Genomic DNA, 224,260 nt, shown 5'->3' on the forward strand with positions numbered 1-224,260 from the left:
GCTGTGATTTAAAACACTGCATCAGCTGACCAACCTAGTTCAAATCTTGATCTGACAGGAATTCAGATATACATTGCCTTTTACTTTGTCTATATTCATGACGTTGTTATCCTCCCTGTATTTAGCAGGAAAGCGTGCTTGTAGCTTGATCAGTATCTTCAGATTTGAATACTTGTGGGAAAATCTATGCTAAGCAAACCATAAAATTGGAGTTTAGTATTAACTGTAAAATCAATTAGAAGACTCAGACTCAGCAGACAGCCAACATGAAAAGAAAGTGGGGAGGAATTCACTCTCAGGAGTATTCATGGATCGTATCTCCCCAAAAAACAGAGAACATGAGCTACAAACACGTTTTGGTTGTTAGGCTTTTTGAACAGTCTTGAGGTTTATCATTAGCCAGGAACACGAGACGTGTTTGCCAATGCAAAATTCTGTCAGTGCTGAGTGAAAAGGGGCTTTCTTGACAAAGAAGGCTCTCATGCTTCAGAGGTATCTTCCTCCTTGTCCCTTCCTGGCTTGTAGATGACTCCTGTATTGTCTTCTCCCTTTTTGCAGCTAAAACAAAACAATTGCATTAAGATATTTGAAACTACAATGAAGGAAAAGCACTACTGGTTATTTAAGATGTCTTATGCATGCATGAGGTTCTTTTTTCTCTGTACCAGTGAAACTGTCACAGTAGATTACTGTTACAAATATTTCAGGAGAACACATTCTGTGTGGCAAAATCAATACTGATTGCAAAGGAGTATGAGCATGCTGTAGGAAAGTTGATTGTCTTAGTTTTTTTTTTTTTTTTTTTTCCCAGGTGGTGACTTTGGAAGCAGTCTGGCTGAATTATCTCTGTCAGTACATATTTCTTTCCCTTAAATGATGTGACATTTGAAAGGGGTTTTCTCTAAAAATTCATTCCCCTCTTGTTTGACTTATTGTTCCAGGAAAAAAGAATTCAAAGAGCAATTAAAAGCAGTAACTCTAGCAAAAAAAGACCAGGAAAAAGAACAAATGGCAATTGAGAGCTGGAAGAAACAGGTAAGTATGTTATCTAGCCAGTGTGCTTGTCATATTTAGTCTGGAAAGGGACTCTCATTTCTTAGCTTTTGTTTGTGGGAGCAGTTGGTGGCTAAAGTGTAAAGTGTTTTAGTCTTCTCTGGGTAGTCACATACTCTTCTCTATTTCTTGTCATTGTGTATTTTAAGGTTTTATATGACGATCGTTAAAGTAATTTTTTTTTTTTAAGTTCAAAGCAACCAGGGGGCTACTGTTCTTAAATAGCAGAAGAGTGGCCATTGTGGCACCAAAGTCACAGCAAATAGAGACCTTTTAGCCATATAAACATATTTTGCTGGCAATGAAATAGGATTAGTTTGAAGTATATAATACAGGAGAAATTGCATCTACTATGGCAAAAACAAATCAAAGCTTGTAAGGAGAGATCGTATCTCCCCTAAAAGAGCCACCATTTCTACTGGAAAAAATGCTAAGGTTTCAGATGTACAAGCACTCTGTCAGAACAAGGATTTGGTTTGTCTTCTCTTTCTGTGATGTGACAACAAGATGTCTTACCTTTTCCTCTTGAATAGCCAAAAAGCTACTGCAAGAATGATGACAACTCCCACAATGCAGGCTATCATCACAGAAACAACAACACCTAGGAGAAGATGGAAAACATTCAAAGCAGTTCATTTAATTTACATGAGAGGAGAAGGTTGGTCTCTAATCAGTCATAACATTTTAGTTCTGCTTCTGCCATGTACAAAGGTTCTTCAGTCGATAGCTTTGCACAGATATATACTGGAAGATCCTAATCCCACAACTGAATTCACAGTTTAAAATTTTGTGAACTTAGAGCTCCACTGAAGTCACTGAGCCAACATTCAGGCAAAGTCATGGCACATCAGAAACTCCTTGTATGCTATAATATGTAAGAGATCATATAAACAAAATTCAGCAACTAAGTTCGGGCGAATAAGATGTCGAGTTTGATGCCTGTTGTTTTTTTCATGGCAGAATAACATCACTGATGGGTGGCAGCTAACAAGTGGCATGCTTTGTCTTTGAGAACAATGCTTGAAGGAGGCAAGGAAGGTAAGAATGAATTAAGGATATTAAGGTAAACAATTGAGTGATTTCATCTTTGCATTGAGATGTTAAGCATTAACACTATAATACCTTCTTTAATAAGGATCTTCAGACGCATTCTTGGCAGTGAAAATATTTTTACTTTTTTGGCCTGCCCAAAGAGCCTGAAGGGGGCACTCTTTTCTTAACTGCATTTTCATAATTTATTTACACACAGTTTATTAAATTTTATCAAATGACTGTTCCTGAGCATTATCAGAATCCTTTCAGAGTGAAGCATATTAAGCTGCTCCCAGGTTTCATGTATTCCATGTAAATATTTCCTCTTATTAAATAAGCTGTGGAGAAAACACAAATGCAAAGTCTCAAGCTTATCATTATCTCACTGGTTGCTTTATTAAGTCTAAGTAAATGGAAACTTGTCAAGCATGGATTTCAAGAACTGTGTTATAGATAGAAAAGGGGAGTTTCAGTAAAGTAAAGGAGTTTCCAATGGACATCAAAACATAACACATGCAGAAAGAGCTTGTGATTTAAAGAGGAAGGGTAGGGGCAAGGTTAAAGTTCAGGCCTTAAATTTCTGTTTGATAAAAACAAGAATCAGCGTAGTTCTGTTCAGCGTAGTCTTCTAATCAAAACTAGACACCAGTTTCCATGTAACTTGTGGGCATTGGAAGGCAGGAACACTGTAATGAATTTCAGCTGCATGTGAAGCTGCTTTTATTGGAATATTTGGCAGGCAAAATGCAGTATAAACATGTTTGAGTTTGCTAAGTAATCCTTTAAGGTTTGAGACATTTTGAAATGTAGTGCTTGTTAATAGTTAACATGAATTTAGATTTTATTTATCTGTATCAAAAAGCAGGCGGCCAAAGGCATCGGTTATTTACATCCCATGTACAAAGCACAGCTCAACAGCCCCATCTTGCGGCTTCTGCACCCAGCTGGAGTGTCAAGTCCTTAGCCTTGACGCTGGAAGTCAGGAAAGTTGCTCTGAAGACCTGCTTTGGTAGGGGCCTGGAGCCTGCACAGCAAGATTTGTTTCACAGTTCTCTGTGGTCACCTGGCCCAAGGCATGACTGTGGGTACAGCCTCTCCTTCCTTTCCCAGTAAAGGCACGGTGCTCCTACCCGCGCACAGCTGGCTGCATCGGGCTGTGTGCTTGCAGCCAACAGCCAGGTGCGCTTTAACTCTGCTTTGGCAGGAACCTTTCTTTTCTGAGGTGAGGGGCTGCACCTGTGAGGGAGCTTTTGTGACTGTGACTGGTAGGATGCACTTGAATGAAGCTTGGGAGATTACAGGCATGATGAATACCTTTTTTGAAATGGGTAGAACATTTTGCTATGATCTGCTGATAGAGTCAATGAGCTTTTGTAATTAAATGTATTTAGCCTGAATGGGGTTTCTATTAAAGTAGCACTGAGCAATGTCTTCTGTAGTCATAGAGACCAGCTCTTGGGTGAGAACAGCAGGATGGGCAATAACCCACACAATTCAGCTCCAGTAAGTCATTCCAGCTTGAAAGATACATTGGAAATGCTTTTATAGCTGGTGTCACCTCTGTATGGGAGCCAAATGATGTGACTTAATAGAGAGAGAGCCAAATGCTATTCTTGACTTTGGCACTGCTTCACAGAAACAATTTTGAGAAAGTCACATCTGGGTCAAATTTTCCCCCATTGATAGAAATAATAATGCTTATATCATTCCTGTGAAGTGTTTAATGATCCCTGAATGAAAAGCATATTGTCTGATTTTCAGTTACTGGGATCATGGGTTGTAACTCAATACCATTTAACTATTGAGTGTGATTTACAGAGAGAAGGTAGACAGGTGCTGAAAGGTCAGGTTACAAAACAGATGGAAAATTGCATTTCTCATTTCTGTATGACCGTGATTCAGATGAGAAAAATCACTGGTGCATAGATGCTGTTAGCAAACCAACTACATATACACGGTCAGTCCACCGGGTTTTGGATCTTGATTTGAAAGGAGAGAAAAAGCCAAAGATCACTAGGATTCTATGGAGAACTAGTCTTATACACAAAAAAGCTGCTCACTCAGACACTCAGGTTTCTGAATATGCAAAAGCAACTAATTTCACCTGAAAAATATTATCCTGGAATATTAGAATTAAAACATTTTTAAAAAAACATGTTACGTTTACATACAAGCTAATAACCATCTATGCACATGTAGCTGAAGCTCAAATCTGGTATATGAATTCCTTGTAGTATGTTTAAGCACAACCCACAAAAACAGTGCAAAATGGATTTTATTTTGCAGTTTGTTTTCAGAGGCGTATTTATATGTAATGGTGCCTTAAGAGTTACAGCGTAGACCTCTCGTATGTGCTTGAAAGCCCTGGCTGCCTTTGATTTTAGAAAGCTTAAATCAAAAGTGATGAATAGTAAAAGCCAAATACTCGCCTTTTGTCTCTTGATTTGAAGTTGATTGTCCCTCAAATCATTTTGGATATCCAGACAGCTATTTGCATGTATAATTGGATAGTTGTGCCTCTTTGGAGGTAGCTGGAATGAATGCATTCCTTCCTTCCCACAATGAGGATGGGAGATAAAAGCTACTCAGCCAGTTGTAGTACAAATAGCCTAAACTAATTCTCTACCTCGTAGTGTACCTGAAATTTGAACTTGTGTCTGGCTGTGAGAGAGGCAGATATTGCTAACATTCACCAGGAGAGAACCAGAGCATGGAAATTAAGCACCAAGAATTTGTGGCGCTTGAAATACCACTGTGGGCACTTCTGATTGTAAAAAGAGGGAGGGTATGGAATACCTCAAAGACTGAGGATAGTAAAAGTCTACCCTGCTATCATGCACAGGCTGAAGACATTTTCCCTTGTGTGGTATCATTTTGAATATAGCACAGTGCTGACTTGGAACACCTCTTTTTTTTCCTAATGCGAACAAAACAGCACTCAAATTATTGCTTATACCTCTGTTTATTTATAAATATTTTGGCTTATTGCAAAAATACAATATATGATAGAAAATGATACTTATTGCCTTAATTATCTCAATGTATTAAAAGGTCCCAACTGTTTTTCTCTGAAGAGGCTTATAAGGTTTGACGTAGAGAAAAATTAGCCATCTTAATTTTTTACAGGTTCTATGAAATGGTAAGTCAGGTCATACTTTTTTTGGCTGGTGGGAGTCAGTGTCAGTGTATTGACTTCAGTGATAAACTTGCCTTAGTGTTTTGGGGAATGCTTAAATCTGTCTTCCTAAATCCTATTATCTTTGAAATATAAGGCTAAGTGTTTACTACATAGTGAAATAAAAACATCGCCTGAAATATTTCATGTATGCTAAGTCTGTTTAGAGCATTTTTGGAGCCTTTACATTGTGTCTGTTGTTTTGCCTTTTGCTGTTGTTGTTGGAGTCCAGCAACCTTAGTAAAATTTCAGTGTTTTGCAATTGTTAAAATGAATGCTGTTTCCAAAGCTCCCCCCCTGCTATTGGCTGAGACGCTCCAGGCTAGTCTTTGCGCTCACCTAACTGCAGAGCTTGGGTTAGCTGGAGTTGCTTATTGTGCGTGTTTGGTTTGCAGTTTCCCTTTCTTCTCCAAGCCTGGGAATTAAGGCTCTAGCAGTTGGGGACATTCTATCCTTACAGAAAGTAGGAAAAATAAGACAGTTATTTTTCAGATTTCTACAATGTATGTTTACGTTATCTAATGTAGTTTGCTCTATCTCGTGTACCAGGAGTGTAGCAATGCTAAGGGCAGGCTTTCCCTGTTCTGGTCAGCCTCACAGTGTGTTTCATAGATATGCTCTGCCATCTTCTGAGGAGATGTGATGGGTCTGTCTTCTGTTGCTGGAAAATAAAGTCTGCTGGCCAAGGACAGAGCCCACTAAGGTTTAGGGGTGGGCAGACTGCTGGGCTCTGCTCTGCTCAGCAGTTATCATAGTGGAAACTCTGGGGAAAGTCACTTTTCTAGGCCTCTCATTGCAAGCTGGAAGCTGTGTACAGACATGCAGGGTGCTTGGAGAACCTGAGCTGGAAGGTGCTCAGTAAAAGGTACAAAGTCACATTGTCATGACTACTCGGCAATTGTAATATCTCCAACTCCTTATCATACGTTAAACAGTAAGATGTGTTATTCAATATTTCTGCACCTGGGAAATAGCCCATCTGTTACTAAATTGTTCTCCCTTTTCAGTGTTGCAAGTTAAAATAGTTTTTTTTACTTAGTGGCCTTCTGCAGAGTGCACAGAAATGGGACGTACGTGACCCTGAGTTTAGCTCTGTGAACTGCACTGAAGCCACTCAGAGCTCTGTGAACTGCACAGAGCAGTATCAGCCTGGCCCTCTTTAATGTATCTAGTCCACAAGCTTTTCATGAGAATCAACTATATTGCACTCTGCAGGTAGAGTGGTTAATTAAATGAAGTCAGGAGATACAGCAGTTTAAGAGGATATGTTGCCTTTGTTGCTGGAGCCCAGGAGACAGTGAAATGCAGGGATTTAAACGCAGAGCTGGAGAATGTCATTAAACTGTGAAGTCATGGCTTGTGGTTCAAGCCATATATTCAGTCTGCTCAGGACTGTTAGTATATTTACTCAGTAAAAATACAGAGAAATGAAGATCTAAATTATCATTAGAACTCAATGAGAAAAATGTGCTTAAGTAGCAAGGACAACAGCAACATACCTATTTAAATAATTACTGTCTAGGTTATGTGCAGTAATTTCAAAGAAGGCACTTAAGAGAAGCTTTGTGGTAGAATTATGTTCCCCTTATGGGAAACTTTAGAAAGATTTAGAAATGTTTCCATGTGAATTGAAACTGTCCCTAGCCACAAAATGACTCCTAGGACTGTCTCTAGCTTTTATCCCAAAGGTGGGGATTTGCTTCAGCTCAGGGCCAAATCCTGCTGATGTTCCACACAGCTCAGCCTGGGAGTTCTGGTGCAGCTAATTCGAGAAAGAGACTTGCCAACTTTCGGACACAAATCTAAATCGTTTCTGATTTTAGAAAGATGTTTTGTCTTGGATTTGTTTTGGCCAATCTCTGATTTTCACTTTTCTGCTTTATAGCTTTATATTTACGAAAGGGCTTGTCTACAGCGAGACATGCGCAAGAACAGCTACTTGCAGTGTGCCTGTGGGGAGAACTGTTCCTGCAGTGGCTATTGTGTGACATTTCCCAATATAGATACCTCCTGTTTTTTCTTTTCTTTCAGTTAAGCAGTAGAGAAACTACCAGGCAAAATCAAAGTGGTACACTGAAGTGTTTTATTAAGTTGAAAGTTACTTGGCCAATCTTTTATTGTGGTCTCTTTTTCTTAAAAAACAAAACAAAATGAAACAAAAAAACCCTCCTTCTGTAACAATCTCAAAACCCATAGTGGTTTGCCTGGGTTCATCTGCCTGCAGTGTATCCAGCTTCACTTCTGCTTAAGGGCATTTCTTTTGGAATTGGAGCAATACATCCTGCATAAGCAAGATGCCTTGTTGAGGCATGATAAAGCTTCCCACTGCAGACACCCTTTTTTTTCCTTCATAAAAACCTGTATATATCTTAAATATTGTCATTGTATAAAACTGCATAGTTAAGCTTTTAAATCAGGTCTTCCTCATAAGGTGGCTAATCTTTTCCACCCCAAACAGTGGTTCATAAAATCCAGTATTATGAGTTACTTTTGCTTGTCAGATGCAAGCTCCCCAAGGACCTTTTCTGATTCCCTGTGATTTCCCACAGAACAGTCTCCCTGAAATGCAAACTTATGATTCTTTTAAATGTGTGTTCTGCATAAAAAGAAACCTGCTCAAAATAAGCCTGGCTTCACAGTGACTGAAATCTTTCCTAACTCAAGATGCTGTTTTAGCTGTTATGAAGTGAAAACCCAGTAGCTTAAAAGCCAGTGACTTTTTCTGGCAGATCACTGCTCATTTACTGAAAAGAGAGCTTGAAGCAGCTGTGTTCCTAAGCTAGGCACCTTCCTGTATAATCTGTAGCTTTATGAGATGAATGCAGGCATTGGAGCCTGCATCAGAGCTTCCGCAAGTCAGTGGGAAGATTCCTTTTGATTCCAGTGTCCTTGGGGAATCTCATGTCTTGCCAGGTTTGCCACTGGTAGCCTACATGGCAAAATCCTGCCCTTTCTTCAGATCTTTAAGATCTATGTTACATACCTCAGGCAGCCTTTTCTGGGACCAGTCCTGCCTCTGTCAGCAGGACTCTTGTCACTCACTCACCATGAATGGGAGCAGGGTGTTTTGCTGAAATGTAGGTGGTGTGTGCAACCATTATAAACAGCTAGAGAGTCTCATTAAAGCATCACTAACTAGAATTACAAAGAACCAGCAAGTGTAACTCGTGAAATGAGGCTAGCTCAAGCTGTTATACTGACTGAAAGACTTCAGTTGCAGAGAACAGGTTAGTGTTTGGAATGACAGAAAGTCGTTCTACTAAGTGTGGCAGGGGCAAGCATAGTCTTCCTTCTCCTGTCTCCTTCCCTTTGATCAAAACACCAGGGATGCATGGAGCTGGCTTGCCTGGTACCCCTTGCGGAACAAAGCTTTTTGTATACTCTCTGTATACATTCCTCCCGCAGGGTTGCCCATGCAACAATGCAGTAAGAGAAGAAGAGGCACAAAGAGAACTGCAGGAAAGAGACTGCCACATTTTCGCAGCAGTGAAGTGCAACGGGCCTGCCACTTCAGTATTTCAATTCTACACAAATCGTGGCGTGCTGTTTCTTTATATGGAAGCGTTCATGCAACTTACCTTCGTGGAAGGAGATAAAAACCAGTCTTTCATCAAACTTCTGAACGTGGCGGAAGTTATCAACCATTTCCAAGGGTTCTGGGTCGTCACTCTCTGTGCAATACATAGCTGTTTCCAGCGCCCGTAACTACAAAGGGAAGCACCTGGTCAGCTCCCAGACCACAGGAAAAGCAATGTGGGTGTGGGATCCCAGGAATCAAACTCCTGGAGGGTGTGTGTTTGAAATCGCAGAGGAACTCAAAGAGACGAGGATACATTAAGTAGTATTTAAAACTATTGCATGACCTGTGAGTCCAAATGCAGAATAATATGTAGGCAGTGTGATGTCTCCAAATCCATACCTGTACTTTTCTTACATTCTGATAAAATTACTGCTCTGCAGTAATTGGCTTCTAGGAAAATCAGATGGGAGAGAAAACATTAATTTGATCGGAGATTTTGATAATATTTTTTTCCTCTCATGTTTATAATTAGCTAAATCAGAAGATAGTGTTTGGGACTTTATAGCCTATATGATTCATCAATGGCCACCTGAGAATGAAAAAAAATAATTGAGCACAGAAACAAGTATTGGAGAAAAGCCAGGGGATTTGGGCTTGACGATAACCTATCACAAGCTTTTAGAAACAAACATCTACCCACCCCATTGTCCCTAAGTCAGTCAGGATCCAAGTAGCGCTTAAAGGCTTGGTGGACAGGGTTCAGCCACGAAACTTGAACAAAAATGGTCTGAGAGTGACTCACAGAAAGATTTAAAGCAGTGATCAAGTACATAGTGAAAACAGAAAAGAATCTCACTTTACTGTGATTTTTTTCAAGCTGATACAATACTAATATGTATTGGAACATAAGAGAAATCCAGGAAATTAGAATACGTATTTACTATTTCTTAGTAAACACCAATGAGGAAAACACATGGTTTAAACTTGCCTGCTCTTGTGAAATTTTAACAGGATGTCGGAAAACTGTCCAGAGAACGCTAGGATAGCAAGGAGGAGTTGTCAGGGATCCTTCGTAGCGATAATACTCATCCAGTCTGTCGGGAAGCAGTTCTTGAATATTGAAACCAGGAACTTGGGCCATCTGGTCTAAAAGAGAGGATTTGTGTTAAATGCTGTATCATTATTACACAGATTGTGTAGTTAGTCCCAGTGAAGTGAATTTGTTTTTCAGAAAGTATGATGTTTTCAGTCACATCACTAAGAAAATAAAACATTTTAACAGGGGTTATCCCAGTAAAATAATGAAATAGAGCTTTTTAGGTTTCCTGTACAAATCTTGTCCTATATACCAGAGTCTGTAACATAAACTGTGATCATGTCAACCCAACACCATATGCAAGAGTAAGGGCTAGTCAGAAACATGTGGTGTTACGTGTTTGTTTCCTGCTAGCAATACACTCTTCACAGAAATGCACTGAATTTTAAGTCTTCTGGAGTTTATGACAGAGATTTGCCTGCAACTTCTGGACTGTTTCTTCAATCCCTCTTGTGATGACATTGGATACTCTTAGCCACTCTCAGTCCACAGCTGGTTTGTAGCCACTCACCCTTGTATTTCACGTTCCGGAAGTGCCTGAAGATCTTTTCGTATATTGGGTTGAAAGGTCCGATCTGTAACGAGAAGACCACATGCAAATCTTTGCTTCTGCATGCAGCAGGTAATGGCATTTGATGAACAACATAAGGGAAATGATTCCACTGTCCAGACATGAATGTACCAGCATGGCCTAGTTCCTCTTTTTACCCAAAATGTTAATACTATTCCCAGAATCCCAACAATGTTCTTATTGCTCTGTGGATATGAGAGCTGCTTTAACATGTCACACTAGCACGTTGTCATGATGATGTCTTAACTACGGCAGTGTAGACCTCTCCTGTGTGCTTGAAAAACCTGGCTGCCTTCGTCTGTTCAGCACACGGAGCGCCTGAAGAAAAACCTTTTCCTGAGAGAGCCTTGTAGACCGAGTTCTCTGCTGACAGGCTTCTCAGGTCACCCACTGGTTTCTAGGCAAAGCCACAGTTTTCCATCCACAAACATTTTTTTAGTCTGCTGCTCCTCACAGTTCCAGCAGATAAAGAATGATGCTATTGGGCACCACAGGGCCTCTGGCAAGGACTATAACTCAGCTCTCTAGCAAGACTGTGCTTTTCAACTTCTCCCAGCAGCTTTGGGGTTTAATAATCAATGCCTTTTTATATGAATTCTCTGGAGCTGGTGTTTAGCAGCTCCTCTGACAACTGAGCATAGTAAAAGGGTGTCCTTAAATCAACTTTAAAAGCTACCAGCTGTCTGAAAGTTTTTTAGAGACCTAATCTCCAGGCTTAACAACATTCTCTTACATGATTTTAAACATTAACAGTTATGGGGGAAAATAAAACAACCTAGAATCCTGATATTCTTCCCTAGAATAATATGCAATACTCTGAAACTTTTCACAGTTCTGACTTCCAAATGAGCTGAATTTTGACACAAAACTGTTGTCAGAGCCTTAGAGGTGGGCCAGGAGGTGGGCTTGAATGATATCCATTCGCAGTGGAGCTCTGTCAGCGAGCCGGGACATTTGTCCCGTGCACGGGACCTGGGCCGGGCCCTGCAGTTAGCAGACAACACTGATAAAACCCCGGTCTTGGTCTGGGGGGGTTGCACAAGACACAGCTGCTTTCTTACGTTTATTCCTTCTGGTTCTGTTTCAGGAGCTGTTTGATACCAGGATGTTTGTTCTGTGCTCACCCTCCCTGAACTGGAAGGGTTGAGCTCTGTGTCTTAGCTGTGACTGTCACACAATGCTTTCTGCTTCCTGCCTGGGTGACTAACGTTGCAGGAGGGCTGAACAAATCAGTCCTCCTTTGAGAAAAAGGACAAAAGAATTATAGAAAAAGGCACCTTTTTCTGCACTCCCCCAGCCCTTTACCTGAAAATTAATTCTTGGGAAAAATGAGTTTCTGGAAACTGGTATTGAGTTCCTAAAACTATTTTGTGGCAATCTCCAGGAAAATATTTTTTTTCCTATTTCTTTCCTCCTCTTCTTTTTTTTTTTTTTTTTTTTTTTTTTTTTTTTTTTTTTTGCTGTTGAAACTGCCTGTGTTCTTAAACATTTTTACGTATTCAATGGAAATGTGAAAACTGGGTACTTTCAGGCCTTAGGTAAAAAGTGGAAAATACTCCAATTTTATGAATAGCTTTATAGTAAAGCTTATTGAGGAGTTTTACCCTTCAAGAAGAAAGAAAATTATTTAAGCTTATCAAAATTGTTTCTTCAGGACAGCTGATGGATGTGGGGCTTTAGAAGAGAAAACTGGAAACCTGTCCTTCTGTTATTTTGAAAAATGCCCCGAATTTACTTGTTTGTAATTTTATATCACTACTAGAATCTGTGATTCAAAGAATCTGGGAAGTCCGTGTCCTGCAGGCTGTGGTCACCTCCTGATTGCATATAGTTGCCAGAGTGAGGGCTGTGTCTCTCTGCTGTGCGAAACTGCTTCATCTGCAAGAGGCAGTTTTAACATGAGTTTGAAATTCACTGTCATCTATTATTTCATAAACTCTACCAATTCTTAGTTTGTAAATGAATTCAAAAGTGGATTCAGTATCTCTGAAGTTAATTTGCTGAAAAATATTAGGAAATATCCAAAATTATTATTTTCCTTTGTTTGTATCCGTTTATATATGTGCTGATGGAGTCTGGCCCTTTTTTGTGAACCAGAAAAGGAAGCAAACGTATTCAGCAATGTCACTTTTAGTTAATCTGGGTAATTTTATGCTTTAAAGATGTCTGATACCTTACTTAATGATCAAAAAAGTATATTACAAAATAAAAAAGTCCTATATCCTACCTCAAGAAGAATAGCCAGAACTGCCAGCCCATCTGCTTTGTCCATTGCTGCTGTTATATCCGGATATTTCTCGGAGTTGTAATGTACAATATGCAGCTACAAAGAAGGAGATATGATATTATGGTAACACTTCTGTTCCCTGACTAAGAAAAACAAGTGCAGCTATCTCGGACCAGGACAATACCGTGTTTTTTTTTAATGGTTTCTGTGCAGTAGCAGCAAAATACCTTGTAGAGAATAGCAAAATGTGCTGGAAGTCCCTCTGCTAGCCCCTGTCTTGCTGAGTCACCCCTCCTCTCTATGTGATGGAGAAAAAAGAGAATTCGTTTAGCTTCAAGCCGTCTTGATTGTACTGCCAGTACTAGTAAATATTTCCGAAATAGTAACACCTTGGTACTCGTGGGGCTCTCTGATGTTTAGAATGCAAAAACTGGTGTTAAATGTAACTGGAGCAGAAGCAGATTCCTGAAGGGCTCTTATGCAATCAGATGATTCTGACTGAATAAATTTTCATTTAATCATTTGGCATAAGCATCCAATAGGTGCTGCTGTTCCAAACCTATTCCTAAATCATTAATTTAGGGTTAGAAAAGATGGAAATGAAAAAGACCTGTCAAATAGTTCTTTGCTGGATAGAAGAAAGTGAGCAAAGATAAAGGGAAAACATTTCAAAATGTTGTTTAAGCCCACTGGAGCCAATGTTGTGCTCTGCTTTACAGAGAAGAAACAAGGGGTCAGAAATCTAGCAATTTGTTTGAAATTGCTCAGTGACCCAGTGCCAGGCCTGAGTTTAAAACCTAGATTCTAACTCGATAGAAATGCATGAAAACTCATGAAAGTACATGGGAGCCCATCCTCTTCCCAGTGCACCGTGCAGGCTTTTAGTATATATATCCAGATTATAAGTACTTTGATGAGGATCTTGCAGCCTTTTACAGTCATATACCAAAGGTAAAGATCCCACCTCTAAACGGTGGGACTTGTCCACCTCTGCATGTTTCTCTGATCCAAGCTCATCTTACCTCTGCTGCAAAATGCTTTCCACCGATGGTGTGCTCCGAGCCTTCCGACTTGTTTCTGTTGCCCCAGTGCAGGTGAAGTTGAGATGCAGTGTATTCAAACGGGAGGTTTCTGATGTGCATAGCAGGCGACAGATACATTTTCACTGTAAGCAGACCAAAACCAGATGGGAGGAGATGGTACCACATGGAACTACTCTAGCTATAGTACGTATGGAGAAGGGACAGAGCAGAATAAACTATTAGATTCTTAACTCAGAATCCATCTCAGTCTGCAGTTGGAGATAAACATTTCAGCTATCTTTAAGCCTTTCTAGGGAATACAGGAGAGTTTAGAACATTCCCTTTTTCTGTTTTCTTAAAATAAAGCAATTAAGTGTGAGAACTGTTGCTAGTGGAATTCTTTCTCTTTCCTGAAGAGTGCAAAATCACTTCATTCTTATTAAAGAGACAGCTATCGAAGTATTGAAGCAGAACTTAGGCTCATGCGCCTTCTTTCTATTCCCTTATTATAGTAAAAAAATGGCTTAATAAGCAGTATTTGGTCTGGTGTTTTTTAACCTTGTTAAATTGAGTTCTTTTCCCCTTTAATCTTCTTTTAGGAGCATTTGGAAAAAAGCTAATAAGCTAATAACCCCCACCACTAACCTAGAGTAATTATGTCAAGCAGCAAGGTAATCAAAGGCCTTAATAATTAGCATTTCTTCTCCTGGCATAGGAAAGGGAGGGGCTGTTGTATACAGTACCCTCCTTTCTGCTCACTAATGCTCTTCAGCGGGGAAAGCAGGCTGGCTTATCTTTTGCGTAGGTATTGCCATAGAAAAGAAACTAAGTTGTTTTCTTTTCGCTGTTCAGTCTGGAGAAGTTTGCGACTTCGTAAAGCAAGAGTTTATGTGAAGAATAGGTCAATCTCTTAGCAATTCACCTTTACTGGTTTCCAGTGTGAATGTATTTCATTTATGGAATGTACCTGGTGTGTTCTGCAAGGGAAACAGGGCCCAAAACCTTGATAGAGGAGCAAATGTTGACATATGTATTCTTCAGCCAATAGTAAAGTGCTTTTCTTGAGCTCTACTGCTTTCAGTCTAGTTAAAGTAGATAACTGTAGCTGGCTGTGAAGCACATTAATTGTATATAGGAATGCCTGATAGCACAGCACTAGATATCCTGCTGATTTCCTCTCTAGCCGTAAGAGAAGATAACAGCAGACGGTGAAGTGATCACTCCAACAGAATCAAGCTTATTACTCGGAGTAACCAAGCAGTCGTATCTGAGCGAGTTTCCTGGTGAGGATGGGCCACACATTCCCTGCCTCCCAGGAGGACACTTACCTGAGAAGCGAATTCCAGTTTTAGGAAGCCAGATTTTCTGAGGGTGAATCTACTGTTGTCTTGGCTTGTATTAGGAAGTGATTGAACTTCTGGTGTTAGGGACAAAATCTGAAAATCTTAGTGACCTAGGCTCTGGGAGGGATTTGTTTTTTCCTGTGTGACAGGGACAGGCTCTCAATGTGGTGCAGTTGTTTCCACCTACTCTCTGGTAGCTTTAAAGGCTGCAGTGTTGATGCTCCGTGCTCTGCCTAGGGTTGACTTGCAATAGCCTAATGCATTCTGCTTTGACAGTACAATCTTCAGCTAAGGGCTCAGAGGTGCTCTCAGGAAAAGGAAATTCCCAAAGAAAGGGTGTTCTAGACCTTCCATTTCTTTCAGTATTGCTAGTCTAAAGCAACCTGGTTTTTGTGGAGAAACTGGTCAAAATGAGGAAAACCAGGAACCATGCCCTAAAAGGTTGGTCCTTACCTGAAGAATGGGCTCATGATGTTGTACAGAGCAGGTTTACCCCACTGAAAGAGTGAGAAAAAAAGAAAAGTTTGCCTGTCAAGCATCTTTCAACAAGGCTTTCTAGGGAAAGGCAGAGGCTGCTTTATAGCACAGGTTCTTCTGATGCCTGCGCAACAGAGGAGGATACACCAAAGAAAAGCCTTATACCTGTTCTTATTTATAGATCTTCAAATTTTTCAAGAAGAAAAATATGGTGGAACTAGCTTATTGGTATTGTATGTCATATTGATGCATTAGATATCGTAGACCTTTACGAGATTGCCTCTTCTCTGTTTTATCCTTCACTATTGGAGGTTTCAGTCTCAAGTCAGAGGAACAGAATGGTACTCCTAACTGTTTCATTTTTGCGCTAAATTCAACTGAGCTACTTTGATTAGACTAGAATATCAAAGAGCGATTGCATCTATATTTTATCATTTTATCTCTTTCTGAACAAACTGTAAAGTCTGTTTCTGCTTCTGAGCACTTGAACCAGAGAAACAAGAAAAGCTTTTAAAAGCTCAGGAATTAATTCTATGACTGCCTAGAATTTATTTAAAAACAACAGTTTTTCAATTCTGCTTATGCCAGGTCCATTTGTGTTCAGTACAGTGCCGGATTTCCTTAGCCTGTTCTTTAGGGTGTATGAATGCTGATGCGAAGGCTTCATCTAGCTCATCTTGATTTCAGCTGATAATCAAAGTAGTTCACCCATGAAATACAAAATTATGAACTCCAGTGACACTTTCCTTCACAATCTTCTACAGTCATTAAGTTTCCTTACCTGAATGACCATTATTGGTCAATGTAAACTGGTCAGTGGAGGGCACATTATAGCCTATAAATTCTAAAGGCAAGAGGTTAGAATCGTACTGGAGAATATCTTTGTGAAAATCTATCGGTGATTGGAATACTCCTCCACAAAATGGATATTTCTTTGGCCAGGCTTTCTCTCCATCAGGACCTGTGTAAATTAACACAAAGAGACAAGTTTGTCAAGCCTTGATGTTGTCTGAATCTTCCCTGAGAACAGTAAAAAACAGACAGGCATGAACTGTTACAGTTATTCTGAAAACTCCTGTGTTTGAGCCCTCATCTAAAATTTGGAAAAGGAGCCTCTTCTGAATCTTGAAGGTTTTTTCTACTCCTCTACCTTTCTCAATTTCATGTTTCCAGTTTCTCACTAGGTAGAAAAAGGCCAGATTACTGTAATAAGACGTGTTTGCTGGCAGAGAAAGTGTCGGCAAAAATCTCACATAGAGACACTTTGTATCAAATTTCTAGACAGATTCCTGAGTTGCAATTTTCCATTTTGTCTACAATTTTCATCTCTCATGGTGCTGGTTGATCAAATTCTCACATATTTGAATTTCATAAAACAATGATAAGACTATGCAGTACAAAAAATGCCACTGTATTAAAACTTAATTCACATAAACTTAATGATAGCTAGATAGAAGAATCATATTAGTTATTACATTTTGTTATGCATATAGCAGGAAAAGCCTTCACAGAGCTTTAGGTGCTACGTAAATAGAATGATTTTTTCCTTAGAAAAAAAGCTAGGAACCGTTCTTTATCTTTTAATAACTGAAAAAACTTTTGTTACTGAGCTTTAATAGGTTCAGTGCATGCAAGGCTATTTTTCCACCAGTGACCAATTAAAACAGATACTGCTTAGAATTACCCAAGAGTTGCTTATAGTCCTGCAAAGGCTTTCAGTGGAGACCAAGTTACGTTTCTTTTGACCTGAAGCCTTTGCCACAAGCCTCCGCCAGGCCCTTGTGAGCTGACGAGCACATCCCACTTTCAGCCAGAAGCGACGGTGCAACAGGCAGCGTGCAGCAGAAGTGAGCAAAGCAGCTTTGAACTGGCTTCTGTGTCTGACCTGGTCTAACCTCCCTCGCTTCAGTAGTGCTAGTCTTACCTTGCACTGGTGTAGGAGAGAGGCCTTTGTGTTTTTACTTACTACCAAACTACGAAGTGAGGAAATGATGTGGAAGAGTTTATTGCCTTTTCCAACCCTTTCGGTGGTTGGAAGTGGAGTTCTGGGATGACAGTGCTATTCCCTTTGGGCTCCAAAAGATGCAGGTATTTATAAATCCCCAAATTATGCTTTAAATTCAATTTCATTATTCACCTCCTGACCCTCGATTTTTTTGGCAATCTCAGCAGCCTTTTAGGTTGTACTCCTTGGGAACTGCAGGCCTGGTAGCTCACCAGGTCTGGTGAGCTCACCTAAACTGATGAGCTACCAGGCCTAAGTATTTTCAGGCAACAACAAAACAAAGACGGTCACAGTACTGGCTGTGCTCCTGTGTTCGGACGTATCACAAAATTGGGGTTGTTTTCTGACAGGAATGACTTTTCCCTGTGCAAATACAGGCATATGCACACTAATGCAGCTATACCCGCCTTCCAAAGATAATTGCTTAAAAAAGGGACTTCGTGCTGACAAAGAAAATGTCACAGAAGGGAATTAAGCCTTTTCCTCATCATACAAACTGTTTGGCTCTATCTAGCAATGTAACACACCATGAAAAGTTGACTTGCAAAAATGAAAAGTATTATGGTAATTTGACCTGCAGTAGCTTGCTTGAACTCTTGGGAAACTTTTCTTCATCAGAGGCTTTTGCCCTAGGTAGACTCTACAAAGAATAGATAATATCAAGAAATTGTTCATTGTGCTTTTGATTTAATTACACATTAATGGCTAGCAGCTGTTCTCAAGCTGTAAGCTGAGACCATTGGGATTCAAATGTCAAAAGAGATACTTGCAACTTGCGTTTCTCCCTGATGCTGAAGATTCATCTTGATTCTTTCTAAGGCAGGAGGGTCTTTTGAGGTCACCTGGCTTAATCTGTATAACACGACCCCCTTGGATTGATTTCTGCTTTAATGAGGCCATATCTTTCATCAGGAAAAAAAAATCCAATCTTGTTTAAGCACTGCAGGTAAAAGATACTTCATAACTGCACAATGGGTAATTACTCTCCTTGGCAGCTTGCCTTTTAGGGTGAGTTTGTCTAGCCTCGACCTTTTAGTTAGTGGCTGCTTTTAATCCTTCACTTAGTAATTGAAGAGCCTCCTGTTAGCAGATTTTGTTCTCTTCATTGAAGTCCTTATAACATACATGATGTTATAAGTACTTTTACTTCTTTTAAGTTAAATAGATACAGTTCTTTGAGTCTTTTGTTAGAAGGCTTCTTTTCCAGACCTGTAATATTTTTGTGGTTTCTTTGAAGTCTCTCCGGTATGTCAACACCTTCCCTGAATTGTGGATGTCAGGATCTAATGTTACATCAGGTCATCAGTGGCAAAGCAAGTTCAGATATTTTCTGAAGAGAACTTAATGATCAGGCAAATATTAATGGAGACTCAATTTTTAATGAGAAAGAGTTTCCTAGGATATCAATAAAGGAGAAGAATCTGATTTAAATGTAGTGCATATGACAGAAATTACAAGTTCAGTTTCTGTGCACAAAGACCAATATAATTCTTCAAGAAAACACTACCTCTGATGAGGTAGTGGGTTTCCAGAAAGACTTTAAGATGTATCACAGGTTTGGGCACTGGATAATTCAATAGGTAATCTTTAATTGATGCATAAGATAGACAGAAGCCTACTGCAGCCAATAGAAGTCACATCATGAAGTACAACACATTTTTTTAGTACTATTTTTGGTGCATTGCATTCTTTTATAGAACTTTCATACCAACATCAGCAGTTCAGAAGGGAAACTCTCTCTTTACAATAAAATGATGCAGTTACTGTAGTCTTAATGCACCTTAATCTCGAGTAGCTGTCATGCTTTCCCTGACACACATTCACAAATCCACCTTTAGGTCACTAAGTTTTGGCAGTTCTTGTTTGTTTCCCACTCCTGCTCAATCAGCACAACTTTCTTTTTTTTTCCTTCTTGACACGAAACCAGTTTTTCTAGAAATTCAGCCTTCTTGTCACATAGTGTTCCTCACTTCAGTGCCTCAAAACTGTTGTCTCAAAGAGCTGAGCTCACTGCAGCTTGTGTTTGCATATATGAAATTGAGATTTCCGTGGTAGATAAACCACACAGCTGGAAGGCATCTCTGAGCCAGCTCTGCTGAAAATGGATGATTGATTGTGAACCAGATTTTCCTTTTTCTGTGCCAGCACATTAACAGAAATTCAGTGGAAATCACGTTCTGTTTACAAAGGCTCCGTCTGATCACTATTGACTAAAGAATAACACGTGGATGTATTCAGATCAGCCTGCATTACAAGTCTCGCAAGTTATTTACATGAGAGGTATTGCGAAAACATCTTAGTATTCAATTTCTTCCTTTTGTGACAACAGTTATGAAAAAGGGAAGGCCCAGGCACCTCAGATGATGTTTGCTTCCCTGAGGATCCTGCCAGGACTGCGTCAGCAGAGCAGTAGTTGTGCTGTGGGCCCATTTCACCCATCTAACATAGTATTCAGCTGTTGGAGTAAGCAATTAAGGTGTGGAGTTGTCAGTATGGGTGAATGTCAGACCTCCCTGCCCCTGCCACCACTGCCCCTGCTGCAGCCATGAATGATCCCTGCTGTTCTGTACTTGCAGACCTGGTTGCTCGAATCCAGCTTGTTGGCTGCCTCCTTTTACATGAGCTCCCAAGGCCATGTTCCCTTACCAGGATGCAAGTGACCCTGAGCGTGGCTGTGCCCTTACGGCTATTTTATAGAAGATGCCTGTAAGTAAAATAGTAACAATTCTTTGGACGGCACTTGCTGCCCATCTCCACAGTGACCTGAGTGAAATACCCTCAGCACTTCAGCAGCATATATCTATCATATCATCTCCTTCGATGCTTTTTAGCTTTCTGCATGCCTAAGCCTTCATCAAGCCCCACAGCCCTGTCTCAGGTAGGAGATACAGGCAAATGCTCCCCTAGGGGTGACAGTGGTCTCTGCCCCTGGGAGACCCTGGTCTATATGATACTATTACTACAAAGAGGCTTTTGCACTGATGATTAGTTAATATTCATGTTGCTAAAGTTTCTGATGGGGATCCAAGATCTCTTAGGTTGAAGTAAACTAGTGTAAAATGCACAGGATCAGTGAGACCAGGGACATCTGTGTGGTATTTTGTAGCCGCACAGAGCGCTCTGCCCCAGTTTTCAGCCAGCTGGAAGCTATGTAGCTGCAGTGAACTTGAGTCTGCGGCTGATTTAGCAATGAAGGCTGAGAGACTGGGCTGTGTGCCACAGTAATGGGGCCACGTGGTTCCTGTTTGGCTCACAGCACAGGCAGAACTCCATCCTTTCCACATACACATATCCAATATGCGTATATCTTCCATATGTGTGTTCAGAGGACAGCTTGTGAGGTAGAGCAATCGGCAAGTAGCTGTCGCTGCTGCTCCATTAAGCACAGATGCTGTACAAGAAATTTTGGGTATGTTCTAGAGAGTTCACTAAAGCTGGCGTTTCCTAATGAAAGAGGGCAGATTCTCAGCATCTCACTGAGCTGGAGCAGAGCACCTGGCAACAATAAAACTAAAGAGTTTGCAACTTTAATTAGTATGTCTGTTAACAACAGTCCCTGTAGTTTCTAGGTTAATACTGTTTCTTCACATGCTGAAACATGTTAATAATTCTGCTGTTTCTATTACTTTTAACTTGTCTGTAAAATTGGGCAGTGTCCTTCAGCCTAGCTGTTTGTCCAATCTCAAAGAGTGATTTTAGCTCTTTGGTTTCCCTCCAGTTCTCTTACATAAGAGCAGCAGAATATCAGTATCCAAAGAGCCCTGCTCTCCAATTCTGCCAATTCTGTTCTGGGCAGAGGAGTTTGGTCCTGCACCCCCAGCTGCAAGCAACACTGCAGAAGGAGCCGTGTGGGCATGGTGTCCTGAGCTCCAGGGGCATCTGAGCATTGTTTGAGTTCTCTATCTGGAGCTGGAAACATTTTTCTCAGGATGTTTCTCAGTTTTATGCTGGTTCTCTGACATTCACCAGAAAAAGCCCAGGGCTGAAACAGCTTTGCCTTCACTAGCATTCATTTCTGAGGTCAGACTTGCGCTTTGTAGCACAGTGCTCCATAAATTTGTTGCTGATACCATGTTTGTCTAGCCTTAGTGCTGTGTAGAGAGGAGCCCCCTCCCCCTAGCAGAAGATCACATAGAAGCAGAAGCTTGCAGAGTGCCAGACACTGCTAAAGCTCATTACTACCAGCATTACATACTGTGTGTGACACTAGCACCTTATTCCTTAGCTACCTATGTGTTAGCCATCGTGGTACTGCACAACAGTAACGGTGAGTAGAGACAGAGCTCCACTTTCCAGAAACACTTTGTCCATTTTGTCATGTTACAGAAGGTGAAGCCACCCACCAAAGGACACAGAGCAAGCCTGCATCAGAGGTGGGCCTGGGGCCCATGCCCCAGCCCGCTGGCCTGTGCTGCTTCTTCCAGGCTCACAGCTCATGTTCTGTGCTTGGACTATACACCAGAGTAGTGCAATCAGGAAGAACAAATCGCATAGCTACAGTTTGCCTAAGGAAGAGGCAAGTAGAGATAGTCAGCCCTTACATTTATTGTAGCTGATGCAGTAGTTTCCATTATAGCCAAGCCAATCCAGTTCTTTACAAAGTTTGTTCTGAAAAGATAACGCCTGGCCACATCCTGGTTACCACCTTGCCCTGAGCTGCTGTGCTATATCGACATTCAGTTCTGCATATTGTCTTACTGAGCAAATAGGCCTCTCGTTGACAGGGGATGTGTCAATTTTTCCTCCACCCTTTACCTTGTACCTTGACCCTCATCTTGAGATCAGCCTGCACTGTGAGTGTAAAGGCTTCAGTTCCTCTCCCTTCCTGCTGACTCATTGTAGTGGGTGGCACTGCAGGGTGCTGCAGGGGTAAAGGTAACAGGTGGAAGGTGTTGGCTGTCCTGAGAAACCACGATCAGTAGGAGAATGTGAGGAGCAGCCTTTCCCTGGTCTTGATGACAGTCCCTAATTGTCATTTCTCTCTATGCAATGTTTTACCCATGCTTTACGCCTGATATTTGCAAAGAAGTGTTTATTGCCATTTAAGTCTTTTGAAGATGCTTTTATAATATCTTTGTCTAGATATTTTTTAAAAAGTAATTAAGAAAGGGAAAAAAAATCTGGTTTGTGAATCTTTTCTCCATCCTCTAGTACATGTCAGAAATCAGACTGCAGCATAGAAATGCTTAACAAGAATTGAAGAAGTTGGGCACTGAGAATACTGTACTCTGAAAAATACATTGGTATGCAAATGCCCAGAAAGGGAGAAGTAACTAATTTAAACAAGCATTACCCTGGGAAGGAGAGCGAAACTTCTATTTTGCTGGTAGTAAAAGAAGCCTTGCTTTCCTGATTGCCCAGTAGGTCTATGTTCATCTGATTGCTGCTTTCAAGGTGACAAAGTATGTCAAGCATTTTCTCCAAATGAGAATATGAAATATATATAACAAACAGGGGCAGTTAGATTAATACCTATAGATGTGCAGCTGACAGTTTTCCTTATGCTTATGTGAAATGAGTCAGGTAAACTGGAGCACAGCCAAAGAAGCAGCTATTAGAGCTAAACAGTTTAAATCTTGGAGTTTCTTGGGTTTGTCTTGGAGCAGCACCGAAAGCTTGAGAACAAGCATTTTTTTGTGAGATTCTCAGTACTGCCTCCTTCTCTGTGGGCATGTGGCATTGAAACACGGTTTTGAATGAGAAAATACTGGCCAGGGGATTTGCTCAGTTAAAATGCCTGACTTGGAGGACTGGTATGCAAAGTACCACTGAATGTTATTTATTCTACCTTGTCAGAGCTAAGGTCTTCAAGGAGCCAAGTCTCCAGTGACATGATCCAGGTGACACTGAACTCTGGCTCTAGTAAAAATGAAGACCTATGTGGACAGGGAGAGGCATGCTATTTGCAGAGCTAGGCTGAGATGTGCTACTGGTCTGTGACTGGTGAGGAACCAGAGGGCTGTGGGGAGCCTGCTCTTAGCCCTCTGAAGTTCTTGTCATTCTGCAGGGCAGCGTAGAGCCCACTAACTGCCTCCCCATCCTCCAGACAGCCCTGGTGGATAAATAATGGGTTTGAAGACAGTGGGCCAGATCAAAACCTTGGTAAAATACTGAACCTAGTAGGATCTCACAAGAACAAATTTGGCATGTTCTCTTTAAAATACAAAACAAAGACACAACTTACTATACGTGAATTAGTTACTACTTACCAACATAAGACCATTTTGACCCTGTGAAAAACAAAAGAAATATTGTTGTGAATATTTGAAATTGAGCTTACTCTGTGCACATTAAAGAAACAAATTGCCACTTAAACCCATCTACTGATTCTTGCAATACTCACCTGTCTTTCTAGTCCAGGTTTTGAACAGAAATATAAAAGTTTTAACAAGTTATGAAGCCTTACAACCAAAATGCTGGCTATAATTATCCCTGTGATCCTGCCTGTGACACTTTCATGGTCACTTAAATCCTGGGGACAAAGTTCAGTCCATCAATTTTTTCAAAATACTGCAAACATCAGTATGTAGGTATCCTTCATTTTCTCTGATTGGGAAAATAAGAAATATAAGTGGGGTGTAGTTATCATCAAACCCTCATGCCTAGTTGGGGAGTTTGAAACATGTCAGTGGATTGCTGCTGCTCTGAGAAGCGATGGACAGTCCTTGCTGCACAGAGGATCTGGACTTTGCTGTCTGAAACAGATAGGAAATGTCTGGACTTTGAAAAAAGGGAATATGGTATGTGAACCCATATAACTCACGAGAACCATTGAAGCTTGGGTGAGTGTTAAGGTGATTAATGGTCAGTATTCATTGATTGCCTAGGGAATCGGGACATTGTCTTTGCACGGTCTTGGAAATATCTTGATTTATTTAAATATTCTTTTTAATTTTTTTTTTTAGTACTGGAAACTTACTTGCAGTTATTCAGCTTGCTGTGGAATTACGGACACTTGTCCTGACCAGCCTTAATGGTTTGGTCTTCAAGCTAATGGAAATCTTTACTTTCCCCAAATTTAACTTTGTTTCCTCCCAGGAAACATTCCTGGACTCTGAGTCTGCAAACACCCTGTGTGCACGTGTGTGTGCGCAGGCGTTTGGGTGTCCTCAGACGCATATGTCTGTTCTGTAGATGGTACTTGGCTACATTTCTTGTACTCTGAAATGTAGTCCCAAGCATGGCTCCTCACCAAAGAATGTGATGTGAAATGTTTGGGGTGAATTTGCAGGGGTGTGCAGAGCAGCTGCACTTCATCTTTTGCATCAGCTGGGGCTGGGAGCATGAAGCTCCCTGACTGCAGTTTGTCAGGACCAGTGAGCCTTGTTCTTTTTGAATTTTCAGAATAAGCTTTGCCATAATCATCCTGGCTGAAATCCCCATGTTGCTGTGTAGGAGAATTCATATTCCGTCTTCGATTTCAACATGAAATTCTCTCCCCATTCTCCTTTACCCTTTCATCTGCAGGGGATTATTTCTTACTGAGGTCTTTGAGGGTGTTTGTGTCCTACATTCAGCGCTTTCTGTAGGTACAACCTTGATAAAGAGAGCAACCCACTGTCAGCAAGTTTTAGAAATCCCACATCCTCATCTAAGCAGAGTTTGAAGAAATGTTGGCTTAACTACACAGCTACTCTCCACTCATGCTCTTCACACTGAAGTGTGTATAAACTGACAAAACTATCTTTTCTGGTAATCTAGAACAACCTTAAAAAAGTACATTTCAAAGATTTTCAATATTTTGGGCTTTTATCCCAATTGGAACAAAAATAAATGAAAGCTTAAAGTCTTTTGACAAATGGAATTTTCCTCAGCCTGTAATGATCTGTAATTCACTGTTACGCCTTTACCGATGAGCCCAACAATAACAGCTAGTGCAGGCAAGGCTGCAGCTTTCTTAACACTGTGTTGTCTAACTCAGACCAGAAGAGGAACAGATGGCAGAATCTTCTTGGCTTTCTCTGTATGAACATATTAGAGCTGCAGAAGTGATTTGTTACTATCGTAAGACTGTGGACAAGGTAGCTTTTACCCTTATTCTGCTTGGAAATGAAATCAGGATGAGGCAGGTTGTCACACAGCCCCCCAAGGTTGGAGAGGAGGCTCTGGAACATCTGATTCATGTGTAGTAAAGGAAGTATCAACCTGGGAGGGCTCTACTGCCTTCATTCGTGCTGGGGTGAGTGCTGATGAGTAACACAGTTATGCTCCTGTGTGTGGAGGAGGAAATACCTAGAGCGAATGTATTGTGACTCTCTGATCCATATCTGGGGAATAATACCTTCCCAGTGACACTTTGGAGCTGAAAGAGTGGGAACACTTCTGGCTGTAATAGCCTGTACCTCAGTTAAGTTTCTGACTTGGGAAGACGTCAAAGACAGGCAGATACTGTAGATGTTACTACTTTGTGGTACAGGTACTACTTCTAAAACAGGAATTCTCCAGCTTTCCCTTCAGGACATGTCATAAGACAGATCTTTCCTACACACGTGTTCACTTCAAAACCTGCTGTGTTGTTATTCAGAGAGGTTATTCTGGGAATCTCCAAGCTCTGGGAACCTCTGCCCCTCAGGTGGGAGATACTGCTGGAGAATGCAGACATTTCTCAGAGAAGTATTCCTGAAATAACAAGCTGGCCAAAAAAGTTTGAATTCCACCCTTTGTGTAGCTAGTGCTGAAAACTTGCTATAACGCTTCTCTTGGCAGGGCCCTTTACGAAGCTGACTGCTTTCTTTATATATCAGAGTACCTATCCTGAAAAAGGATACTAACTCCAAACAGCTGCAAACTGCAACAACATACAACTATGAGCATACTACAGAAATAATAATAAAAAGTCTCCTCCATTTTTCTGTCACATTAGCTGCCCTAAGTTAGCAATGACAATAAAATAGAAAGATGAAAGACTTTACCATTCAACGGCGCTTGCACTGACAGTTGTATCTTTAGGAAGAAAATAAGCACAGTGGCAACTGCAACTGTACTGAAGCTCTTGGCTGACATCTCGAGGAAAGACTTATAATATCCCAGCAGTCCACAGGTTTCTCTGCACTCTGAAGAAACTCCTGTGCAGATATCTGGCAAAGAGCAGACACACACATACAGAGCGTACTTCTGCTAATGTTATTGCCCTTCTCTCTCCTCGTTTCTCTCCTTCTTTTTAGGGCTGCTTTTTATAAAGCTCCTCAGACTCAACCCAAAACAAATGATGTAATGAGACCTGCCTCTGGGTCAGAGCACCCTCAGAAAGCTGATCCTCTGCTTGGTTTACCCCCATTCTGCTGAGCTCCAGGCAGGGCGGACTGCAGCACTCAGGCAACTGAAATGTGGCGTTTCAGAAATTCTTCAGCAGAGACACAAATGCTTAAAAAATGTGTCCATGCTCTTCTGGGCCATGCCACAGAAGGGGTTTTCTAGCCTAGTTCAGAGCAGCTCCCTCAACAGCCACTGCTGGATCTGCACATAATAGCCCAGTGTGAGGACTGGAGGGAGGGGGGCCAAGGGAGGCTGTGTGGGGCAGCAGGATACTTCCCACGAAGAACCACCCAGCTGGGCAGGAAGGGATTTTTTTAATTTGAAAGCACCTGAAGCAGAGTATATGAAGCAGAAAAGACTGAAAAATCATGAAGAAATTATTTCATGGCCCCAGAGGCCAATGTTGTGAAAAGTATGTATATGGAAAGGGGAAAAGAGGAAATGGAGAGCGGGGAAGAATATAGGTGATGTCCTGCTCTGCGGGTTATTGAGCAAAAGCCTCTTAAATCTGAAGGTACCATGGATAGCTGAAGAAGGGAGAGTGGGACTGGAGAGGCTGGTAGTAGTTTTAGCTCAGCACCTTCCTGTTTTTAACTGTGACTAACTACTTACTACCTCTCATTAACAGCTATGCAGCGTGTGTTAGTTTTGATTGGTCAAACTCTTCACTACTTTTAGCATCATTATTTATCAAGTACTACTTAGTTGCTTAGTCTGATTAGATTTATTTCTTTTTGCTTGTGACCACTCATGAGGCTGTTAAAGGGAAAGGGACTGCAGCTTGGCTCGCTTCTGTCCAGAGCCTGGCAGGGACCTGCTGCAGAGCACTGGTCTGGCCTGTTGCTGCTGTTCAGCAATAGCCCTCCTCTTCCCGGCCGTACAGTGTGCGGGGCACAGAGCAGCAGCCCCTGAGGTCTCGTAGCATTTTGGAAAGTAGCTGTCTCTGAGTACAGTTCCTATCTCATACCTCTCCTCTGTATTTTGTAAACCTAGATTGTAGCAGTTAATTCTGCTTGTTTTGGTTCAACCAGATATAAGCAAGAGGGAGAGGGTGTGAGCTATTGTAGAAATGCTTCTAACACCTTTAGTCTTCTAAACTGCCAACAGCAGAGCACTGTCTTCTGTCTGGCTATTAGCTTTTTAAATGCTCCTAACCAAAAGAGGGACACTAAAGAGCATCTGTCTGTCTACCCCGTTTGTACAGAGGAGCATGTTGAATGTGTTGAGACATGTGGACCATCAGCACAGAACTAATTGCTGCTGCATGTAAGCCCTCTCCTAACTTGCCAGAAGTTTGAACACACCATTTGGTAGGTTTCTGTAGAGGAAATGGTTTTTTCATCAGCCTTCACACAAGTGGCAACTTGTGAGACAAGCTGCTAAAGCTGGTGTCAACTCATTTAAGGTAACTCATCAGGCCAAATAATAGATAGGCCTTCTACGAATGGGGGGTTTGCAGTATTAAAATATATATTTAAACACAGGATACAATAAGCAGAGCTAAGAACAGGGATGATAAAAGCTGGTATGGAGAAAGGAGAAAAAAAAACAAAAGAAAAAAATAGCCACTCAGCAGGACCATGGGCCTCAGAGGAGACTCAACATTGTTATGAGATGCCCTGTTGAATGGAACTGCAGAAGTGCAATTATAGTATAAGATAATGTGATTCCTTATCCTGTTCCTTACAAGTTGTGATTTCTCCTTTTACAGCTGGGGCAAAGGAACACAAAGGGTGAATGATAGGTTGTCTAATGTCCTAGTGTTGGAGAAAAGTAGAGACTACAGTCCCCAAAGTTTGACACGTTGCCCCAGCTGGTAGCCAATACACCCCTACCTGACCAGGAATCATGAAACCTGCATGGTTTAAAGCAGGACACAAGAAGATCGAATGCAGAGTGCCATTGCCCTGAATACATGATTGCTTATCAATTCATCTTTTTTATTCCTCTGTTTTTATCTATTGCAATGTTTTGCAAGACTTTCAGTTGTGCTTTCTCAGCTGAGGAGGTGGTGGAGTTTGGCTGACTCAAGCTCCCAGAGGTTTCTGGAGTAATGGTAATAAAACATTGGCACCAGCCAGATCTAATCTAGCTAACCAGGGCTATGCAGGGCAGGCCAGATTTCTCCTAATTACACTGAAGCTTAGACTGCTGTGGCACTTCAACATGATGAACACAAAGAAGCATTAAACAGTTTCACAGTGTACAAACAGAGCTGCTTTAAAAAAGTGTAATTCTCACTATTAAGGTTTATTTCAAAGGGGAAAAGATGTGCTGTCAGCATAGTTATTTTCAGTCAAATTCTTCTGTACTAGTTTGTCCTCGCAATCTCTGTATGCAGAATTGGGAACAGGAAAAAAGCCAGGATATTGCTTCCCAGGACGTTGTGCTGCAGGAGTGAGAAAATGATAGGGGAAATGGCTTTTAGATAGGGAAAATGAAAGAGGAACACACTTGTCATGGAGGAATTTGTGGTTAAACCTGAGCAGTCTAAGCCAAAATCAAGGCAGTTCTCTATTGCTATTTAGCTATTTAAGAGCTTCATGATTCATGTATGCTTCAGTGAAATATAGCACAGGAAGTGCTCTCACTGCAGCTCATCTTCTTAAGTAACTTACATTAGCAAAATACTAATTTAGCAAGAAAATTTACTCTTTTTTATTATTTATTTTACATGAATCAGTTGTTCAATCTGAACATGTGCTATCCTTCCAGTGCATGGGGTCTGTTGAATGAATACTCATTCCTGTGTGCAATCACTAACACATATCTTAAACCACCAGCAAAGAGTATTAGTGCAGCCTTCTGCAGTGCTCATGCTTAAATATGAAAAAAAAAAAAAAAAAAAAAAGGAAGAAGAAGAAAGAAGAAAGAAAAAAGAAAAAAAGAAAAAGAGGCTTGCTCATGCTTCAGTTTGGGGATGGTAGCGACTGCTGTGAGCATACAGGTCAAGTATTACAAGTGGATAAACATAGGTAAATAAACAAACATGTTCATATGTAAATATCCTTGTTTTGGAAATGGCTATCTATATTTAGGTGGCCAGTACATGTTCTGCTGCTCATCAGCAAAGGAAATTCTGCTCTATCATACTTACGTGTGAGTTCTGCTAATCTGAGGTACAAAAGCAAAGATCTCTCGGGTTTCCACAGCTTCTTTCCCCAGCATCTTTCCATACCCATTTATTTGTTTTGCCCATCCAATAACAAGGCATATGCAGAAAAAAAATGCAGATACAAACTAACAGCACAACAATGACTGTTGGCTCCCAGACTGTCACTAACTAGCTCGTTTTTTCCAATTTGTCCTTCATTTTCAGATTCATAAATTTGTCATTTCAAGAATTGCTTCATCACAGCAATGCCCTTTACTGTAGAGAGTATGGTGTTAGAAGGGGACCTAGCAAAAGGAAAAGAAAGATTTAGATAACAATCATGCTCTCGCCTTTTTCTGACATGTGAGTTACCAAACTCTTTATGAAACCAAACTCTGCATCACCAAACAGACGCATTTCATAATGGTGGACTCAAGGATTTTGGAAACAGAAATGAAACATTTCTAGTAGTTCTAGATTGTAAGAAATTAGCAATACTCTATATCTTTACAATTGCTTGGCCCTGCTGGCACATATTTTACAGCATCATCCAACACACACTCAGACAAAGTTTCTGCTGATTTTTCCTATACTCCCTGTGGTTTGTCAGATTGTGGTTTTCCGATAGAATAAATATTGTAAAGCCATTTACTGTAAATAACTTGTTATATCTGGTAGGTTTATTGCAAATTAATTCCTTAAATGCTTTCTAGCATGGAAAAGGGTCATATCGTTCCTGTTATTTAAGAATCAAATGAAGAATCATCTATTCTAGCAGGAAATCAGATTGGGAATATGGGCAATCAAACATTCTTCAAAAACTATCAACATGTGCACTGATGAGTGGCTGTATGATAGTCAACCTTTAACGCCTGTTAGAGCTCTGTGCAGACTAAGTGGGAATGTTTTTATCTATCTTCTTACAAGCTGGTTAGCCTGGATGCTGCTCAGGCAATATGCACAAGTGACACTTAAATATTTGATACGCTTTGCCCATTAAATGGACAAGATGAGGCCTTTCCATGATGCTCAAGGAGGTGTCATTTCCATTTTGAAGTCTGGTGCTGGCAAAAATGGGAGCGATGATCCAACACATTTGGAGTTTTCACTTGCAAAGTTTGCCATAATTTGTCTGACCAGCTCCACTCCCTCTTCTCAGTGTGTTCAGTTTCGAATATGAAGTTGAAATGAAATGGGAAAAGAAAGCTTTGATGTAAGTCGTGTCAAAGTTAAGGGGAGGTGCTGGTACTGCGTTGGTACTTTTCTATGAAAAAAAATGTAGCAAACATAGGGGTAAATGGTGATAACAAGCAGAGGCTTTATGAAGTACTGTGCATACTGTAAACAGAAAGCAAACAGAAAGGGCAGCTATAGCCAAAACAAGAAATTCATCTGAGGTCTGCAATAACTCGGATCGGTGTGCTTGCGGTGCCATCCGGTGGGGTCTCCCCTTGATGAGGCTGCGGCAGATTGGGCCACAGCTGGCAACGGGGCCCCACGAGGGCGAGGGTGTGGGGTGCCGGCGATGCCAGCTTGTGCCCCTCAGCTGGGAAGTGGCTGCGTGCCAGCCAAACGCTTGACCTACAGACTGTCTGAGGACTTCTGGAGGCCAAAGGTTCAGCATCGGCAGGAAGATCCAGGGTCGAGTTGCTTCAGGAGTCCTAAGAGGGCTTGGGTGGGTGTCAGGCAATCTGCAATCATGACACAAAGGCAGCAGCCTTTAAACTGAGTCCTATTTTCACGTTTGGGCTATGCCGGAATATAAACCTTGAGGTCTGGGTGTGAAATGCTTGTGCACACTGCCATTAGCCCCATCCTCTCGGATGGTTTAGTTATATAGATAAAATAGGTTGTTCAGAGCTTCAGTGTTGCCTTCTTCTTGACGTCAGCTCTCCTAGGAAGGTCAGTCCACTGTTGAACTGGCTGTTCCCAGCTTGTGGGATTTTATTGGCAATTTTTTATCTCAAGGAAGTTCCTTATTTCCTTGACATGATCTTCCATCAGGCCTTTAAGTCTTTCATCATCTTGAAAATGGCATTTATGAATTATGATGCAATGCAATAAATTGTTTAATATCTTTTTTCATATCCTATCTACCCTACTGGAAGATCACATGCTTTCAAATAGTTACTTGACAAGCAGATAAAGCTGGCAGTAGTTAATCCTACTAGCTGCAGTTTGCGCAATATTGCCTCTCTGCCCTTGGCAGCCAAAGCCTCGTCCTAGGAACGCCCTCCTGCAGCATTGCACACCAGCACGGTGAAAACCATGGGTTTGTCCTTAGGAGTATCTCGCACCAGTTGGCTGTAGTCACAGGGCTCATTACAAAAGCATGCTACAGCTGATCAAAGATTGGCAGAAACCAGTTCTGATAGTATCCTTTTTTATGAAAACACCAGCAACTGCTGAACCGCTCATCAGCGAAAGAGGCTAATGGTCCATTAAACTCAGGAGAGACTAACCCAAAGCCCTGGATCCAGGTGTCTCTACCCTTCAGGAGCTGAATCCTGGCTGGGGTCAAGGGGACACAGACAGCCAGGAATGAAGGAGTCAGGGGCACAGGAGCAACTGTGGGGTAGCTGTATTGGAAATCCATGGCTCGCTCTGGTTTGATCATTGCCCCAGTTCCCAGGGCTGTCGCACTGACACCTTTCCTGGGCATTACCCACTCCCTTAATTCTCATGTTAGCTAAACATAATGGTAAATTCGAAGTGACATGCAAACATGAACAACTTAAGCTTGTATAGGAATAAAGATAAGTTACTGACACTCTCACAATAGGAATTAGTGATTTAGGATTTCAAAGAACACAGCCTGGTGGCTACTGGAAGGTATTAAATCTTAGCTTCACTTACTCCTTGGATTCACTGCACAGTAAAAAACAAGATGTTAAAAACATACGTACCTTCTTACCATTGCATGCATCAGTGCATTCTACAAACAGGGAGGTTGTTTGTACTGTCAGTTATTTTTCTGTTTTTACTCCTGCCTTGCAGTGTATAAGTGATGAGTGTATTGATGGTCAGCTGTGGGATTAGAAGGCTCTGTTTTCCATCCCGCTGCTCAGCACCAGATGGACGAGATGCACAGCTGCTTTAGGGCCTGAAGGGGGGAGCTGGGATGACTTTCTGGGCTGTAACATGTCTTAGGGCAATACTAAGAGCTCGTGAAACTGGACAAAGGAGGATCATTCCAGTGCAAGAAAAGCTGCAGACCAAGCTGACAGGCTGAGAGGAGGATGTTAGATCAAGCGCTATGTATGTCTTTAGGTGTAAATATATAAAAGGTAGGATAGTGACTTCTTCAGTTTATGGCTTGGGGCCAGTGGGCTGTAGGATGCTGTTCTTCTCACTTACTGCTTATGGTGATTTCCATTCTCATAGGCTATTCTCATCCCTCAGAGCAAGACTGTTACTGTTACTCTTGCTTTGCACTGTAACAAAAGCTGGAAAGCAGAGAACGATTTTTTAGATTTTTTTTTTTTTACCCAGGCTGCTTATTGCACATATAAGGGCATACTGATGTTTGCACAGTTAAAAGAAGTAAGATCCATGTTTAATTTGTGGCCACTGTCTATTGTGTGTGATTCTTGCCTTTCTGTTAAACCTATTTCTCCTCCGTGCACCATTAACTGCTTGTTCGCATTTTTCTTCCAGTCAGGCATCCTATATAAGCTATCTAAAGTCACAGGAATACAGCCCTGTGGTTCATTTTGATTTCTAGACAATATGAAACCGTTCCGTTTGCATGGTGAACTGTTTGGGTTAAGTGACTAGAAACAGACCCAAGCAGAGGCACAGCGGTCGAGGGAGCAATGCGTCGTCACTTGTTGTAGCTTCCTTTTTTCCGGTCTCCCTCGTGTCGGTGGTCTGCCACTTCTGCGCTCCAACACTGTGCATGCTCCCCATGGCATCCACTGAGGTAACGGACTCTGTGATATATAGCAGTTGGCTGAACAGGATCTAAACTTCCCAGCAAGACAGTTTAGGGCTCTTGTGCTGATAACGGTTTGAGGTTCAAACAGACCAGTCCCAAAGCTCCTAGGAGCCAACAGGCCCTGGGGACATACCCTCCTGGTGAGCCACAGCAGAGTCCTTCACTGCCCAATGCCGGGTCTCACCTTTAGCAAACTACTCTGTCATATGGCAGGCTTTCACTATGTGCTGCTTTTTATTGTGTTTTGCCAGCTGGCTAGATTTTTACTGATATAGCAGCTTGCTTGTACATTGGGGTCTTCACTCACGTACTAAGACTTGCCCTTCCTCACCTGAGAAGACACAGGATTGAGATGGAGTACAAACTGTGTCTTGAGGAAAATTGGCACTTCCAAGCTTGCTGATTCCCTGATATTTCACCACAGAATAGGGGAACTGATTGGAATACCCTAATTCCTGAATACACTCTGAGGGGTTCAACTGGGAGACTCTCTTCCCTGAGTCAGCTCTCAGACAGATTTACAAGAGCATGTGACAGGGGTTGTGTTGGGCATAGACTAAAACTCCCTCCAAGTGCATACATTGGCTTGCTCAGAGTATGTTTTCAGAACGCTTCGGCTCTCTTGAATTGCTGGGTCAATTGCAAACTGTTTCAGTACAGAGTTTAAACAGTAGACTAAACTATGTTACTTAGAATAGTTAAGCAGCACCCATAAAAGAAGCAGACTGAATGCTCTATTTACAGAGGCTGTAACTGTAACTAGTTAGAAATACTTCTGATTTTGGCATACATGTGAGTAAGATGTCCAAATATACTTCCAGTGACTTTCAAGCCACAATTCTGTTTCTGTGACAATGACCTGGTCAGGTATCTACATGGAGACAGCTTGCATGTGGGGGGTATGTGCACTGGATAAGAAACTGAGTATATGCCAAGCGAAACACTAACCTTTTCAGTGCTAATAGATCACATGAATTAACAGAGGTTATCAATCGCCTGTGTTTATGTAAATTTAACATGATAATGATGAGGTAGACATACTGCTTTATAATGAAAGGTAGGTATAAAGATTGGCCTTGGTCCCTGCGTTCTCTGCAAGGGCATGGCTTTTTCTGTATAATTTTTAGGACATGAAAATCACTGCCTTGTGAGCAGGCTCACGGAAGAATTTGTCCAGAGTGTGACTAACATTAATCATAGGTGCTGCATTTGCTAGAACAGTAGAATTGTGCAAAGGAGCTGTGGAAAGTTTCTCTAAATTTGTGAAAAATTGCTGCTGTCTTATCTTCAGTAGACTATGTTTGGGATTGCTTTTTGCTAAATCAGGTAGATGGGGAAGGATGGAGACAGAAGTGGATCACTTACTTCAGTCAGCTTCAATTTACCGCAGCCCATTCCTAAGAAGGCAGCGACTCCAGCCCACCCCACTGGACCTCCTGATTGCCTTTGCAGCCTGATGTGCAAGGATCCAGGAATTTGCAGAGCCTTCTGTAAAGCAGAGGCCTCTTGTTTTGGTCTTTGGCTCAAACCAGTATCTCCTCTGAGATACTCTATCATGGTATTGACTGAACAGCAGTGATGTGGCATAAAATAGAGAGCATTTCATTGTGATTTTGTTCTGAAGCATATAGAAATTGAGTTTCTAAGGCAGATAGAGAAGTAGCTCCTCTCTTCTTAGCCTTCTTCATCTATTGCATTTATCCAAATATTGGCACTACCCCTGTAGAGAAAGATCTCTCACCTTTTTTGTGACAATCTTTGATTTATCAGCCTGTCCTAGATTATACTTTATTAGGGACTCAAACCGTTCCCCACCATTAGAGTGGAGCTGAGGATCTAAGTCTTCGCTGAATGGGGGAATGGAGGAGAAGAAATGGTGACTATATGAATGACGTGCAACAAGAACTGGTATCAAAAATAGGCTCTGACAAATTTCCTTGCGGCCTGCCAGCATGGTGGCCTCTGCCACCACAAGAAAAGCGCAAATGGTACCCTACATTATGAAAGGTTACCTAGTAAAGTCGCGTGAAATAATAAAAGAATCTCAAAGGCAAAACCTTTTCTGTGGTCACTGCTGTGACTAACAGCATTTCTCTCTACCCATTTAGAAGTGTGTTGAGGATATATTTGTGTGGGGGGATGAGAAATGATCCCTGCAAGGTGGCAACAGCCCAGAGCAAATTTCCAGAGAAAGCTTCCAGCAAATCTGAAAAGTGAATTCATGGCACTCTCAGGTGGGCTTTATATAACAACTAAATAATAGGTATACACTGGTGAGTCACTATATTTGTCCTGTCTGCACACACTGGAAAGCCCAAAAGTCTGGTTAAAAAAAGGGGTCAAGCAAACAAGTCAAGAAGCAGCGTACAGCTAAGGAGGCACTCTGCTAAAGAGGGAACACAGCATTCCCCTCAGTGCTTCGCGCGGCTGCTGGGTCCTGCCATAAATATGCCTTAGAATAACAGGACCGTTGTTGCTGCTGGCGTCATCAGCATCTCTGCTCCATCTGCTTCATTCACCACTCCTGGTCATGGTGTTGCCTCAAGAGCTGATCCCATGTTAAATGTGAGGCACTGAAGGTGTAGCCAGAAAAAAGGTCTTGCTGTAGGGAAGACAGAGGCCTTCGGGTACTTGTACTGGTTTCCGACTTAGGGCTTTCTCGAGTTGGTGTGCTGAGTGACGCGCAGAGGTAAGGGGCACAAGACCTCCCCAAGAGAGGAGGCCTCTGTGCCGAGGTAGGGAGGACGTACCAAAGGCACAGACAACGAAGCAGGGCTGTGGGCAGGCGTCCTAGAAATGGCTGCTAGACATACAGACTGCAATAACTTTGTCTTTGCAGCTTTAACAATACCTGGGAGACAAAAACTGTGGAATTATATGAAACAGGTACGATTTGGGTGGTGGAAGCCAGACTTTACCTCACTGCTTAGTAAGCACAGAATCTGCAGTGATTTGGGCCAATTAGGTTATTATTAGGGTTCTTGCTCTTTGGCATTGAGTATCTTCTGTGCCACCCACAAAACTTACAGGCTGACATATTCATGAAAATGCCTCTAGAGAGCTCTGTAATTCCTCCGTTCTGGCCTTACCCAATTACTAAGTTAGCAAGGTAGGAGAAGGGAACGAGCTGAGCAGGTGAGCAGGAGTCTGTATGCTGGGTTTCCCTTTCTGCTCTGACTCCTCTTTGCTTAATTTCTGTCTCTGCAATTTTGTAAACACCTGTAGGTGCTGCGTACTTCCCACATTGCAGCCAGCCAGACCCATAAAGCAGTGTGAATTGGGGAAGTTCAGGGAAATGGCCTCACTACTGTATTTCCTCCTTCCACTGGTGCATTTGTGATCTTTGTTCTGAGCACAGAGGCTCACTGAAGTGGATGCTGCTGTATAGACAATAAATGCAAAGTCCCCTTGTCGCCTCTCCTCTAGCTTCATCAGCACAGGCTGGCTAGAGTCACACCACAAGTCCTTGAATTTCTCTTGGAGTATCTGCATTGCTCAGGGGAGTTATATGCTCATTAACTTCTATGCAACTCTCTAGTTCTCCTTCTATTACAAAACAAAAACTAGTAACTAAGCCAAGTCTGCTCGTGATGGCAAAAAAAAGGGGGGGGGAAAGGAAAGGAAAAAGGAAAGGAAAAAGGAAAGGAAAAAGGAAAGGAAAAAGGAAAGGAAAAAAGGAAAGGAAAAAAGGAAAGGAAAAAAGGAAAGGAAAAAAGGAAAGGAAAAAGGAAAGGAAAAAAGGAAAGGAAAAAGGAAAGGAAAAAGGAAAGGAAAAAGGAAAGGAAAGGAAAGGAAAGGAAAGGAAAGGAAAGGAAAGGAAAGGAAAGGAAAGGAAAGGAAAGGAAAGGAAAGGAAAGGAAAAAGAAAAGAGAAAAGTAACAAACAAACAAACCTAAAAAACTCACTTTACAGCTTTTTCCAAAATATTTTTGAGCTGTCTGGAGTGACTCACTGGTGTCTGCTACACATCAGGAGACCTAAAAGTGTATTTTAACATAAAACCAGAGAAATGAATATTAACTCTTCTTCAGCCTCAACTCCAAATGTATTTATGGCTTAGTGTTCTGGGTTGGGACTGTTCTAAATCAACAGGAGAACCTATGCTTAGGCAACTTCAGGATGATTAAAATAGCTGTCCCTGCATGCTGGGCTTGCAGCATGATCTCTGCTGGTGCAGAAACTCAGAGCAAGCTGCCCTCCAAGCAGTGTTTTAGCAGCTTGGGGAACATAAAAAGCTTGCTTGGTTTGGCTTGCTGGTAAACATTTCGCCAATCATATGTTGGCTCTAAAAGCCAACATGAAAGAAGTTTGTGTTGTAGTTTTCCAGAAATGTAAATCTCTTAATAATAACAGCAAAGGCCAGGGAGCTGGCAGGGTGGGAGGGAAAAGGGAAAATGAAATGGGGGCTGTTCTTTTTGCATGAAGGCATGAAAAATAGGTGCTTTTTGAATGAAGTTTACTCTGCTTATGTTTTAATAGTATGTTCTAAAATCTTTAAAAATGTGAAGTGTTCTCCAGCAATGTAGGGAGTCCACATCTTCTGGCCCTTACTCCCGGGGAAAGGCAATACAGTGGTGGCACAGCTGCTGGTTTGAGCTCTCCACAAAAGGATCTTTGAGGCAGCGCTGGCTCATGGGGCTGCTGGAGTCCTTCCACCAGCTTATTTACTCCAGGAGTCTTGTGTCCAGAGTGGCAATGTGACATTTCATATATAGCCATAAACATGTTATCCTAGCAAATAGGATAAAAGGGAACCAGCATAAACTAGCACTGTAGATTGTAAATATTCCTGAATATGTTCTATGATTACAGAACCATAGACTGCTGCAAACCATTTGCCTACTGAGGTGCCGCTGGGAGAGGCAATGAAAAAAGAGGTTTTCCACATTAGCTGAACAAATCTATCCAAATAATGGTGAGTCAGATTGGTTTTTAATTTCACTGCTCAGCCCTTAGTGAAGCATCTTCACAATTCCAGATGACTTGTTGCTAACTAAATAATTATGAACACGAATCATTAAAATTCTGAAATGTAGGGCCTTCTGAAAAAAGAACAGCTTGGATCTAATACAAGCAGCATATGTCAGCAACACATCCTGAAAGTACACAGTGCACACACTGGCAGGAAAAAGTAAAGTCTGCAGATAGTCCTGAGTCTTACCCTCACTGTACATAGATAAGTCGTGGTTTAACACTGCTAATGGTTTTACATCACTGTCCACAATATCTACTTGTTTTCCCACATTTCAAGGTGAAGTACCAATTCTTTCTCTAGTTAACATCCAGAGCTGACTTTAGACATTAGCAAAATAGCTGCTTGGGACAGCAGGCTGCTGGCAGCAGAAATGCCTGTACCACAGCCCTAGGCAACCAGTTGGGTTGTGGCTGTGGCTGCAGTTCTGGGAGAGGGGAACACAGATATGGCAGAGTTTGGAGTCAGGCTGACCAGCAGCCCAGCGGTAGTTGCTGTCCCCCCCTTTTTCTTCCCTTCTTTTCCTCGTGGCCCTATCTTAGCCTTTTACCATAGGAATAGCAAATACAGTGTTGCTTATACTGCTGAGAAGCCTTAATAAGAAGTCTGGCTTGTTAACCTCCTTTTCCTTAGGGAATACAGTAATATAAAGCTTTACATTCTTGCAGAAATACTAAGAGCAATGGAGTAAAACATAAGTAAGCCCAGAATATGAGAGCAAGATTGATGATTACAAGGCATGTCTATGAGCACCTAAATACTATGGCTATTAAATCAGCCTTTTGATCTACAACTGCTGCTGCATTTACCCATCAAAGCAAAATATCCTATGTACAGCAAGCGTGTCTTGATTATTCTGACTTCAGAGTTCTGGCCCTTACATATTTTGTAAACTTCTAGTAGAAAGATGTTGAACCAGACATGCTGCTTAACTATCTTTATGTGGCCAGTGATGGGGCAGTGAGGGACCACAAAATGTGGCAGGTCTTACCAAGCTTATTCATTTACTGACTGGAACATCTATTCTGGTCACTGTTACTAAAGCACACTTTTAACAAAAGGGAATTGTCATAATGATATGCTTTGCTTCAGTTATGTGTCACCTTGGATTCTTTTAGGCATACAGATCTCAACATACAGAAATGCATGTTAATGTGGTACAGTGTCACTGGGAGTTGGGGATGTTTGCATTATGTGAGCGTGAATGAGTTACTAAGTACTTCCTAAGGGACTGCCAATAAATCTCTTTTCATGGCACAATGTAAATTCCTAGCTATACAGGCATTACAGAAATCAACCTGGTTAATTATAGAGTCTAGCAGGTAGAGGAATAATAATGTCATCCTATAGATATTTTAAAGTGGGTGGCTTAGCTATATTGAGTTTAGCTGTACAGGAGTCTGAGAGAAAGAAATAATAGTCATTGCAGATTTAAAATTCCATAAAATCAGTTCAAATAATTTTCTTGAATGTGATTTGCATCATACTGCACACTGATTTCCTGATCCTCCCTGCGTCCCCTCCCCCAGCAAAATTCCATGCATTTAAATGACTAAAAATATATTTGGGTGCTGACCTTGTTTAGTGTGAAGCAAGTCAAAATCCCAGAAAAGGAAAACTGCCTAATACGGTAAAAAATATGTTTGTGGTGGTTTGACTCCAAATCTCCTCTATAACTCAGCCACATTTCTGTTCCTCAAAATTCATAGTTTCAGCAGTTCATAGAAGCCCTTTGATCAAGGCACTGAACAGCTGCTGGCACAGTCACATTTTGCTACAGTGAGTAAATCAGTGTAGTGTTTGGAGCTTAGCTAGACTGCTTGGAAAGCTCTGAGAGTGTTCGTGGGAGAGCTCCATGGATCCGTATTTCAGAACAAGCTGCACAGCTCCTTCTCACTGTATTTTACTGTCTCAGTTTCCAGTTCCAGCTAGAACAGAAAAATTTCAGAAGGCCTCGTTCAGTCCTTGAATGAGATGTCAAGGGAGAGGAGTGAGGAAAGGAATGCACTGTCTTTGTGCACGGTGGCAAGTTTTTCCCAGTGATACTTTGCTCTGGAGTTAAAATTCTTCAAAATCAAGATACTCTGAGACACCAGCACCTTTATGTTAATATCTACAGCTCATGATGGCCAGTAGAGCAGGATCAAGATCTGATGCATCCCACTATGGTAGAGAAATCGTAGAAATAATAAAACTATTAGTAGGAATAGCAGAAACATTTCAGCACAGTATGAGAAACAGTAGGCTGTAGTATTCTTTAACCAAAACTAGAATCAAGTACGTGCAACAGAGAGGCAGGTGGGATACCTTTATAGCTTACAGCAAACAAAGAAACTAAAATAGTTTGTTGAGTATTTTGGCTATCAACAATCTTGTTTAATGTAGAGGGAAAAGTGTCACAGTTTGTGTACAGTTACAATTCAGAGACACGCACAATACTTTTACTGTAGTGGTACCCTACACAGAAATCACAGATGTTAGAAGTGCAAAAGTCCTATTAGTTCTCTCAATTTGTCCTGGGACTTTCCCTACAGAACATTTTTAAGTGTTTGGCATGGGACTTTAGAAATTAATTTCAGAATTTCCTTTACAAGCTCTTTTCACAGCCAAATAATTTTTGTTTTGTTTCTTGAAATACACATTTTGTTTCTTGAATTTTTTTCTGAAATGTCATTCTTTATCATCTCATTCTCTCTCTGGCCCTGCCATTATCATCATATAAGTTCCCTTTTAAAATTCTTGCAACTGGATTGTTGTCTATTTTCCTTATATTTGTTAACAAGCTAGTAATTGTGGTGAAATTCAAAATCTTCATGTCATTACACAGTATTTGTGGCATAGTAACTTCAGTAGTTTTGCCCATGTGACATGAGAAAGAGTATGCGTGAGTTTGAGGTTCTAGAACTACTCAAGTGCTTTTGAAGAATTTCCCCTTCCTTGACTGAATGGATTGGCTAATCCCAAATATCATGTTTCCCAGCCACATAGGTAGTGCTAGGTCCTCTATAGCAAACTGCTTGAAGAGCCCTGAGTGCTTCTCTGCCCTCCAAGACACTATCTAAACTGAGCTGCCTGCATCTTTTAAAAATATGCCTATGGTTATCTCACTTGCCTAAAATTAGTGTGCCAGCCCTGTTCAGTGGTGATGGAGAGAAATTAGTTACATTGGCTACAGAGTATTCTGTCTGGATTAGGTCAGGCATCACCCTGATGCACTTGCATTACTGCAGAGACTCTGGAGGACAAAGTAACAACTGATGAAGCTGGTGTTGAAAGCCGCATGACATATGAGAACTTTCAGGCATGTTTTTAAGCATGATTTTAAAATAATCCCTTTTCTGTACAAATAACACCTAAGAAAACAATGCAGAGAATTTTAAAACAATTCAGTTTATTCGCATCATTTATTTTTTACATCTCTCTTGGTTTGTTAGAAAAGACAAAACAACAGAACAGTCATATTCACCTTTATTTATACCATGCAGTGTGATCAAGCCATGACAGGGCAGATGATAAAGCAAGGTTTGGATCAGAGGCATGACAGGAAAAACGTTGCCTTTGCTTAGTAGGTTGCCTCTGGAGTGAGCTGAAAAGTAGTGTAAAATTAGCATCAACTCTCAGAAACCATAGCTCTGGGAGATTATCTGAATATCTGTTGTTTTCCATGAAAACAAGAATTTTGGTAAAAAGACTGCAGCTTTCCCGTTGTCTGTTGCTACTCTTCCCCCCTCTACTACTGCTTTCTCTTCTGCAGGTATAAGGAACTGGACCCAGGCTCTCAGGATTTCAATCATTCATCTGGGAGCTCAGGTTGCAACAAATTTCTCACTTTTTGCATTCATACTTGACATTTTTAACACTATGTTGCAAGCAACAAGGTTATTTTGGAGAGCTTTTTAATACTAAGGTACTGTTTGTTTCTGCAGAAGCAGAAGGTTTCCCATTTTAGAGCACTGTGTCACCTCAAAGTAGCTTTCTGATGTGTCCCTTTTCAGGGACTGGATTTTGCAGGTGTGCTCAGCAATGGGAAAATAAAATCTGTTCCAACAGACATCATGGAATACCAAGCTGTCAAGGCGAGGAAACTGCTCCATCTCTCTGGGCAAACATAAATCATGAGAAAGGACATGTGTTCTCTGATAGTACACATGAACAAATTGTGCCTTCAGCCCACTCTGAATCATTGGCTTGAAGAGCGAAACAACCTTTTGATGTCATTTAAAAGAAACACATGAAGACAGCTTGTCAGCTGGGTGAACACAATTTAAATTAATGGAACTCCAATTTATACCAGCCAGGGAATGTGACCCATAATTCTAATGTACGCGACTGAGCCTGCATGATCCAATAGTAAGCAACTGTCTTGGCCAGTTTTCTTCTTTTCTTTGTGTTCTGTCTGCAGCTGTTCTGCAGACCTCATATACATACTTGAATTTGACTTCAGAAAAAAAGAGCAAATTTTTGCTCTGATGGAATCTCAAAACAGCCTAATACAATTTTACCGCTATAGTAAATGTTACTCTGCACAAGAAGTAGAAATGAGGGATCCCTCCTCAGTGTTGGAGAGACACATTAACCTCATGGAAGTAGAAGTTCAGGTAGTTTCTTACAGTGCCAGTGTAAGCAGGGGGCAGTGAAGGAGATCAGTTCCATCCTTTGGCCTCACCTCTGCACAATGCCTGTGTCACACTGCCCCCTCAAGGTACAGTACAGAAGTGTCATGGACATGCTGCTCTTTCCAAGCAGGTCATCCCTAACTCTTCATCTGTTTTAATCTGACAGTCTAATTATCATCACAGGTGCTTTTTCTGGGCATTTGCCTAATTTTAACTTTTTGTCCTGCCTCTAGAGCATCTTGCCTTCTAGAGAAAAATCTTAAGACCATGTAAAGGGAGCTACTTGCTGTAGTGTTTTGATCAAATGCTGAAAAAAGTGTGATCTTTATTTTCAGAGGATGTGCAGGAAATGAAAATAGATTTGTTAATGAGACAACATGCTGCTGGAAGTGTGCTTGTGGTATGCAGCATGCTGCAGCTTATTTTCATACACAGATGCATACAACTAAGCCTCTGGCTGTGGTACGGATGGTATGTAACAGAGCTGTGAGGCTAGCTTCCAGTAAAGGTTACATTAAGCTGAGGCCTTCTCCTAAAACTTACCCATATTCTACTGGTAGTTTCTGTTGATCTTTTCCATGCCAATTGTCTGCCTCAGAGTTACATGCTAAACTGCACTGACTAAAGATTTCATTTCCCTGTGGGTTTCTGTATATTCCCCATCGCTGTCATAACTGAGTCACCACCATCATATCTGAATGTTTCACTTTTACACCTGTGCGAAATAGGGAACTACATGCTAATTGGATCTGATACACAGAGAGGTAAAGGTCCAAACTATCAAGTTTCTACTAGGTCTGGACAGGCATGTATTGTCTTCCAGAGTATTCATTGCTTTATGTGTTCAGAGCAAAACACTTGCTGATATCCTTTTCAGTTGAGTGCCCTGCCTATCTCACTTCAAATATTCTGAGCTGACCATCCAGAAAAGCAGCAGCATACTATGGAACAGGGTACTCTTCCTATCTTTAATTTAATCTCGAAGTTCAAGCTAGATGTCTAGCCATAGAGAAATGAAGACTGTGTGCTCTGAATAGAGCTGGCCTCTTTTCCTCGACTAACTGAAAAAGCAAGTTAGGCTTCTACATGAAGTACCTAAGGCAGACACGTCTCCTTAGTAAAAACTTTGGTTTAAATAACTTGCCCAGTGGCATGCAGGAATTCTGCAGCAAAGAGCAAGTTAGATTCCAGTTCTTCAGTTTAGCATTCATTCCACTCCTGCAGCGCCTTTCCTTCCTCATGCCATGCTCTCCAGCTTCTACAGCAAATGAGGAAGTCACCCAGCAACAGTCTGCTCCACTTGATCCACTGAGTGATGTTCATCTAGTGACTCTGAAGGAAGCTAAGATCACATGGAAAATTCTACTGTTGTATCACTAGACCACATCATAATGCATGCACAAGGGAGGCAACTTAATGCTGCACTACTAATACTTTTGAATATTTAAGATCACAGATTTTATTCTGAGAAGTAAACAGAACTGAAGAATCCTGCAGGTAAAGTTGGTGTAAATACCAGGAATACACACAGGACACCAAATTAGGGCCAAATTCTGGCCTATGGATCCTATGGCATAGATGGATGGCTACAAATACCTTATGGGGCCATAGTATGGAATATCTTTCCTGAAGTAGAGATGATGTGCTATAATATCAAATTCACATATCTAATTTACAATGCTAAGTTGTAGCCTCCTGTTCTACAATAATTTGCATTTGTTATGAGCATGCATGTAGGATTTATCTTAGCTATCATATAAATTAGACTGATTTGAGGAGGGATGGGAGCAAGAGATGGGACTCCAAATCAAGTGGTTTGTACGTTTGTACTCATGTAATCTTATTCAAAAAGCAAACGGAAAAAGGAAAATTGTAATCTGAATTCTTCATCACCAACATCCAGAGCTCCTACTCCAGTTCTCCCTTGCATTCAACATGTACGCCTTCAGCGCCAGTCACTTAAAACTACCCTTCTTCTAGTAGTGCTTTTGAGATCCAGATGCTTGCAGAATTGGATACTGGTTATCTTTCAATAAGCAAATAGTTGCATTACAAATATATTTGTTCCTCTTCAGAAACATCCTTAAATGCAACTTCATACATGCAATACCTGCTGTGTACCGTGGCTTTCTTACAGACGGAAACATCCTTACTTCAATATTTATCTTGGCAATTAATGCAAAAGAAAAAAAAAGGTTACCACCTTTGTTATAGGCATTACAAATGAAATGGAGACACATGCAAATATTTGGGCAAAGTTACACTGTTTAAAGTGCTTTCCTGAATGGTTGTCAACATGCAAATGAAAGGAGGAATTAAACGCCATTTATTCTTTTGCATAGGAACAAGGTGTCACAATGTGTATGGATTTTGGCTCTTAAGTGTGAAACATCCGGGAGGAAGATGAAGGACCTGATTTTGGTAAGCTGACACCTTTTTATTTAGTAGTTCCTCACAGCTAAATGCTGTCTGAAGTAGTTATGACTTTGGTGTCTTTCATTCCAAGAATTGCTGTGCTTAGCAGAGCTTTGTAGTCTCTACCAGTCTCCCTGCAATTCCAAATGCCTTGTGTTCTTTTGTTATGGAGATCTAAATACCTCCACAGCAGGGGAGAAGGGAGATTTGCCTTTGCGCATCATATTGCAACCTGAGTAGTCGCATGTTAAAATAAAGGTCATAGATGATAATCAAAGGGCTTTTAAATTAACCAAGGACATGTTTTTTTCTCTGTAAAGTTTGCAGTCTTCTGAAATAGGAAATCTTAGAGAAAGGAGAACATAAATCCTTATATCTGAAAACATTTTTGTGGCTATCTTCCATGGTTCCCTATGCCCATTACAGTTTTGCTGCCATGGATCATGCCTGTTCATCTTCTCTGGAACCCTCCTTTTCAGAAATAGTAGCACTCTTTCACCTACTCAACCTATTTTTCCGTTAAATCCACTGGCTCCCTAGGGAAACAAGATGAAATATGCAGTCACAGCCTAGTCCTCTCAACTTGACTCCTACCTTGTGTTTTAGCAGGACAAAAGAAAGGTGACTTGGAAATACTGTTCCCTTTCCCCAGACAAAGGAAGGGAAAAATTTTCTGCTTGGATTACACAACATGACCAGTTCTGCTGTCATTAATGTTAATATTATGGCTGCCCTAATCCACTGATCATGATTTGGATGGTTCCAGTTTGGCACAGGCCTGCCTAAGAGTGCATTCCTTGTTGAGTCTTCTACTGTGGCACAACTACTGCAATACAGGGCACTAGGTGTCTAAGAAGGAACCTGCAAAAACCGAAGTCCCCCCGAAGGAAACGCTTTCTGTTGTCAGAGAAGCCCTGTCAACCGTATCAGCCCATCAGCAGAGCTGTGCTACAGGCAGCTGTTGGCAGCAACAAGGAACAGCAGCCTGTGGTTTTCTCGGACACTGGCTCTTCCGTGCCGCTCAGAAGAGAAATGTAAATATGCTAAGATTATCTTCTCTCCAGTTACCCGTGGGCTTGATACACGGTGCCACGGTGGTACGTGCTGCAGCTGCGATCTTGCTGCTTCCAGCAGCCACTTTCCGTCTTCAGAGAAGACGAAGACGCGGCAAGGCCAGCGCCCGAGAGAAGGGAGACATCCAGCGGGCAAAACGTGTGAGCATGAGTTTCCGAGGAAGTCCAAGCGTGCACGTGTCGTACAAAACACCAAAAATATTTCAGCCACGCTGTAAAAAGGCATTATGTATAGCCAAAGTCATATTACAGTGAGGTTTCAACTGATAATTAAAAACGCAACTGTAGGTAAACCTGGCCTCTTCCTGACCCTCGGGAGGGGCAGGAAAGGAGGCTCTGTCAGCACCTCGCGCTTACAGCAGCTCTTCGAAAGCCTCGCAACCCTGCTGCTGTCAGTACGCTGGTGCTGTGGCAGCCCACCCGGGCGAGGCGGTGATCCCGGTACGGCGAACAGCAGCCCCGCGCCTCCCGGGCGGGCCCCGGGCAGGCTTGCGGGCGGAAGGAGCCGGTTTCCCCTTCCAGAGTGTTAACTCAAAGGGGAAAAAAAGGCAAAAAAAAAAAAAAAAAAAAAATACTGGGAGTGGTGAAATGAAAGTCGATCATTATAAACGTGTTTATTTAATCCTTGTTGATCAGTTCCTTACTCCTGAAAGACCGAACGTACTGGTAACATAACCCCCGCAGTGAGGTCAGAACGGACTATTTTGGTTAAACTCTAGTTGCAAAATACCGCTGCGCGAGGGCCAAGACGTGCTGCTACGCAGAGGGGGAATTACAAATAAAGAGCGAGCAAGGGGGGTTTCCCGCTCGCGGTAATTCCACCCGCCGGCTGCGTGGAGAAGGCGCGCGCGAGCCGCCCCCAACCGCCGCGCCGCGCGGCTCCGCTCCGCTCCGCGGCGAGGCCGCAGGCAACGCCCGGCGCGCGGACCCCCGACCCGCGCGGACGGGAAGGCGCCGCCCCTGCCCGCGGCAGGGCGGGGACGGGTCGCGGCAGCGGGCGGTTGGGCCGCCCCGCGGCGCGTGACGGCAGGCGCGGCCGCCCGCAAGGCGCGGCACGCGGCCGCGCCGCCTCGCCCGGACGGGAAGCCGGCGGCAGCGGCGCGCGGAAAGCGCGGCGGGAGGATCCGCGGACGGGAAGGCGGCTCCTCGGAAGGCCCAGCGGGCGGAAGGAGGAGGGGGTGCGGGAGCCGCGTGGGCGCGGACGGGAGGGCGGCTGCCCGCAAAGCCCGGCGCGCGGATCCCGCCGTTGGCCCTAAGATGGCTGTTGCGCGCGGGGCGCCGCTGCTGTAGCGCCGCGAGGAGCCGCCCGCCCGCCCGCCCGGCCCGGCCCGGCCCCGCCGCCATGGAGTGCCCGCACCTCGGCTCCAGCGTCTGCATCGCCCCCGACTCGGCCAAGTTCCCGCAGGGCTCGCCCTCCTCCTGGTGCTGCAGCGGTGAGTGCGCCGCCGCGGCCTAGGCAGCGCCGCCGCGGCCCGCCGGCCCCGCCGGCCCCGGCCCCGCCGCCCCTTTGTTCGCCGCCGCGGCCCGCGGAGCCGCCGCGGCCGCGCAGCCCCTTTGTTCGCGGGGCGCCCCCGCGCCTTTGTATCCCCCGCGGGCGCCGCACGGAGCCGGGAGCGCGGCCGGGGCCGCCGCCGACCCAGCGCCGCCGGCAGCCTCGGGCCCCCCGGGCCCGCGTGGGCAGCGCGGGGCTGCGCGCACTGACCGGCCGCGGCCGGGGCCGCTGCGCGCTGCCGCGGCGCGGGGAAGGGCCCTGCCCGCCCCCTCCCCCTTATTTATTTTTCAAAAGGGGAACGCTGGTGTCCTTTGTCTCCCGGTGATGCTTTAGTGTGGGAAGGCTGCAGCCTGCTCGAGCTGTGCCCCGACGGCAGCTCCCCGGAGCCAAGGTGCGGTAGCGCTGCGGCTTCCTGCGGCCAAACCAGTTATTTTACTCTGCAGCGCTTCTGCTGTTGGAGGCAGTACGCTTCGCAGCGGGGTGGTGTGCAGGAGTGACGGGAGAGGAGGAGGCAACACGGGAAAACTTGGCTGTCTCTTCTTTCTTTCTCTTTTTTTCTTCCCCCTAATATGTTTCTTTGCTGAAGAAAACTCGTGACAAGAAGTGTAACTCTGTGGGCCCATCTGTTATCTCCAGGGTATCTAGGGTGAGCAGAGTTGTCAACCAGAGACGTTCGGCAGTGGGGAACCACCCTTCAGAGAACTTTAGAAAGATAAAATTGCCAAAACTGAAAATACATGCTCAAGTACTAACCTAATTCTTCAGCTCCAAAAATTAGTCGGTTTACTAGAAAGTATCAGAGTCTTAATGTTGCAAAAAAACCTTTTAAACAAGGCGGGGGGGGGGGGGGGGGCTGCTCGGCCTCTACAGAAAGATCAGCATTGCAATGAATTTTCCTTTGTCAGTCAGTGGCGTTTCTCCCAGTGCAGCACTTGCAGGGCGAGACAGTTGCTGGGTGTTCAGCTGATTTACTGCAGTTGGGAGGCACGAAGAAAGAGTCAGACTCTTTGAGGAACTGAATAGATTAATAGTGATGCCCTGTCTGGGAGACTTTTGCTACTGTTTTTATTAAAATTATGATAGGAGATCACACAAGTATTCGTATAGATAAATATTCAATTATTAACAGCTGATTAAGATAAATGTAGGTACATAGGTATGTGGAATTTTAAAGCATTCCGGTGAATGGACAGGAGGCTGTTGGCAATTAAAAGCAAATGAAATTTTTTCTCAACGTTTTACAAATGAGTTTTGCACTCATATCAGTCTAATAAAACATAGCATCTCCCTTCTTAGTTACAGCTACTAATACGTGATTGTTAGATTAGCTCCATAATGCTATATAGTTTACTATCTTTTTGTTGTCTGTGCTTATTTTAGTGAGGGTATTTTTTTTTTAAAAAAAAAGTATGTAATATGTATTTCTCTTGACTCACAAAACGTACCATTTCTTACTCTTTGTTTTTGCTGCAAATTGGTATTACGCAATTAAACAAAGAAAAGGACATATGTTAGTTAATACACTGACAACACTACATGCATTTCCTGTTGATTTGGATGCTGCTTTCTAAGGTGTTGTCGTCTTAGTTTCTTTTAGCTGTTGTTGTTGCCCAAGTTGAAGGGAAGATATTTAGGAAGTAAGTTTTTGCAATATATAATTATAAGCTATTTGTCATCTCTCAAGTTTTCTTAAAATGACTCTGAATTTGTAGTTTGTCCCGTTCAGGGTTAGAGCTGACCTTTCCAGAAAAGGAGAAAAAGTGAAGATACTGATACAGGAAGTGTTCTGGCTGCCACGTGATCTGCCAGCGATAACCAAACACTGGCAGAGAGTGAGCTCTTCCTTCAAGCTGCCAGTGGCTATTTTTGTCATTAGCTTGGGTATCTGTGATTTGAGGGCCTGGAAGTGTCATGCTGACTGAGTGATGCATATTAAGTGCTTTTCCCTCTCCTCTCCCCGCCCCCAAACCTCTCTTGATTGCAACAGCGGCTTCATAAGGTAACACGGAGGCACTGTGGAATACTTCCGGGAGATGTGTCGCACTGTGGAATACAAGTGTGTTGTATTTGACACTAATCTTCGAAAACTAGCTTTACAGAAGTTAAAGATTTGATTAGAGGAGCTTGTGCATCAACCCAAATTGCTCTCTTGCCTTAAATTTCCCTTAAAGATACTAGAAATTTTATGGAGGTTGTGTAATGAAGGAAGACTCTAAAGAGCAATAAGAGGAAGCACTGATGTCAAATGATTGATCAAATATGAACATGTGGGTTCCAAATTGAAGAGTAGTGGTGTATGTTCATTTTGAGGTGCTTCTAGAACTCCTGCTGTGTTGCTAACGTATACTTTGGACGCCTGAGAGTTTAAGCACTTCTGTTTAGAGGATGGCATGCTTTTCCCAGAGTGTTTAATCCTGTCAAGTGTGCTTTGTACAGTAAATGATGCAAAAAGCAGCATACATTTGATCTGAGGAGCTTAAAAGCTGTCAAAAAGAGCACAGAATAGCTATGTGGGATCCAGATTTTTTTGTTATTGCTATTGTAATTGGACGTTTAAGAGGAGATGAATGTTTGAAGCAGAAATTGTACAGAAACTGAAAATTCCTTTTAATCAGCGGCGTCATGTGAAATACTACATGCAGATGTCTGCTACTCCCAATTAGAGTGCAGTGGTTCCATATGCTTTAATTTTTTTAACTTCTGCTGAAGTTGGAAGAAGAATAGCTGGAAGCATTGGCAAGACTGCAAAGTGTCGCAGCCTGAATCAGTTGAGTTTGTATGATGTGCCACACCTTCGGCACTGTTGTGCAAATCACGTAATTATGAAAAGTACTCTGGAACAACTCAGATGGGGTATTTCCCAACAACTTTTCATAGACTCATGAAACCACAGGGAGCTATGCCTTGCCTAAATAAGATTGCAATCTTCTACGCACACCTGTGCAAGTCTGAAGAGTTTTGCCAACCTTTTTTCTGCGTGGTTGAGGTGAATTCATTGATTGTTTGATGCAGAATTTCAAGGGGTTTTTTTTTGTTTTTTTTTAAAGAAGAAATGCACACTGATAGGACCATGTCTGCTGAAATGGAGATTTTTTTTAAAGGAAATTGTACTCCTGAATGCTATACTTAGTATACTTACTGTACTCCTGAATATTGTACTTTATACTTCTGTGTTTCAGATCAATGCCAGTTAAATATATATATATTTTTCTTAAATAATGTAGTTTTGTTAGGTATTGAAGAGCTATTTTGGCTGCAGAGTGGTATTTTCTGCAAAAGCTAAATATATTTGCCTGGTATCTGTTTCTTCCATTCTAACTTCTGTTGATTAAGAGCTCTAATGTCACAGTTGGTCAGAAACATACCTTGTGGTGTTTACAAATGACTCTGGGTCTGTTAAAAGTACAGAGGAGAGTGAGCACCAGGAAGCTGTTTGAGGCCTAGCAAACAATGATCATGGTAGAAATCTGCATGCTGAATTGTGACCTTTTTTTTCCTGTGTTTAAAGTAATTTACAAAATGGCATTGTTAGTTCAGAATCACCCGAAATATCACCGAATGCTTTGTTTATATGTGAGTGCAAATATTTTGGGCTGAAGTGGGAGAACTTTCAAGAATATTGACTGCATTGGGTGAGACTGGGTTTTCCTGGTTTCGCTCCCCTCAGATAAATGAGTTGCACTGTTCTCTGTTCATTCGGGTAGGTAACAGCATTCTGCTGTGCTGTACTTTTTGGCACTGTAGTGTTGGGCTGTTGCAATTGGTGCCAAAACAAATATTCTGTAAATGCAGAGGTACACAGACTTTAACTTTCTCAGCTTCCTTTTTCATCTCAGCTCATTAGTCTTTTTTTTTTCCATCTCCATGAGTATTTGTCCCTCCTCTTGCTTGTTCCCTTTTATTACCAGAGGTGCTCATTTCCTCTCTTCTTTCATTCCTTACCATAATATGGGAGAAGGAGAGAGACCTCAGTGAAACTGGAGAGAGGTAGCTAGGACCTGCTTACTGTGAGGACCTTTCAGTCAGCTGCATGTAGGATCAGGGTAAGCATGCCAACACTGTATGGGTGTAATGGTTTCTATGTTCGAGTGTTGTTTCCTACCCTTTATCTGGAAAACTGATTTTGCCTAGTAATTACCATATTTATTCTGAAATGAAAGGAGAAAATGAATGTATAAAATTTACCTCTTTTGTTCAGTCACATAAATTAAATTTAAGAGTAGAGTAGTCTTTCATCTGTTGCTCTGGGTTATTGCAATGCAGGAATGCTAGTTAATACTCTTCAGACTTTATAGGTTGTTATATCTCCTTAAACTCATTCTCTAGCTGTTTTTTTAAGTAAAGTCTGTTCAATTTGTTTTGTTTGAGACCTAGTCTTGTTTTCATTAAAGCTGTTAACATTTATTTTTCCATTTGAATCTGTTATGATGTATGAACTAACCATGTTGGCAAGAGGTATTTCAGCCTGGGTGATAGACAGAGAATAGTGCTTTGGAACTGACTGGCATTAGAAGATGCACACTTACTGTGGTGGGGTAGGGGGTCTCTCTTTCAGTCTCGTAAACTAGATTTTTCTTGTGATTGAAAGGAAAATCAGATGACTGGTGGTTTTCAAATACTTTACATCATTTAAGAAAATATGAGTCAATAAACTGTGACTAGATGACAAAATTTTCTAGGTATTCCTTTGAAAAATTCGTTTATACTTTCTCTACTCAAAAAAAATCACACTCCATCACAAAACTTGAACATAAGCTAAGGGAAGAGACCTTTAGAAGAAAGTAGTGAAACGTTTAATACATTGACTTTGTTTAGAAACTAAATCTGAATATTCATGGTGATTCTGAAGAGCAAAAGATGACAAAGGATACGTTTTACTGCCAACTGATCCAAGTTAACTATGAAAAGCTAAAAGCTTTTTCGTAATCTAATGAAAAGAAACAGTGGTTTGAAACGACTCTTCAAAACACACCATGTGGTAAGGAGACAGGACAGTCTGAGGCATTGTGGAAGCAAGATATCTGAGGCACGCAGACATGTAGAGAACTTCAGTGTGCACGGCAGACTCTTAAGTTATCCACTAGCACGCAGTGACTCTGATACAGATTTAGTTGAAATCTCATTACAGCTGGCTTAACTAATCAGGATAATAATTTTCACCTGCCTTTCTCAAGCCCTTCAATATACAGATGTGGTAAAACCAAAGTTCAGTGCATTGCTCTTAGTCCTTTTTTTTTTTTTTTTGGGGGGGGGGAGAGGGGGGGGGGAATAGGTACTTGGTTGTAAGGTACTGAGGCCAGCAGAGCCAAATTAGCTAATTTTTTTCATCTGTGTCTGAGGTTCGTAGAGGGGAAAGCTTCAGACCCCATTTTTGGAATGAAACAAAGCTTTGAGCCATTTAAAATTTGGTTAGTGCTACTCCTTTTATTTAATAAATTGTTAATACATTACTTTGTCTTTTGTTTTTAACAAGCCTGTTTGTTATCTGTTAAAGAGTTCTTACAGGCAGCACATAATTACAGTAATCTTTGGAGGTTGGAAAGTGCAACTTCCTCAAAAATTTAGATCTGAGAACTAGTCAAGAGTTTTTCTGGTTTTTATTTTGAGATTATTGGAGGAAATAGTTTTTATCACAGGGTGAATTATGTTCGTATCAGATAAAATATTCATTGCTTTATGGTGTCCTTGTTATGGAGGCAGGTAAGATTTTATGTCTATTCATTTCCTGTCTTATAGAGGGTTTTTTAAACTGTAGATGGCATGGTGAATACACTTGCCATTCAGCAGTCTTCACTGGTGTGTCAAAACAATCTGTATTTTTTTCTCCTTTTGGAATGTCTATTTAATTTTGGATCTTGTAAATGTGATTTGAGAGATTTTATTGCCTGTTTGAATCTAATCACAATACCTACAGGCAGCTTAGCTAAATAAGGTGATTTTTCTGAAACCCAGATATCCCTCCCTCCCCCCCCCAACTACTGCAAGTAGACACCTTTTTCACTTCAAAGCAAGATAATGCTATCAAGCTTGGGGGAGGGGGTTTCACTGAAACTAAAGAGGCAGATACTGGCTTTCAAGCTGAGTCCAATATAAATCATTTAGGATTCTATCTCCAGATGAGTGTTTGCTTGTCCATGTTGATCTACAGGTTTATTTTCTTGGGATAGCCATGATTTTTTTTTTCTTTTTTTAACCCTCAGTTGAAAAAATATATAAATGTGTGCATTTAATATGTGTATTTCAATGTGGATACTAATTAGTCAGCAAATTAGTCAGCCAATCACTAAAATTTGTTTTTAGAGTGTAAAGGAGAAGTGAAGGTAATTTTTTTTTTAAAAAAATCTAATTTGCTGATACTATTCTGTGAAATAAACTTACCACTTTTTTTTTTTTTAATGTATATCACATATTTTCTCACTGTTACTCTTGGCTCGGCTGTGACTTTATGTTGAATATGCAGGAAAATCAACAACTGACACTTTTTGACTTCAAGTTTATTTGGGGTGCTATCTTACCAGGTAAAAAGAGTAACTTACCTAAAATTATGGTACCACTGCAGAGTGAGGGCTCACCTTGTCCTTTTTTGTTGGGAAAGTATCAATGGATGTGGTTAGGAGTTAGTGACCTTTTAGCATAACAGAAGCATGACATGCTCTGTGTTGTCTTGCTGCTACCTCTGAGCTTGCTGCTTTTTCTCGCTCTTGCTCTCTCTCTCTCTCCTTTCTTTTATTTTTTTTCTTTTTTTAAATTTTATGAGTTTGTTTAACCACTTCCTCAGGAACATCAGTTCCTGTTTACACTGATTGAAAGAAGCTTTCCTACCTACCTGTCTGCTTTTCCAGTACAGCATTAAGAATCTAGGCAGATACAAAGTGTGCGTTTTTCAACTTCCAAGTTTTCCAGTGTGAAATTCTGACTGCATGCTCAGCATCCGGGACTGCGAGCCAGCGGGGTTACGTGTGGCTTGGGAGGGGAATTACACGCAGATGCAGCTGATCACATTGCTCTCTGAGGAACGTTCATCAGCATCAGATGTGTTTGAGAACTTCAGTGATCTTATTTGTTCTATGGAAAATTGCTTACCCGTGTGTTACTTTTACATTCTTATTCAGGTGTTGTTTAGTATTTCTGACTTAAATATGGTTTTCCGTTGTAGTGAAGTGGTTGACTGTAACCATTTGTGAAAGATCCTGTAGGAGACTGAGCAACGCTTTTGTTTAGTGACAAAGAGCAGGAAATACCACTTAAGTATCATTATGCATGAGCACAAATGTTGATTGATTTCAAAAGTTCACAGACTATCAGAAAAATGACTTGGATTATTTTACTTTCTCACCAAGAGCTTAATCATTCTGGCTTTGAAAGATGTTGACAGAAGTAATTCTACCCCCCCCACTGCCCCAGCTTTAAGTCAAGTATAGGGTTTTTTTTGACTTTGGAATCTATTTGTATTTTCTTACATTTGGATGTTATTTCAGTCAGGCTAAGGCTTGATACTGTCGTGACTTCTATTCATTATGTATCTCATAGAAGGGTATGCAGCACCGAAAGAGTGGTCCAATTTTTTTTCTGTTGTTAATAATGCCTATCAGGAAATTTGCTTCCTTGTAAATTTTCTTGCCTTTTATAATATTTATTTTTTTTATTTTTTCTTATGTTTTCCTTCAGTATATGGAAGTTAGCTGATATAAAAGCACAACATTTTAAATAGTCTAATTAAAAATCATTTCCCTTTTTGTCTAGTTTCACTTTGACTGGAATGCTATTTTCTAAAATAGGCAACAAATGAAACTTCTGTAAATGATTGCTAAAGAAAATATATTTTTAAGAGGCTAGTATCAGCTAGTTCAAAACAAGTTGAATTCATTTGTGAACTTCTTGTAGTGGGGGTGAGAGTGGGATAGAAAGAAGAGCTGTATATGAAATTTGATTGCAAATGGAATACTTTCATTTGATTGCAAATGAAATTTTAGAAATACTTTCTAAAACCTAAACATTGAAATAGCAATCTCGTAGTAAGGTCTGGAACATGACTCCATGACTCTCATTTTCAAAGCCTATAATGTTTGACTTGCCCCTGCATTCTCATTGTCTGGAATGGGTCTTTAGCTAAATTCCTACTCAGAAGCTTAAAAATATTCTCGTAACATTTTCTTCCTTTTTCAGTCACTTGGTATTCATAACAGTTTCTCATCTGGAGTTGACTAGCGCTTAAATTTTAAAATTCAGAGCAGATACTCTTAACAGATATGCATACAGTTTAACATTTCCCCCCCCCCCCCCCCCCCCGCCCCAAGTTAATCATTTAGCTCAGTATTTAAGTTCTGGAACCTACCCTTAGATTGTAAAATAATTAGCATTTTTCATGACTCAGTGAACTTCTATGCATGTTAATGCCTATCTTACAGTTTTACCAACTTGTATATGCGAGATGCTTATTTCAATTATCACTGACTCCTCATGTATACAACAGACAGCAGGGTCTGGTAGCAGAGCTCACATGCATGCATCTGGTGAGTACATATTCCTTTTAAAGAGTGCAAAGCTGGAAAAATGGGTAACAGGATAATCTGTATTAATAAATATTAATCATAAGTAGCTTACGTTACCTGTTATGGATTTTTATATGCTGCCTATAAAAATCCTGCCTAACCTTGAAAAACGCACTATGTCTCATAGGCACCTTTGATCCTACTAATAAGGATCCTACTAATAAGCCAAAATGTCTGGCCCTTGGCATATCCAGAGGGACCTCCATGTTGACTGATGTTCTGTGATGGTGGTTTGCACTCCTGTTTTCTGCCCTGAGAAGCTGTTGTACTGTGTGTGCTGTATCACAGCAGGGTTCGTGGGCTGGGGAGCAAGGATGCACGTGGCCCTGTAATGTGGCTGTTAGACAGTTCATTGGTAGGTGGAGAATCCTGGGTTCCAGTCTTGGTTCTCGTGACAGAATGTTTTATCTGATAGTTTTTAAATATACAGCACATGGCTGCTCTTTGCTGCCCGAGACTGGGACCTGAGTAAAAGCTGTAAACGCTAGCCTTGAGGAGAGTCATAGCCTCTCTTGGTTTGTCCCACTGGTCAAAGGAATTGCTAATTATTCCATGCCAAGCGTCATCTTTAACAGAAAGAATCGACAGTCGTCCGCTGGCCCTTAGGAACAGTCTGGAGGGGAAGTCCCTCGGGGTGGAAGGTGCAAGTCTGAATTCCTGCTGCCCAAAGAGGGAATTAAACCTGAGGCATTCACATCCTGAATGAATGGAGATCCCGTCCCCCCCAATATTTTTCAGCTTCTTTTTTGGAGTGGAACATAGAATAACGTTGCCTTGCTACCAAGTATTAGTAAAACAGAGCAGTGAAGGATTGCAAGGCAATATGAGGTTACAACTATATTTTTGCCATGTAGTTTTCAATATATATTTATGTCATATACCTATTTGTCAGTAAGTGCTTTTTTTTCCCCCTTTTTTGGAACCATTTTGCTTGGTGTGATGTCACTGTATGAGTGCAGCCACAGCTATATAAATACTGCTCCTTTTTTAGATGCCTACTGAAGTAACAGCTAACCTTTTCCAGTTTAGCATATGTCAGTATAGCTGACCTGCTATGTCAACATAAACTGAACTGAAAAAAGGGTTACTTAGCCCAAAGATGCTTCTGCATGGATCATTATGCTTGTGTAATTTAACCATGTAATTTTACACATAAGATGATAGTGCTGGTAGAGTTGCTTTGAGGACAAAGTCCAGGTTATTTTGTAAGGGATGTGGAAAGCGTTGGAGATAGCTTAATGACCCGACCCTAATCTTGTTTCCCTTCCGTGTGCTTTTTAACAGGCGCACCAAAGTGTTGCTGTTACTGTGCCGATACTTTGTGGCCTTTTCCTTAGCAGTGTAATAAAGGACTGTTTTAAAACTCGGATGCAAACACAGATCGGCGGTAGCGGTGGCCTCAGGCCATTTCTGCTCCTGCGACTGGCCAAGCACCCAATGTGAGGGGTCCCAGGAACCCCCTCTGCCCGGTTCTCCGCTGGACTCTGCGTCTTGCAGGTTTCTCAACTTGGCTGCCTTGCAAAAGCTGCTTCCTGTTTGTCTCCTCCTCTTCCTGCTTCTTTTTTCTTTTGCCAGTTTTTAAATTGTGTAGTGTGCTATTTAAACAAAACCATTAGTTTCATGGGTTGTTTATATACTTTACATAGTTGTAACTTTCCTACGGTGGAAATGTGCGGCTTTGTTTTGTGAGGAGTTCAGTGCTTGCCAAGGGTGTTCTTGCCTCACCAGGCTGTGCTTGGAGTCTGCTTTCAATAAAGGAAGAAAAAGTCGAGATGCAGAAGGGCTTGTTTGAGTGATCGTGAGGGTAGGCTGGGGTGGGGGCCCTGTGGGGAGCGTGCAAGGTTATCTTAGTCATTCTCCTTTACATAACTTGATGAATGTTATTTTTCAGGATGAACTATAGAAAGTGGAAACTCAGGAGGGAGGGAGCTCTCTGAATGCTCCCGTTGCTACGCGTGAGTCTGTACATACGCTGGGTGACTGTTTGCTCTCTAGGGGATGGATTGATACTCCTCTGCTTCATTTACAGAGGGCTTTGCAGGCTGTAGAACAAATGAGTGTTCAGATTTCACTTACAGAGATCATACTATAAAGGGTGGTACTTCCCCTTCCTACTGCATGGTTAAATAATACGGATTCTACGCCTCTGAGTAAGCTGATACTGATGTAAAATGGCAAATGACTCACTGTTTCAGACAGCATAGTGGCACTGTAGGTTTGTTTTCTTTTTCTGAGACATTAATATAATCTTTGCCCAACTGCTTGAGGCTACTCTAAAAATACAGTGGACTGGGCCGGTTGGTGACTGTTGCAATAGCTACTTTAGTTCAAGTTGAGAAAGCAGCCGGCATTCCTTAGTTTGTATACTGAATAAGCAATAATAAACATTAAGGTTTTTTTAATATGTTGTTAGAAAGTTTTAAGATTGTTAATTATAATTTTATTCTAGATTTGGGGGGGGACTAATGTAATACCCTCCCTCCATTCTTTAAACAGCACTACAAGGAAAAAAGCACCCCTGAATCTGAATTGGAATACTAATTATTGAGGGAAGCTCAGACATAGTACCTGTACGAATGGGTTTGAGGGTTTTTCCTTGTGATTATCTGAGCTGAGAATCTGGAACAGTGAAACCTGTGTTAAAGGCCGGTGGCTGGGGCTGCATAACGTGCTTGGAATTGAGAAGGGATTTGCCACAGACCTGTGTCTCTTTTCCTGATCAATTCTTAAGTCTAATGTCTTCATGTCTGTACTACATCTGAAAGCAATAACCTGCGTTTTCCTGACAGCTTAAGCGAAAGTGTCTATCTGTAATTTAGACTGTAAGCAGCTCAGAGCAGTGGCTGTCTCTTTGCAGCATATTTCACGGTGCCTGTCTCATTAAGGTCCTGACCAATGCTTGAGGCTCCAGGTCTAGTTTAATTATTAATAGTAAGTAACAGACTGAAACTGCTTCAAGACCTGGATGGAGGAAGACCTAGAAGGCCGAGCTTTAATGCATGCGTCTCCTGAGCCAGCCTCAGTGAAATACAGAATGTAATCTTCAGGAACCTTGGGAGGAAGGGGGAAAAAAAAAAGTGTCTCAGAACAGAGCAACTCTAGGTCACAAATTTAGTACTGGCCTTTGTGGTTAATCTTTAGTGGGAGTCACTTACATTGACTACTTTGTGGGAGGAGATGTTTGTGCAGAAGATAAACTACACAGTTCTGATGTGATGCAATGGGAACAAAGTTCTTCCTAAAAGTTAAAGAAAACAAATAAGCCATCTTTTACTATTCTCTGATGAGAAAGATGGAAAATTTTATTTGTGATTGTGCAGAGTTGGACTAGTTTGCTGAGTTTGTGCAGAACACTTAAAACATGATACAAACATGGGAGAAGGAGAACCACTTCAACGTAGTTTAACTCGGGACACGCGTAGTAACCAAACAGTGCTAGTGTTTAAAAAACCTGAATGTGAGATTCTAATTATCTGGTATATAGTGGAGGATAATGAATTAGGACGCAATGTGTTGTTCCTAACTGATGGATTGATTGAGAGAAGTCTATCCACAGATGATAATGTAGTGAAATCAGATGATAATGTAGTGAAATCAAAAATGTTACTTAAAAATGTTAGGTTTCTGCCAGAATTTTAAAGCCAGCAAGACTGTTTCATGTTTCCAGCAGCAAAAATGTAGGATAATGGTAGTTTGTTCACACAGCACTTAAGCAACTATTAGATATCGCATCTGTGTTTAGATGTATGAATGCTTTTGGCTTCTGTTCCTTTTGGTGATGTTTTTATCTTTTAGTTTGTATAGTTCAGGGAAATAAAATTGTATCAAATTAGACTTGTGATCCATTTTTAATTGAAAATGGCCACTTCTCATCTTTCGTTGTCTTTTCTCCTCTGTTTGCTAATGTAAAAATCGTGGAGGTTTTTGATCAAATTAAATTTCTTGAACTTTTCTAAATTGAAATGTAAGGCAAAACTACCAGGCTCTCCTGTGTCTTTCGTAAGATGATCATCATGATTGTGGGAATTGTCAACTTTAGAAAAGGGAAAACTGATTGCTGAAAAAACAATAGAAGACTAAAACAACATGAAAATGTGTTTCTAAAGTAAAATTACATCAGTAACTACATCAGTTTAAGGAAACAATTCCAGAGTCTTTACTAAATAATTTAGGTTACTTCAAATAACATTTATGTTGCATTTTACAGTATACAGAAATACTTGTGCTTTTTTCCAGTGAACATAGTAAAATTCTAAATTTTAAATAAGTATCTTACATGGTCTATTTTATTAGGAGTCAACCTGTTAAAAAAAACATTTCATTTTTGTTAGCTTAATTTTCTGTGACAGTCTTTGACCTTACCTGTCTGATATATATACTCTGCTTTACAAACTGCATTGCTTGGTCAGTCTGTTTTTGAGTTTCTTTACAACTTTTGACTTAGTTTAGCTAAGTTAAACTTAGTTTAGATCTTGGTGATCTTGTCCTGAAACAGCTCCTGTGCTTGCTTCAGTTTCTCCAGTTGATATCCCTAAGGCACGACTCTACACGGTTAATTCTGTTTTCCTCTCAAACTTTACCACAGTGAGCAATAATATAAATAATTTGATTATATACTGGGATTTAATCTCCTTCACTTGTCCCTTTTTTCACCCTGGTTTTACAGACTGGTACTGCTTCTGATAGTTACTTTTCCTCTGTGACTCTTTCGGCTAGTTGCTCCAAGACATGATGTGCAAAAAACAAAAAAGAAAAAAAACCCCAACAAAGTACCTATATATTTTATCTTATTTTTATATTATCATATATTTTGGGGATAGTGCAATTTTTATCTTTAGTGTTTTCTATGCTTTGCGGAAATGCCCTTAGGATTTCATTTATTTTTCTCATAGTCCTAGTGGGACCGTTTGAAAGTATAATGCCATTACTGTGAATTCTGTGGTTACTGATGGTAGTTAACAATGTTACGGTATCCAGCTCTAAGTAGAGCATATCATAGCATTATTTATATCATATCCTTCACTGATAAGATCTAGTTTAGAATTCCTCTAGAAGTTCAATGTCAATTTAGTTGTAGTTCCAATATTGCTATTGTTTGTAAAGATGCACATACTTCCCTCCCCCTCCCCCCCCCCCGCTGATTTGATGTAAATTTTGATCTGGTTGCCCGCTTTTGTCAGCTGCCTGTTTTGCCTACGTGGGTTAATTTTTGTGATTGTTTTGTTTCTAATCTGATTTTTAGAGACTTGGCTACTGGGTTTGGGGAGGAGTTACAACATCCAGTTTTTATGACCCCACCCGGGTATGATGCATCATCATGAACTTGTTTTCTAGTATCTGCTGGCTTTTCCCCAGCTATTTAGCTTAAAAACATTCATGTTTAGGTTCAGATTATACTTCAGTTTTCTTCCATTTAATGTTATCTTCTGATGTTTTGAACAGATTGCAAAGCATAGTGCTTTATTGCATTTTTAACCTTTCAGCTTCTTGTGCTTGACTGAAAGAAGAAAATCTTAGGCCTTTGCTAGCACTGTAGCATAAGAGTAATTATTGTGCAAATGGTATGTACTATTATGAGTTACACAGTGATTTATTCTTTCTGCTCCTTATCAGATTGTTGGGCTTTCTCACATTTTTTTTCTTTAAAATGGCTTCTTGTATAGCAGATTTTATGAGACAGAAGACAAGTGCTGTGACTTTTCAGCATTCTGTGGACTGTCTAACTACAAAAAAATTGAAATGATTTTTAACTTCTCTACTGTTTTTGCAACTTTTGCTTGTGATATTTCTGTCATATTTCAAAACCAAGTAGACCTCATGTGGATCTAATAAAAACAAAACCCGTAAATTTTTCAAGGCAAGTAACAGTTAACTGTGTAGCCTGCGGTGAGAACCCAAAACACAAGCACGCTAATGTGCTTCAGTGTCAGTAGCACTGAAGTCCTTAGTCTGGTAGTCCCTAATATAGGTTAATGCACATGACCAGCTATTTTATGTAACTGTGCTGCCAAGGTGGAGTCAGAGCAGAGCTGTTGCTAGAACTCAAGATGAGTTACATAACTGTAACATCGCAGCAAATCCACATGATGATTTTGGATTTTTTTCTTTTATAGTGTGCCGGTCAAATAAAAGTCCATGGGTCTGTCTGACGTGTTCAAGTGTTCATTGTGGAAGGTGAGTACAAAGAGTTAGTGTGAAAATTATTTAATGAAGCCTTTATCTTTTTTTTCCTTTGTGGCTTGACTCTGAAGCAGTCCACTCCAGTATATCCTGAATGCCTGAGAATTTCCTGAAATTGATCTTCCATGATTTCATATAACACTGTATGCTTACATTGAACAAGCCTCTTTGCTACCTTGCAGGAGTGCAGTGATTATACTCAGCATCCTTTTCAAAAGAAAAGCGAGTGGTGAATGTGATTAGTCAGCTCAGAAAGTGTCTGGAAAATTGCTAATTCTGTGAACTATAGTTAAAATTCCATTCTGTAAGAGATTTGTACTGTGAAAAGATTAAAACAGTGAGAATTTTTGGAAACCCACCAATCCAGATTTGGCCTGTCATTGGCATGACAGGCAGAAACCCAACTCCTGGAAGCACAACTCTCTACATCAGGTTGTGACATAATTGTTGCAGGATTCTGCCAGCACAGCGGTGTCCGTAACCACGCTGCTTCAGTCCCCTACCCAGCACAGCTACACTAGCAGAATTGTTCACGCCTGTGTGTGAGAGCAAGGGTAGAATACTGAGAAACAAGAAAGGACCCAAAGAGCTTCATGCGGGGCATGTGCAGAGAGAGTTTCTAACCATTCACATGGCTGAGTTCAACCAACAGAAATGAGGGGAGCGTGCGGTTCTCCAAGCTCTGGCCGTGTACCTCAAGAGTTAATGAGTTGAGCCAAGTTTCAACTTGCATTTGTAGTGACACTTTTTTATGTTTTTTTTTCTTTGTTTTTTTTAGTTGAAGATGCTTACATTTCTAAGAATGTCTTAAATTTGAGATATGAAAATGTTTACTGCATCAGCAGCAGTGCTGTGGTGATTTTAGACTCCAGTTCAGTTATATGACCCAAGCCCTAGTGTGTTGTGAAATCCTGAACTTTCCAGAATGCTTAAATACTAAATGAATCTGCAGAACAGGAGAGCTTAAAATGGATGTTCTTTCATATGGGAGTCAGCACACTGTTAAAGTAATCACAAAAGTGGTGAATGCTGGGATGGAAAAAAAGTGGAGCTGTAAGAAAAGTTCATGGGAGAAAAAGAAGGAGAAATGATTTCAGATCACCTGTGTGAAAAAAGGGGCTAATTGGTCTGAGGTCCCAGATCCAAGGGGCTTCAGAATGCTGGTTGTGAAGAGAGAGATTAATTTGGGCAATGTGGGAGGGAAAAAAAATAAAGGTTAAAGGGAAAAAAATAAGAAACTTTACCATCATTTTCACACAGATAATTGCCTATTTTAATACCTGAATATATATATTTTATGTCTTTCCTTTTTTTTTTTCCACTGAATGTTCATTAAATAATAATTTAAAACTAAGACTCTTTGTTTTTCACTCATTTCAGATATGTGAACGGCCATGCAAAAAAACATTATGAAGATGCACAGATTCCTATGACCAACCATAAGAAAACAGAAAAACAAGAGAAAGTTCAACATACTGTGTGTATGGATTGCAGTAGTTACAGTACATACTGGTAAGGATTTAAACACTGTAATTTGACAACTTCTCACATAGCAAAAGGTGCAGACTTTAAACTCTTGTGAAGCATTTTATTACACGTGTTTTTGATTTCCAGACATGGCTATTTGAGAACAGTTTATGAAATATCACTCTGCTTTTGTAGGTATATTATAGCATTGATTGAGACTGAACTCCTTAATTTCCAGTGACTTAGTACAAACTTTTTGATAGAAATAATATTCATGTAGTTTGGAGTTACTTCTGTTTGGGTTGGGGTATATTGAGAACCTGACTTTACATTGCCAAAGCTGCTTTTTGGTTCTCGTTATTCCTTTCATCAGATGAGTAAGCCTTTCTCAGGTTCTTCATTTGTCAGAAGATCTGAAAGTAAAGTAATACTTGAGTTTCTGCCCAAGAAATGCGATCTTGAGGTAAGCGTATAGGTTTTTTTTTTTTTCTTTTCCAATATTGATTCTGTTTTCTTCCCTCTGAAAAGAGAAGCTTCTTTGGGTGTGCGTTTTTGTGCAGTCTGTATGAGTTTGTGAGAGAGTGACAGATCCTGTTTGAAAGTGGCATCAATTTGTCAGACAAGATAAATAACAGAATTTAGAGAAGTGATATACAAGAGAAAGAAAATGGCTTGGGCCAATTCATGCTAGCAGTTCCTTTACAGTGAGAAATGGGCACTTTTTAGGGAGGTTTAACAATTACACTGGTAATATCAGATTCTGAATCTTCTTGCTTGAGAGAGGAAAGACTGCAAGTTTTCTGGAAGCAATGTTTTCATGCATTCGCCATCTTCCATCCTCTTCCTACTCAGCAAAAGTGAGGTGGTTTCCCAGTATCACTGAATATACAGCTCCAATGATGGATTTTATTTTGTGCAGGTAATTGAGTATCTTTGTATACTTCATCTGGGAAATATCTGCTGGGTATCCTGTTTTTATGAGGAATGCTTCTATAACAAATGTTTTTATTTCCTGAAAGTCAAGCCACAGTTAAGTGGTCTCATCTTTTTTTTTTTTTTTTTTTTTTTTTTTTTAAATAATAATAAAAAAGGTAGTTTGGAGTAACTCAGAAATTATTCAGATTGTATGTGCAGTAATGACAAATGCTGTGCAGGTATTAAGTATTAAAAAAGTGATGTTTGAGTAGTCTGTGATGTATGTTTGCTTCTATTTATGTTTTGGTTAAGTGACCAAAGCTTTTGCCTGGTCCGGTGTTTAAAACATTATTAGAAAACATGCAGTTTTTCTCAGTAATGTGTATACAAACGTTGCCAGCATTGACGCTGCTGTGGGAAGCTAATTCATGTTTACCAGTCTGTGGTGTTTACAACTGCATTCTGATGTTGCAGATTTTTTTTCTTTTGTGGGTATGATCTGTCTTCTGATCACTTTACAGGTAGTAATGTATCAGGAATGCTAGCTGGGTATTTGAAATCTTGATTATATCGTCATTTACTGTAACAAATAGTATGCCTGGTCTGCCAGAGCTTGCTAAGGCTTGATGAGTTACGCTAGCAAGTCAGAGCATCCAGGTGACCTTTTCCCAAACCCAGTATTGGTATTGCAACAGAGTACCATGGGATTTATTATTGAAACAAAGTATGTCTGTGAGCAGGAGGTAAGCATGCACTTCAAAAGCTCACTGGTGTTTCACGACATACCTGCAGCAGGACAGATGAGAAGTAGTTTAGCGTGTGATATCTCTTCTGCTGTAAATGGAGTAGAGGTTGAGTCATCTTATGGATGAACTGGAACTAATTGTAGAAGGCTTTACCTTAAGGAGTCCCTGTTGTGTATAATTCACTTGAAGCTGAACAAATTTTAAAAGCAGACATTCTTTGCTTTCATTGGTTATTTCAATTTTTTCTGTCTGACACTCAGGAAAAGATACTGGGGTTTGATATTTTCACTCAATTTCCCAGGGAAAATAACCTTATGTAAATAAGGTTAAAGTAGTCATTCAGACTGAGTTCTGCCTCTTTATGTAAGTCAGTGTGAGAGAGACTGTTACCAAGTAATGCTTACTGGTTGAAGTAAATATTTGGATGAATTCCAGTCATAATTAGCTATTGGGGGAGATTACATTTTAAAATTTTGTTCATTAGCTTTTTTTTCAATGTAGACATAAATCTAGTAAACAATGCTAGTAGTATTATGTTTATGCAACATTGTTACTCTCAAGTGAACGTATATTTAGAAATAATATTTTATGCAGGCAGTGCGGGCAGCCTCAAAAATTTGAAAGTCAAGAAAATACACTCCTAAGACTTAATTAAATTTTACTTCTACTATAAAAATAATGGAGATGCTTTGCTGCAGTGCGGGCTTTAATGTTTTGAGGTTGGAAAATATTGTTTACTGCATAGAGTTCAGTGGAAAACTCTTGTTTTGGTTTCATCCTATGAATTCCAACCCGCCCTCTTCTTAAGCCCGCATAAAAGAAGCGCAGAACAGGTTTGTATGGGCACTCTACTAATCAGAAGGCATTTAATCCCTTCTTTTTCTTTGGCTGTACCATAAACATTCTTTCAGTCATGAGAGCACAGAACAGGGTTTGTTTTAGTTATTCTTGTTAGTCTAAGGGGAAGAAATACTTAGTATCTGTTCTAACAACTATGGTTTATTAAATTGTTTCTAGTTCACATGCCATCTTACTGTAAAACGAAACTAGATCAGTTTCCTGTAATTGCATTTCAATGTGGAAGGCTAGGTATGTTGTTGGGTTTTTTCCTTTAATCAGGCCTTCAAAATAGCTTTGAGTGGAGAACATTTCAATTCTAGTAGAACAGTGAGGAGTTTTATTTACTTTTTGACATTTGAGATAAGACATAAGTATTTATAGTATTTATGAATCTTATAACATTTTGAATGATTCCTCAAGTATGTCTGTGTCTTTAAGTTTGGAATTAGAGATTGCTTTCCAGAGGATTTCAGTCTTTCTTCTGTCCTCCTCTTCTCTTTTTTTCCCCACTCTACCAGAAAGACCAGTCTTCACAGTAGAAAAGTTGAATAAATGTTAATCTTTTATTTATTATGAGAATAGGACTCTCTTCTTGATTCTTCAGTCACTTTTGAGATAGCAGGTACAATACTGAAGCTTTGTACTGAATTACATTTGAGACTCTACACATAGAGAAAAACAGATTCCTGAATTCCACTGTTTGGCAGGTGATCAGTCTTTCAGTTCGTTCTGAAGTACTATCCACAAAGTGCTTACATTTACATGTACAAGGAGTACAGACCTTTTTTCTCTTCAGGATATTGAATGATGCTTTCTCCTGCTGTGCCAGGGATTGCTTTCCTCTGTGCAGGAAGTAAAATGATATTTATAAGAAGCTTGCTTTCGGAAATACAATCCTTCTTCTGAAAGAGGACTCTTGTAAATCTGTTTTCTTGATTCTAATGCACAGGCAGTTGGTTAGTGCAGAAGGAGAAAGGCTGCCCTGTTTATGTATTTGCGTAATATCTTTCCCGTGTTCATTTAATCCCAGATGCAATTTGTAGGTCAGATTTCTGACCTCTTGGCCTCTTTGTTATCTCTTAGACATTGTTGTGTTAACATTCTCTAACATTTTTATTGAGGGATGATGTAAAAATAGCTAACCAAGTGCTAAGGACTTTAAAAAAAAAATCTTTTTTACTCATTGCTTTTGTGCTGATTCTTTTCAAACTCAGGGTTGTTGTGCTGGCACATAAGCATCAGAAAGTGGGACTGCTTAAACCATAATTTAGCATTGTACTGTCAGTGGAAATTAAAAAAGGTGAATAGGATTTATCAAAAAAATAAAATTTGAATTCATGGTTTGGTCATGCAAGGTGTTAGCACAGCTAAGGAAATTCAGGATTTCTTAATTATTCTTGTCGTATGATTCCTTAATCTTTTTAGCATACCATGAAGTTCTATAACCTACTGAAACTGCCAGCAATAAGCCTAAATGTTCCCCAGAGCAGTACATATATTCACTGGCTTACTGCCATTTTAGCAGCAGAGAAGGCCAGAAAAGACTAGGCCTTGGAGTTAGCAGAGATGCTAAAAATAGAAAGTATATAGAGAAGAAAATACAGTGCTAATCCATATAAGGGACCCTGCCTGAAGTATAAAATTTGTTCTGTACAACCACTGTTAAAAGCATCGTAGAGCTACTGTGTACCAAAAGGTATATAGTGGTTAATTGGTGATAATGTTAATGATAGGAGGTACTCTCTCAGCATCTTACCTTTAAGGTGTATTGGCTTAACAAATTTTAAACTCTTAAAGTCTGAACTTCCGTCTATGCTTTTTGCTTCATCTAAGAGTTTGGTGCTGTTTTATTTCTCATACTTCTTATTCTCTGCTTTTCAGTGAAGTAGCACAAATAATGGTGCTGAATCCTCAGTGTTGCAGAGGATGTGGTTTATAAAAATGCCCATAAAAAAATAGCAAAGGCTTTTCTTGCTTTTAAGTGAATCTTAAGATCAATTTTCCAGCATTTCAAAGACCCTGACACAAAGGAACATTTAATGATGTATTTGGTTTTACTCTCCCATTGTGGGGAAAGTGCTAACTTGCAGTTTCATGTAAAGATGCAGCTATCACATGCAACTAAAAATATGGCTAATGCTATGCTTAGGGAAAGGGAACATGTATTAAATCATCTTTTCTCAGTATGTTTTTCTTACTTTCCACAGTAAGTTGGCTTAGAGACTTTCACTGCACTTAGATCTGCTTTTATTACCTGTCTGTAAACCTTACTCGCTACACAACTAGGGTAGCAGTGCAGATGTGTGAATGCCCACAGGAGTGTGGACACTTGTGATATCCAGGAGGGGTTGGGCTGTACTGCATCCAGCTGCACCATATCTGCCTCTGTCATGGTTGTCCTCTGCTCGACAGGTGTCTTGTCCTGTGAGGGTGGCAAGTGCAGGACTGCTTCATTAGGTCGTTGCGAGTGGCTGAATAAGCTGAATAGGTCTATTTAAAACAGGTGAAAAATAAGTGAGTTTGCAAACTTCCTTCCCCTCCCAAACTAACTGGGTGTGTGGCATCTTTACTTTTTTTTTTTTTTTTTTTTTTTTTAAAAAAATCTTGTGCTAGCAGGAACTATGTTGTAGACACCTATGTCATCTAGAATTGTAGCTGCTGCTGTTCGGAAATCTCAAGAGCTGCATTAAGATTCTCTTCCCAGAGGCAAAAATCAACAGAAATCCTGAACAGATTGATCTTTTGGTGGCAAGGGCCATCACTTTCTCAACTCTAACCTCTTGAACAAGTGCCACAATTCATTGTTTGAATTAATACTAGCAATATTGTTGCCTTTGAACTACATCAGTTTTGTGCAGCTAAGAATGTTGAAAATTCCAGTTGTGCCCAAAGTAGATAGCTGCATTAACTTTAAAAAAAGCACAGATCTGTTCAGAGGAGTAACCTGAGCTGATAAGGGTGTTATTTCACATTTGAGTCAGTCCAATGGCAAAGGAAAAGGAGAGCAATGGCTAAGGTTCTGAATTTAAATATATCCAAGGTAGGTTAATCTCCGCACAGGAAGAGTTCAGTTGTTTGCCAGAAATTTAAAACTGCAATTTAATGCTTTGGAGTATGCACAGAGCAAATTAATGCTACTCAAGAACTAGGTCACCTCTGTGGGATGTGGGGGAAGGGAAGTTGTGACAAGTCAGGGTGTCTCTTAATGCTCCCTTTTTTGTCTAATGCTGCTTTTGGTTACACAGTATCTTTTAGTTTTTATTGAACTGGAGTTCTACATTAGGATGAGAGGTTACTAATCCTTTTGGTTCCCTGTTTTAAAAGGGAAGACAGTAGCATTGAATTTAATTTAACGAAGTGTCTAATAGAGAACTGAACTAGAAAAAAACTACATAATAAGACTTTGGCTGTACTGGTTGTTGGGTAGGCTTCAGAGAGGACCAGGCTCGGTAATCAGGTGTCATGCTCCTCTGTCTCCCTCCACTCACTGCATCACTTTAATGCTTCCTGCAGATAGAATTGCATGACTATCAGCAACTAGGTTTAAGGTACTTCACCGAATATTTTTGCACATTCTGATTTTTTTTTTTTTCCCTGCAGTTATCGTTGTGATGATTTTGTTGTCAACGATACCAAGATGGGCCTGGTACAGAAAGTCAGAGAGCATCTACAGAACTTGGAAAAGTAAGTAGTCTGTTTAGATCCACACTGCTTTTGGTGGATTTATAATATTGCATCATTTAAATGGTAGTTCTGTTTCAACATTGTTGAGCATTGAGGAAATTTCTTGTTTGGTTGTCCTTGGGTGTTTTTTTTTGTTTGTTTGTTTGTTTGTTTTGGTTCTTGTACATGTACATACTATGTATGTTTAAATATCCAATAGCTTTGGATTTCTCAGTAATGAAAAAGCTAAATTGGGAGCTAAATTCCTGTATCAATATGCAGATACTTGTTAACTTTCTTGCTCCTTTGTCAATAATTACTGTCTTTTTTTCACAGAAATGGGACACAGTTTCCAGAAAAGCAGCATAGTTTTGTCAAAACCAGAATAGTTTCTGGAGCAGAGAAAATAGAGGTGGAAGTATTTTTCATGTTAATTGCATAGTTTGGTTTCCAAACAAAGTTAAGAAGGCTTATGAACTTAGACCTGCACAGAAGAGACATGTTTTTCTGTGGCTTTATCTGGCACACTTCCACTGAAAAGTAAATATTATAATCTTTGTGATGCAGATGCTGTGGTCACTTCTAGATAGCAAATAGTCTTTTCATAGTTTGCTTGGGAATCTTATATAATACTAAGCAGAAGTGTGTGTACTTGCAGTGCTTCCAAATACATTTTAATGCCCCAGAGTTCAGCTAGCACTACTGCTGAGAAGTTGCTGTGATGTTGGGAAGTCTCTGGATCTTCACAGAACAAGTGTGTCTCTTAGCTTCTGAATCCTGTTGTCTGGCATTGCCCCAAATTTATGCTTCTCAACTTCTTTTGGTGGCTTTCTTTTCTGAAGATGGCTAGAATGTATTAATATTTTTTCCATTCTCTTTTTGATGGGCTTGTCAGGTAGGTAATGAGATGTTGCAATGTGTAAGGATAATAAGAAGTGCGTGTTAATAATTTGGAACTGTACAGGAGATTTAACTCTTTGGGAGATAAATGTCACTGCGAAGGCTTCCATTGGGGGTAATTAACATTTCTGAATGTTTGGAGGTTGGCAAAAACCAAACACCTGTAACCCAGAAACTGTGATGCTTTTACTGCTAGATTAGAAGAAGTCATAAACTGGAAGAATTGAGGGGTCAGTAATTTCTAGCAATGTGGAAAGGAATAACTTATTGCTCTTCTAACTTTGAATTAGTCTTATACGGATCTTACAATTTGATGTATTTCTATTTAAAGTAAGAGGTGTCAGCTATGTAAGTGCTACCACTCGAGATGCTTGTTGGTTTTTGGTAACTACTTTGCCCTAGTTTTTGAAGTTGTCTTTCTAAATGTCTAGCATGACACTTCGGACAGAAGCTTTTTTTTTTTTTTTTTTTTTTTTTTAATTCTATATAAAGTATTCTCTTGATTAAGGAAAAGATCAAGATATTTCAGAACAGAAGTAGCATGCTAACAAGGCCATGCTTCAGGGCATGTACTGTAGCATGCGTAATGTAATGCAATTAACTCAAGACATTAGTATTGAAAATAGGTTGTGCATCTGTACTTGGACAGAGATGTAGTAATCCATTTCAAGGCTATAAAAAGCATTTGGTGCAATCAGGAAGCTCTTTGCTGTCTTAATAATAATTAATGGCAGATGTAAGTACTGTGTTAGACATTATGATGATGATCTGTTGTCCCTTTCATAAAATGTGTGTTTTAGGTAGGTAACCTATTTTCCTTATTTTCTAACAGTTCAGCCTTTACATCAGACAGACATAGGAAAAGAAAACTATTGGAAAACTCATCTCTGAACAGCAAGTTATTAAAAGTAAATGTAAGTACAACAGCTCCAGTACAGTGAGTTTAAGGGATTTTGTTAAACCTGTTGAGGCTTATAGTGGGACTAGATATAAAATGACTTATCTGTTACCCAACTTTGGTTTACTTTCTTTCTCATCTCTTAATCACACACCTACAAGAGCCCTTTTTCGCAAAAGAAGTTTTGATATTCTGCTGTACTTCTCTTGACCTAGACTTTGAGCTGTACTGTGCTTACTGGGATGAGCAAAATAGGAAGCAGTTAGTACTCAGTGTACTTAGAGTTAGACATTTTTTCTTCCTCATTTTGAGCAGACAGGTCTTTTTTTTTTGAAGTTTTGAAGACAGAGAAGCAGGTTTGCTGTTTTTTTGTGAGGTGAAAGTAATTGTTAGGAGAGAGCAAAAAGCTTGAATACGTTTTTAAAAGAGCTTAGTAAAAGGCACTCTCAAAAGCAACTGTGGAATTAAAAGTAGACGCAGGCTCATCTCTCATCTTCCTGCTATTTTCACTTCACATCTGCAAAATAGTACTCAGGATAGCACAGTTCAGCCCTTGCTAGATACCTGAAGGTCTTTGTTGTCCATGGCTTGAGTTAGGGAGTTTCTAATTTCTCCTAAGTTTAGGGAGACACTGACTCAGCTCTGTGTGACTGCCTCATACCCTGGGCCGGAAGGAATGGTAGGAGCACAGAACCTTTCCTGCTTGGTCCTTGGGGCTGCAGGGCAGCAGTGTAGTAGGAGTCAAAGGCAGCTGATGTAATTACTGTCTTCAACTAGATGAAGCACTTACGTGACTAGGAGGGGGAGAAGTCCTCAAGAGGAGTATGAATGGAAGTAAGAGGATGGCGATGGGAGCAAAGCCCGGAGTTCCACCACCGGCCTGGCTCTTTGTGCGCACCTGGAGTTCCAAATAGCCAGCAATGAAGTGCTGCTTTGCAAATGTTGTGGTTTTAGTTGCTTTCAAAATGCGCTACTTACAGTCTGCTTAGGGTGCTCTGAATGCACTGTGTATGTCCCTTATGCTGCCCAATCTTGGGAGGATTGAGGAAGTCCTGGAGAAACATCAGGGTTGTTTTGCTGTGGCAACACACAGCATCATTGTCTGGAAAACTCAAAGCTACTAAAAATCAGAAGGAAAATTCCAGGTAACATTTAGATATTGAGAAGGTGGAATTAAAGAGCACAAACCTAATGCTGTGTTTCTTAGTCTGTGCTATCAGCTTTATTAATGCTTGAAAATTGCCTGTGGCTATGGATGATCTTTTTATTGTTGGCACATTGGATCATTATCTAGAAAAGACAGAACACAGCTGCTTGCATCAATACCATGCTGTCTCACCATGAGTAGGGATGAGAAGAGAACATGCCAAGGACACTGTGGTGTTTGGACTTTTTTCCTTTTCTTCCTTTTTGGGGAAAATAGGTCTCTGTAGACAAAACTTACTGAATTACTTAATTGCTTATGTAAATATTAATGGGTGGAGGGACAACATATTCACAATATGTCATTTGTTCTTAACCAGGGATATACGTTGTATGTTGTTGGTGATAGAGCTGTGGGGAGAAAAATCTTTTACTGGAACAATCAAAATACATATTCAGTGTCCTGCACTGAAAACATGCCGTCTGTGGTGTCAAATCTTAAGTCTGTTTTGAAATAATATTACTATAAGGTAGTTTTGCTTTCAAATTCTGCCAGAACAGTGAAGAATATCCCAAAACTTGGTGAACTTGTAATGTGGTATTTTCTAGACAACAAAATGCCTACAGATATTGTGGATTCTAGAAACAGTAAATACAGCTCTGTTAACATTTCTCTTCCCCTTCTCCCCCCATCCGCCTACCCCTAGATCATATGGAGGAAAGCCAGCTGATCTGTGTGTAACTTTGGGTTGTTACATGCCATAAATGGCATGTAATTCGCTGCTTTTCAAACACATCACTTCTTCTTTGCATAGTCTAACTTGAGTATTTCTTTCCCAAATAAATGCTGTTGTCTTTCTTTTAAACACTCCTCTCCATCACAAAACCCCACCAAGACAACAGGCCAGTGCGGATGATTTACAAACAGTCCTCACAGTGCCGCACTATATGTATCTGATGTGACGTAGACAGATCAGGAATTGTATTTTCAAAGGCACTTTAGGGAGATTATCACCCAGTTCTCTTTTAACGTTGCTGAAGTGGGAATACCTAGCATAGGCACACAAAATACTTTGCAGTAAAAATATCTGTGATCAACTCCGTGATGTCCTCTTCTAGATTTATTTGCACAGGAAGAGACACAGCATAGGAGTAGTGTAGTTTTCTGTTGACAGTAATGAGTGAGAAATAGATTTCATGTCAAGGTGGAGCTTCAGTCACCGAGGCAGGTCAGAGCAATGTGGTTGCTTTGGCTTCTGCACGTTTCAAACAGTGCCGTTGTTTGTTTTTGTTTAAATCTGTGCTGATAAAAGGTAACAGCTCTGTGGGGAGAAAGTGGGGGGCAATGATGCATCTTTTTTAACTTAACCATCCTGATTCCCAGGGAAGCACCACTGCCCTTTGTGCCACCGGCCTCCGGAACCTGGGGAATACGTGTTTCATGAACGCGATCCTTCAGTCGCTGAGGTACCTGCTGTGCGTTGTATTGTGAAGCCACAGAGGCTTTCCCTGTATTTCTCAGAGAGTGGTTTTGTGCTGTAACATTAGGGAAGAGGCTTTGGCAGGTCATCACTGTCAGGTGGTGTCCCTGGATTAGCAGGAAGGGGCACTCTGCAGGTACCATGAAGCTGTCTTCCATTGTGTGGGACTTTGTTCAGTGCAGCCTCTTGATACTGCAGTCTGTCCTGGTATCTTAGTCAAAGCAGAGCCAAAATGCAGTCGTTTCAGATAGCTGGGGTAATGATTCTTCTTACAGATTTGCTCAGTTGTTTAGAGAAGATGAGTAGATGCTGCAGTATTTTGTGTCTTCTTCCATGAAAATACTTGAAAGAACTGTTTGTGATTGCAATCCTCTTCATTATGTGAAGCTGTGTTCATGCATTTAAAAGAGCAGACTCTTTAAAAGAACAGAGGAGTATATAATCTCATCTTCATTCTCTGCCCTTTAAGGTTTTGATTCATTTTTCCTTTTTCTGTAGTAACATTCAGCAGTTTTGCTGTTACTTCAAAGAGTTGCCCGCTGTGGAGCTGCGGAATGGGAAGACAGCAGGCAGGAGAACTTACCATACCAGGAGCCAGGGGGATAATAATGTGTAAGCTGCGTGTTCCTTGTTAGCTCTAAACTATAAGGAAAACAGCAAATAGTTGAGTAGTAGAGCCAGTAAACACTTTCAGTGTTACAGAATCATAGAAAAAGAATTTGTTATATAAAAAAGAAACTTGCATTGCTGCCAGCGTGCTCAAACAGATCTGGTGCTGCAGGGGGAAACAGTCATGTACGTGAGAAAGCACGGAGTATAATTGAATATAAAGTAAGGGTAAGTGCTGGTGACCTGCAGTCCATCTGTGTTTGCAAATGAACATATAAAAAAATCACAGTATGATTCAGTGTCTATGACTTGTTTGAGCAAGTGTTAAAGGGACAACTTTAGCAGAGTTCACAGTATTTATGATGAAAGGGAGAGATTTCCAGATGAGTCCTCAACATCTGGTACATGATCTTCCTAATGTAGTTCTCTCCAAATTTGTGGATTGAATTTGAGACTTAAAAATCTTCAAAATACTGCTAATGTTATTTACCCAATCATTGCAATTCCTAACTAAAGAAATGGCTATGCTTGTACCGTTAGGTTAATAAAGCTGTAAAGGTTATAGCACATCCATATTCATTACCAACTTTTACTTTCTTTCCAGGTCATTGGTGGAAGAATTCAGAAAGACGCTGTGTGCTCTATGGCAAGGAAGCCAAACTGCATTTAGTCCAGAGTCTTTATTTTATGTGGTTTGGAAAATAATGCCAAATTTTAGGTAAGTTTTGTAGAATTAGAACAATACCCTTGATTGTAACCTTATACTGTTTATACTGCTTGTGTCCTAAGCAAAACTTGCTGGATCCAGGGGAGGTGTTCTATGCAACTTTCCCGTATGCCCACAAATATACTTGGAAAAGGACTTTGTAATTTGATCTATAATTTTGTGTTTATCAGTAGTGCTTTTTTCCTGCCCTCCTACCACATGCTACATGTAGCAGTGTCAGAGAGGACAAACATCTCAAATACTAAGAGTAGTAGTTGTACCTCTGCCTGAGCCAGTGCTTCAAGAGGTAGAAGAATCAGGACAAAGTCTCGTAGGTAAGTGCCAAGTGCATGGTCTCAACAGAACCTGAGCTTGGCTACAATAAGAAAATGATGTAGTCAGATTGAAAACGTACAGGTACCACAGGCCTAAATGTGAACATGCTGGGTAAAACTTCCTTGATTCTCTCAAAGTACTGTGGTCATCACCAGTATGACATGAAATAAGGGCTGTAAAAAATATTTCTTGTGTGTAATAGGCATTTTGTGCCCATTCTGACCCCCCCCCCAAAAAAAAAAAAAAAAAACAGTAAAAAAGAAAGGAAAAGGAAAAAGGTTACCCAAGTAAATCAAAGTATCGTTCCTCTCCAAGGTCTCCCTGTCCTGGCCCCTGAACCTCTTTCAAAGGAGCACTGAAACCTGTTAGGATATATTGTGATGAAGGTAAGTTGCTCCATGTTCTCAGGTAGTAAAGATGTTATCTGTTACACATCTCCAGCAGTGCTGAAAAGATGCTGTGAACACATCTGCTAGAGGAACAACCTGAATAACAAAAAGCTATTCACTCTATTCTTCACACTGCCTAATGTGTTTCACCTGGCTTATGAGAATCAAGGAAGTTTAATACCAGTAGTTTCAAGCAGAGGCCAAAACATTACAGGCAAATGAACATCATCCTTAATATTCTTGACCAGTGTCCCCATTATAGTCCTCATTGTAATTCCTCTTAGACTAAGCAAGAAACCAGTTCATTAAGTTCCTCTAGCAAATTTTCAGCACTGTGGATTCTCTTGCAGCTTTTAAAAGGAAAAAATGCTATGTGTGTTTACTTATTCATTCCCAGTTAGGTGGGAGCGTGTCCGTGAGTCACTGGTAAGAGAACTTTTTCACTCAGGGACATATGAGCCAGTCTGTGTTTTTATCAAGTAACATAGTATACTAAATTAAATGGAGAGAAGTGTAACCCACTGAGTAAATATGTCCCCACTCTCCCATTTCCACTCGATCTAGGGACACGGTTCTTTGACTGTTTAATTGTACCTTACTGTAAAAGTTAGTAACATTGCTGTTCCGGTTCTACCTTGTATGCTATTTGTGAGATGAGAAGGAGAGGGTGGCTGGAACAAAGGTGGAGCCAGCAGCGTGTTAACAGCAAACCAACTAATTTGGCTTATGTAGCCTTAAGTAATTTGGTGGGGGTGCTGAGGGGAAATGGACGACTTTTTGGAAATTTATTTTTTTTTAGCCTGAAGATATTTCAGTTGTTAAAGGCATGTGCCTGCCTTTGGGAACGTAAGTGCTGTTCTTCTTATAGAAGGTTATGGAAGGTTTTCATACACAGAAAGTTATGGGGAAAAAATGCTGCTGATGTACTTGATGGCCCTCTGTCTCGTAACACATGTAGGAAGTAGAGAATATAGCTTATAGTTGTTAAAATTTGTGTATTATAAGCGCAACTGGAGTGGCTCTAAGCTCTCGCACTGCTACGGAGGTCCTGATCTTTGACTGTTGTACTGAGCCTGCTCCTGTGACTTGTGCTGCCTGCTGCGATAGTTCAGTGGCCGCCTGCTGAGCTGCAGTGTGTGCACTCTGCTGCTTTACTGCTGTATGACTAGCACACTCTATTTTCCTAGTAACTCTTCCTGTTTATATTCTGTCTTGCTGCCTGTAGGCAAAGGAATGTCAGAGATGGGCTTGAATTGGTTCAGGTACATGGAGATCAGTTTTGTTACAAAAGCTGCCTGTCAGAGAAACTGTGCTTCTTACCTGAAGGGCCTTCTAATCATAATTTATTTTAAAGTATATGGTCAATGTCATTGTGTTATTTTAAAAATGTGCAACTATATTTAATCCAAAGAATGTCTTATTTACGATTAACGTATTTGTATGCATGAACAAACATGCATCAGGAGCACAACGAACAGTGTGGAACGGTTCCAAAGGGTGTTTTATCACATTTGTTGCTATGTTACTTCAGAGTTCTTTCCTGAGCAAGTTAATGTTAAAAAGATTAAATGTTCTTCTTTCTGGTGCCTGAAACAAAGCCTTTCCATAAATTTCTTCTTTGGCTGTTTATTATGTTCTCTATGTGTTAGTTAAAGTGAAGATAACTGTATTAAATAAACTAAACAAATCCTGGGTTAAGTCTGTGACTTCTAAGTTAACCCTATGGTGTTTATAGTTAACCTGTGGCTTTGAAGCTGGGTTCTGCTTTACTTCCATGTTTCATAGGAATGTTTAATTACATTGCGGCTTCGGGAGAACTGAGTCCTGTTTTCAGCTGTGCAGGACTCTGGCCTGTTGAAGCACAGTGGTTTTTCAGTGTCAGTCTTTCTCCCTTGTAAAAGAGGGTAGCGATGTTGATGTATTTGAGAGAGCTTTGTGATCCCTGCATGAAAAACACCACAAAAAAGCAATGGGCTGTCCAGTGAAGGGAAATCTGTGTCTGTACTCTGCAACACCTTATTAGTCGTATTTTAAAGATGGTCACAAATTAAGAAAGCATTTGTTAGCTATCTGGATCATGCATTAACTTTATACTTTTGCAATATGTACTTCATGGTGATTATAGTAAATCTAAATCACCGTAGTGAAACACATAGGGAGAATCAGAATAGAAATCTTTTCACTCCTTGGCCCTTCGTGTAGCTATCTCGCATGCATAGCGGTTTGGTATTCGCTGTTGTTCGGAAAGAAATGACTGAACAGAGCACGGGTGCGTTTAGGTGAAGCACCTAATCGATCCCTTAGTGTAACAAAGGCTGGAGAAGGTCGAAGTCAGTAGAATAGCTTCCAGCTGGTGCAGAGTTACATTGGTGCTCGGATAATCCAAGTTGTACCTGCTCCCATTCTCACGTTTGCTTGCAGATGATGTCTTTTCCTGCTTTCTTCTGGCCCACTGTATGAACTCAGTGATGTCTTTAAAGCTGCTAGCTTGGAAGAAAATATTAATTCTGTGAGAAGGAAAGAGACGCTTACAGTGTGTGTGTGTGTGTGTGTGTGTGTGTGTGTGTGCGTGTGTGTGTGCGTGCGCGTTCATGTTATCTCATACCAGTACTTCTGTAGGACATGGCTATGTTCTTCACTACACGCATCAGCTGTACACTGAGTCCTTCTGTTGCACCGAGTCCCTTCTCGTTTCTCTAAAGTGGCTGGGAGTCATGCCAAGAGTCTAATGAACGTTTTTCCCTCCCCTGAGCAAGATTGAACTCCCTCCTGTTGTTGGTTGCCCATGCTTATGTGGAATCATGGGGAGGGGGGGACAGGCAGCTTAAAAAAAATGCAGCTTAAATGAGCGGAAAGAAGCCAGCTCTCTGCTGTTTGGGGGGTTTTGTAACTAGGCCTGCAAAGACTTGTACATAATCGTGTCACTGTTGGATGAGGCTTTTAATGTTTCAATGTGCATGTTTTCCTGCTCCACCTCTTACAGCTGTATGAGGATCTTATGGCAAATGGATCCTAGTTGCTTCTGAAATGTAGTGCGTGCTTTACCTTGAAGACTTGTAAGGACCTGTTTACTCCGATGGCTCTTCTGTTTCCCTCCCCGTAGCTTTGTCAGTGGTGAGATAACGGTGGCTCTCTGGGCAGTGCTGCTGTGACACAGCTGAGCCTGGGACCCTCCCCTGCCAAATCCAGCTCCTCCAGTGATGCTCTGGCCCCTGCCACCATTGCGGGGTCGCACAGCGGACTATAGGACTCGCCCTAGAAGAGGGCAGAAACCTCTCTCTCATCTTAATTAATTCAGTTTGTTGTTACTGAAAGGGCCACAAACCCTCAGAATAAACGCCTTCACGTGGTGGGCGAGGGGAGCAAACGAGCAAGCCAGCAGCTGGTCCTGCCGCAGCGAGGGGGCTCAGCCGCGGGGTGAAAGCCCCCAACTATTGACGCTAAATCCTATGTCAATAGCGTGTTTCGTGGTGTCTTCGAAGCCTACCAGTTCAGAGACTTTTACTGTCTTGCACGTGATTTATGGTAGTTTCAGAGTAGGGATAACAGTGTGCTGCCTCAGCTGGAATCATAAAAAGCAGTTCTGCATAGATGTTATCAAGTGGAGTCAATAACCAGTGATGAAAAAGGAGAAACGGGAGGAATGTTTTTGTGTGAGTGAGGAGAGATCATTGCTACTATTGTGCATTTTTATATATTCAATGTATATTAGAACTACGATGTTAACAGCACAGATGGATTTTCCTGAGGCTGATATTAACATGGCAACTACATTAACAGAATATGTGAGCAAATGGTGTTGTATCTCTGGTACTGCCTGCTGTTTTCTGAAAAGTCTCTCACTTTAAACTTTATAATCTTAAAATACCCCTCTATGCTCCAAAAGATGCTTGCATAGAGATAGATCTGCGAAGGACAGAAATCACTTAGCTTGTCTTGACATCACTTTAACTTTCAGAGGCTGATTGGAAAACATTTTTGTACAAACTAAACATGTCTCTGTAATTTGGTTTGGTGGCATTACAGGAGTATTTTTTCTTGTGACCATGGGAACACTCCATGTATCAGCAATGAAGTGCAACCTGTACATTTGGTGATTGCTGTTGTTTCCTTTTCTTTTAAGGGGATACCAGCAACAGGATGCCCACGAGTTCATGCGTTACCTTTTGGACCATCTACACCTGGAACTCCAGGGAGGCTTCAATGGTGTTTCACGTTCAGTAATCTTGCAAGAAAATACTGGCCTGTCTGCAAGCAACAAATGTTGCATGTAAGAAATGTTTTTAATTTCCTCAACACCCTAATACCCCTGTATGGGTTTATGTGGCATGGATCTGAATTTTTTTGTCTGTGGATCCTTGTTTAAATTTTCTTCAGTGCATCTTAACCCTATAAATTAGAAAGCTGCAAGATAAAGAATTAGCATCCTGTGAGCTCTGCTTCTTTTCAAAAGAAAGTGTCTTAGATCAGTATTTTTCATAGACATGAGCATAAGTTGAAAGCACATTTTTGATACATTAATCTCTTTTCAGAAATAAGATGAACTCCTCTTATTTTCTCTTCTGTATCTATACAGAATTGTCTCTTCTGTTCAGACAAGCTAGATTTCTTTGGGCGATAGATGCCCTGAATGATAAAGGAGCAAAGAGACTGCAAGCACTTGTAGGTCTAAATAGACAGTAGACTGGCCGAAAGCGTAAGCAATGCAGCCACAGTTTGACTTAAGGAAATTTTCTTACAGAACAACTCTGTGTATGTGCCTGTAACATGAGACATAGCTTAGGCTGTTGTTTCTGACGATTTATTTTATTTATTTTCATGTTATTGTTTGACTTGAAACAGAGGTTCTGCACAGCTGTTTTTCTTCTGGAAATACTGTTGGTTCTGAGTTCTTTCCCAGGTGTGTTCTCAGCCAGACTGAAGCCATCACTGAGAGAAAACATACAATTTGCTTTAGGAATGAATGTGAAAGTCAGTTTAGCCTGCATGTTTGGTCCTTAGGTCCTTGGACTCCCAGTGAAAGAGCTGGCTCTGAATTTTCCCTTCCTCTACTGATAAGGACACACAAAAATGCTCTGAGCAATACAGGATTTTATAGATACTTTATTACTGGAAACCTTGTTCAGACCATGCTCATTACCACTTTTATGTTCTTGTTGCTTAAAATAAATCTCGTAAAAAAGCTTAGATAAAATAGTCTTAGAATTGAAGTGTATTGGAAGACAGTTATATTTGTATTACATCCAAGACTCAGTGGAATTTAAGGGGAATTTAAACTAGGTTCAAATAGCTCATGTGAATTTGCCCTGTGAAAAGCTGTGTAAGTGCATGGTTGGGATATGGCCCTTCTGTGCGGGGCAAAGTAAGGTCGTGTACTTGCATGACGACAGTAAAGTAATAAGAATGCTGTAAATGCTCGCTTTTTGAGCAGTTTTTTTGGATAGTCGTGTCTTTCTACTTTACAGGAAGAGTTCAAATTAACGTGAAGATGTAGGTGGAATGCAGCTACGGAAGAGAGGTTTCTGCAGGCTTGTAGGGTCACATATGCAAGCACAAACTAGCAAGTTAATTAAAAGTTGTAAAATACTATTGAAAATGTTTCAGTTTCATTAGACTAAGTCCATTATATAACCTGCTACAAAGCTTAAGGGAAAGCATAAAGAACAGTGGTGATACCTACTGTTTACTGTATTGTAATGTACCTTGAGCAGTCTTTGGGGGCAAATAAAGTGGAAAAAAGCGCAGACCCATACTTTCAGAAATCAAGAACATTATAACAAAGTAGGGGTGAAGATTCAAAACAAAAATAACCTTGATCTGCTTACTTACTTGAGAGAGAATTTTATTTAAAACTGTTTAGGAACAGCCTTTGTTATTGGGTTTAAGCACTGAACCTCTGGCAGAATCAGCTGTACAGTACAGAAATGCTATCTAGCGGCAAGAATACTTTGAACACTACAGTTTTGTGGATCTGCTTGGCACGTGTGCCATTGACACTTTTTGGTAGGTACAAGTTAAAAGTAGTGTAACACATAATTATTTCTCTGTGCAGTTCTGGGATAAATGATTTGCCCCATGGATGAACCTCAGTGACAGTTTCTTACCAGGCAGAACAGTTTGGTACACAGGCAGCACTGACTTGTTAGGAGTAGAGATACACCAGGTGTTTGTTTCTGACTGTGTGTTCCTTTGTGATGTGGTTTCTCTAGAAATGGAGCTTCTACTGTTGTCACAGCAATTTTTGGAGGCATTCTTCAAAATGAAGTCAACTGCCTAATATGTGGGACTGAATCTAGAAAGTTTGACCCATTCCTAGGTAAGATGTTTCACATCTTCATTGGATAAACTAAGGCAGAAAAAAATAAATGAAATCTGAACTTTGATAATGTCACATTATTTAACCAAAGTTTTAGCCTGAAAAGATCAAACATTATTCTGCTCTAAACACTTTATATGTCTGTTTTTCTAGACCTTTCACTAGATATTCCAAGTCAGTTCAGAAATAAACGTACTAAAAATCAAGAAAATGGACCAATGTGCACGCTACGAGGTAAGAGCATCTGGACGAGTGAAATCATTAACAGGAATAAGGACAGAGCGGTTAATGTCAGGAGAGCCAGGCTTTTACCTAGGATTTGATTTGCTGCCATCTCATTTTGTGAGGCTTCTTAGTAGAAGAAGGTGCCAAAATAACTGTTATGCAGGTGTCGACCACTGTTTACTGACATACTACTGCAATAAACTGGGGCAGAGAGATGCTTTGGTCGCCAGGTCAGCTAAATCCCGAGGGAAGATACCAGCAGGGGCTTTGTGATACACCGCAGTCTTTCCAAACCAGTGGCTACTCATGTGTCTGGTTGTGTAGCTGCAGTTGTTAAGGCTCTGTGCTTAAAAGCATGTTTTGAAAATATGCCCCTTGCCATATATTAAGGATGGATTTTGCATGGTCTGCTTTTTTAAAACAGTGTAAATACAACCCAGGCCAGTTAGGTAGTGAGGCTTTTGACCTTGTTTTAAAGGATGTTAGTTTCTACAGATTTGTAAATACATTTGCCAAAAATTATCAACTATTCATTAATCAATAAGTAAGTAATTTTCTTCTTCTTTTAACTTGTTTCCAGGGGGTAGGGGGGAACAGCTTTAATAGTTGAAAATAATAGGTGGAGATTCTTTCTTAGTTTATTAGCAAGTAAGTCATCTAGTTTCTTTCTTTTGAAAATTAATGGTCCTGCTGAATGCCAGGAGGGATAGGTTTTGAAAGAGGGAGAGGTTGTTTGTTTTATTTTCTCCTTTTTCTTTTTTTTCTTTTTAACTGCTTATAACTTCTAAAGTGTTTTAAAGAATGTGCTACAGCATGTTACTGTATTATTACATAGTTGCAGCTGGCTTGCTGCACAAACATATAATAATGTTAACCAGAATGACTGCAGCACATACTTATCTTCTCTATTTTGCTGAATTTGCTATGTTTCAAAAATCAATTGACTTCATCTCTGAAGTTAGGTTTTTGTGTTCTGTGTTTAGACTGTCTTCGCAGTTTTACAGACCTGGAAGAACTTGATGAGACAGAGCTCTATATGTGCCACAAATGCAAAAAAAAACAGAAATCCACCAAAAAATTCTGGATTCAGAAACTACCAAAGGTTTGTATATACTTGAAAGGTCATGACATGGGAATGTGTCAAAGGAAATGGCTGCCAAACTGTTACTAGAAACCACTGCATAACTGGTCCATCAGCTACTGCTGATGTTTAGCTATGTTCGACTTATTCCTCTAATGTACCCTTTTCGTCTTTATAATAATTTTTAATCCTCTAGGTGCTATGCTTACACTTGAAACGATTTCACTGGACAGCATATCTGAGAAACAAGGTTGATACGTACGTTGAGTTTCCACTACGAGGCCTAGACATGAAATGCTATTTGTTAGAGGTATGGAGACACTCAATGATCCTCCTGCAGACGTGTGTTCCGCTGCATATGTCTTTATTACAAATTATGGTAAATGTCATTGGAAATCTGAGGTTTCTTCTCTTTTTAACTGCAGCCAGAAAACAGCGGCCCAGAAAGCTGCCTGTATGACCTTGCAGCTGTTGTTGTGCATCATGGTTCAGGGTGAGTACCTGGAATGAGCCAGCTTCTGGGCAGAAACCTTCTTCCCACTGAAGTACATGCCGACTTACTTGAGGTTTTTCTGTCCTTAGTGAATGTCTGTATTTTCACTAGAGGAAATGAGCAGTAATTTTTAAACTTAAATGGGAATGAGCTGAGTTAACTTATGATAGATTTATACAGTAAGTCAGTCCTAGGAATCTCTACTGGCAATCTTTCTTTGGGAGTCATGACAAAAGTGGGACACTAATAAAAACAGTCCAGTTTCTGTAGGAGTGTAAAGCACTAAAACCAATAGAGCCAATGCTTCACTTTGAAATTCTTAGTGCACAGAAATATTTTTCTTCTTTTGTTCAGTTTGAAAGACGTGATGTTTATGCTGAAGTGTGTGTTTGGAATAAAGGTAGACTTAAGTTGGGCACAGTGAAAGCAATTATCCTGTACTTACCTTCTTCCTACAGGGGCAAAACTTGGGAAAGCTAATAGGGATGGCACAAGGCTTGATACATTCATATATCAATATAATGTATCAATTCATATTTTTGGGAGTGGGGTCTTTTGTTTCCTAGCCCTGGACTGATCCTTTGAGAATAAGTAGTGACAAGAACTTTTTCCTGGATGGTTGGGCAATCTGTTCTTGCAAGTTAGGAACTCACTCTATGAAGGTGAAGCTGAGAAAGGAGGGTTTTTTAAAAAAACTAAATCATTAAAAACGTTTTGCTTGATTTCTCGATACAATTCTAAGATATTAAAAAGTTGAGTCTGGGAAGGCATGCTTTTTGCTTTTGCTAGAAGAATGGTCTGGACTTTCAAAAGCAAGCCCATACTATTTGACTTGACTATTAAAGGCACCCTTTGTAGCACTGTAGTGCATCTGACTGGTGCTTCAAAGTTGTAAGAAAGAAGATCAGTTGTCTGTGTTGCAGATAATAGTAAATGAAAGCTAGTCATAGTTGGAATGGAATTAGATAGTGGGAAGCATTACAGAACTATGTTATAACCTATAAGCAAGTGAAAGCAGATCTTAAGTGGCAGAGTAATGAAAATTGGATTCATGGCTCCAAAACTTGGATCTATTTAATATGAATTTTAGTAATTTTCTTTTTGATATTCTGGTCTTTTAGTCTAATATAATCAAAAGCACCTACAGCAAAACAATGCGAGTCTCTCTCTCTCCAGAGTCTTAAGTGGGGAAGATTTTACAAAAATAAACATAGTGAAATTTTTATAGCTAATACAAATAATAGCAGCTAATGGGTTTGATTTTTATATGGGCAAAAATACTAGTTCCGTGTTGCAAGAAGCCTTTCTTGCACACAACTATGGGATGCTAATACGTGTATATGAAAAATTTTCAACTCATCCCAGTAGGTCACTGCTCTAATATAAAACTTTTAACTTGGAGAACTTTGTGCCCCACGGATGAAGAGAGGAAGACTCTTACCAGTTGTTACAGCGGGCTGACAGGTCCTTTCTCTTCTGGCTGCTAGAATCCTCCTGGTCTGTTATCACTTAGTAGGAAACACATCAGAGAATGAAATGCTGTATCTCCTTCTGATTGTCTTCTCACTCTCTTTTTTTCTTTTTTTCCCTTTTTTCTCCCTTCCCTTCTCGGTGTCAGTGTTGGCTCTGGACATTACACTGCATATGCAACGCACGAAGGTCGTTGGTTCCATTTCAACGACAGTACTGTAACTCTGACCGACGAGGAGACTGTGGTAAAGGCAAAAGCCTACATCCTCTTCTACGTGGAACGGCAAGCCAAATCTGGATCAGACAAACTTTAATACCTCCTTCTAATTCTCACTTACCAAGTCCACCGGATAAAACATTTCCATTTCTCCATAAATACTTGATCCAAGACTATTAATTTCATTGTGCACTTTTCAATTTCCTCTTGTGGGTTTTAGTTTTGTTGTGTCAATGGTAGCATTTGACTTACTGAACTTGGACACAAACTAACTTTTTTTTTAGTTATACCAGAAAACCTCAGCAGATTTTGATTTGCTGCTTTAGTTGTGATAACTCAATTTTTATATATATAGTTTAATGAAATACTTAGTTATTTGACTTTTTTTACATTAATGTTTTCAGTTCTCACTTTCTAAAGGCACATTTACATCAGAGAAGCTTTCTGTCCTCCTTGCAAGCAAGATAAATGTGCTCCTGATTATGAAGAGCAATACAACCTCATGCTGCTCTCACAGCTGTTATGTAGATATGATTTAATCTCTTTAAATCAAGGAATTATTTGCACATAATATTTTCCCTTGTGCAAGAAACCAAGCAGTGACCTCTGAGCAATCATTCATTATCTGCAGAAGAGATGAGAGACAGCATCATTAAATAGACCAGGTAATTGCTGCTATTGGTGTGTATTCAGGCTGCTGACGTTCAGGAATCATTGTAAATAAATAGTTGGTTCAGTTGTATCTATACTGCAATTAATTCAAGTGTTCCTCACATGCTCTTCCTTTCCCCCCCCCTCAATTTTTTTAATTAATTATTTTAAAAATATATACATGTCTTAATTGTGTTGGGATTTTTTTTTTATGAACCTGAATTGCCAGAGCCATCTTTGTTTCAGATTTTAATCCTGAAATTTGATCATAAACAATTACTTGCTTTAAAACTTAACTTAAAGACTTCCTGGCACTGGGGCCCCAGCCCTCTTTTGTGGTGGAATGGGGGAACACAGCCCCAAAGCCTAGAGTTTTGAGAAAACACGCTTAAGTCGAAATACAGTGCCTGTCCATCTTCAATGCCCACAGTTTGCTTAAAACTGAAAGGAACTTTATGTAATTCAAGGTGCTCTGTGTGACTTTTGCTGTCGCAGTTGAAATACAAACTGTAAAGGGAAGATACTCGTTTTCATACCTGTAAGATCTTACTGCACGCCTGTCTGATGGGAGCTGTTCAGCCAAAAAAGTCCTGTTGAATGGAACAGCAAAATACTCACTAGCCCAGCCATGGGTTTTGTTTGTTTTTGAGTTGTTTTGTTGTTGTTGTTTTTTTCCTTTTTAATAGTCTCTGGACTTACTTACTTAAACTGGAGGTATGATATGATTTCTTAAACCTGTCTATGTAATAGAAAAATTTCAGTTTGCAGTTAGATTTTAACTGTATTGGTCACATTCTGGGTAGTAGAAGTCAAACCCTCTCCGTCAATGAGATTTAAGAGGACAGGAGAACCTATGTTGCAAAATCTAGGTGTCCAGAAAAATCTGAAATTTGACCAATGTGACTGCTCTTTTTTTTTTTTTTTTTTTCCTTCCCTTACACCTCTTCCCCCTGCCCTTGCTCCCACAAGCCAGCCCCTGTGTGCCTAGCCAGTAACTAGACATCCTGCACTCTCAAAAGCTTGGTGATAAGAGTAGAACAAACTTCACGTAGGCTTATTAGAACCAAACAGCATCTTTTTGCTAACAAAAGTACAAAGTACAAAGTATGTATTGTATGTTGTTTTGATAACAAAGTACAACATAGTTGTTGGAAAACACGTAATAATTCAAGAAAAATGTGATGATTACCCTTTCTTAGCTAATGTTTCTAAAGGACATATATACGTGCATAGTAAAAGTAGCCCTAAAAATTGTACCATAGCTCAACTTGATACACATTTGAGTAAATACTGATCCCCCTGTTGTGGGGATACCTGCTAGCTGAAATCAAAAACACAATCAATCAGATATTTTTTGTGGCTTTTTCACTCCCCCTTAAACCAGGGGGAGACACTGGCTTTATGTAAAAAAGTGCAGAAAATAGTCAGCATTGCTAATTGTGTATGAATAGGTAAACTATACACTAGCTAAAAACCTATTGTGATTATTATCACAATATTATATGTCTACGTTGTGACATTATATATTATATACATACATACACACACAGATGTCTCTTTTTTTTTTTTTTGTTTTCCCTAAGTAAGTAAGTAATAAGCTGAATTAATAGAACTATTCATTGTTTTAAATTGTAGACAGCTTGTCACCTAGTTTTCCAGTTTCTTGCAGCCAGAACCTTTGTTCCATCAGAACAGTTAGTGGTTATCACTGCTGCATGCAGAAGAAGGTGTGCGACAGACTTCATCAGTGTATGGGGCAAGGGAAGTATCTTTTAACACATTTCTACCTTGAAGGGCAGCCCTGCTGCTCACATTTGGGGCAATTAAATAGTTCCAGCTCTGTTTGCATTCTGTCTGTATGCTGCTTCAATTGGATTGCTTTAGAATTTTAGTTTAGGGGAATATAAGAAGTATTAAAATACACAACTAGCCATGGCCACAAACAGTTTAACTTGCAGTAGTCAAGCAGATTCCAGCCTTGCAAACCAGTGATGTAAATGTGCCTTTGTTTGTTTAGAAACTTTAAATTTGTAAGCTTCATCAACATTCACTTATTTTAAACAGCTTCTACTTCTCCAGTTATTTTTTTTCCTCTTAATCAAATTAATGGTCTCATTTCAGTATTTCCTTTCAGTAACCTTTTCTCTGTAACATTAAGGTCTTGGGCAATGGCATCTACCATGGTCCGTTTTAGCTGTGGCCACGGGAACACAATGCAATCACATCAGTGTTGTTCTTGCAGCAGGTGGTGATATGGACTCAGCCATATGCTTTGCTGGAACAAGTACATCATAAATCCTTTCCTAATTTAACTTTCTCCCACTGCAAACCCAGATGGACAGTATGAACAGTTTGTTGTGGCAACACAAATATTTCTCTTCCTGGTGGAGAACTTTGCTTATCCACTGTATTCTATTCAGTGTGAGGGGAAAAAAAAAAAAAAAAAAAAAAAAAAAAAAAAAAAAAGTAATTGAGCACTGAACCAGTAACATATACTGCACCTGGCCTAGTATTACATTTTTAACCTTACTTGTATATCCTATATTTATCTACTAGCTTGTGGGAAGGGAGGGATATCTGATTTCATTTAAGCCAAATGTTTCTTTTCTACTTAACTGCTGATCATAGTACACACTAACTGGCAAGACTTTTCTTCTTGCTTGTGACTGTTCCGCAAGCAACAACTGCTCTCTACAGTTCAAAGACTTGCATATTTTTCACCAAAATTCACCTGATGATTGATTGATAGAAGGTTGTCCTTCTGTTAGTCATTGTTTAGCCATGTATTCAACTGGAGCCATGATTTCTGTAAAACAAAATTGCCAAATTTCCAGCTCTCAGAACAGTGCTTTAGTGTGTTGTATACTGGGCATTTTAATGCAGAATTATGCAAAACTCACTCTAATGCACTTAGAGAGCGCCTTCTCCTGCTATGGTCAGGAGGTGCTTTTCCAAGTGGTCCCAGCTGTCAGTGGGAGATGAGAGTTTAAAACTTTCACAAATAGGGAAAAGTGGACTTGTATCAGAAGCAGGAGGTCATTTATAAGGATTTTGCTAAATTGATGGAAAGCATAACACTTGGTGTTCAAAAGTTTCCCCAAGTCTCATTGCTGATGTGTCTGTGTCTTACTGATGAGGTAATCAGCACCTTGACAACTGATTCCAGTGTGCGTTAGGATATCCTCGAGTACTGTAGTGCCATAGTTGTAACTGTTTACCATTAAAGTCTAGTGTGTACGTTTCAGTGAGGATCACTGACTGTGCTCATCTTGCGTGTTTTTAGAGCATTTCCAGGCTGAATGCAAGTATCTCATTCACACAGTGTGTTTATGGAAACTGTGCCATTAAAAAGTGTCTCCTTCCCCTAGAAAATGAAACTCCTCTTGTCCTTCTACAGGTATCTATCAGATAAACTAGTCATGTAAATTCACTGAACAGAGACGACTATTTTAACTTGATTTGGAGGGGAAAGGCAACCTAGAATCAAATTCAAGTATTCTCACTATCAAAATTTAGTATCTAAGCACAAAGAGGACCTGCTTTTCAATTGTAAAAGACCCCGTAAGGTAACAGCAATTACTTTTTGTCAGACCTTCGTGTATAGCCTGTGTGTGGTGGAAGAATCATCCCAGCAATGGTAACCTTCATTCAAGGCGTTGGGGGGGGGGGGCAGTGTTGTTTTGTAAGAATGTTGTGTTTACTACAACTCTGAGTAGCCTTGACTATCTGTATCTGTTCAAAAACATAGGTAGAGTCTGAAAATGATGAAGGAACAGAGTGGGAGATCCAAAAAGTTAGTATCAGAACACAGCAGAACAACTGCTGCCCCACCGTTCACGCCACTGTTTCTCCAGTAACTGGCTTACCTGGTGTGTGAGCTTATCTACGCTTGTCCCTCTCCCGGCTTCATATGCACTTGTGCTATGTCCACAACCAGCTTCCTAAGCATTAAGTAGGAGAGGGAAGCAGGGGCATCCTTATTATTTCAAATGAAGTATTTAATGATAAAGATTATGAAAAGAAAGAAAGATTGACAACCATTAAGGACAGCTTACATACATATATATAATAGAAAATTACCCTAAAGAACCACACAGATCCTTACTTGCCTTTTACTCTGAGCCACTGTGAAGTAAAAATGAAATTGAACTCTGAAAAACAAATCTTGAATTTTAAAGTGCAATTGCAGGGTAAGAAGGATGAGCTTAACATCAATCCCATTCAACCTTGTCCTAAATTGAAACAAACTCTATTAAAATGCATAGCTAGGGACAAAAAAAAACACCCCAAAAAACTGCCTTAGTTGATTAAAAGAAAGCATAAACCTAAATATAAGTAAAAGTGTATTATTTTTCTTACACGATCAGATAGAAGATAGATAGGCAATAATCATCTACTCAAAAATAATTTCATCAACATCCAAGTGGTAGTTGTTCAGTGTTACTTTTAATTTTAACCCTCCATTTGCTTTATTTTTCTTCTACATTAGCATTTCTGCTGCTGAATCTCCAATATTGGAAATAAAACACTTCTTAGTTACTGATTTCTAAAACCAATCTCTGTCTCCTTTTCCCCTAAAGTAAGAGTACTAAAGCTACAGAACCAAAAGTAACATAAAAAAACTTGTAAAACTCAAGCTAATAAAGCTATTAAAAAAGCACCTCCACCAGTAGAGCAGACTTGCTGCTCACATGCACGTCTTCCTGCGTAACACTACTTTCCTGATGTAAAAGGTGAAGAAACAACTAGCACCGTTTGCTCTCAGGGCAGCAGGCAGGAAACTGCCTGTACAGCTGAGGCTTGTAAATGGTAACTGCAGGCTTGTTCTGTACATGCTTCAAAGTACCCAGAGAATTTTAAAAATTCTTTTTACAAGCTATTAGTGAAAGGCCATTAAACTAGCTGCTCTTAAATTACAGTATCCCAGTCCTTCAGTGTGACACAAAAGTGCATCCTTAAAAATTTAATGAACAAATACAGGCAATCCCCCCCGCCCTTGCACCATGCAGCTGCCGCTACTCCGTGTTCATTAACTCAGTACAAGCTCTTTGCTAAACATCAGCATTGTCTCAAAGGAAAATAATCCCTTTTAAGGAAGCATTTCATGAAAGTCAAGTGCTGCAATTCTACATGCCCATTCCAGTCCCTCGCAGAAGGAGAGCAACTGTTTCGTACATGCATGTTTCTTATCCTTTCCCTGCTCTTAGCTTCTGCTTCAGTTGCTGGCCAAAAATAAACACCATTCCTCAACCATATATGTGCAACAGCCTCCTGGAGACCCCCCCCCCCCCCCCCGACACACGCACACACTCACTGCCGTTACGCCACAAGGCCAGGAGACCGTCTGCTTTCTAACACGCACTGAAGAGCTATGCATATAACTCAGCTGAATCGGGAGTGCCTTTTACATCTGTTTTCTTTTCTGGACAAAAACAGCAGAAAAAGTTTAGCAAAAACATGTCACAAAATGCTAGAAGTGTTTCAAGATCCTTTACTGTGGTGTTTGTTGAACTTTCATTCTCCAGTGGAACTAAAGAAGGACAATTTTCTCCTGGGACCTGCTTTAAAGTACTTATCCATCTGCTGGCATTCACAGAGAGTCAAGGTGTGTAACATTGAGGACTGGATGAAAAACACTTTCCAGAAAGACTTCTGTAACAGGCATGAGAACACTGTCAATGATTTTTTACTAGAAGTTTGCAACAGGTACGTTCTTTGGGTATGAAATGCTACATCTAAAAACAAAAGGTTAACTGCCTCAAAATGAGAGCACCTTAGAGCTCTTCTCCATACGGCCTACCTGAAGTGGAGCATTAAGTATGTGAGTGCCTTGACTTTGGAGTTTTAATATAGAGATTAAGTTGGATTTAGTAGAACTAGTGTATCTTCATATTGACTTTTACTGAGATTCCTCAAGCCTAGCCTTTTCTCTTACTCTTCCTTTTTTTGAAATGAGTAGTTACTACCAGAAAGTGCAATGCTGCCTAGTAAAGTACTATTTAACTAAACTGTACCCTTCTGGCAGTGCAAAACATTGGAGTGAGGGAAGGGAACCCCTAAAGGCGAAATCCAATTTTACATACAAATACATGCAGAGAATATCTATGGAGGAGACAGTTCCATTTGGAACTAACAGTGTTAAGAACCCGACAAATTACAGGATGTTGACAGAGCACAGGCTGGTGGTGAGAACCAGCAACATGAAATCCCAAAACAAGGACTTAAATGTAGGCTCAGAGCAGAATGCAAGTTAAATGTACAAAATTTCAGAAGTAGCTGTTCTAGAACAAGTGATAAAAAAATCAGACCAATTAGCAAAATATTCTAAGAAAATGCATCTCCTCCTACAGAGGAAGTGTTCTCCAATTTTGGCACTGCAGTTTTTACCAGATGCCACACACAACTATTTTCATCTTTTTGCCATCACAAATTAGCATTCAGAAAGAGGACATGGCAAGACCACACCTCTGCAGAAGTAGTTTTAACACTTAAGTGCCTTCCTCTGCAGAATCCATAATGCCAAATTGGCTGCTGGACAAAATTGAAAGCAAAGCTTGTGGGTAGCAAGGAATTTCAAAGGCCTGCAGTCTATGAAAATTCAACAAATGCCTTTCAACCCTGAACAGCTACATTTCCACAAGTTAAAGCTGAACTCTTAAAAAAGAGTGTGTATGAATGCTGCCCCCACAGTCATTTTAGCCTTCCCAAGCCAAGTTCCTGCCTTGTTCCAGCAACCTTCTCTAAGCAGATCCATCACAACAACTCTGTGCAAAGACAAATACAAATTAGAAGAGGTTCAGTATGTATAGTTCCCCGAGTTTATTTTTGCTCTGTTGATAAGACATAGGAAAAGCAAAACAAAAACCATGCAGCTGACATGATCTCGCTGTATTAGCTCAGCTCAAAAGGTGAAAACCAAGCAGCAGTTTGCAGGGCAGGGGTTGGTGGGGGCAGGGGGGAGGAAGAGGAACGTCCTAGTGCATGTTTAAGGACAAGAGGACATGCTGCAGTGCCAGCTGTCCAGTAGCGGCCACAGCAGTGCCCCGCGTGTGCACCCACTGCTGTTGAACACAACAGCTGAACTTGATACATGCTCTAACCACAAATCTCTATTTGAAAGAGCTTACAGACACCTTCTTACAGGCCTTACAGGACAGCAACAGGTTATTAGTTCTGCTGAAAGGGCTCAAGAGCAACAAATTAGCATTACTGTAATCAGTTTTTCCCCAAAAGTCATTTATTAATGGAGAAATACTAAGCTCCATTCAGCTTAGTATGGGCTAGCTAAACTGCTGCTCCCTGCAGCAAGCTGCAAGCAAGAAACCAACACACACTGTAGGGACAGCAGGTTGGTGCACAACAGCTAGTAATAACTACTGCTGCTCCAGTAATAACTGGCTGCTCCAGTTTACACAGACAGCTCAAGTCGTCAGCACGCTGCACTTGGGAAAGAATAGGTCTCTTCTGCACTTGCCCAGGTCTAGCTAAGAAACAAAAGATTTTACTTGCTTCAACAGGAGAATTCTTACCAGTCCCGATTGTTTGAGGAAGGCTTAGGAGTTGTGTGGGGCTCAAACATCAGCACGCCATTAGGCAGCAGGGTGTACTTACTCAGCAAAACCAAGGAGCTGCAATGCACACGTTAGTTCCCATAAACCAAGAGAGAGCGAGTGTCTTGCTTGCCCATGCCCAGCACATCTACAGCCTCTTCACTCAATTGTCCTCTACTGCATCCTGCCTCAAACCTTCAAGCACGGTTGTCTTCGTCCCCTGGGCTTGGAGAAGAGCAGCACCACATAAAAAACAAGGCAGCTGCAGCTTGAACAGGCATCCACTTTCCCTTCCCACTAGGCCGACTGAGCTACAGATGTTGGGACCAACAGAAAAAAAAAGTTAAGTCTTGAGATTAGTAAAGCTGTGCATTAAGCTCTGTAAATGCCTTTATCTAACCCCTCCTGGTAGAGGAGGAAATATTTTTCTAACTTTGATTTCTATGATGACAGTGTCTTAAAGACATTGTCTTCTCCCAACTCCACACGTTACTCATTTTTCTCTCTCACCTGTAACGATCGCCGTGTTTTCAGATGTCCAAATCTGCTATCTCTGACCCTCTCTGGATGTGGCCACGTAATGGATGATTGCATTCTGCTTCTTCTCAAAAACTGCCCAAACCTCAAGACACTCAAACTGGAAAACTGCGTGCGGATCACTGACCAGACCCTAGAAGCTGTGATCCTCTACGGCAGATCCCTGCAAACGCTCCATGTGGATTTTTGCCGGAACATAACACATACTGGTCTAGAGAGAGTCAGGGAAAAACGTCCTTCAGTAATGCTGAGAGCAGAACGAAGTGCGAATATGATCCCAGACAACAAGCCAGAAAAAAAGCTGACGCTTGAAAAAGCATCAAGAAAACTGGTTCAGCTTTAACTGGAACACGCTCTATGAAGTCGGTCAGCGTGGCTCGTGCACTTCACTTCCGCCTTCCTGCGGGGCGGCCGAGCTGCAATTAACTACGGCTCCTTAGCTGCACCCTGGGTTAACTCCAAACACGTGGCTGGTAAATTCTGTAAAGGCTCCACTGGGAAAATACGCGTCTCCGCCATCACAGTCTTGAGACATTTTGTTGTCTGCTGTTTCTTGAAACTGGAAAATTCTACATTTCTGTCACAAGATGTTAGATGTAATTAAGGCTAAAAAACAGCGATTCTGATACCTTTGTGGAAGAGGGGAGGGGAGAGAAGCAAAGCAGCAGCAGATGCTGCTTGGGTAATTGTATAATCTGCTCCAGTTCCAGGGAAGGTGACTGACAACCTTCTGTAAACAGAGATACAAGACTCATACGTGGTCATTCCATCAGCTAGGGGTGACAACTACTACCCCTAAGATCCCTCTGGCAAGCAGATCAGGCTCTCTGCCGACCACCGCTTCCTCAGTAATTAGAATTTGTAGCTGATTTGTCAGACTTATTTATTAACTGGGAATAGATACGGCAACATGCGCAAAACACTATTTGACCCTTTGTATAACATATTTTGACAAGCTACACTTCAAGCTGTTTTTTAAAATTGGCATTAAAGTAAGCTAGTTTACAGAAGTAATAGCCTATAAGGCAATAATTTACAATCTGTAAGTTATGCAACTGTAAACGTGGTATTAGGAAAGTGCTACAGCAAAGAGAAAATCTGTATTAACATCTGTTTGTCACTGCAAGAGTAAAAGCACCCAGCTGTCCGCATCCCAAACCACGAGCTGCCACTTTCCTGCATACCACTCTGCCACATGGAAATAAAACACACTTGTGACAGGTTGCTGCAGCACGGTCTACACCAAAATACGACACCAAGCGCTGGTCATTTACCTTGACACAGCACGTGTTCAGCAGCTCGGGCTGGCAACGTCAGGTGCCAAGGTACCGACCTACTTCCACACGTACTTGGCCTGAAGGAAGGTGAACATAGGCTGAGTGTCAATTTACTCCTGCCAGTAAGGAGTAAACCGCACCTACCTTTAAATGTTTCACCTGGCGAGTGTCTCAGTGTGTAACACTCAGGAGGAGGATGGCGTAGCTTGTTTCTTGTTTGCGCTACAACGTGCCTTGTCGAGGAGCACTGCCTCAAGCGCTGCACGTCACCTATGCGGGAGCATCTCCTCCGATTCAACCTTCCATTATCTTCCGTTCTGGCACGGCCTGAGCCCGACTCCTACGGAGCGTTGCGGAGAACGCAAACCTGCACGTCGTCCTCGCTCTGCCCCTGAGCTTACGCTTACCGTGCGTCTCCTCTCCCATTCAACGCAATTCACTGAAGAACTGTAACTTGCAATGACAAGCGGATAAATGTGGCTAGTGATGATTTGGTTTCTCCTACAGGTATCGGTATAGCTTCAATGCTGAACACAAAGCCTCGTACAGACCACGCTGACAAGCTCTACAAATCCTGAACAACAGAAATCCAGCTTAATTCACAATGAAGTCTACAGCAGAAAGATTTCTTTTAAAATAAAAACCTACAGAGTGTATTTAAATTTAGAAATATTAACCCTTGGAAAATACTGTTCTGTCCCGTAGAGTCAGCGTTTCTGTTCCATTCCACAAAAGCTATTCACGACTTCTTCACTCCAGCAATCCAGCGCATACATCACAGTACATCTGGTTTTCATTTACATGAACGTGCAGTGCGTTTGTTGATAAATACACGAACTGGAACTTGCATCACTGAATCCAATTATATCAAGTCTATGATAGTTTAAAATAATTTTATAGTTTGTTGCATCTTTAGAGTTTTAAGTGCATCTTTGGCTATAGCTCTGGAGACTTACATTCTGTTAATTACTTGTCTCCATTTTACTTTTTGCTGTGTAACTGTAAGATTACAAGAGCTAACATTTCCTATAAGGAACACAATTAGTGACTTCTTAAAATAGCTATTTAACTAATTATTTATGTTTGCCTTGAATATCCAACACGACGTATTTTTTTTCCTTAGGGAATGATGTGACTGTAATAAATCTCTTAAAAGATGTGTGGAAAAACTGCTATCCAAATAAAGCAGATTTCTCCCTCTCACTGGCATCTAAAAGGTAGAAACAAGTTCTGAAATTAGGCCTCAGTTACTTATGAGTAACTGGTTTGATTTCTCAGCTTCTCACTGCATTCTTTTTACTATATTATCACTCCTTTAATAAAAGTTATATGGAGAAATATTGCTTTGGGTATCATAATGTAGAATTCCTATTTTAACTTAGCTCTGATGCCTTAGGTAGCCTTGAAATAAAGAGTTATTTCAAGTGATGTGTCATTTTCCCTTCATATTTGAACAGAAAGGAAAGAAATATGCTATCAAAATTCCACTGGAAGCCAATTCTTACTACAAAAGTAGAATTGTAAAATTTTATTTCCAATTATTTTCTCTAAGATGATAAGTTTCAATTTCAGTAAAAATATTTTTATAGACTATTTTCCTAGGGCTTGTTCTTCCTCTGCAAGAACTGATTAACTAGCTATGCATTCCTGAAAATATTCTTTATGTGATGCAACAAAAATGGAAAACGGATTTTACAGCTTTCCACATTAATGAATATACTTACTCCTCCTTTCCATCCTGGTTTATTGATCTGCAGATACTCTCTGGTACTCTCATAAATTGGCTGAGCAACAAAATAAATCACAACATTATAGAATCTTAGTGAAACAGAACTAAAATTCCAGAGGAATTATCCTATGAGTATCTGTAAGAAACCCTCACTCAGGAGAGAAATAAAATAGTTATTGCATCTGCACAACTTTGTGATACTTCTACAGCATGACACTACAATATTCTGCTATTTCATTAATTCTTTCCTAGAATTTAAATAGTGCCCTTAAGCACTACAAAGAAGGAACAAAACTGGAAATATCCCCCCCACCCCGCCCCAAAAAGGGGCAAACAGCAGTCCTAAACCAGCATCTGCAAGTTGATGCTGCACTGAATAAACAGACTGCAATGTGGAAATTGTAATGCTTACACAAGTCTCACCTTGAATATACTATATGTGCATGGAAAAAAACAAATTTCACATACTTTGGCTGCTAAGCCAAAGGAAGTCAAAAGAAGGCGGCGGCGGCAAAGAGAATGCTAGAGCTGTCCGAGCGACCCGAGACCCTGTGCTGAGGCCAGCTCTACGTGCTCCGCGACGGACGCCCTTCTCGAGAGGTTAGATCTAACACCTAACAGACTTCCAAGTAGCTACAAAATACCAAAGTGGCCTGCATCGCTTTACATACTATTTATGCCTTTTTGCCAGTCTCTCCTCAGGATTGTTTCTGAAGGTTGGTTTATTTGCTTATTTCTGTACATTTATTTGCTTATTTCTCAAAGTCATATTTCTTTGCCCTTCCCCTCCTTGCACGGGGGTATTTGTTCACGATGGGTAAAATTTGATCACCAAAGGGTGTTAACTTTTTTCAGCATCAATAATCAATTTGATTATTTAAGTATGTAATTTGAAAATTAAGTATATAATCATTACATTTTACTTAGGCCATTACGTAAGGATGGAAGCCCGCTAAGTTTTCCTCAATCCCAAGCCATTTGAGCTCTGTCAAAATTCTCTTAGCACTAGTGAAACATTTTTTACTCCTACCATGCTCTAACTTAGTATTTTGGCTCTAACTTACCAGGTATGAAAGGCAGAGGGCTTGTTACACATTACTTTATGAAAGTGCTAAAAGAAAGGTGGTATAAACGAAGATGCCTGCTCAGATTATCAAATGCAAGTAACAAATAATAATTTGTTTTCAAAATTTCATGCCTTTTCCTACACAATAAGGGAAGGCAATATCCAGAAGATCCTTCACCTTTTCAGTGTGATAACATTGCCCATCTTAGCCACACTGTACAGGAGGAAATCAAACCTATCCAAGTCTTGCAGCACAGAGAAATTGCTTACTTACCAGCAGTTACACATCACCACCCAGGCAAGAGGGCTAAATGACAGAAATAAATCAAACTTCAAGATCTGACCTGATCACTTCTGCTCTTCTAAAAAGTGAACAATTGTTACCCTCACATTCACATTCACTGTTTCCAGTCCCCTCTGAGCACGCCGGCCGCCCGCGCGCCCACCACTGCCTTGCCAGGGCTGCCGGACACCGCAGCTCTGCTTCTGCAAGCCCCAGAAGGCCGAGGGCTCGCGCAGCCGCAGCGACGGGCCCCCTCTAGCCCGGGCCTGCCTGCTCATCCTCTCTCTAATGGAGCTGCCTACCTGTTTCCAAGGGCTCGCCGCTGGTCTGAGCGCCCACGATGCTACGGATGCACTTCCTAGCCTAGCAACAGTTCCTGGTGTAAAAACCAGTGAAGAAAGTGGCTGGAAATACCAGAGGAAGTAAGAGAACAAAATACCTAATCCCCAGGGGAGAAACAGGACACTGCAGAGCTCTTCAGGAAACACTCGTTCTCTGTCTCTGAAGAGCTTTCGCCCACGGAAGAGGTTAGGTCCTCCTCATTTACAGTAATAAGTAACAAGCAATAAATAAAAATAATATTTAACAACAGATGCAGGCTTTTGGCATCACAGTGCCTTCCATATAATACCTTCCTAGAACCGTACTTTCCTGGCAAAAGCCCTTCAAGCTGTTTTTTTGTGCTCGTGTTTTGAATTTAACACTTCTAAGCGTATTGTGCTTCACCCCTCACAGGATTTGAAATGGCTACAGACAGACAAACTGCCTCACAACCACTCTTACCTCTGATCTGCACTACTATCACTGACCTCTGCTTCAGTCATGTACCTCTGTCCCATCCGACCCAGGGAGGTGGAAGGGAACTGAGGCACGACACCTGGAGACAGCGTGTCCACCGCCCCAAGGCCATTCGGCCTGTGCAGCAACTCTGCCGCTGGAGGGTCTGCTACGAGAGCTCGACTGGTGCCATTTCTCCCCCTCCCCCTTAAGCGACTGCACGTGTGACCCATGACTATGCAACGCAGGCACACACTGGTAATATTTATTCCCCTTTCTATACAAGAAGAGATTTGCATACATAAAAGACCCTTAAAAGGACATCAGGTTAGAGCTTTTGCAAATCGTCTCCGACAGTAGGACAGACTCGGCGCTGTAAATTCATCTCTGCATGCAGTTCTGCGTAGAAAGCATTACACCAGAAACATGACTCCAGTCGCGCTCAGATGCCTGAGCAACAACAACAAAAAGCCAGTGCGCAGAGTACAAGGAAGGCATGCACAATATAATTATGGTGAAAACAGCAGGGCAAAGAAAGGAGAAAAAAAAAAAGAGTCAAGCATTTGATAGATTTAGACATGCTAAGAGAGAAAATTCAAAGGAGAAGCAGAATAAAAAAAAAAAAAGTCTCAGTTAAAGGAATCGAGCACAATCCTTTAATCAACATTAGTATTTACCAATACCAACATCCTATTACACTTCACTGTAAACTGTCTCCAAAAATACCCTCGCTACCCAAGAACCAAACTGCATAGCCCATACAAAACTAGTATTTTTCAGGTATCACTCCATTTTCTTCTGTGCCTGAGTGAGGCAGACTAACAAATTAGCAGCACCGACTCACATGTAGCTGAAACCCAGCAGACAGTAATGCAGGATTTTAACCAGCAGTCTGTGCTCTTGGGGGTTTTTCAAGTCTGATTTTTGATCAGGGTGTGAATACACTCCGGCACACACAGCGATGAGGCACCAAAATCTCGGTGCAATTTGGAACCACTCGGCACAACGGAGGAGGAAGCCGCTCTGCAGCACCTCACCGCCCCCAGCGCCCCCTTCTCCCGCACGCTGGTTCTTGGCCACAGCTCATGAACCTTTCGCCTTTCTCAACAGCCAGCAGCCAGTCGTTACTGAGAGGACCTCACCAGATAAAGTCTGCATCTTCCAATTCGGACAGTTTTAGAGTTAGCCCTCTGGCCACTACCCCCTGGCAGCGACACGCCACGTTGGTCTCGACCAGCCTGGCCTCGCCAGGAAGTTTCCTGAATTATCCCTGCCACCCTACAGCAACCGCACGAGGGCAGACGAGAGGAATTTCTGCCTTCTCCCCGGGGGAGCCCTGTCCCGGGGGAGCCCTGCCAGGCTATCGGGCCTCCGCAGCCACCCCGGCGGCCCCTCGCCGAGGCGGCCGCGCGAGCCGGGCCACAGCAGCAGCGACTCGCTGCGAGACGCTTCGCCGCAGCCCCCTCACATCCTGCTCCTCCACGCCGAGCAGCAGCACTGCTAGCTGGACACAAACCTCGTGCGCGACACAGACGCTGCGGGGAGTCGTCTGCTCTTCAGCGTTTCCCACGGACACGGAACAAGAGGTTTCTTCATGCAGCATGTTACCGTCCCAGCCAAGCCCGAACCCTCCTGCGAACCACACGCTGCCGAGTACAATGCGATTACAGCTCCGCCAAAGCGAGCCCGAACACATGCAAGTTACTGAAATCAAAGGCATAAAACTAAGAATGTTTGTAAGACCTACTGCCTTTCATTCGTGATTTCTTTGTACCCTGATCAGGACTGACGGACAGGACTGACTGATCAGCATTATATATACATGTACACATACATACATACATGTACATGTATGTATTTATATATATATATGATTTTTTTTTTTTGACAAAAGATTCAAAGAGTTCTCTGTTTCAAGGTTGCCATACATCCTCACTGTCAACAACTACTACTCTGGAGGAGAAAAATGCTTAAAGGAAAAGCAAAATGGAATCAAGTACAATTTTAATTTGTATTTAAGGACAGGTGATAAATAGTAGCATACCTGAAAACAGCGGTACCTCAAACATATTCAGAGTGCAGGGCAGTGCTACACATCAGACTAAAGATAAACATTTTAAGATGTTTCAAACGTCTTGTCTGAACACCTCAATATTAAAATTTCCTGAGACATACAATGTAAAAGCATGAAGACTGAGTAAACCATAAACAGTTCATAAATGCATACGAGCAACCAATTCTTGAATTTGCTTTATTTTCTCTGCATAAGGAACCCTGCACAGGCAATTCAAATTAAAACAAAATAAATATGTGAATATTCATGTAAAACTGTCCTTGCTAATGAACAATTATACACAATGTACAACTCTTCAGGTTCACTGGGAGGGCTTAACAAATGTACTATTCCCAACAAAAATGCACCAAAATGTCTTCATGCAAACTTATCAAAAGTGACCAAAAAAGGAAAAAAAACTTACTGATCATACCTTTTTTGTTTCCTTTTTCCTTTTTTTCTTTTTACAATCACAAAAAAAAATAAAAACATCTAATTTCTTGTTACATTTAGAGTAACTAAAATGTGGCCACTGTTTATTAACACCTGTTTTTATGCTCCTAAGACATCTATGGTTACCATAAAATTATGTCAACAATGAATTGGACTTAGGGCACTATTTGTAGTAAAAGGAAGATGACTTTGTTCACAGAATGTTAATAATCTGTGTCTGAGCCCTCTGCATTGTCCACATTCCTTGAGAGCATATAATTGTCCATATCTATAGACCTGCAATTATTGATTGCATAGCGCAAACGCTCTGCCATGATTAGTTGACTGGAGTAAGGTGGGAGCCTCAGTTGAAAGAAACAAGTCTGTGAGGTAGGCAAGCTGTCGTAAGGCTGTGGAAACGGACAAAAGGTGGGACACCGTTAACTTCGTGAACGAAAAAAAATGCAGCATATTCTTATTTCATTTTTCCCTCCTTCCCGGGCTCTGTCGTTCACCACTGTCTCATTTGAGCTCAGCTGGCAGTAAACAATTCCTGCGAAGAAGCACGCGAGCCTTCTTCGTTTACATCACTTCTTTCCTCCCAAAGTATGTGCAAAACCACTGCTACGCTGCCCTTTCTGTACATCATTGCACCCACTAAGGAAATGGAACCATTTGAGGAGTAGATCACACAGTTATTTAGCAGCCCACGGGAAGATATTAAGCAACATTCAAATTACACACCATAGCGTGCCTTAGCACAAGGCAATTTGAGACAGCTAATCAAAGATGACAGTCTTTGATAACAATCACTGTTATTTTATATTTGCCCAATTCCTTCATTCATATAGTTCACAGAGAACCTGCTTTCACTGCACAAAAACCTAATGTAACTCAAAAGGAACACACCCTGTAAAATAAGATACTGTTAGCTCAGGGGTTTTAAGGCTTTAGGGTTCACTAGTGGACATATGCTGCCACTTAATGAAAAGTTAAAATTATCAAATAAAAAAAGGAATTGAAATAGAAAATGACTGTGGACAGGTAACAATTGAAGAGGTTACATTTCTCGTGCAAGGACTCATCTTGACCTCCAATTCATATAACCATATAGTGAATCCACCAAATGCATTAAGATGTAATTCATGCAGTGTTATATACTCTACACAATTAAAATCCTTGGTTTTAATAGCTAAGGGCTTATTCCATCTTATGTTTTCTCTATAAACTTACAATTAGGGAAACCAGGTTCCAACGGCCAAAGCACAGATTAAACTGGGAAAGAATAAAACAAATAGAAATAGCATCTTACCCTATCAACCTTCATTATTTGGAATCGCTGAGAGATATCAGCTGTGTTGGCTGGCAATCGAGATCTTCCTGACACAAACCTCATGAAAAGGACTCTTTCTTCATTTGAAAATTCTTCCAAGGTATGCCAGAACCACTGAACCAGTTGATGCTGTTCATCAACTTCCCTGTATCGCACAACTTTCTTCAGAACTTCAACTGATATTTCTGGCATTCCACAGACCATTTGCTCCAACTGCTTGGCAGTCAGAAGAGACAACAAGGGAACTGGAACAATCCAAGACATTCCTTCTCTTACAGCAGCCACCTATTTTCCCAAAGAAAGAAGAGATACCTGAAGTACAATTATCTCAGCTCTGCCATCCATACGCAAAGTTAACATACCTGCTAGCAAATGAGATAGAGAGAGAATTATAGGAACTCTCTTGAATACAACCTCCCTCACATGCATCCTCTTTCAAAATCCTGCACAGTATTACAGGTATATTTGCACATTAAAAGAAAAGATTCTGATACAGAGCAGAAGAGCTTAAGAAGGTACACATTAGCAGCACAAATGATGATGGCTAAACCAAAAAGCTGCACAGATACCACGTGCCTGAGCTGGAAATAGCCATTTGGTACCTCTGATGAGAAAGTCATTGTTCTACTGAAGATGACATCATCTTTTTCTTGGGAAAAGGGCAAATACTTTTCCTATTATGCAAATTTGTATACTGCTTTCATGTGCTTCACTATCGAAATGACAAAATATACAAATGCATGCAAATTGGTAATCAATACTTTTCAATGCATTTCATGTACTATTTGTAGTTCCTATGCAGAAGCACAAGAGAAATATTTTCAAGTTAAACAAATGTTAGCAAATATTACGTACTTGAACTGGACTGTAAGTCAATATCCTGCCTAAATACTGTGCACAGCATGCACTATTGCAGGTTCATTTCCCAAGCAGAGCTGACAGTTGCAGTAAGGGCTACTCTAATGAAAGAGGTTCTGATTTCCAGTGTTCTTCTAGCAACTGAGGAACTACTAAGGAAAATATGACTGATTTAAAACAAAACAAAACAAAACAAAACAGTGTGTGTGGAGAAAATAAGCTATGGGGACCCAGGAAACATGCAGAAAATCAAGCTATTCTTATTCTTTCCAATATGCTGTAATGGAAATGTAAATAAAACCAAAAATGCTGGTCACATTAACATGTACAGAGTCATGATGAGATTCTTACCTGACGGTCCATTTCATGGAGTCTGTACTCAATTGCCCTCTCCACATATTCTTTCCTGTTTGAAAAGGTAAGTGGGATACTGTTCCCTCCAGGGATTATGGGAACCATTTTACCATCAGCACTTTGGCCAACAAAAGAATCTAAAGGAATCATCTGTTATGCAAAACAGAAAAAGTATGATCATCATGAGTCATTCAAATTATTTAAATTTAGTATTTTATCAGTCTCTAGCTATAACTCTAATAAGATCACAAACTCTTTCAAATACACACGAAGTGCTTGTTTGACTGATTTATTTAATTATATAACAAAATTAATGCTGAAGTTAAGGTCAATCGATACAAGTAACCACTTGCAGAATAAACCAGGGAGTTCCAGTTTTACCTCATGGAAATTTTCTTCAGTAATCCCACTGTCTTCAATGTGAAGAATGCTGTTGAGGGTCTGCACATAGAGCAGATCTACCTCCTCCAAATCCTCCAAAATGAGTGGGATACAACAAAGTTGCTTCCAGACCATTGGAGCCAAATGAAGATCTAATGGCTTTTTTGTACGAATTGCTACACCCATGAGAATGCCTAAAAACTTAAACTGCATCAGATGTTCATCTGAACATGCTGAAGGGTTAAAGAGAAACCTGAAAGAACAAAAGAAACAGTGTCAAGCTTCCAGTGGAATTTCAGTGCTACTTCATCTTATTAGAAGTGAAAGATAAAGTACTTCTAAGTGCAGCTTAATAACTGTCAACACGATTATCAGCAGAGGGTGTCCAGATGAAAAGATTATCATCTCTAATGTTCCAAATAAAGAAGGCTGAGATGTGCTCAGGATTAGTTTTGCCCAAACAAAGACAACATTGACATTACTCTAAATTCTTTCCTTCACTTCAAAGTAACATCATAACCTGAAGGAAAAACTGTATGAGGAACAACCGTTAAGTTCTGCTTACTGCTTAACTCACTGCTTGGTATAAAGTAGTACAAGACTTAAATTTTCACCTGCTAACCTTTGCAGTAACAGGAAATTCTGACAGCTTACCTATCCCTATTGTAGCCTACTTCAGCTGTAGCATTTGGGGAAGGAATAAGCAGGTCTACTACTCCAGTTTCCAGTTCCTTAAAAATCAACAACAAAAAAAAGCCTTCTTAGGCATAGGAATAACGAATCTACTATAGCAATATTATGACATTATAGCATTACAAAACAGAATGATCTATGACAGTAGCGATTACTTCTTAAAAAACTCATTTGGAATGTTTAAGAAAAAGCCACATGGTAAATAGGATTTCTACTAATAAAAATATGATTATTTCACAACCTGCCTTTATGTCAGATTGTAACGATTATTTTACTGTGACTGCTTTGTGATAGACTCTTAGTACCTCTTTCAGAAAGGAGCAGAAGCCATACACCCAACCAGCTTTTTGCAAGAACCAGAAATAAACAAAGTTTTCCAGCGAGTTCTGTTCTGAACACACATTGTACCTCATATTTTATGAAAACTGTCTAGAAAAAGAATCCATAAATTAAGCCTGAAGTCCTTATCTGAATCAACCCTAATCTAGTTTTATAGGCTTTAGATACTCCATTAATAACTGGAATTCTTCAGTTCTCTCTACTGAATTCTTCAGTAACTCCCATCACAGCTCCAGTGTTATCCATAACTGTTACCATGTCTCCGACTAAGCAGATACACTAATTATCGTCTTTTGATGGCATTAAATCTCATTCTTTGGGATTTGGGACTCCTGTTAGATCTGGAAACAATGAAAGTTCTTCAGTCAGTTTTGCCTGAATCCTTCTGGCTGCAATCATAGCTGTCCCACCTTAAAAATAATGATAAGCAGTACACATTAGCACAGCCCAGCTTCATCCTACTCCTACAAGTCTTTTCAGGTTCACCTGGAAACCGAGCTCTTCAGACAGCTATGGTCTCAATAGCTGCCATATCCTGGTTATAGACCAGCAAATGGTCATTCTCCCCTGTATTTACTAAGCTCCTTTACAGCACTGAACCTGAGATGAGACATGTATCTTTGAATGCATGAAAAACAGCTGCAAAGGTTCATGGAATACAGTACAACTTCTCTTACAGAAAATGCTGGCTGGACAGAATGGGGCCTGCATAATGTTCCACAATGTGGCTTTATGGCATTTCTTTGTCACAATCTGAGGAAGATCTCTTTTTCCTCAAAGACATTCATAGGTGCACAATTCTAGTATTTTCACTATGGAGTGATGGACAGAAAGAATTTGTTATGTTGCACAAATGCTAGAGAGAACAGAAATCTCATCCCATGCATTCTGAACTTTCATACCTGACACATTTCTGTAATAGTGTCATCAAACACTCCCCCTGCATCATCAGCTCCTTCTCCAACCAGTTTCACTTTCCAGGCACGGGAAGGTAGGCGAAGGTCTGATGCATTCAGTTTTACTACTTGTCTTGCTATCTGTACAAAAATGGGCTTGCATTTCCGACCTCTTTAAAGAAAAGAAAAACGTCATACAATTCATACAATTTACAAGTGTAAAGGTTTCCAAAGTCACTTGATTAGTAAAGCTGTACAGCGAGAACTGAGTGTGCTAAAAATACAAAATGCATGAATTTCAGCATTTGTTTGATGTCTAATACAATGCCTTTAAAAAAATACTGACCTGGTTGATATTCTTTTTACAGTAATCTGAGGCCCGTAGTTTTTCCCCTGAACCATAGTTTTTCCTATAGAGCGTACCATGGGGAGCGTGTACACTCGTGGTGCTAACAATGGCCTTAGCTGTCCTTGGACTATTCCCCATGTTCCAGCATTGTAATGAGATGTACTATTCTGCAATAAAGTTGGATAAGACTAAGTTTTATGATAATAAAGAATATTAGTTCCATTCTTTACAGAATAAATTAATTCATAATTGATTACTAACATTTCAATATTTCAGGAAGCAGCAAATTTCACCTATTTCCTTTATAGCTTTAAGGCTAGTAAGTTTTTGGAAACTAACCTTGACACAACAGTGCTAGGATAGGTGAAAATACATCCCAGTGCTTTTCACAAAGGCTAGTTTAATCAGGATTTATATTTTATTTTATTTATTTATTACAGAAATACTACAGAACCTATTACCAAAGATCTGTCTTGATCTGTAAAAGAACTCTTCAGTGACATCAGTGGCATTACACAACATAGCTAAGCGTTTTTTTCAAAAGGAATTTTACCTGGTTATTGGGACTGAGGTTTAGTAATCTCCATGAAGAGTACATGAGGTCTGAAAAATGGTACAGTAGCCTCAGCCTTGCTCGTACTGTGTGAATGCTCACTTCTTTCAGTGCCCCATACTGTGGCGGAATGGCATCAGGTAAACCAAGCTGTAAAGGCACTGAAACACCTATCACAGAACAACAACGTTAGTTCATAAAGGGTAGCAGAGAGACAAAGATAATAAAATCCTGCTGGGACATAAAACAGAAAAAGCTTCATCTCAAACATTCAGAAGTCCTTGTTGCACTCATCCCGCAGGAAACGCAAAGACTAAATGAAATGACCACACAAACGACCTTCGTTTGTACCTGGAGCTCTTGGTGGCACAGGTGGAGCTGTCCAGGCAGCACTGTGGCAGCGTCCTGCTGAAATCTGTCGAATATTCTTTCCTTGCAGGACTGTTACTAGTGTTGGTTCTCTGACATGGTTGGTATGGCCCAGTCCAAGCTTGTAATTTATAATACACATAAAAGGTACAAAGAAAATGCAAAAGAGGTGATCATACTTCTAAAACTCACTAAGTAAAAAATTAGAGCAAATGGTAGAAGTATTTGATAATGTTATCTCTACAGCATATGCTAGGATTAAAAAAAAAATACTTACTTTACACACCTTTCACTATGCTAGCATTAACTTTTTCTTTTGCATAGACTACTAAAATCCATACCTAACAGGAATAACAGATGTAGGTGGCAAAGAATCCTTAAAACAGCTAGAGATTTTGGGGGATATTGCAAGCTCTTTTGTAGACTGAGAAATCTATGCTATGAAGTCATCTATATCGCATAATCTTTCTCATGTATAGTTGACACAGCTCATTTAAACGTCATTTTTGCTCTAGCATGTAAATTCCTACAACAATTTACATAAAACAATCCTTGTGAACAGAAAGTTTACTAAAGCTGTTCTGATTTTTTAATCAAAAGTTTTGTATTTCAAATTCTACAAGTGAAAATTTCATAAAAGTCTAGAATTTTTTTTACACTTCGTAAGAACACAAGCTTTTAAAATTACAGGGGAAATCACACAAAACAGACTTCTAGAACCAAGTTTCTCTACATCTTTTACACTAACAAGCTTTTCTCTTCTGTAAATACAAACTAAGTATCCTTACAAAAAGGACTTTCCTTTCAGAAATTCTTCCAAAGATTCTGCTCATGATACCTTTCTCAATAACTCAATCCTAAAATACTAGACCACCAACTCTATCTAACCTTGCAACATAACAGTCAACACATCAAGAGGCTCTTTCTTAGATTTGCAGTATGTAAAACTACGAAAAATTAACTTATACATGGGGCAGGAGAGGTAATGAACTTTCAAAATCAAGGATAAAATAACAGTGTTCAAAAGGAACATTTACTAACATTTTTTCTTCTGAATTTGAAAAATGACTCTAAGGGGTTGATTTTTTTCTTTATTAAAAGAATCTAAAGGGTTTACAAATCTGATTATCAACTACCATAAATTTTACTATGTTTAAAAAGATGTGATATCTCAGAAACAAGGTAAAATTTTGTAAATTTTTCAAAAAAGCTTTCCCTAGAATGCTTTGGGGTAGAATATTTTTGGTGTTTTCTCAAACTATTGCCATGTAACAGCATAGGAAATCAAAAGGAAAATCATGAAAAGAAACCCTAAAATGTTATTATGGCTAAGAGGGGGAGTTGGACAACGAAGACAACACCACCACCACCTTTTTTTTCCATCAAACATGTTCCAACCGCATCTATAAAGCATAATTCATTTTATTAAGGTTGGAAGTTAACAGGAAAACGTACATACCTGTCCTTCGGAGTTGCTACCCCAAGCGTATACATCCCCTGTAGATGATAAAGCTAGTGTATGCTCTGCTCCTACAGCTATGTCTTCAATGAAGATTCCTGACAGTACCGGAACTTGTTGGGGTCTGTTGTGATTTCGAGCTCGGCCTTCTGGTAAACCTATGAGGCGATCTAAAATTGCAAGGAAATGGCTACGTATGTAAAGACCAGTTCCCTTTAAAAAGTTAATTTTACTTGCAGGCAAGGAGAGACAGAAAGCAACTCCGAGAGCTCACAGAACTAGGACACTAATGTCATTGTTCAGGGAGTAATCTAGCATATGTTTCCTACAAAATCTTGCAATGCTCATTAGTATTGCTAAACTGTTATTTTCACTTTAAGACTGAAACAAGATCAAATTATATTAAAATAAGACTACTAGATCTAAATTTATAGTTGTATAATACATGGAAATGTATTTGAGAAGAGCAAACACGTTTAACTTGGTACCCTTGGAAATTCACCTACCTAGACTTTTAGACAGGCTTGTGAAATCTGTAGATGGGCTCATGACATGTGATATAAGCTTTATAAGACAAACTAAACATTTAAGTAGCCCAATGTTTTTGTGCTTGTGAAATTCAATCAAGTTATAGGAAAACATTTCAGAAACTATAGTAGTAAATTGAAAGGTTATCGTGAGCTCAAACTAGACGCAGTTATAAACTGGGATTTTAGGCCTACATTAAAATTGCTGTGTTGAAGTTCCAAAATTCATATACGGTCAGTTCAAATCTAAAAAGTAGTATTAATTCAGTCTTATAAATGTATCTTAATATTCTTCCTTCTCACTTTCAATACACAAAAAATCTATAGCTGGAGAGGTTCAATTAATAGATTGTCTTACCCTGTCCAAAAGTATATACGTGACCATCTTTTGTCAATGCAACAGAAAATTGGGTTCCACAGGCAACTTTTTTTATTCCAACTCCACAAAGAATATCCACTTTCTAAGGGAATAAATGAGGTGAAAAAGAGCGATTGTATTATGAGGATATAAACAGGAAATAAACAAGGAACTCTAACTCCTGCTTCTGAAATGGAATTTATAATTCCCATGATATAACGAATATATTGTAGTATTATTCTAATTAGGGCTTGTAACTGAATACAGGAAACAATGTACACTTTTCTCTTTTTCTTTAATGAAACTAACTCTTTGTTCTACATACAATGATTCCAAATACCTGTTACTTATAGGTGGTTGGGTGGGTTGGCACCCGTACAAGCGTGTAACAGCTTTCCTCCAAATTCCAAAATAACAAACCTCTCTGCTTTAAGCTAGCCTTAACTTTTTCACTTTTTTCATTGTCACAAACATAAGGTCAGTACCATTTACATGAAATCCTTGAAGTGTCAAGGCTCAGCCTAACAAATCACTCACCAGAATTATTTATGCTAGTCTCTATTAGAATAGTAAGTAGCTGGAAATAATAATACAATCTCAGTGCTGCATAGCCCATTTCACAGCACTAAAAATTTATACAAAAGATAATTTCTCTATGAATTCTAACCTGTGGTGAGGATTTTGCCGTGGAATTTCCCAAACCAAGTTTACCATAATCTCCATCTCCAAAAGCCCACACCATAGAGCCATCTGTTGACACAGCTACCGTATGATTGAGTCCACAGGCCACCTGATTGAGAGAAATATGCTTTTATGACATTTTTTGCTAGCTTATTGCTAACTCCAACACCACAACTATCTCTTAGAGGATTTTTTTTTTAATACTAGAACAATATCAAAACTTCTATCATTTAATACTGCATTTTGAAGATATTCAGCAGCATATTAGCATTTTTAGGCATTTGCGTCTTCTCTATTCCTAAATCAAAGAACAGACTTATACTAAATACGTTCATTGCTTTAGGATATAAAATACCTTATGAATTCACGCTTAAAAATGCCCAAATATCTAAAGATGAAACAAAAAATTAATCATCATTAATTTTATCATCTATATTATATAATATTAAAATACATGGGCAGTTTTGCAGAAGGAGGATCAAAACAATCAGAAAAGAAACGATGAAAAAATTATACACGCTGAAATTCTACCATCACATTCAAAATAAATGCCAAAGTTAAAAACAGAGCACTCAAACTGATGTTATGACATTTCAAAGCCAGCTATGTTGAAAACATCAGTTTTAAACAAAGATACATTGTTATTTTTAGATAGGCCGTGCCTGTCCAATCTGGTAACCCTCCAGCGCTGTCACTCTTTCCGGAAGTTTCTTGTTTGAAGTATTTCCTAGTCCTAATCGACCATAATCCCCATTTCCAAATGTAAAAAGTTTGCCATCTGCTGTCACCACAGCTGAGTGTTTAAAGCCACAAGACATCTGCAAGAAAAATATATGCATTTTAAATTTGTGAGAAATAGTATATTAGCTATTACATGTTTAGGCTTTTCCTTCCCTAAACTGTATCTACTTTATAAAGAGCTAAAATACAGATATTTTAGTATTAAGGATTTACTCCTAACAATTTAACTTTCATTTCCCTCAAGGGTTATGTTAGGAGGAGGCTAGGCTAGTATCTGGGTGAAGAAAGGCTTTTAGTCTCTTTTTTAATTATTTCTACCGATTTCTGTTATCTGCAAGCTGGCAGAGAACATAGATTGATTTTGCTTTATCATAGGGATATTTTAAATTTTGATAAATTTTCAAAGACAAGTATCTTTTTGCACATTGCTTTAATGCACTCTGAGTAGTTAAGTTAATTAAGAAGGGGGCTGAGTGCCTAGTTTTAATGATCAAAGATATGTGACAAAGATTAAGACAAAATTTTAAATTGTGTTTATATTTTGACAACTTTTTAATCATATCTCCCATTCATGCTTTCAAATTTATAGTCTTCTCAAACACCAAATGTCAAGTAATATTAGATAACAAGTGAGCTCTGCAATACTAATATTCTTCAGATGGAAACTATCCACTTGGTTCACAATGCTAGAGAGCCATCAAAAGTTTCCTCTTTTCATTCACTTTAAGAAGTCACACTGGTAAGACTGACAATGATTCAGGAACTTTTCTATTGCTATTTGTACCAGTCACCCCAATTCAGTATCCCTAATGCTAAGTTATCATGCCTACAGGTTATACAAGTAAAAAGTATATGTTTTGGAACCTGCACCACTTCTTCTCCTTGCAGAGCCTCTATTTGCCTAGGTCTGCGCTGTCTGTCGCTGTTCCCATGTCCCAGTTTTCCATAATCTCCATCTCCCCAGCTAAAGACTTCCCCACTTTCTGTTAAAGCCATGGAATGTCCATCAGATCCACAGGAGGTCACCAGCTGTGTTACTACAAAGCCTTTTAAAGAAAACAGAGTAAAAGAAAATTTAGAACAAATCATAACAAGAAACTCATAACATCCATTTATCCAAGCATACCTAATGGTAGCAAAGTAAGTCTGGGGAGCGAATCAACCAGGAATATAGTTTTCCTGTTATAGGAATTCATTTGTTCTTAAGGAAAATATTATCTTCTCATGTACAACCTATGCTTCTGGCCTGGCACTAATTTGGAAATGAACTGTTTCTAATTTGAGCAGGCACTTTTCCCCCTAGTCATCTTAAAATTATGGACTTTTAAGATATCACTACTTAAAGTCTTGAGGAGAAGCAAATACCTAACATTTATGCAAGTTTTTAATTAAAAAGAGTACAATATTTTAAAGTGTAAATCTGGGGGGAAAAGTGTCAACACAAACAACTATATGAACTGCTAAAGTGCTTATTTTTGTTCCATCAGTTGACTGATTTCAAACCCAACAGTTTTACCTTGCAGTGCTGAAATGACCGTTAACACATGAAGATCATCAGAATTTCCTTGTCCCAGTCTCCCATAGCTCCCTTCTCCACAAGCCAAAACTGTGCCATTAGCTTGAATGACAAAAGTGCAATTCTGACCACAAACCACCTAGTTAAGAAAAATGCACAGGATTTGTAATGAGTTTGGTGTTTTAAATACAGCAACATTGCATTAGAACGTGCAATTATTGTTAAATTATATCAAGATCACAGACTATTTTGTCACATGGCAAATGTTTCTGGGACAAAGTTGTTTACATAATACTCTCATTCAACATTTAAGAATGTTTTATTACCTAATCACATCACAATAAAATTATTTCATTGAAATATGCTACTAGTTTTGTAAGAGAAATTGCAATATATTCTCCTACAGAGATTTAGTTTTGACATTTTATCTTGAATGACAATGTTATTTGAGAAGATAAAATTGACGTATGCATTATGCTAGCGCTGTCCAGGTATTTTAAATCATGTCATATCAAATAGTTTTATTTTGCCACTTTCAATGGTTTCTTGGTGTGAATCTGTGAAATAGTTAGTGTAAAAACTTGAAAATACATGATCTGGGCATGCTTTATAGCAAATTCTAACAACAAATTGAAAATATATTTAGGGAGATATTTTGACAAACAAAACGAACAATACATGGTATCTCATAAAAAAGAGAAAAATGACTATCTTTAAGTGATTACCTGCTGAGCCTGAGAGAACGAAGGTGCTGCTACTGGTATCATAACATTTCTCCCTGCTTCTGCTAACTGTCCGTGCCTTCCTGCTCCCCACAGATACACATCACATTTCCCTCCCAAGTGCCAATCCTATGGAACAGCATGAAAGAATGCTTTAGAACAGGAGTACTTTCAATAGCTTACAATGTAAAAAACCAAAAAAATAGAAAAATCCATTTTACTAACCTCTGGCCTTGATGTTGCCCATGACATAATCTGTTCATCCATACCATTGATCCATTTACTATTATCCTACACACCAAAAGGCACAGTCAGTTCAAGAGCTGCATATTATTTTGCTGGTTTTTAATATCATTTCCTTTTCAGTAAGAACAATACTGACATTCAAATTATTCTAACAAGAAAAACAGTAAAAATGCATGTGTACAGACTCAAATATTTGGTTTTTGTCCACAGGTCAAGCTTATTTCCTTAATACAACTATCTACCAACTTTTGCAAGACTCAAAAGTGCAGCACTGTGTCCTTGAATTAGGCAAGGAGGAGGGGAGGGAAGAGGAAGAAGCAAATTTTCTATTCCCTACAATAGTCATCAAAAATATTTTAAAATTCATATTGATTATTTTGGAAAACGAGTAGGTTAAAAAAATATCAGCAAGGAAAAAAATCACGATGAAATCATCTTTTCCTTTTTAGTGATATTGAGGGTGATATTGAGGGCTTTTTTAAGTTTTAAATGGAAAAATTGGCTTAAGATGTTACAAGCTTGCTGATAAAATAATTCAGAAATTAAAAAAAATTATTTTCATTTACATATCATAGCAAGTCATACAAGCAATTGGCACTGTCGACAGCGTTCAAACGAATGTGCCAAGAAGTTATGCTAAAAGTTAGCACAGTAAAATTCTACATTTCTTTCTTCCATCACATATGAAAATTACTGTTAAGGAGTATGTACTTCTGTATGCAAATGACTTGCACTTTGCACTTGCGACTGATTACACACACACAGGGAGCAGTCTTTACAGTATATTCTATACCAATTAGTTAAAAAATAAACTCGTATTTATGCTAGTGCTTATGTTAGCAAATACAAATCATTACAGTTCAGATATGTTATCTGCATCACAGCAGACACTTAGTACTAACACGCTTCCTTGTTGATAGAGCATATATTACCATCAGGAGAGTAAGCTCATCCTCTGGAACAGGCTCCAGGTCTGGAACAGTAAAGGATTCTGGGAATTGCGCTCCTTTGGCCAGGGCTTCAGCAGCTTTTATGGTAGTGGAGAAACACTCTAGCCAGGCCCACTCTGTGGGACTCCAGGCTGAAGGATCAGGGAGGCAGTTCTGGTGATGAGGTGGTACTGGGGGACTGCACAAGAGCTGATCTAGGTGAAGGCCCACAGCAAGTGAAGCCAAGCACTGCATGTAAGGACTATGAACCAGCTGGTCTCCACAAACAACATGGGGCTAAAGATGAGAGAAGTGGGAGAGAGAAATTGAACACACAAAGTTAGAAATATATATTCATCAATTCAGAAATGGCAGCTTATCAAAGCTGCTCTTGTAGAAAAATATTTTTTCTCATACTTAATCACAGCTTTTCTAGTAATTTAAAATATCCTCAAAGTAGGAGAATACTAGTTTTGAGAATCCTGAAAGGCAACTTCAAACAGGGTGTACAATCTAAAACTTCAGAAAAGCCTTCTGTGTTCTGCATTGAAAGACTGAAATCAGTTGAGAGCTGAAGTTACCTAAATGTTTAAAATGTAAATTTTAAATGCTCCCGTGAATTCCTCTTACCTTTTCATAAGCGTACTGTTCCTGAAGCATTATTGGCAAACGTTCCAAGAAAGCTCGCATGCAAGGAGCCATATTTAATCCTAGAACTCCCTGTTGTTTCAGTGCAGTCCTACATGTTGCAAGAACGTGATTGGAAGATATCCACTCTGCCGTACAGTTCACTACCAGCACATCCTGTTTAATAGCAATTACAAGACATGTTAGAAATTAACATTTCATAAAACAAGATTATTCAGCTTCATTGATTTATCTTAAGTTGTTTCAATTATCCTAAGTTCCCACAGATGCCAGAAAATGCAGAAGCTTGAATATTTTTATCTCTGTTCATGAATAATCAGCTGGCAATGCTACATAGCGGCTAGCTCCAATTTCTACTTCATCATGTGTAACTCTCATGTACCCAAGACAACAGTACGATTATCACTCCAGGGAAGCAAAGAGAAGAAAAGAAATATTAATAAGCAGAGTCCATTTCAGTGAATGTTGGTATAACCTTAGTTTGAGATTTGCCTTGTAATATAACCTTCAATTTTTGGGCTAAATTCAGAGGGCACTTTCAAAGAATCACAAAATATTTAGAACTAAATACATCTTGCCTCTACTAACAGAGATCATAACTTGTGTCATACTTATGTCCATTAAAAAAAACAAAATATATATATGTGTGTGTGCGCGTGTATATATATATATATATATATATATATATGTGTGTGTGTGTGTGTGTGTGTGATATATATATATGTATATATATATATCATTTGGTAAAAATCAGCAGGGCTTTTTTTATCCCTTGAGGAACTAGGAGACTTGCATAGGCTTCTAAATATTGCCCCAATCACACTTACAGAACTACTGTTCAGATGCTAGGAGTTCTTGATAGAGCAAACCTTAAAAAGTTAATTCTGCTGCTCCTTTAGATTAAATTAAATCATTGAGGTAAAAGGGAAAAAGGAAGAATTTCTTCATAGCACATAAAGGACAAAAACAACAGTGTCCTCCTCCTATTTTCCTGGTCCACTGACTGCTGCTGCCATTGAACAGAAAAGTGGATGTAATGAATAGGCAGCATCCTTTACAACCACCAGCTCAGAAGGATTTCTCCCTGCCCCAAGAGCTTTCCTCAGAAGAAAAATCTGAAATTTAAGATGCAAGACTTTAAAAAGTTTTTTTTTTTTTTTTGAGTGAAGTGATTGTTGAAAGTCAAAACATTGCAGTTTGCAAAAACAACAGACTTGCTTAGATTCCCAATTACCTGTATTGCTTTTTAAACAAATATTCTTGGGCAAAACAAAGCCAATAAACAAGAGATGTCTGCTGATGTGTTTTTGCTTTGTTTTGTTTTAAGGCAAATACAGACAAAAAGCATTTTGTCTTAATAAAATAATTCTCAGTTATACAAAAAATTAAAGGAGCATTATTTTGACATGTAAGATCACCTTTGATCTGTTAGAGCATGCAGCTACTCCAACTTCAGGTATCCATACGGCAGTTTGAATAGCTCCAGAACCTATCACAACACTTTGTAGTACTGAACCATCCTAAGAAAAGAAGTGATCTGAGTCAGTGTGTTTATAAAGCAACTTTTCTATTTTAATACATAAAGTTACATACCTAGGATGATACACTCCAAGCTGCAAAATAACTGTTTTAAAACTGTCTATACTAAAATCTAAATTCTATTTAGAGTTTTTATCGTATTAAGGAGATAACACAATTAAGGCTTTAAAAGTGTTTAAACATTATCTAAATCTTTGAAAAGTTCCTAGAGTAAAACAAATATTGTTTTCATCTGAAAGGTAGAGTTGGGTAATTCTCCAAAGCTTAACTAACATGATCAAAATTACCCAGTGAGTTAGCAGTAGGATCATATTTAATATTTAAACATTTTACAAGTGTAATTTTATACAATTAATTTAGAAAATACTTTCTCTAATGTTTGTAACATGTTGGAAAGTAACTGAAAGGTAATCTGATACCTTTACCTTTTTAGATACTTATACTAAAAAAATTATGCTGCCTCAAAGAGGGTCTTACCCGTAAAGACCAAATATTCATGAGACCACCAAGTCCACCAGACACTAACGCCAGTCCATCAGGACTGAACGCAACAGTCCGAACAGGAGTAATGTGTCCTCTCAGTTGAAATACGCACTTGACTTCTACTACTTTTTTGTATCCATCCTGCAAATTATTTCACAGTTATGGAACACAATCGATTATAATTTATGGAAAACCAAACAAAATAGCAGCTTCTGTATTTTGATACTGATCATCTGTAAAGATGTGGCACTTTCATAAGATAACAAAAGACTAGTACTGTAATTGTTTTTTTTATAAATATATCTTTGTTGCGTTATCTCTTCTTCCCTTTAAAAAATCCCATCAATACTAAAGACCACATTACAATACAATTTTACATGAAGTTTATCTTATCTTTACCAAAAAATAATTTTAAATTGTTATCAAGTTCTAGTATAAAGTTATCAGTTTTAAAGAAATCATAGATCAAAACAAGCTGATTTAGACCTTTGATCTTTCGTTTCCTGTTCTGGAAATGTCTGCAATATAAACATTGTTTAGCAAGTGTCTTCCTTAAGTATATGTTGAGTTTTGATTATCTTGCCCACATTCCTTCTCTGCCTCCGCAATTTCAGAATAACCAAAGAACATCTTAAACAATAAGTCTACTTTTACCTTGGCAATTGTTTCCTGGTCCCACCATCCTTCTGAACAAGTTGAACTCGACTGCAGTGTGATGTCCTGGGGAACAGCCCAGACGCACACCAAACCATTGTGACATCCTCTGAAGGAAGTCAAGATAAATCAGAAATAAAGGTATTAATTCACAGTATTAACTAACAATATGTCCTAAAAGACATAAGTCACTTTCACCTCCCTTCTATAAATTTATAGTGTATCAATTCACATAAAGCAGAAAGGCAAGTCCTCACTGGATAAATGCACTTTTTCTTTTCCTGTAGCTTTCCCATTTTTACTAACAGCATATTCTCATAAAAACTATTTGAAGAAAACTAAAAAAATTAATGCAGGATCCACCATATACGAGTATCATGGTAGGAGAAAATAGTTGGTAACACAGCCAGAAACATTCTTCCTATTTGAATCCTGGCTATACTGGTGCTTTATGGATTTCACAATAACTGAATTACTGAGCTGAATGTGATCGAAAAAAACAGACAACAAATTTTCTTTGCTCTGGACATCAATAACCAGTAAAAACCACTGGAAAAAGAGTTATTAAAACAAACAACAACAAAAAAAATCACATACGTAGCTAGTAAGAGATGCAACTTGTGTCCTTTTCCTGGAAGTGGACACCAGGCAATGCCATTCACAACAGCTGGATGTGACAGTGAATGTAGACGTCTCCAACATCCTCCCATATATCCCCAGAGTTTTACTGTTTCTTCTTTAGCGCATGTCAGGAGAATTTTACCAGTTGGATCCCATTTCATACTAACAACCATATCCTAATGGATTTAAAAAAATTAGGATCTGGTATCAAGTTACGCTACAGAAACAGAAAATTCAACTCTCAGAGCTAGTGCAATATGTTTCATTATTATTAACCAAGAACATTTTATTATCATATAAATCACAACAGAGATAACAAGATGCAATAATGAAGTCTGATACTTTCCAGAAGTATTAAATAAAAAAATCCAGCTTCCTGAGAGAAACTCTGCGGAAAGCACAGAGAAAAATGTTCTCTTCTCCGACTGCACACCTTTTTTGAATTTTTTTTTCAAAGAACTAGGTAACTTTTTCTTCATTTTCATACTGTGAAATTGTAGTATGAATCACCTTAATGGCACCTGGGATCATGAATATATTATGCAATGGGCCAGATGTAGCACTGAGTCTCCTAAGTGATGTAGGAAAGGAGAAAAGTCCATAGCAGAAGCAAAGCAAAGCAAAACCATAGCTTTATTCTTCCAGCATGCCTATTCATAGAAGCACTCAAGATACTTTTAACTGAACCTACACCTGGGAAATTCTCCTATTAACTTGACAAATCATTTACGGAGTATTACTAACGTATTGTCAAAACCGAGCAAGAAAAAAATCCAAATCTTAGTGCCCGCCTGTTTTTCAGAAACATCTTTCGCTTATCACTGTAACTGCTGCTTTACAATAACATGCGATATGACCAAAACTAAAATTTATTATGAGCGCTTTTATGAATGAAGAGAACTAGTCTTTTAAATCTAGAAGTGCATCATTATGCCTTTAATACACTTTCGTAACTGTAGCAATATAAACTTCATTACCTCTTCTAGAAAAAAGAGCTATAATTTTTATACTTTTTTTTTTTTTAATTCGCCTGAATGGTCCTCTAAAATCTATTTTGTTTAATGTATGTATCAGAATAGGTGAAATAGGCATTTTTTTGTTAAAATAAGCTGATTCTCTGCATTTGATTTTGTAAGTAGCTTTCAAATACAGAAAATAGCTTGAAAAGAGTTCTTTATCCACAAAAATTAAGCATTAGTTTCAAAAAGATTAACTCTACCTTATACGCATCAACTAGAACAGTTCCTCCTTTTTCAAGTGGTTCCTTTGTTCCTATTAGCAATTTTCCATCTGAATAGCCAACTGCAAACGGTCTGTCTTCGCTCAGCCAGGCAAGGCATGTGACAGACACTACAAGAACGAATGACACAACATTAATTAAATTAAATTGAACTTCACAGTTCTGCTAAAGAATTTTTTACAGTGCAACTGCTTGAAATATAAAATGTGTAACAATCTCCCCCATCATTAAGGTTAACTAGTATACTTTTTGATTGAAAATTTTAATTTGTACAGTAAATATAAATCTGAGTGGATGTTGCAGAGAACCTATATTGCATTTATACAGTGGCAAGGAATGTGGGGCTTGGCTACTACAAACTGTTTGCCTTCACTGTAGGGGCAACCAGGGTGCAGACTCAGATCCCACAGGCTTTTCTCCTCTCAGGAACACAAATGGTGTTTAGTAGCAAAGCGCCAGAAGTGGTACCCTCACGAGCAATAAATAAAATGAGATTATATATTTGCTTTTAAAAAAGAAATCGGTAAAAACTTGCAATTTTAATCTCTATTTAAATACTGATATGGTTACATACCATCCTTTCTGTAGCAGTGTTCCAGTTCTAGCCGGTGCATGGTTGAAACATCTACAACTTCAATAAGCCCAAGAGATCCATCCATACGACCAATTAATAATAATTCTGGAGCATCACCTGTCCACGGTGCAGTTGGTCCTTCTTCTGGCCAAGCTAGAGCAGACACCCAGTGAGGCTGAAGATCTAATAATCCTTTTCCTCCTAGGAGCCCAAAAAATCTTTTAAACTACTTCATCTTCATGAAGAAAAGATGACCACAAAGAAAAAATACTTCCCATAGGAAAATACCGAGAGACCATATTTACTCTTATGCCACAAACTACAAATTCACAGAAGGTACAAGACTATGAAACAATGGATCTACACTGATCTAGCTAACAAATCTCAAATCTCAGTCAAGTTAGACAGCTTTGTTAAAAAGAGAAAGTTAAGTTTTTCAGTACTAGAAAACTTCTATACTTTTCTTGTGGACTGTATATTAGGATGAGGGGAAAAAAGGATAATTCAAATAATAAGTATCTTAAAGCACTATAAACGTCTAATGGACCTCATGCATATGAAAACATCCACAATTGTCAGAAAGTAATCAGTGATTTTCCTATGCACAAAACAACACAATCAAGCATCAGAGATTTCAAATGATAAAGTGAAAACAGTCTTCCTCTCAGAGGCATTCTGGAGATATTACTTTGGTTTAGTCAAGTAACAACAAATGACAGGAAAATATCAGAACAGGATCCACTTAAAGGTACTTGCAAACCGCAACAAGGAATTAGGAAGGATCGTTCCTGGATTGGGTTCAGTCCTCTGTAACCCTGTGCAGTCTCATCCATAAAATTATCTAAACCATTTTAAAGTGTTTCTTCCTCAGTTGTCTTTTTTGCTTGTAAACTATTTGAGATCAAGATCCTTTGAGCATTAGAGATTTTCTTCTGATTTCCTTTAATTATTCACAGCCAATTAAGTTCCATTTCTTCTTGTGTCAACACTATCCATTTGCTTACACAGCTGCTTTTTTTCCCTGGGCTTCTCTCTGCTAGTGCTTATCTTCCTAATGTATTTATTCATAATCTTCCTCCTATGAGACTCTTTTGTTCAACTAAACAAAGCAAATTCTCTCATTCCACTCTCGTTAGAAGGTTTTCCGTCTACCTTATCACTCTAGCAAACTCTGCCTGCATCTGTTTCAGGCAATTTTGTCACTCTCGATGCCTCATTTAGAAAGATAATTCTTGGAAACTACAGGAGTATAGCATTTACAGACAAAAATTGCTAACTGCAAGTTTCAAACCTAAATATTTTTGATTCAGTAACAGACAACAAGGTTTCATACTTGATGATCGCTTTTCTATTGACATAATTTAAAGCACATATTCATTTGTGGTCAGTGCCTTTTATTACAGAGGGTTTACAGTATTTTGAGGAGGAAGGTAGGCATTTAAATTGGAAAGCACACACACTTAAGTACCTAAATAAGCAAATATTCAGTAACTTAGTAGTCTCCCTAAAAATACGCTGCATCATAAAGTATTCAGAAGTACAACAGTTAGAACATACCATTGACTTGCCATATGTTCACCATCTTTTCTGTAGCTCCAGCCAGATACTTGCCACTGATGCTCCAACAGACAAGAGACAAGCTGAGATCACTAGGTGACCCTAGACTTTCTTCAGAATCACCTTCTCTATAATGAATAAAATAATGCACTTTAAAAAGGGTATTCTCTTGTAGCAGACAGGAAAACAGAATTCATGAAATAGATATCTGAGTTAAGATCTGGAATTCTTCTGCCGTCATGCAGTTTTCTGCTCATAGTTCCACATTTCATTTAAAATCTCTCAAACTGTAGAATGAGATACCAGTTATTTCCACAGCAGAAGTCTGAAATTAGGTTTCAATTAGAAGGGTGATTCTAATGATCTCTAACTTTACCTGGATACATCTTGAACTTAAGAAAAAGCATCTTTGGCAAAGGGACAACTTTCTGGGAAGTCATGAAATGAAACAGAATAGCTTAGACTATGCAAATTAAAGAGGTAACCATCCTGCTAATTCTACTAATTCTACTAATTAATACTAATTCTAGTCTAAACATTTGCTCGTGTTACAGCACTGCTGAACTGCCTTAAGAAGTCTAAATTGTGTTTTAGAGTTTGTTTGGCTACTATGGGACTACTGGCATGTTCTATTGCCCTTGAAGTGCACATAGAAACAGCACAGTTTTTATTCATTTTAGTAACAGGAAAAGGAAGGCTACAGTGTGGCCAGGATGCTTTTTGTAGGCAAGATACTGTATTGCCCTTATATTTTTTGAGATATAAGAAGAGTATCTTGGTGTGTTTTTTTCCAAGCAGGAGACATTTTAATTGTGAATACAGCAGATAGTATGATGCTATGACTATCATTTACCTAAAAAGTTAACAGAATAGATACTAATATTGTATCATCTGGTAACATTTAAATAATGCTCCCAAACTCAGAAAAACCGTAAGCATCCTCACAAGAAGCAGAGAGAACTCTATTAAAAGAGAGAGAGAGAGAGACAGACAGAGACAGACAGACAACTCTAAGGGCTAAAAAATATGATCCTAACTTTAAAGATGAATTGACAGTTCTCTACCATAACAATGAATACAAATAAAATTGTGCTGTGCTTGTATTTAAAATCATTATTGAAATCATTAACAACAAAGTCCATGGAAGTACTGAATTCTGAATGTACTGTAATGGAAGAACACCTCTCTGTCCCCCTGATAATAATCTCATTACTATCTTCTGAAGTCAAGTTATATGTCATCCTGTTTATCCCTTTAAAGCAGCATCTATAATGGTAGCAGGCAAACACGAACTTAAAAGAATTGCAGAGAAATCATCATGAAACTGCCATCTAATGCACTACTGTTTCTTCATTCTGTACCAAGGAATAAATTTTAATTTATTCTTACAACAGTGTTAATGCAATATTTAAGTATCACTTTAATTATATTTAAACACTATTTTAATTAACTAGGTTACTCTTCTCTCCCAGTTGCTTCCACTCAGAGAAGAGTAACCTAACCTTGGCACTCAGTGGACAACACAATCTAAACTTGGATGCAAGAATTTCAGTATTAATGTGTCTAAGAGAGTTTCTTTCAAGTCATATGTTTACGTATCCAGGCTGCAGTGCCCAACAACACTATGTGCCTAACAACTGGACCAGATTATGAACTCATCCAACCTATGTCCTCCTTCCTTTGCGTAAGCCAACCACTCTCTTGTGTCAATACTTCTGTGAGTGGCAAATGCTGTGAAACTCAGTAAACAAATTCAACTTTAAGAATTTCAAGACAAAAAGGCAAAATAAAGGTCAAGTAATTCTGGGTTTCCATACACTTAAACATTTGGATTACTTTTAAAGAGACATTAAGAGCAAATTAAAAATTACAAATCTATTCTACTGATAGGTTCTCAGCACCATACACAGTTGTTTTGGCACAACTGATAGGCCTGCATATAGCAAGAATTCCTTAAATAAGTACCAACAACTTCATTTCTCCATGACATCTAGTTAAATTGTCACCAGTGAAAATTCACAAATCAATTACAGAAGAAATAAAACAGAATTCATTAATGCTTAAATATATGTAACTTAGAAGCTGTTAGAATTACTCTATCATTCATTTTTTAAATAAGGCATTTGATCAGCTCCAAGGGCTAATTATCTTAGAAGTTTCAACCCTTTTGAATATGCTTGACTTGACTGCACTTATAAAAGGCTCTCACTAAGAATCTTCACTAATTACACTTGTTTTCAATTTAATGTCCTCTGTAGTGTAAAACAGAATCTTTGTGACTACCAGATTGTTCTTTATTTCTTATTTCTTTTTTTCTTCTTCTTTATTTCCTATGTGAGAGATAAATATTTGTCTGCCTTTTTTAACCTAGAAAAGTAAAAAAAAAAAAAAAAAAAAAATTACCTGTCTATCTAGGTATAACCCAGTACAAGCTGGACAACTCCTCAGGTCCTCAGGATGTTGTAATTATGAAAGGCATCAACATACTGACCCACCTCAACTTTGGAGCTAGAGGCCCTTTGATACAGCTGTAAGTGTTCTTTGTCCCATACCACGACCAGCTGAACATCCTTTCGATACTTCTTAGTGAGGCTGAAGGACCAATTATTATTTATTTATTTCAGTCTGTTTTCGTTCAGACTAGCTCCATTTACTAGTTTGAGAGAACTTCATTCTTATTTGTCAGGGCTTTTATTAAAGAGACAGTCGGTGAATTATAAGCAAAATTCTAAAATCTTTAAGTCAACTTACACAGAATTTGAATGTTCACCCTGAGGGATGTGACATCCAAATGATACCACAATACTTCCCAGACATTTTCATGACAGATCATTATTCTAAGCTCCTGAAGCCCAAAAGTCACAAATTATTTTTTTTTTAACATTTGACCAGAACCATCACATTTGTAAATACCATGTTTGCCCTTTGAACTGCCCACTGGAACCCACTGAAGGAATATGAGATTTGCTTTCATGTGACAGTCCTTTAGAGTTATTATTTAACTCATTTGTCATTAGATGGATTTAGATGAATTAGATTGAATTAGATATTTTTAAACAGTTCTAGCACAATCTCCTTATATTAGCTCTTACCATCTTGAAATTTTAAGTTCTCTTTTCAGTTTTAAGCCATTTAATTTACTTTGCATGCCATAAACACAACACTGCAAAAGTCCCAAAGAAAAAGAGATTATTTGTGCAGGAGATATTGTGGAGTTAGGCCTTTTTCATTACCTTGCATGATAACAGCTTAAGTTAAATATTTGACTATTATAAATAATCAACTCACAATTTGTTGAGCACACATGTTTGTTGCAATGAATACTGCTTTTTTGTAACATTCCATACTCTTATGGTGCCATCATTTCCACTAGTTGCTAGAAGTCCCTTTTTGTTGCACCAAACACATGTCATGACCTACAAAAAAATGAAATTATTTTTATCATAGCAAAAACAGAGTTTAAATCTAAAGCTTAGGTATATTTGTTCACTATTTGTTAACTATCAATGAAAACATCGGCACAAAGCATTCACTTGATTATTTAAATCTGCTAAAACAACCAAGCAAACAAGCTACTTTTTCTCCTTCTAGATTATGGTGTAATTAAGTGCTCTTTACAAGGATGCAGGACACTGTTCAGATCCATGCTCCATAGGCCACTACTGTGCAGAATACTGGACAAAGACACTAACTACTATGCCAGACAAACTAATGCAAATTAAGATCTAATCTAAAAAAAGATTCGTAGCGATTCATTTGACTTCATGTACTGTGAAGATAGTTTCTTCTCTCCTTTAAATGAAGCTTCAAATCAGCTATGCATTTTTTTGCATCAGAAGTATCCTCTAGCAATAACTAACTTTATCACCAAAAAGCTGCTTCTTGTGCGAAATCATTCCAGTTAGCCTATTTGTAAAAAAAAAAAAAAAAAAAAAAAAAAAAAAAAAAAAAAAACCCAACCACACAAAAAAACCCACTCCCACCCAGTAATTTTATTTTCTGCATTTGACAAAAAAAGCATAATATTAAAATTCATACAATTTTGGTAGCGATCATGCTTACCCGGTTCTGATGAGCCTCTAATTTTATGAAAGAACATTTTCGTAAATCTCCCCCCATATCAGCAAGGGTTTGAGGAGTAGTTTGATTATCTCGATCATGTGCTGCAAGAGTTCGCACCAGCTGCTGAGCAGCCCACTGCCTATGTTGTGAAGATAACCTTGAAGAAAGGCAGCAAGCTGCTAGTGCGTTAGCCAGCTCCAGAGGGCCTACAGCAGAAGGATCATAGGAAGGATGGGCATACAAATGGGCAATTAAACCTGCTTAAACAAAACAATGAGATGATGCCCAAATGAGTACAAAACAGATTTGCACAAACGAATACAGCATTATCCATAATTTCCAGAAAGAAGAAAAAGATTAACAAACATTTTATACAGAATGTTACAATCATATTAATCATCAGAAAAAATGCTTTTCTGATAATAAGAGAAAAACAACCCCCTTAAAAACTTCACCAAAAGAAGAAGGAGGAAAAAAAAGAATAGTCTTATTCCTGACATACAGAAAATGGTCATTCAAGCAAAAAGTGCTGTCTAAACAAAAAATGTCTCCTCTGGTGCAGCTAAGCTGCTATCACTGCTCTGTCTTTTCCTCTCCTCACCTGAGCAACAGCCAAGTGTCGAGGCAGAGCAATTGCTTTGCCGCTCCCTGACCTCCCCACAGCAGCAGCAAGCCAACTTTCCGCCTCACAGGCAGAAAAGTACTTTGTTGGCAGGAAAGTTATTCCCTCAACTTCGTTATGTGGCAGAACAGAGGCTGAATGCCTTAGCTATACGGCTTTGAATGCTTCCAAATGTTTAGATTTCTTTTAAAGGGGCAGAAGATGCAACTATGAAATAAAATCACATTTCCAAGTAAAATTTGTGTACTATGATACTAAACTATAAAATCACCTAGATTAAAACAGGTTTTGTACATTTTTAAACACAGAGTGTATATATATAATATATTCTAGCATGTTTCTCCTTAAACGTAAATGAAGAACTGCGAATTAAATAATTAACAATTATAAACAATAAATTAAAACCATAGCATACCTTTCTTTTCAATTTCTGCTTTATCATAATTTGGCCTCAGTTTGGCCCCTTTGTCTGCCAACAATGCTACAAGTGCCTGAGTAACCACAAAATTTGGAGATGTTACAAGTTTGTTCTCTTCTGCAATTCCTCTTAAAAAGCTTGGCAAAAATTTTCGCTGAATTGGATCATCAACTGTTGTCAAGTTTACACCAGTTGCTGCAGAAATCAAATTCTATAAAATAAACAGATATACAGATTAACCAAAACTCCCTCGATTTCAGAAAAAAAAAAATTGAACAAATCATGTAGAGTTTTAAAACTTTACTTTTTTTTGCAGAAATTCTCAGCTCCCAATCACTATTTTTTAAACATGCAAAAATCATGTACAATACAAAATTCAAGGCTTCAGCCTTGGAAAAACCTCAGTCTTAATGGAAAGATCCATATCCAAACCATCATTTGCAGAACCAGCAAAAAAAAAAAAAATACTACAATAAAACATATCCTTGTGCTAAGCCATAAATAAGAACTCCAAGGAGATCCTCAAACTGTGTGCAGTCTCACAGTTCAGAAGATGAAAGACAGCACAGACTATCAATATGTACAAAACGTATTGCTTCATCTCACATGTAAGAAATTTCATATAAATGTTTGTGTTGAGGTAACAGTCCTACCTGTGTACATAACTGTACAAGTAGCTTTGCAGCACTAGGAGTATTTGATGCCAAACAGCCTACTGCTGTACTCAGATATGCAAGACAAGAAATAGGCTTGCTCGTTTTGTTGTGTATTCCTCTAGATCGCTCTGCTGAACTTGACACAGTGGACGGACTTGTGGAAAGGCCTGCTCTCCCTGCAGCAGCGAGGCACATCAAACGAACCAAAGTTCGGATATCTGTTAATCCCAAGGACTCAAGACCAGCTGCCAGGCTACAACTGGAACCACTGTCAAAAATGAATGCAAGTTCATTTTTTTCATTCTTTGTTTCATTACTGTATTGTTAAAGTTGAATTCGGATAAAAGTGCTCCTGAAATATTAGTGAACACTGCCTATTTGATTAGCAAGATACTGTTACCACTTAGGGAGAGGAGGAAGAGAGAGAAGTAAAGCTGCAGCCCACCCTCTCCCCTTTTTTTAAGCTGTGGATGAAGGCAAACAACAGTTAGCCTTGCCTTAGCAAAAATCCATATACTTATCTGGAATCAGTCACAAAGTTATACAGACAACTCATTTTTACAGTTTGCCATGGTAATAAGTATATATGGATATGAGGTCTCTGGGACTTCTTCACAGTTGCACAGGGATTTTGTGCAGAGACAAAATTTAAATTCTCACCTCCCATTGTCTCCTATACTCTTTTCTTTAACATTCAGCTCTAATACCTAGCTTGAACAAAAGCCTACAGATACTGTGTTTATCAGTGTTTTGGATGGATGATACTACTGGATTCCTCCTGCCACGCAAGACGTAGAAATCTGTTTCATGAAGTTTGAATAGAGGGTTCAAAAGAATGAAATGAACCAAGCTTTTCCTCTTAATAATACTATGCAAGAACATAAAACAAGTCACTTTCACAAATAGCTTAAAACTGCATCCCTAGCAAACATGAGTTGATAACTGCTTCCAAATGAAAAGGTTTAAGTGTTGCCAAGGATGCCACATACCTGACAGACAAAAGCGACAGTGCTCTCATAACCATAGTTCTTGCAAGGAGGACCTGGGCAGCTGCTGTCACTCTTCTTAGTGCCATAACACGGTCATGTGGATTTACTAGAGCAGCTGCTTGTTCTCCTAAGGTTATCCTGCCAGAAGAACTTTTTTCTATAGAGCCATGACAGCCTTTGAAATAATGATGGTGTGCATTAGCATTTAAAGAGGAATAAAAAACTATTATACAATAATAAACACAAAAGGAAGTTAGATCTAAGTTTGTAAATTACTCATTAAAGTTCTCAACATTTCACACACGTAATGATAATGACTGAAAGAAAAATACATTCCTAAAATCCTAAACATTTCATTCTTTCCTCATTTTCAAGGACAGATGGGCAACAATTTGATAATATTCAAGTTAATTCCTCAGTCTTCTCTGCCCTTTAGAAGGGTCTACAAACATAAACATTCACTTTGTATTTCAACAGGATGGTTACTAAGTCCCAACTTAAATCTAAGAAACTTCCTTTGAGTACTGCTGCTGGCTCCTGTTGCAGGACTATAGTCATAACATTATTACTAAATCGGAGCATCTAGCCTTCTGTCAGTATAAATGCTTTAAGCTCCATACAGTAACTTCTCTAAAATAAAAGGAAAATTTAGCATCTGTCTTCATTTCAGACACAGGAAAAACTGTTCTCAAAAATATTTCTGCATTATCCTTATAAAATCACAATAAACGCAAGACACTTGTACTTCAAATACAATTCATCTAAAATTTACCTATTTGCATCAGTGTTTCTTCCATACTGTTGGTGGCTGTCACCATTGCAACTGATGCACCCAGAGGATCACTGTCAGGGAACTGTACAGGCTCGGGCACAATTCGGCGATCATTTAAACCAAGGGGACCAGCCAGTAATTCAAACTCCTCTTCTCCTGTCAGCTTTTCATCTTCATCTACGTCTAACATATCCCAGTCTTCTGGAATTGGAGAAATAGAGTTAACTTGGTTACAAAACCTAAGAGCAACAACTGTAATGAATTAAAAAAAACTCAACAAATACAGGGTATAAAATATGAACTGCAATCTGAAAACTAGTAGACTTCAAAACTCCTATCATCAATGTTGTCACAGTAAACAACAAAGCAAATCACCAAAAGCAAAAACAAAATCCTCCTCTTGCCCCCCTCCATTAAATTTGATCTTTATTTTTACTGCAGATAAGTTTTATGCCAGACATTTCACAAGTTTAAGCAAAATGTTTTTGACTCCCTGAAGCACCACACTAGCTGGTTTTAAAATACACAAATGATAAGTCCTGGACATCCCATATACCACAAGACAACTCTCAGACCTGAAAAATAGTGAGAAACACGGACATTAAGTTGTGCTTTAAATCAAAATCAAAAAAAAAAAAAAAAAAAAAAAAAATCTCAGGTCATGATCCAGGCTTTTGCTTTTCTTTCCCAGAAAAAAAAATAGCACTGTAATTGCAATTCAGTTATGCACTCCATTCACTACTCAGCTATTTATACAGAAACCAACTTATATTTGCGATCTTTCCCCACCATCTTATCCCTCCTACAGTGGAGTCTGAGACCATTATCTGGTAGATGACAAACTTTTTGTTACCTACTGGAATTCTCACTTATGCTCACTTAAATAGTCAAATGTGGAAACTCATACAACTGCGATCGAACAAGCTACAAAATACCCAGAATCAAAGAACCACCTGGAAAGGGTTTTCTACAGCCACTTTTCTTTAACAGTGAAAGACAACTTCAAGACTCTCTAAGCTAGCAAAAAGGTAGAAAAGTATCAGTGAGCTTAATGCCAGATTCTTCTGAGATTCTAACTTACGCTAATAAATCTGTCCTACCAAGGGAGTACATAAGGCTTTATATATGCAGTCCTAGATGTTACATCTACCCACAACACCCCATCACCCAAATTTACAGTATTGGCCACTTCATCTACTTGAAGGACGTGGAAAGGACATGAAGAATAGGGGGAAAAAAAAGAGAAAGAAAGAAAAGAAAAATATTAATTTTCACTATTTTTTCCATTTGAATTTTAAAAACATTAAAATACTAAATCTAGTCTGAAGATTTTGAAGTACACCTTTAAGTACAGTTTCAACACAGGTTCATTTGCATATAACTATCTTTAAGGAAATTTCTGAAGTATTTAACACCTTGAAAAATTTATAAACATACCTTCATAGACACTGTCTTGTTTACCTATTAAATCAGGAGCCTGACCTTTGTATCTATGTGGAAAAAAAGAAAAAGAAAATAAAATAATTTAATAGCTCCAATATTTTACATAAATATACAAACATGCTTTAAATTTGGTTTACTGTTAGGTTAGTGTATATATGATTTCTGAAAATGACTAGGAAGAGAGAATTGAATAAAAGTGCTTCTAAAAGTGTGGGGGCGGGGGAGACACATTTTGCAGTACTAATGTGAAAAAGGCCCATAAAAAGTACTGTAATTATCAGACAAAGCTGAAAAAAAGTTCTCAAATGGACAACAGTATATAAGATTCCAATAGATAACCCCTTTGCTTTTTTTACGTTAAAAAAGAAAAAATGAAAGAAAGATCAGACAACTTTTTCTGACTATGCCTTTGCTGAATACAGCAAAAGATTTTAAACCTCAGTTAAAATAGATGAAGTCAAGAATTCTTCTAATTTTTAGCAGCAGAACCTGGCAATTTTAGCTAAATTTTAATTCCCTCAAACAGATTCTTAAAATGATGATGTTAGGAAATACTTAAGCTGTTTCCCTTCTTCACACACAGCATTCCACTGCCTTTTACTTCTGTACCTTTCTGAAGTTGATGTTTTAGATTTACTCTTCAGGGCTAAGTATTTCTCTCTGCAGATGCCACACAATAAATAGTAAGGATTTCCGCTTCCACATTCACCACCAAACCATCCATCTACATAAGAACCATTGCTACGATAGCCCTGACGATTTGCACTACGGCCGCAGCCTGGGTGGTTTCTCTTCATGTGTTGATTGAAGCTGACAACACTGGATTCACACAGTTCACAAACAACTACTTCTTCTCTGTCTTCAGATTCACAAACATGCTGCATAATAAGATTTTCATTTGTTATTTGTACAGAATAAATATTCTCATATTAGATACAAAAATATGTCTCTATTGGTAGGGATGTTCCTGCCAATTTTTGTTACACAGAGTGATATTTATATGGGTGACTTTCACAAAAGCAAAGCAGAAATAGGCAGTTTATGACACAAGGAAGAAAAGAACATTTCAGAATAGGAAAAAAAGTGCAAGTAAAGTTTCAGAAGATGTGATTCTCCTATTTCATTTCAGTTCTGCCTCAAAATTCTTTACAATATAACTTTTCACATAGCACTTTGCTAGTTCACAGTAATGCTGTCTTGGAGTTACTTGATACTTCTCAGAACTTGACTAAGACTAGATGCAACAAAGAAAAAAATCCACCATTTTCAGACAATCAGACTTTACATTTAAGGAGCAACAATAATTAGCATTTGTGTTAACACATTCTGAGTCACTGCCTGAATTTCATTTTCCTAGAATCACATTTCTGTCCCAAGTCAGTAATTTCATCAAGAAGCTCAAATAAAACAAGTTATCTGGGAATGTAAACATGCATACTGAAACTTGTTTGCACATCAGTCAGGTAATGTCATAGTTAGGAAGCAAAGGTTTATAGCATTGTAGGCTGCTTGTCAAATTCAGATAAATAGTCCAAACATACAAACTACAGCTTTTATGTTTCTCATCCATTCCAAATATATTTTGTGGGAGCTCCAAAACAATAGAGCAACCATGTGAGGACCATCACCATATCCTTCCCAGAGAATGAGATATGCAACACAACATGACTAAAGATAGCAAAACTGATTTAAGTGTAAATTATGTTGCTGCATATCAGAAATTTTTAGACTTGACTTCACAGATCTAAACTATACCAAGTTCTCATAAATGTAGGTATCACCAGAGTGATAAAAGAAAAACCTTTTACTAAGTTTTTCACGTTCTGTGATTACACTGGGAAGTGGGGAAATCACACACACAGGCCTATACTTTTTTTATAATCATTATTTCAAATAGAACAGATATTTACCACTGTGCTTGTTATCTCAAACACAGTTGAGCAATCTGGAATGCCTACTTACTTTCTAAGTAGTATAATCAAAACAATTATTCTAGTTCCGTTCTCATCTCTCAGGCAAGAAAAAGTGGGAAAAAAAATGTGGACATGCAGAAAAGCAGAGAAAGAAACACACAGAAGTACTATTCTTATCTGAAGCTAAGCTATAGAACAGAAATGATTTTAAGCATTGCTAGCATTTAGTAAGGAATTTTCAGACCAGATATAAACATATGCATGTTACTTTAAATTTAAAAATACGAACATGCAAAAAGCAGTAAGTTAAAGCAGCCTCCGCTGCAATCACACACACCCAGGTAGGCCAATCCAATACCTCTGGGATCCACATTCCCAGAATATCATTATCACTAGCGAGGTCTTGCCCAAACATAGCTTCCATCGCTTCATCATCAAGGTCAATTTCCAATTCCTCGTCCAAGTTGAAGTCATAAAGAGCCCCTGGATCTTGCTGCAAAGATATCCCCTCTCTTCGACTCTGGTTTCTGTGAGCCTGGACAGAGCGGTATAGTCCCGCTCAAGTGAAAAAAGAAAGTAATACATTATTTTGCATGTAATAAAGACGACCGAGTTTTCAGCTACCCCTGGTTTTGTTTTTAACTCTCCTGCTAAACATTATCTACTTAATTATCACATAAAAAATTAAGCCAGACATACTCTGACACAGATATTCAAATTATAGTTTTATAACTCCTCCTTCTCCTAATATACTGGATTAGCAAAGGCTTTGGAATTCTCTTAATACACTTACCAGCTCGTGCTAGTAATGTTCGGGCAGCTAAATCAAATTTGTGCCTTCTTGTAACAGCTGACCGACTTCTAGAAGGAGGCCCACTTGCAGAAGCTGCATTATCTGCATGATCCATATTATCAGGGCTACAAGAATATATATTGAACAAGTAAATTTTAAATAGCAATACACAGTAAATAAGAAAAAGAAGTTACAAAGATCATACATATTTTTTTTTCTTTCTTTCACAAAAGAAATAAAGGAAATTTGGTACTCAACAATTTTCTATCTTGCTGTTGCACATACTTATTGCAAGTCTTTTTTACCATGAGAATTATCTCAAGAAAACAGATGCAGCAACACCAAAACCTATTAATCTATTCCATAGTGCCCGAGTATTAAATAAATCCTGGGAGAGTGTTCATTTTACGTTCAGTGTTAGCTACAGCATAAACTAGGTTTCTTTTTCTTTTTAAAAGAAAAATCAACATTTCTGTCCCTGCTTCAATCTTTCCCCCTTTTGCCCAAAATCTTTTTTTTTGTGAAAAAGAATTCAAGAGTTTGACTCTTGCTACTTAATTTATTTCTCACAACTGAAATCCCCTATTTCTCCGTGAAATGAAAGTTTTCTTGAGACAAAGTAACTTAGGAAACTTTTAACTGAGTATCTCATTAGGGTTAAGAAATTTGAATAACATTGTTCTCAAAATAAATAGTGCAAGTTGTCTTCCTTACTAATAAAAAGCTGACTGGCTTTAAATGTACTAATTTTCTTTACTAATAAAAAGATGATTCCCAGCTGCTGTGATTTAACAATATAACGATTATTTATATGATTAAGAATATAAACTTTAGTTCAGTTTCATCCTCCCTGGACAAACCAAGAATTTATTAAAAACAAACAAACAAGCAAAAACTTGCACATGAGTACATTGAAAAAGAAAATTATTCCAATGAATTATTTTCCTTGCCTTTTTTTTTTTTTTTTTTTTTTTTAAAGGAAAGATGCTGAGCTTACATTCTTCCTCACAACTGCAGATGAAGAGTCCTGTAAAATTAATACACCCTATAAACATAGTTCAATTGCATCTTTGGTTTTATTCATGTTTAACACAATTCAGAAGTGTTATTCCAGAGTTTACTGCCAGTGACACTCAACTTGTGAGATCTGCATTTTCAGCAATTGTTTTTACACAATTAGAAGAAAGATAAACTTTACCTTTCACTGAAGCCTTCCTCCATTTCAGTGCCGTCAGCAGAAGGGATATCACCTGGTGACTGCAAATAACAATGATCACTAGATTTTCCAGCACTTCCAGAGACTATTGTCCCATGTCGTGAATCTGCAGTCCCTTCTGACTGAGGCTCATCATCATCTTCATTTCCAGGATGCTCTATCATCCACATGGCCAACACTGTGATATTCTGTGCATCTGCTTCTCCTCTTGCACCTGAAAGCAGAAAAAAATCACACTTCAAAATTGTATTATATCATTGATGACGAAAAATTTGTTTTTCCCCCACAAATGGTTATAGAGTTTAAAAATTAAATATTCTACTGGAAAATAGTGTGCTTCTTATTAATTTAATTTTTCAGTATAAACTGATATTATAATTACAGTTTACCTGTAGCTTCCATAGCTTTTGCGATTTGCCGGAGGGAGAATCCCATTTCTAACAAGGGAACAGCAATGGCAGGAGGAGGAGGGGATGTTGAAAGTCGGCTGCTTGGATCAGACAAAGCTTAAAAGATAGAAAGAATTAAGTGTAAAGTGTACAAATCTTTCTTTAGTCTTTTCCATTTTATCAGACCTCATCCCAATTTGGCAAAGATCTATATTAGCTGCAGATAAGGGAATAACTGTCTTTAACAAGTTTCCTCCCCACTGCGTTCTAGCACAAAATAAGATGCTTCCTGAAATGAAATCAGAGGGTGTTCATTCTTATGTGTAACATATATATTATGCACGCCTCTGTTTAATAAACTAGGATATCGATGATATTTAAACAACTACTCCTTTTAATATATTTCTAAGAAGTTTATTTTCAGTTAAAATACTACCAAATTATCTACTTGGTCTATATTTAGGTAGGTTAGATAAAAGTATCCTTGCCTGAATCAAGATTCCCAGACGTTATATGTGATCACACAAATATATAATCCTTTTAAGACACAGAAAGAAACCCCCCAGCAAGCTGCCAACAGATACCTGAAAATCTCCTTGCAGGTTAGGCTATATTTTTGTGCAGTCTCTCTCCAAAGAAAACAAAACAAATCAAAGGAATCTGAAAAGATCAGGAACTCCCCAAAAGGTTTCACAGAGAAGAAAACAGGATGTGATGAGGGCACATGAGGACATGACGATGCAAAGTTGGAGAGCCCTTGCTATCTCATTAAAGAAGATTAATTGGAAGGATTGAATTTCACATTGTATATTCTACCATATGTATCATAAAAGATACCAATTCCTGTTTTCTGGGTGGTGTACGATTCACGAAAAAAGTGACAAAAATTATTGTAATCAACAGTGGTAAGCAACCCAGGAAATAAACCCAAGTGAGATTAACATTTTGAAGTAATCATCAGTAATATTGCATTCTTGTTTTTATACAAGAGCATTAGTATGTAATCCATTCCACAGCTTTTAAAAACTAATTTCATTGGTTAATAGAAGTTTACAGCTAGACAGTCTACAGCCTTTTGCCCTAGGAGAGTCACTAAAAGGTTTTCAAGAATGTTTGGTATGCTTGGTCACATTAAAAATACTATTTCTAATAATATTTCCAATGTCTCAAAAAACTATACTGAACTTATGCACATTTACTAACAGTTCGTATTTCCTTCTATATTAATTACAAATATACCTGTACGATTGGCAGGCCTGGTAGACTGGGAATCAGGAGAAGTCAAACTTTGTCTCCTTCCAACTTCATCTGAAGGAGATGTTGGTAAAGAAGATATTGGAGGAGTCTGAGCACGCCGTGCTGGAAGCACTGTTGTAGTAGGGTAGCTGGAGAACATTTGTCTTTAAAAGAGAACAACGTATATTAAACAGCTACCCTGGAGAAGGTCTGACATTTGCTAGTAATGCATCAAATTAGAGTGTACTTGGCAAGTCATACCTTTGGCACCCTTAGAGCACTGAATTTTATAAAGGTAAGGGGCAGTATATACCCTGTAGGGGAAAACCTGCAGGAACAGGAACATTTGGACCATTTTTGACTGGGCAGCTAAATGCTCAAGTACACACCCACAAAACCCCTGTAGAAAGAGTGCTGTCCTAAGAGATAAATGAGAAGTTCCATTTCCCCAGTTTGCTCAGAACTCAGCCTAGCTGTATCAACCAGGGAATAGTTCCCTGTAATGTGAATATTTTACTTTCACTGTTCTAGTAATAGAACTTAGTTCCTCTTTTTCCTCAAATTTTATCTTCAAAGCCTCTAAAAACAGAAATCAGGTACACCAGCAGAATCAATAAATTTGAAATTGGACTCTATTCAGCATAAAGCAGATTTCCTTCCACATCAGAAATAGCCTCTGCAGATCTATCAAGGAGATTAACTAGCTTTATCTTACTTCCATTACAGTACATAAGGAGCAGATGAAACAAACAGGAGCTGAAGTATAACTGCAAACTAAGACCCGCTCTAGTTCAAGAATCAATGATTATTCATTAAAATAATGAATTTCAGAAATATGTTCTCTAAATTGAATCAAATAAACACAAAAACTGAAGGACAATATAAGAAAGGTATTTTCTCCTGTCCTGAAGAACTTGGATGCTATACAAATAAATTCTTAACAGCTCTTTTATTGCTAGAAGTTTACATCTTGCAACTGCCTTTTGCAGAGGCAATTAATGATAGTAAATAAAAACATTTCAAAGACTCTTAGAGAGCTAAAGGCATATATTGTAAGTTACACAACTTGTTACACACACACACACACACAATCAAATGCACTGAAAATAAAGATATTTTACCTAAGAAGACTGAGAGGCATAACACCAGGTGATTCTGAAGCTGGAACTGTTTCAGTATCAGTTACTGGAGTAGTAGCAGTGGTAGTATCCTCCAGAGAGCTGCTCATGAAAGATGTTGTACTAGAAGCAGAAGGGCTGGTTGTAACTGGTGTTTGGGCCTGCTGAGATTGATCACCTTCTTCTACTTGTTGATCTACTTCTGCAACACAAAAAGGACATTAAAGGTACATCAATATAGTTGCATAGAGTGAAAGAGGAGCTACTGCTAAGCTTTACAAAATAAATACCGATCTTCAGAATTCCCTCCAAAGAAAGGAGTGTGCAGAAACACAGAAATAATTCTACCAGTAATTCACTGACTAATGTAAATAAATTGGTCTATGAGTTGGTCTTGCTGTTCTAACACTGATACAAGGTAAGTAATAAATGAGTCTTTCTAGACAAAAACAAAAGCCATTTGATTGATTAGATCTTAATATATTTAGTATTACAGAAGCTAGGAGTATTCTCCTAGGCAAAGGAGAAAGAAATCTCCAATATAGAAAGAGAGCTTATTAATTATAAAGCTATCTCAGCTGCTTAACTTACAGATTTCTGAAGGTTTTTTGGCTGGTTTATAACCAGTCTGTAAGATGATAAAGAACCAGACAGCACAGTAACTAGCTTTGCCATTTTAGATATTTTTTTCTTTTTAAAAAAATTTAAGTAATTTCCCTGAAGTTGCACTCCACAATATATAGACTTTCAAGATGAAAAAGAATATGCTATACATTCTCTCCTTGGCCTCTCTTAGTGCAACGCCAAGTATCTCAAAAAATTTTTTTGATTCACAGTGCTTTTTCACAGATAGAATCAGAAGTTACTTACAGCCTGAACACATATATGCTCAACATCATGAGTTAACATGATTGCATACAATCATGTTTAGCAACAGTAAGCTTTGTTAGATTCGTGTCACATACAAGTCCTTCTGACAAATATACACAGAACTGCTCATATGTCAAATGCATAAAGACAATTTAAAAATCCCTTAATTTCTGACATGCATCCAGTTTTATTAAAATGAGGAATTGAGGGAAAGACAAAAAAAACAGTATTAACTCTACAAAGCAGTAAATGATCTTTGTAGACTTTCTCTCTCCAATTAAGACTACTCCAAAGTATAACCACAAAAAATTTTTAAGATTGTTACTTATATTATCATTGTTCCTATTGATTTCAATGAAAATAAAGATTAAGTTTTCATTATACTTTCATTATTTCGAAAATGTACCTTGTTTAAGTCTGCCACCAAACTGATCCTCCAGCAGCCCATGAACCACTAATTTGTAGATCATGGCTTGTGCTCGTTCCAAATCTGCCAGTCCTAAAGCTCTTTTAATTGGTGAACGCATGACTGCCCGTTTCACCATGTGTCGCATCAGGAACTGCAAGGCAGCACGCATTTCAACGTCTTCATGAACAACTGGAGAACTAGCACAATCAGAGTTGTGACCATTTTCTGCCAATACTTTTGGTATTAACAGCAGCTCAGCATATTTGCTACAGCTAAGAAGAACACTAAGTGACTTCATAGCACCAAGATAAAGATAAGATAGCTGTACTGCTCTGATTTCTGACTGCACTATATCGTGATTTCTTGGCGTGTGTTCATGGTTTTTTTTTCTTCCTTCGATGGGTTGGTGTTGGGATTCCATACCTAGTGTTGATGGCTCTAATGAAAAGGAAGCTATTTCATTTTCTGACTTGGAGCTTGTAGTACTATGTCCTTTGTTATCATCAGCACTTTGTCCTAATCGTGTATCTGATCCACCATCACCCTCTGTTTTCTGGTCGATTTCCCCTTTATCTTCAGATTCATGTCTGTGTTTTTTCTCATGTCTCTTGGTGCTTTGTTTTCCCATATCTTCATGAATACCAGTCAGATAGGTAAGGTCCAGCAACACAGCAGCTGTCAGCCCACGAAATCTTGCAACATCAAAAGGCAGTGGTTCACAGGGCTCCAGATTATACAATGGAGTATCACTAGGCGACCAAAAAGTTGGGAAGCTTTAATAAAGATCAGAATGACACAGGAAAAAGCAAGTGAGGGAAAGACAGGAGGAAAGTACAGGAAATAATGTAGGCAAAGTAGGATGTAATATATATTTAACAAAATAAATGAATCAATTCTAAAAATTAAATGTAAACAGGGGAAAATGAGGTTATGAACAGAAAATGGGGAAATATGGTATCAGAGCAAGGCAACAAAGCACGCATGTTTTCAGTAATGACCACCACAATCCAGGAACATCACAGAAGCTGCGAGTTAAGTGCTGACAGAGCTTTCTGCTACTTTATTTAGAAAAATACAACAGACCTTTAGTAAGAAAAGCCAGCTTAAACCAAATATTATTTTCACATAACAGCTGAATTTGTGAACAGGCATAAAAGCTTGGCCAGAAAGCAATCCTGAACTTTTTCAGCATTAAGCAAAAGCTTTGATTGACCTCACTTTCCTGTTCAAATGTTCATCACAAAGGAGCATGCAACTGATACCTCATACTGCTGACTCTAGTTATATTAGGACAGATTCCCTTGAGAGGACAGTAACTCTTTAAAATACAGGTCCGAAAAACCAACAGATACGTATGTCTATCTAGCTGTCTGCCCACGCTCAGTGATAATTTTTTGTTGTATTTTGAACTGCTATACTTGAATAATATTAGTATTTTCCACATATCCAGCAGATTTAGGATCTCAAAATCTTCCTTTTATAATCCACCAAATGTTTCCTCCTCTTAGAACGTTAACTTCTGCTTAAAAACGAAAGCAAGCTTTAATCTGTTTTTAATTAAGGGATATTCTGAACTTAACTCAATGCATTGCTAAGAGCTTGTCCATGTACACATGCTGCACCACGTCACTGAAATAGTACCTGGACTACAATAGCACTGAAATACACCTGGACTAAATTTGATAATCAATCGCACTTCAGTATATTTAGGCAGAGTGACAATAGCCTTTACGTATAGACAAGGTAGATGTAAAACAGCAACAGTTCTAAGACATGAACTGAGCCCAGTTGTTTCCAAATGTAGTTATAACTAGTGTAAAAGGGGAAAAAAAAAGTAATTATTGCTCAATTTCTGCAGAAGATTAAGGATCAATTATGGCCATAAGGAGTTTAAGGAATTTTGTGACTCAAACCTCTTCCACAAAAAAACAAAATCAAAAAAAACAAAAACAAAAACAAAAAAACCCAAACAACATACAGGCAATTCCTGTGAGAGAACCACAGAGGCCAGAGAGACCACTAGGTTTGTTTCAGAGCTTCTTCAAAGTGCTTTCTCTTTGAAGAAAGGCAGAAAAAGGAGCACCTTCTTCCAGCCTCCCCGCCCAGTTCTCACCATCATTTGCAGAATTTACAGCTCCAGAGTACAGTATCAATACATGGGCACTCCTTTAGCTCTCTAATGCAGGTCAGAGAATGAGTAAGTACTGCTTCGAGGCAGCATTAATCTGGATACTGACATCCACCCACCATGAGAAGAGAAAATCCTCCCACTTCCTGGCCTTGACCCCTCCTCAAGCCCCCGGGAGCATTTTCCAGGCCCCCAGGAAGGAAAGGCCAATGCAGCAGAGACATCTCTTCTCAATTCTGAGAAATCTAATCAGAACTCTCTTCAGAACCAGGTTCACCACGTAAAACAAAGTGTGCACTACCCAGTAAAAAGCTGTGTTCAGTTTATAAACAGTAGATTAAGACAGCAATAATGTATTAGTTAGCCAATATGTACAACTTACTAAAATAAGCAAAGCTAATTTCAAATCTAAAAAGCTGGCAAGCTATTCACATCCACAATTATGAAATCTAGAGTCCAAATTAAGAAGTCTAATGATGCTGATCAATTCCAAACTATCAAATATACATTTAATATACCAAGTATTTTTTCCTATATAGCAAAGTTCAATTCATGTTTGTTTTAGAGAGCCAAATTCATCTATGTTATTTTAAAATTTAACTCTGACGTTTTACTCTAACGTAAAATGTATGTTACTTCTGAAGCTTTCCAAGCACAGAGTATCCCTAGTTTGTGGAAAGAGCAGGAAATGAGCATACTATACCTGATAGTAATCTCCGCTTCATCCCACTGAACCTTGGCAGAGGTACTGCCTTCCTTTACTACTCCAAGTAGGGTGGCATGACGTCCAGTTTGCTTGTGTACACATCGACCTCCAACTCTAAGACCAGCATCAACTCCACCAATTACTGCAAGAACAGGCCACACTTCCACACACAGCATCTTCAGTTGCAGTTCTGAGAGGTCAGCCAGACCATGCCTACTATGCTTGCTTTTCTCCTCCTCTTTACTTTCTTTCTCCTCTCTCACCTCATTCTCCTCTCGACTCTGAATTGAGCGACTTTTCTTCAGTTTTTGACCTGCTTCTTTAAGGCATGTTTTGATTTTATTCAGTCTCTCCATCAGTTTTTTATTGATGCAGTGTGTCCAACGGTCTGTTCGATGAAGGATACGAATGAGTTGGATAGTAGCTTCTGCCAACACTGCAGCAACGGGACTGCAGATTGGGTCACCAGGTAGCAAATCTCTTGGTGTGCCACGCATCTGCATATCACAGATTTTCACCTAAGTGTTTAAAAAGAACAATATGCAATATTATCCTCTCAACATACCTACAGAAGCTTATTTTAATATGGGAGTCTTTCCTGCTGACCAGAAAGATGTACTAGCACTTTTTTTTTGTTTTGATTCCTTCAGAAATTCACATTAATACTGAAAAAACCTGCATCCCTACAAAATCAAAGATACTGAAAATTACAACAGTTCGTGCTTATTCACATTAGACTACGTTTTCCCTGAACTTGCTGCAAATTTTTGTATAGAACATTCGTTTTGTAAAGTAATTCTAAGTAGCACAATACATTTCAAATTTAGAACAGACTGCACAATACAGCAATTTATGAAAGTCTAATGAGTGTGAAAATAATGTAATGCTAATGTACATCATAACGTATGTCATGATGAATAAACAGTGATATTCTCAGGACCTGTCAGCTACCAAAAAAACCTTAAAATGCAATATCCAAAACACTGCCACATTATAGAACAGAAAAGAAAGTATAAACTTATGATCTATGAAGATGAAAAGTTACCTTTTCTCCTGGATTACTGCTATAGAACATAACACAAGGGTATAACTCTGCTGCATCCACATCTTCAAAAGCTAGTTTTGGTTCCTAGTTAAAACAAAATCAAAAAAACCAGAACACTTTAACAAGCAAAAATATGAAGCGTGACAAAGTTACACCCGTATTATAATCCTCGCAAGTACTGAAACTGTCATGTGTCTTGTTTTAGTCATTATGCTTAGCTTTATACAAAATGTACGTGCCAAATTACTATTGAAAATAAACACCAAAGAGAAACAATTAACCATTAAATACCTCTCCATTTTTACCAAAAGAAATAGTTCTTGCTTCCATATCTAAAACACATGTGATGAAATCTCCTTGCGTAAAGCTGGATAGTGTCAAAGTTTGCTCTCCATTATGGTAAAGGTTACCACTATAGGCTCTATACAGCCACATATCTGAGGTAGTGCGATGGTTGAAGTCGTGTACTGGCCAGCGAGAAACTCCTACACACGTGCCTTCATTGCCTCGATTCTCCTTCACAATGTAGAACTAGTAAGCAAAACACAGAAGTACGGAAAAAAAAAAAAGTCAAGAACATATATTTTAACAGAACAAGAAAACAATGAGAGGTTTACCTTATTCTACATGCTTATACATATTTTTAAGTGTTTCACTACCTATAAAATGACCTCTTGGTGCATAAAATTGGTCATTGATAAGTCATTTAATCTTAACCCACTAACATCCAAAAAAACTCTATAAAACACACAAATAAGTCATATTTTTTCTCACTCAAAACACACACACACACACAAGTTAGTTTAGTGGTGATAATAACGTAACAGAAATAAGCAAGCTTTACTTCTCAAGTTCACAGTGAGTGATTGATGTAGATTCAAGTAAAGAACTATAACACACTAAAACTGTTGCGCTCAAAGATGGTACAGACAAGGGCTACAACTGTTTATCTATCTATCTATATGTCTAAATAAATTACTCTATATGATGTATTAAAGGTTAACTTTGCCAGTCAGGCTGATCTATCTTTTTGGAAGAAAAAAGCGTATTCACTAAAGGAGAAATACAAAATCCATGTAGCTCAGTAGATAACTATTGCAAGACAATGCATACTTATGCTGACTATAAATCTAAGGGAAAAATACCACCACCACAAATATTCCACATGGATTCACAGCCTCCCATCTGTAAACTCGCAACTGAAAATATGCTCCAAATGTGCTCAAAAGCAGTCACAAACAGATCACTTTAGATCAAAACGGTCATCTATCCAAAAACACTTTCCTAAGCAAAAAATAGAGTAATTGCTCACAAGTCACAGTATTTTTCCAAACACAGTAAAAGAACAGTAGATATACACTTTTATACAACCTACCTTCCACTGGTAACACCCTGAAGTAACTCCAGTAGATGCTAAACCATATCCTTTACCTCCACTGCCATGAGTTAGTATTTGCCCATTCTCCACTATGCAGCACTGAGCTTTCTCAGGATCAAAGGACACTTCCTGTATAGGAAGATTCTCATCTTCATCTTCAGACTCTCCTTGCTTCTATCAGAAATGGGACAAAATAAAATATTTGTAATAAAGAAACTCAACTGTATTCAGTCAAAAGAGAAAGTAAAAGCATCATTACCTGCAGTTTCATTTCTTGTTCTTTCTCTTTTATTTGAATTGCATGTTTAGCCTGAGCTATTGGAGTCTCCCACATGCAGTCGGACAGAAGTGAGAATAGTCGTTCAACAACCTGGTGTATCAGAATATGATTCACATCATTTTAAATACAAGATGAGGACAACAAATAATATTACTTTGCTTTACTTTGTTTTGTAGCTATAAATGTCAAAACATTTAGTACTGTTAGATAAGCAAGCATCTGCACTGACTCTGACCTGATCTGGATTCTGAGAAAACATACCAAACATGCAAAAGTCTGTTTAATAAGACTTTTTAAAAGAAATAAGTACAAAAGCTTTTAACAAAATATAAAAACCTGAGCCATCTGATCATCTTCAACGCCAGATTCACAAGCGGGTAAGACAGCTTCTAGCACATGAAGTGCAAGGAGTCTAGTCCTCAAATTGCCAACCAAGGGAACCCCTAAAAAAAAATCAAAAAGTATATCAATAATCTAAAAAGGATTTCTGCATAAGGCACATACCTATGAAGTCACCTGCATGCCACCAACAGCACAATGTTTCAAAGCATAGCTTGTGTACATCTACTGCAATCAGTTTTAGGTGTTCACCACATAATGCGTCCTAACAGGACCTATTTTTAGGAACAGCGCTACAGAAATGCAAGTAACCATTGAGTACATTTTGAAAAGTTCATACCTGAGCAGCACTTTTGAGAAGCAATGTTAAGTAGTACTTCTGTCCACTTTGGAGATGCCATTTTTGACTGAATTGCTTTTGATGAAACAACTCTCCGCAGGAAAACGAGAAAGTCTCCCAAGTGCAATTCTGCTGCATGTTGCTTTCGGAGGGCAGCTAGTAAGTTAATTTAAAAGGTTTCATTTATATCCTTACTCACAAATCTACAGTATCTACAAATAACCAATTTCAAAGTCAAAATAAAATCAGAAAAATAAGGCAAACATTCACTGTTGAGTTTTGTGATGTTTTCAGTTTTGAGAGCAGCGAGTCCAGAGAAGAATACAGCCAAATTACATTGTTAGGCTATACTATGTGGACTAGCATCCATTTGGAAAAATACAGCTATTCAAGTATCAGACAGTGCATTGTAGAACATAGGCATTTGGTAAACTAGGACTTATGCTAAAGCAACATATTCTAATTTGCATATACAGTTAAACATTAAAAAACACACACATTTCAGTATTTCCAAGCTCTATATATTTAATATAAATTAGAGCCAAACAACTTAAAGATAGATGTTAAGCATCTGAAGCATATCATAGACCTGATTAGAAGATAAAGAGAAAATACTGGCAGTCCGTGTTAATGGTAATAAACTGATCTGTAACTAAAAATAAAATGACCAGGTATTCAACAAGTATTTATAAAATGTCCCTGTGATATAAAAGGCAATCATTGGTTTCAGTGTGGATTTTTGTTTTGTGTGGATTTTCGACGCAAAACAATAAGCTTCATCACTGCTCTGATTTCTGTTCTATCTTTACAAGCGTATGTTTGTGGAAAGAGATGACATTATATACTAATTCTGTTACTGAGTTAATTTCTTAGGCCTATCTTATGAATTCCACAGCCATTAAATTGCTTATAAATACAGTTGTAAGTACAACTAAAACATTTGTATATCTAAAACCAAGCTACAATTAAAAATCTCTTCAAACATACAATTTCTACAGTAATTTAAAATGCTTAATAACAGACTGGAAATTATGTGAAAATACTCGTATATCAGAGGATTTGTACATAAATTTGACATGAGCAAGAAAAAAAATGGTGACTTTTTAATCTAATTTAGAAAGTTAAGAATGATCCAAAAAGAATCAATACAGTAGAGCGAGTGAGGGCCTCAGCATTCAGTAGTTTGTTTTATTATGTTTGCCAGTATTTCAAGCGATAACAAAAATGATGCAAGAACATTACCTCTGAAGTCTCTCTTTTCATTATCTCCATTTGAATCTGTCTTCTTCGATTCTACTTCATCTTCCTCGCCTTCCCCTTCTCCAAAGGAAGCCATAAGCATTACACCAGCTTGTGATAACAAGTTCTTCAGTTGACTGCATAATAGATCCAGTAAAGACTGGACCACCTTTGGGCTCAGTTTGTCAGCATAGGTTCTATATATTAAGAAGTAAAAATAGGAACATTTGAGATCTAGTACAAGACGAAATAACCTAAACATACGACTATAAACTCAGTGCAAGTGAAAACTGGACTAATACAGCACTGATGCTAATTCATTCTAATGCAGCAGGTTACTTTTCATCATCCTCAATTTCATTTTAGCAGAATGTGACAAGTACCTATGAGTAGTTAGGTCACATAGAGAAAATAACCATGAATTTGGCAGATTATTCTTGTTTGAACTCTATTTTTAAGATGCTGTAAAACTGTGCAATCATTACAATCAGTGGATATCTTTCCAATATTTTCTAAGGGAAAAAGAGCAACTTAGCTCATTAAACTGAATCCCACTGCAACTTCCACAGTGTTATTTTGACTGACTGTTTTTAAACAACAGACAAAGTACATTGGATTTTATAAACACTGAAATGAAGCTAAATATACTAAATACAAAATAATACTCCCGCTGACAATAAACTTTCTTCATTAAATTTTAGCTTAGTAAAGAAAAAGTAAGTATTTAGCTACTAACTGAATATTGGATCGTGTTCCTGATCTAGCAATGCTGGTTATCCCTCAGAAAATTAACTTTGTATTTTGAAAAGAAGCATAGTGTACAGCTCTGAAGAACTCCTACAACATTATCATCACTTTCACACAAATGACTTTTACAGAGCAATAGGAAGCCTCATTCTATCAACTCAACAGATCTAAACACAAAGCCAAGTTAGAGTAAGGAGACTTTTACATCCCATAAAGCTACCAAATGTTCTGTTCCAAATTCTTCATTTACAATTTAAATATATCAATCAGTCTTACGTGCACCTTTCTCATGAACATTGTAACTATTCTTTTTTTCTTCATTTATATGCTTGTGAACAACATTTATTGTCCTAAAGAAAGCTCACACAAAAGAATTATTATTTTTAAAGGGTGCTGAAAAGCCAAAAGACTTAGGTTTTATGAAAGTAAGGCACTATTCAGTACTTACCCAGTGGTGATAGCGAGGATCTGAAGTAGTCTTGTACTGGCTATTTTCAAAGCTGTGCTGAGCTGAGAAATACCAGTTTTGGGCAACAGTTGCAGTGGTTGTCCTAACATGGTGTCTGTGCCACACAACTGTGATAGCACATTTAGCAAACCAGTGGAAATGGCCAAGGAGACATCGACAGGCTGATAGTGTACACTTAGGGCAAATACTGTTACTAACAGAAGACGCTGTTGTGCTTCTAAAATTAAAATGAAGTTGTTTTTAATCAATAGGCTTTTTAAGAGCCAGAATACTAAAAACAGCAGTAGTTTGATTTTTTAATAAAATTTAATGAATTAAATTATCAAGTAAAGAGCTAGCTTTCTGTCAGAACCTGCAAGGTAGCATTTCTGGTATACCAGAAAGCCCTCTTAACTCAATGCACTCTATGCTAATACTGTTCTAGGAAAAAAGCCATGTACAGTGACATCGAGCTTGTGATGCAAATGTTCTGAGGCTGAATCTCAAAAGAAATAAAAACTTTCTCTCTGAGGTAGGGATAACTCGGTGAAATACTCAGTTATCTGCCTATACTTCAAATTGATTTACAAGCAATAGCTTTCAATTCCATTTTAGTTGCAAGCAAAATCAATGGAACAATTCAGATAAGCATGCCAATTAGGCTACACCAACACACTAAATTATACAACTCGCTTCTGTACTGAAGCTCCCAGTTACTGTATGTAAAAATGCACAGTGAGGTGCAGAGTTCCAGCTATTCCTTAAGGACAGATGCACACAGCAACAGTTTGGTAGAGGAGGCCAGGAGAAAGTGTTTTCAAAACAAGCAAGATGCCCTAGTCTTTTGTTTTCGGCTTTAAAGAAATTTCATCTGAATTAAGGAAAAAGAATTGGAGACTTTACATATCTTCAGAAAACAGCTTATCTCCGCAAACCTATAAATCACTTTGCAACACTGAAGAAATAAGGGACTACAAAAGACTGTGCTACATGTTTTATTGAAATAGAAAGGTTGAGAATACTAGTCTTAAAATGAAGAGGGCAGACGCTTGAAGAAAATTAAAGACAGAAAAAGCTTTAAAAGCTTATCTCTACTAGGAAAAGTAGTCAGCCAAATACCTCACCGCTAAACTCTGGCCACTGATATCAAAACCTACTTTGTCAAACATATAAGCTATTGTATTGCATATCCGAGTACATATTTTACAAATTACAAATTTTTTTTCACTTACCTATGTGATGTTTATTAGCCTGCAGAGCTCTTTCTAATGTAGCAGATAATTGCTGGTAAATTTTGTGCACAGCCACTTGGATTTCAATTTGAATACTTCTCTTGGCTGCTCTGATACCATCCTGGGTCAAACAAATTACTGTTGTAACAACTGATACATTTTTATCATTCAGTTATTGAAATAACAGAAACCAATTTTTAAAACACATACCTGATAGTGATGTAATCGTACACTCTCTCCTTTGGCACCTGCGTGTCCTACAGTGCCCAAGCCAAAGCATCCAGCAAGAAACTGTAGCCTAACAGACGTAAGCAATGAAGATGACTGAAATCCCGGCCCTTGACGACTTCCCATTAATGGTACGCTGCCTTTTTCCTCCATCCCTGACAGAAGTACTAAGATCTGATGAAGCGCTTCCAAACGAAGCTAAAAATAAAAGCAAGCAAAACAGCGTTAACTAACTAAAAGCAGTATTAACTAAGTAGCAAGTTGTGAAATTAGAACGAGGTCGTCTTCAACTACAAATAAATTTTAAAGAAAATATTTTCTTTTCAGCATGACGTCTTCTGATTTTAGGGTAATAGAGCAGTTTGTCCAACTCAGCCAGGACAAATAAACTACATAAAAAAGTTCACTTAAATGAAGCAGTTTGCACACAGTTATAATTTTGTGTAATTCCAAAGCGTACACTGAAAGTTCTAAATGTTCTTCTGGAATCTAAGTCAGAGGCTTAGAACATTATGTAAATAATTTTCTTCAAATACTTTTTATGCTTTTTACTTTTCAAATACTTTTTTAAAAGGGAATTATTTAAGTTTCCTTTCAGAGCTATGCGTAAGTTCCAAATTCCAGTTAAAAATTTTTAGCAGAAACAGGGAGAAAGTCTTTATTAGAGAGAATTTGAATAATACAGAGAAGAAAAAAATAAAGAGAAAAAATAGAGCAAAGAGGGGGGGAAAATAGAGCAAAGGTGTGCGTGAGGGGAGAGAAGTAAATGCTCTCAAATTAATTCCCAAAATAAAATACATAAAATGAGTGCCAACTATGAAAAGTAAAGGTTTTAACTTGCAGCTCACCTCCGCCCTCAGCTGCTGCTGCTCCATTGCAATTATCGACGCTTGCGGACTGGTGGACATACTTTCCTCTGGTTCCTTAAACCCCGGTGAGTTTCCCACATCGCCACTTACAAAGCTGACAACGTTTTCAATCAAAGTATGAATTCCAAGAGATCTTGAGAGATCAAAATCGGACTCAATAAACGAGTAGGAGGAAGCGTACAACCAATCTCTGCTGTGTTTCAGTCGAGTCCACGAGTCGCTTAAAGGCTCCACTTGACTGTGTATTGCTCCTAAACATACGCACAATAAAGACTCATAAATTCCAGTTAAGTAGGCAACACATTTTGACAGTAGGTAGAGACTGAACTGCTGCGATTCGAACAGGTGGAAAATGGGTATTCATGTGTAATTATACCATGCATTAAGCAACTTAGAGCAAAACACTTGTTTTAAATTTACAGCAATCTCCTTAATGGCAAGGCTGTATTTCTTTCAATTATGTTAAGCAGTATTGCATCACGCTGCCAAGTGAGAAAATGAAAAAATAAAAGCCACTCAAACTGCTCAGCTTAAAGCTAGAACACTGAATAAAAATGCTTTGCAGCTCAATGACAAAACAGTAAAGAAAAAAAAAACATCTGCTACAAAAGGAATTATGGGCTTTGGATATTTATTTTAAGGCTTAATTATAAAACATGGGTGTTTTTGTGTTTACTCAAGCCATTATATATTTCATAGTTTTAAAACAGCACAGCATTATTTCTGGATGAAATATTTACAGAATTTATGAGTGCAGAAGGGCAAGTAAACCAATGAAAAATTTTGGTTTTACACTAACAGAAAACATTTACTTGGTAAGGATTCAAGACAGATAGCTACATATATATTAAATATCACAAAATAACCTTATCTATGGCATATATTAGACCTATAATCTCAGTTATCTGGCAACTTTACAAGTCTGTTTTGAAGTATTTCCTATTATATCTGCACATCACTACACTACCTTTAACTTCACATATACACTAGTAAATACACTCCTCCAAATGAGCATCAGTCATCAATCTACAGCACTGGAACATACTCGTCATTATTTGATCTTGTCTACTAAAAGTTTTGCTAGAACTGCATCCCTAGCAAAAATGAGTGAAATACCACTGAAGTCACACCTTTATCATCATTCAACTGACATATCAGCACACAAGTTGGTATTTCGTTTTTGCATGTGCTGTTAGCCTGCTTGGTGCTACGCAAGGTATTACAACACAGACCTTGCTCAAAAGAGCTTTCAACCTATATAAATAGGTAAACTTTTCAGACCTCTACAGAAACCTAATCTAAGTTTAAATTCTCTTTTAAAAAGTCTTGTTTAAATTATCCTAAATAACCTACCCAGAATTTCGCAGTATTAATGTGCCTTGTGCACAATGAACTACAGATAAAATCTGAAGAATCACAGTTCATTCACAGTTCTAATGCAAATCTATATTAACACTGCTCTGTCTGAAGGATATCAACCTTAAACTTTATTAAACATACTCTTTTCTAGAAGAACGTTATACAAATTTATAGAAACTTGACCTGTGGAAAGCTTTATTTCAGCAGTGAGGCTGAACAGTTCCAATGCCAGGGGCTGGATACCAGTTTCCCAGCTCCCTTGAAGCACTGCCTACTCGCAGCAGCTCTGTAAGCGGCTGCTCGCAGGACGAGGGCAGTCAGGCCTACCAGTGGTTGAACTCTGGACAATGTTCCTATCAGCCATTCTCTACTTTTTTCCTGGGGCAAACACAACAGACTATTATTCTGCCAACAAATCTGTATCTGCAGATCACAGTTTGCACCTTCTCACAATTTGTAAGTTCAAAATAATGTGAAATTTTGATTTTCCTTTGTAAAGTTAACCTCCACTTAGTAGCCAAAAAATTGGACTGTAGAGGCTATGAAATGTGAAAAACTGTATACATTCCATTACCTTTTCTGTAAATACTATTATTCATGTGCACTGGCGTTTAATTTGCTATTAAACAAATCACAATGGCCTCAGAAAGGACCATCACAGTAGTAAGTCACATCACATATTTGACAAAAAAATGTGCACATAAAGATTTATTTTGAATAATGCAAAGACAATGAAACATTAACTTTAATCACTGCTTTTCAAAGAGGAGTCTAATTCCTCAGCTTCTGCTGGTTTATGTAAAACAACAACCTTACCTGGTTTCAGGAAAAAAAAAAAAAAAAAAGACTTTTATCATGCTTAATATGAAAGAATTTAAAGAAACCGCTACTAATTTTGAGACTCCTACCTGGTGACAATATTTAAAACAAAATTAACAAAAGACATCACCCTACCCTAATGTTATTGTTCCTTCCTAGAATATTTACTTGAAAGATTTTTATTAAAAACTTAGTTATATGGCAAAGCCCACGTGAGAAATACAAGGCAAATAGGATAGACAGGAATAAAGGGGGGGGGGGGGGGTAAATGCTCATTTTCAATCCAAAGAGGCTTTTCCTAGCATTTATATGGAAGCTGAGGGGAAAAGGTAAATGAAATCCTGGGTTTCCTATAGGATGCATAGCCAAATCATTACCAAGTCAATGAAATGTTCCCTATACAGCAATAAAGGATTTCAAAAGCCTCCTTGAGCCCCAGGGCCTTTCATAAGCAGGAGAGCTTAAGGCACCCCAAAGCAACATCAGCTTCCCCAGCCTCTGCTCGCCCTGTGCTATGCCTCTAGGCAGCACAGCACGGAATCAAAGCAATTGTAAGGAAATGAAAAGCGGTTTCAGGGACTTATATCATACGCTTCTGGAGCTACACTTGAAAGGATTAACAAACATCAGAAGACAATTTAGATTCGACAGTCAACAAAGGAACGTCTTACACAAAAAATACACCACATTAACATAAAATTAAATTGTTTCATATTTGGAAAAGAAGGCAACTTAGCTAATCATTTCTAGTATTAAATGCGAGAATAATTAAATGTAAAAATAATTTAAAAAATCAGTATCAAAACAGGAGAAAAGATCAATAATTATGAGATACATATTTAAAATAAAAACCAAGAAAAGTTATAACTCAAAGTATTAAGATTAAAAATAAAAAAGAATGTCATAAGCCAAAGTGGCATATTTTGCAATAAAAACTTTCAAGAATCCGGACACAGAGTGGCATATTTTGGAATAAAAACATTTAAGAACTAGGACACACAAATCTAGAATTGAAACAAGCATTTCTATCTGGAAGATGTTAAATATCAATAAAAATCAAAAGTATGTGTATATATTAGCTTAGCTGGATTCTGTGCAATATTGATTACATAGAACTGACTGTACCTTAGGACTTGCAGAAGCCTTTACAATCACATGAATAGAGTTGCATATAATAACATCGAGATTACACTTAAAAAAAAAAAAGTTTACTTGTCCTTATAAGCCAGCTTCTAATCATGAATTTTCTAAATGAATGTGGCACAGCTGCAATACATACTTTATAAAACATAAAATATGTAAGGAAGCTATAGAGAAAAAAAAATAAACATGCCGTCAGGTACTTGCTTGAAGCTCTTCTTTTTTCTGGGGCTCAACTGGCCAAAAAGGAGTAAATACACTACACCACACAAGAATCAGAAGACAAAAGCAGACATTTGAAACAGAAGACAACATATTTATAAAATTTCTTCCTCATATTATTCTATTTAAATAATCAGTCTCATCTCAATTCATATATTAAAGACATTAAGCAGTAATGTTTGGGAAAATAGATTCAATTTTGTTTCGAGTTCGTATAGCCCAGATGATGGATTTTCTGTATTCTTCACCTCCTTTTCAGAGGAAACAGCCCCCTTAAAAGTTACATGCATAAACCACTACATGTTTACATTCCCTTACCCCAAAACAATCTATTTCAAAACGCAGAATTCAAATTACTACAGATACACAAAAATACAATAATTTAACCTGCATTTCATTTAAATTGTTTTTTTTTTCAATGTCACCCAACTGTTTTAATTGACTAAACATTCAAATAACAACAAATAGTAAGAAACTACTACAGTACATGGAAGCACACTGAAACTCACTGATCAAGATTTATATGAAGTAAAAAAAACCTAACAGATGGGGATTCACACTTACATGTCTATAAATGTTTGTGATTGCATCTCTAAATACGTATTCTTTACTGTAAGTATCTAATGCAGAATGTAACTCAGTGTATCACATCCTCTAGGTGCCACATTCTGAGGTATACTCTCTGGGTTTGCAAAATTAGTAAGATGAATCTAAGGGGGGGGGAGGGGAGGAGGGGGATTCACATCAGGAGAAAATACTGATGTACTTATTCATCACCCCTCAGGGCAAAAGTTCTTGAAAAGACTTTTTTTTCTGCAGAAATGAAAAGAACTTGACTAGTTCAGAACTAACTGAATAATAGCAAGGAAAAAGACACTCATATGATTACATGACTGAAGCAGGAATAATGCTGTCATATTTCTGAACAGATAAAATAAATGCAGGAACAAGGCAATGAGATTAAAGATTGGATTAAGCAGCTAAGATGTAATGAAGTAAAAAGACAAAATACTTCCTTCCACACTCATCTGCCAAACCACAGGAAGAACATACAATATCAATAGATTTTACTGCTTGTTTTCTTCATTGCAATGTATGAATAGGACCAGCTTTCATACCATAAATCAGACTATAACCAACTGGGAGATTAAACCATTATGAAAAAGGAACTGAATCTGAAATAACAAGTTACTGAATTTAATAAACAGAAATTCTAAAGTGAACCACTCACTGATACCTAACACACAGTACACTTTTTGACATGTTTGGAAGGATCGAATACCCTGCATAGACTGTTGATTGCACTGGGGGGAAGTAGGAAGGGAGCATGGAGAAAGGGATACATTCTCACCCTCTGAGCACTTCTGAGAGCTGAAAAAAATCAAAGTCTGTCAGTACATTAGTAACAGACTAAAATTGTCACATACTCTGGTAACATGAGAATACCAGAGATGGATTCACTCTTCGCTGTTTAAGTGCGGGGCTGACTTGCTCCCAGAAGAAAACAAAAATAATGTCCCAAGTCTCCAAGAGATCTGACTCACCTGAATTTGCTTGAGGCATGATCACTCCATTTGGATCTGACAAAGAAAACAGTGATTCCTAGCCATTCTTGCCTGAACAATTTTCTAACATTTCAACCAAAAATTATTTACCTTTCCAACTATACGCTCTGAGTGGTACTGTCTACTACAGCAGGTACCAAGAAGGAATTTTCCTGAAGATGGCAGACTGGCTCACATCAAACAGGTGGCAGTAGGTGCAAGGGATCAAGGTAGTACTTTGGGAACTAACCTTTAGAAGTTGTTAGAATATGGGTGTCTATGGCTCCTGGCACACTTTGCAGGTTCAGAGCAACGAGGAGCCAGTCCTCAGATGTAAAAGACCCTATGTTAGGCTGACGAACCTCGAAAAGCGGAAGAGAAGGATGGGATCTTGGGAACTCTCCAGGCCAGGTCTTTTCACTCCTTACTGAACACTGGGCATATTCTCCCCAAGAACAGGGTACATTAGGTAACCCATAATCACATACTGGATGCCATTTATACTGTTATTTATACTTTGATAAATACATGTAACTACATAAATACAAGACTTGCAGCCTGACATTTAAATCTCACTTTAATAGCTGTCATGCTTCACCTGAATCTAGCTGGAAAACATGAAGTTTTACAGTTAGATTAACAAGAATCTACCTAGAAAACATGTCTGTAATACTGTGAGAGGACTTCTCTTTTCCTCAGAGGTTCTACAGCAAGCAGGGTGGTTAAATTCTAGTAAACTATGAAGAGGAGACAGGAGGAACCTCATGCCTATATAATGAGGAGATTCGTTCTAGGGAAAATTCCCTGTTAAGCCTCCACAAAAGTACAGCCTATAGGAAAAAAAAATGGTGACAGAAGGAAATCTCTTCCAAAAACAAACTGACTTCCAAATTAGTACCGCTTGTCAACTTTCTTCACGTAGTTTAGGGAGACACATTCAGAAGAACAAATGTCTTCAAGGGACTGCTGTAAACTGCAGCAAGATATCAGTCTAAAGTCCACAAACAAAATGAAACATGATTAAATTTGTTTTCTTTCTTTGCTTAAATAATAAGCGTTCAAACAAAAGAAATGAGAAGTGATTCATGTGGTACTGTAAGACCCCACTTTTTTCCCACCACATAACTATGCCAACCTAACATTCAATCCTGCAACAATTTGAAAAGCTGAAAGTTTCTTAAAGCAGTAATAATCTCCATTTCTACATGAGAAGTAACAAGAAAAATAAAAAGGAGGATATACTTAATGCTAAATACAATTTGAGAAATGTTTCTCATGTACACTTCTGCTGTAATGCATGACTATATTCTGCACTTTAATTAGAGATCTCCTCTAGCGCCCCATAGCATGCGTATTTCCTTCATTTCCTTGTCCCTTCTGCAGAGAGCGTAACGCCCTCCACTCAAAAGCAGATCATATGTGGAAGTCCTAGGAGCATAAGACACAAATACGCATATAGAAAGGACATCTCACAGAAAACTATAATTAAAAATAAGCTGCTAATTTCTCATTTAAATGTCTACTGGCTGTTTCAGGAGAATCCATCTTTGGTGGTATTTAGAAATCCAGTCAGAGAACATCTTTAGGAACAATGCTGTAGCCATCTGTACTCATCTCTTTGCAGTGTTTTACTTGCCATAAACAGGAGACTAGGGTTCTTCTAATCCTCCAGTTCTTAACTAGTGTAGCAAATTCAAATGCAGATTGCTCATTTAGATGGAAATTCTTAATCTGCTTTGCCAGCAACTTTGGATGGTGCACAGAAGAATAACAATATGCTGCAAGAATTCAGATTCCTCCTATTCTCCCAGCTGAGGTAACTATGAACATAAATGCCTCCTTCATTAGCACACATAAAGGCATGTTAGAAGAATAAAGAAGGGACTGAAGAGGTTTTACCAGTCAGAACACCCTTGATAAGCACTTCAGTGTCTCATACTTCAGACTACTGCCTATGTTACAATTAGCGAACAACCCATAATGGCTGCAATTTACATCTTGACCAAATACAAGCACAAGCTGCAGTTCTAGAAGATCAGCTAGGATTACAGCAACCAGACATTTCAGACGGAATGAAAGACCTTGAACAGAACCAAGCTGAATATCTTGTCCTCTTGATCACACAGATCTTTGTAGATCTTCTCCTCTCACTGATGTAATGGCAGGAATGTTTCGAAGAAAATGAATCCTACATTTACTGGTTGTGTCTAGTATCGGGCATCAACTAAAACACAGTCATACCATCTGACAGAAGATTTTCATTTGTGTATGCTGATCAACATCCACTTGCAAATATCAGACTAAACAAAACCTGTAATATTCCTGAAATGAATAAGCCATTCTAAGGAATGTTGAGATATTGTAGCTACTAACTTGCAAAATATTGTACCTTTTATTGATAATGATTCTGATGTGCAATGTAAAAATCAGTAACTTCCTGTATGATTGGTATGAGGAAGCAAGTATCATGGGACAGGAAAATAACCCCTCCAGTTCCAGAGAACAGGTGGCAGAAGATAGTGTCACAATGTTCGTTTTCAGTTTGCAAATGACCTATCTGAGCTACTTTAGGTTCAGGATAGATTGACTGCCGCTATCCTCATTTCTACTCAGTATTACGTGGCTGGTGCAGAACCTTTTTGTATAGTAAAAAGCTGCTTCTTTAGACTGGTTGTATGATAAAGTCTATTCTTGTATATTCCTTATTTCCTGGAGCCCATGACCAAAAAAACTTACTCATTCTAACTAGCAGTTCAGGAGCCATAATCTGTAAGATATGGTATACCTTAAGATCTAAGATAGGATGATTTCCTAGAGCACTTTTAGGACGTAAAGGAGAGAGATTACAAAGTTGTAAAGATACATACATAAGATAATCAATAACACTGAAAAATGGTGGTTTCAAAGAATATACTGCAGATCAGGGCACTCACAGAGACTCTATCAGCTCTCCTAATACTGAGAACGCTAACAGACATCGCACTGGCACAACAGGAACAGCTCTTACTTGCTGAACTGGTTCAACAATATACAAGGAATTCATTTCCATATGACTTCACAAACTTAAGTATAATAAGTTTTGTCACTGATCAAGTTTATTTTACAATTCCAAGAGGCTTTTATAAAGCAAGCAGCTTCTCAGTACTTTGCTTAAGAATGAAGGTTATTAAACTAGAACTCACAAGTTACCCAACAGAATGTAGGTTACTCAAATTCAAACATATCGTAACCCAATATAATTCCTGTTAAACTTTCCCTAACATTTTAGCAGAAATCATGCAACAGAAATTATTCATGATTCCAGCAAAGATTGTGCATTGTTCAGAGAAAAGTTGGACTTCATGGTAAAATGGCTCTGTATAAAAAAATACAGTCTTTGCTCCCTCCACTATCATCTTTGAAGAATCTCACTGAGAATCCCCAGAATGAAGTAGCAACAACAAGTAGCACAAAAGCTAAAAATTTGTTTTATATTGCAGTAACGGGAGAAGTGGTTGTTTGATTCTGTAAATGCGCTGGTGTTGAGATGGTGCACAAACTAAGCCTTATTTTCTGGATTAGAACCAAATGTGCAAGCATGTTTTATGGGAAAACTTCATTGTTAGCCCAAGAGTAGGTAACTCCACTTGTTCCTGAATTTCTCTGACAGTGTTTTCTTGCTAAATTCAAGTGAGTGAAAACAGAATGAAAGTTCTTTATTCATTTGAACTCACCATAGAAATCCTCACTTGCTTCAAAGGAACATCAAAATACTAGAAACTGGAAGAAATAGTTATAACCTAGGAAATACTAAAACCAAGCCACTGAGCAATAGATCTTACCACAATAAAGAGCAGTTAATAGTTATAAAAAAGGTTTAATACTCAGATTTAACATCCTGATTGACATTTATGTACTGTATTTAATGGCAAATGAAATTTTAATCTAATGATTATTAAAATATTCAGATCAATACTCACTAGGTAAACAACAAAAATACTTACCCCTTTTTCTATGTGATGATGCCAAATCCAAATCAACATTTCGTCTTCCACTCTAAATTAAAAGATTAATAAAGACATCATTTCTTTAAGTGAACAACAAAAAAGTTCACCAAGATTAAGCACTGAAAAGCTTACGAAAGCCCAAGTAAAATGAGATTGAAGAGCACATTTTCTTCATTAAAACAATCTAAGTTAATGAAAATAACATACAAAAGCACAAAATACTATTCAAGAAAAACATTGCTTACTGTAAATAACTGCCATAAATAAATGCAGTAGGGAATCAAAAACATTTAGTATACCAAAAAACTATTTACATAAATCCTTTACGGGAAGTGAGATCCTTTTAATAAAAATAAAATAAAAAAAAAACCACAACTTTTTAAAATATATGTGGTTCATAACATTTGCTTGTTTAACATGCATCACTCACCCCAAAAATAAGGAAGTTAACAGAACCATAATAATTTAAATTGCTTTTTACCACAATTACTTTCTTTTAACAGTGCTATTGTTGGCAGTGATCTTCTCTATACTGAAGCACAATGATACTAAACAAATGACAAGTGTTTAACATGAATCACCTAGAATTCACCTAGAAAACACATCTATAATCTCTAAATATATAATACTGCTAATTTACCTACCAATGAATAACCTTCTTCATCTGATTCTGGTTGAGATAAATCAGATTCACTTCTCGACTTAATCAGTCTATAGTTTGAGTTTGCATGGACTGAGCGACTCTCTGCAGTAAGACTTTCACTCCTGCCTCACATGCATACACAAAGAAAATATTTATATTAGGCAAATACAATAGTTAATAGTCAAATTCAGCAGGTACCACAGGTTTTGCAGGGGAGAAGACTATCACAGAACATCACAAGACCACAAAACAGAAGGAAAGAAAAAGTGTTTTGATGGTTTCAGTTATTATTCAGATGAAGCATATTAGTAAACTTTGTTACTTCTTCACATCCTTACTGGCCAACTGAACTGTTGGCAGCCTCAAATGACTGATCATTCAAGCACCTTGTAAATAATTTATATTTGGATGCATATATGGTTTTTCTGAACTCAAAAGACAAGAAAACAAGAGATAGAGTAAGTGTGTGAAAAAGCACTGAACTTACTAAAAACCCACCCATAAAATGCATCCTAAAGTTGAAATACTGGAAATGAAAGACATTTTAACAATGACAGAGACAGCCACCCCTACTTTAGGGACTGGATTTTCAAAAAAGAGGCAAAAAGAATAAAAGGGTACTGAATATAAATAATTCCTTTCTGAACTTTCCATTAAAAACTTCATTTTAAATACAACTGAAAAATTGGTCAGAGCAGAGTTTCAGTAAATTAAAACCTTAAGTAGAGTCAGAAGCTCACCAGCAGCAACAGCTATACCAAGAGCTGTATCCAAATAAATCAAATTTAACAATTACACACACACACAGATTTTTTTGGAATAAAAACTAAAATGGACCAAGTTTAAAATAACACTGTGTTACCAAGACTATCCTAGGTTATAAAAATTAATATAGTATTTATACTCCTTATATACTTCTCCAGTTGAAGGAACTATCGGGCTTTATTTTGTTATTCTCCTACACTCAGCAAAATTGTCTTGCTAACGTCAAGATATTAGGCATCAATCACAAATGATACTTTTTTCATAAGAAGTTTGAAACTTACTTTCAAACATATCCTACATTTTTCATCCAAGTCTATTTTTAGTCACTGTTATATCTCTGCTAAGGCTTAAGAAAATACAATTACAGTAATAAAAAAAAAAACACACATAAATGAGATTCAGAAAAAAATAAGCAATTTTTCAATTGCATCAGATTACCTGTACATCAGAGGAACTGGACTTCATTATAACTTGTCTGCACTGCTAAGCCCAACTTTGAAAAATAAATATGGGCATCACAGAATAAAACTCCCTCAAACTCTTAATAAGGTTTTGCCCGTGTGAGCAAAAAAATTGAAAGAAAACACTATTCTCAACAAAAACCATCAACACTGCTCTAGGGAAAAATCTTCCTTTAAAAAATTTTCTAATAATTCTTAGAGGAAAGCTGAGGTTATTTAACCAATCATAAAGAAAGCACAGAAGAGCAAACAATTTCTAAGTAATCAGCGAATCTCACCTCGTCATGAGTCCAATCCCCTCAGGAGTACTAGAGGGAGGTTGCTGTAACTGTCCATCCTCCCTTCGCTTCTGGATCTCCTCAATAACGGGGCTTACTCCTAAGATTAACAAGGCACACCTGTGGATCACAGAGTTGCATGCAGCAGTATACACATCTTGACCTTCCGTCAGATCAGTGCTGATTCTTCGCTCCTGCTGGGACTGAGGAGGTTGATCATCAAGTCTGGTCCCCGTTCCAGTGTTCATCCTATCTCGATCCCGACTGCGAGCTACTTCACGGGCTGATAGGAAACACTGAAATATTTCTGTAATGTGCAAAACAAAAAGAAAGTCTTAACTCCCAGACAAAGCTCCAAAGAACAAAATATTCATCTGTCGCTTAGGTGAAAAATTGCTCCACTAGAAATGACAACAAATATTTTTCCAACAGTGAAAGAATATATTAATAATACAAAGCTACAAAAGAAGTCACACAAACAGGTTAAATTAAGCATTACTACAAAATTAAGTTTAAAAACAAGACGACAAATATAATGTGACAGAACACTAAACACTTATCAGTATCTTATTGCAACCCAATTCCTGTTGGAATAACATAAAAAGAGATTAGGTAGTGAGTCTGTAGATACGCTGTTCTCTGGAATAGACATTTATAATTCAATGTTGAAATTGTTTCAGGCTTTTATTAGCTTCAGTCAGTACAATACACTATCAAAATTCTTAGCCTTCACTTTACTTAATTCCACTGTTGTTTCACATGCTAGATTCTTCCAAAGAAGTTGCGTGAGCAACTGTATCATCTTTGCCCAAAGACCTAAGGTTCTCCTGGCTTGATGATTTGTTTAGAAGGTTCAGTTCCCCTTTGCAGAGGCAAACGTAAATTCAAACTTTCCTCCATTGTTGCTACTAGTTGGAATCAGCAAGACATTGAGGACACAAAACAGACTCTGCATGTTGGAATCAGCTCCCTAAGGATCTTCAGCTAAAGATGGTCACCTTCTCCCTACTTATTTCTGCATGTCACATTACTTAATGTCTGGAATTTTCTGGATACATTTCCTTTACTCTACCCAGAAATACTGTTCATGAAGAATTTGACAACACTGACCAGAAAGACTAAATAAGAAGCAGCAAAATTGGATATACTGAGCAGGCAACACATGCGTAGACATTCTGGAAGCATAAATCATATTCTCCATATGCACTATACAGTACAATTTCAGTAAAGTCTAATGCATTGTGGATATAATGACACATTATACACAAACCAAAGGTGTAACACGTATTTTGATCTACCAGATCCTAAACAGGAATATGGGAGTCTTAATGGGGAATATAAGCACTGCCAGCAAAGTAAGTGATGACAGTAAATAGTGGAAAGAGAAAACAGTATCTGGAGGAATAGTGGTTGGAGGCTGGGGTGAGGGGGCAGACAGGCTTAAATATCTATGGAAAACTTTTCAAGTCATCTAATTCCATTTTTGAAGTTACATATATTCTACATCAATTTTTCCAAGGCTAACATGTTTTCCAGCTCTGAGGATACTGGGATAACAATACAAAAAACAACCAGGTAGGACCGGACGCCGCTTGACTAAAGTAGGAAAAATTAATTACAAGTCCAAGCCAGCCACCTTTTCCAAGATACCCTTTTAAAGGATTAATCAAGCTTTTTAGAAAACCCTTAAGAAAATACTGCAAATATTACTACAGATATCCAACTTCAACTAAAAACCTAAATAAAAAAATTCAAGAATATATTCAATGACACAACTGAATTCCAATCCAATCAGTTCACTCTTATAAAAAATTGAACAATTTCATTCAGCAGTGAACAACTTTGTTTCCAATCTTCAGAGTAAGAAAACCCCTCAGTATATTATACACAAGATTGTTTAACACATGTAGACATAGTAATAAATTTCATATATGCATACTGATGGAAATTCAAGAGATGTATTAAATGGAATTTCAGAGAAAAGAATATGAAGCCTATTAGTCTGACAGTCAGTATATATAAGAAGTGTTAATATATATGTCAGATACCCTGAGAACTGCCCATACAGGCAGACCATTTGCCTAGCATTCACATTCCCTTGTGTTAACGCTCCTCTGATCCAAAAACAAAGCACTATCATTTTATAAAAATAAACTTTTCACAAAGTTTATCCAGACAAAACCTTTAGAATCTTTTTAGTCATCTCCTCACTTTCCCTTTGACAGGAAAATATATTGTTGTTCCAAAGCATATTACAACGTTTACATGTGTAACTAGTACTTACTACCAGCTGTCATAACTTCATGCTCTCTTTCCTCTTCTTCGTCTTCTTGTTCTGGGTGTCCTTCTTCTCGATCTCGTTCTGCCTGCTCCTCCAGTTCTGCTTCCTCATCAATTGTACGAGTAAAAGAATGTTCTTGAGTATCAACATCAGCAGATTCCTGGTTATCTAACATCTTGATTTAAAAATAATAATAATAATTCTATAGTGAAATTACTTCTCACCAAAATAAAAAACTTAATATAATAGACATAAGGCATTTAAAAAAAGTTTTCCCCTATCAAAAGATACTTCAGGTATTGTGTGAAATAAACAAGAAGATAACTGTTTATGTCCCAAGTTGGGAAACTTAAGTTTTCTTTGTAATTGTTATTCAAATTATTTGCAGAAAAGTATCATCTGCTTGCAATGCTTAAAGACTCATTTGTCAAACATCTGGGACTTCAGCATCAAATGCTTTAACAACCATTGGATGTTACCTCAACACAGCTACTCAATCTACATCAGACTTTAGAATCCTGTGGTACAGCATACTAATGCTATGTTTACAACTAAATTTAGGCTTCAAACTGCTCTATTCAAATACTGTCAATAATTTGCTTAAGTTGACATGTTACTACATCTACCATAGATTAATGGACCTTTAATTATGTATTCAGGATTTTCCTTTCAAAAAATCCTGAAAAATTTTGAATTGAAAAAAGAATCCTGCAACATAAATGAAACTAATATTTGAATATGTTGAGCTATGTACTGAATTCATTTGTAAATCCTAAAGAATTGAAAATACATTTCCACTCTTACCCATCTGTCCCTTGAGGATGATCTTGTCTGAATAAGCTCCATGTTCTTGCAAGCAAGCAAGCGACTTCGAACTTTATATACACAACGGTATACTTCTGCTAAGGCTTTGCCAGGCTGGTACCTACAAAGAGAAGAGATCCAAAACTCAAAAGATCCTATAAACTTTCTCTTGAAAATTGTAATTGAGCTTTTAAAGGCAGCTTTAAGTTACTTGCCTGCTCTCACCACAGGCTTGGCTAAGTAAACTCGTATGTTTCAGAAGAGCTGCAAGAACAAATCTGGACACAGTATCTAGCAGTGATTCATTACTTAAGGTTGCAGTATCCCAATCTGAAAACAGAAAGGATTCATCAAAACTGGCTAACATTTCCAACAAATAAATACATTTTCAATTACATCATGAAAAACATTTTACTCATTTACATCTTCCAATTTATAAGTAAATTTAATGTTTAAGAAATAAATTTAACATCAATAATTCACACATATACTGCTTCAGAGACAAACATGTTTTGATCTACTAAAGGTACTCATCTGTTGTAGTCAGCCAAGGAGCTGCATACAAACTGGCCAGACAGTGAGTCAAAGAGAGCTGGTAACCACTAAACTTAAGCTGCAACCTCTTTTCCAAGCAAGCATACTGAATCAAATTTCTTTCTTTTATCCAGGCATGGATATATGTGAAATTTATCCAAAAATAGTACTTTGGAGACCTACTGCTCCCTTACATGTGGTTGAAATTGGACTTAGAAATTATTGCACAGACTAACTTAAAATGAAAAAGTCTCATCTCCATTAGGACACTTGTCTATTGACTTTAGCAGGGCTTAAGGCACAAGCTTCACTGGTAATATTAGCAAGAGACATTTTCAAGTTTTAAATATCAAGATTTCTTCAGTATTTCCAGAAACAGATACTTTCAAATCAAAGCAAAAAAAAAAAAAAGCTCCACTTTAAAAAAAGGACCATTATATTATAAACAATGTTGTTCTGCTACAAAATAACCTTACTGCCAAGGAAGTCTGGATGAAGTGTCACAATTTTTCCTGAAACAAACAAACAAAAAAGCTTTCTACCTACATAATTTTTTTTTATAAAAATATTTTTCTTATTAAATACTGGTTATGAATACCGGTAAAATGCTTTGGAAATTACAAAGACCCATCCGGCCACATAAGTACACAGCTTAGACACTTGCTCCGCAACAAGCCTTTGCATTTGATGCTGTCTGAATCGCCACCACACAGCCTTCGGGCAGCCGGCGCTGCAAGCAGAGCAGGACTATACCTGCTTCTAAAACACTCAACTCCATATCCAAAATCGCACAGATTTGCCCTTCCATCTTAGATTTCGCAACTGGCCAAACCAACAGTTTTTTCCTGTAATTCTTACTGGCAACAGAATTCTACATTTTTTTTCCTGAACACGCACGCAACACCATTTGCTGTCCTCTTGGTCTGGCCCAGCTTGGCCAGAGATTAAGCAAACGACCTCTGTCTCCAGCAGAGGTGGAAACAGCATACTGTAACAACAGTATGACAGCAGTGCTCAGTGCATCTCCTTCAAACGGGGCCTGGGAGTCAGGGTGGGAATCCAGATTACAGGCAACAAGCAGTAAGAACATTGCCTGTAACAACCAGAGACTGGAAAACAGAGGATGACTTCCCCATTGGTCCTGTTCCTAATATATTTTGTGAGTTATTTTGCCTTCTCCATTCCCCCCCACCCTCTCTCATCAATCTTTCTTTCTAACTGCAAGTTTCAGCCTGCTCTTCTAGGAAAATCATGCAGCAGAAACGCAAGCAATTGAGCCAGCAAACAAGATTCTCTTTTTTTCCGATTTAGAAAGAAGAATACTGAACTGCATGTTTGTCTGACACTGGAAGAATACATACCAAAAACAAATATAGAATAGGGAAAAGACAGACCTTGAAACATGACACTAAAATAAGTTTATCGTTAAGAATTAAAGGCAGCTGCCAAAGAAAATACAATGCTCTGCTAGGCATGTAGTTGAAACATGTAATATAATTTTAACATACATATTTTTTCAACAACTTACCTTTACTAACAGCATAGTCTTGCATACTGATCCAGAGGCTTCGTGCTGGCTCTTTTGTACAACCCAAGGCCAAATCAACATAGACAGTAATCTCAGGTCTCAACTTATAATCAAATGGCTTCTGTTCCTCATTTCCAGAGAGGGCCACTTCTAATAAGGAGCTCATGCATTTGTCTAACAGAAAGGACATAGTTAAGGAATGAAATTGCAAATTATGAGGCTTATACACATCTACCTTTAGCACCTTATAAAACAGCTTATTCTCTTTACATTCAAGTGAAAAAAACAATGAGCTTCATTGTCTGACTAGAAACTCGAAAGTTAGATAAGCAGAAATGAGTCAGTGTTACAATTTATGTAAAACGTACAAAGATCTAGAAGAAAGTGTTATCCAGTCACTGGATTTGCAGTTATATAGTCATATAGCTGCAATTACTGCATCTTCAACTACTCATCCTGTTCAAAGTACTGTCATGTAAATAATGTTTTGAAACAATCTACTCTGAACCTGTTTCTGTGTTTTATCACCCTCACTGCGAAGCACATTTTCCTTTTTTTCCAATCAAGATTTCTCTTACTGCAATTTATTACTGTTGCCTATTATCCTTTCACTTTGCACCTTTCCAAAGGATGTGGCTCCACTTTCTTTGCAGAACTTCAGGTCATGCAGGACTACAGCTAGATTCTTTCTTTGTCTTCTCTTGGTCAGGCTAAAAAAATCCAGTTGCCTCAGCCATTCCTCACCTCATGTGCTGCAGCCTCAACCATCTCAGAGGCACACCCATGAACTTGCTCCAGCTTGTCAAGATCTCACTTGTACTGGAGGCCCCAAAACTGGATTTAGTATTCCAGACAGAACCTCCTGAGTGCCAAGTAGGGGGAATAATGATTTCCCTAGACCTCTCTGCCTAGGTGCAGGCCAATATAACCTAGTACATGGTTAGCCTTCATCTCTACAGGGGTACACTGCTGACATATACAAACTGCTCCCCACCAGGACCCCTCATCTTTCTGCTTTACCTAGTGAGGCAGCCCCCCAGCAAGCACTCTTGTATGGGGCTATTCCATTCCAGGTACAAGACCTTGCATTTGTCTTTCCTGAATTTCCTGAAGTCCTGTAAGCCCACTCAGTCTGCTGAGGTTTTGCTGAATGGCAGCCCTGCCCTACAGTACCAATCCCTCCAGTTTGGTGTCATCTTTGAATTTGATGGAGGTTCTAGCCTATCATCCAGTTAACTGATGAAAATGTTATTAACCCTGTATTTTAAAAAACTGACAGTTTTATTCTCTTCTTCAACTTGCCCACCTCAAGTTACAACCTGCTATCTGTAACTTGTCATAGCAAAAATCCATCTTTTCTCATCTCAAGTCCCAAAACTGAAACAGCAGCTCATTACATAAACCCATATTTTTGTATTTCTCCTAAATGTAGTGACATGTTCTGATTATTTCTCTTACAAGATAAATGAAATTCAACCAATCATCACAATACTGAGAATCCTACACACACATACAGTGAACATTTAAATGCATTTCCTAACTTCAGCTACTGACCTCTACCTTAAGACTTCTGATTTTGCTTAAAAAACAGCATAAGGCATATGCACAGTTGAATTCATAAAATTTATGAAGTTAAAAATTAGGTATTACACTGTCTAGCCGCACAACTCCCACAGCAACTTGTAACTTAACCTTTTGTGCTTGAAATATATTAAAAAGCTACAACATGCATTTCAAATCCACAAATACAACAGGCTAATATTTAACACCTTACCTAAATGAGGAATATCCATTTCCACTCCATCACTGAAAAGTGGTGTTTTTAACCAATAGGCTGTGTCTTGCTCCTCAGGGGACACCGGAGGTCCTTGAAGCATGCCGCCAAGACATCGTCCAATAAGCAGAGCTACAGTTCTCTCCAAATCAACAAGCCATACCCAAGACTGGGCAGGCTGTGGTAAGGGCACTCCAGCAGGATCAATTAATTCAGGTCCACCTAAAAGTATCATCAATGAACCACCAAATTAGACATGTCAGCATTGCCCAGGAGTTAAAATCATTTCCAAAATTAATAAAATTAATTACAACTCTTATTCACATTTGCCTGTTAATAGCAGACTTACCCCTCAGTCAACAACCTGGAAATTGAAGAAACAGCAGTTAGGACCAATAGATCGCTTAACACTGGAATGTCATCGCCAGTGGAATCCATCACCATTCACGACATGGCTGTTCATACTCAGTGAAGTAAAGGCTCTTTTAAACTTTGCCCAAGTGTACAGCTTGCCCAATGTATATTTCTCTGGGCATCTCTGGGCAAACACACATCAATAGAGGATACAAGCAAGATGTTCTGTCTTCAAATTAATTCTGACGAAGGACTGCAACAGCGCTCCTCTTCAAGTACGTTTCTGATAGAGCTGCTAGTATCTACTTCTTACCTCACCATGGGAGTTCATTAGTTAACCTACATCTCAATTGGGATTTTGTCATCCTTCTAATACACATCCAAGTACATCCTTATCACTATTTCTTCTTATAAGGAAAATTCCACAATTTCACCACCACCTTTTTAGAATTGTACGAAAAAAACAGTTGGTTCAATTACAGCAAAATAAAATATCAAAGGTTTTTTGTTATTTTCCTTTCAGCCATTCTGTTTACCTGAAAAGAGCATAACAAAATATTTCCCTGTGAATGACTTGCAGGTGCTTATTGTGAAATAACAAAATCAATTTAACAGCATTAACTGTATCAAAAATCTTGTTGGGTCTTTCATTAGGAGATCGTTGAGAAAGACTCACAGTACAAGACTGTCTGCACTAGTGGTCTAATTCTACAGGTTTCCCATTCAGGATTTATATACACCACTCCAGTATGCTCTTCACTGTATACTGGAAACAGCACTCAATAAGCAGAAAACTTTGCCCAAGATACTGATGGAGAACTCAATAACTGGAAAATAAGTGTAACATCTCCTATTCCAGGTTTCTGCCATTTTACTCCAATTTTTTTTGGTTCATTAACACCATAACCTTCTAATGTGGCTTGTTCAGAAAAGGTAATCGACAACGCAAATTTATTAACTTGAACTTTTATCACACTACATAATAGAAAGCAAAAATAATACTTTGACATGAAGGCAAATACATCATAACATTAGAATTAAGAAATCTGCCTGTAGCTCAAGTATTTTATAGTAAGCAATGTCAATATATTCAAAAATTTTACAATGTTTGACTATAACAAGTTTTTTTTTTAATCATTCTTTACATTTCATATTAAAAGTGTGTATTTATTATCCTTACCATGAAGCGGCCATTGTAATTCTTGATCTTCTAAAAGGGCTGCAGCAGGTAACAGTCTATTAAGACGATCTAAAGGTGGCAACAGATCTAGCAGGTAACTCAGCAAAGGCCGAGCTACTGACACTGGCAGTAACAACAATGAGTTGACAATCTGAGAGAGCATACTACCAGCAGCAGACACATAAACTACATCTACAGAGAAAAAAAATATTACAATTATATTCCAAGTGCAACATAACATGTTACAGAGAATTGCATCAAAATATCTCAGCTATCTCAAAGGTCTCAACTGCATATTCTGAACTGAAGGTTTTGTTTAATAATCATAAATCCATTCTATATTTTCCTCCTTTACTTTTCAGTAACTTAGAAAAATGACATCTAGAACTAACAAAACTGAGACGACTGCAGAGACAGCATCTTCTCTACTTTGTACTTTTGCTACGTACAAAGCATTCGATCAAAATCATGAACTAGATGTTACACCAGGGTAGGCAGTCAGCTTCCTCTTTTTGAGGAGGTATGGGATGTCTATTTTATACAGATACAGGGAAAAATAAACAAGTTTTTTAATTATTTAAATCTAAACAAACAATAATTGTCAGGTTAATTCACTGCTCTTAGCTGATGGTGCTCCCATTACTAATTTTTCCACAACCATTTACCTCTTAGTTTTTCCCCAACACTACCATTCCAAGAGCTTTCCTTAAGCAGCGTTGCAGAACGGGAATAGATATCTGTAGCATGAGGCAATAAAAGCTGAAGATGCTTGTGAAGCAGAGCTACACTGCTGGAATTCTAGAAGGAAACAATCAAACATAGTAATAATAATCTAAACATATTTAAAAGATTTGTTATTTAACACATTGCAACTTTCAAATACTTATCTTCCACAAGAATCTTATCCCATTTCTGAGTTCCTGTATACCGAAGAATTTTTTTTCCCTAAAAAAATACAAATAAAGACACACACCTCACTAACACTATTGATGTGACAATAAGCCAGCAGTTGTTTCTGCAGTGAACATAACAGTTCATGAAGATGAGCAGGTTGACTGTTTTCTGATGATGATGTCCCCAGTAAAAATTTATCACTGTTTTTTTCCAGCTCTCCAAAGGCTTGATCCTATTTAGACAAAAGAAAAAACACTCATTAACTCTGTCTTCAACTGCTATAATACTTTATTACCTTTTCTTTTTTCTTCTTCTTTTTTTTTTTAATCTTTACCATTACATCTGTGGTTATCAAAGAAATCGGATAAAATCAAGTGGATTATGAAAACAAAACTTGAAATTACAGTAATTTAGAACGTCACAAAAATTGTGACAGTTGTCAAGAAACCATTTATATTCTAGAAAGAGTATTTTCAGATGACGAAATATTTTTAGTTCAACTCAAAGAAGAACTGGATAAAAGAACACACACTTTTCCTCCCCCTCTCACAATTCACAACATACTAATATAAGCAAGATCCTTTTAGAATTTGTTGTGGCCTGATAAACAAAATGTTTCAGATTAAAATCCTTCCTTGCATAAATCCAGGATGGCAGTAAAAAGACTGGATGGTAGAAGGCTGCTCCACTTCATTCTGTATTCTATTGTGAAAAAAAAGGGTTACTTTCAAGGAGATAACTAGATGTATAAAGCTGAATATAATGACCATTGGAGGTCCACAGAAAAGAATTAGACACCATCCACCTTGCTGCTAAGGAGACAGGGATACTAAGCCAGAGAAGCAAAGACCTCTGATTTATTTTCTCTGTTATATTTTGTTGGCTAGTCAAATAACAAGATGCAAGAGTCAGTCACTTGCTCTTATACGCCTCTAAATTTTTCATCAGTCTCCACTATTCTGCAGCTAAGAGCAATAATCCATGTGACATGTTATAACAAGAGGGCTGAATTGCTGAAATACTTTAAGGTAATTTCCCATGTGTCAAGTTAATTAAACAGATTCCCATTCCTGGTGCCTGTTTATCTTTCTCAGGTGGCTGATATTATATTGGCATGAAGGGTTCTATATAAACATACATTCATTTAATGTGTCATACTCAATCTTCCAAAAAAATTCCGGAGCCAAAGTAACAGTAACAAAATATTTTAGCTTGATATGAAACTGGCTACGTCTATACAAGCCAGGGTAAACAATAAATGCATCACTAGCAACAATGCATCCCTAATATTAGAAATAGTAAACTAATTTTAGTCCATTTCAAGAGACAAATACAGACAACATTGCTGTTTCAGATAAAAAAAAGAACATTACATTATGAATATGAAAAAAAAAACTTAACTCCAAAGCATTCAAGATCTATTGACATTAGAAGCAAAGTAAAAGATGAAAAATAAATTAAAAAAAAAAGTAGTAGTAAATACAAGGCCTAAACATACGGTATAGAATCCCAAATTTCTTAGAAGAGTCTTCATTAAAATTTCAGCTAGATGAGTATCTGGGTGACTGCTCTGGACAGCATATGTCTGATCAGAGAGATTTCCATAGTTGATGCATAATGAGGAAGCTTCTGTGGCATCAGATGGTGAGCTATAGCCAAGTAAAGAAGCTACATGGGTGTGATCTTGTAAGCTTGTCAGAATAATATCCAATTGCATTCTCTGAAGAAAAATATTTAGACATGAAAAAAATTTCTTGTTAATGAAGACAAAGTAATGACCTAACAGGAAAAAAATCAAGCATTGTTAAGCAATAAAAGAATTTTATAGTGAGACATGAAAATAGCTGAAGGACTATACCAACGAATTCAATTTTTTGCTGCAAATTTTCAATATTAGAGAATAAATATATTGAACTAGATAACCATTCGTAGTAAAAATCCATCTGAGATTCAAAGAGATAGATCAGATCCTAGATCAAATGCTTTCTCCAATTTGTTCTAACTACATTTTCTCCTCCAATTATGATAATCTATACATTGCAGTAAGGAAAGGAAAAAGCAGGATAAGCAAAGATTAGATCAAGGAGGGTGGCAGATGCAGGGAAATAATCTTCCACTTTGGTAAGGTTCCCCACACTTGCTGGCTCCTGAAAAAAAAACTTGTCCTACCCCATAATTGTCAGGCTTTTTAGTTTGTACCAGTACTAATCTTCAGAAAGTTAGAATCAGAAGGTTCTTCTTCAGAGTTTTAGTATCAGTGTAAACCAGTCTACTCAACGGTATATAAAATGGGAGACTTGACTAGGATCCTATGCATACAGAGCTGAGTAATAGATTCTTTTTCTTTCTCTTTCCTTTTTTTTTTTTCCTAAATGAGACTGTTGCTAAAGCTTCGGCTGCTACTGACATCAAGATCCTTGAATTTCTTTCCTTCCATTTTCTCAATACAGTGTGCAAAAAGAATATTCCAACGGGATACTCATATTGGAATGTTGACTGAGTGATGGTACATCATTGCAGGAAAAGCTATGGATTAACCTTCCTTTTTCATGACAGTATGTAAGTAAATATTGGGAGGTGGTGGGGAGGAGAGAAGGGAAGCAGAGCTTAGCCTGCAGCACAGGACACTTCCCGATGTATCACTGAAGCAAGCACTTACTTATACATAACTTGTAAATGCCTCTGCCACTGTGGTTAGAGGCATGATCATGAATTATGAAAAAGCAGACATCCATATCTGAAGATGTCACTGAAGAGGTACTCTTCTAGATCTGGACTAAGTACAGAGCAGCAAGTTAAAGGCTTCATGTTCTACATTTTACTCAGCCGTAACCTGTTGGAGGATACCGGGCAAGTGTCCTAACCTGAGCATCAGTCATCTTTGCCAAGTACTCTGAAATCCATGTGTGAAAAGCACTATACAGAATACAGTTAAATTTCTGTTATCAAGATTTGTTAATTTGAGTACAGTTCAACAATAACTAGCCTTCAAACTGGTCTATATACTCTAACACAGTGATTCCTAGCCTTTTTATAGTCGAGCTTTACTTTAGAAAATGTGCTCTTTACCTCACTGGATCCTGGCTGAGCCAGGCTACTGAGTTTGTTAGATGGACTTTAAGCTGCATCCACCTATAACGTGCTTGCACTCTGCAAATGAGGCTTGCCTCACTGTTCAAAAACCCCCATTCTAGCAGCAAATCATAAACAATTGCTTCAAAGTACAACATATTTTTATACATTTTCACTTGACCTTACCTGTCCTTTTGATAAGCTTTCCCATCTATCAGGACCTTGGGGTAGGAGAGAATGTAGTAATTCCATTCTCTCTCGCAATGGAGGAAGTAGCATAGTTGCTCCTACTGAGAGAGTCTCAATTACAACCTAAAATTAGAGTATCAGAAAATACCTCAGTTTGATGGGGAAAGAAAAATCATCAACTCATAGCATTTTTAAAAAAACACACATCACACATGTTATATCAAAAACATCCACATAACTTTAAGGTACGAATTCTAACACATTATAGTATTGTTTTTATTAAAAGATAAAAAGATACAGAATACCCTGTAGAAGTGAAGTGAGACTAACATATTTTCAAAAGAATACAAACTTTTTAGATTAAATTGTAATCACAGTAAATCATCTTTGTCTGCATTACACAAGTTCGTCTCATCTTTCAAGGGCCATAATGTAGTTAATAATATGAATAGGTGGTTCTTTCTGATCTGTATCTGAACAATTCTTTTTGTATTGGGAATTCACATTTCCCACAGATCTACAATATAATTTTCGTATCTCTGCCCAGGAATTTTCCCACACTTGCTTTAGACTTGTGATACTAAGTCCCACGCTCTACAATTTTAATTCCATAGACTTCTTACCACCACTTCGCATTGATAGTATAATCTTCTATTTCTTTATTGGAGCCATCAATAAATACTAAATTTAAAGAGCTGCTCTCTTGGACATAGACTCCTTACACTACAGTGGGAGGTTCTATTTCATTTAAACACACTCTAAAAGTTATTTGACAATTTGTTACTTCTCTTTTCAAGCAAACCGAACAGCACCTTTCCTTCAAAGCTGTGGAAAAGTTACATAGAAGCCTGATGCTGTCAAGGTAGCATCATGCCAGCTCAAGTATCTGTAATCACTATGAGTTTCCATGATCTATTTTATATTTCTTACTCATGCTAATTTTTCCACACTCTAAAATTTTGAGGCTCTTTACTAGAAATAATAATTAAAATGATGGGGGGAGGGGAGGGAAACAGCATATTGAAATTCTTATGCAAACATTTTCCTCTGCTTTGTGCAGAGATATCATATATTTGTATCATACCAAACACATCAAAAAATAATGATGATTAAATTTCTAACTTTAACCAGTAAAATTAGTAAGCCAGAATTGATTTCATCAGTGCTACTTTTAAAAAGTCAGATTGAAAAATTTGTAAACACATTTTAAAAAGTAGTAGAATTTTCACACGTAAAATGTCCAGCATTACTTACTTCTTGAATTTCATCTGGGACAGAAGAGTCCATCAGTCTGAACAACAAATTTCGAAGAGGACCAGCTTGCCGGCCAAGAATGCTAGTAGCTACACCTCCAGCCAGTGCAAGTGCAAGATGATTAGAAAGCAATTTCAGGCACAATTTAAGAAAATTGTGATGTTCCCTGCAAAAAGAAACACATCACTTAATCTTTTCCTACTATCAAGTCTTACTCCTTTTCACTTATTTGTACAGTACGATTTTCACTCGCATTTCATTTTGCAGGCCAGAAAGATGAGCAAATAACTATCAGAATTTTAAATAAGTTTCCCTGAAAACCTACTGCCAACTTGCTTAATGAAAACAAAATAACAGATCATAGAAAAGAAATCTTTTTAGACAATGGTTTCAAGGGACATTCAGTCTCAAAAGACAGTGTCTCATGAAATAAAGGGCAAAATCCTTCCAAAATAAATGGGCAGTGAGATCACTATATTCTTCACATGAAGGAAAGAATAAACCCTTAGAGAAGTAGTAAGTGTACTCTCAGAAGATTTACAAATAAATCATTTGAATTAAGAAGGAAAAGTCCAATATTTCAGTTTCACTTCTTAAAACAAAAAAAAGAAAGAAAGAAAGAAAGAAAAAAAAGTAATCTTGAAAACCATCTTGCAGTAAAGGCAGAGTTTGCGAAGAAAAAATTCATAAGAAATTTTCATACTTGCAGTTCTCTTCGCAAAAGTCAGTGAGGAGACATTCGTGCTTACAGATTTTACTGCAATACATTCTAAATGTTACTTTTGGCATAAAAGATCCAATCTGAAAGCTGTAACAGCAATTACTGATGATTTGCCAGGAGGTTGTTTTAGTCAAGATGGTACTATCAAGATGGGCTTGGTTTTATTCCATTTTATTTTCTGGATCTCCTTCCAGGATAGAGAAATTGGTGGAAGTGCATAAAGACTTCCAAAACCTGAAGGAAGTTAAATGCTCCCTACAGACCTAATTAAAACCTCTCTAGAAGAAGAGTGACACGTCTTGCCAACTAAGCTTCATGTTTGTGAGAAGCAACTTGCATTTTCAAAAACTAGTATCTTTAAAGAAAGAGACACACAGAACTGATCATTAAATATTATCTCAGATTGTCTGCTACTAGTCACTGTCTGTAACAGCAATAAATTGCTGAAACTGAAATACTATGCTTCATTATTATGTTTCAAAGACAAATGAGATCCTAGAACAACCGGATTGACTCCTTACATTTTGGTCATTCAGATGGAAAATAGTGACATTATTTGACACCACCTGAATGACAGTCATATATAACCTTTTAAATGCCTCTCACACATTCTGAATTGTTCTTACTTGTCTGCAGGAGATCAAATACCTTGAGCTACTAGAAGGCATTACTCCACCCCCACACACTAAAAATTCTTGTAGAAAACTGTCTCAATTCTTTAGACAGCAAGAAGGCACTGGGTTTCATCAGGGCACTAATTCCAACTCAAAGCGCAATGGCAACTATGTATCTCATGATCTGACCACCACACACATGTTAGTCAATAACTTAATGATGGATTGATGGATAATCACTGAAGAATTCTTTTTTGCCTGAACTTAGTAGTAAAGGAGAGCAAGTAGGCACCCACTGAAATCAGTTCCATGGCAAAGAACTTACAAAGCAGAAACAATGTCCAGAAATAGTAAATGCATTTTTATTGAATAGGAAAATGTATTTTAAAGAGTAACTCTGAGAGAAAATATTTAATTCAGTGCATAACTACAATAAATTCCAAACAAAAGATCCTGCTACAGCTTGAAGTACTGAAAAGTTCCTGTGCTATACAAACAAGCAAAACACATCTGAAAGAGCAAAACAAACCAGACTTCTGCTTGTTAAAGAAAAGACTGACCAGGACCAAGTCACATATCACCGCTGTTTTTTTTTTTTTTTTAATATATATATATAGAGAGAGAGCAAATGTATTTGTAAAATGCAAATGCTGCATATACCTTGATGAAGGAAAAGGAAGAGGGGGAATTTCGCTGTTAATTTTGTCACAGTAGCGCTCAAGAAAAGAACGAAGATGTGAAAAAGTACTTTCTTCAAGGTCTACGCAATATGGTCTGTGCCATGCCACAACTTGCCTGCAATCAAACATCAAAGTAAACTATTACAAATATTCAAAATAAATTAAGTATTAAAAATAAGCAGGAAACTGCGTAAGTCATACACAATGCTGCCAGAAGCACAAAATAAAAAATATTGAATTGTTTATCCCTCCACTTCCTAATTCATCAGTTTTAGTAGCAGAGGTATTTTTTATCTATTAGCAGGTAGGTTCGTAAAAAGTACTACTATTCAAATTATTAGTGCTGCTATACTTTCACTTATTGCAATCTGTAGCAGTTAAAAAAAATAGAAAGACTCTCCACTCCCAAACATTATAAACAGAATACTTTAAGAAAGTTGTGTATGATGTGGTTAACATCTTCAGAGAAGAGCCCAAGAGTGTACTCATACGAAAAGATTATACCAGTCTCCCAATGCAATCGTTACCTGTCCCTTGGAAGGGCTGTCCAGGCGAGGCTATGGGAGGTTCCTGCTGAAATTTGTTGAATTGCAACTCCATCTAAACCACTCACTTTCTTCGGTTTAGTAATGGGGCCAGTTGAGTTTCCCTGACCACACTGTCCCATTGAATTGTTACCCCAAGCATAAACTTCATTATCTAGAAACATAAATAAAATAGAAAAACAAAACCTGAGGTACAACCACTTTTAGTTGAGGAGGATTAAATGTTCTTACACCTCATTTATTTTACCATGAGAAAGTGCCAAACAGTGACTGTCACCAATTGAAATATCAACTATTCTTGTAGCTGCCAGTTCTTCAATAAGCTTGGGTCTGAGGGCAGTTGCCTCTGAAGAGCCACAGCCAAGACATGCGCCACAGCCCCACGCATAAACCTAGAGCAAGTAAATCACAAAATATCAATGTATCAAGTATGTTATTAGTGATCATAAAAAAAAAAAAAAAAGTACATACTGTGGTTGAATGTGCCAAAATGATTTTTTTTTTGTTTTTAATATGGAATATGAACTTCTCCTAAAGATAAAAAAGCCCTCTAATATTTGAGTATCATTACATAGCTATAAGGAAAAGGAAATTATCTTGATATATTGTAGCTGTGAATGGGAACCTCCTATTAGTTTCTTCTACAAGCAAAGCTGAGGCTCACAGTTTTAACATCAGCTAAGATGACTGCTATAATATAAATAAACACATTAAAATATATTCAATAAACATTTTTACAATTAAACATTTAATAAAATAATAAACACTAACACAATAACACACTAAGTTTTTCTCAAATAGCAAGTCTCATCATTTGAGTGAAAACTTCTTTTTGCCCACCTGTCCTGTTGATGTCAAGGCAAGTGAAGACTGGCTCCCTGCACAAACTTTCCGAATAAACATTCCTTGCAAGGCTTCTATAACTTTAGGCTTATATACTCTGTTTGTATCACCATGACCAAGTTTGCCTATAAAATAAGAAAACACAAGTAGAAAGTGATTTAAGTATACAAACTATGACAATAAGAAGATCCCCAAAATAATATTTTCAGACTTCATAAAATGTCAAGAGTATTAAAAAATATATATATATATATATAATTTTTATCAAAACCTGTATTCACTTTCAGTGATTATAGAGTTCAGGAAATGTGCATGTATTCTAGCGTTTTTTAAAATTGGAATATTAATTGCATATAGCTACACTACTCATTGTCTGTTATTTAAATACTAAATACTTCCGAAGCAGTAAGGCTTTTCGTAGTTGGCAAACTCACTCCTTACTTCTACTTTAGAAAGTGACTTGAAAAAAAACCTTTCTATGTCTTTTCATAACAGCTGTATTTGTGCTGATAGTTTATGCCTTTCAAAAGAGATTAATGTTTGTACTCCCTTTAAATTTCTCTTTAAAATAGCTTTTCATCTCCACAACTTCCCTATTTTCAATCAATGACCTCAAAAACAAGGCCTTTAACTAGACCATGTGAGAATGTTTTGATAACAATGTTCCTCAAAAGGAAAGAGAAAAAAAACTAAGCCAAACTCGAGATATACTATAAAGAGTGATAATTTCTACAAAAGTTATGATTTCATTTATGCTGTTTTAGCTTTCCTACATAAAACAGTTTTTTTTTTAAGTATTCACATTATTAACAGCTATTTATCATAATACAAAAGCCAAGTTTAACTGTTCATACATTACTGAAACAAAAAAAAGTTTTGAAATTTTGTGAAGGTTGAGGTATCTGTCCTGTTAAAAACTGACTTCTTCAACTGAAATTACAGAAAAAGAAAAGGGAGAAGGAAAAATTCCACATGACATTCATGAAATTCAAATTCCTATCCAGTTTTACTAACCATTAATTACACTATGAGCTTTTTATAGTCTATATTTTCTTCTCTTCCCATACATACTAGGATAGGAAGCAATAATGCAGCAATTTTAATCTGAATAATATAACTGCATAACCAGATTTAGTTAAAAATGGGAATAGTAGCTAATGAATGATTCTGCGTTTGACCAAGCAGCTACGGGTAACAAAGGTTAGTTGTTCTTCACTTTTTAGAAGATGGAGACATTTCTTCAAGAAGTAGTTTCAAACCTACAGCTTCTATTATACAAATACAAGTATTGCCATATTAAATAAGTAAGCTTATTTGAAAGTTATCTCCAAAGCATTTTTCCTCAAATGGTTTACACATTTATCGAGATTTCTGCTCGATGAAATCCCTCTTCTTTCTATGACAAGGAATGTCACAGACATGTCATGTCATTTCTACGACATGAAATCCATTTTTAAGTCTAGTCTTGCAGTTAAGCTTGTTCAAATATTATATTCAGATTTTATTAAAATGCTTTTCTCGAATGACTACCAAATGACAAGAAAACAAACTGCAAAGAGTATTCAGACTATGAAGCAGATGGAATAAAACAAAAATTACTACTGAAATGTTAATTTTACCTACCGTTATCTCCTCCTCCAAATGACCATACTGTTCTCCCATCTTTGGACAGAGCTATTGTGTGTGAACTACCACAGGAAACTTCTCCTACATTGCTAATATCTTTTACTAAAGTTGGAATGTTGCGGCTGTTGCTGTCACCATGACCTACGGAAAAAAGCAAAAATGTATTTTCTTCTTTTTGTGAAGATTTTAATTAAGCTCCATTTATAGTCTGTAATTTTGTACATTGTAATATTGTAATCACCGTAAATGACAGATTTGCACCCACTTTTCAGCAAGATTTAATGGAAGAGATCTACAATAAGGTGAACAAAAGTTTTATTTTTATAAGACTTACTACAGAGTATTTGTTCATACCTTACTGCGAATACATGTACAGTATCTCTACTAGACACAGGAATTCTTCCAGAAACACCTAATGAAGTTTCAGATGAAAAATTTTAAAGTTACCTAATCTTCCAAAGTCTCCTTCTCCCCATGTATATAACTCTCCATCTTCTGTAACAGCAGCACTGTGTCTGTATCCAGCTGACACACACACAACAACCTACATTACAACAAAAATAAAAATTGAGTAGGTATTTTGATTCAGATTTGAAAGCCAACATTCACAAGAAATCTATGTAAATATGCTTGTTCACTCACGTGGAGAAAGCACATTCCTAAAGTAACCCCTGCAAATTTTTCCATGTAGTATTTGATAAGTGGGACTCAATACACCTAAAGACATATTTTTATATAAAACTGGTCATGACTTATTTATCAAGTAAATTTAAAGGAATGATGTTTTAAGGTGACCTAGTCCGGCAGTAGCAAAAAGAAATGTAAGTAGATGTTTAAAATGCTGGCCAAAACATAGACAGATGGGGAAAGAAGGCCTTTTAGAACCATACATGATTCCTCCTTCAAACAAAATAAAATACTATCAGTCATTTAAAAGTTTTATATTAAAAGCTAACAAGAACAATGATATTCTGGATTTACACTGCAGTTCAGCAACAGCAGATGAGCTAGTTTTGCTCTTAAGAGGTTTACTGATCTAACATCGTCTAACTCACATGCGTAAAGGGCAGCCATAAGCTCAAGTGCTTTGCTGAAAAAAAAAACACCTTCAAAGACAAATTTAGTTAAAACACAAATTTTTTTCTTAAGAATTTATACTTTTCAAATTTTACACAAGACAGAATGAAATTAAGATTTCTACTATGTAAGACATACCTTTCCTTGCAGAGGACCCTGAATAAGTTTGGGGTATTTTTGAGTTGAACTATTTCCATGTCCTAGTTTTCCATAGTCACCATCACCCCAGCTGAAGACTTCCCCTTCTGTTGTAAATGCTAAAGTGTGACCATCAGATCCTTTTGAAGATGACACTTTTTTGATAGACCTATGAGGCTCAAAAGTCAATTTTTTCAGTGTGGACTGGTTATTGGAATCACCCAGTCCTAGCCTCCCATAGCTGCCTTTACCACAGGCTCTAACAGAACCATCCGTAGAAATTACAAAAGTGCAATATTGTCCAGCTTCAATCTATAAACAAAAAAAGGTTAAAACAGTACAAAAGAAAGATTAGATAAATGTAAAATGCACTTACAGATAAAGTAGTCTGTATTTTTAACAATGTCATGTTTCTTTATATAATCCTTTCAATATAACACAATGTAAAACCTGAGGAAAATTTGGACTTCAGCAATAGTAATTCAAATATAAAAATATTTTATAAGTAAATCTATTTACTTGAGGTAAAGGATGGAAACAGTCACAAATCTGTTTTATTTATTTGCATCTCTTCTACATACTATGAAATCTAATCCTGACTTCAGGAAACCAAGCTAAGTAGAAGCAAAAGTGTCAGATGCAAAACGAGCTTTTTCCTGACACAAAAGCAGTGAGTAGAACTCAGTCTGCCTTCAGGTCTGCAAGATTCCTGAATGGAAGCATACAGTCTTCAAAGACTACTAACATACTTCATTTCTTAAGATGAAAAAGCCAAAGAAACAGCTTAATAAAGCACTGCAGGCTCTGTTCAATTTTAACCAGTAACAAATGGTTAAATTTCTTTAACATTAAAGAAGTGTGTCAAATACTAGACATACACTTACCATTTAAGACCATGCATTTTAACTACAACACCACCAAAGAAGTAAGATCAAAAGTGCTTCAGAAAGTAAGAATTTGCGTATATCAAAAAATCAGGGCACAGTTGAAGAATGACCTCATAACAAACCAGCTACCCTGCGATAATTTCCCAAAGGAATCATAACACACAGCACATGTAAAGCAGGTTCAAAGCTGAAGCACAACGGCACTGTGTATCCGCATCAGCGGTCAGCACAGAGCAGGTGGTGTACTGCATGCCAACATCCCTATTTACTGTGAACTAACTTCTTCATATAGACAAATTCCACAAAAATCACCAGTGAACATCAAAGCAAAACTTCCTTTATCCCAGTGATAGATCAAATAAATATTGTATGTGTGTGTAAAAATTATTCAAAGAATAACATGCAGATCACTCATTCCACTCCTGCGTATTAGCATGTTGTTTAAGTTCAGGTTTTTAAATGCATGAGCTTGCTTTATGATGCGTGGCCCTGCGGTCCCCTGGCATATAAAATATACCGGTGACGTCAATAGAAACAATTTCAGAAAATGTACCTAATTTGTCTAGTGACAAAAAAAAAAAGGCTTTTACTTAAGTCAACACTGCAAAGCCAATACAGCAAAAGAAAAGCAAACTGTTCTATTTTGTGTCAAGCATCAATAGAAGCACTAAGTTACAAGTGCAGAACCTGTGACTGGGAGCAGAAAAAGCATACTGTATATTGAGTTTTTAGAAAGCTAAGTAAGGTTTGCTGTGCCAGCAGTTAGCCCTGTTTCAACTTTTAAACTACGCACACTTGATATGAAAGCCACCAAAGGAAAATATAACTGCGTAGTTAGAATATCTTTCAAAAAACAGTGAAAAAATTAACCACAGGCAAACAAATTCCTCTCTGCATATGTGACTGTTCAATCATGTTCTTATTACATAGACATTGATCTGTGTTGTGTCATTAAAAAAGGAAAGGAATACTTTTCTGGACAGCATGATAGTAGTGAGATACTTTCAGTAAAATACCTTGTGTGATTAGTTCTGAGTGTCATATCCTCATCTGCATTAGGACTTAAAACTCAGAAGCAAAGTATTATTTTCCAATTTCATACTATAACTACAAAGCTTTTAATGTTACTATAAATGTCACTCACTGTCTGTGCATCAGAAAAACTTGGAGCAAGCTTGGGTTGAAGTATTTTTTCTTGTGTTCCTTCTACCAGTTGATGACTGCTGTTGCTGCCCCAAACATACACTTCACACGTCTCAGAAACTATGGGAGCATCACCCGTTTGAATGCTGTCAGGACTGGCACATGTTCTTGAATAGTCTGATGCCATTCGACAAACCTATTGAAATGAGAGATTTACTACACAGTATCATAGAATCACAGAATGGTAAGGTTGGGAGGGACCTCCGGAGATCATCTAGTCCAACCCTCAGCACAGCCCACAACCTTGGCATTAGCAGCACCATGCTCTGACCAACTGAGCTAAACACTATTTTCATTTATTTCCATACACTCACAATAATCAATGTAGTAGTAAATTTCCCTCAGTATGATTCTTTGCCTAAAACATAATAGACATCACTGTATCATCATTAATTTGTCCACATTACCTTATCTGTTTCTTAGTTTTCCAGCTAGTTTTTATTGGCCTTCCTCTCACCCAGTAGAGATCAGATCACACTCACATGCACACACCTAACAGATGTGTGTGCAAGGGGAAGTAAAGTATAACTGGCTTAAAGCCAGGGTTCGTTTCAAGACATACCTCCTCAAATAAACACAGAGCTGCCTCATAAAGAGAACATAAGCCATCTGACGTTCTCGTTGGCTCTCTCCATTGACTTCGATCAGCTGATGATCCCTACAATTTTTAAACATTATTATGAGAAAAATACTTCCATAGAGCAATAACACACTTATACAAAACATATTAGGGATTTGCCCTTACAGTTAAAAAAAAAAAAAAAAATTACAGTATCTTCCAAGTAAACAGAAGCAAAATACCTTTCTTCTCCCTCCTCAACAGTGAGCTCTATGTGCACCTCAGGATTTTAAACAGTGTGACAAGTGCTACAAGGACAATCTTACTTTTATTTTTTGTGAAAATATCTGCATTTTGAGTTAACTTCTCCTAATACTGTTTTCACCTGAAATGTATACGGCATTTGTGTTGTTTTAAAGTAATTAATATTTAAATCATATATTACTAATCATTGTTTTTCTGTTTCGCGAATCCTCCAAATTTTGATCTGTAATTTTATATCTATTAAAAAAAAGAAGAAAAAAAAGAAAAGTTGCCCATCAGGACATTCACTCCAATTCCCACCCTTTCCTCAGGGCCCCCACTAGGCAAAATAGGTCAAATACCAGATTGCAGTCCAAATACTTTGTTCTGGCAGCCCACTCTGTCCTTTCCATCGTGCAAATGGCTCACACTCTAAACATACCATTGAGTCAGGGCTCTGTATACTTGCACTTATCTATAGATGTGGTAGGGTCTTTCTCAGTCAAAAGAAAGAAACAACCAATTACATTCTACAGGATGTAGATTTTTAACTACAGAACAGTGTGAAGAAAGGATAATCTGCAACTAGCTAATGCGAAAGGAAAACAGTTTGTGCTCAAGTTCTAAAAAACAACCCTGTTAAAATGAATGAAGTGTTTTAGGATCAGTTGGTCCAATCAAGAACTTGATACAAGTCTTCCATTAATATACTGGACAGCTGTAGTAAAACTACAAACTAGTTTTGCAATATACCTTGTATTCTATTCAGAGTTATTTAATAGAGTTTAATAGTAGTTATTTAAAACTACTCCTACCAGTAAACCTGAACACAAGCTGCAACATAAACTGTATGTTACTATCTTGTGTTACTATGGGTCTATAATCAGTGAAATTTTTTCTGTTGTTTTTGTAGTAGTATTTAATAGTCCAGACAGAGGAAAGCAGGGCTGCTTTTATCAAGACTTATGCATTCTCCATCACCAGACAACCAAAAACTGAAAATTTCCTATTCTTTTTTTTTTTAATTTTTGTTTATTACCAAGTATTACAAGCCTTAGGGGAGAGAAAAGAATGATTGCTTTTGGGAAAAAATCCTTCCTTGTTTCAGTTTGAGCATCTGGGCTGAAGCTTAGTAGAGTTTCTGATTGCATGCTGTGCAATAATTCCATGGCTTTAAAAAGAATATTCATCTAGGACCAAGAGTAAGCACTCAGCAAAAAAAAATGGACTATATCAAAATCATAAACAATTTAGTTCATTTTCTTATAGCATTCATTTCTGGGCCAAAACGCTAAATATCTCATAAATCTTTCTGATTCTCAAAAATATATAGCAAATGCCCGGGTTAACTGGAGAGAGGGGATGTCCTCTATTAAATAACTCTGAATAGGAAACAAGTTATGTTGCAAAAATTTCTATTCCAAGCAAATCAAACAGACAGCAACTCCTTAAAACAGTTTCATACTTTCTAACTATCTTTGGTCTGAACTTAAAATGTAAAGTGCAAGTAGGTAAAAATTATGTCCTTGATTTTTTCCTTAAGTCATAGCTTAACATCAGAAGTGACAATAATAGGGATTGCTTTGCTGCATCATATCCTTTAGCCGATGACGAAATGAGGGGAGTGGAAGGGAGGAAGAAGAAAAAAAGGTGAGTAACGAAAGAAATACTTTAAAAAAAAATCACAAAAAACAACCTTTATATCTAGCATATTAAAACAAATTATTCAACTAAGAACAGCCACATATGGCATTTAGTGTTAAGAAACTGTATTTAAAGTTAGAATGCGTCTATACTTGCAATGGTGCTGAAAGCTATGAAAGGAAAATCTAATCTGGAACACCTACCAAAGATCGTCGCATCTGCGTTAATATACTCATAAAGCAATCAAAACTGATCATGCCTTCTGGACTTTGCAGCATCTTGGTCTTCTCCATGGCGTTCACTACAGCTGAAGCACCTAAAGCCATTTCGATCCATTCAAGAAGATACCGCAGGGAACCTCGCTGGGCAGCCAACCCAAGAAGCAATTCAGAAGCTAATCTGCGACCTAAAGTGTCTGCCCCAGAGTTAGGAATTGTTACTCCTTTAAGAAACGTCGTTACTTGTGATAAACAGTCCAATCCCATTGGTGGAATCTTGCTTTCATTTGCTAAAGATAAAGGGGGTAAAGAGCTCACCACTTCAATTGCAGTATGGATAACATCATTGCAAAGACTGAGGCCAGGTCCTGATGCAGGCATCATCCAACTTTGCCTTAGCAGTGCAAATAACAAGCTTAACCCAGTCCGAACCCCCATTTCTATGAGTGCATCTGTACTTGACCTGGGACGTTCGCTTACAGAATGTACATCCGTTGATCCAGAACTGCTTTCTGGCGAATGTTGCTGTTGTTTCACCTTACCTTTATCATGATATTTATTAGAAAGTGCATAGAAGACACGCTGCAACACAAGGAGACGTTTTCGTAGTGCTCCAGCAAATGGAGAGTCTGAACATACCATCTTAGCCAGTGCCAGCTGGCTGCTAAGAAGGGCATCCAAGTAGTGGTCCTGCTCATCACTAGATAGAGATTCCCGTTCAAAGTCTGGTAACTGGGGTCCTTTCAGGCACAAAACCTGCTGAGGCAATGGCACTACTTCTTTATTGCCAACTAACTTAGAGTACAGGATAGAAACTCCCTCCCTTGTTGCAATAGATTCACTGTCTTCTGTGATCCAGGAGCTGTTCAGATGTTCAAGCCATTTCAGCTTCACTGGTGGGACCATAGCAGCCATGTTTGTTTAGTCTTTTGCCATTAGTCCTAAAAATGAAAAAGAATTGTAAATAGGTGCATAAGATCATCTGTAGAATTCCATATTCTCAGTAAAATAAATCCATTAATAAAGCAAAGGTCAAAAGTTTAATCACCAAAATGAGCAAAAGTTTCATTGTTTTGCCAATGTAACTGCTAGAAACTGGCATTCTAATCAATTTCTAACAGAATAGTTTAAGAGTACAAGAAAAAAGATATTTTGCAGTTGAATTTTGATCTGTATTTCAAGTAAGTAAGTACATACACATGTGCAACTCCCCTCAGATGCTTAAAGGATTTTAATGCAAGTCTACATACTCTAAACCTATATGCACAAAAATTCAGTGCTAAAATTTTCATTGCTGCTTGAGATGGTATTCACACAAAGCAGATTTAATTCTGCTATGTTGCAATGAAAGTACACTTTTAATATCCTCTAGGAAAATTAATATTCTCTTTACTGGCAGCAAAAGTGAGGACAAATACCTCAAGAAATGCAGAGGATCACACACAACCATGAACAAGTGAATAAAGTAACAGTGTAGAGCTTCACCTTAAAACAAGCATGATTTAACCTATTAATTTGGGCCATATCCAAGGGCTCAACTTGCCAAACACATTTTAAAGTTCTGCTGTCACAACCTGTTCTTTTCTTCCCTTTCTAAGGTAAGCCAGGTATCTCCTTAAAATCCATGTGAAATGTTAAATGAAGCCCAGGAAAGATAGCTTTGAGTCATGCTAAGGTGGCATATGATGTAATGATTCTGGGTGAAGAAGCTCTTGAAAGCTTAATACACATCACAAGTATTCTCAGTAAATTTAAAGTATCAAATATTATGTACTACATTAAATAAAGTACTTTCTTTTTAAGGTAATTTAAGCAGCACAAACCTGTAAGTCTGACTGCAATGGCATTCAAAGCACTAAGGCTAGATTTTTAAGGAAGAGATCACTAACAATATGGATGTAAAGAGGAAACTGTGTAACACAACACCAGTTGCGTATCAGTAACGCTCATGCCAGACCAACTTGACAGCTTACAGCATTTTTTGCCATCAAAGATGCCTCTGAACTTAAGAAGTCTTTTTTTTTCCTTCTTCTTTTCTGAGAATTCCAGGAAAAAGAAACATTATGAATGCAGACAATTTTACATGGATAAAAACTCAGTGAAACTTTATGATGAAACTGCTACAAAATTTCTGGGAATCCTAAGGTTATGCTTCCTCACCACACACAACCGAGCTTTCCTGGCTAGCTCTAGTCCCTGGAATACATCTCTTTTCGGACTTTTGCACTGTGAGAACTAAAGTCAACTTATGCAGTGAAAAAGAGAGATCCCTTTTTAACTTCTTATTCCCTTCAGAGATATACTAGGACTGAGATCTACACAGGTGGTCTAAAACTTCAGTTACAAAATCCATGTGTAGAATGGAATGTTTTGATACGAACCCACCCAAGGGTTACAAGAAGCTGTTACAAGAAGTTTTAAGGTTAACAGTGAATTAGAATTACATTTTTGTTCATGTTTTGGAATTAAAAACCTAAAATAACTGAACAAATGAAATAATAGAAAATACAAGAGAAATCTTGTTAAAATTTAATCTGAGTGTATCAGCTTTCAAACTGAACGTGGTAACACAGTTAACAACTTTTGATTATCTGCAGAAGGGAGAATATTGTGTTGCAAAAGCTGATTAGTTTTTGCGCACAGCCCTTCCCCTTGGGAAAGCATGCTGTAGAATTATGGCATGGTTATGGAACAACTTAGTTCCTAGTGAAGTTTTGAAGAGATCATTTTCTATCCTGAAACCAACAATTCAATATTTTAATTAATGAATTGGCAAAACAATGACTACATGAAGAAGTGAGGCACTTTTACCGCTGTAGATGAGTATGTCACAGTATGCAAGTGAGCAGTAACAAGATAAGTAGTCCACATTGCAGACTAAAAAAAAAAAAAAAATCTGCTGCAAGTAAGGAATCTATCATTTGGAAATTCTGAAAATAGGAAGAGAAATCTAGTGCCTCATGGAGAGATTACAAGCCAGCATGAAAGAGTCAAAACACAATCCTGAGTAGCATCGATAAACTTATTTTTCTTTATCTTGCATTTGAGATTTCACACTGTTCTGTCAACATTAAAGACTAGAAAATGGATGTAGTATAGTTTCAGAATAACTGTCTTTTAGGATGTACACTTACTCAAAAATGAAGCAAATGATTCATTCTCAGTTCCTATTCATTTCTCTGGATCAGAACCCTAGTGTGGGTAGGCGAAACCTACAGAAGAGCATAAATGCAATTTGTATCAAGCATTGCAATTTTGTAACATCCCCATATATTTCAAAAATTGTCTACTTATTGTCTTGCTAATTTTATTGTTCACTTTCAATTTAGCATTTTTGTATTTTTGGTGTTTTGCAACTTGTTTTATGATACTTCCTTACTGAGTTCAATGCTGTACATTGCAATAAAACGTATTTCTTTATTCTTGTTTTGCTTTCTTAATATTTTTATCCTATAAACACAGTATTTTCAGCAGACAGCTTTTGAACAAAAATATCATAACCCAAAAGAACTACAGTGCATGCAAAATAACAATGAAGTCATTAAGATCAAAATAGCAACACAATATGAGGGAAACAAAAGAAAGCACGTCAAATGTTCATCCTAAATTTCATGTTTGATGATATAGCTCTTTTCTTTTTCTTTTTTTTTTTTTTTTGAAGCGTAAGTAATAACAACGCTAGTAGAATATAGAAAAGTGGATTCTACTTCCATGATACACGGAAAAACATCTCTGAAACAGTCCTGTCTTGCACATTAAAGATATGTCCACCAACCATTAAAGAATTCCTCAGTTATCATTTTACAGTGTTTAACTGCTGGCAAACTAAAAGCACTGCCGAAGTGACTGAAAACACCTAATTCTGAAAACAAAAGCTGAGCTTGAAAAGGTCTTCAATAGTAGAATGCTGAGTGAAAAACCTTGGAGTCACTAGTTCTAAGTCTTAAGACTGAGAAACTTCATAAATAAATAAATAAATACGAAGACCCCCCCTTAAACACCCACATAGTTTGAGTTATTAATTTTAATGCTGGCATTATTTAGAACTCCAGTTTCTTCAAGAGGATTCTAGACGTTAACTTTAAATTGTGTGAAGCTAATTGATAGCTTAATATGCAAGGAGGCTTTGTCAAAGCACAGGAGTGTTTTCAAACCACTCTTAAAAGCACTTTTAAAGGGACCTCCAAATACTCTACCACCTACTGTACAAAGCAGATTTATTTAACACCTATTTTGAAATCATTAACCATGGATTACATAGCTGCTGAACAGCACCTGTTCTTTGACCCTTCAAGTTTTAATCCATTACAATTTCACCAAAAAGTGGCACAAGTATTATATTCTGAATTCAGGAGAAGTTTATGCTTCTTTGCGAGTCCGAGCCTTATTTGATCTGTTCTGCTCCTAGACCCCGGGGCGGGGGACGACTCTATGCCACGTAGTGAAAGGCTGTGCTTATTACCCCTGTAACGCTCGCAGTAGCTCAGCGGGTTTCCTGTAGGACAGCTTTGCTCCCTGACTTGGCATTCCACGCAGAAAAGACAGCACTCGACTACAGCTCTCATGCCAACACACCTGTCAAAGCAGCAGCACATTCTGTGCTATTCAGCAGCTGCTTTTATTCGAGCCTATTTTTCTCTAATATGTCTACAGATTAGCACCTTCACCAAAAGCCCCTACTTTCAGCCTTGGCGAGCCCTGTCCAAGCAACTTCAGTAGCACTGCAGAAAACAAAGTCCTTACACACACATCGCACAAGTGCTGACCACCATGCAGAGGCAGGGAGCATTCCCGCATTTCACACTAGCCACACACCTTCCCGTTACTCCTGATGCAAAACACAGCAATAGCTCAGCTCCCAGTTACACAGATAGGTGTAGTAATATGTTTATGAGGAATACACACCATTTTCTCATTTGTCAGGAAGAAAGGTCTTTGCTAGTTACTATCCAATCTAAATTGTAAGCGTAATTGTAGCAAATGCAGATTTCCAAGCTCTAGTCTTAAACCACAAAATTAGCACCTCCTCAAGAGGCCGTATGTGGGGATTTAGATACATTAAAAAATTCCCTCAATGGTGCAAACAATTACTGCTTTTTTTCCCTGAATACTGATAGTTGACTTCTCTCCCCCTTGTACACACCCCCATAAAACTAGAGACTGAAGTGACCTATTCTTCTACTGCAACTTCCAAAAAAGTAAGTTGGTCCATCTTGAAAATAACATTTAGCTGATGGCCTTTAACCAGATACATTGACGGCAGCAGACTGATTTGAAACAAACCTAAAAACACTCCCTGAAGTCAACGTAAGCTCTCTCTTGTCTCTGTGTAGCAACCAAAGTTAACAAAAGCTATTTAACAAGGACAGTTTAGAGGTAAAGTTTGCTTCCTCTGGCTCACTGCCTGAGGCGCCCCAATGCCAGGTTTCTCTTTGCTTCATAGCATGGGCAAAAAGAAATGAGGTGCATTTAAGCACAGGCAGAAAGAACACCCATTTGACTTTGAAAGACAACATGCACACACTCACCGATGTTTTACTACATCTAATCACTACAAGGTCAGCTGACAAGGTGGTAGGTACTGATTTTGCAGTGTAGGCCAGCCTGCGGTCCCACAAGCTGTCCAAACAAGCTTATCACATGGCCAAGAACCAGCCTAAGCACAAAGGAAGCAGGCAGAAACATGTGACAAGAAGTGGAGAAAGAAGTAATTTCTTTTTATCAGCAGCAGCACAAACTTAGAACTTTATAGTGAAGAGCTTTAAAAGACTATTTCAATGTTGGAGCACTTAAAACACTTTGAATTCAAAGTTGCTAGAAATTTCAGTGCATTTCTATTTTTTAAAAAAAGCAATTGAAAGATCTTCTGAAACTGCAACAAGCAACTCTCCTTAAAAACATCCCTATCTCACCTTGACATACATTTACATTTTCATATTTTGGGGTCAAATGTGAGAAAATATTCCTGTCGACAAGGAATATTTTGGAAAAAAAAAAAGAAACACTTATCCTACTATCAAATCATTAGTCAACATTTTATGTGTAGTAAAACTTCTAAACTTCGCAGTGAGCATCTCTCATTGGTTCAAAAAAGCCAGGATGTAGCCAAGATGACTCCTTGAACACTACCCATAGCGTAACTTACAGATACATAGTTTTTTATTCAATAAGAAAAAGTTTTGGTTATTTTCCCTTATATAAGAATCTATTTGTCCAGCATCACATATGATAAAACTAATTCAGGCTGATAAAACATGAACCAAAGAAGCTAGGGTCTCTCCCCTCCATTCTTTGTCCTCTGCTCCTTCCCAGAAAAGGAAGGAAAACAAACAAACAAAAAACCAAACCACATACACAATGTAAATAGTGAGAATTTGCAATGTAACTCATTTCTCTTATCTTCTGGAACCACAGTTCCTATTGCGCAAATAGTCATTTTGGAGGACTAAAAGCCCATATATATTTTATTTTTGACGATCAGCACGTCAAGTAAAACAGACTTACAACTCTAGCTGAACAAGGGTTACAAGACAGTCTTACCAAATTTAACATCTATTTCAGAAGCTTGTTCTACAGAACATTTAACACAAAATGAAACCACCAAAGCAAAAACCAAGTTATGTTTATTATAGATACTGATTTTTTTTCAAAATAGAAGTGGATGTAACTTGAGCTGCAGTAGAATAAATTTGAAGGTAACTAAGCCTGCCTTCAGAGCTTGTCCTCTTAACTTAGCAAAAGTTGTTTGTTTTACAGTCAGAAACCAGTCTGGAAAAACTCTATGTAAAACAGTTGACTCAGCGAGCAAAAGCCATACTCAGAAAAATTATTTCAGGAATACAGCTAAGCTACATAAATAAACGGAAACATTCATGACATGTAGCAGATGAACCTTCATTTCAGCAGTACCCAGTAAGTAGGAAAGAAAGCAAAGCGGTAAGTAGGTTCTGATAGAAATATGAGACCACCTTCACCACAACCTGTGGCAAGGTCAAAGATTACTTAAGAACATTATTTGGACAAAAGAATTTGTGTATTTCTTATCTGATTAAACGGCGGCCAAGAAAGTGGTTTTCATTAACAAGTGCTAGGAGGAAGACTCAGCAACCTACCAGTACTATTGCAGTTCCAAAAGTAAAGAAGTGATGCCAAATGGAAGATGAAGGAAAGGGAATTTGTCAACCACACTCTTAGAAATTATTGCTAAGGTAAAGAGAAAAATAAATAGATTTGTTACCAAAGACAGTACTGTTAGCTATTCTACTAGCATACTAAAGAAAAGGCCCAGATTAATCAAATACTATACTAGAATATTTGTAAGCTGTAGAACAAAGGAATGTGTTAGTAGCCCTTGAATTCCCCTGAACACTTTCTGCTCCTTTTTCTTTTAAATCATTTGAAACTGAATGAGAAGCAAAGAACCTTAAAATGAAAACTTGGGGGGGGGGGGGCAAAGAGAAGCATAATTAAGGTTGGTCTTTTTCCTGAGCTAAGAGGCAAGTAGAATATTTAAATATCAAAAGAAAATGCACTTAAGAGAGCTGCATTTTAATATTACAAGAAAATGATACAACATGGAATTTACCTAGAGCATAGGCAAAGGCTTTTCTTTTGCTTCTTACTATTTACAAAGCACCCATAGACCAACCGACTACTTCCAAAACTGCATCTCCCTGCATCCATCATGAATGGTCAAACCCCTATGTTTTAAGTTCTGCGTTTATAAGCATAAAAGCACAAAACAGTTACTACTTATGTCCTGTTCATGTTTTTGTGCATTATATGAGCAGACATGTACTGACACCAAATATACAAATTACCTCATGCTGTTGTCATTGAAATTTTAACTTCATTACGAAGTTTTCACAATTTGCAAAAATTAGTAACTGTAAAGGAAAATAATTTGTTTCAAATTAAGATCAATGTGAGCAATTCTGAATATTGGGAAATTATAGTTAAATGTTTAGCACGCATCTTCCTATGGTCAAGAAGTCAGAGTCAATAAAAGTTTAAAATTAATGTAATTTTCCCTTTTCCCATGTATTTCTGTTTATCTGCTTACTTAAACGATGACGTTAACAGCTTTGATTTTAGACAGTTATTGCTACATCTAGGACAAAAACAACATAAAACCAGTGCTTCCAAGTGCCTGCATGTATTTGCCAGCCAAACAAAGTAAATGCTTATAATAAATACATTTAAGATTTTCATACTTGACTTAAAATAACACAGCTGCCATATTTCAAAGAAAGAATGCAGTCTTTAACAACCCTGCAAATATACTTAAAGAATTTAATATTCACAATGTCATTTAAGGTTTTTTCTTTTTTTGCTTCTTTTCTACTTCTTTTCTTTCATTCAAGATTAATCTACAACACTAGTGACATAGATCAAACAGTAAATGCTTTCCCTGAGAAAAACCATGCAAATTTTCTAAGGAAATAAAAAATATCCTATATCTTAAATAAGGATAAGACACTGGAAAAGGATGTAACTAAACCAACAAGTTACTTTCATGAAACGGAAGCAAATTATGAAGTGATAAGCAACAAATACTGTTCCTTTCTTCTCTTCGTCACTACAGCGATTCCAACTCTATGAAACAGAGAGAGGAATTTCATCTTGCGATTCTTCACAGTTTATTTTACATATACAATACCAAGCCTCTGACTGCACAGATATATGAGCAATACCACTAATGGAAAACTGACCAGCACATGTAACAGAAAAGGTATTCCATTGTTTTAGTATAATCTATATATATATATATACACATATATATTTTTTTTTATATATATATATATATATGCATTGGAAGCACAACTAACTTTCCTATTAAAATGATTCCATTTCAAAAGCAGAATAGTTCTTTCAAAATGTCACTGATAACATCAAAATGAAATTACAGGAAAAAGTATATAATTTTTATATACATATATATGTATATATATACACACATGCATAATGGATGCCATCTAGAAGTTAAAATGAGACCGGAAAGTAACAGTAAAATTTGCCAGCCATGTACCACCAGTTCATAAACTATCCGTGGAAAATATTGATTCTCCTGAGATGGAAATGCTGCAAACAATGAAGAGTCCTCATAAGTCTATTTGGCTAGCTCAGATGTGAAGACTGTCAAATCTCTAAGAAAGATTTTTTTTCAGGTTTTTACTATAGTTTTTAGAAAGGAAGAAGTTTTTAGATCTTTTCACTTTGAGGTAAGTGGGACAGCTTTGATCAACCTCAGGTGGAAGTATTAGAACTACTAATTAGAGAAAAAAATACGGAATAGGCTAGTAAGAGAAGTTCAACACAGTCAAAAAGACTTTAGAATGTGGAAGAAGCTGTAAATATTCCTTTATTCCAATAGGAAAAAAAAAAAAAAAAAAAAAAAAAGAAGAAGATGAAGAAGAAGGTGGGGGCCTTTAACTTGGGTTTGAAGGTCAAAGCTTTTCAGATTTTTATTCTGAGCTTAATAAAGAAGATTGCCTCTGGACAGAATGTACAGACAACTTCCTGGAAGGAATTTCAGTATTCCTCCCTTTCTGTGTCAGCATGGAAATGATGGGAGATGCTTGTATTTATCACCTAAGAACTGTTTCTGCACAGTAATTTATCCTAATTTAATAGATTGGAAATTCCCTTCTCGGGTTTAAACTAAAAAAAAAAAAAAAATAAATAGCTACTGAGAAGGTGGTGTGTACAGATCTGAGAGAAAGACTGGTGGGAAAAATTAGAGACAAGAAAGACAGAGATAGGAGAGAAGCTACAAAAACTGATTACAGCACATAGTGAGGTTTCTTTTTGAGGGAAGACAAACAGGAAGAGAAGGAACAGCTCTGGGAAACTCCAGGAAGAGATATCCTGATTTTCCCTAAGAACAGATTTGGGAGCTGAGACAAGAAAAAAAGGTAATAAATACATTTTTTTTTTCCAAAAAGTTCATACAAAAGATCATTAATAAGTAGAATACAGGAATATTATCTTATCCATTTAAAGAGCAGAGAGTGCAACAGCCCATTTTCCCCACAAAACCCAGGGATTTTGTTTGTTTGTTTTTCACACATTCAGCTTATCAACAGTAGAAACAACCTGAAAGTGTGGAGGAGAGGAGTTGACCTGTAGGAAGAGGAATGTGAGGTGGATTTTTTTGTCATTTTAATACACTATAAACATATACAAAACACAAAAGGTCTTACTGCAAGACCTGGAAATTTCTCTTGTATTATTCTGCTCACTGACATGCCATCCATGGAAATAGAGGAGGTATGTGTGGTAGGAAACAATACCATGACTCAACAGTCAGTTAGTACAATGTTTCCACAGAGAAAAACATAGGTATTATCACTTGTAATTGCAAAAGGACCCAAGCAACACTTGGAACAGTAGAAGAATTAAATTTAACATTCTATCCAAATTTTACTTTAGCTCGTTACATTTCTCCCTACAGTATCAGCTTAATAAAATGTAGTATACTTGTATAAATAATATAGTAAGTATAAAACAATTAAAAATAGTTTCAATAGTCTACTCCAAAAGCTAAAAAGTTTTATAGAAAAAGCTAGATAATTACTTAAGCATTTCTAAATGGCTAAGTTATAACATCCTGTGGCAAAACCAGGATTTGTTCCTGGAAAAGTCAAAATATACATTAGCAAAGGTAATGAAAAAGCATTTAGTAATGATATGGATGCTACTGAATTCTGGAAGCATGAAGACATGCTGTCTGATCAACCGCAATCTGAGAATCAATATACAAAAGATGAGCTACAGTGTCTCCATTCAGTATGAAGAAAATACACTTTCCTAAGTTTGTAAGCCTAGTGCATACACTGAAGATATTGACAAAGCCAAAATTTAATGAAGTCGCATATTACCACATTTTTCTCTAACCTAGTCTGACTCAAGCAGGAATCAAGCAAGCATTAAAACAATTATTCTGATAGAAGCTAAGTGGCTGTGAACCCCATATGCTTGAATTTATTTACTTTCTCACTGTAATGATATACAACTTCCCCCAATGTACAGGTTACGATATTTTCGGAAGAGAGGACAAGATAAAATAAAATCCCTTTACAAAAGAAGGAAAACAAATAAACATACGTGTATTTCTAAAGGACCATGTTCTTCAGTGCAAGTTCACTGACATGATCTTTCTCAAGGTCACATCAGTTGTATTTCATATTTTCTACGTGAGTGGTCCTAGAGTAAACTGTGCTAGAAGTACTTTAAGCATGACACCAAATGGACAAGTTCTGAAAAAAAGATTAGAAAATGTAATATTTAAAATAGATAGCAGCCAGGGCACACTACAGCTCTAAACACTGTTAAGTGTAATTTAATTTGTGTTCATCACAGTGGGAAATAATTCCTGTGGATGGGCTAGAAAACCAAGCTTTTTTTGGTTTACACAAAACCCAGGAAAGATTTCACAATCAGAACATAGGTATTCTACTATCTTATTAACAAGATAAATCTATTTTTTCTCTGAACAGGAGATTGACCATTCAATGGTAACAGGTGCATGCATTATTAAGATTTTTTTTCTTAAATGCTATTTTAGATAAATTCTTAACAAAAAAGTAGACAAAGTTCTATATACAGAGGTGACAACACATCTGGAACAGTTAGTTATTCATAATATGACTAAAAGAATTTTGTTGGAAGTAAAACATTTTCCTATCTTTTAGATCACAAGAACATACTATAACACATACTACAGTTTGCTTATAAAAGTAGTATCTCTTCAAACTTAAAATGTATTAACAATTTTATAGCACAAGCATTTGTAACTTATAAAGTATTTTATCTTAATTCAAATAAATGTAATATTCTTACCACTCATAGTCTTTATGCCTTATATGAAGTTTATTAAATTATCAATTAAATTCTCAATATTCTGTCCAATTCCTAATATGACTACGACATAAAAGAACTCTGATCATAGTATCAGTAATATACTCTTCTGCCTTCTTCCTAGTTCGTCTATGTATCTATGTAATCATAGATTCCTATATGATCATGCATCATCAGTATTTGTTCATCTGTATGATGATTCCAAAACTGAACATGGAATTCAGGATACAGATGTACCCTGAACTTGTGCAACAGAAAGACTGTTTAGTGTTTTGCTGAGTTTCAGTCCCACTGTTCTATATAATGATATATTACCTGAACTTTTTCCATTCCAGTTGTTTATGCTTCCTGCATAGGGAAGATCATAAAGCCCCTGTGCTTCATACGCTACCAACCATCATAATGTAGTATTTTTGCAGCCCTTACTACAAAGTTTTACAATCTGAAAACTGAAAGAAAAGCAGAGGTTGATTTGCTTTCTTTTCTTTTTATAAAGAGTTGTATACATATGTTCCAAAGTTCCAGACAACACTTACATCCTTTTTCTTGAAAGGTTAATTGCTGGTTGTATTTCTGGCAGAAACCAGAAATATATAAAATTAATTAAAACTCTGTCTTCAGGTGTTAACTAAATGCACAACTTGTAACCAAGAATCTTCCACAGGCACAGGTCAATCATTCTGCAGTATTTGTTACCTCCTTATATACAAAAAGTTCCACAAACTTGACTAATTTAGCATAGTCCCTACAAACTCTCATAAGCACTAACCTTTCTTTGAAGGTTCTAGCTCCTAGAGCTCTGAAAATAAGCATCAGGTCACAAAAAGTCCACAGATGCAATGCCATTTTTGAAATTCTAAAACAATACAGCTACCTGATGGATTTCCCAAGCCATCACCCAGAGGACAGCAGCAACGCTAACACAGAACAAGCCAGTTTAACTCTGGCTGCTTTTGGAGAGAACCATGGAAACTTCTGGAGATTTCTGCTTACCTAGAGACAACTATGACTATTACAGAGATACTGTCAGAGATCAGAAGTTATTTTAAATTAGTATTTCATAGACCTGCTTAACGTGGGTGGATCACTGCTTCTAGATTCTGCCAAGTCAGTGGAACCAGCCGCAGTGCAGGTTAATGGCAGCACATAGCTCCAGGATGGAGACCGCAACTTTCCCGAGTTGGATAGTGCAGCCTGTAGGCATGAAGACTTCGTGAGCAACCTCCACATTTCTCAGTATCCGTCTCCAGGACAGAGTTTACTTAGGTCTCATCACAGGCCAGCAATGTACAACCCACAGACAATGTATAAATGCCTAAAACGAAATACTAGAAAATACTGGCACTGCAGAGAAATTGCTAAAAGCAAAGAGAAGTGAAACTAAAGAGACCAGAAAGGACATGAGAAGTAGAAAAAAGAAAAGGGAGAACGTGCTGGATAATTCACGAAGGACAGTAAAACAATAGAGAGAGAAATAAGCCAAGGTCTCCTACAAATCTAGAACAGCAAGAAGAGACAAAAAGGAACTAAACCAGAAAGACAAAGTAAATAAGAACACCAGCTATACTAAATTCTTCTCCATTCATTAAAAGAAAGAAAGAAAGAAAAAAGATGACAATGTTACAATGAAATTGTACACTAATATTAATTTTTTTATGTTTGAATTGCAGTGGATGTCTCCCCTGCTCGTAATGTCCGGTATCTTTCCTCCTTCCTTGTATTACCCCTCTGCTGAGCAGATGGAAAGCAAACTACTGATATCCTAAAATTCAGGCTGTTTCTGCAGCCAATCATCACTTTCTCTCTCCAAACATTAAATTCTATCTAGCTTAATAATATCTGTCATCTAAACTACGTTGAGGTGCTGCTGATATTCTTCCAACTTCATTCTTCATTAAACTAAATAAGTTTGTGTTGTATCAAAAGAAAAGCTGAGAAAGTAGAGAGATTCCACGTAATCATCAGAAGCAGAAAGAAGAAAGGGGAACGACAGCAGACATCCCTATTCACGTATATAATATATTCCAACAATTTGAGAAAAAAAGGACCCTGATCTCCCACGAGGAAGAAGCGCTGAGATGTCCTACTGCTGTTCCTCCTTAAGGGCTGTTCTAAGCAAAAGAGAGTTTTTGCCAGAATCAGCCTGCTAGATCTCTGGCGAGAAATGTGAGGTTACTCGTTTTGTAGTTACTGCTTGAAACTTTTAACAGAAAAGCATTTTTTGGCAAAGTCTTCTTCTCGTAACTGCAAGAAAAAAAAAAAAAGCAGGTAAAACATTCTGTTTTACCTGAAAATTGAAAGACTTTTTGCACAAAATTTTACCACAGCGTAACTGGTAATTAACGAGTAGGAATTTCCAAGGCAGTTCCTTTTACTGAACACTAGCTCTAAATCTATTTTCCCTACCTCTGAGAAACAATAAAAAACCCTCAAAGTTATTAGTGAACATTTATTTCAACCACAGGAAATAAGAATTTCCTACTTAATTTAGAATTGCAAACACTTGTACCTCTTTCATTGAAAGATTTTATAAGCATGTAGTCTCAATCTCTCCAACCACTTTAACACACAAACACTTCTTTCTTTCTTCTAAAAATTAGAAAGGCTATCAATATGTATTTTATCAGTAATCATCATTTTAAAGTGAAGAAGTCAGCAGTGGACAGAAGATTTCAAAAACTGTATTCATACAGACATTCAAAATTGAACCAGATAAAGCCCTGAGCACTGTCAGTGAGCTTTGAATTTAACTCTGATTTAAGGAGAGGGATGGACTATACAACCTCCAAAAGTCACTTACAATCTAACTTATTTGATGTTTTTTTTAGCAAGTGTTTGAATCACTTATGTTTTCATTTCTAGAATACAGTGAATAAAGCCTAGGTTATTCTGCTTTATAATAAGATGGAGCCTATTTTTTGTTTTAATGTAGAAACACAGAATAGCTGGGGTTGGAATGGACCTTTGGAAATCATCTGGTCCAACCCCCTTGCTCAAGCAGGGTCAGCTATAGCAGGTTGCCCCAGATCCTGTACAGGCAGATTTTAAACATCTCCAAGGACAGAGATTCCACAGCCTCTCTGGGCAACCTGTTCCAGTGCTGGACCATCCCTACAGTAAATACGTCTTTTTCTTATGTTTAATCTGAAATTCTCATTTCTCATTTTGTGTCCACTGCTTCTCATCCTGTCACTAGGCATCACTGAGAAGAATCTGGCTGCATCTTCTTTACATCTTTCCATCAGATATTTACACACATTGATAAGATACCCCATAAGCCTTCTCTTCTCCAGGTTAAACAGTCCCATCTCTCAGCCTCTCTTCCCTGAGACACGTTCCGTTCCCTTAATCATCTTTGTGGCCTTTCTCTAGCCTCACTCCAATAGGTCCATGTTTTTCTTGTACTGGGGAGCCTAGCACAGGACAGAGCACTCCAGGTGTGGCCTCATCAGGGCTGAGTGGAGGGTCACGTCCCTTGACCTGCTGGCAACAGTCTGCCTAACGCAGCCCAGGATATCAATGGACTTCTGGCTGACATGTTCAGCTTGGTGCCCACCACGACTCCCAAGTCCTTCTTTGCAAAGCAGAGAATACACAGATTTCCTATTTCAAGCAGAGCGAAAAACGTATACAAGATCTAGATTGGAACTTACATGCAGCGCGAGCAAAGTTTGCACTGTTAACATTTGCGTATCTTGATTCAAAGTTTTCCTAGTATAACTAACTTCAAAAAAAATGTTTTATTGCATAAATTCATATAATTGTAAGGCGATGTTTAAGGCTGAAAGTTCAGTATTACACAGTGCTAGCCACAGAAGAAACTTTTATCGCTAGTAGTGAAGCCTCAAACTGTAGGCTCTCCTTTAAACAGTAAAATATTTCCAACTTCCAGCAGAGAATGCTATTACTTGAGCCACCCGAACATACTCCCAGCTAGCTTGATGACTTCAGGTCAATCACAACAGGCAGAGAATACACTCGGACAGTTCCCAGGCCACAATTACACTTTCTCTTGACTGCTAGATTCCATAGCCACTGAGTTCCAGGCCATTTTTTATATTCAGAAATCACAAAGGTTACTGTGAAGTTACTATGCTGCCCAGAAAGCAGCTGCAGCACACCGTCAGTTACTTCAACAGTCTTGGGAAGGAAAGCTTCATTTTCTGAAGGCTACTTTAGAAGATGTCTTGAAAGAGAAAACACCTACTGGATTTTAATGTTCCATATGAATGTCACCACTACATGGAGACAGAATAAAAGAAAATCTGACAGCAATTACAGGGTTTGAGTACTTCTGAGGACCAAGCATCAGAACAAAACATAAGCACACAATACTCACTATTCGCTGAGATGACTGACAACAGGAAGTCAACTCAGTGGTAAACAAAGGAGCTCTATTTTTAACCAAAATACACTAGTGCAAGATCAAAAACTTTAAGTTATATAAACAGCTGAAGACTGACTATCTGTACAGTATCTAAATGAAGTCTCCTGTACTGAAAGGATAACGAACTGGTAAGAGCATATGACCAGAACTAGAATGTCTGTTCCTCCAAGCCTTCCTGAAATACATATAATCTTTCAGTCTCCATGCCTTATTTGTAAAATGAGGATAAAAATGCTTCTCTACCCTACAATAATTACAAGAAAAATGACTAATTAAAAGAAAGATTGAAAATACAGAAAGAAATTCTTAAACAAAAGTATTTAAGTATATATATTTTTAATTGTACTATTAAAACATCCTAATTTCACATACAGTTTTTCCTTTCTGTAAAAATGATACAGTCATCACTAAGACTTTCAACCTTGTGAGACATCTCTCCATTATTTTCTTCAAAAAAGGAAGATTATAGCTACCTGAAATTCTAAGCTAAAGAAAAAAAAAAAAGGCAATTTTAAACAACTGAGATTTTTGTCAGGTCACTTAAAAGCCTTTCCTACTTAACTTAGAATTGAATCTATTTAATTCAATTCTAGAATAACTGGATGAAAAGATTTAACTAGAAAACTATTTTTCAGTTCAAGGTATAATACATCAAGGTAAAATACACTTGTATTATACCAAGCAATCATCCAGCAAAAATAAAATACTTCATATTCATATTATCTTAAGTAACAGCCAGATAGACCTTTCAACAGCTCCTTTACATAATACATATATATAAAAAAAAGATTCCAACTTTCCCTCCCATTTCAACTTACCTACTTACAATCATAAAAATGGGGTTTCCATTAATGTTAAGGCAATGAACAAAACATACCTGATACATTCAATCAAGAACATAAGAGCAGAGAGGAAAAGTGTCAAACCTATTCAGGTTTGTTTATACTTGGAGATAAGGAGCTCTAAGATGTTTCAGGTTAAGAGAAAAGCAAGGAGGGTATGCAAAGACCCCTAACAAATCCCTTACCAGTGCAAGTACATAGGAGACCAGCCATGCCCTTGGTCTGTCCTGTGGCACATCAACATCGTACAGCTTTTAATCTTTCGTATAAAATTAACAGACTCATCTTAGGATACGAGGAAGCTGAGCAGGTACACTATCTGTTTTCCCAGACTAAAAGTTTATTACGTGTTTCCTACAATTATGTGAGGCTCCATCCTGAGATCCAAGTCCTTTACAGTCCCACATGCCTATGCAATGCAGAAGATGGAGTTTATTCATGTGGGATCTCTAAAGAGAAGCATTACATTCAGGATATATAATTTATGGCTTGAAGTTTTATTATAAAGCAACAGCATAAAACACTTGAACTAAAAATTTGATCAAGCTCACGTCACGATGTGTGCATGACCGTGCGTGCGTACAAACATGGAAATATGCTTAGGTAACACATATGTGTGTATATACAGCTTGTGGTCCCAACTAGAGCCAATCAACCTGCCCATGAAGCAACAACTAGCCCAGACTCAAGACACGAAGAACATGTCTAGAACAACAAAAGATGAAGATGCTTTGCCACAAATCCACGTAAACCTCTTCTCCTAAGCAGAGCACGAAAGGGAGAGGGCATAAAATCGGGGGCCTGCCCCCAATAAACCTGAAAAGCTGCTTGCATTGAAAAAATAACTCCTAAAAAAATACAATTCTAGGTAGATTTAAAAATAGAATTGCTGGACCGCTACTTCAGAATATGAAATAAAACCTCGGGGAGTGGAAGTGTACGTGTATTTTCTCAGCGCTGCAGCTGGGTGCCGGCCAGGCAGCCGCAGGGAGACGGTGCAACCGGGACGCTGGCCGGGAGGCGCCCGGAACGCCCCAGGCCGCGCACCCCGCTCACAAAAGCCCGCACGACAAACCGCTGCCCCAGTTCGGTGCCACCGGCCAGAGCCGCGCGGGACCCGCAGAGCCGCAGCCGGCGGCGTCCGCCGCGGCGCCGCGCTCCCGCCCAGGTCCAGCGCACCGGGTCTTCCCCCACCTCCGCTGCCCCCAAGGGCCGCGCCGAGACCGCTCCCGCCGGCCCCGTCCCTGCGAAGCGAGGAGCCGCCGCGGCCGCGCCCGCCGCCCCCTCCCCCCCCCGCGCGCCCGGCGGTTTGTTTGGGTGCGGAGCGGCGCTGAGGAGAAACCGCTCCCTCCCCCCCCCCCCGCGCCTCCCGCCCGGCCCGGCCCGGCCCGGCCCGGCCCGGCCGCTCCCGCGCGCTTACCGGGCGGCGGCGGGTCCCGGTGGGTCTGCGGCGGGGCCGGCGCCAGCGGCGAGCGCCCGCCGGGGGCCGCGTCCCTCCTGCGGCGGCGGCGGCGGCTTGTCAAAGAGAAAACATGACGCGGGCGGGGAGCGGGGAGGGCGCGAGGCGGCGAGATCTCGCGGGGCTGCGGCGCGAGTCTCGCGAGGCGCCGGCGCTCCCGCCCCGCCCCCCCCCCCCCCGCGCGGCGGCTCCGCGGCGGCTCCGCGGCCCCGGTGACGCGCGGCGGAGCGCGGCTGCCGGCGCCCGCAGGGACGGGAGGGAAAGCGGGTGGGGAACCGAAACGCGTGGAGCTCGAGGAGGCTCCTGGGGGGGGGGGGGGGGGCGGGGGGCGGCCCGGCGCGCTCCCGCGGGGCAGAGCGCCCCTCTGCGCGGCGCCCCTCGGAGCCCGCTCTGAGGCGGACAGAGCGAGGCGGGTCCCGGAGGGGGCTGCCACGCGAGTCCCGAACAAAATCAGCTCAGACAGTACTGGCAGGGTCGGAGGCGGGTCCCAAAATTCACATCGCCCTCCCCTGTCCCCCTAAGAGGCCACTCACGGATTGATTAATTCTTTGACTGCAGCAGAATAAAACGCAAAAGCCTTACTCCAAACAGGCTTTGAGCCATCCAGTCCAAAATCCCAGCTTACCCATGAAATATCACCCCACAGGACAACGGTGAAAAGAGAAATCATTATTATTAGAGAAGTCTGCAGTTTCCTTAGTTTTGTACCGCTAAACGCACTGACTAATGTTTTGTCCGAAGCTGTACTCCAATTCTGCCGTGAGTCAGCAGTTTCTGTCTTGATGAGAAGACCTTTACGAGGAAACACAACCAAAAAAAAGGGGGGGGGGGAAGAGATTATAAAAACATGTTTCAAAGCATTTTTAAAATATTTTAAATACGCCAGATGCTGTGTCAGAAATAGACCTAAAAAATTGCATACATCAGAATGGGTCAAATTGAGAAATGCCGTTTTAACTACATGTGAGTAGATACGTCACTCTGCAAAACAGAAAGCAGAAGCACATGCTGACATGCCCCACACGCTTACGTTAACCACTGCATGAAGACAAACCTCATCATTAACTGCAGGTTTTTATGGTTTGCAGACTCCACCAACCACCAAGTGCTGTACAACTCTCAAGGAATTTCTTAGGTTCACCAATGTTTAATATATTTAGATTACGTAAACTTACATATCAAGTTGGTAAACCTCTTAAGGTTTTCTGGTTTTGTTTATCAAGTCCTCGCACAGCCCCTTAACCTTTTGCAATATGAGAGTCTGACTTTGGTCTTGCGAATTGACTGCATGTGGATGCATCCCTCTACTTCCATAAAGGCTCATTGATTTCAGACTCTAAAGCATTATAGGAGAAATGATGCAGCCAGTCTCCAGACTGGGCCCAGAGGCGCAGGCAACACATGAAAAAATGAAGGAAGCAAATTAACAGAGTATTTTAAATTCAAGATCTTCCTATCATTTCAGAATATATGTATTTTAAACATCCGTGATGACTACAAGACAGATTCTAGTATTCTAATTCAAGCCTAATTCCATTAGATGCTCTGAAAAGTCTGTCACGTAAGATATGATCACTACTATTGTAAAATACCCTGATGCCAACTAAGCGTGTTGAGGAGGAGGAGGGGAAGAAAAATCCAGTTTGATATACCTAACCTTTACAAGGGCTTCATCCCATAGAGCATTGTCAGCTTTCCAAAGGATCATTGCAAATTTTCTTTTATAATTTTTGTAGGAAGGTAGTTTATTAGCTAGTAACTGTTAAAAATAATCTTGCTAGTTCATTCAAACTAGGAAAACCTAGTCTGCAACCTGTGTCACATTGCTCTAAAATAATAATTATTTTTTACCCATCATTTTCTTTCTTCAGATTCTTCAGTGATAGTGCAAGTTCTTTATATTCTAGTTCATCCCAGCTGGCAATTTTTTTTTCTAATGGCATAATACTTCCTCTAACAGTCTCAGTGTTTCTCAATGTTAGCTGAATGCTATCAAAACAGTACCTAAATATGTAAACGTGGGGCTTGGCAATAACCGCGACAGACACGATATGCCTGTGAAGGGTTTTCGCATGTGGGGCCTTCCAGACGGGTTCAGACTCGGGAAGAACATCGCCCGACAACGACCCACAGTATCCCGCCGCTAAAAGCGGCGTCTGTTAAAACTTGTTTATGTATTGTCGAGTGTTTGGTAGAAATATGTTGAACAGCTAGCTGGCTTTCTAACAAACCTCTAGCAAAGATGCCTCCTCTCTCTCTGCCCATGATGAACCCACTGAACAACTTGAATGGGCCTTGAAATGTCTTTTATCACCACTTTTCCACCACTCAAGTAAGATCTTGAGTCATTTAATGCATGTTGTGGCACATGGATTGCATGCTGAAAAGTCCCTTAGAAACTCTGCACTTAATCTTTTCTCTTTAACTCTCTGAGTTAAATATACAGACTTATAAATGCAAACTCAAAATGGTCTATGGTCAGGCAAAGAGGGATGAGCAAGATGGTCATGTATCATCTTGGGTTTAGATTCTCTCAGGCTGTAATCACTGGCTCACCTTTAAGGAGGATCACACATAGCTTCTCCCTCCAGCCCCCCACCAGAACTTTATACCCATTTTTGTTTTAAGTTTTCTTTCCCAAGTCCCTGTGGAGGCAGCTCAGGAATCAAATGCTGAGTACCGTAATGGAAACAAGCTCTACATTTTCCCTCAAATTGTCTATAGCTGTCACTAGAATTCAGCCACCTCATTTGAAAGTCACTATGATTAAATGAAAAGAAAAAGTAGCACTTGCATCCTTTGGAAATTGAAGAGCTTCCTGGATCTTCTGGGCACCCTGAGGACACATCAGAGGAAAGATTAGCCTTCAAGCCATCTGCAGCTTTAACACCACAAAAATAACAAAAAGAATTTGCTAAGACTCTTTTGTGGGAGAACCCCAGATACAGGCCAGGAAAACCCAAATCACAGCTCCGCAGTAGGCAACACCATTTGTCCTCTCCCCCTCCTCCACCGGGAGCATGAGCCAAAGCCTTCAAAACCTACCTAGAGGTCAGCAGGTAATTCCCCTGACTGCAGGATATTCATGCCCAATTTCTATTTCAAGACAGTCTCAGCCTTACCCCAGTTAAAAAGGGCAAAGCAGCATGTTCCAAAGCACAGAGGGCAACCAGGAGAAGCCCAGTAAAATCGTGCAAGTTTCGATGGAAAGGATGCTGCAGATACTGCCTCCATTAGCTCTGTCCTCCCACCTTTTTGTTACAGTGGAACAACCCCTCCAGGGCTGCAGATCTCTCACGTCCTATTCCCTGGCTTTCCTCTTCCCAGCTTCTCTTGAGCTAAGGCAGATTTCTTCTAGCACTGAGCTCTTCAAGACCTATTTCACCTCAATGCTTTCCTATCATTTTATGCAAGTTGTTGCATATCAGTTTTAAATACATTGTTTTGTAATCCTATCAAATGTACTTTTAATCTTGGGCAATGCTGAGGAAGGTACGATAATGGAAGAACAATGTGCAAGTTAATATCAAGTCTTTCTTTTTTTTAAACTGTTATTAAACTATCCTTTATTTGTGGTGTGCACATCTAACTCTGTTCTCTTCTGATTCAGAAATTATTCCAAAACTATGAACATTTCTATTGTCACTCTTTTTGTTATACCTTTTTTCCTAATGCAGTGCTTAGAATAGAACCCAATATTCAGAGTTAGAAGATGCTGTTCATCTAAGATTTGTTTTTAACTGCTTCTCCACAATACAGGATAATTTAGGATCATTACAGAAAATTGGATTTATACATGAAAGATCTTAATTAACTGCATTTTGCTTTTACTGACATTTTCTTTCCAGCAGATATTGCTAATGCTGGCATGCCTCGTTGTCATGGCAATGAAAGGAGTCTATATGCTTTTGGATGTGACTCAGAGATCATTTTATACAGAAATGGGCCACCAAGTAGAAGAATGGACATTAGATGTTTCAGTACTACCAGCAAAGAAATGGTTTAAGGGAAGAAAGAACCACCTCAAACCACCACCACTGGACTTTGAACAAACACACCTTGAGTAGATACAAGACACCAAACTGCTACTTGTGACCCCATCCTGCAATTAGGTCTGTGTGGGCAGAGCTTTGTTAGTTTGGAGCGTTACTGAAACTGCAGTGATCTGCCTGCACAGTTATATAACTGGACCAGGACCCAGATTCGTCCAAATAAACGCTCTTAACATTCAGAAATACACACGAAGAGTCTTGTATACTCATCTCAGTGAAGAAAGACCTTGAAACCAATTATTTCTCTGTGAGGACTCATTCAGAGGCAAGCAAGACATGTTTCTTGGCCAAAGAATTCATAGTTTACACACGGCAAGAGAAAGACAACAAGCATTTCAAATGAGAGGCAGGTTAACCAGTGAGCGCGCCAGGGCAGGAGGACGCGTCGGCCATCGATCAGGTGTGGAAGGAGCAGCTGCAAACACTAAGAAACGTGACTGTTGCCAGCCTACATCAATCTAGGAAGTGTTTAGGAAAATGGATTGCTAGGCTAAAAATACCATTCACCTATGTCTGCTGCATGTTACTCATCACGTTAGCTCTTTTCCCACGGTTCCAAGGTAAATGAGGAGAGCTGCTCTTAGAACAGCCTTTGCCAGCGCAGGGATACCGAGTGTGGAGGCACTGATGTACGTGCATCTGCGTCACTCTCCAATTGCATCCTCTGACTCGTATTCTGGAGCACTGATTCTTCTGCAGGGCAGTTCCAGCTCTTACCCAGCTGAGCCAAACTAACCGCTGTTTCGGGAGTAATCTATTGCCACATCCACGCAGCCAGCTGGCTCTGACCCCAGTGCAAATCATCACTGCCTCCTAGTCAGCACTTTCAGAGCTCGGGATTGCAGGTGGCTGTGTCATTTCCCTTGTCCTGCTGTTGGATTTTAACACACTGCAAAAGGCAGAGCAGGGGCCAGTCTGAAGTAATCACCGATTTAGGACTGGGTTCCACCAGCACCATCTCTCTCCTTCTTTAGCTAGCTGGTAACTTTTTCAAATTGTTGCAAGCCAGTGTGGATGAAACACTGTTCTGCACGTCAGAAATGTCCTTGCCAGGCCAAAATAGCAAACATGCCAAAGAACACATGGGAAAAAACACATGGGAAACAGGAGAGGTCTGTACTGGAAGACAACGAATGAGGATATAAAGGAGGAAATAAGAGGATTATACATGGACAACTGAATGATATTAAAATTCACACAACAAGACTAATTCTGAGATCATCTATGCATAGGTGTGCAGCATTTTGAGCATATATAGCAGAAAATTTACTAGAACTTCAGAAGTTTTGTAATTCGCATCTGCTCAATGTAACAGCATGCAGCACGTAGCCAAAGTGAAGCTTAAATATTTTTGTCATAATAATAATTATTATACCTTAAAGGCAATAGAAAGAGTTAAACAATAAAGGGCTACTGGCCACAGCACCATCCATAGGACTGCCCCTCCCCAGCTGTATTCTCGTCAGCTGTTCACGTTGCCTTTTGGACCTTATAAGCCAGGCTTGTCCGCCACTTTCTTCTAAGAGCCACCACGTATGGTAACACGCAAAAGGAACCGCACAAGGGCCTCACATCACCTCTGTGCTCGCTACCGGAGTATGCGATCTGAGGCTTGTTGTGCCTTTGCAGAGCAGGGTTATCCGACTACCATGGCCCTGGAGCAGCAGAAGCAAACAAACTGGTTAGTCTTGGCAGGACACAGGGGGACGTGCTGGCGGACTGCCAAACATAGTATGCAAGAGCTGTGTGCCTATACACATTAACTTAGTGCACTATAAATTCACTGCTGTTCCAAAAAGGAGTATCCACAGTATTTTGCTAGTTAATATTTACGGACAGTTGCATCATATGAAACTAGACTCAGTAACAGAATAAAATGAGCTGTTTGCAGCACGACTAGTATTCTGTTTTGAGAAAATCGTAGAGAGGTGAAAACATTAAGAAAAAAAAAAGTTTATGCAGCCAAAGCACAGCATAAGTTCAATTTACATTTTCATAAAGAAGAGGACAGAAAATAATACCTTAATTACTCTATCTACAGGGCTTGGGTTAAGCAGAAAGCATCCTCTTTTTTTTTTCACTAATATGCCATGTGACCTTGAGTAAGCCACCTTCCTGTTTATTCATCTGTGTAATAGGCATAACGTGTAACTTGCTTTCAAATTACTTTCATCTTTTCACAAATGCAAAATACTACTATGCTTTACCACAATTGCTCTGTGCAAGCTCCTGTGTGTAACTTCTTTAATCAAAAGATTTAGTTTCCTATGTCAGAACATATCACTGATTTTATAAAAATCAATAATAAATATTAAGCCTAGAAAAAGAAGCACGTCTTTATACTTGCGATTGTTTTATTTTTGTTTCCATAATACTGATGTATAAAAATTGTAAGGCTATCCTCAAAAGTACGAAGTTACACAGAACATTCAGGTAACTGTGCCACATGAACCCTGAAGGCCCGAAAAAGATGCTAATGCATCTCGTTTGTACAGCATTTTCTATTTTGTTGTTTAGCATTATTAAAAATAAGCTTGCCTTCTTCCATTTTCTCTGGAAGATCATTCCTTAGATAGCTTTCCCCCAAATAATTGCTCTATTTTAATCCCAGAACACCTCCTTCTGAACTTAAAGTACACAAAATAATCAATTTTCCTCCTCATCTTTTGCATCTCTCTGCAACAACTATGTCACTTCCTTTTTCATGCTCCATTCCATCAAATTCATTAAACTATATTTATTTTTCTCTTTCCCTACTAGTTATTCCTCCAGACCCCTATTTTCTTTTTATGATTCTTCTTTGGCTTCTGTCAGTTCCTGGATATTTTTCTAGTCTTTAACTAAAAGTGAATATTCTAACTGTTGCCTCACAGGTGTAAAAAGAGGAATTATCTGTCTGCTTTTACGAATCAATGACTGCTGTGTACAGCTAAAAGCAGTTTTTTTCTTCTCATTGTCTTCATAATATCTCCTCTCATTCCATTTGGGTTTTTTTTTTTTTTTTTGGGGGGGGGGGGGGAGGATGTTGTTTTTTGTTTTTTTTCCAGGAAGCATCATAAGCACCAGTAACGCTCTCCTGCAGCTTTTACTCTGAGCTCTCAAAATGCTTTAGAAAGGAGTTAAAAAGCTTCCCATCGGTGAGGAAAGAGCAAGGCAGAAAGAAGATAGTCATCTTGCTCCCACGGGTCTAGCCGGGCCGTGTTTGAGGGCTCCTATCTCCACAACCCAGTGCAAGGGTTTCACCCCAAACCCACAGCAGCTGCTCGCTGACACCTGGATTCACACGTGCTGGGCAATCACAGAGCAAGCCACGGAGATCCTCCTCTTTGCCAGAGCTAATCTGGCCCTACATCGCTTAGAAAGAGATGAGCCAAAATGGTTATATGGTGAAACACTAATGTGAACAAATACTTCAGCCCATTAACAAGTCGATAAAAGATGAATACAGCTGTGCTGACCGGGGGGTAATCCTGTTGGTCCCAATCTACTTACACTGGTAAATGATGAGGATTCGGGCAAATTTGCATCAACGCGTGGACACTTACTTCAGTTCTTGTACTACTGACTGAAAGCACGTTGCTGTCTTTATAACTGCATTTACTAACCAAACAAAACGAACACCAAAAACCCACCCAACCCTAGATTCAGACCAGCAGCAATCCAAAGTTAAGACAAGCCTTAACATGCACAACCTGAAGATACTAGCTGACTTGGTCTAACAGCAGAGAAAAAATTGCTTTTCTAAAACAGGTAAAGTAACCACCTGAACCTTTTCCAATGTGTTCAAATGCCAATGTGTTAGCATTTGAATTAAAGAATTAACTCAAGTCTGAATAACTGTGCAGCTGAGAAAAAAGTCAGGAATTGCGCTGGGGACCTGCCTATTGTGTCTTCAAAGCAATGAGCCTGCGCGCGCTCGCTCGCTCTTTTATGTTTCTGGTCCTGTATGTGTTATGGATGTACATCAAATGCATATTTGGGTAGCTCACAGAGAAGGGCTTAGAACAGAAAAAGCCAAAAGGACAGTTTTCTGTGGATATGACTTGGAAGAAAATAAATTATGCTCCGTAGGAAATATTCTGTCCACTTAACCAGGGATGCTAAATTGCAATGGCTGGTCACGATGAGTAGCACTTCTCAAAGTATACGACCTGAGAGCAGAAATGCTCCGTCAGAGGGAAAAGTGGAAGGGAGGAGTGGGAGATAAGGCCAGCGGACACAGCGCGTCAAACTCCTGCAGACAGGCTACAGATGGCCAAAAAACTGAAGCCTTTCCCCCCCCCCCCCCCTCTATTTTTCTAAAAGGGGAAAAGCCAGTAAAACCCCAGCATAAAGATTTTTAAGTAGATATGTCAAGCAAATGGGGAAGCTTTACTCTTTCTTAAACCGTATTTTCCCTTGTAAAGAGGAGTGTTGCCCCGTCGCACATTCAGAGTTTAGTATAATTAATCCCCGTGGGCAAATGCTGCGCTAAGGGGCAAACGCATGCGGCTGGTTATCTGCGTCTGGCCCTCCCCCTCGCCTCCCGCAGCCCCCGCCTCAGCACCCACCTCGCTACCGAACTGGAGACGTTTTTGCTCTTATTTTGAATTCCCGCGGGCTGCCTGGCTTTCCTGCCTGCCACACGCCGCGGGTCGATGGGCTCCCGAAAGGCCTCGAAGCGCAAGCGGGCGCTGGCGGGGGCCGAGGAAGCGGCCCGGTGCCTCGGGGTCCCCGGCCCGCGGAGGCGCGCTTCCGAGGCGCGCTTCCCAGCCAGACGCAGGCTCCCCGGGAACCGGTTCTCGTGCCAGATCGTCCTTCGGCACGAGAGAGACGGTGCTTAACCTAGGCAGGCTGCGATAGAAGAGGATCTGAACTGCACGCAGCACTCGCCTTTAAATGTTGCTATAAACATAAAACTAATTACAATAAGAGTTTTAAAAGAATGCACAGATTCCACAAGGAAAATGCCAAAAAGGAGCTAGCAGAATGGTTTAAAACACTATTTAAAAGCAAGGTGAATAAAGAACAAGATGCATGTTATTCACAAAGAAGAGGCAACCGGAGAACAGGCAGCTCTCCCGAGTATATACCCTTCCGTTCCTCAAACTCCCCAGCCAGCAAAACAAAAGACAGGACTCGTTACTTCAACGGCAAAAACGTGAACACCACGAGCACACGACAAATTTGATTAAAACCGCATCCCACACCTCCTTTTGAATTTTCTCTAAAAGTAACCTGAAATGCTAGGTAGATACTGCTAAATCAGTTCAATTGCCTGATCACACAGAAAATAAAGGCCTTTCGCTCCTCTCCCAGAGAATTTAACTATTCCATAAAACGTTACTTTCCACAGTTTTCTATTTTTGTTTGTTTTAACAAAACTCTGGAATTCCAGTTCAAGAAAAGTTTTTGAGGAAAACCACCCAACAAACAAAACAAACTGAAGCTTTGCTCTGAAACGCAAAGCACTTGCGCTGTGCAGGACTCTGGCGAGCCGGATCGAAAGCGCCGTCGGCAGGAAAGGGCGACGCAGGGCGCCCTGCTCAGCGAGGCGCCGTCCCGCAGCGGGGCCCGTCGGCGCCGCCTCCGCGCGGGATGCCACTTATCCACGTCCGAGCCGCCAGCACCCCAGCTCTGAGCTTAGAAAATCAGCACACCGGTAACAAACCATAATTCTGTGCACAAAGAAACTCACAGGCACGGATGTGATTTTTTCCCCCCAAATTCCAAGAACTCTGTGAAAAATAAAACTCTCCCCCCAACCTATTTTCCTCGAACACTCAGCAAAACTTTCCATAAGGTGCCACTTCCCTAGGAAACGTCACTCTCCTCGTTGCGGCTCCTCCGGCGTCGCAGCTGTTCAAAACACCCTTTTAAGTGTTTCCCGCGAGCTGTATCGCCCGAGCACGCGTTCAGGTGGCGCGACCCCACGTCCCCGGCAGCTCACTGCGGGAGCTTCGCTCACAGTCACGCTAGAGGAGCCTAGTTCTGCGAGCTAAAATTGCAGAGTTTTGATCACAAACTGAAAACAGAGTTTGTAACGCAAATATAACAAATGTTCACAAAATCCCAAGTAGGACAACAAACGCGAGCATCTACCAGAGGAAACCAGCTGCAGCGAACTATACGACGTGAGGCCTGGGCTACCTGTTACGGAGCATTAATGCCACCAAGCTGAACATGTGCAGGCAGACAGACACTGAACACAGGACACTTCCTGATACACCAGGAAGTTTTTCAATAATTTCTCCTCCTTTTTAGTTCCCTGTATATCTTCCTGTTCTCTTTCACATTCCCATTTCTGAAATGCAGTCGTTGAAATAAATGTTACTGAACCCTCGTAAATTCTTGTTCCAAGATTTTTAGTCCTTAAGAAACAGGAACGAAACGTACAAATCGCTGCAGCAGCGGAAACATCCTTTAGTGTTAAGTGATGAACGACCACGGCAGCTTGTCATCTGTCCACGGAAAACGCTAGGGAGCTACATTTTCGGTTGGTTGGTCGGTACAGCTACGTTCGGTACTGTATTTAGGTGCTATTTTTCTTCTAACTAATCAGTACTGTATTCATTAAAAATATCTTTGAACTCTTTCCAGTTCAGTAGCGGTCGAGGCTGCTCTGGTTTAGATGCGCCTGTCCTTTGGGCTGTGCGTTGCCAACAACAGACGTTGGAAACGACAGGAGGAAAAATGATCCATCCAGGCAGTTCAGCGCGTGACCTTCAGTTACACTCGATCGGTTCCGTAAGGGGGACAATAATCAAGATTATCGTTTTCCTTTTGCTTTCCAAAGGAAGCAGTTGACAGGCCAATTTAATTTGTGCAGATTATGCTGTGAGTCAGCACTTTCGTTTTGGCTTTTTACAAAAGCTCCCAGTGCTGGGTTGCTTCATTTTATCAATGCAAAGATGTATTTGCATGTATAAAACAAGGCCCCGTGTGCCCTGCACAAAACGATTCCCGAGTAATTTCTGGCACAGAGAGGGCGTGCCAAAGAAGCCACAACAGTCAGCAGTGCGCAGAGACTTCCCCCACCGCCACTACCGAGCAGCAGCCGGGGAACGCGAGCAGGGCGAAGGGGGCACCAGGAGCGGCAGGGCGCTCCCGGAGGGAGCCTACAGCCTCGCCAGGCCGGGAATCTTTTCCGGCTGAAGAGCTCGATAAGCTCATGCTCCCTGCTATCCCATGCGGTTTAGCATATTGATGAGCAATTTGACAACTGGTGCAGCAGCCTTTGAAGTGAGGCTGTGACTTTAAAATCTTTTTTTTTTTTTGGGGGGGGGGGGGGGGGGGAGGGGGTCATTTTCCCTGTGACCTATCTATGGTCATTTGTGACATTTTCTGTGTCATCTCTATGCGAGATCAAAGCATGCACATTAGTCAGCTCGTAAAAATCCCATTCAGTTTATTCATTTTGTCATTCCGCTGATGCCTTGACTTGGTGGTTCACAGCACAAAAGAAGCTACCAGCAGAAAATAAAAAGCATAACTCTTGTGAAAAATGTGCAATATTTGTGTCTTTTAGGGATTGGGAAATCAGAAGCGTTACAAAAACATGGATTGAAGAGTTAATGCATCTGACCTGAAGCACCTAAATATTCTCAGTTGTTTACTTTCAAATATATAATTAGTCAAAATCCAAGAATAGAAAAATTCTTTAGGTAGATAGGAAAAGAAATATATATATATATACATACATATATATACATATCTCCTGACAGGCTGCTTCAACTACTTGAAGCCAATTGTAAAACGACAGGTACCTATAAGGACAGCGGATGAATACGTAACCAGCTGGAAGTGAAGATAACATCTCGCTTTTCACAGCCAGAGATGGCCTGCAAAAGGACAACTTCTTAACAGGTAGCAAAAGAAGAGAAAAGGACAAAATTTTACCAAGCAAAATCTGACTTGGAGGAGAGCACAGTATTAGAGGACAAGGGACATCCTCGAAGCCCTTCACTGCCAGCAGTCACGACACGTATATGCCCGGAGAAGCAAGCACAGCCCCAGAAGGCGCACGCCAGAGAGTTGCACCGAGTCACGGAGAAGACAACAGCAAGAGTAGAAACGCAACCAAAAGGGAGATACGCCAGGCATCAAATGTGGATGCAGCGCTCAGCATTTGGGAAAGCATACTCGCGAAGCGCTCCCTCCGAAAAGCAAGCCGCCAAGCTGTTTTTCCGAAACCCGCAGCCCAGGCCAGCGGCGGAGCGCCAGCCAGCGCCTGGAAGGAGGTCCAGCGGGCACAGCCTGGCAGCACCGGCACAGCGGCCCCGTGGCTACCGCACGGGAAGAGGGGGAAGACACTAACAAAGCACGTGAAATATCTTCGTAGATAAAGGAAAAAAAACCTATAAAATTCAACACAAACTCCAAGCAAACTGCATCCCTGAGACAGGAGATGGGAAACGCATGTCCCACGGTACATGATAGCGTAACCCGAAATGAGGACTAGCGAAATATGGAAAGCTTTGCTAGCAAGGACATGGTGTGCCAAATACAGGCACTTCGGCGCCGGAAGCGTACCCTGCCCACCCAAAGTGGCGTCATTCCCAGGCTTCCAGCAGCACAAATACCCACAGAGAACGGAGGGCAGAGTCGCCTACTTTAATGCTCCATAAGAGATCCCGCTCCAGGCAGGTGCCTATCTTCTGTGTAATGGATATTCCATCAAATATATAGCAAGGACCAAAGGAGTTGAAGTCATAACCGCTATCACCCCTACACACTGCAGCTGAAGAAAACAATACAAATATGATACTATTGCTTACACGATGCAGGAGGGTGACTTAAAATGGTCGTGACTAAAAATCAACACAGAGTCAGTCATTTACCCTGGCCAGCGCAGAAAGCAGGCGACAGACATGATCCAGCTAAACTGAAAGCAACAGGGCAGGTAAAGCAGTCTGGACAATACTTCCCAAACCACGTTCGCACGCTTCAAATGAGGGTGTTCTCCTCGAAACAAAACTTAAATATTACTGGGAAAACGAGTAACCAGCATGAGAGGAGGGCAATTCACACGCAGTGTTTGCAGCAGCACTTTTGCAGGAAGGCGCTTTGGGACCAAGAACATTTTCACCAGCAGAGCAAAATCCTACGCAGGCAACTCCTCTTCCGCTTGCTACTCGGCGGCAGCGGCACTGCAGGCTCGGCTGCACAGTGACAAATCTCCACCACATGGCTGCTGCCTCACAAAAATGTCCTTAACTGTGATTTTAAAGTGCCAACAGAAAGGGAGGAATGACTTGAAAAAGAGATGCTAGCCCAAGGAAACATGCCCGCAGCGGACCTTGCCTCCGGGGCTCAAAGGACAAGGTAAAAAAGGGAAACAGGTAGCACACAATACTGCAATATTGACCAATGCTTATAAATATGCCAGCATGAATACTGAAAGAGCGATCACCCGTGCCATACCTTGCCTGAAAGCAGAGATGCCTCGCGGCCTGAACGGAGGACGTTCCCTGACACGGTGCATGCTTCAGCGCAGGAGTACGACCTGACCACCATCCTCCCCGTTATCGGTGGCTCTCGGGGCACAAACGCTCGGTGCAGAGGGGACTGCCCCTGGAGCGCTCCCCGGCCGTGCCCTCGCACCCACCCAGCCCCACGTGCTTCCCGCGCGCCCGGCTCCGCGCTCAGGAATGAGGCAGGGCTAGCGAGCACCTCACTGGGGACCTGAAACGGGGAGACAACGAGGCACAGCAAAACAGCAGGCCCAGCTGGAGGGACGGCATCTGCCTGCCCGTCTCTCCAGACACTCAGGTGGGACCACTTAAAGCTTCAGACGAGATCAGTCCATTCCTGGTTGACACTCAGGTGGGACCACTTAAAGCTTCAGACGAGATCAGTCCATTCCTGGTTGCTTTAACAAGCTCCAGATCAACAACCTTGCCTGACCAAGACGAGACAGATGGAAAGCCTGCAGCGACGGGACGAGCACAGACAGGGCCTCTTCTCGCAGCGGGCTGCTGAGAGGACTCCCGGGCTTCGCAGGGAAGGTCAGGGATGTTCAGATCTGAATGGGGAGACAGAGCAGCACAGGTCAAAGACTCCTTAGAAGGGCCTCTGAAATAGATACACAATCAGATCTTTTGGAGAGTTCAAGATCAGGCTTTTACTTCGACTCTAAATGTTCTGTCTGAAAATAAAGCATTTTTCCTGGCATGAGGAATCAGACTGTGCTGCACAGTAGTTTCACACGAGTGTGACACAGAAGCAAAAAAAACCATAACAATCTCTCCTTTGCAGGAAGCAAAAGGAAGACACAGCATCCAGTTGAAGCAGCAAGACATGTCACGGGCCTGCCAAAAGCAATTACTGAAATGGGAACCTGGCCAGCCTGTCATAGCCAACAGCTCCCCTTGAAAATGCCTCCAGGGCATCAGGGCTGCAGCTTTACACTGTTTCAGAGACGAGGCACCTTCAGCCATACAATGTCACTTAACAGGAAAAAAAAAAAATCACACCTGCCAAATTACCAGCAACTCCCCACAGCAGTGAATTCTGCATTTTAGCTATGAACTGGTGAGATGCTTAAGTTTTTCTGAAGTTACAGCTCAGTAAGAAGTTAACAGGATTTTAAGCCTACATTTAAAGGTAAGCATGAATACAAGTCTTTTCATGAACAGCAGTACCTGTTTTTCTGAGCAAGAATCTAGAGGATAAAAAAAAGTCAAGCTGACTGGTTTCGTGCTAATCCTTAGAGGGTATTTCACACCATGCTGAAGGCTGCCCATGACTAGAAGTGCTCGGATACCATGGTTACAGGCACGGTAGGAGAGCTTAAATAGACTACGGTGACAAATATATTTTAATTAGCTACGAGACTGGAAGATTAGACAAACTTATTTTATGTCCTTGTATTATTTTATATCCTTGTTCTGTTGATTGATCTTTAGTATTTGGGTCCAAAACAGATCTTGACTAGTGTTCTAGTACACGTAGCCCTTAAAATCACAATCCTATTTGTGTTTTCACTGACTGAAATCAAAAGTAAATGTTCTGTCGCTTCCAAGGTACCTTGGGATTAACACGTGGTCCTGTGCAAATCACACACATCTGGCACAATTTTGAGCACGTAAAAAGATTTTAAACAGACTCTTTGAACACAGCATGTGAAAAAAACAGGATTCCAGATATGTATCTTCTTACAGGTGAAGAATACTATTACACTCAAACGAATACACTGGGTTGTACTAATACCAAGCCTCTCATAACAAACAATCTTTTAGTAAGTTTGAGTCAGACCATTTTCCTTCTTCCATATACTGATCTGTAATAAATAGCCTGGATTTCCTGCTGACTTAATTTTCATGTAATCTTTTAAAATATCTAAAGTACCATCTGGTCATGAAACACTATTAGCACAAAGAAATCTAATCCAGAAGCTCCCAGTTTGCCCAAAGAACATAACTGTGTCATGGTGTATACAGCGTTCAGAAGTCATTTCTCCATTTATTTGCTGACATTTATTGCATAAATTACAGAAAATAACTAGCATCCTTTAATCTGTAAGTAATACAGAGTATATTGAAAGCAATGCAGTTTGATCAAACTTGGGGCTGGGAAAAAAAATAAGCAAACCCAAAACAAAAAGAAAACACCAGCAACATAAAGCTAGGACATTGATTTCAGCTGCGTATAGTTTACCTTCTTGGGTTTTTCTGCCTTTGTGCCTTGTACTCTGCCGTCAGTTCTAGCATTATCTACAGTTACCAAGAAAAAATACAAAGCAAACAAACCTGTTCCAACAAGCTGAAAGCCCTTTCCAGTTCAGAAGTATCAAAGGCACATTCCCATCACGCTGGCCAGCCGGCATTGGCTTACCAAATTAGCTCCCAAAATCTCGGCTTTTTGCTTTACAGTCCTTGTTAGTGTTTCCAAGTACAGAAAAAATAAATGTAAAGAATCCAAAACCTACCAAGTTTATCACGTTATCACATCTGAAGGCAAAACTTTTCACCAGAAAGGAGTCATTAGAGCAGGCTTCCTAAAACTGACATACATAGTATATTTTTAAAGAGGGTTTCATAGTCAAATCTAGACTAACTAGTACTTACCTTGTAACAATCGCAGACTAAGTTTATTGCTTTATAATTAAAGGCTTTGAGATCCAGTTTTTTATTTCCCAGTGGAAGACAGTTTTTTTGTTATCACACTGCTATTTTTTTCAATACCACTAATCGTTTATTGGGGTCATTCCTATAGGACCCTATTCATCTTCTTTTAAAGGAATTGCATTTAATGCGAACAAATCACTCATGTATCTCACGTACTTGTCAAGCTTTTTCCCGGTCCTCAAGGACTCCCTATCCACAACCAAAATACTGGATATAGTCACAGTGAGACTGCCCATTTTTCCTAGAGCCGAGTAAGGGATCACTATAAAGAGCAGCTTTTTATTTCCTTTTTTAAAAACAATCTTAACTTATTTTTGATCAGATGTCCCTTCCCTCAGCATAGTCCCAGAACGACTATGCTGCAGAACATCTATCATTAGATATGTTATGGCTGCAAGCCTAGATATATTTTTCTTCATTACCACACATCATCTTGGGTAGGCTTTATTACCTTGAAAGTAGATGAAGAAAAACGCTGCTATTACCTATGGCCATGATAAAGCCCTACACCTAAAGAAAATTTTAGGTGCCTGTTAACATACTTACAATTTCTTTAAAAAAGAAAAAACATGCAAAATAATAAAAAGTCTCTCAAAAATAACAAACAATCTCAGGCAAATTTTTAGAAGCAATATCTGAGAGTAATACGAACTAAAATGATTTAAACTTTGTTAGTTGTTACCCTGCTTTATCAGGGTCTTAAACTTAGGTGCTGAGATGCAACAGGGAAAGCGCCTCTCACACTCGTGTAAGCAACGCTATCAGGTCCCAGAACGGTGCAATACATAGTACGACAAGTGTTGCCATATGAGAGGTATCTGCACGAGTTGATACCATCTGTATAACTCACAAGCAGTGGAGTGAAACGGCATCGGATTGACTTACGCTCATTTTGAGCCATGTGCTCTGCCAGCTTTCCTGGAAAGCCCCGCCAGGCTCATCTTATTCCAGAGCAGGAGACACAAGCAAAACCAGCCTACCTGGTTTAGGGGGTGCTTTTTGGTCCTGTTTAAGGCAGCTTTTTACTGAAGAAAGTTTGCTTGCCTGTGACCTTGGAGAAGGCTTTTGCTTTCCTCATCCTTTCACCGGGTGCTAATTCTTCCCACCGACGTCCCCCGACGGCTGCAGGCAGCTTTCTCGGAGTCAGAAGCACGGGCCAAACCCCGCCAGGGCCCGTTCAGCAAGTATCGGCCGTTAGCCGCCCTCCTGGAGCCCGAAGGACGCCCGCAAACGCCTTCGGCCCTTTTAGGAGGAGGCACTGAGAGGCCCCGCAGCCGGAGGCCTCCTGGGCGAGGAGGGCGCGGGTCGGGCTGATCAGGGTTTTATTGCTCAGCATGTTTCTTCCTGGCTAGATTTCGCAGGTGTGGGGACAGGAGGAGAACATCTCCACCACAGCCTCGGAGGAGTACTCTATCTGCCACCTGCCCACTACACGTCTTCACAGGCAGGACGTACTTCTCCGTGCAGTACACACCTACGCGTGTTCCTACGCAACGCCTCAGCGGTCGCTTTCCCTTAAATCTGTGGGGGGAGCACAGGGGGTGTCATTTATGGGGCAGAAAGCTGCCTCCCTAACGAGGGCCTCTCAGGCTGACGGCCCAGAGCTGCTTCAG

General features: G+C 38.8%; 4 protein-coding genes across 12 annotated transcripts; 2 read left to right on the top strand and 2 right to left on the bottom strand.

Annotated features, from left to right (window-relative positions):
* Positions 1-479: 479 nt before the first annotated feature.
* CA12 (carbonic anhydrase 12) lies at positions 480-26,524 on the bottom strand. The gene is made up of 10 exons (XM_062584038.1): positions 26,434-26,524; positions 23,731-23,751; positions 16,298-16,477; positions 13,697-13,839; positions 12,675-12,770; positions 10,388-10,451; positions 9,769-9,926; positions 8,839-8,965; positions 1,570-1,654; positions 480-558 (listed from the first exon to the last, which is right to left on the bottom strand). The coding sequence occupies exons 1-10, from the start codon at positions 26,522-26,524 to the stop codon at positions 480-482; spliced, it is 1,044 nt and encodes a 347-aa protein (XP_062440022.1).
* Positions 26,525-47,945: 21,421 nt separating this feature from the next.
* USP3 (ubiquitin specific peptidase 3) lies at positions 47,946-89,719 on the top strand. The gene is made up of 15 exons (XM_062583918.1): positions 47,946-48,316; positions 63,041-63,101; positions 64,488-64,619; positions 70,676-70,759; positions 72,471-72,552; positions 75,064-75,146; positions 75,659-75,772; positions 76,374-76,487; positions 81,324-81,470; positions 83,410-83,516; positions 83,670-83,750; positions 84,725-84,843; positions 85,019-85,132; positions 85,248-85,315; positions 86,934-89,719. Exons 1-15 carry the CDS (start codon positions 48,226-48,228, stop codon positions 87,097-87,099), a joined length of 1,563 nt encoding a protein of 520 aa, XP_062439902.1. The 5' UTR covers positions 47,946-48,225; the 3' UTR covers positions 87,100-89,719.
* Positions 89,720-92,938: 3,219 nt separating this feature from the next.
* Positions 92,939-98,936, top strand: FBXL22 (F-box and leucine rich repeat protein 22). The gene is made up of 2 exons (XM_062583919.1): positions 92,939-93,359; positions 95,738-98,936. Exons 1-2 carry the CDS (start codon positions 93,025-93,027, stop codon positions 96,081-96,083), a joined length of 681 nt encoding a protein of 226 aa, XP_062439903.1. The 5' UTR covers positions 92,939-93,024; the 3' UTR covers positions 96,084-98,936.
* Positions 98,937-102,859: 3,923 nt separating this feature from the next.
* HERC1 (HECT and RLD domain containing E3 ubiquitin protein ligase family member 1) lies at positions 102,860-207,132 on the bottom strand. Of its 9 annotated transcripts, none has more exons than XM_062584069.1 (79): positions 207,114-207,132; positions 191,076-191,153; positions 187,927-188,882; positions 185,840-185,935; positions 185,219-185,413; positions 183,188-183,499; positions 182,420-182,516; positions 181,970-182,113; positions 180,344-180,471; positions 179,751-179,895; positions 179,486-179,657; positions 178,939-179,073; positions 176,944-177,109; positions 175,687-175,812; positions 173,927-174,148; positions 172,508-172,660; positions 172,200-172,332; positions 171,535-171,726; positions 170,001-170,222; positions 168,227-168,400; positions 166,380-166,494; positions 166,165-166,285; positions 165,364-165,535; positions 163,080-163,386; positions 161,577-161,697; positions 160,930-160,981; positions 151,842-152,113; positions 150,976-151,191; positions 150,766-150,886; positions 149,534-149,771; positions 148,342-148,535; positions 147,100-147,255; positions 146,757-146,863; positions 146,400-146,510; positions 146,138-146,314; positions 145,054-145,293; positions 144,763-144,846; positions 143,715-144,235; positions 140,881-141,656; positions 139,608-139,806; positions 138,490-138,650; positions 137,251-137,367; positions 136,844-137,075; positions 135,646-135,770; positions 135,190-135,410; positions 133,549-133,817; positions 132,934-132,986; positions 131,497-131,697; positions 130,725-130,899; positions 129,733-130,003; positions 129,077-129,290; positions 128,040-128,296; positions 127,266-127,393; positions 123,978-124,105; positions 122,421-122,621; positions 121,826-121,956; positions 120,583-120,782; positions 119,986-120,094; positions 119,326-119,472; positions 118,728-118,829; positions 117,292-117,465; positions 116,665-116,958; positions 115,712-115,777; positions 115,490-115,615; positions 114,765-114,903; positions 114,113-114,294; positions 113,170-113,325; positions 112,494-112,616; positions 111,827-111,929; positions 110,942-111,111; positions 109,465-109,603; positions 109,114-109,283; positions 108,558-108,727; positions 108,218-108,383; positions 106,938-107,014; positions 106,284-106,536; positions 105,900-106,052; positions 104,670-104,975; positions 102,860-103,767 (listed from the first exon to the last, which is right to left on the bottom strand). In XM_062584069.1, the coding sequence occupies exons 3-79, from the start codon at positions 188,854-188,856 to the stop codon at positions 103,582-103,584; spliced, it is 14,637 nt and encodes a 4,878-aa protein (XP_062440053.1). In that variant the 5' UTR covers positions 188,857-188,882; positions 191,076-191,153; positions 207,114-207,132; the 3' UTR covers positions 102,860-103,581. The 9 variants fall into 9 exon arrangements, with proteins under 9 accessions (XP_062440053.1, XP_062440052.1, XP_062440058.1 ...); XM_062584068.1 differs by lacking the exon at positions 207,114-207,132 and adding an exon at positions 206,450-206,531; XM_062584074.1 differs by lacking the exon at positions 207,114-207,132 and adding an exon at positions 195,054-195,076 and having other exon boundaries at positions 165,364-165,466.
* Between the last annotated feature and the right edge of the window lie 17,128 nt (positions 207,133-224,260).

Source organism: Rhea pennata, chromosome 10, assembly GCF_028389875.1.
Source record: "Rhea pennata isolate bPtePen1 chromosome 10, bPtePen1.pri, whole genome shotgun sequence".
NCBI lineage: Eukaryota > Metazoa > Chordata > Aves > Rheiformes > Rheidae > Rhea > Rhea pennata.

Bases quoted from the DNA above. Each gene is read 5' to 3' on its own strand.
- HERC1 (XM_062584069.1), bottom strand. From the start codon at position 188,856: ATGGCTGCTATGGTCCCACCAGTGAAGCTGAAATGGCTTGAACATCTG. The intron at 150,887-150,975 runs GTATGTGTTTTA...TGTTTGACCCAG, and splicing joins TACGATTACATCACTATCAG to GATGGTATCAGAGCAGCCAA. The intron at 118,830-119,325 runs GTAAGACCCTCT...TTCTTTTCTTAG, and splicing joins TGAATATTTGGTCTTTACGG to GATGGTTCAGTACTACAAAG.
- USP3 (XM_062583918.1), top strand. From the start codon at position 48,226: ATGGAGTGCCCGCACCTCGGCTCCAGCGTCTGCATCGCCCCCGACTCG. The intron at 63,102-64,487 runs GTGAGTACAAAG...CACTCATTTCAG, and splicing joins TCAAGTGTTCATTGTGGAAG to ATATGTGAACGGCCATGCAA. The intron at 75,147-75,658 runs GTACCTGCTGTG...CTTTTTCTGTAG, and splicing joins GCGATCCTTCAGTCGCTGAG to TAACATTCAGCAGTTTTGCT.
- CA12 (XM_062584038.1), bottom strand. From the start codon at position 26,524: ATGTCAGCCAAGAGCTTCAGTACAGTTGCAGTTGCCACTGTGCTTATT. The intron at 13,840-16,297 runs GTAAGGAAACTT...GTCTGCTTACAG, and splicing joins GACCAATAATGGTCATTCAG to TGAAAATGTATCTGTCGCCT. The intron at 10,452-12,674 runs GTAGGATATAGG...TTCTCGTTACAG, and splicing joins TTCTGGCTATTCTTCTTGAG to ATCGGACCTTTCAACCCAAT.
- FBXL22 (XM_062583919.1), top strand. From the start codon at position 93,025: ATGCATATAACTCAGCTGAATCGGGAGTGCCTTTTACATCTGTTTTCT. The intron at 93,360-95,737 runs GTACGTTCTTTG...CCGTGTTTTCAG, and splicing joins TTACTAGAAGTTTGCAACAG to ATGTCCAAATCTGCTATCTC.